The 288,358-nt window shown below is 47.5% G+C and overlaps 1 protein-coding gene and 1 pseudogene across 2 annotated transcripts; both read right to left on the bottom strand.

Annotated features, from left to right (window-relative positions):
* Positions 1 to 57,355: 57,355 nt before the first annotated feature.
* Positions 57,356 to 58,665, bottom strand: LOC146813526 (uncharacterized; annotated as a pseudogene). The gene has a single exon (XR_014966994.1). The product of XR_014966994.1 is annotated as an uncharacterized LOC146813526 (transcript).
* Positions 58,666 to 59,042: 377 nt separating this feature from the next.
* Positions 59,043 to 60,497, bottom strand: LOC146813525 (uncharacterized). Its single transcript, XM_085620307.1, has one exon. It carries the CDS (start codon positions 60,495 to 60,497, stop codon positions 59,043 to 59,045), a length of 1,455 nt encoding a protein of 484 aa, XP_085476433.1.
* Between the last annotated feature and the right edge of the window lie 227,861 nt (positions 60,498 to 288,358).

Below are 288,358 nucleotides of genomic sequence, written 5' to 3'. Positions count from 1 at the left end.
TTTATTGATTTTTTGGTGTTACATGAATAGAACATCTGTACATTTATAGGCCTGCAACACTTATGCGTATCTTGCAGACCCCCCATCAAGGCCCGGGGTCTTTCCAGCTGCCATGCTTTTAATAGCTGCACATACTTCCTGTTTGGTCACTATTCGCCCAAGTGCCTCCTGCGCTTGAGGGTCCAGCACCCAAAGCAGTAGTGTATCTAGAAAGTCCCTCCGGTCCCTCGAGGAGATCGACGGATGTGCACAATATAGTCCTCCATAGTAGTCACGTAACAGGGTGTAAATCGCCTCCGGATTATAAACGGACTCCTTAGCCTCAGACCACAACTGCGTGACAAGAGACCCATTGGACTCCAGCCATATAAGCCATGCCAACAGCTCACCAGGCCACCCCTCCTCCTCCTGAACCTTCATGAAGTAACTTCTATAATAATGGCAACGCAACTTCTCAATCGTTTCACCTAAACACTTATGCGTATCTTGCAGACCCCCCGGGTCCTCAGCCGCCATACTCTGTGAATTATCCAGTCTATGGAGGCAGTCTTCAGGAGCCTCCAATTCCAAGTGTAGCTCACACAGCACACCGATCGAGTGGCCCAAACATTGCCCGCGCACCACGATTTTAAAAGCCTCCTACTACACCAGTTCCTTAGGCCCTGAACGTGCGTTATTGGAGATGTAATTGTTAATGGCAGTGCCCAGAGTTTTCCCTGAAGCACATGTCCTCAAAGGCCCTTGGATCAAACTGACACAACAGTATCAGGGGGCGGTTCAGTCTATAATCAATCAATAAAGGGCTATGGTCTGAAACTGTGCGCCCCAAATATTTCATGTGGGCAACACTGAGACCAAGGCCAGAAGAACAGAAGAAGGCATCCAGTTGTGTATGTATTTGATACATAGGTGAGTAGAAAGAGTAATCCCTCCCATCATTATGCTTTGTCCTCCAAATATCCTCTAGTCCCCAGTGCTGCATCCACTCACGAAACCCAGCAACACAGCGGTGAGCCTGGGCCCCAAGCAGAGGGGGTGTTGTGCGATCTAGCATAACATTGGAAACACAATTGAAATCCTCACCTAGAAGCATATTTTCCCCTGTCGAGTCAGCCAGGGGAGCCGAGTGACCCTGAAGAAAAAGTACATTGCAAATACTTGCCCTCTCTACCACCAGCACAATCTCTCCACCTCACTCTGTATGAGATGTGTCTTATGTAGGAGGGCGATCTGCACTCCCCGCCTCCACAGGTAACTATGCACTGCATGCCTCTTTGTAGCAGAGCCCATCCCGCTAATGTTCCAGGTCAGGAACCTTAAAGTGCTAGGTGCCGGCATCGCAACTGTAGGAATCCTCCAGGCCCCTCCTACCTCCCCACCCCACCCGGTTTTCCCAGTGAAAATCAAAAGAAACACCCATGCACTGAAAATAAACTAAAACACCAGAAAAATAACCCCAAAACATAAACTCACCATCCCAGGAGCAGCCTGGCAACGGCCAGCCACCCAAGCGTCAGGTAAACAATCAAATCTATCATAAGACCAAAACCAGCCTTAGGTGTGGCCCTCGGAGAGGGGGTAGGCTACAGTCCAAAGGCTACAGATCCTCAACCTGTCTGCGCCAGCCCCTGACCACCAAAACAATCACTAGGCTCTCTCCCCCAACAACCACCAGGAGTCCTATATCCACGGAGATGCCTCTGGAGCCCACAGGTTTCCCATAAAATAATCTCATCAGCGGTACCCAGTGTCACTATCGGTGGCTGAGCACTGTCAGCCCATGAGGAGTCGAGACTGATCCCTCTGTCTCATTCCCTGAATGAGAGCCAACCTCCAAGCAGCTCTCTATCCCCGTCTTGAATGCCGCCACTGCCTGGAGAGCCTCAGCCCTTTCTCTCTAAGTCTGCGAGTTGCTGGGCCTCCCCAATTGGCCACTACGGAGCCTTCTCCAGGGCCTCTTTCTCGACTTCTATTTACGAGTGGCAGCAGCAGAACTCTTCCTCCGAATAGTGGAGCCAGACTTATGGGCCTCTAACCACTCCCAAGCCACTGCCGGATCATCACAAAAGTGAGTCGCTCCATCCAGTACAATCCAGAGCCGGACAGGGAACCCCAGGGAATCCCTCAGGGCCCTTTTAACTTCAAGAAAAGAGACTCTCCTCCTCTGCACCTCAATTGTGTAATCCAGGAATATTGAGACCATGCTATTGCTCACAACAAACAGGACCAGAGTTCTTGCCCTTTGCAATGTAGAAGCCATGCCACCACTGGACATGGTGGGAATCCCGGTTCCGGCAGGCCGGTCGGCACTCAATAAACACTTTCCAGGGTATAGAAGGCCAAAAAGCTGGTCAGGGTGACCACTGTGCTAAGCCATTCTTTCAGGTAGGCGACCATGTCCTTTTCCTCCACCCCTTCAGGCAGCCCAACCACCCTGATGTTATTTCACCTATTATGGCCCTCAGTATCTTCAGCCCTATGTCCAAGTGTATGAGCTCCACTACTTGGGTTGACAGCGATTTGTGTGCAGGGTGGAGATCAGCAAGGGAGGACTTTTCTATTTTAACCCTCTCCGCAAGTATTTGGTTTTACGCCCTCAGCATTCTCAGCCTCACCGACACGGTGCTAATGTCCTGGTGTAAGGTGACTTTAGTGTCTGCAATAGCTTTGATGATTTTAGCCAACTGCTGCTGCACAGGCTCCTCTGTATCTCCTGGATCCTGCTTCTCCCCACCTTGTTCCGAGGTCACCTCCTCTCCACCAGTCGGCGCTCCTTAAGGTTGGGCCCTAGCTTTACCCATCTTTGAGGAGAGAGGTACTCAAGTGTACATTCATACATTTATGCCACAGCCAGCGCGGCCAAGATGCGACGCACTGCCCTGGGCTGATACCTGCCCACAAGTCCTTATGTGTTGTAGGCTCACCTGCCCTCTGCCCCTACCAAGGGCAACAGGTGTCTCCCAGCTCTCAGGCCTAGAGGGAACTTCAAACCACTCTCCCCCTTAGCACTCTGGGCTCCTCCGTCAGGGCTGTTCCCCTCAGCAGGGACACCGGCGAGTCCTGTATGATAATAAACGGGCCGGTGCAGAGCAGCAAGATCATGCATCCGCCCCCTTCAGCAGCCAAGCCACACCCCCCAGTTTTTCAGTTAGATTAGGCGTGTTTTGCAGTATTTTGTACGAGGATCCCAATTCTGAGTTTAGACCACCTTACTTTTTTGGGGGGGGCAAATTCCAAGATGCCCACCGTATGAATTCCCACAGAAGCCCATGTTCTGGTGTGAACATGGGCTTCTATGGGAATTCACAAGGGCATATTATCAAGCCCATTGTCGCCGTTTTAGCTGCAGTTTCCTGCCGCTAAAGCGGCGATAATTTTAACGCCGTTCTTGATAATATGGCCGCTAGTTCCTATAGAAGAGGGGGGTTGTTGTACTCTATCAGGTCAGATATGCGGGAACCAAAAGGTATGGGGTGGTTCCTTTTTGGAATTAAGGCCCTCACACACCCTTGCGAGTGTCATGCTTCAACATAGGTCTTGCTCCTCGTTGAACCGGTGCTGCAATGCTCGACGGGCACTCTCTAGGGGGCTCTTTATCCGAGATTTCTTTCCAAAGCCATATGTGAAGTGCAAGTATAGGGCCCTAATAGTCGATTGGAGTAAGTGAGTGTCAAAAAAGTGATGAATGAGAAATAAAAATAGACCGGGCAAATCTCTAGAAAGAAATTTTAATTCAGTGAGTATGCCTGCGCCGCCGATGGAGGCAATGATCTTTGGTGGCTTCAGAATAGAAATCTAGTGGTCAACATGTTTCTTGCCATTTTTTAATCAAGTAATGATGTAGGACATATCTTCAGGACCAAATAAAGCAATCTGATCTACACAATGTTTGGAACCAATGGTGAGGTGCATGGAATCCAAGCTTTGAAGTATCCGAAGTGGAATACCTTAAAAAAGGCCTAATAAGGCTGACCTGATCGAGCGAGGGAAAAGCAGAAGAAAAAGCAGAAGTTAAGTCACATTTTGACAGACAATGATTCTTCATGTATGTGGTGGAGTGCAACACTGGCATGACTACAACCATGATAATCTCATATTACTGCGGTGTAACAAACACAAGGGGAAACCTGTGACACACAAGTTACAATCTAAACTTATCAGTGGTTTCAAACACTGGGGAGCTACGGGAGGGTGGGTCACTTATCCAATTTGGGTTGTGTTTGTGCCTACTCGAGGGCGTCTGGAAAAACACTATAGTTTAGAGTACTGTAGAAACTTAAATTAACATTAAGAGAGTCCTCGGGGTAGAGGGCTAGGTATGTGGGATGCCCCCGTAATTTGCAACAATTTGCAAAATGAGAAAAGTACTTATGTCGTCCTTACGACAATCAAACGGCGACCTACCCCGTGTCAGCGCCTCTGGAGTGGGGGCCAGGGGTGGCCAGCCGCTTATAACCAGTATTCGCATCGTTCACCGGTGTAGATGAATGGATGTGGCGGAAGTCAAAAGATGATGGGCGCCATCTTGGAATATGTAATCCCCAGTGAACCCTTTTGGATCACGTACAGATCCAGGACCGAGGTTCAAAATCCACTACACCCTGAGCCACACTATGATGTGTAGACAGGTGCAGTGGCAGGAAAGACCCATTTGTCGTGGTGAGTTCTGGCTGTAATGCGCCGACATCTCCAGGCAGCGGTGGTGTGGTCGCCCCCTCAGTCGGGGGATTGTCCGGCTGTAGTTGTTAATGGGGGAGGGAGGGGTGTACATGATCTATGGTGTCGATCTGAAGTTAACAATATTTGCCACCTAGACTATAGGAGGTTGGAGGACACTATAGTCATTTTCAGGCAGTGAAGACATTTGTACTCTGTGTCTATAAATCTGGGGTAATTCCTATTTGAAGGAAACAATGGATAATAATTAGACACTATGGGGGATATGTACTAGGCAGTGGCAGAGCGTGTCGTTAACCTCTTTGGCTTAACGACACGCTCCGCCACTTCTGAAACGCAAGGCTGCACCATATTTACAAGAATGTGGTGCAGCCTTGCGTTTTCCCCTGCAATGAGTGCAAGGGTGTTTGTGTGGAGGGGAGGATTGTTTATGTGAAGAAAGGTGTCCCTTCCTGCACAAAAAAATCCTAAAATGCCATTTTATAACTTTCATTTTTGCTGGTTCATGCAGCACACGTGAAAGTTACAAAATGGCAGTTTAAACGAAAGGTTTGTTCATGTACAGGATGGGACACCTTCCTGTACATAAGCAAACCATGGCATTTGGTTTCTCCATGTGTACTGCACAAGGCAGCCCACATGGAGAAAGCAAAAACGAGGAGAAATAATGCATTTCTCCTTGTTTCGCGAACTTAAGACCAGGATTTTCCTGGTCTTGATTTTGGCGCTGCCTCCTTTGTACGCCACCCTTGTACATAGGAGTCAGCGTCAACTACAATGGGTGTTGCAGTGGAACGCCCACCACAACACCCACTGCATGCCCCTATCACGCTAACCATAGTGTGATAGAGTGCCTTATGTACAAGGCAGCGTTAAGCCACCACAGCGTTTGTAAAGGTGACGTTGTGGTGGCGATAGGGGCTTGTCCATGTGGCCCTATGATCATTATCATGTAAATGCAGGTACATGCAAATCCAATGAATGTTGTGTCTATAACCCTAGGGTTATTCATATTAGATGTAGAAACTATGGCTTTATTGGAGATCATGGGTTGATTTCCACCCAGGGTATGTCCTCATCTAATCCATGGGTATCCAATTCTTCTCTTTCTTGATGAGGGCACCCTTTCTAACATTGGGTATGGCTTCAAACACAGTCCAACATAAATCATTAGCGGAGTGCCCATGGTTGACAACATTTGCACACATCTTTGGGCTGGTTCTCTGGCACGTAACATTGCTCTGATATTCAGTAATGCAAGTTTTAACTGGCCTTGTGGTCATCCCCATAATTCTTTTTTCACAGGGACATGTGACTGTATAGATGCAATTCTTGGTATTGCAGTTGGTGTGTGCCTTTTGTGTGCAAGTGTATGTTCACCAACTCTCTTGGATACAAATAATGTCCTGCTCCTTAAGAAAGGCTTTTACCGCCTTCCAATCAGATACGAGATTTCATCCTGAAACTTTCCATGATATTGACCGGACATTCAATAGCTTTTCTTCATGCAGCAATTTCTGAATAGTACAAATGCTGTTGTGATGTTCATGTGATTACATTGATCGATGCAGGTGTAGGCTTATGTGTCGGTGTCACATCTTCCAGTTCGACAACGGAGGAAAGACTGCAGTGATCTTGCCGGACCTATCCACAGCCTTTGACACCGTGAGTCACACAGTGCTAGTAGATCGCTTAGATACCATGCACATTGGAGGATCAGCTCTGAAACTGCTGCGTTCCTTTCTCTCAGACACAGAACACTCCACAACCCTTTTCTTTGCCGCGTGGCGTTCCACAAGGGTCATCTCTGAGTCCCACCCTTTTGTACGCTTACGTTGGTCCTCTGGCCAGGCTGATCTGCTTTTTTGCATTCTCTACAATTTAGTATGCGGGCAATACAGAAATTGTGGTGTCAATCTTAACTGATGTCGACGACACCACCAAACGCTTCAACAACTGTATGATTAAGGTTGGATGAGACAATATTGCCTTAAACTTAACTTGGACAAAACTAAGGTCCTTTTGGTTGGGAGGGAGACCTCCTTTTGGAAAACATCTTGGTGGCCCCAACATTTGGGCCCTCTCCTCATGCCGGTCCATAGAGTCAGACGCTTAGAAGTCATCATTGATGTAAACCAATCTTTTTTAGCTCTGATAAATAAGCTCACCTCCACCAGCAATTTTCTATTAAGATTCTATTTGATTTGAAGAAATCGGTTATCATCGCTCGAGTGCTTTTCAGACTCGATTACTGCATATTCTGAACAAACTGCAAATCTTACAAAACGCAGCCGCCCTTCTCTTATTGAGAATTCCAAAGTTTAAATCGGCCTCAAACGCACTGTTGGAGTTACATTGGCTTCCTATTAGGAAGCAAATAGCTTACAAGGCACACTAATCTCTTCACGGTACAGGACCTAAGTACCTTAAAACAAAATTCAAATGGTGCACACCTAGGAGAGCCCTTTGCACAGTTACATCAAGAACAGTAGAGATTAAAATTAATAGAGCGACTTGGGGCAGCAGAAGATTTACTTCCGCCTCCTGTAAACATTTGAACAAAATGCACAGGCACCTCGACTACCAGCGCAACTTTATCAATTTTAGAAAACAACTCAAAACTTGGCTATTTACATCTATGCCGGTTAACTAGTAGAACCCAAATGTGACATCTAGCAGACATTAGCAGCAAGACATCTGGTAGACGTTAGCACCAAGATGCCTTTCGGCAATCATGCGCTTTATTAACCTCATCATTATCATCTTCATGTGTAAGCTCTAACTGTTTTGTTTTGTGCTGCATAATGTGAGTCTCTGTCAGTGCTATACAAAACTATCAGGACTTTATCATCAACATGCTGAAATACTTACTTAAGAACATCGACCAGCACAATGGGCCAAATATACGTAGGTAATCATTTGCGATTACCAAATAGCAAATTTTTGTGATTTGCTATTTGGTAATCGCAAACACCAATGTATAAATAAGTCTTTGATACCTTCTGCGATTCCCAGTGGTTCGCAAATTGATAACCTCATGCCTATTATTGAGGTAGGTCTCGTTTGCGACCCATTGGGAATTGCAAATATTATAGGGATGGTGGCCTGCTGGGGTCAGCAGACCACCATGTTTGTGATTGCTTTTAAATATAGCAATCTTTTTTTTTTTAAGTGTAGCCGTTTTCCTTAGAGGAAAACGAGATGCTTTTCAAATCGCCTGGGCCTGATGGCTATCTAGCCCTTTTTTTATAAAACGTTTTGTCACGAACTGTCCCCCCTCCTCACGCGTCTGTTCAACTCCTTCCAAGACAGTGGAGCAATGACAGAGTCGATGGGAGAGGCAGCGATCTCGGTCAACCTCAAGCCCAACAAAGACCCGAGCCAATGCGGTTCATACCACCCAATATCGCTACTCAACATAGACGTGAAACTATTTACAGGCATCCTAGCGGCGCGGCTGAATCCCCTCATGGCAGGTCTCATTGACCCTGATCAAGCGGGATTCATCCCCACCAGGAAGGGGAGCGACAACACCAAACGCCTTCTACACCTCATTGATAGTGTTCACCGCTCTCGGATGGACGCAGTGCTTTTCTCGGTTGACGCGGAGAAGGCGTTCGACAGAGTCAGTTGGACATACCTGTTCGACATACTTCGAAGCTTTGGGTTTGGCCCTCGCTTTCTCACGTGGGTAAAATGCATATACCAATCCCCCTGCGCGTTTGTCAGGGCTAATGGGGTCTCCTCAGCCCTTTTTCGGATTGCCCGGGGGACCAGGCAAGGCTGTCCCTTCTCACCACTTCTATTCACCCTATACATGGAACCCCTAGCGCAGAACATCCGGGATCATCTAGACATCCAGGGCCTTAAATTTGTGGGTGACCACCATAAGGTTAGCCTATACGCTGATGACATCATCCTATCTCTTGCACAGCCACTTACCTCACTCCCTGCGCTGGTAAGAGACCTTGAAGCTTTTGGCTGGATATCCGGCTCTAAAGTGAACCGAAACAAGTCTCAGGTCCTAAACTTATCCCTAAGGCACCTACAGGCCGTGGACCTCCAACAGTCCCTTTCCCTGCACTGATCCTGTGACCCTATTCCTTACTTGGGTATCCTGCTGACCCCCTCACTTCCATGCACCCTGGAGGTGAACTACTCAGCTCAGGCAGCCCAGACGCGAAAAACCCTAGCCTCTGTCGTGGTTCGGACGCATTGCGGCGGTGAAGGTGATGGTCCTACCGCGCATCCTGTATCTATTCCAGACCTTCCCACGAACACCGCCATCCGGCATTGTGCGGTCATTGCAATTAGCGTTGAACACCTTTATCTGGGGCAACAAGAAGGCACGTCTCTCGGTGGCACAACTGTCGCGCTCTAGAGACGACGGCGGGGTGCGGATACCTCTCATCCATAGGTACATACAGGCAGCACAACTACGATACGTGCTAGAGTGGAATCGTCCACTATCGGAGAAGCACTGGACCTTCATGGACCAGGTGGTAGCGGGTGCGAACATCTGGCGTGAACTCTGGCTCCCTCGCCACCTTCGCGCCTGGGGCCTCTATTCCTCTCGGCGGCCACCATGAAAGTCTGGGACACAGTAGCGCTGGCGAAGGGCCTCACCACATTCCCCTCCCCGATGACTCCCCTCGTGGACAACCCGGACTTCCCCCCAGGTGTCAAGTCCGCTGTTGCACAGCGATCGAGAGAAGCGGGCTGCAAGCGATTAGGTCATCTCTTTGATCTTAAGGGCATCATTCCATTTAACGTATATGCCATGATCTCGACCTTCCCCGCTCAGATGAATATTACCATATACAATTGCGACACTAGGCCTTCCTCCCGCAGGCATTTCGTACTCTCACCCCTTTTGAGCAGTGGATGGCGAAGAAAACAGACGACAAGCACCTCATATCGGAACTGTACACACTCCTTACGCCACGACAGACGGGGACTCGTACTCGGGGGCAACTCAGGTGGGAGGCGTATTTGGGTAGGGCCCTCACAGATAAGGAATGGGATAACATCTACTATAGAGCACATCACACAGACTATAATACGTCAGGGAGAGAATTCGCGTATAAAGTCGCGGCTTATTGGCATCTCACTCCGGCTAGGATACACCAATGGAACAACAACCACACCAAGGAGTGCTGGTGCAGCTGCGGTTAATCTAGCTCTCTAGGGCATCTACTCTAGGACTGCCCGCGGCTTGAGCGATTCAGGGAATTGATTCTTAATGATATCGACGAGGCTTTCGACACTAAGATTCCCCGCTTTCCCGCTTACACCCTGCTAGGCCTCTCAAACCTTATCAACCTTCCCTCTGCGGTCACTGAGTGGTAGGCAGATAGCACTGGCTCTTCTCGCGGTGCGTCAGGCAATCCTCTTACACTGGGGCACTGCCACGGTTCCAGATCACTCTGCCTGGCTCCACGGGCTTTGGATGACCTTGGCAATGGAACAGCTTTCATTAATCCAATCTCAGGAAATATGCTGAACTTTGGGCACCATTCATATCACTACTGTCGAAAGATCTCAGAGAGGTCACCTGCCCTAAACTGCTGCACGTACTTCACTTAATACCCCAGACTGAGACTTGCACGGATCTCGGATAAGAGAAACGGGCGCAGGTGGACAGGCGAATTAAGGCCCTTCTACAGCTCCTGACCAAATGTAATGCCAGGACCTGCAACCAAACCCCAAGTGAGTGGCAAAAACCAACTCTAACAGTGTACAAAAAGGGGGGACTAATGGGCTTTGTTTATGGAGGTACAGCATAAATGCCCAGGTATATACTTAGAAAAGAAGTATGCAGTTCCTCTGTATGGTCAAGGACAGTGGAAGATATGTCGTAACTTCACAGAGGAGATTAATCCTAGATAGGTCGTGAGGAGGGGAATTCCTCCTGTCAGTACTAGGGCCCTCACATACCCAGCCAGCTAGGTGTCATGCTTCATCATATGGGCCTGCTCCTCGTCAGGTCGGCACTGCAATACCCGCCGGGCATCCTACCTATGAGGGGCTCTTTGGCGGAGATCTTCTGTTCCTTGCCATTTGGTGCAGTGGTGGTGAGGGGCCTAGGAAGTGTAGATGTAGTGAATTGTGATTAAAACAGGTTGGGTAGTCCAGTACCAACTTTTATTGAACTGCCTCTCTACCTGACTAAAAACGGGGTAAGAGGGGCGGCTATCTGAAGCTATGACTCAGGGTAACTATGCTCTACTCTTTTGGGTCAACATGTTTCATGCCTAATAGTCAGGAGGACCAATGGCATTTCATCAGGATCTAGTGAAAAACTATCTACACACAGTGGTTGGTGTAAACCTACCTACCACTTGTCTGGGATGTGAGTAAGTTACTCAAAACTTCAAGGGACGACCTAATATTAAAGAAAGTATCGTCTCAACAGTGTCCGGTGGGTTGATTAGACACCTAAAATATAGTGTCCAATAGGCCCCCAAAGGTGAGCTGTATGACCTACCCCTCTCCGCCAGCACCGGAAATGCCATTGATCCTGTGGTTACCAAGTCAAAAGCACACTTCAGGTCAACAAAGACCAGATACAAGCTAGCGCCTTCTAAATGTACTGTTTTCCAATAGAGAAGCTGGAGCCTGAAAATCTGGTCTATTGTTGATGTCTTCTCCGTAAAACCAGCCTGCAAGGGGGTCAGTATCTTTTGTTCTTCCAGCCAAGATTGCAAATGATCTAAAAGGATCCTGGCAAAGATTTTCTGTGAGACATCGATCAAACTGATCGGTCTATAATTTGCCGGTGACAAAGGAGATCCCTTCTTATATACCGGGATGATCTCAGCACCTAACCAAGTTGCGGGAAGAGCCATTCCCTGCAAGATGGCGTTGAAGATCACCCAAAAATAAGGTCCCCAGATCTTAGGTTCAGCCCGATAGAGATCCCCTGGAATCTTATCCAAGCCGACGGCCTTGCCAGGTACTATTGTATTTAAGGCTCTGCGGACTTCTGTCAGGGATATCTCAGGAGTGGCTACCTCAGGCCCCAAGGTAGTCAGGGTTGCTACGGTCTGAGTTCTCTCTGCGTCATCTTGTAAGGCGTAGAGGGCTAAGAAGTGCAATGTTTTGCTTGAGGGCCGCTTGGCCTTTGTTACTACCAGTAGTTACAATGCTCCAGAATGATTTCATGTCTTTACATTCCAGAGCCGATTTCAGACTGTCCCACTGATCTGTTTCCCACGAGGATTTAGCAGCTGCAATGATGGATTTATAATGATACCTGGCTGCTTTTACTGTGGCATTGCACTTTGTTTTTATGGCCTCTATTAATGCCTTTTTGGCCGCACGGCAATCCTCGTTAAACCAAGATTGCCTTGGCGTCCTCCCACGACCCCTGATACACATTGTCCAAAACATCTCCTCCAGCTTTGTGATTGTAGATTCGTTGATCATTTGAACCTCATCCAGAGACGTGGCAGGGTCTCCAGACTTCACTATCTCATATAGTGCCTCAATGTTGGGAATGATGGTGTCAAATAAGAGAGCCATTTTTCCATTTCTGATTTTTCTACCCAGGTCCACCTAACTTTCCGCCTATTGTTTGAGAGGGTCAGTCTGTGGTCAGCATCGGGGAGTTTAGCAGATTTGTTCCCATTAAATGGGAGATTAAGTGTAAGTATTAAGACATTATGGTCGCTGTCATGCCGCGAACAGACAATAAAATCTTTGGCCAGGGACCATAGCCTGGTTTCTAGGAAAATATAATCTAAGATAGAGGAGTGACCAGCTCTGCTAAAAGTGTGGTTCCCAGGGAAGTCTGAGCCAAAGCGACCATTACAGGCTCGCAAAAAATACTTTAGGGTAGGCGCCTTGATTTGGAGTGCCAGCGGTGTCCAGGCCCTAATAGGGGGGATATTGGTCTCGGGGATAGCCCACAGCTCATCCTCCTCTGTTACAGATGAACACATTAGATCTTTCAGTGGTTCAAATTGAAAGTTTATATTGCCTCCCAACACTAATGGAGCATTATTCGGGAGGCTAGCTAACAGATTATCGAGATGATCTAGGGTTGCTGACTCCTGACCAATCTTGACCGGCCTCGTGTATATGTTGATTAAGGCGATTGTTAACTCTGGTTTGAACGTCAGTACAAGGCACATTATGCCTGGGAAGATGTGCGGCACTAGGGTAATCCTACATCCAAGATGACTCCCTAACCACGTGCAGAGCCCACCCAATGATCTGCCTCATCCCTTGGTTACAGTGGATAAGTTGAATGAGGCAAAACCCTTGCGGGTTAAATTTTCCACAGACCAGGTTTCCTGAAACAGACAGATATCACACGTTTCTACAACCCCCCCCCCCCCCCCAGTCTGGGCAGTCGAGCTTGTTTTTTATGCCTGCCACGTTCCGGGATAAAACCTTAAGTTCATTTGCTGCACTGCTAATAACTATAGGGTCCCCCTGTACTAGAGTTTTTGAATGAACGGCCGTATCTGGCGTCATTGCTGTACCTATAGTTATTTCTTGATGCTTGTTCGGGGAATCAGAGATTAGCAAGGTATCTTCTCTCCTATCTACATTGCCAGTTTTTTTCCTGTTACCGCATGGATAGATTGAGGCAAGTAAGTGTGTGTTAGTGTTGGATTGTGAATCCTTAATGGTGATGGGAGGTTTAAAACTGTCAGTGGTAGTTCGAGCTATGGGAGAATTAAAGAGGATCATTACCCCAGTATGGGCATTTTCAATGGTCATAGTGGGGTACATTTCTGGGGGGCTAGGTGGGTTCTTCTTAGAATCCATTGTCCTTTCCTCTAAATGTTCCCTCGCATAGGAAGACCAAGGTGGCCACTTAGCCGAATGTCAGTCAACCTCTTCTAAGGCCCCAAATCTGTTCGCCAGGGGCAAGTTAAAGACATCGGGTTGCATTTGTGGGGGGCCCCGGCCTGTCGTTGTCTGAGTCTGGCGCCATGTGTTATGTCTGGCTCTTGGGTCTTCCCTGTCATCGTGGAAAAATGCTGGGAGATGAGGGGGACCCTGCCTTGTCGTTATCAGAGTCTGGCGCCAGGTATTGTGCCTAGATCTAAGATCATCACTGTCATCATGGGAAGTCGCTGGAACATGGAAGTGGATGACCGGGGAGAGTCTGATAGCAGAACCTATAAATGGAGAACAATGGTTGAAATGCAATAGATTTTGCACAATGGTAGTGTTTCTAAAGTTGACTATAACACAGTTCCCTCTGACATCTTTAGGTCTGTTACCCACCCAACACACTCTGCGTGTCAAGAGTATTTCACCAGCATTAACAAGGTTGAATTGGCTATGTCTAGCAAACAGGTGTAAACATTTGTTCTTTAACTTAAGGCGGGTTTCCCTCTGGCCTTCTTTGAGGGATAGAACTCCAGTTAGAACGATGACATATGTAATTGAGGCTGGTGGGAGGTTTATTGTTGGCAACTCCATCCCTTCCCTGCCTCTCAGTCTATTTGTCCCCCCTTTATCAGAAGATATTCCAGAGGTACCCTCATTTACAGGTGCACTACCCCTTGCTTTGTGACGCTTCTCGCACTGTTTACTTTGGACCTCCAGGATGGCATTTGAGTCCCTGCTAGGAGTAATGGATTTCTCTCTGACTTCAGTTGTTCCAGGTTCAGTGGGAACTACAATCACTTTGCTGATCTCTCTTGCAGATGTAGAGGGCTTAGATGCTGTCCCAGCAGTGCAGGTGCATGTGGTGGGGATTTGATCCAAACGGGCAGATATATGGGCAAGTTCCTCTCTCATAATGTCTCGAATTTGACCGCGTAAAGATTCCAGCATGGGAGCTATCAATCAATCAATCAACCAATACATTTGTAAAGCGCGCTACTCACCCGTGGGGGTCTCAAGGCGCTGAAGGGAGGGGGGGGTGCTGCTACTGCTCGAAAAGCCAGGTCTTGAGGTGTTTCCTGAAGGTGAGATGGTCCTGGGTCATTCGTAGGTGGGTGGGTAGGGAGTTCCACGTCTTGGCAGCCAGGTAAAAGAATGATCTTCCTCCGGTGGTGGTTCTGCGGATCCGTGGTACGGTGGCGAGGGCGAGGCTAGCGGAGCAGAGCTGGCGGGTTGGAGTGTGGAACGTGAGGCGGCTGTTGAGGTATTCGGGGCCCATGTTGTGGAGCGCTTTGTGTGCGTGGGTGAGGAGCCTGAACGTGATTTTTTTGCTGATGGGAAGCCAGTGCAGGTCTCTCAGGTGGGCAGATATATGGCTGTGGCGAGGGATGTCGAGGATGAGTCGTGCGGATGCGTTCTGTATGCGCTGGAGCCTTTTCTGAAGTTTGGCTGTGGTTCCTGCGTAACGGGCGTTCCCGTAGTCCAGTCGGCTGGTGACGAGGGCCTGGGTGACCGTCTTTCTTGTTTCGGTAGGGATCCACCGGAAGATCTTTCGGAGCATGCGCAGGGTTTTGAAACATGAGGATGAGATGGGGTTGACTTGCTTGGTCATCCTGAGGGAGGAGTCCAGGATGAATCCCAGGTTGCGTGCGTGGTCCGTGGGTGTCAGTGCGGTGCCCAACGCTGTGGGCCACCAGGAGTCGTCCCAGGCAGATGGGGATGGTCCGAGGATGAGGACCTCCATCTTGTTTGAGTTCAGTTTAAGACGGCTGAGTTTCATCCGTTCCGCGACGTTTTTCATTCCTTGCTGGAGGTTGGCTTTGGCGGTGGCTGGGTCTTTGGTGAGGGAGAGTATCAGCTGGGTGTTGTCGGCGTATGAAACGATGTTGAGGTTGTGTTTGCATGCGATGGCGGCGAGGGGGCTCATGTAGATATTGAAGAGGGTTGGGCTGAGCGAACAGCCTTGGGGTACGCCGCAGATGATCTCGGTGGCCGCTGAGCGGAAGGGAGGAAGGTGGACTCTCTGGGTTCTGTCGGAGAGGAACGAGGTGATCCAATCCAGGGCATTACCTTGAATCCCCGCGTTGTGGAGGTGGGTTGTTAGGGTGCGATGGCAGACTGTATCAAAGGCAGCTGAGAGGTCTAGGAGGATGAGAGCAGTTGTTTCTCCATTATCAAGAAGGGTCCTGATGTCGTCTGTGGCTGCGATGAGGGCGGTCTCGATGCTGTGGTTGGCTCGAAATCCAGACTGGGATGGGTCGAGGGAGCCATTTGCCTCGAGGAATGCGGTCAGCTGTTTATTTACAGTCTTCTCGATGACTTTAGCGGGGAAGGGAATAAGGGAGATGGGGCAGAAGTTTTTGAGGTCTTTAGGGTCCGCCGTGGGTTTCTTCAGTATGGCGTTGATCTCAGCGTGCTTCCAGCTCTCTGGGAAGGTGGCGGACGTGAGGGAGTTGTTTATGACGTTCCGGAGGTGGGGTGCGATGATGGTGTCGGCTTTGTTGAAGATGTGGTGACGGCATGGGTCGGAAGGAGAGCCGGAGTGGATGATGTTCATAACGTGGCTGGTGTCTTCAGTGCTGATGGGAGTCCAGCCGCTTAGGGTGGTTTTAGGGGGCATTGGTTCTGTGGCTGGGGGCGGGGTCTGAGCGCCAAAGCTGTTGTGTATGTCGGCGATCTTGCGATGGGTCGAGCGTGTGGCCAGCGTAGTGGGTGGGGGTGTTCACCAAGCTACCCATGCTGGTGGTGTCAGATCCATAAGCTGAGGTTCCCCCTCCGGCACAGTCGGGTCAGGCCCATCTCCTGAGTACACTGGCTAACCATCTTTAGTCTTCTTTCGCTTTACCCCAGCCCTAGTAGTCTTGGTAGGCTGGCTTGAGTAAGTGGGCTTTGCTGAACCCTTAGTAGAACCCCTCCTCCTGGTGACCAATTTTGGGGGTCGAGCCAGTGTCCAAACCTGGAGTCAAGGTCAATTTAGCTGTTTCAGAGGATTGATAAGTGCCATATTGCGTGTTAGGTGAGTCCGTGATAGTGCTAAACTGTGGGCGGTCCGGGGTCAGTGATAATCTGCGTTCGGTAAGTTCAATCTCATTGGCCACAATGTCTATTGGCCTTTGGAGCATTCTGTCAATGGATGTCTGCGGTAAAGAGGGGGGTACGAGCCGCGGGGGTTCATGACATAAAGCTTTTGTCATCTGCTTCCCCATGCCGGCAGGTTTAGCTGAATACAATGAGGAGAACACTCTAAATTTACCAAGACTGGACAGATGGGTGCCCCACCATGCTTGTGTGCCAAGTTTGTGTGAGAGGAGAGTCAGACAGACTAAGTTAGGAACAAATGCAACTAAGAGAAGAAACAAAAGACTGGAGTCACTTACAATTTGATCTCAGGGTTGCCCTCGCTATGGCCATAGGTGTCCCATCCTTAATTTTCCTTGATTCTGGTTTGATGCGGCCTGACTAAATAGGCCGTCCAAGGAGCTTGAAGGTTAAAGAAATGGGATGGAGCAAAACCAAGAGAGGGGGCCCAGCCCAGCCCAGCCTCGTCCGACCACCCACTACGGGAGCCCGGCGTTGATTTTAAGCGCTTCCGGGTGCTGCTGGCGGAGGATCCTGGGAGGTGGAGTTCGTCAGACCCGCTGTGCACGCCTCTCTCCCTCCGAGTGTCATCGGTTGCTGGAGCTTCCCGCGCTGCAGGAGCCAGGCGTTGATTTTAAGCGCCTCCGGACGCTGCTGGCAAAGGAGCAGAGGAGCCTGGGAGGTGGAGTCCGTCGGACCCGCTGTGCACGGCTCTCTCCCCCCACCCCACCCGAGTGTCACCGGTTGCTGGAGCTTCCCACATTGCGGGAGCCCGGCGTTGAATTGAAGTGCCTCCGGGCACTGCACGCAGTTGGCAAAGGAGCGGAGGAGCCTGGAAGGTGGCATCCGTCAGACCCGCTGTGCACGGCTCTCTCCCCCCGGGTGTCACCGGTTGCTGGAGCTTCCCGCACTGCGTGAGCCCGGCGTTGATTTTAAGCGCCTCCGGGCGCTGCTGGTGAAGGAGCGGAGGAGCCTGGGAGGTGGAGTCCGTTGGACACGCTGTGCACGGCTCTCTCCCCCCGAGTGTCACCGGTTGCTGGAGCTTGCTCCGACCCAATCCCTTCACAGCCCACAAACGCACTTACAACTTTCGTTGATCCAAAGGACTCTCCATTTTGCTACTGGATCTTGCAGTGGTTTTCTAAGTAAAAACCAACTCTAACCCATGCCCGCTCGGCCTGGCTTCTGGGGTCCTTACTCTCCTTCCATAATGGTTCTTCTGGATAGTCTAGGAGGGGGCACAATAATAACAGCTGGGCTGTCCAAGGCCGGAAGTGACGTATGATGATTATTGGGTGGTTCGGCAATAGTGTGGTGTGTGAAGAAAGGGTTGATGAGAACTGTTGGAAATGTGTGGACCCCAAGGGGCAAGGAACCTGAATCAGATATTAAGGAGTACCTCCCAGATCTGAAGGAGAAGAGAGAAGGGTGGTTTCACATGCTCCAGGATGCTAATAATGGAGCACTCTTGATCAAGACTTCTGCAGGCAATCAGTGAGAGGAGGAATCTGTAGAGACCAATGTTCCCTATAAGGTGCGCGTGCACTGAAGTCACCCCGAGCGCGCAGTGTGCTGTATTTAGCATGCACACACAGCACATGCGCGGAACCGTTCACGCAGCCGCTTTTAAAATGCGAGCGGCATGAAAAACTTCAATTTCCTGGTTGCGGGAGGCAGAGGAAGAGACGTCGAGAACACGAGGGAGCGGCAAGTAAGTGTCTCCCTTATGGCCTGTGCGGTTAGGGAGGGCTCGCGTTCACGTGCAAGTGGCTCTTGCACTTGCTGCATTCCTTTTCCTAAAAGAGCACGGCTGCGGGGATGATTGTGGGCATTTGAGCTAGTATTCATGTTAATTGCAGCGCACACGGGTGCTGCAATTAACATGACTGCTATCTCAAAGGGTCACAATCAGCCCCGTAGCCGCGCTCTATTAAGGAAAGACAAGCAGTCTCAAACACAGCGTGTGCTTTAAGAACCCTCTGAAAGCACACGCCATCTTTGAGACTCTGCTTTTCTTTTCTTAATACTGTACAGGATTAAATCGACTTAAGTGCCACAGTTTACCCACTGACGATGTTTCCACTCCAGAGTTATTCCATTAAAATGCATTTCAACTTTTGCAGAATTGATTTTCTTTAGATTATATGAAAAGAGCTAACGAGGAAAACGAAAACAATATAGTTCACTCTAATTCACCAGAAGATTTTCGATGTGTGCTCTCTCTTCAAATTTCTCATCATTAGTTGCGTTTGGGGCATTGTGACTCGTGTAGGGCTTATTTCCCATGAAATCGCTGAGGGTTCTCGCTCAAAATGTGTTTGTGCCAACCAGCAAAGAATTCTAAAGGCAAGTTCATATATTTCTTATACTGCAATCTCCCCAGCTTTTCTTTTCATCCTCATGAAAATCCGTTTACAGTTTTCAGATCTGGCATAGTGTCCAGTGTTTGGTCAAAATTGAGGTTTTTGTGGTTTTGGGGTGGAATATTGTTGTACATTTAGCCTGGTCTGTGAACATACCACCCTGTGAATACCTGTCACTGGTTTTAGGCATATTCCTATTACCTTAAATTGTGTTTGTAAATCCAGCCCAAATACTCAAGCAAACAAAATTAAAATACATAAAAATATTTCACACAATTCATCTTTTCTAAGAGGTTGGTAATCTTTGCACACCGAGAAACTAAACTAATGTATGGTGACGTTCAATGGAATTGATAAATTGAGAGGCAATTAACAAGAACAAAACCTTTTAAAAAGGAAAAACAATGAAAACAGTTTGAAAAAGAATGACACAATTGTTGCAGGTGTTGGAAACATTTAAAAACAATTGATAAAATGAGTGTGCACGATAATGATTGGCGTATTCAGAGCAATATGGAGAGATAACGGGTTTGAAGTGCGTACAGGATTTGAGGCTTACAGTGGGTAAATCTGTAATACTTGCATACTCTTATCACTACAAAGAATACAATAATGGTTCTGCAGCAAATGTATGAAGGGGCTGGAGTTCAGAAGCCTGATGCTAATAGGAAGAAAGTTGAGAAAAAAGAGGGAAGAAAGAGAAATAAAAAGATTAGGTTTGTGGCTGTACTGAGGTTCCAATTAAACAGCCCAAATTAGTAGATTGCGCATGAAAGAACAAGACTACCTCATCGGAATAATACTAGTCTTTATAAATGACATTTTATTTAGTGACCAAACATGGGCGCAGCAGAAGGCTTAGCGGGCGGCCATGATTTCAGGTGAGGTCCTGCTATAAATTGAACCACACTCTGGCCCAATTGCTTTGTACTAGTCATCTTTCATTCGACGGGGTTCATTCGCTGAGGGAAGCTCTGAATTTGAGTGTATTTCTGCTCTCCTGTGTGTGATTCAAGTGAATCCAGTGATCCCACGCCCAGCAGCACTCATTTCTGGTGACCGTTACATAATTTTCCTCAACAAACTTTCATCCAGGGCCACAGAGAGAAAACAACGCACATCTTCCGAGCTAAGCTTTGAGCCCAGGCACTTATTGTTTTACAAATGAAGCACTGTTTCCCACACTATTTGGCAATAGTTGAAGTTGCCAAATAAAGATGCAGTCTACAGCAAGAGGATTCCATATTTTCACAAAAATTAACTGTCAGAGGTTGTCACAGCTGCACATGACCAGCATTAGCGGGTGGCGGCCGGTGCAACATTCTTTTTTTAGTGCCCTCCTCTCATAGCTCACTTTTCCACAAGTTCACCCTCTGCCACTCTCCAAGAGTGCCCCTCATCTCTCCATAGACCCTCGCTCACATATATTTAATTTATTTTATAGCGCTTCTCATACCAGCGTAGGATGTCAGAGCACTTTACATCACGCACATATTACACAGAGATGAGGGATCATACGTGTGTAAATCAGTGTACAGGAAATGTTACATAAAACAATGGGAATTACAAGGTGTAGGAATACCATGTTATTGATACTAGCAGACTGTATGATGTTAGTGTTTTTTCTAGAGAAGAGCAAACTCAGGATTCTGAAAGCACACGTCGTGTTTGAGACTCTGCATTTCTTTTGTTAATAGTGCGCAGCTGCGGTGCTGATAGTGTGCCTTTGCGAAAGTATTCATGTGCAGCACCATGTAGATGCACGACGAACGCAGTGATTAATATTAATACTTTCAAAAAGGCTCACAATCTGCCCCGCAGCCGTGCTCCTATTAGCAAAAGGAATGCGGTCAGTGCAGAACAACGGCGAGTGGCCCTGGGCCAAATGCTTGTGTGCGGCTCAGTCCTCTTTGGGGATTTCCTAGTTCACCCAGCTCAACCACTTGCGCAGTTTGAATGCCAGGGAAAAGCTGCGTCACAGAAGATGTAACGCACAATGCCGATTTATAGACCAGATTAGCATAATGGATGCTATTAATAAAGCACATGGTCACTTGCCTGTTTGGCCTAAACTGGAATCCCAAGTAACTATTTGGTCGCTTTTCCTATTGGAGTCTCTGAACCAGTCCCATTCATTATTTGTAACTCTTCGACCCTTTGCTAACGATCTTTTCTTCAATTGCAGGTTTGCAGTCTGTAAGGTATTTGGATTTCAATGGTCAGGCGTGAGTACCCACAAAGAGAAGGTCATTCTGTTTATGTTCCTGGTTGGATTTAGGGGTAAATAGATTCACAATCTGCACCCTTTTTCGTTTGTAGGTTTGTGAGGTCATACTAGGGATACAACTGCATAAGCGGACATGAGTGCAGGCAGAACAAACAGGTAACTGTTTGACAGAGTTAAACTGTGGTGCACCTTATACATTATAGCATACCAACGTACTTTGTTTTCTTCTGTTGCAGGTTTCGTAGACAGTACCTCACACATTTGAATGGGCATACATGAGTAACATGCAGAACATGTAATTGTTTGGCAGAGTTAAACTGTGATGCATCTTGTACATTGTAGTATAACAAATTACCTTACCCATAATGTGCCGTAAAATTGTCTACTTCTATTGCAGGCTGTACAGACAGTGCTACATATTATTTTTGAAGGGCAGGGCAGAAAACAGAAAAATCAAGGAGAAGTGTGGCTCAATGGTTAGAGCGGCAGACCTTGATGCAGAGGTCTGGCCCGGACCAGGGTTCAATTCCTGCCTCGGCGGGTCTTGGGCTCAATTTCCCCGGCCCCGATAATTCTCGCCTCGGTGCCTATTCTAATCATGGGTCCCACTCTGCAACTCTGGGCAATAGCTTGCTTAATCTCCACAACGGCCCCAAAAGCGCTAGGATGCCTGGCTTCACCTTGGGGGTGCCCAGGAGTGGGCACTTCACAGGGAAAGGCCAGGAAGGGTTCCACTGCGGTATGTGCACAGCGCCTGAGAGACCCTTTCGGTGGTGTGCGGAGCGCTATATAAATGCACTACATTTTACATTTTGCCAGCATTGCCTCAATACTGTGTGACAGATTGCATTCACGAACATAGGCATAGACATAACTTCTACAGAGTGCGGTGCTTCACCACAAAGGAAGAAATATTGCCTTGTATTCAAGGAAGAGTGGATGAAAGAAATTATGGAGGCTGAGACACAGAAATCACAAAGCAAGGTTTGCATGCATTTTGGGGAACTATTTCAATATAGTCCAGACGTAGGCTTGATCTGCAAAGCATGTGCCGAAGCCAAGCCGAAGCCAAGACTGTAAGGGACTTTTTCTACAGGGAAGAAATGGAGTGATTGCTAGAAACTGGATCACATAAAACGCCATCCAGTTAGCAAAGTTAACGAGTCTGCTTTGGTGCTACTGAGAAACAAAAGTGCTGCTGCCAGGTTTGGTTATGGAGTGCGAGCAATCCTGACAGAAACTGCCACCGACCGAGCAAACAGAATGGAAGTGGTTGAAAGACAAAGATCTCTGCCTGAGGAGACAAAGATTCTTATCAAAAACGTGTTACTGGTGGTCAAGATGAATAATTCAATGTTGTGAGTCCAAGACATCCATGACCACCTAGCTTTGTATGTGAAGATACAAGGCAACTGGAGGAGCAAGAACTATGCCTTTGAATTCCTTGAGGCCATCAATAGCGTGATACACCGTGAAGCTGTGGCAGAACTTCGCAACGCTCTGTACACACTTTGATAATTGAGGAGAGCACGGACATTTCTGTTACAAAAATGTTCATCCAGTACTTCAAGCTCCGACCTGTAACATCAACAGAGCACACAACACTGTTTGGGGGCATAGTGAAGCTGACTAGTTGTAATGCGGAGGCTATCACTACTGCTGTGAAAGAATTCTACTCTGCCAATAAACTGGATCTTATGAAAATGGTCATGTTGACAACTGATGGTGCATCTGTGATGCTGGTGTTGCTACTCACCTCAAACAATTCGTTCCTCCTCTAGTTGAGCAGCATTATATCGCCCATAGGAATGATTTGGGAGTTGATGCCTGGAAGAGAGTACCGATGATTAAAGAGATGGGGACATTATTGAGAACTGTCTACACTGTGTTCTCCAGATCTCCTGCAAGGAAGTCCAAGCTGGATGAAATCGCATCGGTCACTGAATCTGAAGTGGTCTCCTTTCGACCATTGATTGAAGTCCGGTGGCTTTCAAGGCGTTTTGCAGTTGATGCACTAATTCAGAATTATGAGGCTGTTCTTAAGTACTTTGAGCATGAGAAAGTTGAGAAGAAGGATCCAGTTGCTAAATATTGTTACAAAAAGCTATCAGACTCAAACTACCATATTTCCCTTGATGACATTCTGGGTGAATTTGCATCTTTGTGCAAACTATTCCAAAAAGTTTTTTGACTACTGTTGAAGCTGTACAGTATGCAGAAGCAAAGACTGGCCAAATTAAGGAACAGTACTTGGAGGACACTGTCTTTTGGAGCAGCACGGTAAGGAACCTGATTGTGTTGTACAAGGAAGGATAAGAGTTTGATAGTGGGACTATTTTGTCATCTGTTTTTCTTCTTTGTGAGCACATGCAAAAAAGGTTCCCTGGAGATGAACTGAAAGAATGGGCACGTTTTGAATTCCAGGCAATAGCAGCACAATCACATTTTCATTTTGGAACTGAGCATGTACAAAATGTTGAAAAGTATAAAAATGTATTTTTCTTGGGTGATTGTGAAACACTAGAAGATGATGTTCGACAATACAGAGAATATAAATATGTGGTGGCAGAACATGTAAAGGGCGGGTTATTTACGACCTTTCAAGACATGGTGAATACCACTGTACACACTGCTGCTTAGCATAGTGTGGTGTCTCAGCTTGTCGATGTCTGCGCAACATTTCAAGCATCTAGTGCAGATTGTGAACAAATATTCAGCCTCATGAACACTATCAAGAGTAAACTGAGAAATAGACTAGAGGAGAAGCATTTGGATATGCTGATGAGGACAAAGGCCTACCTCCTGAATGGGAAAGCTAACTTCGATAGAGTTTATCAGCACTGGAAAAATGGTAAGGATCGATGTGAGAAGCAACCATGTCCCCCATCAAGTGATGGCACTTGACTTGTGTGAATGGCCCTCTCCCACAGTCCATGTTTGCCTGGATGTCACACATTTCACAAACTATCTCTGACGGGATATCCAGCCATCACTCCGTAGCTTGCACATCAAATTGTAAATATGTTATGTGACTGTGTAACTTATTGTACATATGTGATCTGGTATAGGTATAGGCTCCCAACATTCCCCACCCTATGAACAGTGCTCAAGTTGAGGATCTTTAGTGATGTGATTATGGTACCACCGTTGGAGTCCTGTGCTTTTCTAAACCAGAAGTGTACTTGCCTGTGTAACCAATTCATGTCATGGCATGTGTATCTAAATTGACAACCTGCTTTAAGACCCTGCTTGTGGCGCTGCATGTGTGGAAATGCACCATCTTTTCACTTTTTTAAGCAAATGTTTGGAGTGATCTTTGGCGCTGCACCCCCACGCGCGGTCTGGTTCCTGGTGCACATAGCTTTGGTTGCAAGGCACGGAGACCTTACACTGCGGCACACGGAGGAAAGAAATTAGAGTGAACATTGGTAGAGACCATTGTCTGTGCTCTTGTAATTCTTCAGGGGGAGTGCCACTGTCTGAGCACTGCGGTGGAAATCTTCTTTAGTTTCCTCTTGTGACCATGGGCCTGATTTAGATTTTGGAAGACAGGTGACAGATGTCGTGTCCGCCAAAATGTAAATCCCATAGGATAGAATGGGATTTATATTTTGACTGACCGGATTTCCGTCAACCCGTCCACCGAAATCTAAATCAGGCCCTATGTCTCGGGCTCACTGACTCCCTGGCTAAACCACTCGCAACTGCCTCCTGTACTGAGCTACAGCGCTTGGTTCCACATGAGGGGAGAGCAGCTGAGAGATATTTGAGGAGGCATGTGAGGGTGGGATCATGTTTGAGGGTGTACAAAATGATAAGCTTCCTTAGTACAGCCCTATCAAGATCAGATACCCCCTAACTCATATCGAGGGATGAAACCCTGCTCGTCTTCTGAGTGTAAAGGGTTAGCAGCACATTGCCTGACAGGAGAAACCAGCCTGAAACCAAAGTGCAATAACAGCTTCAGATCTCTGTGCCCAGATCGGATGATGGACTCACTCTGATATTATGACAGCTTCCGACAAGGGTTTCAGTTTGGTAAAGTAGGTAGAGAGGTACTGAGGGCAAACGTTCACCGTCCACCAACCTACTTGCAGCACTTGGTTATGGCTAGTGAGACTACACATGGGTGGAGGTGAGCCCCTAGATCTACTGACAGAAAAGGTGCATGGTGCCATACCCAGTTTCCTATCTATGGTACTCACTGCTTCCTCCAATTTCAGAGTATGAAATCCAGAGTTTCTTGTGGGGTTGGGTCGCCCTTAGTTTGAATGCATACCAGAAGAATTCAGAGGGCTCTTACAAATCAATAAGAGCATGAAGATTGTAGATGTACAATGGCTGACTGTTCTCCAAACAGGAGTCAAGGATGCTTTGTGAGGCAGATGCAGCAAAAGGCTGTTGGTAGAATGTATATGATAACAATTCATAACAGTGCAGCATACGCTTTCCAAACGTAAGGAAAGGATTACTAAAGAGAAAGGTAAAAAAGGGCCAGCGGCAGACATATTGGAAGATGCTGACACATGAAAAAAAGTATCTGATCAAAACTGATAGGTAAATAACAAGAAAGAAGTGAAGGTGTCCATTTTGAGTGGCTTATGCTGTATTTTGTCAAAAAACAGAGGAGAGCCAGAGAGGAGTGTTTAGAGACCAATGTAAATCTCAACAACAAAGATACACAAGGTCTGGGGTATTATAACTCTCACTGGATCATTATTGTCTCTGTACATATCGGTGTGTTCCTATCTTTGGACCGGGACGCTCACCCACACTTGGGTTGCATGCTTCATTAACAGGGCTTCTACTTGTTAGACTAGAAATATTAATGTTCGTGTATTGCTTTAGGTAAGTTAGTATTCGCTGCACCATTTTCTATTTAGACGCCATTGTAGTGTAGTTCCTATATCCCTGATAAGCTCTGCGCATTGGAATAATATACACTATAGTTTTGACATAGGACTGAGGTCAGTATGTCTCTATCGTGTACATTAAATTGAATTACTTGTGTGTGCCAGCTAACTCAGAGGTCACTAGAAACTTCTCGAATATACAAGAAGGGATTCGTTTCTGACAAGTGCATAAACATGACAACTTTGTTTCCCTTAGAGTCGGAACAATCTCAGAACCGTGGAAACAGATAACAGTTTCACTCAGTCAATCGTGCATGCTTCATTTCTACAAAGTTGCACAGAAATAGAGTGACGGGCGTTTCAATAAAAAGGGTTTATTGAACAGTCTTATTTCTCATGCAAGAGATATGAACTGCTACAATCGTAAGACAGGATGCGAAGTACAATACGTTCAGGGTTAGCAGAAAGATAAAATAATACTGCAATAGTATGGTTTGTAGCTATGACATATATTCATAAAATACATACATAAATAACACAGGCTAAAATGTGAATACTCATCTGATGCTTCTAAATAGTTCTACCCCAGTGTACCTAACCTAAGTGTAGTACGAGGTAAGAAGTAGTTGCTGTTTTCTAAAGTATAGTTAGCTATAGTTTTAGTTTTGCCAAGAGTTGCCAAAAGTTTCTCTAATTTCTAGTCTGCTCCATACCTGAGAATGTGAGAGGTTGGAATCTCTTTCCGGGACTCGATAGCTAACACCCCGCAAGGGGAGTCAGAAACACTGGAGCTGGATTCTCTGCGAGGAGGATGACAGCGTCTGGTCAGTGCATCAGGCGGGAACTCGATCTCCTTCCAAACTTGTCATGGCGAACCGCAAGTAGGCAGTTGAACCGGACCGTACCGGAACCGTGGTTTGCCAGCGCAAGTGCAGGTATATTTATACCTTGAAGGTGTTTAGGAATGCCTGCATTGACGTAAAAGTCGGGCATCGGAACGTCATGAATGAACCCCTAAGGAATAGATATTCATCCATAATAATAGAGTTCTAGGAGAAATCAATATCCAAGCAAGGGAACTTCCTAAAGGCTTAAGAGTCTGGTTTTCCAGAAACTCGTTGTGACGTGGATTGACAGATGTAGGAGACCATGCCTGTATTTGGTTAGCATGGACAATGCCTAAATAAGGACTGGATTTTTTTTACGCCTAAATAAGGGCAATATGAATTGTACCTATATAAGGGCATAAATCGGGAAACCTATATACGGAATCTAAATCTGCACACAACACCCACTACAGTTTCAGATGAATGACATTACAAAATCCCAAGCATACTAAACATATCTAAAAGAGAGAATCGCATGATTACCTAAAACATGCTAAAACATATCTAATAAAAACATATGTCCTAAAAATGCACTACAAAACGATTGCTATGCATAAGGTGCTGTACATATTAAAAGCAATATTTCATTTTAAGCATATGTGTGCATTGGAAATGCTAAAAAGAATGAACTAGAAATATATATACATGATGAAATGGCTCGTTAATACAGAAGAAAGGGGGCCGAAACCATTTCATATCAGGTTTACACAAATCAATTGTTGATGTGACAAGGTGGCATAATGTCCCTGGAAGATTTTCAAAGAATTCTGTTCTCTATGAATAGTTCTACAATAAGCAGATTACTTGTGCCAAAAAATGAAAAAATACAAATTTGGAAAAAAAAATAATCATAGGAAAAAAGTTCCAAAGTTAGTTCCTTGTCTGAAAAGAATGAAGAACAAATTCAGAGTCTCATCGGAACACCATGTGCCTGAATCAAAAGACAGTGTGTGGAGAAAACATGAAATCTTCTAATCCTGTAGACAAAAAGTCGTCTACCGTTGTAGGTGAAAGTTGGAATACCTCGTTTAGAAGATTAATTGCACATAGATGTGAACTATCGTCTTCAGCATTGGTTGCATCAGCAATGTTCGAATCGGATGTTAACTGCGTGCCTGATGTTTCTTCTCGTACCTCAGCAGTAGCAATTTGCGTCTGTGAGATCTCAATGAATGCAGTCATCAGGATTGGTAGCCGCTGGGGACAACACAGAGCATGGGCCTTTACCGAGTCCAGCAGAGTATCGATATCTGTAGGCATGACTGATGGGAATGTTAGACAGATGTCTAGCACGCATTCTTCACCGCAAAGCAGGCAGCATAGAACAGGTAAGATGCAATCTTGCCAGATTGGTCTGAATGACAGAAACCATGTGGTGTTTAATTCTCGTAGACGAGGTAAACCCAAAATTTGGACGATGCGCTCACGACACTTCATCTCCAATAGAGCTCTATCCATGGTGAATTGGGTGTCGCTGGTGATTTGGCTTGCCATATCGCAGCAGTAGGAGCAAAAATAGGATCCCTGCAACGAGTGCTAAAAGGAGCGTCAGTCTGCCAAACACAGAGTGCACAAAGTTTGTAAATATGCCGAGGACTGCTTGAAAAGGTGCTAACTGTCCTGCACATACGTTCTTAAATACATGATTAATACCGCTCGTATCAGACATGTTTAAGATACGACCTAACATTTCTGAGAAATGTACAGGGCAGCTTGTATACAAAAGGGTATGTATCTCGGCAGAAGTCCTTGCGACTTGGAGATCATAGGTTTCTCTGGCCGAGGTCAGTGGCACTGTTTTCTGTAAAAGAATGGCTTTCATTCTGCTTAGAGTATCAATTTGTATAGAGAAGATGTTCAGTGAAGGCCATAAAGGCGACTCCCTGACTGTGTCTATTTGTAAAAACAAGACTTGCATACAGCAAGTGACCCTGGATGTAACCTTTACTAGATATGGGATACCTGGCAACATGCCACAGCAGCTGAGGTCATTCAACATAATGTAACTCCCATTAGAAAGTTGGCCAAAAATTGGATTAATCACTGCAGCCGGTGAACCTTGCAGGTGACAGGAAAAGTTTGTAGTGGAACCATCACAGGCCCCGTGTAAGTTAATACCCTGACAAAGGAGGAAACCGCTTGGTGCGTGTTCACAGTTTTCACCACTAAGAAACACTTCACGTTCCCCACTCCAACATCTATGTGTGTAAGGTAAATCCCAGGATGTCTTGATGTATCCTTTACCCAACCTTTCATATTTGCCTACTGGTATATGTTTTAGGCAATACTGAAAATGGAAAGTTGTAACAGGCAGAGTAATTTTACCATGTATGAGCCATTCAGTGGCTGGTTTTTCTACCACTGTGAATGGTAATTTTTCCAGTTTTTCAATGCTCAGCACAGTGTAGTCTGCTCCCCTTTGTGCCAGTTTGATCTGTTTATCATTGAGATTGAATTCTGAAAACAGTGATGTAGAATTGATTAAACGCCAAGGCACATAGCCTGCACACAAGTTTTGTAGCGTCCAGCCCAATAGCATGATAGAACGTAGCTGAGACTGACCATGTTGCAACATGACCAAGTCTTGTTCCATGATGTCTATGACAGAAGACACAATGCTGTCCAATCAGTGGTCGAAGTGGGGGGGGGGGACGGCAGGGCACTGCGTGCCCCTACTTCTTCAATTCCAGCGATTCCGTTCCCCTACTTTTTTATTTTGAAAATGCGTCCCGGGACGCAAGAAATCGGCATGGCTTATAAAGCTCGGCGTTCCTGGCGTTCGAGGACGGGCAGCAGAGAAGTAACAGGACCCTGTCTTTTTCTTCTTACCCAGAGAAGAAAAATACAGTGTCCGCTTCTGCTCTGTAGCTTCAGCTGCCTCCCCCCAACTCTTTCCCTCTTCCCACTCTTTCTGTCTAGCAGCTCTTCTCTTACTGAAAACCATGACTTCAAGACGGGGTTTTCACTCTCTTTCCTCTCCTTTCTCTTATTTCCTCCCCGGTGAAATGGATCCAAAAATGAAAATAATTTTTGCTGGAAATGTCGTATTTCAATTCCAAAGTGCAGCATCTGGAATAAAAGGTTAAAAATAGGAAAAATAACGAAGTAAAGTAAGCCAGACTGGTAGCCAGACGGCAAAGAAAAAATTTCGGGGGGGGGGGGGGCCTAATCTTTAAGCAATAGGCAGAGTGGAGCTGCAGGGGCTCTTCAAAGGGGTGAAACAACAGCAAGGCCTCATTAACATGCAAATGGTCTTTAAAAGACCTGTGAAGTGCTCGGGTGCAGCTGTCTGGGTGCCCGGGAAGCTGTCTCATCCCGGGCTGCCACACACGAGGGGGGGTGGGGGGGGGGTGGGGCGGCTGAAGCCCTTTGAGTCCAATGGGTGTTGCGCCCTTGCTGGTAGCAAACTGACCAGATTGATTTTATTCACACCCAAACACATTAGCGCCACTTTTACAGAGTTTGCCAGTGAAGCGCTATTTTTGTTTTCTTGTCTTTGTTTTCCCTGGGCTTGCAACTAGTGCACCAATCCTGGAGGTACTGCAAAGTGTGGATTGGAAAACAAAATGTGTACTGCGGCTCTGCGTACAGGGATGTGGTCTTTTTACCATACTGCTTACGTTTTGTAAGGATATAAGCAATGGGCATTGAAATGGGTCCATTCAGGGCCCTGTAGTCATGTCCTTAACTTTTCAGGCAAGAGCACTCACTGATTTCTGAGTAGTGAGTGTAAACGCATTAAGGTAACCATGTTGTTCCTGCTTACAATTCACATGGTTTGCTACATTTTGCATTCCCTATGAGTGTTTGCTTTTTCCAGGATGTTGTCACTTTTTTTTGTAGGCTGCATATTGATCTGCGTCATTTCAATTGAGCCACATCCAGGTCTTTATAGCCGGCAGCAATTGGGTTGTAGTTGAAGGCAGTGTGAGTTTTTCTCAGTGGGGCAGTATGGTGTTCAGTGGGGGAGAGAATGTGGCACTATGGCCAGAGCTACTGAATTTGTAACTGGGGAACCAGGTTCAGCCTTAATAACCAGTCCACCAGACCACTCTCCTGAGAGAGCACAATCCCATGCTAGACCTTAGAAGGCTGCGCAAGACCTTAGAAGCCCTGGTGTCTTAGCACCAGCAGGTGGACCCTAGCAGTGGCAAGTGTGGGTTAACCTTCAAGGTTTGTCCACCACAATCCATATTGAAGTTCACCTCCAGTCTTGCAGACAGGCCTATGAAGCAGCACACCCTAGAGCGACAGTGACTCTGTCACTGAGGTCACAGGACACTTGAGAAGGGCCAGCTCTAGGACAGTGTAACCGGTGTGACCGCACTGTGTGCTGACTTTGGGTGGAGGCATTATGTTTGCAAGTATATTAAGGTTTTAAAAGTGCTTGCTGCCTTCTTCCTGGCCTCCAGCAATTTTCGGTAACAATAAAAATGTCATGATGACTCTGGTGTTTAATGTTCTTCCTAGAGAGAGATCATTTTGTCTAGTGGAAGTTCTGATTTATGGAAAGGTAGCTCAGAGGGCTAATGTGCCTGCTGCAAAGAACATGTACCATACAGATTGTGAGATAGCGGTACAAAAGGGGGTGGTGATGTACGGATCGTCAGAACCAATCAAACACTCACACCCAGTCAACAGATCTGGGTTTGATCCATCACCGTTCTTTAGCCCACTCTGCCACCCCAGTTCAGACATGGCCATATGCAAATCAGTCTGACTCTGTGCCTCATGGGAACAGTCCAGCCCGAACTGCCAAGCCATGCCTTCCCTGGACCGGAAACAAGCTTCCTAGGACCGGTTTCTGGCATTTCAGCCGTCTTCAGCCAGGCTTGCTTGAATCCAGTGGCAAAGTGAGCAAGGGACTCACGTCTGAGCATACCCTACCAACTTATGGCGAACAAAGCGGTACAAAAGGGGGTGGTGATGTACGGATCATCAGAACCAATCAAACACTCACACCCAGTCAACAGATCTGGGTTTGATCCATCACCGTTCTTTAGCCCACTCTGCCACCCCAGTTCAGACATGGCCATATAGTGGGCACCTTGTACCAGTCCAAACAACCCTTATTGATGATAGGTTTAAAGACAACCTTTATTGAAAGCTATCCTGGTGGTATCTATGGAGAGCAGCCTTCAGGCTAAGTCTTGAAGGAGTGTAAAGCAGCTTGGTTTACCAGATTATAACCTCTTGAATTACTAAATGAAAGGAGATCCACACAAGGTATATATAAAATATATGTATTTATTTCTAAACACTCACTACTAATCTCTTTATGAGATTAGAGTCCAAGATGCACAATAATACAGTTCTAAAACGACAGTAAATAGCACAATATACAATGGGCCCTAGGGGCGGACCAAACCATATATTAAGAAAGTGGTATAAGAACCACGACTTCACTAGACACAGTGCCTAAAGCACGTAGAATCGCCGGGACCCCAAGGAACCACCCAAGGTAGTGACACAGGAGACCCACAGGGGACGTGTGCAGTGTGAGAACACAGGCACCAGCCCCGTACTATATTATGGGAAAGTCACGGTTGGAATTTTAGAAGTTAAGGACACTTAGGAGAGGACTTTGAGAAAACCCCTTTAGACTTAGGGGGTTCTAGGGCCAGCACCCACGGGAGCACCGGAGCACTTGAGTTACCTCACCCAAGGAAGCCGGGTGCACAGGTGTCAAATGGTGTCGGGGAATGTCGTTGATTTCAATGGCGACCTACTGCAAAGTGCTGCTGCCGGGAGGGAGAAAAGTGTCCGGTGTGATCCAAGCCTGGATCGAAGATCAGAAGAACCTGAAAGCAGAGGGTACAGAGTGTGGGTCACTTGCCAGTGACCAGGGGCACGGTAGACAAAAACACACCGATGTTGGGTGATTCAAGTGCAAAGAGGCGAAGCTTGACTTTGCAGCCACGAGGACCGGGAGGCGTCGACGACAACCAGAAGCTGGATTTGAGCTGTCCCATAAAGGATGTCGAGTGCTGGGGTGTCGGTCCTCGTATTGAACACAACAAGCCTTGGCAACAGCAACCCACGCAGAAAGAGAAAAGATGCTTTGGTGCGGGCCAGCAAGGTCCTGGGGACTCCCCAAGCAATGGAGAGTCAGGACACGTCTGGAGCAATCAGGTAAGCCTAATTAGAGGTAAAGTTGCCTTCACAGGGACCCACCAGTCGACGGACTAGGGATCGCGAAGGGACCTCGAGAGAAAACACAAAGGGCCAGCTCACGGAACACTCGTGGAGTGTAGGCGGGCAATCTTCAGTGCAAATGCTGCTCAGGGTAAGGGCTACAAGTAATCCAAAGCTTAGCTGCAGGAGTTGTTGGAAAGCTGATGCTTCTGCAAAGTGACGTGGTCTCCAGGGGTTCGGTTTGCATGGTCGCCACAAGGGATACGGGCCTCAGACTTGCTGTGGGCACTGTTCTACCTCTAAGACCACGGAAACCCACCTCCCGTGTTGCAAAATTCTTCGGAGTCTGGCGGGAGCTTCGGAGCTGCAAACCGGTCAGATCTGTCTTTGGTGCCTGCCTTGCAGGGGAGTAACTCCTTTACTCCAAGGGACATTCTTTACTTATCTAGTTCAATTTAGATCGTCGAAGTTCCAGGATTCAGTATCAGTTTCGTCCAGGTGTAATCTAAAGTCCTGTAGCCAGGGGTTCCTTTCTAATACCCAAGGAAGGGGTGGGACAAACTCTAGGGACCCACCTATGGGAGGGTCAGGAAAGAGGGGTGGCTAAATCCATTTCCTTTGTCCAGTTTCGCGCCAGAGCTGGGGCTGGTAGCCGCTGCAACCGGTTTGAGCTGGACTATGCACAGGGACACCAAATGTGCCCCCAGTGCTGAACTTCAAAGCACTCTTGGAGTGCACCCACCCAGCCCCAATACACTAAAGCCTTTCTGGGAGGTGGTGACACCTCCCTGTGACAGGAAACCTATTGTCCAGGCCTCCCCTGCCGGAGTTTCGTCCAGCAACAGGAGGGCAGACTTGTGTCTGTGGCTGGCAGCATCCATTTTGTGATGCCAGGGCTCTGTTAGCTGGTACCGGGTATACCGGTGCTGTCATGTCTCTCCCTCTAGAAGGGTGGGATCATACTCTCACACCAGTTACTTGTGTGGGGGTATGATTCCAAAGTGTTTGACACCAAATACAACATGTTTCCGTGCAGCCATTCCAAAGTTAGCATTTACCGTTTGGTTATAATGCACTTAAGAGTGTATGGTTTGGCAGCATCACAAACAACCCCAGAATAAAGGTTCTGAAGGATGCTGAGGGGCTCTGCTCATGCATGGGCACCCTCTCACATAAAACCCAGCACCCTGCCTTAAGGATTGGTAAGGCCTGCCATAGGGGTGACTGATAGGTTTATATGTGCAGTAATATGGAGAGATATAGTGAACCTATATCTCAGTAAGGGGTGCATGCACCACCTTACCCAGGCTGCAGTAGCAGACCTGTGGTGTCATTTTGGAAGGCTTTCCAGGGGTGACACAATACATGCTGCAGCCCCTGGTAGGCCTCTGGGGTACCTATGCCCTTGGTACATAGTATACCATATACTAGGGACTAATAAGGGTACCCCAGAATCCAATCTGGAGTGTACCTATGGTACTTGTAAGCAATTTAAGGGAAAAAGCAGATAGGCTGGGGTCCTGAATAGCAGGATCCCAGCCAGACTAAGTCGAAAACCAGCAAAACACCAGGAAAAAAGTGGGGGCAACCATGTAGTCAGATTCCACCTTCCTACACAGATCACAAAGTGCACATAATGTAAATAGGTCAGTGAGCTACTACTTTTGTCAGAGAGATCCTTTTGTTACTTGCAGTTTATAAGTTAAAATCCTAACATAGAACAGTGAGCTATTAACTTTCATCTAAGAGCTGCATACAAACAGCAAGGTATAGATTAGAGCGTTATGTTTTTCCCCCAGTCTTTGATTATCCTAATGTTGCAAAAAGTGTTCTTTTGGACAGAAATTATTATTAAAGAGAACCCCCAACCATGGTATTATGTTTTAAAATTCTGAGTTTGTTTCTCCAGACCAATCACTATTAAACTATACCGCCTAGTAGTATGGTTGTCATGTGACTCCTACACCTTCTAGTCCTTAGTCTTATGTAACATTTTCTATACAGTGATTTACTCACATATTGATTGTCTCTGAGTAATGTGTGTGATGTAAAGTGCTCTGACACCCTACACTGGTATGAGTGGCGCTGTAAATCAAATTAAATGCATCTGAGAGAGAGTGTGGTTATGGAGACTTGAGGGGCACTGTTAAAGGGTGGTAGTGTTGGAATCCATGGCAGAGGTGGACATTGGGGGGTACTAACAAACATTAATGCAGAGGGCACCACCAGTGCTAAGACCGGCCCTGCCCTTGAGGCCAGTCTGCCTCAACCTTAGTTAGCTCCATTGGCCTTGTTTCAGAAGTAGTAGCTGCAACTCACCAGGGATTGGCAATGCAGAATTTGGCACGCACACCAAACTAAGTTCGCAAACTTCACAGTCTCTCTGCTTCATTCACAAGCAATTTTAACATGTGCTGCATGCTGTGAGGTCACTGGAATTAAATATGCAGCAAAGGAGGACAAAATTATGCCATAGTGTTGACTAAATTATGCATTTCAAAAAAGGCTGCAGCGTAATGCCGTATATTTTCTGATATTTTATTATTTTGACGTGTACACATGCTAACAATCTTTGGAAAGATTTTGCCTTATTAGCACCAGTGTAACATACAAATGCAACAGGGAGAAAGATGATCAGTCAAACTTTGCAATAAGCCATCCACTCCGCAGCAAAACAAGTCACATTTTTTGTTAACTTTTGATACATTTGAGCTATAAACAATTTATTAGTTTAAATGGTCAGATCATGCAGCAGATCTTGCATTAGGAGGCAAATATGGCAGAGCCAGAGTTATATAGAAAACATTTGCAAACTAGGATATTTTGCCATTCATGTTTGAACTGCTGTTGTGGAAAAAGGGAGAAGTGCTGATGATAAACACCATGGCTCTGCAAAAAATTGCTTGTGCTTCCACATTTTATCGTATTTGGGACATTCTGTGATTAGAAGCATATCCCACTTTGTGAATGTGTTTTAATGTCAATAACTCCTTATAACCTTATATAATCATGTGTATCCATTGGTTGATTAAACTGGGCAGTGAAATGCCAAACAAATATAAAAATTGGGATATTTGCGCATTCTGGCCACACCTCTGGCTCCGCCCACTGAGCCAATCCTTGGGTTATTCCCGCCCTCTGATTCTCCGCCCACAGTTCCCCTACTTTTTTTCCCCCACTTCGACCACTGTGTCCAATGAATATATTCTGGACGACAGAGTCGTTAACCCATTGTCTACTACAGAGAGAGTTTTCTCTAAATTAATACGATAAATTTCTCGTATTCGTTCTGCAGTCTCTGCTTGGGTAACCGACCATTATTCATTATAAGCAGCGTAGATACCGGCATATATGAAATGTTTTTTACGCAGTTTTCTTGGTCCTAGCAAGAATTCCCTAAGGTCTGCGCTTTCTGTAGCTAATTAAGGCAAAGTTTCCCTACACTGTATGTTGTTACTACCCCTGGATGCTGTCTTTGAACATAGCGTGGGTCTGGCCTATTGATAGTGAAACCCCGTGTTTTGTTCAGGAATCGATCTTGACAGTTACTCGTGTCTGTGGGCCAGAGCAACAATTTTTTCCATTCTGGATCTGATCTGTTGTGATGCAAAATATTATGTACGTCGACCTCCCCCCGTGTGGTGCTATTACTCGCAGGTATAGGTATGGTTGGTGTGTTCATGTCTTTGATCTTGGCTAATCCAAGGCAAGACGTTTGCTGGACAGTGTCAATCAAAAACATAATTTGCTCAGGGATGATACAGGCGCTAAACAAAACTTCTACCCCCCGCACTTGCCAATCTTTTGTACCCCAGACAGATTTTGTCTCAATGTTGTCTTTCCAAAAGTCAAAACCCTGTCTAGACAGTTGGGCAATAGAGGCTGCAGAATAAATCTGTTTCGTAATGGTTAACATATTTTTCGTTCCTGTCTTATTCACATTTAAAGTAAAACGTTTCTGGATTAGACAAATTGTAGCCTGAGAGATATGGAAATTTCTAAATATTCATGATTTGTGAATACTGTAGACATCTCTAGATCAGACATCATGTTATTAACAGTCTTGAAGTACCAATCATCAGAAAAGGTACTAGAGGTAATAAAGTCACTCAGTGAAATCTTAAATAAATGTGGAATCTTCAAAAGCTCCGACGGGCCAAAAATGTCATATTCAGTTTGGTCCCAAACTATACCATCATGTATAGGAACGGCTGTGATGTTCACTGCTGACAAGTCTCTTGCTTCACGATGGGATGATTTGTCTGGCTGGAGAAGTAAGTTCACTCTTTTACTTGCTGTGTCCATTTGAATATATCTTCCACTTATCAGCATACCCAGAGTTATTACCAGAGCTAACCATAGTAGAAAGAAGAATATTGCCAAAACAATCCATAGTTCAATCCATGGTGAAACCAGATAAGTCTTTTTCAGGAGATGAAAAAAGTCTGTTGCTTGCTCTTTGAAAGTTCTTTGCGCTGGCGTCATTTCAGGTTCGCTGGGATCCTCAGAAAACGTATCAAAGTTAATGAAATAGCCAGAAGCAGTTCTGTCAATGGTTGGAATTGCATCAGGATTCGTTGAAATCGCTGGAACCAGTTGATCACTTTTTACTTCGTTGTAGACAGGGGTATCAGGACGAACTGTTATTTGGGTCTCAAGAGGGACGAGTTCCATAGCTTTGTTGCTTATTCCTTCATTTCTCACTGTAGAATCTTCAAAGGTGATGAGTCTCTCAGTTTGAACCTCTTGGATTGTAGCTAGCGGAGTGCGCCTACTACAGTGTCAGAGTCCACTTGGCCTACTGCTTAGTATCGGCCATATAGTGTGGTTTGATCAGGTTGATGGACACAAATCTTTTCTCCTTTTTACCAGCAAGGGGCAGCAGAAGTACTGTTCTTGATCCGTGGATTGCTAGGACAGGTACTGGTTGTCTGTAAGAAGGCCCAAATTCCTTCTTGTCCGCGATCTTTTCTCTGACTAGATCACCAAGCTTTGGGATCCAGACAGGCCTTGCTGGGACAGCTGGTTTTTCCCCAGTGATGGTTGGCTTCAGGAGCACGTGGCTTTGTTTCGTTCGTAGTTCATTTAAGTTCTGTAAAACAGCCAAACGATCTTTGATATCAAATTTCTTATTTTCCATCACTGTGCCTTGCATATCAAGGTACGGTACCAACATTCTAGTTCCAAATAGAACTTCATATGGAGTGACACCCCCTAAAGAACTTCTTGGCAAGTTAAGTGAGCGTTGGACCCCATAAAGATTTTTGACCCACCCATCACCCGAACTTAATACCCTAGCTGTTATAGACTGCTTTATGTCCCGGTTTCTTACGTCCACAACAGAATTTCCGTCAGGATGGAATGGAGAAGAATACCGCAATGCTACGACCAAACTGGCCATGGCTTCTTTGTAAGCTTGAGAGGTAAACGCAGGACCCTGGTCAGAATGTAGTGTGCCAATTGCGTATGTGCCGATAAAGACTCGCAAATCTTTTACAACAGTTCAAGCATCAGCCGAGCGCTGAGGCCACATCCATAGGAACCTAGAACACAAATCCACTGCGACCATGATATATTTATAGTTACCATCCCTTTGTAAGGGACCGCAGTGGTCCAGGTAAACACATGCTAATGGTTTATCTGAAATTAACAGGGACATCTGCGCAGGACGTTTCAGAGTAGAGACTTTCATCTTCTGGCATATTTCACTTTCCAAAACATAATTCCTGGTCTGTTTCCTAATGCCTGGCCACCATTATCTCTGTTTTAATAACGATACTGTGGTCCTAATCTATGTTCCATGTTTGGTATTACCCTATCCCCCACTCCAGGGATTCGAGCAAACGGAACATTGTTCGCATCAATTTTATATGAGTATTTGAGTGGAAATTTATTAGGTAACGTTGCACCGCTGCCTTTGCTTGAAGCATTGACAGTCAGCATTATTTCACTGTCTATTTTCGTTTTTGAACGAGTGATTGCAGCTACAGAAGCCGTTTGCACAGCCTCTTTCGCGGCTTCATCAGCCAATGAATTCCCTTCAACGTGAACGCCATCACGTTGATGACTCAGCGTGTGTATCACTTGAGTGTTTTGTAGTCTGTTTCGCAACTGAACTACTTGTTCCCAAAGCGTTTTATGCTTGATTGTGCCACCTTTTGCATCTTTGAAACCATTTTGAAGCCAATTATGTAAATATTCATTGTAAGATTGAACACAGTAAAAAGAATCACACAATATGAGTGTGGGGAATTTGCGATCCGTGTTTTCAAGTGCCATCCTGAATGCTTGTAGTTCAGCTCACTGAGCTATATAATCTCTTAGAGATTGGGTTTTTGTGACCATTGGTCTGAATTTGCCATCGCGCATACGACCTTCAACGATCGCGCATGCTGCACTGTAAGGTTGTTTACTCTCCGTAGCGAGTTGTGCAGATCCGTCAGTATAAATTATAAATTCAAACTGATCAAGAGGGAGAATTTAAGTAGGCAGAGGACATTTGTGTTCGTATTGCAGGAATGCTTGTGTTTTCAAATAAGAATCAAAAACATATTCAACATCAGTTGCAGCAAGAGATTTAACCCATTGTATCCATCTTGGATGTAAAGCTTTTGCATTCAGAATGCTAGCTTTAGTAACTGCCTCAAAGGCTGGTACCGGGGTTACAACCATAATGCGTTTCCCCCGCGCTAGGGCTCTTTCTTTTGCTACAGTAGTTTGAACTGCTGTCAGAATTTTTTCTGTAGAAGTGAATTTCATTTCTGCTTGTGTATACAAGTGTGATTTGTATGCAATTGGTACTTTTTCACCTTCGTTAAAAGTTAAGTAGGTGAATCCGCATTGACCCGGAATGATTCGGATCACTAAGTTGCGTACATTAACGCATGTTTGCAAGTGTTTAGTTGCTAACATGTCTGTTTGAAGTGAACGCAGAATTTCTGTGTGTTCTTGTGTCCAAGTTGTGGCTTTGAAATCAGGTTTGATTAATTCGTAGAGAGGTTTAACCCTCTCTGCGTAGTTAAGAATGTATGTTCTTCCAAAATTCAGGAAACCTAGAATCGACTAAGTTTTTCAGTGTTTTTGGAGGTTGGAGCAGCGCACACTTTCCTTCACTTGATAGTTCATATCCTAGGAAAAGGACGTTGAGATGGGCAATTCTGGACTTTTTAAAGTTGAATTTGTGACCCTCAGAGGTGAAGCCTAATATAATGGTGTTCACCCTGTTCAAGTGTCTGTCCAGATCATTGTCTGTCAGATATACATCATCGACATATGACAATGCCTTGTCATCATAAATTTGTAGTAACTCTGTTACTCTTGCTGAGAATAACCCCGGGTTGTTTTTGAACCACTGGGATTTGACAAAATTGATGCTGGGCCCCCATTATTGAGAAAGCTGTCAAATATCTACTTTCAGGTGCAATATTTTGACAAAAGAAAAAATTTGAAATGTCTAATGTGGTTTCGTACTTTTTATGCACAATGTTATTCATTAATGCTGCACTGTGTGCATTTTGCACTGCAAATGTTTTACAACAAGAGTTTAGGTGTCCGTAATCCAAAACTAGACAATATGTATTGTCTGGTTTGGAAACCGGAAACATAGGATTGTTCATTGATGAGGTGCATGTTTCAAGAACCCCCTGGTATTAAAGTTGATCTAAGATCTCCCTGACTTGTTTTTTAGCTTCTTGCTTAATTGGATACTGCCCTTGTGCAGTTGATTGATTTTTTTTTACTGGATCTTATGGTGAGGTGAGTCCTCATCCCATCCTACATGTTTTTTATATAATGCTGGGGCTTGGGCCACTGCCCATTTCCTGGCATAAGTATATTTTACGTGTACTGGAACATCGTTGGAAAAGGCTGGCATAATGATGTCTTCGCCATGTGGGCACTCCCTGACAAATTCTGGTGGCCAGTCTTGTTCTGCTAGAAGTATATCATAACCCTTTGAAAGTCGCTCCCAAAAGAGTGCTTTCACTTTTCTTGGTATGTCTCTGTTGGAAACCGGGCAACCGGGTTAGCAGTCACCAGGTTCCCAGCACAATGGTAGCTTGGCTCGAGCGGTTGGGGTCAGGCACCGTGTTAAGCGTACGTCACACCCTCACAATAACCATGCGTTCATCCGTTCCAAAAACGACACTACACCGTAAAAATAAGGCAAGTCAAGTTGAAAATATATATGTCTTTATCTTATTTTCTCTTAGTTGCAGGTTTCATAACAGAAATACAATACACTAGGATTTTCCTTCAAAAGAGCAGGACAAATAAATAATACTACATTGGAATTTCAATAAATAGGTTCAGGTCATCATTACGCAAAGAATAAATAGATGTGCAATAAATACAGATGGCGAATAAATACAGTCAGACAATAATTATAGTGCAGGAATAAATTAGTGGATGACAATAAATAAAGCACCTTCAATAAATAAGGTAAAACAATCAATGACAGTTACAGTTCAAATCATTTTCATGAGGTCACTTGGTCTTACTTTGCCCATACACAACTTAAGGACACTTGGATGGCATGGGGGTGTCCCACCTAGATGGATCAAGGCTGGGGCCTAAGCTGAGGCAGAACAAGAGTAACCTAAAGATCTGGCCCTCCAAACTACACAACCCTTTATGGAGGTCACTGTACCAGTCTCAGTTCACCCCTGGCACTCCCAGGCTGGTTCTAACACCCCTTTAGCCCCCAGGATGGTCTTTTAGGGCTCCACGGGACCTCAGACGCCCCCTCTACCACTTACTGTCCTTTACAAGATGATCGGCTCCGCTCGGCACCGTGTCGACGCCGTGAGGCGGCTCCGGTTCAATGTCGTTGGGCGGCCTCGACTCGATGTCGCTGGGCGGTCTCGACTCGATGTCGCTGGGCGGTCTCGACTCGATGTCGCTGGGCGGTCTCGACTCGATGTCGCTGGGCGGCCTCGGCTCGATGTCGCTGGGCGGCCCCGGCTCGATGTCGCTGGACGGCCTCGTCTCGATGTCGCCTTCCAGCGTCGCAGGGACTCGGACTCCCCACTTCCTGGTGTCTCCGGAGTGCGATCTCCACTCCTGACCTCCGGCGCGCTTCACCTCAGTTTCCGGCGACTCCGGTGGGCGGACTTCACTCCCCCGTCGACGCCTCACCTCGACCTCAGGTGACTCCCGACTCGACCTCCGGCGCCTCTCCACGACCTCCGTCGGCGCCCTCACTCGACCTCGGGTGACTCTTTACTCGACCTCCGGTGCCTCTCCACGACCTCCGTCGGCGCCCTCACTCGACCTCTGGCGGCTCCGGGTACGACGTCTGCTTTCTGTCAGTGCCGCTTCTCTACCTCAGGCCCCAGGTCTCTAGGCTTCTCGACGTCAGGACTCCAGGAGGAAACTGCTGAACAGGTCAGGAACTTGCTGTTCTTCTTCTTTAAGGCCTGTTCCAAATATTCAGTCCTTTAAGTTGGTTCTTCTGGTCTTGATCCCACACAGGGCTTTAGGCTGGGCTTGGTCAGTAGAGACTAGCATCAAGGGTGGGTTTCTGGACCCCACTCCAAGCACTGGTTTCCACCTCTGCTGCCTTACTCCGACCTCCTTCTTTCTCTGTCCTCTCTCTTCTCCAGTCAGTTGCCAACTGCCACTCTGAGATGGCCTCCCAACATTCTAAACTGCCTCCTACTATCCCAGGATTCTAGAATGTTCCAGGAGGTTCTGGTGATGTCACAGGTGACAATGGGTGGCCACCATTTTGTGTCACAGGCCCTCAGACAGAAGTTCCAGGGGTAGGGAAAATGGCTCCCTGACCCTGCATCAACACTAAAAAGTCTGGTGGTTCCCAAAAAGGAAAAATTATAACAGGGTTTGAGGCAGAAGTGGGACAAAATAAATAATGATGAGGAGGGACCACCCAAAGGGCTGAAAGGTCTAACACGCGTCCCCCCCAGCTGAAAGTGGGGAGAGCTACCCAACCCCTTGGGAGTTCTCATCACTAAGGCGGAAATACCTTGAGAGACCGTCTGCATTGGCGTGGTCCACTTCAGGCCGATGTTCCACCTGAAAGTCCATTCCCTGTAGGGAGATAGACCACCTTAGCAACTTGGGATTCTCCCCCTTCATCTGCATCAGCCACCGAAGGGGTCTGTGGTCGGTCTGAACTAGGAAGTGCGAGCCAAACAGGTATGGCCGCAACTTCTTCAGAGCCCATACCACTGCAAAGGCTTCACGCTCTATTGCACTCCACTTCTGTTCCCTGGGAAGTAGTCTCCGGGATAGGAAGACCACGGGTTGATCCAGACCCTCTTCATTGAGTTGCGATAACACTGCCCCAATGCCATGTTCCGATGCATCTGTCTGGACAATGAACTCCTTGGAAAAGTCTGGGGCCCTTAAGACCGGGGCCTCGCACATGGCTTGCTTCAGTTTCACGAAGGCCTGCTGACAAGCCTCCGTCCAGACTACCCGTCGAGGTTGTTTTCTTGGATGTAAGCTCCGTGAGAGGGGCCACAATGGTCCCATACCCCTTCACGAAGCGGCGGTAATATCCGGTGAGGCCCAGAAAAGCTCGGACCTCAGTCTGAGTCTTGGGGGGTTCCCAGGCCATGATAGCCTCGATTTTCGCCTGGAGGGGTTTCACCGCTCCCCTACCCACCAAGTGTCCAAGGTACACTACCGACCCCTGCCCGATCTGGCATTTACTGGCCTTGATCGTTAAACCAGCGTGTTTCAGGGCCTGGAGAACAGCTTGCAGGTGACGCAAGTGATCCTCCCAGCTGTTACTAAAGACGGCAATGTCGTCCAGATAGGCAGCAGAGAAACTCTCCATTCCAGTGAGGATCTGGTTCACCAGACGCTGAAACGTGGCAGGGGCGTTCTTGAGCCCAAAGGGCATCACGCAGAACTGGTAGTGGCCCTTGGGCGTGGAGAAGGCTGACCTTTCCTTAGCTCCATCAGTCAGAGAGATCTGCCAGTACCCGGAAGTAAGGTCAAAGGTACTCAGATATTGGGCAGCTCCCAGCCGGTCAATCAATTCATCCGCCCTTGGAATCGGATGAGCATCAGTCATGGTTACTGAGTTCAGTCCCCGGTAGTCCACACAGAACCTCAGTTCCGGTTGGGCCCCCGGTGGTGCAGCTTTTGGTACTAATACCACCGGACTGGACCAGGGGCTGCTGGAAGGTTCAATCACTCCTAGCTCCAGCATCTTAGTGACTTCACTGTGAATGCTGGCCTTCACCTTGTCTGTCATCCGGTAGATCTTTGACTTCACAGGTGGGCTGTCTCCTGTGTCCACGTCATGGACGCACAGGTGAGTCCTACCCGGAACAAGGGAGAACAACGAGAGTACTGCCCCAGGACCTGGCGGCAGTCCTCCTGCTGTTCAGGAGTTAAGGACGGGGAGAGAATCACTCCCTCCACCAACCCATCCTTCTCTTGAGACGCAAATAAGTCGGGGAGAGGCTCGCTTTCCACGTCCTCTGCTCCGTCAGTCACCATTAACAATATGACTTCGGGCCTCTCATGGTGGGGTTTGAGGCGGTTGGCATGCAGCACCCGTAGGGGCTGACGAGGGGTCTTCAGGTCCACCAAGTAGGTAGCCTTACCCTTCTTCTCCAACACCTCAAAGGGTCCTGACCAGCGATCCTGGAGGGCGCTAAGCTCTCCTGGTTCGATCACCCACACCTTCTGGCCAGGCTCCAACTCCACCGGGTGAGCATTGTGGTCATACCACGCCTTCATCACTGCTTGGCTGGCTTCCAAGTTGTCAGAAGCTTGCTTCCACAACTTAGCCATTTGGCTCCGGAAGGCCAGCATGTAGCTCACCACGTCCTGGGGAAGCTTTCTGGGAGTTCTTTCCCATCCGTCTCTCACCAGGCCGAGAGGTCCACGCACAGGGTGCCCATACAAAAGCTCGAAGGGGCTGAAGCCCACTCCCTTCTGTGGCACTTCCCTGTAAGAAAACAATAGACAGGGTAGGAGGACGTCCCATTTCCTCCGCAGGCTTTCAGGCAGACTTCTGATCATGCCTTTCAAGGTTTTATTGAACCTCTCCACCAGACCATTGGTCTGGGGGTGGTAAGGAGTGGTGAACCGGTAGGTCACTCCACACTCCTTCCACATGGCCCGCATGTATGCTGACATGAAGATGGTCCCCCTGTCGGACACAACTTCCTTGGGAAAACCCACTCGGGTAAAGATTCCCATCAGGGCCCTAGCCACAACAGGTGCAGTAATGGTCCTCAGAGGTATGGCCTCTGGGTACCGTGTGGCATGATCCACCAGAACCAGGATAAACCTGTGACCAGCTGTAGTAGGCGGATCTAACGGACCCACAATGTCGATGCCCACTCTTTCAAAGGGGGTGCTAACGACAGGAAGTGGTTCCAGGGGAGCTTTCAGCTTCACCCCTGTTTTCCCACTGGCTTGACAAGACACACACGTCCGGCAGTAGGTGTCGGACGACACTTTCATTTGAGGCCAATAAAAGTGCGGGACAAGCCGGGCAAAGGTCTTGTCTTGCCCCAGGTGTCCTGCCAAGGGGATCTCATGAGCCAATTCCAGGAGGAAGGCTCGATAACGTTGAGGGACAACCAAGGCCCGTGACGATCCGTGCATGGGTGCCTTGGGTTCACTGTAGAGGAGGCCATCCTCCCAGTAAATATTGTAGTTCCCCTCAACGTTCCCTGCTGCCTGGGCTTCGGCCTGTCGCCTCAGTCCCTCAAGGGTAGGACACACCCTCTGGCCCTTGCAGAATTCCTCCCTGGTCGGCCCTCCCTCCACGTGCCACTCGGCCGGGATGGGTAGGTTCTCCAGTTCGGTAACATCCCCCTCCGCGGACTCCTGGTCCACCACCTCCGGTGGCCTATCCGTCACACGGGGCGCGGATGCCGAGGCAGGCTCCTCCTGCCCTCGGTTCTTCCCTTGGTCAGCAGCCGGCGGTGCCTTTGTTCCAGGCTCCCGCCTAAACGAACTCCCCCTCCGGGTAGTCGCAGACCCTGTGCTGACACAGGCCCAGTCAGGTGTACCCAGCATCTCAGCATGAGTCCGGTATTCCACCTCCTTCCAAGCATTATGCTCCATGTCATTCCCCAGCAGACAATCGACTGGCACGGCAGGGCTTACGGCAACTCGAAGTAACCCTGCAACCCCTTCCCATTCAAATGGAACCTCGGCCACCGGATAGTGGCCCATTCTGCCGTCAGCCATCGCGGCAGGGTGGAGTACATGGGGAATCACCTGCTCTGGAGACACCAGTTGGCTACGCACCATAGTCATACTGGCTCCTGTGTCTCTCAGAGCCTCCCCTCTTTGGCCGTTGATGGTGACCCACTGCCCATACTTTGTAGTATTTGCGGGTACCTGGATCTTAGGAACCATCTCCCATTCTCCCAGGGACACTAAAGTGACACCCACCCACTCCCTTCCCTTATCTAAAGGCATCTCCTCCCCGAGCACTACACTAGCTACTCCGGGGGCCTTTCCTCCGATGGGAGGGGATGGTCTTTTCGGGCACTTCACATCACCCTTATAGTTCCGACACCACCGCACTCGAAGCAATGGACAACCCTTGGCTGCTGACTCTGGCCAGGATTAGGGTTTCTGGGTGGGTTAGCCCTAGGGGTGAATCCCGTTTCCTTCCCTTGGAAACTATTTTGGGGGCCTTTAGAGAACTCCGTTTTCTTTTCCCCTCCCTCTTTCTTCTGGGGGGCGCCCTGTCCGGTCTTTTGAGAGTCCCCTCCAGTCCCCCTTGTGGACACCCGGGTACTAGCCCAAATGTCCGCCTCCTCAGCAAGCTTCCGGGGATTGGTCAGCTTGCTATCCACCAGGTGTTGACGCAGTTCAGGGAAACATTTTTCGAGCAGGTGTTCCTTCAACATCAAATCAAACAACCCCTCGTAGTCCCTCACCTCACTGCCCTGTATCCAACCCTCTAATGCCTTCTTTGCATAGTCCAGGAAATCCACCCAATTCTGTGTGCCCAGTTTGTGGCTACCCCGGAACTTCTGTCTGTACTTCTCGGGTGTTAGTCCAAACTTCCTCACGAGCGCCACTTTCATGGTGGGGTAGTGGGTCTGCTCATCCTGCTCCAGGGCCAATAATGTATCCCTGCCAGCTGGAGGCATGTATTTATACAATCCCCCTCCCCAATATTTCTCTGGAACCACATGGACTCTTAATGAGATCTCATAGGCCGCTAGCCACTTGGCGATATCATCTCCCGCACTATAGCTGGCTACTATGTCTTTCGGCAAATAGGGTTTGGGTTCCCTGGTGATTTCTCTTTCTTCGCTGCCACCATTAGGAACAGGGTGTGCCCCGACCCGTAGGATCTGGAGATCTATCTCCCTGAGCCTCAACTCGTGAGCCATCCTCCGTTCCTCCTTTTCTTTCTCCAGCTTCGCCAATTCCCATGTGAGCTGTCTTTTCTCCCTCCGGTCAGTGAATTCTGCTTCTAATAAGCCGTTGCTAGAGACAATGCAGCTCTTCCTTGAAAGTGTTCCGGGCCCCGCTACTAGGTTCCCCACCTCAGGTTGGTACAAACCAGCCCCCTCGCTGTCAGGCTCTCCATCCCTGTCCTCCTTCTCAACCTTACTTTCTCGCCGTGCCTCCCCCCAAGCCCTCAAGCTGGTCTGGAGCTCACCCTTCTTTGCACCTTGGGGACAAAACACCCCCTCTCGCTGACAAAACTCTCTGAGTTGGGCCACAGTATAAGTTTCCACATCCTCCAACACAAACTCCATTTTGCCCACTCAGGATAGAAGACAGTTGCTTACAGAAGCTATGCAGGGGGGTACCTTTTGTAATACCTCCTCCCACCACCAGAAGTAAATTTGGAAAAAACAAAACTCAAAAACAGGAAGTCCGCTTGGAGAAAACTCCCAGTGTAGGCCTATGGACTACCCAAAGTTATTGTCGAGTAGACGCAAGCACAGCTCAATCCCACCGCTGCCACCAATTTTATGTTGGAAACCGGGCAACCGGGTTAGCAGTCACCAGGTTCCCAGCACAATGGTAGCTTGGCTCGAGCGGTTGGGGTCAGGCACCGTGTTAAGCGTACGTCACACCCTCACAATAACCATGCGTTCATCCGTTCCAAAAACGACACTACACCGTAAAAATAAGGCAAGTCAAGTTGAAAATATATATGTCTTTATCTTATTTTCTCTTAGTTGCAGGTTTCATAACTGAAATACAATACACTAGGATTTTCCTTCAAAAGAGCAGGACAAATAAATAATACTACATTGGAATTTCAATAAATAGGTTCAGGTCATCATTACGCAAAGAATAAATAGATGTGCAATAAATACAGATGGCGAATAAATACAGTCAGACAATAATTATAGTGCAGGAATAAATTAGTGGATGACAATAAATAAAGCACCTTCAATAAATAAGGTAAAACAATCAATGACAGTTACAGTTCAAATCATTTTCATGAGGTCACTTGGTCTTACTTTGCCCATACACAACATAAGGACACTTGGATGGCATGGGGGTGTCCCACCTAGATGGATCAAGGCTGGGGCCTAAGCTGAGGCAGAACAAGAGTAACCTAAAGATCTGGCCCTCCAAACTACACAACCCTTTATGGAGGTCACTGTACCAGTCTCAGTTCACCCCTGGCACTCCCAGGCTGGTTCTAACACCCCTTTAGCCCCCAGGAGGGTCTTTTAGGGCTCCACGGGACCTCAGACGCCCCCTCTACCACTTACTGTCCTTTACAAGATGATCGGCTCCGCTCGGCACCGTGTCGACGACGTGAGGCGGCTCCGGTTCAATGTCGTTGGGCGGCCTCGACTCGATGTCGCTGGGCGGCCCCGGCTCGATGTCACTGGATGGCCTTGTCTCGATGTCGCCTTCCGGCGTCGCAGGGACTCGGACTCCCCACTTCCTGGTGTCTCCGGAGTGCGATCTCCACTCCCGACCTCCGGCGCGCTTCACCTCAGTTTCCGGCGACTCCGGTGGGCGGACTTCACTCCCCCGTCGACGCCTCACCTCGACCTCAGGTGACTCCCGACTCGACCTCCGGCGCCTCTCCACGACCTCCGTCGGCGCCCTCACTCGACCTCGGGTGACTCTTTACTCGACCTCCGGTGCCTCTCCACGACCTCCGTCGGCGCCCTCACTCGACCTCTGGCGGCTCCGGGTACGACGTCTGCTTTCTGTCAGCGCCGCTTCTCTACCTCAGGCCCCAGGTCTCTAGGCTTCTCGACGTCAGGACTCCAGGAGGATACTGCTGAACAGGTCAGGAACTTGCTGTTCTTCTTCTTTAAGGCCTGTTCCAAATATTCAGTCCTTTAAGTTGGTTCTTCTGATCTTGATCCCACACAGGGCTTTAGGCTGGGCTTGGTCAGTAGAAACTAGCATCAAGGGTGGGTTTCTGGACCCCACTCCAAGCACTGGTTTCCACCTCTGCTGCCTTACTCCGACCTCCTTCTTTCTCTGTCCTCTCTCTTCTCCAGTCAGTTGCCAACTGCCACTCTGAGATGGCCTCCCAACATTCTAAACTGCCTCCTACTATCCCAGGATTCTAGAATGTTCCAGGAGGTTCTGGTGATGTCACAGGTGACAATGGGTGGCCACCATTTTGTGTCACAGGCCCTCAGACAGAAGTTCCAGGGGTAGGGAAAATGGCTCCCTGACCCTGCATCAACACTAAAAAGTCTGGTGGTTCCCAAAAAGGAAAAATTATAACAGGGTTTGAGGCAGAAGTGGGACAAAATAAATAATGATGAGGAGGGACCACCCAAAGGGCTGAAAGGTCTAACAGTCTCCCTCCATCCGGAGTGTTATTTCATATAACCTATGCAGAGAACTAACCCTGGTATCTGCAGTTTCAACTTGAATGCCCTCATTCAAGTCCACTGTCTCCAGAAGTCCCTTCAGGTTCTGGCGAGCTACTGTTACTTCTGCTGCGCTGTTTAACATTGTCTGAGCCCATTCTCCGTTCTTGAGTTGTGTTATTAGAATCCTCGGCATGTCCGATCTTCAGACCTGCTACCTTCTTTTTGGAGAATTGAGGTTTTGGTTTGTTTTTCTGAACGTGTTGATCGGCTTTGGACTTCATGCGTTCTTCTTTGTTCTCTGACCGTCCTCTTCTTTCAGATGTCTGTGATGATATCTGAAAGGTACGAGAGGAACGTGTATCAGTATCTTCTCAAATTATCCCTATTCCTAAGGTTATACCTCCATTCAGAGGGCTCCTTTTGAGGAGACCTACCTCGGGATTGAAAATATTTCTCTTTTGAATGTTGTTTGTTATTTTCCCACTTCTTTTTAGAAGAGTGTTTTTAGGAAAGACCTTATCAGGACTTTCAGACGGTTGTGGTTTGACTGTGTATTTCTATTAAATTTTGTATCTGATTAAGTAATTCTACGTCTGACATTGCTTCAATGTCTGGATGAGGTGTGTAGCCGGCTAAAATCGGCCATGTTGCTCCAGGTCTACCCAGTGGACCGAGCCTGGTAATGCGATTGTAATGTTTTAGGGCGCCTTTAAACCAGAGATCATGCTCCTGGTATGTGAGTGGAATTTCAATATCCTTGAAAGGAATATATTCCTCAGGTGGTTCATCTTCTTTGTAGAAGTGAAACGTTTTAGTTACTGGATTTGATTCTGGGTATACTATCCATGAATAGAATACCTCTGTCTGGTGAGATTCATGTGCCTCTATCACAAAAACTGCTCTACCACCTCTTGGTGTTAGGCCATGTTCTATAAGTTTTAGAGTGATGGCTCTCCTTAAATTTGGATGGATGTTTATAACACCCTCATCAGTTTCATTTAAACCTGTAGTATTAAAGCCTGCTACGACTTGGTCAGCCCCAGCCTCTATATCAGACATTTTCTATAATGAAAAATGTAGAACAAGTTTCAAGGAAACAAAGATAAGGTGCACAATATTTTGGAACACTGTATCCTTCAACGTTGAATAAACCAAACAGCTAATACATAGGAATTTGTCATACTCAGCTATGGTGGATATTATCCCTACCCACTCCAGACGTCTTATGGAGTATTATGAGTACGGGTCTCTGAGAAAAGCACGACTGAGTTACTTCAGTATCTAGCGTTAAATTAGTGCCTTACCAATCCGTTGGGCGCCATGTAGTGTAGTTCCTATATCCCTGATAGGCTCTGCGCATTGGAATAATATACACTATAGTTTTGACATAGGACTGAGGTCAGTATGTCTCTATCGTGTACATTGAATTCAATTACTTGTGTGTGCCAGCTAACTCAGAGGTCACTATAAACTTCTCGAATATACAAGAAGGGATTAGTTTCTGACAACCGCATAAACATGAAAACTTTGTTTCCCTAAGAGTCGGAACAATCTCAGAACCGTGGAAACAATAGATAACAGTTTCACTCAGTCAATCGTGCATGCTTCGTTTCTACAGAGTTGCACAGAAATAGAGAGACGGGCGTTTCTATAAAAATGGTTTATTGAACAGTCTTATTTCTCATGCAAGAGATATGAACTGCTACAAATCGTAAGACAGGATGAGAAGTACAATACGTACAGGGTTAGCAGTAAGATAAAATAATACTGCAATAGCATGGTTTGTAGCTATGACATATATTCATAAAATACATACATAAATAACACAGGCTAAAATGTGAATACTCATCTGATGCTTCTAAATAGTTCTACCCCAGTGTACCTAACTTAAGTGTAGTACGAGGTAAGAAGTAGGTGCTGTTTTCTAAAGTATAGCTAGATATAGTTTTAGTTTTGCCAAGAGTTGCCAAAAGTTTCTCTAAGTTCTAGTCTGCGCCATACCTGAGAATGTGTGAGGTTGGAATCTCTCTCTGGGACTCAATATCTAACACCCCGCAAGGGGAGTCAGAAACACTGGAGCTGGATTCTCTGTGAGGTGGATGACAGCGTCTGGTCAGTGCATCAGGCGGGAACTCGATCTCCTTCCAAACTTGTCCTGGCGAACCGCAAGTAGGCAGTCGAACTGGACCGTACCAGAACCAAGGTTTGCCAAGGCAAGTGCAGGTACATTTATACCTTGAAGGTGTTTAGGAATTCCTGTATTGATGTAAAAGTCGGGCATCGGAACGTCATGAATGAACCCCTAAGGAATAGATATTCATGCATAATAAATGAGTTCTTGGAGAAATCAATATCCAAGCAAGGGAAATTCCTAAAGGCTTAAGAGTCTGGTTTTCCAAGAACTCGTTGTGACGTGGATTGACGGATGTAGGAGACCATGCCTGTATTTGGTTAGCATGGACAATGCCTAAATAAGGGCTGGATTTTCTATGACTAAATAAGGGCAATATGAATTGTACCTATATAAGGGCATAATTCGGGAAACCTATATACGGAATCTAAATCTACACATAACACCATCTTGAACCACGATCAAAACAAATTCCTTGCTATTTCCGAGAAAAGGCTTCAGTTAAGTTTTGTTTATGAAATGTTAGGTTTTGCTACACTAATGAATAGACTGTTCTTATTAGCACATACCTTTCTCTCTAGATAGAGGCCCTCTCCCACTTGTCTGATGGCGGGAGCAGGGTGAAACTACCTTGGGCAATAATTGGGAGGTGTGAGATACGAGAACCGAAAGTTTTTTTATTTTTATTTCACTGTCCAGCTGCATCTTTTCGGAAAATTCCACTATGGGTGTGTTCTAGCCCAAGTTACGAAGTGTAAATATTGTGTCTTTATACTTGTTGATTTCAGTCCCTCTGCAGCACTCCTAGAGACTGGGCGAACTGGGCTCCACTCTGAGCGAACCTAATAAACAATTATTGGTTTGTATTCTCTACTGTCTGACGGACTTCATTTAGTATGGAAGGCTGAGAGGTGGTCATTAGTGACCCGGGTGACCCTAATCAGGCCATTTCCTTCAGTTGGTGCCCAGACAGACTCCCTCAGGTGATTGATCCATCCCCTTTCCGCAGACGGACGGGAGGCCGATGACATAATCGGGTCGGACTGACGGCTCAGAGATCCCTGCACGAGGAGTATCATTTGCTCGAAGCTGCCCCTTCTATCCTGCCTGACAGTGCCTCACCCAGTGGTCATCCTGACTAGAGTCCTCAACGGTGAAACCCTTGGAAGAGTCGGAAGTGGAGAATTGGTCCATTTGTGCTACTGATATCAGGTAAGTATGTTTTGACTCTTTGTGGATATGGTACCATTGTGGTTTGCGTTTGATACGGTCTGAGGACCGTTTTTGATCAAAGTATTTGCAATTATTTTGCTAGGTAAAAGCCAACCCTTTTGTTTTCTTTTTAAAATGCCTAGCCTAAGCAAAATCTTGTATTCCTGTTGTCGTTGTTTTTCAGATGCTCGATTGGAAGCAGCTCAGCCGGCGCCTCCTGAAGGCAGCCCTAATTTTGATACGTTTGTGAAGCATGGTCTTGGCCCTATTATGTTTAGTACATTATGGCACAAATATACGAGGCACAATGCCGAGATGCAGTGGCCGTTGACAGGTACTTTTGATTACAAAAAAAATGGGTTTTTACAGGAGCAATTATTCAAGAAAAGAAGTAGACAGTTCATGTTTGACTCCCGTAGAACTTGGCAGAAGGAGGCTAAACAGTTAAAGATGAAGAGAGATGCACGGAAAGGGAAAATGCAGACATTGACACAGAAAGCTGACATATGGTATAGAAAAACAAGAGTATGGAATTGAGTGTGAAGATCGGAGATTTTGATTGTATATTGATAAGTCTTATTTGGCAAAAGAGGAATATGATACTTTTGTAGAGGACTTGCTAGACACTCGACCCCCGCCCCCTTATGCCCCACAGAAGATTTATCCCGCCGTTTCCTTACAGTCAGAGCAGCCTGCTACGTCTGCTGTTCCTGTATCCATGGCTGTTTCGACGACTGTGGCTACGGCACCGCTCGCTTCTTCTTTACCCTTGCCGTCTTTGGCAACTGTGACTCTCAGTACACCTACTGTTTCAACTCCTGTATCTTGCGTTCTTTCTCCTCCGGTGCAAGGGCCACAACAATTGTACCTGTTACTTCTGTTGTTTCTCCTTCCATGGTCTTTCATGGATTCGAGGATAGAGATTGGATGAAATTTAAGGAGCGAATATGCCCGTTAGTTTTGTCTTGAGTAGGGGATGAAGAGAAGAACGTAATAGCTGACCAGGCTGCGCAATGGGCTCAGAATGCAATTTATAGTGTGGAGGATGTTTGGGAAGTCATGAGGCATTTTAAACCCTTTATACAACAAAATGCCCATAAGCATATGTCCGCTACATTGATTAGTATTTGGCAGCAACACATTGGGACAGAAGCGCCTCAAATTTTGTTTGATATTAGAGATCGTGTGTATGCTGCTGACTTAGAGCCAGATCAAGTATTTGGAAATGCTACAACCTTGATTGCTTACAGAGGTAGATTACATGAGAAGACCCCTACTCCGGTATCTCAGTTTCCGATGCGGGAGATTCATCCTATATATCATCCAGAAATACCTGCAATAACGGACTATCATGGAAATATTACTAGACCGGCTGTGGCGGCCCGGCAATAACGGACTAGCATGGAAATATTACTAGACCGGCTGTGGCGGCCCGTTATCAGGAAAAACTGGTTTATACTCCATGGAAACGAAGTGAGGTTCTGGCCCTTAAGGCTCATTTGCCTGATCCTAGGAAGAATACTACAACTTATTATAAAGATTTGACAGAGGCCGCCTCTTCAACTGTATGAGAACCAATATTTTTTTTTTTGTATTTCACTGTCCAGCTGCATCTGCTGGGAAAATTCCACTATGGTTGTGTTCTAGCCCAAGTTACGAAGTGTACATAATGTGTCTTTATACTTGTTGATTTCAGTCCCTCTGCAGCACTCCTAGAGACTGTGCAGACTGGGCTCTGCTCTGAGTGTACTCTGAATAAACAGTTATTGGTTTGTATTTTATACTGTCTGACAGACTCTTCTTTTAGTATGGAAGGCTGAGAGGTTGTCATTAGTGACCCTGGTGACCCTAATCGGGCCATTTCCTTCATCCTTACATCACTTGCAAAAAGGCTTGTGATGTGGACTACAACCTCCCCTATTGGGGAAGGAGCTCTTCATAGAGTGGCCTGGACGGGTCCCTATATAAGCTAAGCTGTGAGCCGGTGGTGGAGAGTGCAGATATGAGACAATAAAGTAAAACTACTTCATGGTGGACAAAAGAGCAGCTTTATTCGGTGTCCGTCCTCCAGGGGTAGGATTAGAACAAAAGGGAGAAAGACGTTCAACCCAATTGCTGAATAGGAGCCAATATTTTTCTGCCTAATTATAACCCTTTAAGGAAGATGTGAGGCATTCCTCGGGACGATATATTATAGTCACTCTGCCAATGATTGAGAAAAGGCTGTCTAATGTGAAAGCACAAATGTAAGATGAGCACAACCAGTGTTCCATGAAATTGTAGAGGTATTCACTGTTGTCTCTATCAGTAAACATATTAGTGATCACAAGACCAAGAAACAGAAGAAAAGGAAAGTCTTTAGCCATCACTAAAGAGACTCAGGGATGGTGTAGACACAGACACATTAGTGTGTAAAAACATGTGGTGGGCAAGCACCAGATAGACACTGCAAAAGAACACATGTGAAAAAGTGTCTAAAAGACTAATATATACACTAGTCATATAGTAGCTTACCCTCATTTGTCACATACAGACGTAAACTCAAGGCACAGCATTACAGGCTATGACTGATAGACACATGAAATACAGATGGACAAAGGCGACTTCTAGAAACATACAAACTTCCAGACAACACAGGTCCCCACCTAGCAGGGAAAAAACTTGGAGACAGAGGATTATCATATGTTGAATGGAAACATCATGAAAGAATTAGGGAGAAAATAGGTAACAATTTATGGGAAAAAAGCAGGATAACACTGCACTGTGTTGTATGGGTTATCAACAGATGCTGATACATTTATGATCGATTCAGTGAGAGTAAACAAAACCGTGAAAAGGGTTTTCAATATATAGGAAGTGATGGCGCTTAGCTAGTATGCGTGTAGGGTGTTTGGCTGAACAGATAAAAATGGTGCTAAACAGGAAGGGGAGACCCCTCTAACCCCTTAATGTGTGTAGGGTAGACCCTACAACTAAACAGTACAAATAATCCTGTGCACACATAAAATATAACCAGTAAATACTGCAGTAGACGAAGCAAGATATGCAAAGTTCGTTAGTGTTAATGGATGTTCTTTATTCCTTCAGAAAACGCAACCAGCCGACATGTGTTTCGTCAGGGAAAGTAGTCCCACGACTCTTCAGGGCGAAAAGCAGGTGATAAATCCAAACCGGCAATTAACACGTCTCATCAATCATAAAAATTGGTGTCAATCGGTTGGCTTGGTTATCAAAACCTCAATAGTCTGGTGCCACGAGTAAAGACCCTTTTGGATTCTTACTCTGTCTTTACTCGTGGCACCAGACTATTGAGGTTTTGATAACCGATCCAGTGAGAGTAGTTATTGTACTCCAATACCACATATATCTTTGTTGCTGTGCTTATGTTGTATAAATATTTGTTTGGTACCGTAGCACAACACCTTCATCACCCAAGAACAGAAGAAGTTTCTATTTTAGCTACAAGGCGACATGGCACCCAGGAGAGAATGTAAAACAATAAGGGCGCCATTACTTCAATGAGAATGCTTTAAACATTGCCTCATCTGTTGTGAATGACTTCATCCTATGTTCTGTTTTGTTTCCAAATGAGTAAAGATGTTTTTTGCTTTATTTTTCCCCTAAGATTATGCAGAGTTATTTTATTTCAACAGATGAGTTACGTGCCTCATTTATCTTCAGAACTACAGTGGTTGTTTTATTTGCCATTTTAATTTCTTGTAGTAGCTCTGTGGCGGATCTCATAGTTCTTGCCCACTTCAGTATTCCTGGTGCTCACTGTTTGAATACCTGGAGTTGCATATGGGGTTTCAACTTTTATCAATTGTGTTTTTAACATGACATAGTTTTTGTTGCTGAATTAACTAGGTGAGAGTCTGGAAGTAGTGGCGTATTTGCTATATTTTTGGGTGGGTTAGATTACATTAGTGCTAACCTCTTTGATAAGCCACAATAAGCCTTCTAAATTTTCTGGATAATAAAATGGAAAATATCACTTCGTCTTCAACACCCTACTTTCAAAACACAGTCAAAAGCCTTCTGGCTTTTGTATCTGTGGACTTTCAGAATGCTGTTTGTGACCATCATTAGTTACAATTGTCTAACACCAGTAGGACTATGGTTTTGGGGCTCCTACGATGGATCGGGTTTAACAGGGTATTGCACTTGAAAAGGTCTTCTTTAACCACTCCCACTGCATGACAGTGCCCAGCTGTCTTGAAAGTAGAGGATAGTATTCTCTCCTGTATGAGTTCTAAGGTGACTAGCAAGACCAGAAGATTGACTGAAGTCTGCCCCAAATTCAGTGCACTGATAGGGTTTCTTACCTGTATGTATTCTCTTGTGCTTTGTACGGCTTCCTTTGTCACAAAAGCTAGCCACACAATCAAGGCACTGATAAGGTTTCTCACCAGTATGTACTCTCTGGTGTTTAGTAAGAGTTCCTTTTATATTAAACCTTGTACCACATTCAGCGCACTGATAAGGTTTCTCGCCAGTATGTACTCTCTGGTGAATAGTAAGAGTGATTTTTCTAATAAACATTTTACCACATTCGGTGCACTTATAAGGTTTTCTACCTGTGTGTGTTCTCCGGTGACTGGTAAGAGATGCTTTCTGATGGAACCTTTTCCCACATTCTGTGCACTGATACGGTTTCTCACCTGTGTGTAATCTCTGGTGAACAGTAAGACTTGCTTTCACACTGAACCTTTTCCCACATTCAGTGCATTGATGGGGTTTCACTCCTGTGTGTACTCTCTGGTGAACAGTAAGACTTGCTTTCACACTGAACCTTTTCCCACATTCAGTGCATTGATGGGGTTTCACTCCTGTGTGTACTCTCTGGTGAGCTCTAAGATTTGCTTGACTACTGAATCTTTTTGCCCATTCGCTGCATTGGTAAGGCTTATCACCTGTATGGGTTCTATGGTGAATGGTAAGGTTTTGCAAAGAGCTAAAGCCTGCCCCGCACTCAATGCAGTCATGAGGCTTTTCACCTGTATGCCTTTTCTGATGCTGAGTAAGATTACCTTTGGCAGCAGCACACTCAGAGCACTGATATTGTTTCACTCCTGTGTGCATTCTCTGATGAAAGATAAAATGTGATTTAGGACTAAAACTTTTCCTACATTCTGAGCACTGATAAGCTTTATCACTATATGTGTCCGATGGTGTATAATAAGATTTCCTTTCTTACTGAACCATTTACTACATTCAATGCAGTGATAGGGTTTCTCACTTGTCTGTGCTTGCTCGATAATTGTTAGATTATCGTACTTACTGAACTCTTTCTCACATTCTGAGCACTGATAAAGTTTCTTGTCCAAGTGTGATCTTTTGTGAAGAGTAAGACTTCTTTTCACTTCAAACCTTTTCCCATATGCTGAACATAGATAAGGTTTCTCACCAATGTGTGCTCTCTGGTGGATAGGTTTCCTTTCACTATCAGTTCCTTGGTAGATGGCAGGATATTGCATGCTGTACCACATTCAGTAAATTAATCAGGTTTGCAACCTGTGCATGTGTTATCTGGTGCTTAGTAAGGCTTACTTGGTCACAAAAGCCAGCCTCACATTCAGTGCAATGATAAGGTTTCTCACCAGTGTGTACTCTCTCTCTGGTGATTAGTAAGCTGTCCTTTTGTGGCCAAGACCTGGAACGAGCTCCCAATCGACATCAGACGCTCCCCCTCCCAGTACATCTTAAAGAAGACACTCAAGACCTGGCTCTTCGATTGAACGGAGCTGCTACTCTCCCCCTTCCCCCCAGCGCCTTAAGACCCTCACTGGTGAGTCGTGTGCTTACAATTCCCCTGACTGATTGGTTGATTGTGTTTCAAACAGAACGTTTTTCCACATTCAGTGCATTAAAATGGGTTCTCTCGTGTATGTCTTCTCTGGTGATGAATAAGACCTCCTTTATAACGAAAGCAAATCCCACATTCAGTGCATTGATAAGGTTTCTCACCTGTATGTGTTCTCTGGTGCCTATTAAGACTTCCTGTGTCACCGAAGGAAGTGCCACATTCAGTGCACTGATAAGGTTTCTCACCAGTATGTATTCTCTGGTGAATAGTAAGAATGCCTTTTCTACTAAACCTTTTACAACATTCAGTACACTGATAAGGTTTCTCACCTGTATGTGTTCTCTGGTGGTTAATAAGACTTCCTGTGTCACAAAAGGAAGTGCCACATTCAGTGCACCGATAAGGTTTCTCACCAGTATGTATTCTCTGGTGAATAGTAAGACTGCCTTTTATATTAAACCTTTTATCACATTCAGTGCACTGAAAAGGTTTCTCACCTGTGTGTAATCTCTGGTGAACAGTAAGACTTGCTTTCAAACTGAAGCTTTTCCCACATTCAGTGCATTGATACGGTTTGACTTCTGTGTGCACCCTCTGGTGATTTTTAAGACTTCGTTTCACACTGAACTTTTTCCCACATTCTGTGCACTGATAAGGAGTCTCTCCAGTATGAGTTCTAAGGTGATTAGCAAGAACATACAAATGACTGAAGTTTGTTCCACATTCAGTGCATTTATAAGGTTTCTCACCTCTATGTTTTCTCTGGTGATTAGTAAGACTTCCTTTGTCACAGAAACTAGCCCCACAATCAGTGCACTGATAAGGTCTCTCACCTGTATGTAGTCTCTGGTGAATAGTAAGATATTCTTTTGTACTAAACCTTTTACCACATTCAGTGCACTGATAAGGTTTCTCACCTGTGTGTACTCTCTGGTGAATAGTAAGATGTGGTTTCACACTGAACCTTTTCCCACATTCAGTGCACTCATAAGGTTTCTCGCCTGTGTGCATTCTCTGGTGAATAGTGAGACGTGCTTTCATCCTGAACCTTTTCCCACATTCAGTGCACTGAAAAGGTTTCTCACCTGTATGTGTTCTCTGGTGATGAATAAGACATCCTTTGTCACTAAAACGAATTCCACATTCAGTGCACTGATGAGGTTTCACTCCTGTATGTACTCTCTGGTGACTAGTAAGACTTGCTTTCACACTAAAGCATTTCCCACATTCAGTGCATTGATGAGGTTTCACTCCTGTGTGAACCCTTTGATGAGTAGTAAGATTTGCTTGACTACTGAATCCTTTTGCACATTTGTTGCATTGGTAAGGTTTCTCACCTGTATGAGTTCTAAGGTGAACAGTAAGTTTTTGCATGCAGCTGAAGCCTGCCCCGCATTCAGTGCATTGATAAGGTTTTTCATCTGTATGTCTTGTCTGATGCCGATTAAGATTACCTTTGGTACTAAAGGCAGCAGAACACTCAGTGCACTGATACTGTTTTGCTTCTGTGTGCATTCTCTGATGAATAATAAGCTGTGTCTTATGACAAAAACTTTTCCTACATTCTGAGCACTAACAAGGATTATCCACTGTATGTGTCTGATGATGTATAATAAAATTTCCTTTCTTACTGAACTGTTTACCACGTTCAATGGATTGATAGTGTTTCTCGTCGGTCTCTGTGGCCTCGTGAATTGTAAGATTATCCTGCTTATTGAAACCTTTCTCACATTCTGAGCATTGATAAAGTCTATCCACTGTATGTGTCTGATAGTGTACAACAAGATTTCCTTTCTTACTGAAGCGTTTACCATATTCAATGCACTAATAGGGTTTCTCACCTGCCTTTGCTCATTAGTGAATTGTAAGATTATTCTGCTTGCTGAACCCTTTCTCACATTCTGAGCATTGATAAATTATCTCGCCCCAGTGTGATCTCTGGTGACGAGTAAGACTTTTCACTTTGAACCATTTCCCATATTCTGAACAATGATAAGGTTTCTCACCAGTTTGTACTCTCTGATGGATAGGTTTCTTATCTGTATCAGTTCCTTGGTATATGGTAAGAGATTGCATGCTATTCCACATTCAGTACATTAATAAGGTTTACCACCGGAATGTTTTCTATTACGATTTGTAGGATTTCTTTTTCTCCTGCAAGATACTGGCACACCGATGAGAGTTTTCTCTTGAGAGTGCTCGCTGGTGAATGGTACGACTTTCAGATGAATCCTCCTCCCCTAATCTGTGCATTGATAATGCTATTGTCTATACATGCTCTCTTTCTCACTGAAGCTAGCTCATGTTTTGCACCTGTACATTTTACTATCTGTAAGAAGCAGTTAACAAACAATCAGTGCACTGATAAAGTTTCTTTTCAGTTTGGAATGCGTTCTCAGGTGTTTAGTATCAAGTCCTTCCTTGATGAAGCTCTTCTTACAGTTGAAGCATTGATAGGATAGTTAGTGTGAGTTCACAGATGCCTGTCACACTCACTTTCTGTGAAGCTATTTTCACATTCAGTGAATTGATAAAGTTTCGCTGGAAAAGTTTCTTTTTTTTTACAGAAAGCCTTTCTGCGCGAGTGAAGCTTTTCAAAGTTTTTCTTTAAATTAAGCTTGTCTTAGATTTGTTATACGTTTGTGAGATCGCGGTGAATAACAACCTTTTCAATTTCATTCAAGCTTTAACAATTTTCTCTGGTTTTCCTTCTTGTGTCTGTTATGTAAGATGCTGTACTCTATTGATTACGTGTCGCAGAGAATTGATAATGTCCCATGTTCCATTAATTTATATGTCAGCAGTGCAAGGCAATTAAAACATTTAGCAGAATTTCAGTTGTTGTGTTCCACGTATTGATTACCTATTGAAACAAACAGAAAGTAAAATTATTATTTGATTTTTTTTTATGTTCTCACAGTAAAATATACAAGCTATTTCTCAATGATTTTGCAGAGACTATCACCTTTTCCATGTTCTAGCTAGTATGGCGGGAACAGAAAGGCTGAAAAGATAAGAGTACGGATTGAATGGATAAGGAACCAATAGGTAACCACAGACACAAGAACAGGAAGTCTAAAGAGAGAACGGTAAGGATTGGATAGATAAGGGACCAATGGGAGACCATCTTCCTGTATAAATCAATTATAGCAATTGGTCCAATTTAAAAAAGAAAAAAACGTAATGAAGGTTTGTGTTCCTGTTGGACCCCGACTTCAATGAGGTGCGCTCTAATTAGGCAAAAATGATATCCAACTAGGTGACTTTTAACATAGTATTAAACTAAACTTGCTTGTATGTGCTTTTAGAAACACAGGGCAACGTATTGGCAGCCTGCACGACATATTGTCGATTCATAAACCAGAAGATATAATAAGCTGTATGAAAAGCGTCAAATAGACAGGTGAGATTTTTAGTGATGAGCTATAAATTGGAAGATTTATGGCACTTTTACGGTAGAGAGTACATTAAAAACTGCTTTTATGTAATATAAGTTGAGTTATAAAATGGATTTTTAAATTGTGCAGGTAATTGAAAACGCCACTTTGAGGAGCAACTTAATGACTGCTTAGATCTGCATTATAATATCGGTGGTCTTGCTCAGGGCAGGAATGCAAAAGTAGACTTGCAGCTTGTTGACCCGCGTGAAATTAGAGCTACGTGTTTTAAAATAACAAAGGGCCTGATTTAGATGTTGGCGGATGGGTTACTCCGTCATAACGCTGGCAGATATTCAGTTCGCCGGGATATCAATCGCAATATAGCCTATGGAATTTATATTTCGGCAAACGGGATATCAGCCACGGTTATATTGGAGCCACCTGTCTGCCAAGATCTAAATGAAGCCTAAAGTCTTAAATACTAGGTAAGACCATGAGTGACAAATATAGATTAATAATAGCATATATTTGTCATCATAAAAGAATGAAAAATCTCCTTTTATTCCTACTATTTTTTTATCTCATTGGGAAAGCTCTACCCGTGGTGCTGCACTGCTCTTGCCCCTGTCTTCCCCTGACTTCTTACCCCGTCACGTGGTCAGGATAGGCATGGTAAGGAACACCGCCATTTAAATGCTCATGTTTCTTAAGTTTTCCTCTCTTTTACACATGATACGTTTGACATACATTTGCATATGTGACAATGCAAGAAAACATTTTCTGAATCAGCATTACTTACATTTACGCTTCATAGGCACATAATGACGAGAACTTGAACATTAGGTACAAGGGTTAAAGTTCACTCCGCAAACGTCATTATTGCTATTGTCCAGTAAGCGACAACACTATCCAACTAGAATTAACAAATGTTGCCTGACCGTGGTTGCAGCATGGCCACATGGGTACTGCTTATTTTATATAAAGAACCACTTCCTTGTTTAAGGTAGAGAAGCACTCAGCTGATTCCTGTTTACCAACAAGAGGGATGTCCAGCTCTACACCAAGCCCGACAGCCTGAAGAAACTTTCCAGCAGATAATGGGGAGTCAGCCCACCCGCCAGGGATTTGGCAGATCACCCTCCCTAGGCAAAGCTAGTTTAGGGAGCGCTAGGCATGAGTACGCTATACACAGGTTTTATATGCCAGTATATATTCACTACCCTAGCACAATGGTGGAATTAGTCATCTTTTTCACTACTCTTGTAATGCTAATCACGCTAATCTGTTTTATTCTATTGATTATCGCAGTGCACATTTTTTTTTACAAGAATCACAATGCTTCAATAAATATCGAAACATCTTGCTGAGTATTTCTTGTGTACTTCTTTGGGTATACATTAGAGTCCAAACAAAGGGTTCTAGATCTGTTATCAAGATTTCCTTGGGAGATCAGGGTTGTGATGTTCTGAGGTTGCGCACACATTTTTTACCCTGTAAAGGTTAGGGGTTCAGAGAGTGCACTGTGAGCTAGCAGGACTATAGGCCAACATATCTTGAGGCTGTGCACGGGAATAGGCCTGACACAATCCTGATGTTTATGTTGTCCAACAAACGCACAGTTTTACCGGAGAGGTAGAAGCCGTATGACATGGTGCCGAAAAACGTTCTAGGTTGGGCTCTTATTTAATGGATTGCCTGGGTAGTTTTCTTTTGTGTACCCAAAGACCCCTACTCACCTAGGAACAGGAGACGTCCTCGGTGTTCGGAAAAATATCCTCCTCAGCTAAGTAGGTTAACCCTATGTATTGGCTGTAGGTTGTTCAAGCTTTAACCTTTTCAAAGGATCACCCCATAGTGATACCCTCTCTGAATTACAACACATTCTTATGGCTAAACCGGCAGCATCAAACATACCTGAGAAAAGCAGACATGTAGTTAGTCAGAAGCTGCTACAACATGATTTCGCACTTGCGTGTGGGGATGCTACCTTCATGGTTGACGTACACAAAGCATTTAGGACAAAGGTATTCTATTCATGGGTTATACTCCCAGCAGCAAACAACCACACACATTTGATTCACACATACTGAAAATGACGTTTCAAAATAACTATACAACTTACGAAGCATTAGAAATACCATTAACATTCCAAGAACATCAAAACAGGTTTGAAGGCACCCTACCACTATAAAGGAACTTAGAGTAAGTCCCCTTAGTAATCAGGGAGTACCATGGCCAGTCTTGGCCGGTTACATACCACATCCAAACATAGCTAATATGACAGCACCACAATTACGCAGATTATATAATAGTTTAGTCAGAATATATAGGAGTCTGACAGTTCATTACGCTAACAATGACAGTAAATACTGCAAGGGCTGCTCAAGCTGCACAACCACAATTGGCTCACCGGACATAATGATCAATGCAGTCATGGCTAAAGTTCCCGTCAAACAGGAGGGAATTCAGTTTTGGTTTGCACAAAACACAAGTCAGCTTGAAGCCGTGTTTCCCCATATGGGACTCCAGGAAAAACACGGTGGCTAATTCCCATAGAAAGTAACAACTCGTAACTTTATGATTGCGGTGTCCCCGCAGTCGGGGCAGAGCCTACATGTGGTGCAAACACCATACGGTCTGCCCCGTGTGCGGAGGCTTTGCCCCGACTGCGGAAGCTCCGCCCTGACGGCTTGGACTCTGCAGTCAGAAAGTTATGAGTTGTAAATTTCTTTGTGAATTAGGCCCAGAATTCTTAACATATGCTTGCCAATGGGGATGGCTCCCCCTGTGGAGGACTGCGCCACTAAGGGCACAGGCTTCGCTGCGGTATATACCAGAACTTAAGGTACACCCTCATTAGCTGTTTTGCCTGAGATGCTTAAACTAATTCCGAATGAGTACGGGGCAGCCACTTCCCTAGATCTGGGGGTAAAAGTGATGGGCAGTGTATGTAAAGATAAGGGTACCCCAGACAATTTCCTAAATCAGGGTGTATTAGTTGAATGTGAACAAAACAAATTAGGAAAGTTGAGAATAATCGTGGACCTAAACAATAGATGCAATGTACATACATCCGTGGATATTAGGTATCAAAAATATTTTTTATTATTTATATAGACAATTAGCTTCATATACAGATTAAAGAGAGAAACAAAGTCAAGTTGTTGTCCATTAAGGTCAATTTGCAATATAATTACATATTTAAATTGCATAAAATGGTCATGTTTCCTATCGTGAGTCAAGACACTACTTAATACATTTTTCACAGTGTGAACAGTACATGTTTTTAGGTATGGAGATATTCCTAATAATTCAATCTTAAACTAGAAATATAAATAATGCAAGAATTATCACTCCAATTTGTATAGAGGACATTCATTTCTGGCATGGCTCTTGAAAATCTTTGTCCTACGCGCGTTTCGGCTGTACGCCTTCATCAGGAAGCCATGTATACAGACAATGAGACCTCGTGGAGTATAGCAGATGGTCTCCCTACTAAAAAGGTGGAAAGTTGGGGCACGGTACTGGTGTGATGTGATGAATTCTCTCCGGTAAATAGTCCAGGAGTAAAAAGAAGAATATGAGAACCTAAGCAGTCCCGTTGGTGGAATCTAAAGTGTGCCACAAGGTGGTATATGTTAATGACACCAAGTTGGTCAGCGTGTAAGGATGGATCCACTGAATCAGTAGGTCCCCATGGTGGACCTGAAGAAAATATTTGGGTCATGAGCTGCTGAAAGATCCAGTCTGTAGTTTTAGTGGCAAGCATATAATTGGATGGGAAGGCAGTGAGAAAATCTCCTGAACACTGCCAGTGGCTTGGTCAAGGACCGGGGGTCAGCGTCAGACTTCTCGTTCACGGAACTGCGGGTGGTGGGCGTCCCATCTTCACGGTGATGCGTATCAGGAAAGAAGTTGCCAAAAAAGTGATGGGCAGTGTCAGGGTTGGAATGAAAGGAGTTCATAAACTCCATTGCACCACAACAGTTCAGAAGGAACCAATTTTGAAACGATCACCCGCTCGAAATAAATCGCGGGTGATCGTTGCGCGAAATAAGGCAACCAGTCCTGTACTCCCAACAGGGAGGAATGCTCGAGTGGTTGATGGTCTAATTGCTCGTGCCTGGGTCCGGCGCAAGGTCTTGCTCAGCTGTAAAGTGCCAGGGTTGAATTCTGAACCGCGCACTTCACCAACGGAATTTCCGAGAGAGGAGTATGTTGTTGAAGCAGCGTTTAGTCAGTCAGAGTTAAGATAGTCAATCTTGCTAGGCTTATGCGTAGGGCAGTGCGTTTTGCAACAGCGGTAATTAGTTAGAGGTAGCTTTAGTTTATAGTTAAGAAAATTCAAAAAGACAAAAGAAGGTTTGGTACTTACCGTTCTCCAGCTTGTCTGGGGACCTCCTGTGGATTGAAGACAGCGACAGAACACACGTTCACCTGTGGAAGAAAGAAATAAGAAGTTCTTACAGCAATTGACAAGTAAGAGAGAGAGTGAGAGAGAGAAAGCCACAATAAATAAATATAGAGTAAATGCAAGAGAGAACGTACTAAGTTTTGTTTATGTTAAGGACACCAAATAACATAAAAGAAGATAAGAAGAGGAGCAAAGGCCTTAGACAAATTTGGTATGGAAGGTTAGAAGAAAGTTTCAAGGAGAGTCAGGGAGGGAATTCTTGTGAAGTAATAATAGTGTGCTTTTTATTACAATATCTCCACATTAAGCGATAGGAAGAGAGAGAAAGCAAGAAGGAAAAGGTGCTTTCTGAAGAAAGAAAAGAGCGAGTGAGGAGATCAAAAGAAAATCAAAGCAGTCGCTTCTCTGTCCACTTCCCCTTTCCCCTGGCAGGGTTCACATGACAGCGAGTAAATTCGGTTTTCGTGGGAAGGCCTGTGGAGGGGATTGAAAAAATCTCGATATTCTGCTCCCGGGAGTTTTGGCTACAAGTGAGTACAAGAAACCTTGACAGAGTGAAGTGCCCACGAACTTGACTCACCCGAGCAGAATGGCTGAAGCGTTGGACTTAAAAAAATGTAGGCAAAATCCTTTAGGAAATTCAACAGGAATTAATGGCAGTAAGGGAGGAGAATAAGGTAATAAAATTTGAGATGGAGGCTACTAGACGTGAGACCAAAGAAATGGCTGCCCAAATTAAGCAAGAAGGGTCTGGGGATAAGTTTCATTCACTCCCTTCAGGAACCAGTATGTTTCATCAGGGTTCAGTTGCTAGTACGGGGCCCACAACTCAGGTGGTGCATTCTTTGGCTCCAGTTATTCCACTGGTGCCGCCAGAGCGCTTCGGTGGGGATCCCCAAAAGGCCCAAATCTTTTTGACATAGTGCTCTTTACATTTTGTGTGTCGGCCCACTGTCTTCCCTGATGCACAATCTCGAATTGCCTTCATTCTTTCTTACCTCAATGGAGACGCTGCATCGTGGTCTATGCCCTTGGTCACTCAAGATACACCCATACTGTATAATTTCGAGGAATTCAAGAAGGAATTTCTATGTATTTTCGATCCATGGAAGGTCGCGCAAGCTACAGATAATGAGTTGCTAGAATTGAGACAAGGGAATCGCAAGTCCAAGAGAGCTGCCCTGTTTTATCGGGGTTTGAAAGATGATTTAAAAGATGCCTTGTCGCAAATTCCTAATCGCCCAACAGAAGTGTTTGCTTTGATAGATCTGGTGTTAGAGATCGATTATACACAGACTGAAAGAAGAGGTGAAAAAAGACGAGAATTTCGACCAAGTGTTCCGCACTTTGACCGGGCTAGGTCTAAACTTGCAAGATTTGGTGAGAAAGACAACAGCGTTGAACCTTTGCAAATTGGAACTATTAGAGGCCCACTTTCTAAAGAAGAGAAAGAAAAACAAAGACAAAATAACCTATGTCTCTATCGTGGGGGCACAGGGTCAAGACTGATTTGCATATGGCTGGGTCCAAACTGGAATGGAATGGTGAGCAAAAAAACTATGGATTTAGGCTCAGATCTCTATACTAGGGTGAATTTATGACATTGTTCTGCATTCTGTCCATCATTAGTTCTTTTTGCATTTGTCACCCCGAGTGGGACGGGTATGCTCAGATGGGAGTCCCGTGCTCTCCATGCCACTGGAATCAAGCTATCCTGGTTGAAGAGGGGTGAAACCCCGAAACTGGTCCTAGGATGCTTGTTTCCAGTCCAGGGAGGACCTGGCCTGGCAGTTCGGGCTGGACTGTTCCCATTGGGCACAGGGTCAAGACTGATTTGCATATGGCTGGGTCCAAACTGGAATGGCATGGTGAGCAAAAAAACAATGGATTTAGGCCCAGATCTCTGTACCGGGGTGAATGTATGACATTGTTCTGCATTCTGTCCATCATTAGTTCTTTTTGCATCTATTGTGGAACCAGCGGGCATTTTGTATAAGAATGTCCCAAGAAGCCCAAAACATTCAAGAAGGAAAACTCTCAGCACCACCAGTAGAGGGAGTTGGGCTGGTGGTTGCTAACAAGAATACAAACAGCTAACAGACAACAGTCTTCTGCTCCACACCTCATTTTGACAATGACTCTGAAGATCCGTGATCACATGTTATCTGGAGTAGTGGTGATGCTGGATTCAGGAGCTACTGGAAACTTTTGCGACCTCAAGTATGCCTCGAGAGTTGGATTGAAGGCATTACCCAAGGAGAGAAGTGAAGCAGTGAGTGCTGTAGATGAAACCAATTTATCCTCCGGTCCTATTACCAACCATACATAAATTGTGGAACTCATCTCGATGGAAGGTCATAGGGAGTCAATTCAATCTAATTGATGCCCCGCAGTTTGGAATCATATTGGGTCTTCCATGGTTGACAGAACACATCCTGACAATTAACTGGAGCGAAAGAACAGTGAAGTTTGACTCAAGCTATTGTTTGGAACATTGCTTCGGAGATAAGCTGAAAGAGCAAAAGGAAAATCCAGCAGTCTTACTATGTGAAAGGAAGATGATGGTGTGTGCGGTGCAGATTGTGAGTTTACCTGTTGAATACCAAGAGTTTGCTGAAGTGTTCAGTGAATCTGAATCAAAAAAGTTGCCCCTCATCGGTCATAAGACTGGAAAATCGATGTGGAACCAGGGTACGACCTCCCATGTAGTCAGATTTATGCGCTTACAGAAGCCGAGAATCAACATCTAAAGGATTACATTCAGAAATACTTGGAAAACAGATTAATTCGAACTTCCCAGGCCCCTGTCTCATCTCCACTGTTTTTTGTCCCAAAACGGGTTGGGGATATGAGGACGTGTATTGACTATCGCGCCTTGAACAAGATTACCATTAAAAAACGCTATCCGTTGCCCCTGATTTCCGTACTTCTGGATCAACTAAAAGATGCAAAAATCTTCACAAAGTTAGATTTGCAGGGGGCTTACCATTTAATCAGAGTGCGAAGTGGAGATGAATGGAAAACTGCATTTAGGATGAAGTATGGATTGTATGAGTATCAAATCATGCCCTACGGTTAAAGTAACACTCCAGCAGCTTTCCATTACTTGAGTAATGATGAAAGAGTTCATTGACCAGTGCTTTATTGTCTATATCGACGATATACTGATTTACTCTTCTTCTGAAGCAGAACACCAACATCAGGTCAAAAGGGTCTGCCTGAGAGAAAACAACTTTTATGTGAAATTGGAAAAGTGTGCTTTTGGAGTAACTTCGGTGGATTTCTTGGGATTCGTAATTGCACCTGAAGGGCTAACAATGGACTTTAAGAAGATTGAGGCAGTTTTGAATTGGCCTCCACCTGTGGAAATGTGTAATATTTTACTTAGCATAAGCTGCAGCCATTTTGGCTGTGGTGTCCATTTCGTTTCCTTCGTAATTTTCCCGTCCTCTGCTGATCGTCTTTTTACTGTGCTTGTGTTATCTATTTTAGTTAACTTCTTGACTCAGCTAAAAGCAATGTACATGCTGAGGGTTTATAGCTGCCAGTCCACCTGTTAACTGTTAATCATTTACTACTGCCATAAGCATTTCTGCTCCCCCCTCCCACTTTGCTGACCATGTAGTTATTCATCTGCCCTTGTTTGCTGATAACTATTTCTAAAACTTGTTATTCCTATTTCTGTTCACATGCATTCAGTGCAGGAAACTAGTATAAAAGGGACACCGGTTTGTGAAGTCAGTGTACTACCTCATGCAGCACTTGAGAGTGCTGTGTGGATGTGGTCCCAATCATGAGTGATTAATAAACGTGTTATTTATTCCAACTCCAGTGCCGATCTCTATTTTGTTGTTCTTTGAACCCGTGGACAAAAGGGTGACCCTCACCAGTGTACCCCTAAAAAGGTACATTTCCACACACACACCTCTGTGAAAGAAGTACAGAGCTTCATTGGATCTGCAAATTTCTATCGTAGGTTTATTCGAGACTTTTCCTTGAAGGTGGCACCCATTACAAGGTTACTACGTAAAGGAGTCCCATTTCAATGGACTACAGAGGCGGAAGATGCCTTCCAGTTTCTAAAGAAGAGTTTTACTTCTGCACCAATTTTGCTACATGCAGATCCTACTCAACCATTTTACCTGGAGACTGATGCTTCGGAACAGTCTATTGGAGGGGTGCTTTCACAGAGGCACAAAGAAACTGGCCAGTTACACCCGATTGCGTATCATTCCAGGAAGCTACAATCAGCAGAGAAAAACTATACCATTTCTGATAAGGAGCTCCTTGCCATCAAAGACGCTTTCCAAGAGTGACGACATTACCTTCTCGGAGCCAGACATGTGGTCACAGTATTCACAGATCACAGGAATCTTCAGTTCCTAAAATCAGCCAGAACACTCACGCCACGTCAACTTAGGTGGTCCCTGTACTTCGCCGACTACAATTTCGTAATAACTTATCGGCCAGGGAAAAATAATGGAAAGGTTGATGCCTTGTCACGAATTGACACGGATGGACAAAAGAATCTTATTTGTGATCAAAAGATAATTCGGGAAACAAAACTCGTGAGAGCAACTGTTGAGAAAACTCTGGAAGACAAAGTCAAAGAAGCCTTAACTTCTGAGGAAAAGCGAAAATAGGCTCTGGAGAATCCAGTTCGAGAGGTTCACAATGGTTTACCGTTTCATTCCAAGGCCTTGTTTATACCAACTCAAGAACTCTAACAACGAGTACTAACTGAGTGCCATAACAGTCCAATAGCTGGACATCCTGGAATCCATCGGACAGAAGAGTTGCTTAAAAGACAGTTTTGGTGGCCTGGGCTATCTAAAGACGGTCGAGTTCATGTAGAAGGCTGTGAGATTTGTGCAATGGGAAAGACGGATAAACCCCTGCCCTTACAACATCTTCAACAAAGCAAGCAGCATCATCGCCCCCCAACTTTGGAATATCATCAATAGCTACTTCGAGACCGCCACCTTCCCGGAAAGCTGGCAGCACGCCGAGATGAACGCCCTAATCAAGAAACCCACAGCGGACCCAAAGGACCTCAAGAACTTCCGGCCTGCTGTCTCCTCCTGTTCCTGGCAAAAGTCATCGAAAAGATAGTCAACAACCAACTGACCCACTTCCTCGAGGAGAACAACATCCTGGACCAGTCCCAATCCGGCTTCTGCAGCAACCACAGCACCAAACCGCCCTCATCGCTGCCACAGACGACATCAGGACCATAATGGACAATGGCGAAACTGCGTCCCTCATCCTCCTGGACCTCTCGGCCGCCTTCGACAACGTCTGCCACCACAACCTTCGCACACACCTACACGATTATGCAACAAAACCCTGGACTGGATCACCTCCTTCCTCACCAACAGAACCCAGAGGGTCCGCCACCCGCCCTTCCGTTCCGAAGCCACCAAGATAATCTGCGGCGTACCCCAAGGATCATCCCTCAGCCCTAGCCTCTTCAACGTCTACATGGTTCCACTCGCCAACATCGTCCACTCGTACAACATCAACATCGTCTCCTATGCCGACGACACTCAACTGATCCTCTCCCTCACAAACAACCCTGCCATTGCCAAAACCAACCTCCACGAAGGAATGAAGGCAGTCACCAGCTGGATGCAGACCAGCCACCTGAAACTTAACTCGGACCAGACAGAAGTCCTCATCCTTGGATCCACCCCCACAACCTGGGACGACTCTTGGTGGCCAGCCGCACTGGGAGCCGCACTCACACCCACCGACCATGCACACAACCTGGGAGTCATCCTGGACTCATCGCTCTCAATGACCCTGCAAGTCAACGCTGTCTCCTCCTCCTGCTTCAACCCCCTGTGCATGCTACGCAAGATCTACAGATGGATCCCCACAGAAACCAGAAGGACTGTCAACCAGGCCCTGGTCAGCAGCAGACTGGACTACGGCAACGCCCTCTACGCGGGAACCACGGCTAAACTCCAGAAGAGACTCCAACGCATACAGAATGCCTCTGCATGCCTCATCCTCGACATACCCCGCCACAGCCACATCACTGTCCACCTGAGAGACCTGCACTAGCTCCCCGTCAACAAGAGGATCACCTTCAAGCTCCTCAACCACGCCCACAAAGCACTACACAACACCGGACCAGCATACCTCAACAAGCGTCTCACCGTCTACACACCGAATGGCCAGCTGAGCTCCGCCGACCTCGCGCTTGCTGCCGTCCCACGCATCCACAGGACCTCTACCGTATGCAGATCCTTCTCCTACTTCATGGCCAAGACGTGGAACACCCTCCCCACACAGCTGCGACAGATCCAGGACCTGCTGACCTTCAGGAGACATCCCAAGACCTGGCTGTTCGAGCAGTAGCTACACCCCCCAACCCCGCCCAGTGCCTTGAGACCCTCACGGGTGATTAGTCCGCTCTACAAATAATTGATTGATTGATTGATTGACAGGCACCTCAAGGGTTGTCGAGACCATTGCCCACACCCCCTTACCCCTGGTACAGAGTTATGCTCGATTTAATTGTGGAACTGCCCTCTAGTCAGGGATTCAATTCAATTTTAATCATGGTGGACACCTTTTCTAAGATGGCGCACTTAGTCGCCCTTAAGGGAAATGCATCAGCAAAACTAATAGCCACACAACTCAATCAAAGTTTGATTAAAATACATGGCATCCCTAAGATACTGATTACAGATAGAGGGTCTCAGTTCCTATCCCATTTCTGGAAAGTCTATACAAAGAAATTGGGCATAGAGACACAATATTCAACTTGTTTTCATCCACAGACAGATGGTCAAACTAAAAGGGCCAATCAGGGGCTTGAGAAGTATCTTAGATTGTTTCTTCTAGATCAAGAGGGGGAGTGGCCTGTTTTTCTTTGGACCGCAGAATTTGCACATAATAATGCAAAGAATGGGTATTCACCTTTTTACTTGAATTATGGTAGACATCAAAATTCTGTGGTTTCCACCCACTAAGTGTTGGTGCCTGAAGCACAAGATTTAGTTCAACACCTTAGTGAGGTACATAAGTCTGCCACCAAGAATTTAGCACTAGCTACGGAACGTTATAAGCAGATTGTTGACAAGAAAAGAAGACCAGAGCCAGACTTGCGTGAAGGAGACAGGGTTTGGTTGAATATAAGGAATATAAATTTATAAGGCAATAGAAAATTCCAACCACGTTTCGTAAGCTCGTTTCCAGTGGAACAAGTTGTGAATCCAGTTACTTTCAAGTTGAAACTTCCCCCACAGTTAAAGATACATCCAGTGTTTCATGTCTCTCTGCTTAAAAAGGTTTCATCACATCTGAAAGAGTTGAAGCATAAAAAACCCCTTCTAATTGAAAGACAGGAAGAATTTGAAGTTAAGAGAATCTTAGACTCAAAGTCAGTTCGAAGTAAAAAAATGTATTACGTGGACTGGAAGGGTTATGGCCCAGAGGATAGGTCTTGGGTGGAACAATCTGATGTTAATGCACCCCGATTGATCAAGATCTTTCACTTACAATATCCACACAAACCCCAGCCCGGAGGCTTGAGCTTGCGAGGGGGAACTGTCAGGGTTGGAATGAAAGGAGTTCATAAACTCCATTGCGCCACAACAGTTCAGAAAGAACCAATTTTGAAACGATCACCTGCTCGAAATAAATCGCGGGTGATCGTTGCACGAAATAAGGCAAACAGTCCTCTACTCCCAACAGGGAGGAATGTTCGAGTTGCTCGTGCCTGGTCTTGCTCAGGTGTGAAGTGCCGCGGTTGAATTCCGAACCGCGCACTTCACCAACGGAATTTCCGAGAAAGGAGTATTTTGTTGAAGCAGCGTTTAGTCAGAGTTAGGATAGTTAATCTTGCTAGGGCTTATGTGTAGGGTAGTACGTTTTGCAGCGGCGGTAGTTAGTTAGAGGTAGCTTTAGGATATAGTTAAGAAAATTCAAAAAGACAAAAGAAGGTTTGGTACTTACTATTCTCCAGATGGTCTGGGGACCTCCCATGGATTGAAGACGGCCATAGAACACACGTTTGTAGGAGAGTAGGATCTGCTTCACATGGGTACCCCCACTTTTTGCTGGTGTTTCACTGTTTTTCGACCTTAGTCTGGCTGTGGCCCTGCTAATCAGGTCTACAGCCTAGCTGCTTACTCTCTAAAATGGTTTGGATTCTGGCGTGCCTTATAAGCCCATAGTATATGGTATACTATGTACATAGGGCATAGGTACCTCAGAGGCCTACCAGGGGCTGAAGCATGTATTATGCCACCCCTGGGAAGCACCACAAAATGGCACCACAGGACTGCTACTGCAGACTGGGTAAGGGTGTGCTTGCACCCCTTACAGTGGTATAGGTTACCTATATCACTATCATTGCACACACATATAGAACCTATAAGTTACTCCTATGGCAGGCCTTAACAATCCTGAAGGCAGAGTGCTTGGTTTTTATGTGAGAGGGTGCCGCTGCATGAGCAGAGCCCCTCTGCAGCGTTCGGAGTACCTCCTCTGATGCTGTTTGTGGTGCAGCCTGACCATATACTCTTAAGTGCATTATAAACTCGTGGTAGATGCTAACTTTGGGATGGCTGCACGAAAACATGTTGTGTTTGGTGTCAAACGCTTTGGAATACTACCCCCCCCGCCAGTTCTGGCGGCGGGGGTAGCATTCCACCCTTATAGAGGGAGAGACATGTTCACACTGGTCTAACCCGGTAGGACTTTCTTGAGCCCTGGCATCACAAAATGGATGCCTCTGCCACAGACACGGGTCTCCGGCTGCTGACCGAAATTCCGGCAGGGGAGGCCTGGACAATAGCTTTCCTGTCCCAGGGAGGTGTAACCACCTCCCCAGACAGGCAGATGTGTATTGGGGCTGGGCGGGAGCACTCTGGTGCTTTGAAGTCCTGCACTGGAGGCACATTTGGTGTCCCTGTGCATAGTCCAGTTCAAACCGGTTACCTGCCCCTGCTCTGGAGCGAAACTGGACAAAGGAAATGGGTGTAACCACCCCTCTTTCCAAACCCTCCCATAGGTGGGTCCCTAGAGTATGTCCAACCCCCAAACTTAGTATAAGTTTGACAACCCAGTCCTTGAGACTTTAGATTACCCTGGACGAAACATATATCCTGGACCTTCGACTTTCTATCTCGACTAGAAGACGGAAGAAATCTCCCTTGGGGTCAAGGAGTGACTCCCCTGCTTGGCAGGCACCAATGAAGCAACTGACCGGTCTGCATCGCTGAAGGTCCCGCCGGACGCTGTAGTCTTTGCATCACCAGAGGTAGATTTCCAGACTTCCCCGAGGCTACCCTGAGTCCACAGCAAAGATTAGGCCCGTGGCTATCGTGGGTGACGTGGAACCGTGACCCCTGGACACAGTGAACTTTTATAGCAACACTATCTTCCTGGTCCTCCTAGAAGTTGTGCTTTGGGCTCCAAGTAGCCCCAGCCTTGAGCACCTGCTGCACTGAAGATTGCTAGCCTCCACTCCACGAGTGACCCGTGGGCCAGTTTCAAGTGCGACCTCTCGAGGCATCTTCGCGATCGCTAGCCCATTGGCTAGTAGGTCCCCACAAAGGCAACGCCTCTCCTAATTGGGCTTCCCTGGTTGCTCCAGACGTGCCCCGACTTACCCTTGCTGGGTGCGTCCCTCAGACCTTGCTGGTCTGCACCGCAGTCCTTTCTCTGATTTCCAGTGACTTGCCGTTGCTAAGGCTTGTTGGGTCCAATCTGGTCGCCGATAACGCAACGCAGCACTCGACAGATTTCGAGGGACAGCTCGAATCCAGCTCCTGGTCGTCATCGGCGCCTCCTGGACCTCGTGGCTGAAGAGTCAAGACACCCATCAACTCACCTGAAGCACCCGACATCTGTGGGCATTGGTCCATCCTACCCTCTGGCACTGGCTAGTGACCCAGACTCTGCCCCCTCTGCTTTCAGGTTCCTTCCATCCTAGATCCAGGCTTGGATCTCTTCGGTCACTTCTCCTCTTCACGGCAGCAGCAGTTCTTCGCTAGCTTCCATTGTAATCGACGACGCGACCCGACACCAAAAGACACCTATGCACCCGGCTTCCCTGGGTGAGGTAACTCGAGTACTCCGGTGCTCCCGTGGGTGCTAGCCCTAGAACTTCTTAAATCCAAAAGGGTTTGGTCCTGACTCGATTCTAAGTGTCCCTAATCTTTAAATTTCCAACCACGACATTACCCATAGAAGCTAACGGGAACGCGCGGTTGTGTTAACACACTGCACACAGTCCCCGTGGGTCCCCTGTGTCACTACCTTGGGTGGTTCCTTGGGGTCCCAGCAATTCTACAGGCTCTAGGCCTTGTGTCTAGTTCAGTCGTGGTTCTTATTCCACTTTTTTGGTATATGGTTTGGTACGCCCCTAGGGCTCAAACGTGTATTTGTGCTATTACTGTTGATTGCTAACTTGTAAATTAAGTACTTCGAACTCCAGTCTCATAAAGAGACCAGAGGGGTGTGTTTTATCCTAAATACATATATTTTGAATATATACCTGGTGTGGTTGTCCTTTCATTTGATCATTCAAGAGATTATAGACTGGTAAAACAAGCTGCTTTACATTCCTTCAAGACTTAGCCTGAAGGCTGCTCTCCATAGCTACCACTAGGATAGCTTTCAATAAAGGTTGTCTTTAACCTATCACCATAAGGGGTTGTTTCGACTGATACAAGGTGCCCACTAGAACTAGTGGACAGCATACATCAGGCCACCATCTCACAACGTTCTCCTGTGGAAGAAAGAAATAAGATATTTTTGCAGCAATTGACAAGCAAGAGAGAGAGTGAGAGAGAGAAAGCCACAATAAATAAATATAGAGTAAATGCAAGAGAGAACGTACTAAGTCTTGTTAATGGTTTAGGACACCAGTGTGAGAAGTTGGCCTGGTATATGCTGGCCACTAATTATAGTGGACACCTTGTACCAGTCCAAACAACCCTTATTGATGATTAGGTTAAAGACAACCTTTATTGAAAGTTATCCTAGTGGTAGCTATGGAGAGCAGCCTTCAGGCTAAGTCTCGAAGGAATGTAAAGCAGCTTGTTTTACCAGATCATAACCTCCTGAATGACTAAATGAAAGAACCACACAGGTGTTATTATAAAAATATGTATTCATTACTAAACACACTCTACTAATCTCTTTATGAGATTAGAGCACAACGTACACAATATTAAATCACTAGAAGGACAGTAATTAGCACAATACACAGTGGGCTCCAGGGGGAGACCAAACCATATACTAAGAAAGTGGTATAACAACCACGACTTGACTAAACAACGCGCCTAGAGCACATAGAATAACTGGGACTCCAAGGAACCACCGAAGGTAGTGACACAGGAGACCCACGGGGGACGTGTGCAGTGTGAGAACACAGCCCCTAGCTCCGTACAACTCTATGGGAAAGTCACGGTTGGAATTTGTAAGTTTAAGGACACTTAGGAGAGGACTTTGAGCAAACCCTTTCAAACATAGAAGGTTATAAGGCCAGCACCCATGTGAGCACCGGAGTACTCGTGTTACCTGGTGCATAGGTGTCAAATGGTGTCGGGAATCTTCGTCGTTTACAATGGCGTGATGCTGCAAAGTGCTGCTGCCGTGAAGAGGAAAAGTGTCCAGTGTGATCCAAGCCTGGATCGAAGCTGAGAAGAACCTGAAAGCAGAGGGGACAGAGTCTGGGTCACTTGCCAATGACCAAGGACACAATAGACGAATACCCACCGATGTCGGTGTTTCAGGTGAGAAGAGGTGAAGCTTGACTCTGCAGCCACGGAGACCAGGAGACGCCGAGGGCTACCAAAGTCCACAGGCGAACTGTCCCACGAAGGATGTCGAGTGCTGGGGGGTCAGTGTCCGGATTGAACACCAACAAGCCTTGGCACTGCAACCCATGTGGTAAGAGAAAAGATGCTTCGGTGAGGACCAGCAAGGTCCTGGGGATTCCCCAAGCGATGGAGAGTAAGGGCACGTCTGGAGCAACCAGGAAAGCCCACTGAAAGTTAAAGTTACCTTCACAGGGACCCACAGGCCAACGGACCTGGGATCGCGAAGGGACCTTGAGAGGAATCACAAAATACCAGCCCACAGAACACTCGTGGAGTGTAGGCCAGTAATCTTCGGTGGAAACACTGCTCGGGGTCAGGACTACAAGTAGCCCAAAGCACAGCTTCAGGGGTCGCCGGAAAGCATGTGCTTCTGCAAATGGACAATGTGCCCAGGGGTTCGGGTTGCACGGTGCCCACGAGGGATATGGGTCTCAGGTTTGGTGAGAGCACTAGTCGAGCTCGGGGACACTTGGAAACCCATCTCCTGTGTTACAAAATTCTTCTGAGTCCTCAGGAGCTCGGGAGATGCAAACCGGTCAGATGCGTCTTGGTGCCTGCCTTGCAGGGGAGTAACTCCTTTACTCCAAGGGAGATTCTTCAGTTGTCCAGCAAAGCGAATATTGTCGAAGGATACTTGGTTTCTGTAGCATAGTTGAGTCCAGGTAAAATGTAAACTCCTGTAGTCAGGTGTTCCTACTTTATACCCAAGGAAGGGGTGAGACAAACTCTGGGGACCCACCTATGGGAGGGTCAGGACAGAGGGGTGGTTATACCCATGTCCAGTTTCACGACAGAGTAGGAGCAAATGGCTCCTGCAACCGGTTTGAACTGGACTATGCACAGGGACACAAAATGTGCCCCCAGTGCAGACATCAAAGCACTCTCAGAGTGCAGCCACCCAGCCCAATACACTAAAGCCTGTCTGGGAGGTTGTTACACCTCCCTGTGACAGGAAACCTATTGTCCAGCCTCCCCTGCCAGAGTTTCGTCCAGCAGCAGGAGGGCAGACTCATGTCTGTGGCTGGCAGCATCCATCTTGTGATGCCAGGGTCGAGAAAGCTGGTACCGGGTAGCACGGGGCCCCACATTAGTGGTTCTACAATGGAGGAATCATACCTCCCAAAGCAGTTACTCTCAAACCCACTCCTATGGGCTCCGATCCTGATGGCAGTGCTTAATGCGGTGGCCAGGATCGGTTGCCCGGTCTCCTGGGGCACCTCGACCATTGTACCGGTCTTCAAGAAGGGCGATCGCAATAGCACCTTGTGTTATCACCCGATCTCCCTTCTTTATACCGTGGTTAAGGTTGTGGGTGGGGTGTTATTGGGAAGATTATCCTCCTGGGCGGCAGAGAATAAAATCATCTCCGACATACAATAAGGGTTTCGCCCAGGGCGGTCTACCCTGGCCCAATGCCTTAACCTGTATATGATCCTGGGGAAGTATAAAATCGCCCACAAAGGTAGAATCTACATGGCCTTCATGGATCTTTCCTCCACGTTTGAATGTGTCAATCGGGGGAAATTGTGGCAATCCATAAGGGCCATGTGGGTGGAGGATAACTTGGTTGACTTCCTGGAGGATTTACATAGGGACACGAAGGCCAATATTAGATTTGCCAGGGATCTTCGTGTATCCAGGGATTTTAAAATAGAGAGGGGGTTAGGCAGGGATGTATCCTGGACCTCTTCTTATTCAATCTATATATCAACGACCTGGAAAAAACCCTAGTAAAAACAGGGGTCGATTTCCCTTACGTGGGGCGAAGGGGTCTGCCCATCCTGCTATACGCAGACGACGCGGTCCTCGTCGCTAGGACAGCAAGGGGACTCCAGACCCTGCTTGATACATTCCGAAGATTTATGGAAGATCGTGACCTTGCAATCAATAACTCTAAATCTTATATTATGCAGGTCGGGATCCGCCCGAAGAAACAGTACCCTTTCAAAGTGGGTAATGAGAATTTTCCGGTGACCACAATATTTTCTTACCTGGGTGTCTTGGTAGATGACCGGTTAAACTGGTGGGCCCAGATCACGAGGAAAAAAGGGGAGGTTATAAGGGCAAATGCCGCAATTTTCAACTTTGCCGCAAAGATGGGTAGGTGCCCAATCGTGGCGATGTAGAAGATATACCAGGCCAAAAGTGTTGCCATTGCTAGTTATGGGAGTGAAATTTGGGGCTATGTAGCAACTGATGCTGTGCAGGTGGCGGAGAATGTTTTTTTAAAACGCATTTTAGGAGTGCCCAGCGGAACATCAAATTTGGTAGTCCATGAGGAACTGGGGGTGCCTTATATAGGGGAAACTCTGGCTATGCGCCCCTTGTTGTTCTGGCTTAATTGCTGGTTAAATAAAGATCTAGCTCTTAACCGTCAGATCTTAAGAGAGAACATGAGCCTTGATCATATGACACGCATTCCATGGTTAAACTATATTAAGGGATGCTGTGAAGAGCTGGGACGGCCGGACTGGTTTTTAAAGCCTGATTCGATTACCCTGAAGGATGGGTAAGGTGGCGCATGCACCCCTTACTGTGATATAGGTTACCTATATCAATATACCTATACACATATATAAACCTATAAGTCACTCCTATGGCAGGCCTTATCAATCCTGAAGGCAGAGTGCTTGGTTCTTATGTGAGAGGGTGCCCTTGTATGAGCAGAGCCCCTCTGCAGCTTTCGGAGACCCTTCTCTGATGCTGTTTGTAGTGCAGCCTGACCATATACTCAAGTGCATTATAGCCAAACGGTAAATGCTAACTTTGGACTGGCTGCACAGAAACATGTCGTGTTTGGTGTCAAACACCTTGGAATCATACCCCCACACCAGTAACTGGTGTGGGAGTATGATCCCACCCCTCTAGACATGGCAGTATTGGGTTACCCGGTAGAAAATTAATAGAGCCCTGGCATCACAAAATGGATGCTGCAGCCACAGGCACAGGTCTGGCCTCCTGCTGCTGACCGAAACTCCGGCAGGGGAGGCCTGGACAATAGGTTTCCTGTCACAGGGAGGTGTAACCACCTCCCAGACAGGCTTATGTGTGTTGGGGCTGGGTAGGAGCACTCTCTGAGTGCTTTGAAGTCCTGCACTGCAGACACATATGGTGTCCCTGTGCATAGTACAGCTCAAACCGGTTTAGGGGCTTCCTGCCCCTGCTCTGGTGCGAAACTGGACAAAGGAAATGGGTGTAGCCACCCCTCTTTCCAAACCGTCCCATAGGTGGGTCCCCAGAGCTAGTCCAACCCCGTCCTTAGGTATAAGTAAGGAACCTCTGTAACCAGAACTTTAGATATCCCTGGTCGAAACTCTGAAGCTGAATCCTGGACCTTCGACGCTTTACTCAAGACTAGAGGACTGAAGAAATCTCACTTGGGGTCAAGAGTGACTTCCCTGCTTGGCAGGCACCAACAAAGCAATCTTCCGGTCTGCATCATCGAAGCTCCCGCTGGACTCTGAAGTATTTGCAGCCCAAGAAGAGGATTTCCAGACATCTCACAGGCCGACCGAGTCCCCAGCAAAGCTGAGACCCGCAGCTCTCGTGAGTAGCGTGGAACCGGAACTTCTGGTCACCATGCATTTCTGCAAGTGCATTGACTACTTGACGTCTCTTGAAGTGGTGCTTGGGTCACTTGCAGCCCCCACCTCAAGCACTGAATCCACCGAAGACTGTCGGCCTGGTCACTCCGAGTGATCCGTGGGCCGCCATTTTGTGTTTCGTCTCGAGGTCCCTTCGCGATCCCGGGTACGTTGACTGGTGGGTCCCTGAGGGTTACCTTTCCTATTTGCTTGGGATTCCCTGGTTGCTCCAGACGTGTCCTGACTCCCAGCCAAGTGGTGAGTCCCTCAGACCTTGCTGGACTGTACCGAAGCATTTCTTCTCTTTCTGCGTGGGTTGCTGTTGCCAAGGCTTGTTGTGTCTAATCCGGGCACCGACGCTGCAGCACACAACATCCTTCGTGGGACAGCTCGAATCCAGCTCCTGGTCGTCCTCTACGCCTCCTGGTCCTCATGGCTGAAGAGTCAAGCTTCACCTCCTTCACCTGAAATCACCCGACATCGGTGGGCATCTGCTATCGCCTTCCTGGTCACTGGCTAGTGACCCAGACTCTGTCCCCTCTGCTTTCAGGTTCTTCTCATCCTCGATCCAGGCTTGGATCTCGTCGGACACTTTGCATCTTGCAGGCAGCAGCACTTCTTCGCCAGCATCCATTGAAATAGACGACGCAACCCGACACCATTTGACAACTATGCCCCCGGCTTCCCTGGGTGAGGTAACACGAGTACTCCAGTGCTCCCGTGGGTGTTGACCCTAGAACTTCCTAAGTCCCAAAGGGTTTGCTCCTGACTCAATTCTAAGTGTCCCTAATCTTTAAAAATCTAACCGTGACTTTACCCATAGAAGCTAACGGGAGCTCGCGGCTGTGTTCACACACTGCACACGGCCCGTGGGTCCCCTGTGTCACTACCTTGGGTGGTTTCTTGGGGTCCCAGCAATTCTACAGGCTCTAGGCCTTGTATCTAGTTAAGTCGTGGTTCTTATACCACTATTTTAGTATATGGTTTTGCTCGCCCCTAGGGCCTGACGTGTATTTGTGCTATTTTACTGTAATATTTGAAGTGTAACTTATGTGTTTTGATCTCTAGTCTCATAAAGAGACTAGGAGGGTGTGTTTAGAAATAAATACATATATTTTATATAAATACCTGGTGTGGATATCTTTCATTTAGGAACTCAAGAGATTATAGACTGCTAAAACAAGCTGCTTTACATTCCTTTAAGACTTAGCCTGAAGGTTGCTCTCCATAGCTACCACTAGGATAGCTTTCAATAAAGGTTGTCTTTAACCTATAACCAATAAGGGGTTGTTTGGACTGGTACAGGGTGCCCACTATAATTTGTGGACAGCATATACCAGGCCAACTTCTCACAAATATCATCTAGATATGCTGCACTATAGGCTTCCAGGCCTGTAAGGACATTATTCACCAACCTTTGAAAAGTGGCAGGTGCATTCTTCAAACCAAAGGGCATCACCACAAATTGGTAGTGCTCACTACGGGTAAGAAATGCTGTTTTTGGCTTTGCATCCTCAGCTAATCTGATTCGCCAGTAGCCAGCTGTTAGGTCAAATGTGCTCAAAAACTTGGCTGAGGCCAAAGTATCTATAAACTCATCTGCCCTAGGGATTGGATGGGCATCAGTCCTAGTGATTGCATTGAGACCCCTGTAGACAACACAAAACCTCATCTCTCTCTTACCATTCTGGGTGTAAAGTTTAGGTACTAAGACTACTGGACTAGCTCAAGGGCTATCGGAGGGTTCAATCACTCCCAAATCCAACATCTTCTGTACTTCAGTCCTGATGCAGTCCCTGACATGGTCAGGTTGCCTGTAAATCTTATTTTTAACAGGCAGACCCCGGTGTCCACTTCATGAGTGCACCAGGTAGTCTGACCTGGAGTAAGTGAAAACATATGTCTAAACTGATTAAGAAATTTTCTGCAATCAGTTTGCTGCTGGGCCGTGAAGCTGCCGGCCAATGCTACACCTGCAACTGAAACATCATCAGGGTTCTGTGAGAGCAGGTCAGGGAGTGGATTACTCTCTTCCTCCTGTCCCTCATCAGTAGCCATGATCAAGCCCATGTCTGCCCTGTCAACATATGGTTTGAGCCTGCTGACATGGAGCCTGGGAGTTCCAAGGTCCACCATGTAGGTAATCTCTCCCTTATGCTCAATGATGGTATGGGGGCCACTCCACTTGTCTTGGAGGGCTGCTGGGGCCACAGGCTTCAACACCCATACTTTCTGCCCTGGATGGTAAACAATCAGCACAGCCTTTTGGTCATGCCAGGCCTTTTGCAATTCCTGGCTAGCCTTGAAGTTTTTAGTTGCCTTCTTCATGTACTCAGCCATCCTGGAGCGGAGACCAAGTACATAGTCCACAATATCCTGTTTAGGGGGTTGGAGAGGTAACTCCCATCACCTTCACCAGACATAATGGACCCCTCACTGGATGCCCAAACAGAAGTTCAAAAGGGCTGTAACCAACCCCCTTGTGAGGAACCTCTCTATAGGCAAAGAGAAGGCAGGGCAAAAGTATGTCCCATCTGCGCCTAAGCTTTTCTGTGAGACCTTTAATCATGCCCTTGAGGGTTTTGTTGAACCTTTCAACTAACCCATTGCCTTGCGGGTGAGAAGGGGTGGTAAATTTGTGATTTACTCCACATAGCTGTCAAGTAACTAGACATGAAGTTTACACCACTGTCTGATACTACCGCCTTAGGAAAACCCACCCTGGAAAAGATTCCCAGGAGGGCCCTTGCCACCACAGGCGCTGTGGTGGTCCTAAGTGGGATTGCCTCTGGATAACTAATGGCATGGTCCATCACCACCAGTATACATCTGTGCCTAGATTCAGTTTGAGGATCCATGGGACCAACAATGTCAATCCCAACCCTCTCAAAGGAAACCCCCACCACAGGTAGTGGTATCAGGGTTTTCTTTGTGGTACCACATGCCTTACCACTAGCTTGACAGGTGATACAGGAGCGACAAAACTCCTTTGTGTCTTTAGACATGTGAGGCCAATGAAAATGAGGGACAATTCTGCCCCAAGTCTTATTTTGGCCTCGGTGACCTGCTAATGGGATGTTGTTAGAAATGGGGGTCTCTGGTTGGCAATGGCTGGCCACTGTCTATATAGGGACCCTTCTTCCTAAGTCAGAGTAAGCAGCCTACACCCTTTGACAGCCCCTGCTCAACCGTGTGGTAACGTAGCACGAGCAGCTAGGCTTATCTCAGAGGCAGTGTGTGAAGTATTTATGACCATATACAGTAACACAGTGAAGAACACTACAAAGGGACACCACTCAAGTAGTTATAATCTTTATATATAGACTTAACACAAGACCAATAAGAATAAAAATCCACAATACTAGAAAAATAGGATTACTCTTAAAATGCTGCAAAAATAGTTCAAGGTCAGCAAAGAGGAGTTCAGTTCAAGGTAGTGGTCTCTGCGACCCTTTTACTCACAAGGTACCTGGATTCTGTAGCAAAGCAACCAAAATGTCGCTAAGGAGTTGTAGCGATGATTTTCCTCACGCTAACCAGCGATTCGTTGAATCCTTGCCGCAAGGGAGGATGATGCGCTGATTTGTGTGCAGGACAAAGCGACAAACTTCTGCATGCTAAGCCGGCGATGCAATAAAATCCTTGCCGCGAAGAGAGGATGATGCGCCGAGCCTGTTGCGTGTGCGATCTTGTTGCGATTAAAGAAAATGGCACTCCGCGAGGGAGCGACGATCCTGATGCGATGCGATGAAAATGGCGAACGCTCGGCGTCCGCGCTGCGATGTCGTGAAGCGATGAACTCGATGCGATGATCTTTGGTTAGCGAGCGCTTTGAGGCCCGCAAACATGCAATGCAATAATCTTCGGGTTAGCGAGCATTTGGCAGCCCGCCGACAGGTGATGCGATGATCTCCGGTAGCGAGCACTCGGCGGCAGCAGCGGGACGATTTTCCTTGCGCTCTTCAGCTGCAGCGGCTCGCTAACGGGCATTAGCGACGATTTTCAGCACTCTCTTCTCCACAGTAGAACTAGAGGCCCTGGAACTCACAGGAGCCTCACCTGCAGATAGTAATCCTCGCTGGGAGGAAACAGGAGGCTGGTGGTGGAGTCTGTTGTGCCTGAGACTCCTGCAGGAAGCTAGCTCTCTTCTAGCCCATGGGAGATTGCTGTAGCAAAAATAAAAGTTCCTTCAAAGTCCTTTTCCTCTTCTTCCAAGTCCAGTAGTAACCACTGCAGGCCAGTCCAAGAAACAGCACACAAGCACAAGGACAGTCCTTCTCCTGCAGATTCCTTCAGTTACACGGACAGAAGTTCCTCTTGTTGTCAAGGAGCAATACAAATTGTAGGGGTTTCAGTACAGATATTTATACCCCAAAAGTCTTTGTTCTAAAGAGTCACAAGTCACTGAACCCAGCCAGAACCAGTTCTGCCCAGCCCTGGAGCACTTTGTTTACCAGGCTGCATCCTTCCTTTCAGAAAGAGGGGGTCTGCCATCAGACGCACAGTGGGAGGTGGAGCCAGCATTCACCTTGCCAGGCACAGCCCTATTCAGGTCCAGGAGCTACCCCTCACCATACTCCAAGGCAGATCTCTCTATTCAACCCAGGTCTGACTCAGCCTGCCCTGTCCCTCCAAAACCAGACAGCCAATACACATAACAGCAGAGCACACTGGAAGGCTTAGGCAAGAAAATACCTACTTTCTAAAAGTGGTATTTCCAAACACAGAATATAAAAATAAACTTCACTAAAAGATGTATTTTAATATTCTGAGCTCAGGCATACTAAATTCGTTTTTCTACCATGTTCTGTGGGTCAGTTAGGACTATAGAATGTAATAGCCAAACCTCCCATTCTGGCCTATGGAGAACAGGTAGCCTTACAGTAGTGAAAAACGAAATTAGGTGTAATTCACTACCAGGGCATGCTACATACATAACAGCATGTCCTACCTTACACATACAATGCACCCTGCCATAAGGGTGGCTTACATGATGCCAAGGGAAGGTTCAGGGGCTGGGAAGTGGGTGCACTTCACATCCAAGATGGCAGTTCTAGACTGCACACAGACACTGCAGTGGCAGGTCTGAGGCACACTTTACAAGCTGCTTCTGTGGGTGGCGCAAACCAGCGCTGCAGGCCCACCAGCAGCATTTGGTTTACCAGCCCTGGGTACACACCGGCCACGCTACTAGGGACTAACAGGCAAACGAAATAAGCCAATCATGGATATACCAATTCACATGTCATCTTTACACAAGGAGCATTCGCGCATTGGCACTGAATGGCAGAGACAACAGCAAAAAATGGAAGGGAGACCCATGCCAATGGTGCCAGGTCTAACAGATGTCATGTGCCAGTGTCAATAGGAAGCCCCTAAACTTCAGAGGTATAACCAATCTCCTGGTAGCACCAGGCTTGGGGTCTCTACTCTCTGAGTAAAGGAGTCCATCATTCCAGTAGATCCTGTGGGACCCACTGGCACTCCCAGCAGCCTCAGCAGCGGTTTGCTGTCGGAGGGGTTCAAGAGAGGGGCAGCTCAGCTGCTCCTGGCTAAGATCTGCCCTGGAAGGGCCCCCTGTCCCCAAGAACTCAATCTGATCAGGCTCAAGCTCCTCTGGGACAGTTTCTTCTTCAGGACTAAGATCATCTCCCTCAAGAGACTGATCTGTACTCTGAGTCCGGGGGGAAGACACTGCCTTACCCCTGCTGCTCCTTTTCTTGGAAGGCGCCTGGTCCATTTTTGCAGGATCCAGTGCCTGTTCAGTGGAAAACATTTTTGCCTATGACCTAGTCATAGCAAACACATCCGCAGGGATACCCAACATTTCTGCATGAGTCCTGAGTTCCACTTCAGCCTAAGCTGAAGTTTCTAAATCATTCCCCAACAAGCATTCAACAGGGAGGTCTGCACTTACCACAACCTTCTTAGGGCCAGTTACCACTCCCCAGGTGAAATTAACAACTGCCAGAGAATGGTCTGTCCTGACATTGCTAGCATTGGTCACTTGGTACATCTCACCCAGTATAATTTGCTCAGGAGCCACAAGATCTTTTGTCACCATTGTGACACTTGCTCCTGTGTCCCTGAATGCCAAGGCCTCTTTTCCATTTATCAAAGGCTGTCTGTATTTGCCCAGATTACTGGGGCTGACAAATAAGGAGCCCATATCCATGCCTCCATCACAGATCAGTACAGCCTGAGTGGGAACTCTTGACTAGGCCAGAGTCCATCTCAGATCCCAGGGTTAACCCCACTACACCCTTATTCTGAGTACCACCACCAGTACTTGGACCAGAACTAGGGGGAACAGTTGCCTTAAGAGCAGTGGTGGTTGGAGTTGAGTCCTTGGACTTGTTACAATCACTTGTCTAATGGGTCTTCTGTTTACAGATTTGACACCATGGTTTCTTCTTGCCTTTTCCCTTGTTAGATTGTGACTCCCCACCAGATGCAGATTTTTGTGGCCCTTGAGAAGACCTCTGGTCTTTACCCTTCTCCCCACCCTTATCAGAGTTTTTAGAATCTTGCTTCTTGGAGTCACTACCTTCGTTCTGAACCTTCTGCCTCACCCTGGTTCTGACCCATTTGTCTGCCTTCTGACCCAATTCTTGGGGAGAGGTCAGATTAGAGTCCGCCAGGTACTGATGCAACAACTGATTTTGACAATTATTAAGGATCTGCTCCCTCATAATTAAATGAAACAATCCTTTAAAATCACACACTTTACTCCCAAGAAACCAGCCTTCTAGAGCCTTAGTAGCACAATCTACAAAGTCAACCCAGTCTTGAGTCTGTGCCTTTTGGGTATCTCTGAACTTAATCCTGTATTGCTCAGTGGTTAAGCCAAACCCATCAATCAGAGCACTCTTCAAGACTTTGTAATTATCAGCATCCTTTTCTCTAACAGTGAGGAGCTTGTCTCTACCTCTGTCTGCAAAGGAGAGCCACAAGATTGCTGCCCACTGCTCCTGAGGGACCCTCTGTACTTTACAGGCCCTCTCAAGTGCAGTTATCCATTTGTGGATGTCATCCCCACTCTGCTAGAGAGGGACAATCTTGTTCAAGTTCCTATGTTCATGAGTATGTTCTGTACCTCGAGGGACACTGCTCTAGCCCCATCTTTTTAGAAGGTCTCTGAAGCTCCAGGGATTCCCTATTTAAGGCCAATTGCGCTCTCTTGAATCTGAGCTTAGCTCTCTCAAAGTCAAGCAGGTGGCACTTCCTCTCATAAGAGGACTCCCTATAGTGAGACGCAGAGGTCCTATGAGAGACAGAGGTCCCTTCATATGTACCAGAATGATTAGATTCCTGAGAAGGAGATCTTGATCTTCTTGGTAAACTGTGAACTCTACTTGTAGAGTGAAGAGAGGACCACGGGGGCCTTCTACTTCATCCATACGAAGAATTGGATTGTCCAGGTTTGAATCATTCTGATCATCTTGGTCAGCATTAGAGTCCATGCCATAGACGTTTTCACTTCCTGACCTTTCCTCTTCTGCTGTCCCACCCACCTTGCCTGTCTCATTAGACCCTGGGGTCTTTCTGATATCATCTAACAGCAAAGCCTCTATGAGGCGTTGAATGTTTGGGTTTTTCCCTGTCTTCAATTTTCTAGATGCGCACATATCTCTCAATTCATGAAATGAGAGATGGTCATACTTAGCAAGGAGCCACTGGCTTCTGCCCTAGAAGACATACTAGTGTTATGTGGTGTAGGCACCCACTTAACCTAGTGGGAACTAAACTTCCTTGAGTTGGAGAAAGGGTGTGCTAGACCCTTGACTTACCCAATTCAAAGTTCAGTAGAACTTACTTTACTCTAGTCTTGATTTATATGTACCTAATACTTTTAGTGGTTTTCAGTTAGTCACTCAATGAGATTATCTGGTAAAACAATAGCAAGCTTGAATCCCAACCGCTGCCCACCAATGTGAGAAGTTGCCTGGTATATGCTGACCACTAATTATAGTGGGCACCTTGTACCAGTTCAAACAACCCTTACTGATGATTAGGTTAAAGACAATCTTTATTGAAAGCTATCCTAGTGGTAGCTATGGAGAGCAGCCTTCAGGCTAAGTCTCGAAGGAATGTAAAGCAGCTTGTTTTACCAGATCATAACTTCCTGAATGACTAAATGAAAGGAGAACCACACAGGTGTTATTATAAAAATAGGCATTTATTACTAAACACTCTCTACTAATCTCTTTATGAGATTATAGCACAAAGTACACAATATTTAATCACTAGAACAACTGTAATTAGCACAATACACAGTGGGCTCCAGGGGGAGGCCAAACCATATACTAAGAAAGTGGTATAACAACCACGACTTGACTTGACACAGTGCCTAGAGCACGTACAATCGCTGGGACTCCAAGGAACCACCCAAGGTAGTGACACAGGGGACCTACGGGGGACGTGTGCAGTGCGAGCTTCGTACAACTCTATGGGAACGTCGTGGTTGGCATTTTTTTTTTTTTTTTTTTTTTAATTCTTTTTATTGACATTTTCAATAACAAACGTAAAACATTGCTTCACACTGCTATGTACGCATCGCAGACAATGGCGACAAGCTCCCCCCCCAACAAGGCACAGGGTGCGGAGTGTACAGGACATCAAGGCAGTCTTACATGACAGTCCACGCTTCAACCAACCGGCTATCTGCCTCATCTGCCCATCTGGGTATCCCACCTCGACAGCCACCAACCCGCCCCACGAGTAGCAGCAAATATTAACGTTTCCCCCCCATCCGAGGGGAGAGCAACGTGTTACAGCATTTGTAGCGGGGTTTGCGCCAGCCAGTGTATGAAGGGCTCCCAAATGTCTCTGGGTCTGGACCGCGCCGGCATAAGCTCCCAGTACAGGGCTAACTGGGTTTAGCAGTAAACAACGCTGTGAATCCATACCTTAATGTGAGGTGATGTGCCCGCCCCCCAGTGTATAGCAACCTGCCTCTTGGCCAATAATAATAGCATTGCTGGCAGTTTACGGTGTTTGGGCTCAATCATGTGTAAAATCCCCAGTAGTGCAACCTGGGGAGTGCAGGGGATCAGTAGGCCCGTGATATTGCATATTATCTCCAGCACCCTTGTCCAGAACAACGCTATTGCAGTACAGCCCCACGCCATATGCATAAAGGTGGCCCCCGGTACATGACAGCGCCAGCATTCATCGGTATCCCTTAGACCCATGCGGTGCAACCGTCTTGGTGTGCGGTAAAGCATGTGTATGTACTTGAAGTGGATCAGGCGCAGCCTGTAGTTGGGGGATAGAAGCTCAAGCTGCCGACAGCACAGATCCCAGTGTACATCAGAAATTTCAGCTCCCAATTCCGCCTCCCACATGCCCCGCGCCGCCGGAAGCATCACGGGGTGGTTAGCCTGCATTCGCATATACAGTCTGGAGACCAGCTTGCGGCCAGAATCCACAGACAACACATTCTCCAAAGCAAGCAGATCCGGCGGTGGCGCCGGGAAAGTGGGGAACAACCTACGACTTGAGTTGCGGAGCTGGTAATACAGAAGCGTGTCTAGTAGCGTCCGTGCCTCCGATCCACACATCTGCTCCATCGTTAGGAAGGCGTCGCTCGGAAATAGATCGCCTCCAGTGTGGAGGCCCAGCTCCGCGGCTCGCCCCCCGGTTCGCATAGCCCGCAGCGACGGCCACATCGGGTTCCCACGCAGGGGCACCGAACGGGTATAAAGCACATCTAAGCTGGCCCTGCTTCGCAAACCATTCCAGGCCCACCTGAGCGCGTGCACCGGGTCGATTTCTGTGCACCGTCGGACGTGCGGCGCGTATAGGGCAACCGCCAGCGGCAGCGGTGCCGCCCTGCCGGTCTCGATCGCCACGTGCGGTTGAAACGGTGTGGGGTGCGCCCAGTAATGCAAGAACTGTGCCTGTGCACAGTATGCATATAAGGAGAAGTCTGGCGCAGCCAGGCCACCCTGTCTTTGTGGGAGAGTGAGGGTCTCCCAGGACACCCTCGGCTGCTTTCCCCCCCACGCCAACTCCACCATCAATGATCGCAGTCGTCGCAGAAAGTGTGCGGTAAGGGGCAGCGGGATATTCGCAAATAAGTAAAGGAGTTTAGGCAGGATCACCATTTTTGCCACAGCAATCCGGCCAGCCAGCGAGAGGGGCAAATGCTTCCAGCGGCCAACTCTCTCCTCCACCCAGCCGGTCACCCGCCCATAGTTTTCTGTCCAGATCTGCTGCATATCCGTGCTCACCCAGATCCCCAGGTATCGCACCGGCCCAGTCGCCCATTTCAGCGGGCAATCCGGGGTAAAGCGGGGAGTCCCGGTGGTCAAGGGCAGAATGACTGATTTCTCCCAATTGATAGTGACACCTGACAGCCGTCCATAGTCCAGTAGTTCTTGTGTCAGAGGGGAGAGGTTGACCTGAGGATCAGAAACATACAGTGTAACATCATCAGCATATAGCGATATGGTCAGCGCCCTTGACGAGAAGCCAATGCCCCTGGCCGCATGATGTTGTCTAATACGGGCAGCCAGAGGTTCCGTGGCAATGGCAAACAGCAGAGGTGACAGGTGGCAGCCCTGTCTCGTGCCTCTCCGAATGGCAAAAGGCTCAGAGATCAACCCATTGACCCTTACCCTTGCAGTAATGTCTGTATAAAGTAGCCGTATGTAGCCGATAAAGGCCTCGCTTACCCCCATGCGCTGCAGCAAAGGGAACAAGAATCCCCATTCCAGGGAGTCAAACGCTTTGGTGGCGTCCAGTAGCACAGCCGCTGCCTTGACATGCGGGGCCAAATAGTGCAGTACTCCGAAGAGGGTGCGGAGGTTATGGGACGTTGAGCGGCCCGGTATAAAGCCCGACTGGTCCGGGCGGATCATCAGGAGTAACACCGGCTGCAGGCGAGTTGCAAGCATTTTCGCAAAGATCTTGGCGTCCGTGTTGATTAATGAGAGCGGCCTATAAGAGTCGCACTGCTGGGCATCTTTATCTGGTTTCAGGAGGGTGATGATGACAGCCTCCCTCATGGAGTCCGGAAGCACACCCTTCTCAACCGCTTCCGCATATACCGCCAGCAGGCGGGGGGCCAGGAGATCCGCATATTCCTTGTAGAACTGCGCCGGAAGGCCGTCCGGCCCCGGCGCCTTACCAGCAGCTAATGACCCTATGGCCTCCCGCACATCCTCTGCCTCAAATGGGCGATCGAAATAACCTTTCTGGTGTGCATTAAACCATATAAGCTGTATGGAATCGAAGTATTCAGACAGCTCCGCCTGAGTGTGGGCCGCCCGAGATCTGTACAGATCCTTGTAAAAAGTCCGGAAGGCATCTAGTATTTCCGGAGGGCTATATACGGCTTCACCTCCCCCAGTCATCATAGCGGGGACAAATGTCGAGGGCCGCTGCGAGCGCAGCAGGAGGGCCAGCGTCTTGCCAGGGCGATCTCCCTCCCCATACCGGCGGGCCGTCGCATATTTCGTCAGGAATTTGAGCTCTCTGTCAGCCTCCGCTTGATATTCAGTGAGCGTGGTGCGAGTTGCTGCCAACGTAGCAGCCGAGGGGTCCGAGCAGTACTGCACCTCCAATGAGTGCAGACGTTCTTCTAATTTACCGAGCGTAGTCCTTAAGGTCTTTAGGACTGCTGCCTGTCCCGCAATGCAGTGGCCCCTTATCACCACCTTAAATGCGTCCCACAGGGTGCCTAACGATGTCACGGAGCCCTCATTGTGTTCAAAGTAGTCTAGTATGTGTTGGTGAATGTCCTCCCGAAACACCGGGTCCGACAGGGCCTGCGGCGGCAGGTGCCACGTGAAGGGCGTGATGTATGGCTTGGGGACTTTCAAAGTCAGCTCGACAGGGGAATGGTCTGAGAGGGTGCGCGCCTTGTGAGCAACTGAAGACACCCATGCATGTGCCTGTGGGGTCAGGAGCCAGAAGTCTAGGCGGGACCAGGCTCCTTTGTGCGGGGTGAAGCATGTGCCCTCCCTAACCGCGGGATGCAATACCCTCCACGAATCCAGTAAATTATAATCAGCCATTAGGCCTCGTATAAGGCCAGCAGCTTGTGGGTGATGTGTGCGGGCTGCCCCTTCCCTATCCAGGTCTAGCGATAGCACGGCGTTGAAATCCCCTCCCCACAAGCAATCTCCGCCACCCAGTGATTGTGTCAAGTGCCAGACGTGGCGGAAGAACCCAGGGTCATCCGAGTTGGGCCCATAAGTGTTAACTAGCGTCAGCGGCGTGTGAAAGAGTTTCCCACTCAGTATTATGTAGCGCCCATCTGTGTCAGCATTTACCTTAAACGTTTGCCAGGGAAGGCCTCTACGGATAAGAATGGCCACTCCCCGGGAATAGCTGGAGCAGCCTGAAGTGTGCACCTCGCCCCATCTAGCGCCTCGCAGCCTGTCTCCAGCGCTCCGAGGCAAATGAGTTTCCTGCAGGAAACATATGTCAACGAGGTGGCGTGTCAGATAAGCCTGCGCCAGGCGTATCTTGCGGTGGTCGTTAAGACCGCGGATATTCCATGTAAGGCATCTTAACTCGGTCAGGGAGGTTTATATGTGTGTGTCCCATACGGTGGCAAGGATGTCAGCGTCCCACAGACCAGGGGCCCTCGGGGATCCCCCCGCCACCCAGTCCCCGGGAGGAGCAATATCATACAATCAGCCTGCTGTACGGGTGCGACGCCATTTCGTGGTGCACTAAGAAATCGCAGTGAGAGAGCAACAACCAACAAAAACCAAAACCCTCCCCCACCCACTCCAACCCCCCAAACAGGTTGAGAAATAACCCCCCCCCCACCTCCCCACCCAACAAGAACTTTCATATAGTAATGTCTCGGGAATCATCCCACAGGGCGTGGGGTCGCCGGCTCACACCCCCGTCGAAAAGACGACAGGGTGGCCGAACAGTGCTGCCTTAGATAAATACAGTACAATGAGCCACAGCGTACGGCGGCCCGACAGACCTCCCCCAGCAGCGTTCCATAGTGCCTTAGCGGTGCGGGCCTCGACAAGTCAAGCCAGTGCGCACAGGTTCGGGACACATCCCACGGCCCTCAAGGGCCCCCTGGATTCCCATATGCGGCTACAGGCCATGTATCTTACAGTTACGTTGTCCAGCATCTCTTCACTTCTCAAAGGGATAACACGCTACGTCACTCTGTGTCGCTCAACTGGCCACGCGGAGAAGCGCCCTGGTCATCTTCTCGCCCACGGTGCGAGCGCTCCGCCTGCCTGGCAAACTTGAGGGCATCCGCCGCGGTCGTAAAGAACATAGGCTTCCCTTTGTGGTGTATCCGCAGCTTGGCCGGGTATAGCATGGCATATTTAGTCCCCACCTTCTGGAATATTTTTTTGGCCGGTATAAATTCTCGCCTTGCGGCCTGTACCGCCTGTGTAAAATCCGGAAATAAGGAGATGACCATATTTTGGAATCGGAGCTCACCTTTTTCACGCGCCAACCGCAGGATGGTGTCCCTGTCCCGGTAGTTCAGAACACGTGCCAGGATCGGCCTCGGTGGCGCCCCAGGCACGGGCCGCGGCCCCAGTGTGCGGTGCGCCCGCTCGACCAGAAACATGGCCGACAGGTCCGCACCAAACAGTTCGCGGAACATTCCTTCAATAAATTGTTCCATGTTACCAGTATTTGTGGATTCTGCAATGCCAATAATGCGAACATTGTTCCTTCGGGAGCGGGCCTCCAAATCCTCATTGCGCCCTCTAATCACCTCCAGGACCTTATCCATGCGAAGGAGCCGCTCCTGGGTGTCTCCAATGCTCTCCTCGCAGTCGGTAATACGCGCCTCCGCCGCAGCGATCTTCTCCTCGTGCTGGTCGACTTTATGAGATATGCCATCAAGCCGCTGGGCCATGGAGTCTAGCTTGCCATCGATTTCCTTGAGGCACCCTTTAAGGTCTCGAAACATACTTCTGACATCGTCCTCCGGTGGTGGGTCGAGCTGCGTTTCAGGGACCACCGGTGGCGATGGCGGAGCCGCCACAGCGCCGCGGGAAGCCTGTTTCTCAAAGTAGAGCTTCCGCTGCTTGGCGTCGGATTTCCCCATGCCGCCCTTAGGGCCCTACACACCCCGGCACCGGGGAAAGAGGGGGCAGCCGGCACCTCGTGGGCCCCGGGCCCCAGCCAGCACTGGACCGCAAGGGCCAACACGTGTCCCCGGGCAGGCTAGGCCCGGCCAGCCTTCGTCTCGCCCAGGCGGTGGGTCAGCAGCAGCTACTCATCCATCGGGGGCTCACCGCGGCCAGTTAGCAATCCCAACGGGCACCCAGTCGCTCCAGCGCCACGTTCCACCTGCCACCAACCCGCAGTGCCTTATGGCAGTCAGGGGCCTGGGCACGGATCAGCATAGGCCCGCACGCTGGGGTCGACACATCGCAGGTATAGATCAGGCTTCACGCCTCCCGTCTCTCTAGGCCAGCAGGATTACCGGCTCCGCCAGCAGCGCCAGGCCACGTATCCGTCGGCCAGTCAGCCAGATCGTCAGGCCCGCACACCGTGCGCCCCGGAGCCGCCGCGAGGGCCGCACTCAGGCCAGCAGGGGTCCGCAGCTGCGTCTATGGTTGCAGTCGTCGGGTATCCAGCACTCCGCAGGCGTCTACGCCGGTCCCAACCTCGCCACACGGGCAGCGGCCTCCGACCAGGGCCTCGCGCAGCAGACGGCGCCGCCCAGCGCGGAACGCCCCAGCAGCCGGAGTCACGAGGGCCCGTAACTCCGGATTTCCACAGCCGATTTCCGGCACAGAAGCACCGCCGGAATCCTCGGCGTCAGGGCACCTCCCGCCGCAGCTCCCCTGCTCGTAAAGTCAGGCAGAGAACGGATGGGCTAACGGATTGTTTGTTCGGCCGGCAGAGCCTCGTTACACGGCGGCCATCTTGCAGCTCGGCTCGGCCACGCCCCCTCGTGGTTGGCATTTTAAAGTTTAAGGACACTTAGGAAAGGACTTTGAGCAAACCCTTTCAAACATAGAAGGTTCTAAGGCCAACACCCATGTGAGCACCGGAGTACTCGTGTTACCTGGTGCATAGGTGTCAAATGGTGTTGGGAATCTTCGTCGTTTTCAATGGCGTGATGCTGCAAAGTGCTGCTGCCGTGAAGAGGAAAAGTGTCCGTGTGATCCAAGCCTGGATCGAAGCTGAGAAGAACCTGAAAGCAGAGGGGACAGAGTCTGGGTCACTTGCCAGTGACCAGGGGCACAATAGACAAATTCTCACCGATGTCGGGTGTTTCAGGTGAGAAGAGGTGAAGCTTGACTCTGCAGCCATGGGGACCAGGAGACGTCGATGATGACCAAAGTCCGCAGGCGAGCTGTCCCACGAAGGATGTCGAATGCTGGGGGGTCAGTGTCCGGATTGAACACCAACAAGCCTTGGCAACTGCAACCCATCGGTCAGAGAAAAGATGCTTTGGGGAGGACCAGTTAGGTCCTGGGGATACCCCAAGCGATGAAAAGTCAGGGCAGGTCTGGAGCAACCAGAAAAGCCCACTGAAATTGAAAGTTACCTTCACGGGGACCCACAGGCCATCGGACCAGGGATCGCGAAGGGACCTCGAGAGGAATCACAAAATACCAGCCAGTAATCTTCGGGGGAAACACTGATCGGGGTCAGGACTACAAGTAGCCCAAAGCATTCTGCAAATGGACACGGTACCCAGAGGTTCGGGGTGCACGGTCCCCATGAGGGATACAGGTCTCAGGTTTGCTGAGAGCACTAGTTGACCTCGAGGACACTTGGAAACCCACCTCCCGTGTTGCAAAATTCTTCGGAGTCCTCAAGAGCTCGTGGATGCAAACCGGTCAGATGCGTCTTGGTGCCTACCTTGCAGGGGAGCAACTCCCTTACTCCAAGGGAGATTCTTCAGTTGTCCAGCAAAGCGAAGATCGTCGAAGGATACTTGGTTTCTGTAGCAGAGTTTAGTCGAGGTAAAATCTAAAGTCCTGTAGTCAGGGGTTCCTACTTTATACCCAAGGAAGGGGTGGGACAAACTCTGGGGACCCACCTAAGGGAGGGTCAGTACAGAGGGGTGGTTACACCAACGTCCTTTGTCCAGTTTCACACCAGAGCAGGAGCAAATGGCTCCTGCAACCGGTTTGAACTGGAATATGCACAGGGACACCAAAATGTGCCCCAGTGCAGACATCAAAGCACTCTCATAGTGCACCCACCCAGCCCCAATACACTAGAGCTTGTCTTGGCGGTGGTTACACCTCCCTGTGACAGGAAAACTATTGTCCAGCCTCCCCTGCCGGAGTTTTGTTCAGCAGGAGGGCAGACTCGTGTCTGTGTCTGGCAGCATCCATCTTGTGATGCCAGGGTACAGAAAGCTGGTACCGGGTAGACCGGTGCCCCACATTAGTGGTTCTACAATGGAGGTATGATTCCAAAGTGTTTGACACCAAACACGACGTGTTTCTGTGCAGCCGTTTTAAAATTAGCATTTACCGCTAGGTTATAATGCACTTAAGTATATATGGTATGACTGCATCACTAGCAATGCAAAACATGAAAAGAATCCCCCACTCAATATTCATAAAGATAGGCAGTAGCTCCAAATATATATGACACCCACAGAAAGTACCATTTTACAATATTTCTATTATCAAAAGTATGCACAATTATTTTCTTTCTTTTAAATAAGTATAAATATATTTTGCGTAAGTTAAATTAAGCAATGAATTATAAGGGCTCCTCCTGTTTATTATGTACACACCTTTGTGTGATTATCTATTATATGTTGTAGGTTGTCTTTTATAGTTCATTGCTTATTGAAACTTACGCAAAATATATTTATACTTATTTAAAAGAAAGAAAAAAATTGTGCATACTTTTGATAATAAAAATATTGTAAAATGATACTTTCTGTGGGTGACATATATATTTGGAGCTACTGCCTATCTTTATGAATATTGAGTGGGGGGATTCTTCTCATGTTTTGCATTGTACTTCTCCCTCGACTCCCCCACCCCCCAAGTAAAAAGGCTTTGTTTTCAGGGTCCCTCTTCTGTTACTTATTTGCATAATTTACAAACCTGGAGGATAGATTCCGAAGGCTGCAGAGGGGCTATGCTCATGCAGGGGCACCCTCTCACACAAAACCCAGCACCCTGCCTTCAGGATTGATAAGGCCTGCCATAGGGGTGACTGATAGGTTTATATGTGTAGTGATATCAGGTAGATATAGTGAACCTATCTCTAAGTAGGGGGTGCATGCACCACTTTACACAGGTTGCAGTAGCAGACCTGTGGTGTCAGTTTGAGTGGTCTCTCAGGGGTGGCACAATACATGCTGCAGCCCCTGGGAGGCCTCTGGGGTACCTGTGCCTAAGGTGTCAGGCGCTGATCCAGAGCGCCTACCGCACGTTCCGCCATGAAAGAACTACGAGGCCCAGAACCCTCGGCGTTACATAGGCGGGGCGGGAACCAGTGAAATACGCGACTCAGGAGCCAATCGAGGCGCGTAATACTGAATCGAGAAGCACGCTGGTTATTGCTGACCGTTACCGAGCCAAGAAGACGCAAGAGCTCGCGTCTGCGGCTTCGGAGGAAGAGCGGGATTTTGTTCGTGCTGCTAAGACCGCCAAAAGACTCCAGTGCAGGAGTGTTCGGTTCCGACTCTCGGAACTTCCCCGCGGGACGCTGCGGTAAGCGTCGCCGCGTTCTCAGACCACCGGACTCACACAGGATTCGGAGAGAACTGCCAAGTACCCCGAGCTGTGAGGACTACGCGGAGGATACCAGTGGACTCCACCGAGAGAGAGAGAGACTACTCGACTTCCGGCAAGTAGCGTGTTGTCCGAGGGAGAGGGCAAAGACTCCGTATCCGTACCGTTGAGGGTGATGATACCACGAGCTGTATGAAATGGAATACGAGACTTTGTTTAAGTAAGCTCACAGAAAGCGGAAGGGAGGAGAACAATTGTAGGGGAACAATTCATTGATCTCCTTCTTGTTCAGGTCTGATATTGCTGGACAACGGTGCAAGACATTTGTATTATAGTATCATACCTAAGGGAAGGGATCTTCCAGGTTCACTGAGGGAGGTGGGTTTTGTGCTTCGGAAAGGGCAACGGGAGCAGAAGGAAGTCAATAGAGAGTGTGGAATTGGAGGTGGTGTGTCATCTCAGAGTGTGTTTTTGCTGTGATTGGAACAGTAAGTTTGAGGTGCCACAGTACACTAGCGAGACCTAATGAGAGTAGGCTGTTGTTGTGATTAATCTTCCTTTGTTTTTCTCTCTCTTACTTTCTCTCTTACTATTCTCTCAGGGCTTCATCTTCCTTGTTCCTCGCCTGATTGTTCTGGCACTCTGTGTTACAATAACCAGAGCCGGAAACGTCGGGGGGTGGAACCCTTGTGCCTCACTCGAAGCCCCAGGAACGACGGCGGTCGTGACAGAATTACGCGCCCACGAGATAAATCCTGGGGTTCCGAGTGACGCACAAACATGGCCTCATTGGACGACGTATTGCAGGCTCTCCTGGTGGTACAACAAGAATTGGCCGCATCAAAAGCGGAAACGGCTGCGCTACGAGACAGGGTGGATAGACAGGGTAGGAATCCTTTTGATGCCTCGCCGTCTTCATCACCTATACAGGTGAATGTGTCACCTCCCATACCTTTAGCTAGCCCTGAGAGGTTTTCGGGTGATCCCCACAAAATACAGACCTTTCTGACTCAAATAGCCCTTCACTTTTCCTGCAAACCAGCTTCCTTTCCTTCTAACCATTCGAGGGTGGCCTTTGCGATCTCATATATGACGGGGGACGCGGCCAATTGGGCGGTGCCCTTGGTCAAATATGACGATTCCTTACTGTCAGACTGGAATGCCTTTCGAACAGAGTTTGAGCGGGTATTCGATCGAAGGGCCACCACCTTCTCGGCGGACCGAGAACTGTTGGTACTACGACAGGGGAAGCAGGACCTGGTGGCGTATTTGACTCACTTCAACCGTCTAGTGGCTGAAACAGCCTGGCCCGAGGAGAAAAGAATGTCCCTCTATTATCAGGGGTTAAACGACGACATGAAAGACGTATTGGCCCAAATTGATCCGCAGCCCTCCACTTGTACTGATTTGATGAATCTTACGTTGAGACTAGACCATAGGTTATCCGAACGGAAGGGAGAGCGGGTGTATGCACACGTTGATAAAACCGAGAGAGGGCCAAAACACCCAGTGGCCTCGTTGGAAGGTCAGGCCGAGCCCATGGAGGTGGGAGCGATTAGGGCCCCCTTATCCAGGGCCGAAAGAGAAAGCCGCAGGAGTGCGGGGTTATGCATGTACTGCGGAAAGAAAGGGCACTACGTGAGGGATTGCCCAGTTAAACCCAAAAAAGGAGGGTATGCGGGGGTGAGGAAAGTGGCTGTAACCACATTACAGACCTCCCTTCCAGAACTTAAGAGTGGGGAAGGAGACCAGACCCGGACGCTACAGCTGCCGTCCTTGGCGATTATAGATTCGATAGCATCGGAATCCCACGTTATTTTAATCATGCATGTGCAAGTGGGAACAGCAGAACATGAGGTCAGAGTGATGATTGATTCAGGGGCCACCGGAAATTTCGTGAACAATGGGTTGGTGCAGCGGCTGCGGTTAAGGCGTTTATCGAGACCTATTCCAGAAAAGGTATGGGCTGTGGACGGAAAACCCCTGATATCAGGACCTATCACGGAGGTCACGGAGCCCTTAACGCTGTCCAAAACTGGACCCCTGGGGGATCACGTGGAAGAAATAGCCTTCAACATCATAGAGGCCCCGCAGTACGAGTTGATTTTGGGCATGCCGTGGTTGACAACCCATAATCCCACGATCGATTGGAAAAGAAAAACGGTAGAATTCGCCACCGAGTATTGCCAAAGGGAATGCGCTAACACTAACCGAACCCATCTTCTGGCGCTCACCCAAGGGTATCATGTCCTCACGGCGGCAGAGAAAGAAACGGTCCTCCCCGCAGTCTATGACAAATATTCAGATGTGTTCAGCGAGAGTAAGGCGGAAATCTTGCCCCCTCACCGGGAATATGATTGTCAGATAGACTTGATTCCGGGGGCTATTGTGCCATCGTGTCGAGTGTATGCCTTGTCTGAACCAGAGACGGAACATCTGAGACAATATTTGGAACACTATGCAGACATATGGTTCATCAGGCCTTCCCGTTCTCCGGCCGCTTCGCCCCTGTTCTTTATCAAGAAAGCTAATGGCTACTTGAGAACGTGCATTGATTATCGCGTTTTGAATAAAAATACTGTGCGAAACCGATACCCTCTTCCACTCATTCCTGTCTTACTGGACCAGGTGAAGGAGGCCACCATTTACACCCGATTGGATTTGAGAGGGGCTTACCACCTGGTACGGATAAGAGAGGGAGATGAGTGGAAGACGGCGTTTAAAACGCGGTATGGCCTTTTCGAATACAGGGTAATGCCATTTGGGCTGTGTAACGCCCCGGCGGCGTTCCAATACTTTCTAGATGATGTGCTCAAGGAGTTTATAGATAAAACAACTGTAGTATACATTGATGATATCCTAATCTACTCCAAGGATTCTAGCCTCCACCACACACATGTGTCACAAATCCTCCAGAAGTTGAGAGAGAACAATCTGTTTTGCAAGTTGTGCAAATGTGAATTTGATGTAGAGAGGGTGGAGTTCTTGGGGGTGGTCTTGAGCCCTGCAGGGTTAAGTATGGCGGAAAGGAAAGTGGTAGCAGTTCAGGAGTGGCCCATCCCAAAAACAGTGAGAGACGTCCAATGTTTTCTTGGGTTCTCTAATTATTACAGGAGATTTATATCTCACTTCTCACAACTTGTCTCTCCTCTCACTCGTTTACTACGAAAAGGACACCCCTTCACATGGACTCAAGAAGCGAAACAGGCGTTCAGTGAGTTAAAGCAAGCTTTCACTACAGCCCCGATCCTTCAGCATCCCCGCTCCGACGCTCCGTTCATTGTGGAAGCAGATACGTCCGACATTGCGGTGGGAGCGGTACTCTCGCAGCGAGAGGCACAGTCAGGACAACTGCATCCCATAGCGTTCCTTTCTAGGAAATGGACCCCGGCTGAAGCAAATTACACAATTGCGGAAAAGGAGTTGCTCGCAGTTCGGAAGGCGTTTCAGGAATGGAGACATTATCTGTGGGGAGCCCGACATCCGATAACGGTGTACACCGACCACAGAAATTTACAATACCTAAAGACGGCCCGACACCTTACGCAAAGACAAATGCGTTGGATGCTGTTTTTTGCAGGATATGACTTTGTCATCACTTTTCGTCCAGGGTCGGAAAACAAGAAAGCTGATTCACTATCCCGGCAAGGCGGAGAGCCCGTGTCTCTCAGAGAAGTCCATGAGTCAATCATCGCCCCGGAGAAGGTACTCTGCGTGGCCAGGGCGGACACGTTTCTACAATCAGTGCGAGCACACCATACCATAGAACAATGGCTCCGTTGGGAACAACAGGGAGTGGACCGGCATCTGAAAGGTGGATTGCCGTTTGTTCGCGACCGTCTGTTTGTGCCATCGGTGGCGCTCCAGCGTCAGGCCTTCGAGTGGTGTCATGTGTCGCTGTTGGGGGGCCATCCAGGGTGCGCTAAGACTCTTCAGCTTCTCAAGCGTCATTTTTGGTGGGACCACATGAAAGAGGACATCCGAAACCGGATACAACAATGTGACGTGTGCGCACAAGCCAAGGGAGACCGTTCGAAAGCTAAAGGCAAGTTGGTACCCATGCCTACTCCCGCTGGACCCTGGCACAACATCAGCATGGATTTCGTGGTGGGGCTGCCGATGGACCAGGGTTGTAATGCAATCATGGTTGTGGTAGATAGCCTCACGAAAATGGGTCATTTCGTGCCGTGCAAGAACCTTCCTTCGGCCAGTCAAACGGCTCATCTGCTGTTATCCCATGTGATACGCCTACATGGACTCCCGAGAGTGATTGTTTCAGACAGGGGCCCACAGTTCATAGCACGGTTTTGGAAGGCGTGGTGTAAGGCCCTGCAAATAGAGGTGGCTACCTCCACCAGCTTCTACCCACAGACGGATGGCCAGACCGAGCGTCTCAACCAAACGCTCAAGACCTATCTCCGTTGCGACTCCAAGGAAGCCAGCGCATCGTGGGTGTCGCTGCTGTGGATGGCGGAACTCTCCTATAACAACGCGTGGCATTGTTCTATCAAGGAAACGCCCTTTCGGGCGAATTATGGTTATCACGCCAAGGTTCTGCCAATGGCATTCCCCGAGGACATCTGGGAGCAGCCCGCGCTGGCTACTCATTTACGGAAGCTGGGTACTCTCCATGAACGCCTCAAGTCAACTCTGGAACACGCCAAAGGCGTCTACAAGGCATGGGCAGACCGCCACAGACGGGACGGGCCTGCGTATCAACCCGGAGACCGCGTATGGCTTTCTACGAAATACCTTCGGTTCAAGTTGCGCAGTGTCTTCCATCCACGCTTCATAGGTCCGTATCCCGTGGTCCGTCGTATGGGGTCGGTGGCGTATAAATTGGCCTTGCCCGCGTCGTTACGCATCCATCCGGTGTTCCATTGTGGACTGTTGAAACCTGCTGTTGGGGCCAGGAGGAGGGCGCCCCCGCCGGTACTCCGCGATGGTCTGGAGGAGTATGTGGTGAGCAGGGTGTTGGATTCCCGGTACCGGAGAGGGGCCCTGTGGTACCTTCTTGCGTGGAAGGGCTATTCGGCTGCAGAGGACTCCTGGGTGCCGGCATCGGATGTGCACGCCCCAGTGGCGGTGCGTTTGTTTCACGCCCGCTTCCCGGCCAAGCCTGGTCCTAGGAGGCGCATGGCAGGGGGGCATACTGTCAGGCGCTGATCCAGAGCGCCTACCGCACGTTCCGCCATGAAAGAACTACGAGGCCCAGAATCCTCGGCGTTACATAGGCGGGGCGGGAACCAGTGAAATACGCGACTCAGGAGCCAATCGAGGCGCGTAATACTGAATCGAGAAGCACGCTGGTTATTGCTGACCGTTACCGAGCCAAGAAGACGCAAGAGCTCGCGTCTGCGGCTTCGGAGGAAGAGCGGGATTTTGTTCGTGCTGCTAAGACCGCCAAAATTTTCCAGTGCAGGAGTGTTCGGTTCCGACTCTCGGAACTTCCCCGCGGGACGCTGCGGTAAGCGTCGCCGCGTTCTCAGACCACCGGACTCACACAGGATTCGGAGAGAACTGACAAGTACCCCGAGCTGTGAGGACTACGCGGAGGATACCAGTGGACTCCACCGAGAGAGAGAGAGACTACTCGACTTCCGGCAAGTAGCGCGTTGTCCGAGGGAGAGGGCAAAGACTCCGTATCCGTACCGTTGAGGGTGATGATACCACGAGCTGTATGAAATGGAATACGAGACTTTGTTTAAGTAAGCTCACAGAAAGCGGAAGGGAGGAGAACAATTGTAGGGGAACAATTCATTGATCTCCTTCTTGTTCAGGTCTGATTTTGCTGGACAACGGTGCAAGACATTTGTATTATAGTATCATACCCAAGGGAAGGGATCTTCCAGGTTCACTGAGGGAGGTGGGTTTTGTGCTTCGGAAAGGGCAACGGGAGCAGAAGGAAGTCAATAGAGAGTGTGGAATTGGAGGTGGTGTGTCATCTCAGAGTGTGTTTTTGCTGTGATTGGAACAGTAAGTTTGAGGTGCCACAGTACACTAGCGAGACATAATGAGAGTAGGCTGTTGTTGTGATTAATCTTCCTTTGTTTTTCTCTCTCTTACTTTCTCTCTTACTATTCTCTCAGGGCTTCATCTTCCTTGTCCCTCGCCTGATTGTTCTGGCACTCTGTGTTACAATAACCAGAGCCGGAAACGTCGGGGGGTGGAACCCTTGTGCCTCACTCGAAGCCCCAGGAACGACGGCGGTCGTGACATAAGGTACATAGTATACCATATACTAGGGACTTATAAGGGCACACCAGAATCCAATCTGGAGTGTACCTAAAGTACATGCAATCAATTTAGAGGAGAAAGCAGCTGGGCTGGGGTCCTGGATAGCCGGATCCCACCCAGTCTAAGTCGAAAACAGTGAAACATCAGCAAAAAGTGGAGGTAACTATAAGAAGCAGATCCTACTCTCTTACAACCAGTTTTCAAATAACATAAAAGAAGATAAGAAGAGGAGCAAAGGCCTTAGACAAATTTGGTAAGGAAGGTTGAAGAAAGTTGCAAGGAGAGTCAGGGAGGGAATTCTTGTGAAGTAATAATAGTGTGCTTTTTATTACAGGATCGCCACATTAAGTGATAGAAAGAGAGAGAGAAAGCAAGAAGGAAAAAAGGCGCTTTCTGAAGAAAGAAAAGAGCGAGTGAGGAGATCAACAGAAAGATTAAGCAGTCTCTTCTCTGTCCACTTCCCCTTTCCCCCGACAGGGTTCACACGACAGCCAGTAAATTTGGTTTTTGTGGGAAGGCCTGGGGAGGGAATTGAGAAAATCTCGACATTTTGCTCCTGGGAGTTTTGGCTACAAGTGAGTACAAGAAACCTTGATAGGCAGTTTTGCCACAGTGTCTGCCATTATGTTAAATGCTATTAAAGTGGAAGCAGCACCGTTGGCGGTATTAACTTAACTCCGAGAGAACAGGAGCGAGGGTTACCTAACATTATTGAAGAAACCTATGAATCCATAGGTAGAGATTAGTCAGACCGACAAAACCTCAAATTAAAACCAATTCTCAAAAGGATAATTCAAAGCAAGCACCTGACTCTTCTTTGAAAAAGAAGTGGGATAATAGGAAACTGAAAGAAAAGACTAAATCACAGGGCGGATCTCATCCACAGGAGGCCACTGAAACGCACCACAATTTGCATAATGAATATGCTACTTACCAGTATGCATCTGTTCTTGGCATGTAGGGCTGCTGACATTCATATCTGTGCATAGATCGCCGCCTAGTGTTGGGTCCGGATGTTTGCACGTTGTTGTCCTGGAAGAGTCTTCGAAGTATCCTGGGATAGGTGACTCCTCCCCTGGACTACAGTGCGCATGGGCATCCTCTCCATCCTCAGATTGTTTTTCGCCATTGTGGCAGTGATGGAGTAGGTACAGAAAGTGATGACCATGCTTACAGTAATTCTGAGAGCTGCAGCTGCTACAGGCGCCGGGGAGGAGGGAGGGCGATATGAATGTCAGCAGCCCTACATGCCAAGAACAGATGCATACTGGTAAGTAGCATATTCAGTTCGAGGCATGTGGGCTGCTGAATTCATATCTGTGCATAGAATATATAGCAGTACCTCCTATTAGCGGCGGCTACCAGTGCCAGCTGCAGCGGTCTGAAAAAGTGTTTTGAGAACAGCCTGTCCTACAGCTGCCTGCTGTTTTGATTGCACATCTACACAATAGTGTTTGGTAAATGTGTGTGTAGTGGACCAGGTGGCTGCTCTACATATATCATGCAAAGGAATGTTTCCCAGGAAAGCCATGGAGGCCCCTAACTTACGTGTTGAGTGGGCTCGTGGGGGAATCGTTAATGTGCGTTTAGCTTTTTGATAGCAAATTTGAATACATTTAACGATCCATCTGGCTATACCTGCTTTGGAGATAGCGTTACCTTTGTGGTGTGGGGCAAAGGCAACGAAAAGTTGTTTAGTCTTCCTAAAGACCTTAGTCCTGTCGATATAGTACATGAGGGCTCTCTTCACATCTAGTGTATGGAGTGCTCTTTCTGCGACAGTCTGTGGGTTTTGAAAGAAAACAGGCAGTTCAATAGTTTGATTCATGTGGAACTGCGATATCACCTTGGGCATGAATTTGGGGTTGGTACGTAGTACGACCCTGTTGGCGTGAACCTGTATAAATGGCTCTTGAACGGTTAGTGCCTGGAGTTCACTAACTCTCCTTAAAGAAGTGATTGCTACTAGGAAAGCTACTTTCCAGGTGAGGAATTGAATCTCGCATGAGTGTAGAGGTTCGAAGGGTGGCCCCATCAGGCGTGTGAGGACCAAGTTGAGGTTCCACATTGGAGCTGGTGGGTGGCTTGGAGGAATTACTCGTTTGAGTCCTTCCAAGAATGCTTTGATGGCCGGCACTCTGAATAAAGAGAGGTGCTGCCTGTTCTGGAGATAGGCTGATATTGCGGTCAAATGGACACGTATTGAGGTGTATGCCAGATTGCATCGGTATAGGTGTAAGAGGTAACAAATTATGTTTTGGATGGATGCGTCTAGCGGGTTAATGTCATTATTATTGCAATAAATGACGAACCTTATCCATTTGGCTGCATAGCAAGCTCTGGTAGTGGGTCTCCTGGCCTCCTTAATGATGTCCATACAGTCAGGTGGCAGGTTTAGGTAGCCAAACTCTAGGACTTCAGAAGCCAGATTGCCAGGTTCAGCTGTTGCGGATCTGGGTGCTGAATCTCTCCATGGTTCTGCGTCAAATGCGCGGGTTTGATCCGCAGCCTTTGATGCGGCACCACGGAAAGTTCGAGAAAAGTGGTGTACCATGGCTGGCGTGCCCACGTTGGAGCAACCAGGACGAGTGTCAGTGAGTGTTGTCTGAGTTTGCGAGCCACCAGCGGTATCAACGGCGCTGGGGGAAAAGCGTACGCAAATCTGCCGGACCAGTTCATCCATATCGCATTGCCCTGCGACTGCGGATGTGGGAACCTGGCGGCAAAGCTTTGGCATTTTGCGTTTTCGCTTGTGGCGAATAGGTCTATCTCTGGATGACCCCACTGCTGGAAGTACGGTTGGAGTACTGATGGGTGTAACTCCCACTCGTGCATCTGGTGGCTGTGTCTACTGAGCAGATCCGCCATCTGGTTGTCCTTGCCGGGGAGGTGTTCCGCCATGAGGAACATGTTCCTTTGAATGGCCCACTTCCACATGCTCTGAGCCAGATGAGACAACTGTGGAGAGTGTGTTCCTCCCTGCTTCTGTATGTAGTACATGGCGGTCATGTTGTCCGTCTGAATCAACACGACTTTGTTGCACAAGTGTACTTTGAACGCTTTCATAGCTAGGAAGATTGCCATCAGTTCTAGAAGGTTGATGTGCATCTTCTTTTGTTGTGTTGTCCATAGTCCCTGCACTGTGTAATTGAGTACATGAGCTCCACATCCCTGGAGAGACGCGTCCGCTGTCAGTATTATCTGTGGAACAGGCTCTTGGAACGGTCGGCCCTTGCAAAGGTTTTGTGGATTCCACCAATGCAGAGAGTTGTATGCCCGACCGCTCACCAACACTAGGTCGTTTAGTTGTCCTTGAGCCTGATTCCATTGACGTGCTAAGCACTCCTGAAGCGGGCGCATATGTAGTCTCGCGTGTGGGACTATGAAAATGCAGGAGGCCATCATGCCTATCAACTGCATCAACACTCGCGCGGGAAGGGAGTGTTGGGGTCTGAACTTGGAAATCAGCATTTGTATGCTGTTGATTCTCACTAAATTCGGCTGAGCTGTGGCCGCCAGAGTGTCTATGGTCGCACCTAGGTACTGTTGTACGTGTGCGGGTTGGAGATGTGATTTTGGGTAATTTAGTGAGAACCCTAGACTGTGAAGAAGGTGAACGGTGCGGGACATGTGGTTGGCACATTGCTGGGCTGACTTTGCCTGAATAAGCCAGTCGTCCAGGTAGGGGTAGACATGAATGTGTTGCCTCCGTAAATGTGCGGCCACAGTAGCCAGACACTTTGTGAAAACTCTGGGCGCTGTTGTCACGCCGAAGGGAAGAACCTTGAATTGGTAGTGCTGCCCTTGAATAGTGAACCGGAGATATTTCCTGTGTGATGGGTGAATGGGTATGTGGAAATACGCATCTTTGAGGTCTAGCGTGGCTAGGAAGTCTCCCTGTTTGAGCAGTGGTAGGACTTGTTGCAGGGTGAGCATGTGGAAATGCTCCGAGAGAATGTAGCGGTTGAGGGGTCTCAGGTCTAGTATAGGTCTGAGTGACCCGTCCTTTTTCGGTATTAAAAAGTACAGGGAGTACACCCCCGTACCTTGCTCGTGGACGGGTACGACCTCTATTGCGCCTTTTTGTAGCATACTTAGCACTTCCTGCTGTAATAGCGTTAAGTGCTCTGAGGACATAGGACGGTGTTTTGGAGGTATTGTGGGTGGAGTCGAGGTTAATTCTAGGCAGTAACCGTGTTTGATAATATCTTTGACCCACCTGTCGTGGTGATGGAGTTCCACGTGGACAGGAACCTTTGTAGCCTTCCCCCGACAGGTGTTATGTGGTCGGGAGGAAGGGAGAGGGCGTCACTGTTTGTTCTTGGGGGAGGACCTGGTGTTGCCGTATCCGCGTCCTCTGCCCTTTGTGCTTGAGCCACGATATCCACCCCGGGTGTTTTTATCGTAGGAAGTTTGTGTGTTTCCCTTGTTGTAGGTTTGCTGTGACCCCTGTCCTCTACCTGCTCCTCTATTTCCGGGGCGACGAAAGGAGCCACTCCGAAAGGTCTGCGTTTGGAGAGCCCCCATGGACTATGCAGTGTCTGTGTCCTTTTTATTTTTTCTAGGGTGGTGTCAACCTCTGGCCCGAATAAGTAGTAGGGGTTGACCGGCTGGTTGAGGATGTTATTTTGCACCTCAGGTTTGAATCCGGAGATTCGTAACCAGGCGTGTCGCCGTAACATGACGCTAGTGTTTATGGCTCTGGCAGCTGTATCTGCGGCATCCAGTGCACACTTAATGGATGCGTTCGTGAGGAGTTGTCCCTCCCTGATGAGGATCTCTGCTCCCTCTTTGTATTGGTCAGGTAGATGTTGGAGTAATGTTTCTAATGTGTCATAATGTGCACGATCGTAGCGAGCTAGGAGCGCCTGAGTATTGGCAATACGCCATATGTTAGCTGCTTGTGCTGCAACCCGTTTGCCAGAGGTCTCTAGCACCTTGGACTCTTTGTCCGGGGGAGGAGCATCTCCTGTCGTCTGCGAGTGCGCCCGTTTGCGAGCATTCGCGACTACTATGGAATCCAGAGGTAGCTGGCCTCTAATGTAGGTAGGATCCCCAGGTGCCGACCTATATTTCTTGTCGATCCTGGGGTTTATTACTCTTGCCCTGGTGGGTTCTTTGAAAATGTCCTTTGCTGGTTTGAGGACACCTTTCAACATGGGTAGAGTTTTTATATTCCTTTCTGAGGATGCGAAAGTATCCATGAGAAAATCGTCCTCGATGGTGTCAGAGTGGAGTTGCACACCATGATTGGCCGCAGCACGTTCAATGAGGGCGTTGAATGCGGCAGTGTCCTCTGTGGGAGACGTTTTTGCGCCATATAGCTGCGTGTCCTGTGTATCCATAGGTGCACCCGGGTCTACAGGGTCATCCCAAGCCTGGTCAGGGTCCTGTTGGCCTTCAGGGTCCATCTCTCCGGGGTAGGGGACGTGGTCACCCATGTAGTCCTCCAAAGCGTCGGTGTCGGAGTGTGTCGGAGAGAAGGACGGTGGATCTTGGTAAGAGGTATGGAGAGGTTCGTAAAGAACTGGTTCCGAATCCACTGGCAGCTTTTTCTTTAGCGGGATCCGGTAGGAGTCCAGAGCTGGATCTGAAGTTATTCTCCTCTTGTGGAGCATCATTCTGCCGGTGTCGGCATCGATGATGTGTGATGGTGACGTCTCCGCAGGAGAGCGTTCTGCAGGTGTGATCCTGGTGTGGGTGACACGTGTTCTGATTTCAAACAGTTTTGGGGCCGTAGATGGTGGCAGGCCAAAAGTGATGTTGGCCGGCGCCGGAGAAGGCTTTTGAGCTTTTTTCGGCTCGGAGCCTGACGTGTCCTGGAGGACTGCCTTGTCTTTGATGCGTTGCAAGGACGCTGCAACTTGCCGCACCTGGAGCGCCGACGGGTCTTTGGCGCCGACCGGTTCTGTAGAGGCGGGCGTGGACTTTTTCGGCGCCACTGGGTCATCGAGTCGAGGAGAGGTAGTAGCTGTCAACGGCGTTGATGATTGTGCGCTTGGTGCTGCTTTCGAAGCGGTGTGAGACGCAGCAGCCATTGTGACCTTTGTGGCTGGAGCCGATTGTTTCGGTGCCGGGAGCCGAGGCGGTTTGGCGGTACCGATGGTCTTTTTCCGTGCGTCGGCGCCGACGTCGGCTGCTGCAAGCTCGGCACCGAAGTCCCGTTTGGCGCGGTCGGTGCCGACGGGTTTGGCTGGCGTCGAAGGTGTGGTGGGCTTCGATCCGACCAGTGTCACTTTCAGTTTCGGTTTCTGATGAACCAATACGGCTTTCGGTTTCGATGAAGGGAAACCAGTCGTTTTGGGTAGTAATGGCTGCCGCTGAATGTCCGAGGCCGGGCCAGAGGGCGGGGCCGAAGAACTGCGGGATAGGTCTTGGGTAAGGCCCGAAGGCGATCCCTCGACCGGAGCCATAGACTGACGCACTGGGATATCCTCAGTCTGTACGGGTAGGCCTTGCTCGTCAGCGGAGCTACTCTCTTCGGCCCCTAAGGCCTCATCGTAGTCTCCTACCTCGGTGTCGGCTTCGTCTCTGTGAAAGAGTCGTTCTTCGATGTCTTCCGATCCGGAGTCGTGGTCGGAAGCGGGGCTGGAGGGTAGGTTCTCCACGTCTTCGACATCTTCGTCCTCGGCGCTGAAGATGTTGGTCGGGGCTGGTGCCGCTTGCTGCGCTTCAAGTCTCGCCGCTCGTCGATTCCGGAGAGTCTTCTTGGATCGGAATCGGGCACAGGCCATACATGTGGACTCGTCGTGATCCGGTGAAAGGCATTTGTTGCACACCGGATGGACGTCGACATGGGGATATTTCACGTTGCATACAGGACACCGCTTGAATGGTGTCCTCGATTCCATCGTCGAGGTCGGGTATGATGCGAAAAAGTTGTTCTTGAAGTTAGTAAACTAACAAATAACTATCGATACCGATCGGGAACAGTACCGATGCGAACTAAAGGCCTTTTGGCCTGTAAAAAGTTTTTCCTAACTTGAGACAAGATAAGCACATCCGAACCCAATGGCGGAAAAAAACAATCTGAGGATGGAGAGGATGCCCATGCGCACTGTAGTCCAGGGGAGGAGTCACCTATCCCAGGATACTTCGAAGACTCTTCCAGGACAACAACGTGCAAACATCCGGACCCAACACTAGGCGGCGATCTATGCACAGATATGAATTCAGCAGCCCACATGCCTCGAACCAGTGTTAATATTAGAACACCTGACAAGGATCAGGAAACTGATACACGTTCATCTAGTTCCTTTAAGGAGTCATCTGAAAAATGTTCAGAGAGAGGTGGGCGGTCAGAGCGCAGATCAGAGTAGTATGTTAAACTGAAGTAGATCATCTGACTACATAATAAAAAAGAGAAACCTAAGAAGTCAAAACCTCAATTCAAAAAGAAGAAGGTAGCAGGACTCATAATTAAACATTCCACTGATATTGAGTACACTGCTTCTGAGTGGGGAGTGGCCTCTGACCATGCTGGACAGCACAGCAGAAGTAACGGTTCTCCTGAACCTGATGGATTGTCTGGTGGCAGTAGCGTTGGGTGACTATATCCAGGTGGAAACACTGGATACTAGGGTGAGCGTCCTGCATCGTTTGTATGTATGAGATGCAACACCAATTGGAGGGGGACGTATCAAGATACATTAATGTTCTGTTTTGGAGGAACGTATAATTTGGCTACGATATTCTTTTGGCTGAAAAGGATTGGCCACCTGAATTTGTGATGCATTGCCCAGAAGGAGAAACAGTAATTTTATCAGATTTTCTGACTTTATTCCAGAAACAGTTAAACATTCATAGGCCAAGGAGTGGGAATTAGTGCTAGCTCCTGCGTTATACCGCAACCCTGTGGGGTGGGATGACGGTTTCCCTATCACGTAATTATAGTGAGGTTGCCCCCACAACCCCAAAGACAATACCCCATTAAAAATTAGGCTAAAAACAAGTTTGGGAGATTCTCACTCAACTTGAATATCGAGGTGTAATAGAAAGTTGCACCTCTCCTACAAATATTCCCTTGTTTACAGTTATTAAATCAGACCATTCATATCATCGAGTATTAGATTACAGAGCTACATGTACATTCGCAGTGCAAAACACGCACAGCGCAGCACTAATGAACAACAGGATTTCTTTGCCAAAATTTAGCCCCTGAAAGCAGGTACTTGACTGCATTTAGCGCGCTCGGTTCTAAGAAACAGTTCTGTTTTTTGCCCCAAGGTTAAAAGAATAGCCACGGGCTGTTCTCAGCACAGGTCACAGAACTTCTGCAAGAATTTGACGACCAGGCTTTGTCCTATGTCGATGGCATTTATTTGAAGGATGATGACCTTTCTACACACTTGACAAGAGTAGACTGCATAATTCTGGGATTTGCTCACATGGGCTACAGATTCAACTTTAAAAAATCAGAATGCCCACCTCAATGTCCTGTTTCTGGGATATGAGCTGGCAAGTGAAGGCAAAAGTCTTGCGACGCACTTCTTAGAGAAGTGTGCACTTTTACAACCACCAACCACATTGAAGAAACTTCAATCCATATTGTGATTCCTAAATGTTGGCAGAATTTAAATTCCAGATTATGCAGAACATATTAAACCATTCTATGACTTGATTTGTCTAGACTTTTCAAGCACACATTGGACAACTGTACACACAGATTTCACATTCAGTTCAAGCTGACATGCTAGCTTCAAAGCACTTACACACATGTGTGAACTCCACAAACTTGGTGATCCGTATCATTGTGGGTCTATCATGATATATCTACATTACATTGAAAGAGGGAGACGCTATACCAATTGCATATAAATCACATCTATACACCAATGCTGAGATGCGTTTTGCACAGACATAAAAGATTCTGATGGCGGTACAGACTGCTGTGGTGGGAGAGAGAGAGTATTGGCTCAGGGGAAATTAATAATCGTTGTGGCTCTGGTGCCAGCCTTAGAGGCCATCACAAAAGCCAGCGTTTCCAATGCTACAGTATTACATCCAAAATGTACACAGTGGGCCAACTCTCCACCCGCAACAGATGTAGACTACGAATTTGACTCTACACTATAAACACAAGCATACCTGCAATACGAAAATGAATATATTCTGCCTAATTAAGTCATGCCTCTTGATCAGAATCTATACTGATGGTCTGCACAGCCTCACATAGGGACAAAACAGCAATAATCATCAGCATGTACCGCAGTTAAGGGTAGAATGCAGGATAGTGAATTCTAACCTAAAGAGACCTACATGCAGTCACTAGGTGATTGCACAGCACAGCTGGCATAACAAAGAGCTCTGATTCTGGCACTTGAGAATACTGATTCTGGATTCTCCACACTCACAGTGTATGATTCATATTATTGTTTCTAGTCTTATAATGAGTATTTCAACTACTGGAGCCGAACGGATTCAGAGATTCTAAAGGGTATACCATAAAGCATAAAACGCTTTTGCAACAAGTGGTGAAGCTGAAAGAATGCTTGCCACAGACTCATGTGATTCACACCTTGAGTCACCAACATGTAGGAATACATGTTGCAGGGAATTCCATGGCTGATTCAGCCGAAAAAGCAACAGTGCAAACTGCTGCTGTCGCTGTGATTACTCATTCCAGTACCAGGATAGATAGAGACATTACGATACCATCAAAACTGAACAGGACGACACCCACTTGCTGAAAGGCTTTTCAGCGAAGTTCTCCTACCAGTTAAGTGTGCATAACATACCATTTGCTCATATACACGAAGTGGGGGATAGGGGAATACCAAACTCAGTTCGCAGGTTAGGTATAATTAGGCTGTCCGGAAATCGGTTAAAACCGACTGTGCCCTACCGACTGAAAATCAGCCGACCCGGTTTAAACCGAGTGGCGCTGATTCTTTATATATTTGTTGCACCGCTTGGCTTGGCCACTTGAGGGAGCCAAAGAAGTACAAAAAAGAACTATAATGGAACATGCGATGCGAGAGCAATATCCGGGAAACAATGTGAGTCACCCAAATTAAATTAGGGGCACCACACTGGTTGGCAACGTTGGTGGGCGGGGTCAGATCCTATTCTAATGGCTGTCACGACTATGTTTGTCCCCCAAACATCTCCGTCCGCATTGAATAAAAGAGACGAGACGACGACTGCTGGTGCTCCAAGACTCAGCAGATGAGTTCTGCGAGGGAGCTGTTTTACAGGAAAGGTGGCGGGGACTCATTCAGTGGTGCATTAATTGACCTGCCTTTGCGGTCTGATCATTATGGGAACAAATTAGCATGGTCTGCCAATAAGATAGCTGGTTGAGTGGATGAGCCTCCTGCATAGGTCTGGGTGCGGACACAGCGAAACCAAAAGCAGAGGAGGACTGGCCAATATAGAAATCTTGAGTTTTTGAGGCTGGCCACTCCCTCAAAAAGCACAACAGAATTGGGGACAAGTCAGTAACATCAGTTACTGGCTGACAAATCATGCCGCTTTTCTAGCACAGGTGCATGAAGATTTCCTAGCAATTAGGTACAAAATATAACACATTTTCCAAAAGGCCAGTACATCGTGACGGACAGGGTCTACTCTCCCTCTCATCATTCTGAGGTCGATATAATTTGTATTATTTAGGTGAGCTTCTTTTAAGTACGACTAGCATTATTTACAAGTAACGAGGTTGGGGGCCGTGATTATTATCAATAATAAAATTAACGGGAGGAGCCTAGCGCGCAACCAAGATGGCCGCGTAGGTGCGAGGCTCCCGAGGACCTCCGCGACCTCCTACATAAATCCTGACCGAATCCTGTCCTGAATGAGGGGACTGAGTTTGTGAACCCGAGCTGAGGTGACACCCGTTTTCCGTTTTTCAATCGGACTTCGGACACCGGCGGGAGCGCCGATTGAGGTTTGCGGCCTTCTCCACACCGGCCCGCCGTACTGGAGTAGTGGGGCGATCCGGCGACAAAGCGAACAACAGCGGCGGGCAGGGCTGGGCGACTCGCGTGCCCTGCACTTTCGCTTTCGCTTTTGCGCCCTCCTTGCTGCCAGGCGAGGTAGGGTTGCGGAGCGGTGTGCGGTGCTGTGGCCTCGTTGGGGTGCCCTGCCGGCCCGCCGGCCGCGATCCGTCCTGAGGAGCGGTGGTCGCCCCCCCCCGGAGCCCGTGAACGGGATTATCTACCCCCTTTCTGAGGAGATTGGCTCGATTTGGGGATTGCGACCATGGCCACAAAACAAGATGGCGACCGGGCCAAGGTGAAGTCGACCCGTTGTGGCACGGCCCATCAATCTAATAACATGGACCGCTACACCCTCCAGAAGGGATCTCCAGAGGCGCCGCGTAGGTCCCCCACGGGCCCGACTGATGCTCCTGCTCTGCCCACGGACCTGACCCTCCGGGACGTCATGGGCGCCATCGCCGAGATGAAGGCCTCGGTGGACCAGCGCTTTGACACTCTGGCGCAGAAGATCGACTCGGTCCTCGTGGACGTGGGCCTCGTGAGAGCCGATCTGTCTAAAACAAATGACCGGGTCGATTCTTTGGCCCACTCTACCTCGGGCCTCACAACTGACGTGGCGGCCCTACAACAGGAGGTGCGCAGGCTTGGCCAGGCGAGCGCCCTGATGAATCGTCGACTGGAGGATTCCGAGGGTCGGGCCCGGAGAAACAACGTCCGCATCATCGGGGTGCCGGAGGGACGAGAGGCAGAGGCAGCGGATCTGTTTGTGGAGGACCTGGTCCTCACCCATCTACAGCCCCGGGGGCTGAGCAAATTCTTTGCAGTGGAACGGGCCCATAGGGTCCCCGGGGGTAGGCCTAAGATCGGCGCCCCTCCGAGGCCTCTCATCGCCCGGATCTTCAATTTTAGGGACAGAGACGCTATCCTGCAGACTTCTAGGCTCCAAGGGCCAGTCAGACTTGACAACATAGATATTAATTTCTATCCTGACTTTACTCCGGCGGTCCAAAAGCAGAGACTGAGCTTCCTGGGTGTCAAACGTCGCCTACGGGACCTGAATCTCAAATATTCGATGCTTTTTCCAGCTAAGCTGAGGGTGGAGGTAGATGGCCGCACGCACTTTTTTGATCGTCCCGAGGCGGCCGGGGACTGGCTGGACACTTTGCCCGAAGATCGGGGCCGGGGGGGCGGGGGGGGGGAGCGGTTGGTGGGGAGGGCCCGCCGGATCAGGACTAAGGGACTAATGGTAGGCCTTGCTCCGGACTGTGTTATTGTCACCATTGATTGTTAGGGTTAGTTCCCCTCCTGTGGAGGTCGTGTGGGGTCTCTTGGGGGATCTCCCTCCTCCTCTGGGGGACTAGTTAGTTTTCTTCTATGGGGCGACAGGCACACTGCACTTTGGGGGGGCTGTTCGGGCTCATGCAGGGGTGCAGGGTGGGGGGAGTTCTGTTGGGATGGGTGGGTTGGGGTGGGGTGTGGTTCGTTTCTACCGCAAGGCAAACCCTTTATTGTATTGGTGTTTTTGAGATGCTCTCGGGGGGACAAATGATGGCTTCTGTATGTGATGGGGGGTAGGGCCCTGACTTTGTTGTCCTGGAATGTTAATGGACTGGGGGATAGGATTAAGCGGGGTGTGGTCCTGCAGTATCTGAAACGGATTTCGCCTGATGTGGTCTTTCTGCAGGAGACACACCTTATTGGTAACTCCTTTTGTGCCATGAATTGACGTGGTTATCGTTTGGTGGCCCATTCGGGCTTTACATCAGGCTCACGAGGGGTGGGCATTATGGTCAGGACCTCGCTCCCGCTAGAAATAGACGAGGTGCGCCATGATGAGAGGGGACGCTACACTGTTTTGGTGGGGAGAATGGAGGGCAAAGTAGTCGTCTTTGTCTCAGTGTACGTCCCACCGGGGTTACAGTCCACCACCTTTGCGGACCTGGGACGCCTCCTTCTCGACCTTCCGGGGGGGCTTCTGGTGGTTGGGGGGGACTTCAACGCGGTGGTTTCTGGGACTATGGATCGTTATCCCCCTAGGGACCTCCCCCGGGCACAGGCGTGGCTGTCGGGCCTTTTGGACACACTGGGATTGGTGGACTGTTGGCGTTTAAAGCATCCCACTCAGCTGCAGTACACCTTCCATTCGGGTGCCCACGGTAGCCTTTCGCGGCTTGACCATATCCTTGTCCCTGCGGCCTATGCCGGGAGAGTGGGGGAGGTGCGCCATCTGGCGAGGGGCATTTCAGATCACTCCCCACTCCTGTTGCACTTTGATGTCTTCCCGAGGGGGGAGGGCAGGGTAGCTCCAATCAATGCTTGGTACCTGCGCGACCCCACTATTCGCGCTGACTTGACTAAATCCTTACAACGGTATTTTGAGGAGAAAGTGGGGTCAGTCCTGTCGGCTATCTCCCTGTGGGAGGCTTTCAAGACAGTGCTTAGAGGGGAGGCCCTTTCCTTTATTTCCCATGCCCGGAGGCGCGCACAGGAGGAGGTGACCCGGGTGGAGGCCGAAATTACTGAATTGGAGGGTGATTTGGGGAGTGAGGTGACTGACGCTGCGCTTCACGTTCTGCACCTTAAGCAGGCGGCCTATAGGGCCCTCGTCACGGAGGCGGCCAGGGGCCTCAGCAGAGAGCAACAGGGGCGATTGTATGATGTGGGTGATAAGGCGGGCAAGTTGATTGCGTGGTTGGATAAGAAGGAGAGAGCTAGTCGTGTGGTCCCGTTGATTGAGAGGACGGATGGCGTGCGTGTTACTGAGCCGGAAGGCATAGTTTTTTGCTTCGCGGATTATTTCCGCAAGGTATATTCCCCGGTTTCTCCCTGCTTGGAGGAGGATTCCCATGCCCTGCTGCGTGACATCGCGCTCCCCTCCCTTTCTGTAGAGGACAGGGAGTCGCTGGATGCCGCCCCCACTTCGGACGAAATCGCCCTCGCCATCCGCTCGGTCGCTTCTGGCAAGGCCATGGGCCCGAACGGCATTCCTATCGAGTTATACAAGCTGCGACCGGATGTACTGGCACCCCACCTCCACGCAATGTTCCTTGCGGCCCACTCGCGGGGCTCCCTCCCGCCGGACCAGCGTCTGGCTACCATCGTGGTCATCCACAAGGAGGGGAGACCGCGAGACCGGGTCACATCCTATCGGCCTATCTCGCTCTTGAATGCGGAGCCTAAAATTCTCGCCAAGGTGCTCGCCAACCGGCTGGTCGGCGTGGTGGGCGACCTGGTCCACCAAGACCAGTCCGGCTTTATTCCCCATCGCAATACGGCTCTTAATCTGCGACGCCTGCACGGCGTGCTAGCGCGTGTTCCGTTCGTGCGGGAGCCGGCCATCTTGGCGTCTTTGGACGCCACTATGGCGTTCGACACACTCGAGTGGCCGTACATCTGGGCGATGCTGGCGAAATTTGGCTTTGGGCCGGGATTCATCAGCTGGGTCAAACTGTTGTACTCGGACCCACTTGCGCAGGTGGTGGTGAACGGTCGAGTCTCGGCCCCATTCGGGCTGGGACGGGGCACGCGACAGGGTTGCCCCCTGTCGCCGCTCCTGTTCGCACTGGCCTTGGAACCCCTGGCAGAGTGGCTGCGGTGGCACCCTTCTATCCGAGGTCTCCGTTGGACCCCCGAGTATGAGGACCGCGTGTCCCTCTATGCAGACGACATCCTTTTGTACTTAGCCTCCCCGCGCAAATCACTGATTGTCCTGGTCGATGTGTTGCGCTCTTTTGGCCGCAATTCAGGCCTTGTCATCAACTGGGCCAAATCCTGTGTCTATGTGCTTTCCGGGGAGGCTCCTGTCCTCCCGCGGGGCTGTCCGATCCAGATTGCCTCGCAGGGATTTCGATACTTGGGTGTCTACATTACGCTGGACCCGGTGGCCCGCTACGAGCGAAATTTGCTTCCCCCTCTCCAGCGCTTGAAGGAGGATGTCGCGCGCTGGCGGCGCTTGCCGCTTTCGCCGCTCGGCCGGGCGGCGTTGTTCAAGATGATGTCACTGCCGCGCTTCCTGTACGCCCTCCAGAACACTATGGACTTGGTCCCAGCGCGCTACTTCCGTGAAGTGGAAGGTTTACAGCGCCGCCTGTTCTGGGACGGGAGGCCGCGTATAGCCTTGGCAAAGTTGACGCTCCCGTGGTACGACGGAGGGATTGCCCTCCCGGACATTAAACGGTATTACTGGGCCTCCCAGTTAGCTGCAATTAATCATGGCCTCTATGGGCCCGCCCTAAACCCGGCATTTGAAATGGACAAGATGCTCCTGCCCGGTGGCGACTACAATCGAGCGCTCTACGCTAGCGTGCCCGATTCCCGCTTGACGGGACCCACGCGTGTCATGGTGCGAGTATGGCACGCGGCTAATGCAGCTATGGGCTGGAAGGACCGTTTGACCCGGGCGTCACCGCTGTATGCGTCTGAGAGGTTGGGCTCTTTGTGGACCTCGAAGGGCTTCGAGCAGTGGGACACGATAGGCATCAGTACAGTGGGGGATCTCTGGACGAGGGGAGGATTCAAAACATTTGAGACGCTGCAGGCGGAGTTTCAGCTGCGGGGCAGTGAATACTTTCGGTACCTGCAGGTCCGTCACGCACTGGGCTCCGTCTTCCCAGACGCGGCCTCCATCCCGGAGTCCTCCCCCCTGGAGGATCGAGTGCTAGATGGCCATGTTCCGGACAGCACGATCTCCCTCATTTACAAGAAATTGATAAATGATCGCACGGGCTTACTGACTGGCCTCCGCGAGGCCTGGGTTGCCGATGGGCTGGAGTTGGACGACGAGGACTGGATTTTCGCGGTGGCCTCTCCGAAGGAGGTGGCCATCCCGGCTCGCCTTCGCTTCGTCCAGCTTAAGATACTCCACCGGGTGTACATGACGGGGCCAAGGCTTCTGCGTATGGGCTATGCCGAGGACGGATTGTGTAAGCGTGGGTGTGGTGCTTCAGCGACTTTTTTACACATTCTGTGGGAATGTCCGAGGGTGGAGCGATTCTGGCGTGGTGTGCATGAGGTCCTGCGAGCGGTTACGCATGTCGCGCTGTTGCCTGAAGCAAGGAGATGTTTGCTGAATGTGTGGGAACCGACCGATTACTCGGTTCCGCAGACGCGATGGGTGACTCTGGGCTATATGGTGGCTAAACGGGACGTTGCACAGCTGTGGGGATCCCAGAGGCCCCCGGCGGTGTCGGCCTGGAAAGAACACATGGATTGGTGCATGTTCCGAGAAAAGGTGGTGTATGTGGCGCGGGGTAAGCCTGGGGCATGGGTGAAGATATGGGGCCCCTGGAACGCCTACCGCGGGGGTATCTGCGAACCGCCGTTGTTGCCACCCGCTTCACCAGCTCCATCCCCCTAGTTTACTCCCTCCCTCAGTCCCGAGCACAGTGTTCTCCCAGTCCCGGACCTGTTTCCCTTCCCCTCTCGGGGGTTGTTTGTGGATGGATTGGGGTCCCCCATTTGAGGAGCACGTGCTGCCACTTTCGATCGTGGGTTGCCTTGCGGGTGTGTGTTTTTTATGTTGTTGTGTTGTATAAAATGAAACCGTATTGTGGGCTCAGAGCCATATGGCCCGCGTTGTTGATACCTCCTGCCTTAATGTCTATGCAAAGCCAAGTGCCTCGTTGTATGTATGTCATTTGCTATCGTCACTTTAGCGGCCGGCCGGCCGGAAGGTTGTAGGCCCATACCTGTATATATTTGAGATTGCAATAAACGGTTTCAAAAAAAAATAAATAAAAAAAATAAATAATAAAATTAACGTAATTAATCAATGAGATGTACCCACCTGATGGGATGGCGCAGTAAGGAGGCCGTGTGGGAAGCGAAGATGCTGCCAGGCAGATGCGCAACCCCCATGGAGCTCAAAGGGCTGCAGCCTAAACCCTCCCCACCCACTCCCACACCCCCCCTGTCGTGTGTGTCAGCCCGGGCTGAGTCAGCTTCCTAGGCACACACAGAGCCGCACCCGAGTACTTCACAGGTCTTTAAAAGACCATTTACGTATTGACGAGTCTTTGCTATGTTTTCACCGATTCATCTCCACTCTGCCTATTGCTGGAACAATTAAGGATTCCCCCACCCGGAATTTGGCTCTAGTTGCGCCCCTGCTGCCAGGTGGGAATGGCGCAGGGCTAAGTGGAGTGTGCAGGACGCCAGATGCCTGGGATGCTGCTATTGCTGACTGAAGAGGTGTGAACTGATTGAAATTGGAAGCCTGGCGTCCACCACCCCCACAGTCTGACAGCAGGATAGCAGGATTGATGGAACACATTTGTTTTCAATGAGAGTCACTGAGGGAAGCCGAGGGATGGAACTGCTACAATTACACTGATAAAGAAATGTTCGCCAAGTCCGGGGGAGAGTTGGACTTCTAGCCCTTTTCCCCGTAACCTGACTCACAGGCGAGCCTGCTCAAAAATGATTGAGGAGGGAGAACGTTAAAAGTTAGAAAAGCGCATTCTTCATGCCACAAATCCATGACAAACGGCAGCAATTTATTTCCTAAGCTCTGTGCTTTTTAATGCACGCACGCTCAGTGATGCATCATTCATGTTGCCACAGAAGGCAGCTGCTACTCAACCCTAACTTGCTCTGTGTTACTCCGGGCCCGGCCCTTACTGGTCTAGTTTTATTAGGGTGTACGCATGGTGACGTTCAGGCTAGCACCTGGAAGCTTTGAGAATTGACCAACCAGGCCCCCTGCTTGGCCCACGTGGGGGGAGAGGAGCTGTTGTGGTCTGCCGTCTGTCTTACTACGGCCGCACCCGAGTACTTCACAGGTCTTTAAAAAGACCATTTACTTAACGAGGCTTTGTTGTTCTTTCGCACCTTCTTAGAGCCCCTGCAGCTACACTTTTACATAGAAAACAGCTAGAGCTCAAGCACTCTGCCCCTAAAAAACAAAGGTAATTCATTTATTTTTTCTAATTCACGTGTGCATGCTTTTTTGTTGGGAATACAGTGGCAAACACGAGACTGCTATATACATTGTTCGCTGTATAATCACAGATCCATTCTAATGAATGAAATCCTTGTTTAAAGCGCTATGTGCCCTGCAGTGTAAATCGTGTGTATTCAACATGCAACAAGCGTCTCAAGTCTGGCAATTTATATATGTTGTTTGTGGAAGGAAATGTGTAACGATTAAAACAGCCATAGGCAGCCTTTAGTTTCCACCTGTATACATTTTATTTCACAACTGTTCTATAGATTTGTCTGACTACAGTGTGTTTTGTGAAGTATTCTTTGATTTTTAATTGGGAGTTTCTTTTCCACCCGTTGGTTTGTGCATATTTGCCATTGATTACATGGTTGGTTTCCTTCGAAGGTAGTTAGAATAATCGATTGCATTCCCTGTGCAATATGCATTGGTTAGCCTGCTCATTTGATTCCCTGAACGGAGAGCCTTCTGTGTTTTCTCTTGGCAGTTGTATCCTGTTTGCATAGGCCACCCGTTCTGTGTTTTTCCCCCAGTCACGTGACAGCATTGCTTCTGTTTTTTGCAGAACTTTAAATATTCAGATTTTCCTTAGCTGTACATTTTGATTGAAGCAATATCCGACCTAAAAATGTTTGTCATGATATGCTCAAGGAATGCATGGTCACTCATTTGTGTTGCACGAAGTTCTGTAAAATAAAGTCTTTCCATATGTGACGGTTAATGGTGTTGGCATACATTTTTTGCATTCTAAAATTGATTTGAATGTAAACCTGGAAATGCACGGACTTTTGTGTACAGATATGCATGCATGTAGTAAATAAAATTTGAGTGTCTGTGCGGATAGAATATTCCCATCTGGTTAGGTCACTAGGTAGGTAGAACGTATGTCCAGCACAGCAGAAGACATATGTCAGTGACAGATGTGTCATGCCAAACCATTGGGGACAGTGACGTAACAAGCATATATTCTATGTCATGCCGGGTACTCCTTACCTCCCCCCCGCCTTTGAGATCCCCAAACTTTTATTTCATGGTGGATTTTTAGGATTTATTTTGGTATCTGATCAGGGCATTGGAGTCGCCCCTTGGAGAATTTGTCAATTTCCCTATGCATCAGTTGTGCTGTCTCTCCTGTTGTATCATGTTCCCTTTTTGGAGTAACTGGTGTTATTCGCATTCGCTTCCTTGAAATTGTGTAGTTTAGGACAGTTGTCAATATATGACAAAATAAAGCATTACAGAATGGCATGGTATCTGTATGCAAGCCCCATACACAGGCCTCGTCTACTTAGTTGGCTAAACAATGTGTTTTATTGTCATTCGAATGTTACCCATTTGAGCACCCCTCAATGTGTGCCCTGCACATTAGCAGCCCCTCCCCATTAATGTTGGAAACTGCTTGTGTAGTCAAATATTTTGGTGCTGGCTGCAGCTCCGTCCACGTGATGTGGCAGTTAAACCAAGAACGATAATTTGAAATGTTGGTGGGAAACTCAACTTTACTGTTTATTCGGTGGGATTATTGTAATATTAGCTTTGGGTTACATGTCACGGGGAGGGGCACTCCAAAGTTACAATTAGGTCGGGCATGCAAGACCCTGTCGTTGGTGTCATTTTGTTTATTTTTGACCCCAACTTGTGAGAGATATTGAGCAACAACATCCGGGGTTAGCTCGAGAAACTATGTGGTTGGGTGGCCTGTGCGCTACATCCAGGGGGACCCCACATATGGAGTGAGAGGCACTCTAGCAGGCTCCATCATGGCGAAACTTCGAGCCAGTGTTGCGTTGGAGATTTGTCCCCTACTTGAATCTTTTTCGCCATGTTCTGCCTAGAATGTTTTCTATTCTGGCCCCACTAACGCAATGTAGTGGAGACCCCTTTTAAATGGCTTGGATCGGGGAGTTTTCTAGCAGACGTTTGAAATACAAATATTAGCTAGTGTGTTAATCAGCCTGCGCTGGTGTGAGCAAACATTTCTGCTCTGTCAGTCAGGCAGTCGTATGTTTCAGAGCCTACATTTGTCGGTTCTGTTGCTCAGCCTGGGATCAGAACATATTTTCAGTTTTTTTGCGGGGTAACTTTTGGCAGGTCACCCCCTTTGGAGCTCATAACTGAGGTGGCAAAGTTATCTTTATCTGTAGAGAGACCTACTTCAGTTGAGTTAATTGCGGGCCTAGGCTAAGACCCACCACAGCAACTAGGGCCTTTTCTGTGGCTCCAGCTGTGTGGGTGTAGAGCAATTTGAGAGTGTTCACCATGTTCGGGCCTCTGCAGACTTTGGTTCTTGCTCCTCCTTTAGAATAGAAATGTCCCTTCACCAACCATGGCGTTTGAAGTCAATGAAGCCTCACTGTGGTACTCTGCACAAGTGTTCGATCTCTACCGTAAATGGGAATTTTCTCTAGACTTTGCAAAGTACAGCTTAATTTTTGACCGCTTTAATACTTCTGAGGGCATATGCACCCAGTTCAACACATATGTTGCAGAACCTGTCCCAGAGAATGTCAACCTTCTGGTGCACCAGTATTGGCATGGAAAGCTACGTCAGTGGCCAGAGTTGGCAAATTGTGTACTGGCTGTTTTGGCACTGCCAGTCTCAAGTGCCAATGTCGAGAGGGCCTTTTCACAAATAAAAGTTTACATGGGAAGGAAAGAGAGAGCACGAATGACCAAAGACTCACTGAAGAAATATTGTATGGTGTACTACAATAAGTTCGACTTGTAAGATTGTATTTGGACCTCATATACACTGTACATACACTGTCTATATACCATGCATCAATGAAGAAAGCAAGCAATAATAAAAGGAAAGCATTCCATAAACACCGGTAAAACACTGTTTCAGTTTTTTATGGCGCGAAAATGAGTAATCCACTGAAAAGCACTGAAAAGCACTGGTTTTTTGTAGGTATTGAAATCACTGGAAAACACTGAAAAAACACCACAAGAATTTGCCAAAAATAGAAACTTAAAACAGGAAAGCCTAGGTATAATCCTGGCAGCATGAGGGTCTAGCATCTGCACACGCAGGGGTGGCAGTTACAATTTCACTATTGCAGCAGCGCTATTGGTAGCCAGGTCTTTATAAACAGACTAGGGACTTTGCCCTTAAACGCAACATTTGCCACAGATGAAGGGTTCCACTGTAGCCCCCCCACCACTGACACCTCTGTTGTTCTCAAACAAACCATTAGCTTGTGTTTATTTGGATCACTGAAGCCCCTTACAATCACATGGGGCTTACAAATACATCTTGGTTGCAGTGGATTCCTATCAATCAATCAATCAATCAATCAATCAATCAATCAATCAATCAGGGGATTTATAGAGCGCACTACTCACCCGTGAGGGTTTCAAGGCACTGGGCGGGGAGGGTTTCGGGCAGCTCCAAGGTCATCCGAAGAGCCAGGTCTTGATGTCCTTTCCGAAGATTTGCAGTGTATGGCTTTGTCTGATGCTGAGGGGGGAGTTCGTTCCAGGTCTTGACCATGATCTAGGAGAAGGATCTGCCCCCGTTCTGGCTCTATGGAGGCGGGTGACCTCGGCAAGGGCTAGGTCGGCAGAGCGGAGGTTTCTCCTGGGAGCGTGGAAGGAGATTCTTTCGTTGAGGTATTGGTGTTTGGTGTTAGGGAGGGCTTTGTAGGTGTGTGTGAGCAGTTTGAAGGTTACTCTCTTTTCGACGGGAAGCCAGTGGAGGGGGCAAAGGTGCTGAGTGATGTGGTCATGCCGTGGGATGCTGAGGACGAGTCTGGCTGCAGCGTTCGGGATGGTCTGGAGTTTGCGAAGGAGGGTTTTGTTGATTACGGCATAGGGAGCTCGTAAACGCCCGCACAGCATCAGCACTTTGTCATTGCCCAGGGGACTGCATCCCCTACAACCAACGCACCAGGAGGCGCCCACGTGATCCTTTCAGCGCCGTAGGCGCATAAGAGCAGGCTCAGGCTCCTGCGTGAAGTGCGTGGGCATGCCTGGGCTGTGCCCGGGCAAAGTCCGGGCCAAGGGCTGGCCCATCTGCGCCCGTCAGAGCCCGAAGGAGGTCAGGCTGGGCCCTCTCTATTGGCTCTCCATCCGGGGGCTCGTTTAACCTGCAACAACATCAGGACGCTGTATAGAAACAAAGAGGGCGGACAATTCAAGTTCCAGGGGCCTTACAGGCAGGACTCATCTAAGCCAGGATCGAAAACCCTCAGGGTAATAAGGTAGGCCCTACAGGGGCATTAAATGAACTTATATTTGGCCTTTGTTATTCCTACCTGTTACTTAACCCTTGAAGGAAAAGGACTGAAATAGGCAGAGGCTTGAATCTCTGGGAAGTTTAGTATTTACACTTACACAGGTATTGATTTGGGAGCTATGGGGAAGCACAAGACAACCACAGTGATCCATGCTGCTCCAGTCATCAACACTATGGACTGTTTTTTACAGAGAACTGTGGGGGTTCTTTTTTTTTTTTTTTTTAAACATAATTTTATTGATTTTCAAATTTTCTTTACATCATACAGAGACATAGTATTGCATAACTTTTCATCATTCAAATTGCGACGGTACATTCAACATGCTACAACAGTGTTCGTTCGCTTTACTACAAGAACCTTCGTGAGTGTATTTTTAATATTGACACGGTTTCTTAATTCCTCTATGACTGAATTATTGACAACTCAAAACGACAACACAGCGGCAGCATTCCAACTTATCCACAGCTGTACTAAGCTCTTGTACACGGTTACAACTCTGCCTCATCGGGTCAAATGATACATCAACCCACAACTGTACTTTCCCAACCCCCCCACCCTCTTAATCCTGCGTATATACAAAAATCCTCTCCAAGTTCGATCATTGGCACTGACATAATTGTTTACTACATCCCACCCATTACACTTCTGCTAATGTCTAGGACCGTGCCGGCCTGAACCGTGAATTTAGTCACCGCCTTGTGTATTGTTAGCAATGTTATCAAAGACTATGTCCAAGGATCTACATGTTTCCAACATGATATCCCAATCCATCGCAATTGGGGTCTTTCGCAACACTCTCGCCTCTTCCCGCCTCAATGCAGCACTCTCTGCTCCACCCCACCGCACCAATTCGCTGTGCCATGCATGTACAGTGGGTGGTGTTTTTCACTTCCACCGCATGGTGATCGCTTGTACTGCCAATTGGAACGCCAGATTCTTAAATCTATATTGCACCTTATATTTGGAAGTTCCTCTCCGTAACCCCAGGATACAGGCCTCAACTGTAGCAGTTAACTGTCTGTGTGTGATTTCTGCCGTGTGTCTTCTGATCGAGTCCCAGTACCCTTCTATCCATGGACAGGACCATATCATGTGCACTAGGTCTGCTCCCTCTAGTTTGCATCTGGGGCAGTGGTGACGCGCTGCCGGGTACATCTTGTCTAGCTTGCGTGGTGTAAGATACGCCCTATGTAGGATCATAGTTTGGATGTACTTAAAACGTGTGTTTCGCGATACCTTTTTGGGTGTTCCATCACTCTCTCCCATTCCTTATCCACAAGGGCCCTGTTCATATCTCCCTCCCAGGCATTATGCAGCGGTGTCAGATCAACTTGTGTGTGGGAGCACAGCCCTACATACAACCACCTAATGAGGTGACGGCCCCTACCCATGCAGTACAGTGTTTTGACTAGGTCGTTAGTGGGGGGCTCTTGCCTTTGTGGGGCCCAATACTTTCGGACATATTGTAGCAGTGCTGCATGCAAGAGATATAGATGGGCTGGTGCACCCGTTTCTCAAACAAAATTATCATGGTCAAGTAACACCCCCTCGTCGAAGAAGTCTGCCACCGTAGTGACCGCCACGTCCACCCAGGGTGCTAGCCTGCGCATTGATAGGCGTCCGCCCTGTAAGGGAATGCCAAGCAGAGGTATATTCCCGGCATAGACGGGGGATGCCCTGGTGTACTGTAGCGCCGCCCTCCAGCACTGCAGCGCCGTGCGTGTAAGGGGGGGGAGATCTCGCGGTATCTTGCTATGTGACAGTAAAACGATGTGCAGCGACCCTTGTCCTACGTCCTGTTCAGACATCCCTATCTCCTGCAAGTTACGCCCTCCTGTCCAAAAGGACAGCCACTGTAGTTGGCAGGCGTAAAAGTACGCCCTGAGATAAGGCACCCCTAGACCCCCTCCAGATGTGCTGCGCTGTAATTTATTTAGGCTAATCCTCCGCCTACCCCACCCCCAAATAAGTTCAATGAGTAATGTATTCATTAGTTTAAAAGTTTTGCACTGGGGCATAAGGGGTATATTTGTGAAGTAATAGAGCTGCCGCGGGAGGACCACCATTTTTGCAATTGCTGCCCTGCCCGCTACTGACAGCGGTAGAGTGGTCCAGAAATTAATGCTGGATCGTAAGGTTCTCAGAGCTGTATTCAAGTTGCCCTCTAGCATATCTGTCTGGGTCTTTTATACTTGGATGCCTAAATACTTAAACGTATGAGGTGCAACCTTGAACTGTAGTGTGCCAAATTGAAAGTACAGCAGAGGCGTCTGGTGTTTAAAAAAGAATACCATCGATTTTGCTGGGTTAATAGCGAGACCTGACAGCCTTTCAAAACTCTCGGAGGTCTCGCAGGTATAGAATGATATCATCAGCATACGCCGATAGCAGGTGCGTGGCGCCACCCACCGTTATCCCCATGTCAGTCAATTTCGCCCTGATCTTTAATGCCAAAGGTTCCAGCGCCAATATAAAAATAAGCGGCGAGAGCGGGCACCCCTGCCTCGTTCCCCTGCATATCTGGTATTCTGCCGATATGTGTCCTCCTGTCCTCGCTCTAGCTGTGGGAGCATTATATAGGAGTCGGATCCATCGGACATACTCTTCTGGCAGTCTAAATCATAATAGTGCCCTAAAGATGTATTCTCATTTAATTGTGTTGAACGCTTGGCGCATATCCAACGAGACACAGCCCGCATAATCATCTCGGTTCGGGGCTTCTGCAAGAAGGTAGTGCAGCTTTCTAGTGTTCAAAGACGTGCTGCGCGCAGGAAAAAAACAAAACGTCTGGTCTATGTCGATCAATTTGTTTAGTGTCGGTAGGAGCTGTTGGCCAGGACTTTACTAAGTATTTTGTACTCTGTCGTCAATAGTGATAGAGGATGGTAGCTAGCCATATCAGTGGAATCCCTGCCTGGCTTTGGGAGTGACACCACCAGCGCCTGCGCTGTGGTGAGTGGCAAAGAACCCTCCTTTAGTGCTTCTTTATATAGGATTTCCAATTGGGGTACAAGGAGGTCCGCATAAGTAGCATAACATTCGGCTTGTAGGCCATCCAGCCCAGGGGTTTTGTTTCGGGGGAGACCCTTAATGGCTGCCTTGATTTCTGACTGAGTGATGGGGCCCAGTAACTCTTTCTGTGCAGCCACTGAAACCTGGGGGCATGGAATTGTAGATAGAAACTCGTCTATGTGTGTACCCACTTCTTCCTCGGGTTCGCTATAAAGTCCGGCATAGTATTGTCTGAAGGCCTCATTAATATCACCCTTGGTAGACGCTATACCTCCCGCTAAGGTGTTGACCTTGTTGATAACAATGTTAGGGGGGTCATCCCTCAGTAATTTTGCCAATAGGGTCCCCGCCTTGTCTGCCTCTGTGTGACTCAATTGTATGTACCTTTGGTAATCTATAACATGGAGAGACTCCAGTAGTTCGGCGTGTCTGATTCTAGCTTCCTGTAAAGGGGCTCGCTTATCAGCATTCAACATGGCTTCCTGCTCCAGCCTATTTAGCTTCTCTTTTACATCTATCAAGGACTTATGAACCTCTTGTCGCGCCCCTACCATCGCCCCAATCGCCTTCCCACGGACCACCGTTTTAAAGGCGTCCCACTCAATCAGTCTGGTAGACGCTGTGTTACTATTGTCTGCAAAGTAATGCTGGATAGTGTCTGATATAGTAGTGCGGAACACAGAGCCCTCCAGCATTTGAGGCCAGAACCGCCATGTTGGCACTGGGGTGGGTATCCTGCCCCACCCAATCACCACTTCCAATGGGTTGTGGTCGGAGAAGGACTTCGCCAAGTATGTAGTAGTCATCATCTGCATTGCAATCCTATTGGAACAGTACATTCTATCGATTCTTGTGTGTAACATGTGTACTGGTGAATAAAAGGAGTACTCCCTATGAGTTGGGTGTCTCGTTCGCCAGACATCACATAATCCCCATCCCTCTGCCCATTCACATAATGCACTCGCTTGTTTACAAACCCCCGTCCCATGCAGGGGAGGATGCGATCTATCCAGTGTAACATTCATCACAGCATTGCAATCCACATCGATTATCCATGGGTAGCTCTCCCACCCCACTAGGGCGACAGACAGCGTGCCCAGGAACTTCTTCTGTTCCGAGTTTGGTGCATATATTGAACCCAGCACTACCGGATGGGCGTCTAATGTGCCCCTCACCAGAATATACCTCCCCTGCTGGTCTACCCTTTGCTCTGCTAGCGTGAAGGGCACTCCATGCCGGACCCAAATCGTAGCGCCACGCGCAAACCCCGAACATGTGGTCGAAAATACCTGTCCCTTCCACTTTTTACGAAGTTTCCCCACTTCCAATTCGACCATATGGGACTCTTGCAGGTACACTATCTGCGCCTTGTGCCTTAATAACTGCGCATGTATTCTATGCCGCTTCTGAACTGAGCCCAGGTCCCTGACATTCCACGTTATTATGGTAAATTTATTCTGTACATGCATCGTGTATCTGGATTTGACCGCCATGCAGCCGGTGAAACAGGTGTGGTGCCGTGCCAACTCAAGGGAATGCACCACGCAGGACTATTTCCCTCCCCAATAATGCCCAATGCTCGGTCTGGTCGGAGAACTATACCGGACCACCCAACTAAACAGAAAACATAGAAACCTCTATTGCATCTATACAAAGCCTTCGCATTTTGGGGTACGTGGCCAAACCTACCCATGCAGCGCTCTCTCCTATTCAGGGTTACAATGGTATTCAAACAGCCCCCGGGCCGTAATGTCAATCAATTCAATGCCTTTCTAACAAATATATTAGTAAGAATAGAGCAACCATATACATTACTGTTCAGTTCCGAGTTTACAATACTGTCCACCCAGCTAGGGAATCAGTCCATCTGCCGTTTGTGAGGTCACGGAGGGATACAGGGATACACTGCCATCCAAGTCCGACTTCTGGGTATCCACTTCAGAAGTGGTCAGGTCGCCGATCGGCGCCATAGTACGGAAGGAGGAAACCGTGAGGATCGCCGTCTCTTTGGCGCTCTGCATCTGCTGAGTCGCTGGTCGAAGGTTGAGATGCGGCGTCCTGCCGGCTGACCATCTTGCACAGTGGAAGTCGAGGTCTGGGAGTTAGCCCTCGAATGTCTCTCTGGCTCCATCACCTTCAACTATTCCTCCACAGCACCAGGACTTTCGAAAAAGTATGTTTTCCCCTCGTAAATGATCCTTAACCGCACAGGGAAGAGGAGGGCGTATTGCAGGTTCAGTTCCTGTAGTTTCCTCTTAACTGTCAAAAAGGAGGAGCGTTGCTTCTGCACCAGTAGTGTATAATCTGGGTATAACGAGACCTTGGTGTTCTCGAAATTAATTTGGGGCACCTCTCTCGATTTCTGTAGCACTACGTCCCGGTCTCTGTAGTTTAGTAGTTTATTTATGAGTGGTCACGGTGGGGCCCTCGGTTTCGGGCGGCCTGTAGGAATCCTGTGAGCCCTTCGATTTAAATTTGGCCTGATAGACCCTCTGAAGTGACATGTTCCTTGAGCCATCCCTCCATATATCGGGCCGCGTCGGCCCATTTCGCTTCTCTCTGGCATCCCTATTAAGCAGATGTTGTTCCTCCGTGCTCTCCCTTCCACATCCTCCACGTGGTCCATTAGGGTGGCGACCTGGGTCTGCAGTTGTTTGATATGGGCGGTGTTTTGGGTTTGTTGAGGGGACAAGGCCTTTAGCTCCATCGCCTGGTGTTTCACTGCGTCAGCAAGTTTGGCATGATCAGCCCGGAGCAGCGATAGTCCAGTTGTGAGGGTGACGATTTGCGCCTCTATAGCTTTTCTAGAGTCTTGCACCTCTTGTAAGATTAAGTCCAGCTTGTCCGATGTCTCCACTGCGTTTGTAGGTGGTACGTGTGAGAAGGTGGCCTGATATATGCTGTCCACTAGTTCTAGTGGGCACCTTGTATCAGTCCAAACAACCCCTTATGGTGAATGGTTAAAGACAACCTTATGCGAAAGCTATCCTAGTGGTAGCTATGGAGAGCAGCCTTCAGGCTAAGTCTTGAAGGAATGTAAAGCAGCTTGTTTTACCAGTCTATAATCTCTTGAATGACCAAGTGAAAAGACAACCACACCAGGTATATATTGAAAATATATGTATTTAAGGTAAAACACACCCCTCTAATCTCTTTATGAGACAGGAGTTCGAAGTACTTAGTTTACAAGTGATCAAGCATCAGTAAAAGCACAAATGCACGTTTGGGCCCTAGGGGCGTACCAAACCATATACTAAAAAAGTGGTATAAGAACCTACGACTGTAATAGGCACTAGGCCTATTTCCTCTAGAATCGCTGGGACCCCAAGGAACCACCCAAGGTAGTGACACAGGGGACCCACGGGAACTGTATGCAGTGTGGAAACACAACCGCGGGTTCCTATTATCTTCTATGGGGAATGTCGTGGTTGGACTTTTAAAGATTAGGGACACTTCTAATCGAGTCAGGACCAAACCCTCTTGGACTTAGGTAGTTCTAGGGCTAGCACCCACGAGAGTACCAGAGTACGCGAGTTACCTCATCCAGGGAAGCCAGGTGCATAGGTGTCTTTGGTGTCGGGTCGCGTCGTCGATTTCAATGGAAGCCTGCAAGGAACTGCTGCTGCCGTGAAGAGGAGAAGTGTCTGGAGAGATCCAAGCCTGGATCTAGGATGGAAGGAATCTGAAAGCAGTGGGGACAGAGTCTGGGTCACTTGCCAGTGACCTAGGGCAGGATGGACCAATGCCCACAGCGGTCGGGTGCTTCAGGTGAGTTGATGGGTGTCACGACTCTTCAGCCACGAGGTCCAGGAGGCATCGACGAAGTCCACGAGCCGGATTCAAGCTGTCCCACGAAGTCTGTCGAGTGCTGCAGTGTCGGCGACCAGAAAGGACCCAACAAGCCTTGGCAACGGCAAGTCACAGGAAATCAGAGAAAGGACTGCGGTGCAGACCAGCAAGGTCTGATGGACTCACCCAGCGAGGGTAAGTAAGGGCAAGTCTGGAGCAACCAGAAAAGCCCCAGCAGAAGTGGAGTTGCCTTCGTGGAGACCTGCTAGCCAACGGGCTAGTGATCGCAAAGGAGCCTCGAGCGGTCGCACTTGGAGCTGGCCCACGGGTCACTCGTGGAGTGGAGGCCAACAATCTTCGGTGCAGGAGGTGCTCAAGGAGCCCAAAGCACAACTTCGAGGATGACCAGGAAGATAGTGTTGCTGCAAAAGTTCACTGTGTCCAGGGGTCACGGTTCCACATCACCCACGATAGCCACGGGCCTCAGCTTTGCTGTGGACTCAGGGTAGTCTCGGGGAAGTCTGGAAATCCACCTCTGGGGATGCAGAGACTTTGGCGTCCGGCGGGAGCTTCAGAATTGCAGACCGGTCAGTAGCTTCTTTGGTGCCTGCCAAGCAGGGGAGTCACTCCTTGAGCCCATGGGAGATTTCTTCCGTCTTTTAGTCGTGATAGAAAGTCGAAGGTCCAGGATATATGTTGCAGAGGTTCGTCCAGGGTAATCTAAAGTCCTAGGGACTGGATTCCTATACTTATACTAAGTTTAGGGGATGGACTAACTCTAAGGCTCCACCTATGGGTGGGCCTGGGGTGGGGGTGGTTACACCCCTTCCCCTTTGTACAGTTTTGCGCCAGAGCAGGGGCTGAGTGCCCCTGCAACCGGTTTGAACTGGGCTATGCACAGGGACACCTTGTGTGCCCCAGGCAGTGTCTCAAAAGCATTCTCTGAATGCACCCACCCTGCCCCAATACACATCTGCCTGTCTGGGGAGATGGTTACACCTCCCTGTGACAGGAAACCTATTGTCCAGGCCTCCCCTGCCGGAGTTTCTCTCAGCAGCAGGAGGCCAGACACGTGTCTGTGGCAGTGGCATCCATTTTGTGATGCCATGGCTTTGGAAAGATTTAACCGAGTTTAGCCAGTGTGAACATGTCTCTCCCTCTAGAAGGGTGGAATGCTACCCCCGCCGCCAGAACTGGCGGGGGGTAGTATTCCAAAGCGTTTGTCACCAAACACGACATGTTTTGATGCAGCCATCCCAAAATTAGCATTTACTGCGAGGTTATAGTATATGGTATGGCTGAACAGAATAGAACAGCCATAAGGAAGTATTTCCGAAAGCTGCAGAGGGGCTCAGCTCATGCTTGGGCACCCTCTCACATAAAACCAAGCACTCTGCCTTCAGGATTGTCAAGGCCTGCCATAGGAGTGGCTTATAGGTTTATATGTGTCTGTATAATTTAGTGCTATAGGTAGCCTATACCACAGTAAGGGGTGCAAGCACACCCTTACCCAGGTTGCAGTAGCAGACCTGCGGTGTCATTTTGGAGTGTTTCCCTGGGGTGGCATAATACATGCTGCAGCCCCTGGTAGGCCTCTGAGGTACCTATGCCCTAGGTACATAGTATACCATATACTAGGGGCTTATAAGGCACTCCAGAATCCAATTAGATATGTACCTAATGTACATGGAAACCATTTTAGAGAGGAAGCAGCTAGGCTGTGGTCCTGATTAGCAGGGCCACAGCCAGACTAAGGTCGAAAAACAGTGAAACACCAGCAAAAAGTGAGGGTACCCATGTGAAGCAGATCCTACTCTCCTACAGTACGCAGCTGACCTGCTGGGAGCCGTCCATTGATGATGCAGTGTCAGGGACATGGTCAATCCCAGTCTCTCCTTCTTGCTGCTTACCTTTCACTCGTCCCATCGCGGTATGTTCTGGCGCCCTGTTCCCTACAATGACGGTGGATTTGCACTCTTCAACTTCGTGGGACTAGGCCCATATACTGTCTGGTATCTCTGTAAGGCCCCCCGCTGCACAGTGGTCCCAGCTGGTCCCGCCGTCTGTTCCCAACACAATCAGTGGTGCTCTCCGTCAATCCCAGGCCTGTAAGTCTCTGACCTGCGCCCCCTTGTGCAGCACTGCGTTCGGCACACTCCTGCTGTAGCTACACGGTGCTGTCTGCCTGTGCAGTCTGGATCGTCGTAGGAAGGCAGGGGGTGGGAGTACTCCAGGCTTTCCGCACTATGGCAGCTCTCTAGGGCAGTCTCCTGTTGAACATACCACCGCCAGCACCACAGCTCGTTATGGCCTCCCTTCTGATTCTGAGCTGCTCTTCACTGCCGGTCTCTATGCTGCCCCAACTGTGCACCACCAGGCAGCCGCAGGCCCACACGAGAGTTTTAGGCGGCTATACCGCCTCGGGAGTCTGCTCACGCCACACCACAGTGTCTTCCCCATCTCAGCACCCCTATGGCGCCTCTCGCCTATGGTCTTCTACCATCCGCCAACAAGGTGGTACCGCTCCGCGCCCTCAAGCAGAGTAGGCCTGTGTAGGCCGCGTCAGATCCCTGGTGCTCGCGTGGCCACGTCTCAGGTTTTGCGCTCCAAACCTGGTAACGTGCACCCCTCGGGTCGCGTCTGCTCACAGGCTGAGATCCGATGTCTTCTCACGGCTTCGCCCGGTCTCCGCGACACCGCCCAGGGCCTTTCTCCACGGGACCTCGATGCCCCTCACAGCGTCATGCGTCCTCCAGCAGGCCTCTCCTCAGCGTCAGCTCAAGCTGCCTCAGTTCTCACGCCGTCCCGCGGGCCCTCCAGCAAAGAGCCGCCCGCTCTACAACCGAGACCTCACTGGGACCCAAATGTTGCTCCGATGTTCGACGCTAGTTCCACTCTGTGGCGCCCGGTCCCAGCAGGGCGACAAGCACCGCGGAATACAGCAATTATGCAGGATATTTACCGCCCGGGTTGGGAGCTCCCTCAAGAGGCGACTGCCATGTTCGGCAGTTGGCCACGCCCCCCCAACTGTGGGGGTTCTTGATAAAGAAATTGAACTGGTGGCCCACTGACTCTCTGGGTCCACGGCTAATCGACCACATTCATTAGCCAGTGCTCACACAAGTGGTTCACAGTGCTTCCTGGTGGAAGTCAAGCTGGTAGCTATCGCCTCACCCCCCATCGCCACCGAGACACAGCCTGACAGTGACCAGTTAACCTTGGGGCCCATATCAGGAAGTGGGTCACTAGCCAAATACCAAGTCTCCAGAGAAGTTGTCCAGGAGGGGCAGACTCTTGGTGGGGCCAGTCCCGGGGCTAAACATAAATACTCCATCCCAGGGGCTAAGACAAAACGTCCCGAAGTGGATACTCCAATTTCCAGCACCCAGGATCTAGTTCCAGCTTCAAAAGACGATCTGGCAGCCATGCTAGAAGCATGTATGGCTTCACTTTCTGTTCAATTACACTCTAAATTGGAACAACTAAAGGAAAGGCTATCCTTTATTGAGAGGGAACTTTCAAATCTGGCTCAATTTATTAAGTCATCTAACCTTACTACCCGCTCCAGTGACGAAGCTGATGTAGCTGCAGTCCCAGCACCTGTTACATCAGTTAGAAGTAAGGCTCAAAAAGCACAACCTATACACCTTGGGTCTATCATTCCTTTGTCTGGCCAATTTACCTGCGATAGTCAACATCTACCTTCTACAGGCGGACCGCAGGCGAGTGCATATCCTCAGGTTTTACCCAGGTCAGATGCCTGCCACCGAAGGGAGCAGGCCACTTACACGAGGGTGGCAGATGGGGAAGTCTCAACTCCTGCTTCCAGAGCTAGAACACATTGACCCAGGGTTCAAATTTTATTCATCTACACCCAGAAGCAACTACTTATGTTGTGGTTTTAGGAAATGTGCCAGTCCTAAAGCCGGGTGTTACCGAGGACTACCATCAATTGAAGAACAAGATCCTTTATTGGCTCAACAATAACACTCCATTGGGTATCAGAGTGGAGAGGCACATCATCATGGTATGGAGGGTGGCCTAAATAGGAGGTTTGTAAAAGAGTACAGGTGGTGACTACATAATTATTAATTTTAATCGACTCCACGTGGCAGGATGGATTCTCCATGCAGCTAGCCACTGTAATAGTACGGTCCCGACCACCTCCATTAGAGCGCTGCCCCTAGGTTATTTTTATCCACCTCCACCTGGGGCATTTCAGCCTAGAAAACCAGTGACCCAGACTCTGTTTGATTGGCCTCAAGTATCACCAGCAGTCCCTCTTTTCAACTCGTTTGCGCCATTAGGACAACTTGACACTTGTGATTGACTGAATGGTTCAGATCTCAGGAATTCCATGGCGTCTTTACATCTTGATCCCAAGGACCAGCCTGCTCAGGAGACTTTTAGCAGCCCTCTATTAGATAATAACTCCTGTAACATTTTTTCATGGAATATAGCCGGTTTGGCTAGTAAGTTCACGGACCCTGCTTGGCTGTGTTTCATTAAAAAATATGACATTATCTGCTTGCAGGAGACCTGGACCATTGACAATACCTACTTTTTAGAGGGATACAAACTTTTTAACATTCCTGCAGCTCCCTCAAGGACTGGTCGACCGAAAGGGGGCTTGCTGTTTATGTTTCGCTTAGTTTAAGAGGTGGTACAGTGGTATTAAACACGGATAACCCGTGTCTGCAAGCATTAACATTTTCTTCAGGGTCGCATAGAAACTTTTTATAATTCTACATCATCCCTTCCCGAGGTGTATAATGTTACATGATTATGTTCCTTTTTTAGGTCTCGCCTTGCTATCGCGTAAGCGATCGCAAAGCGAGACTATAGAGAGCGGGTTTGAAAAGTGCTCCCAAAAAGCGGATTGCATGGCTAGCACGCGCACAATCACGCGCATCGTGCCACCATGCAATCCGCCTTTTGGGAGCACTTCAAAGGGTCCGCTCCCCCGCCCCCAAGCGCGCGCGCGCCACGCTCCGCCGGGCTTGTTATAAACCTGTTAAAAACCTGTGAGGATGTTGCCGTCATCGACTACCTCGCATAAACCCACCTGCCAGTAGTTATTTGGATCGGATAGCAGTGACTGCAAGAAAACGATAATAGGAGCACGACATTTGAGAGTTGACCTATGGCAGAGGACGCAGTGCGCAATTACATCACAACCACGTCATATAGGAGACTCCCGCCTCCCGCAGACCACAGTCATTTCCGCGCATCTACTTCACGAGGTGTACACCAGTATAGTGTCATGATACTGTGGTTGTACACCTATCCACTTTGCGTTTTAGGTGCAGTGACTACTGCACCTGGGCTAGTTAAGCTCACCTGCTTGTTGTTTATTTCGGCTAGCCGCGCATGGAGGTGAGGCGTAACCGTTGCGGATCACCGAGGGGTGGGTGGTGTGTGTGGTGCGTGTGTGGTGCAGGGTGCTTTGTGATGTGTCCATTTCTAAAGTTTGGTTGTCTGTTAGCTGCATATTTTGCAGATCTTTGACCGTGGTTTATACACTGGCTAGCTGCTATACACCATTTTTATATGCAAAGATTTTTCCGAAAATATTGATTTGAATTATATTTCAAAGCGTTAGCCTGCACAGCGATCAAGTGATCCCTGCAAATACTGTTTTTCTGTCTGCATTTTAGCCAATCGCGCACTGCCTTGTTTTTACCGCAGACCGTACACGCATACGTAACTTTTGCCATGACGTGTACTGCACATGGACGGGAACAAAAGGCATCCCGGCCAATGCTTGTTTTTTTAGCTATAACTGAATCGCTTGGACAGGAACTAAAGTGAAATGTGAGCCGGAGCCTGAGGGGCGGAGCTGTGGCGGTACCTGTCACGCAGAATCGGCACTTTCTGCACAACCCTGCTTGTCCTGGACATGCATGTTTCCCTTCCCCCTCCCCGCACACTTTGTTTTTGCCTTTCGCTTACCTGTTCCCCTTTTCTCACCGCCTCTGCCACTCTTCTCCCTGCCCGTGCATCTTTGCCCCTTCCACACTCTGTTTTCACACTTCCTGTCCCCTTCCCCCTATCTGTCCTCGGCCTCGTCCCGGTTTCACCTCTTTGTGCCTGTGTCTCCTTTAAATACATATCTTTGCCCTGAACAGTGCCTCTCTCCACAGTCTCCCAATGTTTGAACTCGTCTCCTTCTTTCATAGCGCCTACAATCTAGCTCCCTCTGCCCTTCACGCTGTCTGTGCCCCTCCTGTTTCTGGCTGCCTGTCGCCTCCTCTCCCCTTGCTCTGTGTCTGCTCTCTGCCTGTGCCTCCCCGCCTCCCCACGGCTTGACCTCTTCCGTGGATCGTCGTCTTCCATATCTGCCTTTGCCCCTCCTGTTTCTCACTGCATGATCAATGTCCGTGGACCTCCTCTTCCTCAAAGCCTGCAATCCTTCTTTCGCGTCCCTCTACACTCTGTGTTCTTTAACAGTTTGCTCTAGTTGGCATCTTTCCCAGAATGCTTTGGAAAACAAGCATTTGCAATGCAATAGGTCTCGCAGTTATACGAGTTTGAGCTATTGGCATTATAAATGACAGTGCCTTTTATTTATGTTTTAAAAAAACCAAACTTAAATAAAAAGCATTGTCATTTACAATGCCAATAGCTCAAACCCCTATAAATGCGAGACCTATTGCATTGCAAATGCTTGTGATAAATTGTACTGCCTTGCCATGTAAAACCGGTAACATAGTTTTGTTTTAACATTCATGTCTGTGGGGACTTAAGGCGGTTGGGTCTGGGTGCCTCTTGCCCACAAGTAGCTGGTGTACACTTCAAACATAGCAGACAGGGGGAGAAGCTAAACACCCTAGTCTGTGACTGGGATTTGCAACCAACCATGGAAAAAATGACCCCTACCAAGAGGTATTTAATCCCCACCTTCAAGGGGTTAGGAGGTGAACCTTCCATTATTGTTTATATTTTAATCTCTACTCCCCTTTATTACCTGATTTCTGATTTTACAACAAAAGCCAGTAATTCTAGCGACCATAATCCCCTGTGTATTAAAGCTCATTGGCCGATATTTGATTTTAAAAGACAGAGTACTGGAGGAGAGGTTTTGCGGGCTACGGACGGCGGGAGATGGCTTAAATGGGGACAGATCTCTTCAGACCCTTTGTGCAAGTCCCTCTTAGAGTCATGTCAGAGGGAGCATCGGATCTGCCATAACGCGGAGGCAGAGTGAGATGAGTCCATCATCCGTGCCTTCGAATCTATCTCCAGATCTGTTGTTAAGTTACTAACGTTTCCTCCACACGGAAATGTGAGGGAAAGGGCACCCAGATGGTTTAATCCAGAATGCTGGCTTGCTGCTAGGAGGCTTAAATCAACCCTGCATGCTTCCCCCAGGAACACTGTGCTAGTTAAAACTAGAAGAAAACAGTATAAACTAGCCCTCAGTAAGCGCAGGGAGACTTCGAAGGGGGAAGCCTGGGGTAAACTCATGGAAGCAACAACTTATAAGTATAGTGCCAAGATTTGGAGCATCATTAACAGCCCCTTTTTGGGCGTAGAGGCCGCCAATGTCCTTGATTCACATATTACAGAGGATGATTGGGCTAGTCACCTTGAGGGCATGTTTAAGGGAGCTCTGGACCTGTCGCCTTTACCTGAATGTTGCGGTATATCCACAACGCTGGTAGTAACGGAGGATGAAGTAAGGCAAGGTATTATTGGCATGACACGTAATAAGAACCCCGGGCCCCGATGGAATCCCTCCTGACCTTTGTCAGATGTGGCGCTATGAGTCCCAGTGCTTGCCTCTGTAATTAATGCAGTTACTAGGTATGGTACCCCTGATTCTTGGTCTACCTCTATTAGTGTGCCAGTCTTGGCTGCTATCGGGAGGAACATGGCGGCCGCAGCGTAACTGCCGCGGGTCGCCTCCCCGGGCAATTTGACGATGACATGATTTAGTGTTTCGGGAGACCCGGGAGACTCTTCGTTTTTTTTAACCTTTATACAAGAAAGCCTTCTACTTACCCCTCCGGCGAGGTTGTGTGAGGTTGTGCCGATGGTGTACCAATGTTTTTGCCGGCTGGAGGCTTCGTTGATCTTCACGGCGTCTGGGAGACCCGATGTGCGGAAGTGAGCAGCACTGGGTGGGATGCAGTGACGCCTGACGCGCTCGCATCCAGAGCTCCAGGTGGAAAGACGGGAGGTGGAGTGCCTGCTGTGGGGTCGCGTTGGAGGTGGGAAGTTGCAGAGAGGGCCTGGAGGCGCGGTGAGCTGTTTCCCTTATTGCTGTGTTGTGCAAGGGGGAGGACGTGCGCCCCTGGAGTCCCTGACTGGTCTTCGGTCCAGGCAGGAGGTGTTCCACTGTCGCTGGCCTCTCAGGCAGAGACTCAGGATAATACCCAGTCCAAATTAAACCGGTTTCCTGGGAGAAGGTCGGTGTGGGGGGTAGAAGGGATAAAGGCAGCTGACGGTGGGACTCAGTTTTTAGGAGGAACAAAAGGCATAAGAGATATTAAAACTGGACTATTGGAAGCAGTAAAAGATAAACCTGAAAAGGGTCACCCTGAATGTATGGAGAGAGGTATTATATCTCAGACGGGAACATCACCCCCTAAATTGAGTAGATATTCATTGCGGGCGAGGGCAGCTTATCGGACCTCAAACACAGCGATCACTCATTTAGCTGTACCTCTGCGAGCCCCTCCACCGGTCGCTGAAGTAAGAGCCTCGGGTAAACAGGGGGGGAATCTAAGAAAATTAGCGCCTTCGGGCGAACCCAAGGATCAAAAGGGTAAAACGAAACCCCGTGTAAAAAAAGCTATTCCCTCCAAGGCAAAAATTACTCCATCTCTCAAAACATACTATCAGGTCATGTCCCTTACCTCAACAAGCCCAAAGTCCTCTTGCTCAACCCATCTCGCGTCAACCCGGGCCTTGGCTCTCCCCCCCGCCCCCTCTCCTCCATCCAAAACTCCAAAAGCAACGATAGCGGAGCGTCCAATGAGCAACCACAAAAGAGTTCAAGGGGAATTTGTGCCCCCTAACGTCGGAGATACTTTTAAACCTCCTGAAACTTTTAGTTCTCTCGAAATGGGTAAAACCGCAAACCAGGAAGCCGCGATACAGCCTGAAATCAGTCTCACTAACAGATTTGCAGTTTTGGAGCAGACGGAGCAAGCTCAAGACCAGGTCCGAAAATCGATTTCTGGGGAGGAGAGTGGATGGGTAGAGGGTGGATCAGTACAGAAAGTCACAATGGAGAAGGTCAAGGAGCAAGGTGCAGAGTAGCGGGTGTTCTCTAATAGCCCTGATGATCGGAGTTATAGTGCCTCTGGTACTTCCTCGCCCGAAACCCAGAGCACTCTAGCGTCAGATTCACATTCTCTTGTAGAACTCCTCCTGACTATGAAAAAGGAGATGACGAGTAGATTTAAAACCTCCGAGGCAAATCAAGCAGACCTGGCGAATAGGTTTCTAGTCTCAGAGGAGAACCAGGCGGCTATTCGGTCTTCATGTGAGGCCCTAGCTCAGAGGCTAGACGAGGTCACTATAAGGACTGAGGCAATCGAAGAGGAGATCCCCAAGATGAAAGAACAGATAGAGTCTACCTCTATACAGCTTGTGAAACTAAGTACACAGAACAAGGATCTGAGAGATGATCTTGAGAGACTGGAGAACCACTCGAGGAAAAACAATCTGAAATTTTTAAACATCCCAGAAGCCTTGGAGGGAGAAGATATAAAGGGGTTCCTGATTACCTTAATGAAAGACACAGTCTTAAGAGCCATCCTAACATCGATCTTAACCATGAAATTCAGAGGGCGCACAGAGACCCCTTTAAAAGAAACTTGGGAAGGCAAAAACCCCGGAAAATATTGGTTAATTTTTTATCATACTCAGTTAAAGAGCAGATCCTCTCCGCAGCCTTAAAGGAAGGGATCATCCCCTCCCCAGTGTCCGACCTACCTCCCTTCTCCTTCTCAATCAGATCGGACATCTCGCATATAACCGCAGAAAGACAGAGGTTCCCCGCTACCCTGCGAGTGATGTGGGACAACCACATGCATATGATCTGTTCAACGGAAGAAGCGGATTCTTTGATTCTGAAGATACAGCTTAGAAAGCAGGGTGGGGAGTGATTGAAGGAGGACCTAATAAGTCTCCCAAGAGTCTGGTCTCCCGTTAAAATTGTATTGAATTTGTTACTTAATAAGTAAAATGTATTGGTATTTGTGCCTGGGGGGGAGTTGTACCCGAATAGGCATCGCCTATTGGAAGGGAGGGTTCCTCAGGGAGTAGGTACATTTGGGGGTCACGGGGGCTCCTGTTTGGAGAGGGGGTGGGGGGTGCACAGGGTAAGGGTTTAAATGGGCGAAAATATTTAAAATACTTCTCATCTTGCCTAGTCGGTAGAGATATCCATTCAACTCGAGCAGGAGATGTCCGGTCCGCGGAATGGTGAAATGAAAGGGGGCGTAGTATTCAGTTTATCTCATGGAATTTGAATGGGTTGAGATGCTCCAGGAGACAGAGATTAATTTTAAATATTTAGAGCTGTCATCAGTCCAGGTTTGCCTGTTGCAAGAAACACATCTAAACCAAATAGAGACACAAATAATTTTCTCTAAATTACCTTGGGTACAATGCTTTTGCTATTCCCAACAATCATTAAATAACCGTGGGGTTGCAATCTTGGTCAAAAAAGGGGCCCCATGCACGATTAAATCTGTTCAGACAGATCAAACGGGCAGATGGGTCATTGCACAATTGATATTTGAGGGAGTAGAATTGACCTGTTCATCTTTCTACGGCCCTAACACTGATAACCCAACCTCCCTCGCTAAACTACAAGATAAACTGATTAGGACGAATCCCCCCTTGGTAATAGGTGGAGAATTCAACATAAGACTCGACCCCGTAGCGGACAGGTCTAATTTAAGTCATGTTAAAGGAAACCAGCGTTCCCGCAGGGTCATGAAAAACCTTCACCTAAATCTAAATTTGGCTGATCTCTGGAGAGCAAAGATGGGGAGTGCCCAAGGTTTTACCTTTTATTGTAAAAAATATCGACATTCCTCTAGAATAGACTACGTTTTGATTAATAGAGAGAACTTGGATAATATTCCAAGTGTATCGATATTGCCCTCTCATTTGTCCGACCACGCTCCCCTTCAGTTTCTATATTCCATAATTAAAAATAGTTCTCAATCAAGATGGACACTGAATAGAACAATGTTGTTAGACCTAGAAATAGTGCAGTCAATTAGAGATTTTTCTCTTGAATTTTTCAACATTAATTTAGGCTCCGCTTCTATAGAATTTGTGTGGGATGCCTACAAAGCTAGTTTAAGAGGTTCACTGCATAGCCTAATAAGTTTCAAGAATAGAACTAAGGCTATGGAACTCCAAGTTTTGGAGAACAGAATCTCTAAACTAGAAGCGGAGAGGAGCCTTATAGATCTGGAGGAAATTGAGAAGTTGGCCTTGATAGGGAAGAGTTTGGAGGAAGCTGGGCAAGACCTTAGGATCTTTTTGGATTCAAAATGTAAGGCTCAGTGGAAAGTTCGAAACATGGAAAACTTCGAATATGGCGAAAGAGCCGGATCGCTACTGGCCTGGAAAGCAAGGATAGACCGGGCTAATAACCACATAAACGAACTTGTTATAGACAATCAGGGGACCAAATCCAATAAACCAGAAGAGATGCAGGAATGTTTCCTGACCCTCTTTTCGAAATTATATAAGGAAAATATAGCCCCCGCCTATGATGAGATATTGTCTTGGTTAAGTAGTAAGTCTTTGTCTGTCCTTACAGATTCCTCTAAAGACGCCCTAGATGCTCCTATATCTAAGGAGGAGATTAGGGACCAAATCAAGAAATCCAAAAATAAAAAAGCCGCCGGTCTGGACGCCCTCCCCAATGAAGTATATAAATTATTGTCCAACAAATTACTACCTATACTTCATACATTGTTTAATTCTGTCTATAGATCAACTGGGGTAATCCCCAGTTCCTGGAGGGAGGCTACGATTGTCTTAATATTAAAGCCAGGGAAGGATCCATCGACGGCTGATTCCTATCGTCCGCTCTCCCTGCTGAATGCCAACTATAAGATCTTTATGGGCATTCTGGCAGGGAGATTGGCAAAATTGGCTTCAGGCCTGATCAACATGGACCAGAAGGGTTTTATGTTGGGGAGAACTATCCAGGAACAAACTCAGCTCTTGATTGGAAATATTGATTTAGCTGAGACGAGATCGGATCCCTTGGCGGTGGTGGCCTTGGACGCCGCCAAGGCCTTCAATCGTGTCTGTTGGAGATATCTCTGGGGGACCTTGGAGGTCATGGGTATTGGCCACATTTTTGTGCAGACTTTAAAAACCTGTTATAAAGGGACCACGGCTAAGATCTTACTGAATGGCTCTCTGACCCCCAGTTTCGTTATTCAGAGAGGGACAAACCAGGGATGTCCTCTTTCTCCTCTTTTATTTAATATATACATTGAACCCTTAGCGCAGGCAATAAGATTAGATAGTACCGTTATTCCATTCAGATCGCAGAATCACGAGTGCAAAATAGCACACTATGCCGACGATGTTATTGTATATACTAGCGATCCCGACTCTACCATTCCGCGGCTCGAAAACATCTTGAATGAGTTTGGTTTGATCTCAGGATATCTCGCCAACGCGGCTAAAACTGAAGTTATGTGTTGGAATACGGCCTATGGAGGTCGCAATTCCAGTAAAGAATTTAAGTACCTAGGGGTTAAAATAGTTAAAGATCTGAACAAAATCCCTTTGATAAACCTGGCTAAAATTGAAAAGGAAATCGATTATCTCTTTGCCAGATGGAAAAACCTCCCTTTGACGATCTATGGGAGAGTCAATCTGGTAAAGATGTCTGTTCTCCCTAAGTTGACATACCTTTTCAACGCAGTTCCCCTTTCTTTCCCTCAGGGAAATATAAGTAAAATCCAGGGCAAAATAGGGAGTTTTTTATGGGGTCAAAAAAGCTCAAGGATGTCATGGAAAAAATTGAGAAGGAAACTCTTAAAAGGGGGTTTGGCGCTTCCAGACATCACCTGGTATCTAATGGCCTTTCAATTTAAGGGTATTGTGGAAATATGGATTTTTATGATCAGTTATGTCCCCTATCTTGGACCCCAACGGTTTCATGTATAAATCACAAGTACATGTATGTTCCCTCCAGTTCCAGTTATGAAGACGCAAACACATGTGCGTCCACCGTCAACATGTCCTCTTTCAGATCCGCCATGAATGGGCCGGATATTCTATTCCTAAGTATGAAAGGCCACCGGCTTTATATGGTTCATTTATCCCATTTTACAGTCCAGGCGAGTAGGCCCTGATTCTACCATCAAGCCTTTTCCTGCCTTTCTGCCTCTGGAAGCTCCAGTCTGAGCTCGCATCTGTATCCATGAACTTTGTCCTACTCCCTGCGCGGTTAACGGTGCCTGACTCCAGCCTGTTGCCTGCCAAAAACTGTATTTCACCTTGTGATTATCTGCTCCGCTCCCTATCCAATGCATTCCTGTCTAGTAGTTTAAGTAAACATTCTTCCAGCTACCGAGCAAAGGGCCCGGCTTCTCTGTCTTTATGCAAGTAATTCATAGCCCTGTTACTATGGAAGATTTCTGCCCTCGCATCTAGTGTAGACACTTAGACGCTTGTACACGCACTCACAGTCAGTATAGAATAGATTTTGTTCGAAAGACCTTTCTTTTTGGATAACATAGTTCTTTAAACATAGGATGTTAGATATGATTTGGGATTAGGTTGACTTGACCCCCCAGACTTCTGTCTCCACATGTAGAGCTAAATGTCAAGTCCCCTTCACCCCCTAGTTGCACGTCAATCACACGTCATGCTGCTGCGCGCGCATTTCTGCCAAGTATTTCTGCTGACATTGCGAAATTCTTTCATAGAACCACCCTATTGTGACATCATACCTGATGACGTTCTTTAAGTTACGCCTAGTTACACCCACTTTAGTTACGCATGTATGTGTTATCAATTGTTACGCCTCCCGCATCTGTTTCACTGTAATGCCTATTGTATAAAAATGATTACTTGTCAATAAAGTGGGTCCTTCACTTCCTGAACCTTCGTGGTGATGGAATATGGAGCCCATCAATTCGAATTGATTTTGGAATAAAGCCCGTTCCGAACCTCTAATACCACGGATTCTGCCTCTTATTTTACTGAGCTATTATTATAGATTTTCCGCATCAAATTAAGTTCCGGTAATTAAATTATTTACCACATATATGGCGCCCGAACAGGGACACTTTCTCATCTCACGCGCCGGCGGTGCGTTGCAGGCCCGGTCTCCTGCCACAGCTGGACGGACAACAACGCGTACCCACAGGATTTCCTGTATCTCCCTCCTGCCGAGCGGGGGTAACTGAGGCTGCGATCAGCACCCAGACGAGGCGGTGAGAAGTGCGAAGTATCCCGACCAGAGCCTAGCTGAGAGAGCAAGATCCGAGGTATACAGAGGCCCACCAGTTTCCGAAGTTTCCGAAGTTTCGAGTCGAGTCGAGTCCGGTTCAAGTTCAGTTCAGTTCCGAGGCCTTCCGTTCCGAGCTACCCGGTGAGTACCATTATCGGGGAGGCGTTCTGACGTGCACATAGTTTGTGCCGGTCAAGACGGGTTTGGGTACACAAATCCGGTCTGCACTGTTTCAGCAGTGTATCTGTACTGTTTAGCAGTATATCAAGTATGTCTAGTATATAATTCAGAATTATCTAGTTAGTACCGAGTATTATGCTTAGTGACTAATTTCCTAAATGGCCATCATTGTTTATTCATCAAATGTTAAATGTTAAAATGTTTTAAATACGTTCTGTATATTGTGGTGTGAATGACTGTTCATTATTGTGTTTTATGGTATTAAACGTGTTCAAAATTAGGTATCAGATCAGTTCTCAATATGCCGCTCTTTTCGAAATTAAGACAGATCAAAACTAGAAAAGGGGTGCTCGAAGAAGCTGTTCCCATTCCTCCTAGGGACACTCCAGGGTACTTCATGTATCATAAACATGGCCTAGACGCCATATTATTTCTTGATCTATGGGTAGACTACACCAAGGAATTACCAGAAAGTCAGAGGTGGCCCGCAGCTGGGACCTGGGATGCAGATTGCATCATGAAAGTAGAAGAAGAATTATGGAAAAAGAAAGCTAGACAGTCACAGAAAGATGCCATTGAATTATGGCGTAAAGAATCATATAGACGTACAGAAAAAGCGCTCAGACAGGAAGAGAAAAGTAAGGAGAATTCAAATAAAGTTCGAGAAAGTCTATTAATTGAAGAAGGTACTCGAGTAAAGTCAGAACAAATAGACAGACAAAGGAATGCCCTTATGAATGGTATGTATCCCCTTCTGGCCGAAGGGTTACCTAAGGCTACTCCGGAGATACCAAAAGACCTGCCACCCCCATTGTTCCCGATAAAAGTACATCCCAAAGGGCATCCCAGAACCGCAGAAGATGTTTTTCTTTCCTCTTATTTAAACGACGCAGCTCCCGAGTATGCAAATGCTGCGCCACATAGACCGCCTGCCGAGGGGGTTCAACGCCAAGACCCTCCTCCGTCTGTACCTCTGCAACAGCAAACTCCGACACAAGTTCCGGCAAGCACATCTGTTTCTACATCTGCTTCCACACCTATGGTTGCGATATCACGTTCAACGAATCCTTTCACATCCAGCACCCCAGGTGGTGCTACCGGAGGTACATCAAGCATTTTTTCCACGCCACCCAGAGCAAATAAACTTTCCTTTCAAGAATCAGCCCACCAACGTACGCCCAAACTAGTAACTCCCAACACGCTCAAGGAACTTCTAATAGATTGTAGATATGACCCTGTGCCCGGAAAAGGGGACGAAATGATGCTGGCTTCATTACGTATCCGACGAGCTGCAATATATTTAGGGAAGCTACCAGGAATGACTGCACATTTAGAAAATATATATCACTTTGTCCAGTCAGGGCGAGATTCTGAGAGTATTAACAGAGCCATGGAGTACCAAAAAGTGGAAATACAGGGGGAACTGTTACGTTTCCTCATAAACTGTGTGATCAGAAACCAAGATCAACCAGGGGTAAATCCGGAAGAAATGCAAATTCTTACCACATGGGGTAAGAATATATCAGAGGGGAGACATGATAAACGATCATGTATAGTAGCTATGTGCCGAAAGATCCGCAAAGAAATAGAACGAATACACGAAGAAAGATTAGCAGTAGACGAACCTGAACAAACCGAGGACGAGGAAGAATTAGAACTGCCCACAGGACAGTTAGAAACGATGGCCTATGTAGGTAGAGGAAGATCTTGCAATAATACTAGATGCTTTACTGATCCGATACGTCCGATACGTCCAGATAATAGCAGAAAATTCCAAACTCCTATAATAAATATAAGGTCCCCCGAACATTCGTTCCAAGCCGCTGACAAATTACTCCGAGAACGAAGGGGTTATCATATACTCGATTCTATGGACGAACAAGAATTAGCCAGGTCAGCCGTTCACTGGGTTGATAGTCCCGGAAAATATGGTGATGATACACTAGCACATACGTTTTTGAACCTCGCCCCAGATGAACAGCGTTTAGCTGGTATCTATATGATTCAACAACTCCTTATATTATATAAAAGCCAACACTCCGATCCTGGCCCCTTACCTGATATATTGACTGAATTACTCACGAATAAATGGAGAGGTTCAGGTACTGAGTTAATTAGAGAAATACTAGAATCCAGAAAGCAGTACATTCTTTTTGTATGTCCTGAACATGTCTCACTGCCCATCAAGGAAAGAACGACGTATTACATGGATAGACAGAATCCCTTACGCGAAGTGCACCCGATAAAAGGTGATGACAATGAGTTTAAACGTGTGTTTGTATACACACCCATATCCAAAATAGAACTATTAGAAATGAAGAAAGTGGTACCCAGTCATGACAAAGACCCAGCGGGTTTCCACCGTGAAATTAAAGATATGTTACTCATGGGAGAATATACCTACCCCGACATTATGACAATATTGAAGGTATTAATGCCCGCGGGCATTTACGAAAAACTCAAGGAAAAGGATTGGGAGGTGGGTGACCAGAAGATAGATTGGACAGCATTAGAAAACGAAGAAAAAGCTCGGGGTCCAGGTTCAGGACTTGGGGAAAAGACCAAAACACTACCAGGTCTACTAGTACAGGTACTGCCACGTTTATTAACTACGAAAAAGGAAGACTGGGGTGCAATCTCAGCCTGTAAACAAAAATCAGATGAAGACACTAGTGATTTCTATTCCCGATTTGAAAAATGTTTTGGTATAAATAGTGGAATAAAAGCAAGTAGCGAGTCGTATCCACATCTGTTGGTGACAAAATTGGTTGAAAATGCCTTGCCCCAAGTTAAGAATAGAGTATTGAAATTCGAGAGTACCTGGCAAGGTAACACTCCGTCACAAATGTTACAAATGCTACAGTACCATCACAATAGAATTAGAGAGGAACAAGAACATGAACAAAGACGCATGAAAGACACGAAAATGAAAATGCTAGTTTCCCAGACGGTTCCAACTGACGGTCATAAAAAGGGTATGACACAGTCCAGTGTTTCAGCAGGTCCTGTAAAAGGGACGTGCAACTATTGTAAGCAGCCAGGTCATTATGTACACGATTGCCCAGTTCTAAAACATAATATCGCCATAGGTAACACAAAAGAAAGACCACGACCACTTAGACAGGATCAGAACCAGCAAGGAGCCCCGCAGCATGCACAGTCCATGCCGGCTCCACAACAGTCTATGCCAGCTCCACCACCGCAGCCTATTGCTGCCACACAAACAACGACCCGACAGATGTATCAGACCGCACAGTATGACTACCCTGATTATCAACGATACTCATGAAACAGCCTAGAGAGGGAAGTTGGCTTACCCCTTATTGAGGTCCCTGTAGATCAAGAAGGACCTTATGTACACAGTGAACTATTAGGCCAAGATAGAAAATTTTTACTTGATACAGGGGCAAGCCGAACAACAATAAAACGTAGTGAAGTTCCAGGGGCACCCCTCTCAGGCTCACAAAATATTTCCCTTGGCTTTTCAGGAAAACCTATCATTAACGAAGTATCACAGCCTCTTCCACTTACGATTGGTCCCTTGACACGAACTACAGATTTATTACTTACTAAATCATGTCCAGAAAACCTGTTAGGCATAAAAACTTTGAAAGCTCTAGGAGCTATAATATGTTGTTCTCCGGAAGGAGTAAGATTGTTTTTACGTGATTTCAAAGGGCACTACGTGTCCCGAGACATGGATCACCGATTGCAGACTTTACCCACACATTTATGGGCACAAGGCCCTACAGATGTTGGTTGCATGAACATTACACCATATCGAGTCACACTAAAGGCAGGAGTGGTACTACCACGAATGCGACAATACAAGTTACCCCCAGATGCTGTAGTGGCTTTACTGCAAATCATTGACGAGCTTATTACCCAAGGAGTGGTTGTGGAAACTGACTCCAATGTATGTAATTCACTGATAATTCCGATTCTTAAACGAACCGATCCAACAGCCCCGCCAGTATACCGATTGGTTATTGATCTGCGCAAATTAAATAAATGTATTGTACCACAATATCCCGTAGTCCCAGACATTTCTTCATTACTGACAGCCATTGATTCCGAAGCAACATTCTTTACTGTAATTGATCTCAAGAATGCCTTTTTCAGCGTCCCAATAGATCCGGAAAGCCAATACTTGTTCGGATTTAGTTTAAATGGACGAAGCTTTAAATTCACACGCGCACCTCAAGGATTTACAGAAAGCCCCAGCATCTATAGCCAAGCACTGAAACGAGAACTTGACAGTATCCACATGCCAGTCAACACTGCCCTGCTTCAATATGTCGATGATCTGCTGATCACCGCTAGAAGCGAACGTGAATGTGAAAAAGCCTCACTGACGGTTTTACAATTTTTGGCCGAGAAGGGGCACAAGGTGTCCCCTTCTAAGCTGCAATTTTGTGTCCAGCGAGTTGTTTACCTTGGTCACTCGCTGTCCAAGGAGGGAAGGCAGCTTACACCAGATCGCATCCAGTTAATTGCTAATATGCCAATACCCAAGACACAAAAGGAGGTGCGGGCTTTCATAGGCCTCACTTCATATTGTAGGCAGTGGATCCCTCAGTATGCATTTCTAGCAAAACCACTCATTCAGTTGACAACACAGGAGGCAGCCACATCGACTGTTCTCCCTTGGACTCAGGAACATACACAAGCTTTTGAAAGCCTAAAGAAAGCTTTATGCCAAGCACCTGTTTTAGCAACACCATGTTACAATAAACAGTTTACACTCTTTGTTACAGAACGCGAAGGTACTGCCTTGTCAGTACTCACACAGGAACAAGCAGGATCACACAAACCATGTGCTTATTTTTCTAGTACATTAGATCCCGTAGCTCAGGCTTTGCCTGCGTGCCTGAAATCAGTGGCAGCAACAGCTTTAGCAATCAGACAAAGCGATGCCATAGTACTAGGACATCCATTGACAGTACAAGTACCACATGCAGTAGAGGTTCTCTTGAACCGCACACAAACACAACACTTGACTATAGCACGACTCACTGGTTACGAATTAACATTGTTTCAGCCACACATAGAAATCAGACGTTGTAGTACATTGAATCCTGCCACACTGTTACCAATAAACGGAACAGACCCACTAGCACATGATTGTATTGAAGTTATCACTATCACGACGAAACCCAGACAAGATTTAACAGACGTCCCATTGTCAGACCCAGACCTGACATTGTATGTAGATGGTTCATGTATGAGAACAAGTACAGGAGAGCTAGTGGCCGCTTACGCAGTCACAACAGACACTGAAATCATTGAAACAAATTGCATAAATACCTTGTCAGCTCAAGCCGCAGAGCTCATCGCTCTGACACAAGCCTGTATTCAAGCCACAAATAAAAAAGTCAACATATACACTGATTCACGTTATGCATTCTGAGTTGTACATGACTTCGGCGTGCTGTGGCGAGAGAGAGGTTATTTAACTTCTCACGGTGCCCACATTCAGCACGGACCCCTCATTCATGCCTTATTAGATGCAATACATCTACCCACTGCAATATCAATTATGAAATGTAAAGTTCATACGAAAGTTACTGATATCATTTCTCAAGGCAATGATCTAGCTGACAGAACAGCTAAACAGACTGCTCAAACTCAAACATCTGACATGACAAAGACAATAGTCCCGACACCAACACATTGCATGACGGTTAAGGATCCCGCTCTTGACGTAATTGACATACAGACACATGCTACACCAGATGAAATAAAGAAATGGACTGAATTAGGAGGGATCCAAACGGATCAAGGATGGATGACGAAGGAAAAATCTGTGTGGTTCCTTCCTGATTCAATGGTCCAAGTTATAATTAATACTGTACATAGTCCAGCACATCTAGGAGAAAAAGCTATGCTAGACAGCATTCAACACATTTGGTTCAACAAACATTTACGAGCAGCAGCTAAACAACAAGTTCGTACCTGTATGATCTGTTGTCAGTTTAACCCAGGTAAAAGCATTCCCGTAGAACAGGGTGGATTTCAGCCTCCTGATCACCCTTTTGAAGTCCTCCAGATGGATTATATCCAGATGGAACGATGTCGAGGATTCAAATATGTTCTCGTAGTTGTCTGTGCTCTTTCCCGTTGGACAGAGGCATACCCGGTTTCAGATTACACTGCCCCGACTACTGCCAAACAGTTGGTTCGAGAATTCTTCCCACGGTACGGTTTACCACGTGTTGTCTACTCAGATAACGGCCAGCCGTTCCCATCCGAACTAATGAAACACGTTTCACTTTTGTTAGGCTATCAGTGGAAATTTCACTGTGTCCGACACCCCGAGGCAGCAGGTCTCGTGGAACGACATAATCAAACTCTGAAAATTAGATTGGCCAAAATTTGTAGAGAGAAAGGTGTCGACTGGGTAGTAGCCTTACCAGTCGCACTCTTTTACATGAGAATGGTAGCGCATTCTCGAACAGGGCTCTCCCCTTATGAGGTGGTCTTCGGCAGACCACCAAATATGTGGGGGACGCCTATACCACGCAAAATAACTGATATTGACTGTAATATGCTGACAGATTACTTGGCTTCCTTGATGTCTGCACTACAATCTTGTCGTTCACAGGTAGCTGCAGCCTTTCCCGACAACACCGAGGTGAAACTCCATGACGTAATTCCAGGGGACTTGGTGTTAGTGAGGAACTTTGACCGGAAGTCTCAGCTGGATCCTAGGTGGAAATCGCCTCAACTCGTACTGTTAACGACGAGGACAGCCGTGAAGATCGAAGGTCGAAAAGGCTGGATACATTCAAGTCATATCAAGAAATTTCATGGACTACCGTCCGATGTAAACGACACACCTCGCGTGTCTTCACCGATTGACTCAAAACTTCCTTTGGTTGAACTGAATGACAATGAACAATATAAACTAAAACTACGGTCTAACAAGTCAGGCAATTTGATTGTTTAAGTCCTCTCCAAGGTGAATCGGTCGAATTTGTCTCTGACATGTATCCCCTAGACCTGAATAGAGAAAGAAACGGAAAAATACGATTGAAACAACATGCGTACTGTAAATCACTGCGTAGTCATTGCACAGTGACGTTATTAATTTTGTTTTTCTTAAGTCTTTTAATAATTGCTGCAAGTATATTGTTGCACATATATTATCCTATTTCTAAACATGTTTACAATGTTACTGCTGAACATTCTTTTAGTGAATTACCCCCGCATGAGTTGTCCTATAGATTTGCGCTGCGCAATAACACTTTTATTAGTATGTTACATCATTCCCATCAGGTTAGCAATGCTACAAATTGTTGGATATGTGGCCGACTCCCTCCCTATCAGAACTATAAAGGAATCCTACCTCTCTTTCCATACCCATTCACACACAATGGCTCCTGTGGAGCATGGTTTAGTTTAATTAATTCCCTAGATTCGAATTCTGCAGTTTATCAAGACAGCTGGGTATGGGGAAACCTGAACTTAGTTTTACTCAAAGTCTGTTACCCTAACAAGGAGGGACTTCCCAAAAGAACAGGAACTGATCTAGAAAATGAAGTATATGGATTAGGTAATTTTACGCTTAATCTCATGATCCTGAATGTCGAATCCGAAGCTACACCAATTTTGCCCGCCATGTCAGTATTTCCAGTTAAAGGTGAATTATGCGTAAGAAAGAATGGTTCCATACATATGGGCCATAGTAGATGCACCACTGTAATAGAATTCAGTGATCAAGGCAAGTCTACATTTAGAGCTTCTCGCCATTCCTACTTCATATGTGGTCAGACTGCATATATACGTTTGCCTCTAGATTGGGATGGTACCTGCTACATCGGATTCCTTTTGCCACCTGTTTTCCTAGCTCCTCCTGATTATCATAGAAATACTCATTTAGTACACAATAGAGAACGGAGAGATCTCCCAATAGTCGATTACACTGAGACAGCATGGGAAAAATACACAGATTTCAATAAAGGTCTCTTTCCCTATATAGGTACAGTTACCAATAGTAAGCTGATACGTAGATTAACCAGAACACTTGAAGCAGTAGTAAACGAAACTATTTCCGCCTTAGGCAATTTAACAGAAGAACAGTCTGCTATGCGGATTGTTGTGCTTCAAAATCGTCTTGTCCTTGACGTCATCCTGGCCGATAGGGGCGGAGCTTGTAGGGTCATCGGATCAAGCTGTTGCATTTTCATACCAGAAAATTCGCCATCTGTATATAAAGCCATAACTCGCCTTCATAAGATTGTAAGCCAGATACACCAGAATCCAGGCACCTGGACTTGGTCCGGTTGGTTTTGGAGTGTATTATCTACCTTTGGATGGAGGGTCCTATCCTTCCTAGGTATTGGCTTTCTCATACTATTCAGTTGCTGCTTATGCCTACAATGTGGACCGGCGATCTGTGGTCTGTGTGCCACATCGTGTATTCCACCATCAAGATTTCATTCATCACGGAAGAAAAAAGAAGAACAAATGATGCTATATGAACAGATCAACGGATTGATGAAGATTGATATCTCTTAAGGGCAAGTAGGGGACAAGGAGGGAATGTGGAAATATGGATTTTTATGATCAGTTATGTCCCCTATCTTGGACCCCAACGGTTTCATGTATAAATCACAAGTACATGTATGTTCCCTCCAGTTCCAGTTATGAAGACGCAAACACATGTGCGTCCACCGTCAACATGTCCTCTTTCAGATCCGCCATGAATGGGCCGGATATTCTATTCCTAAGTATGAAAGGCCACCGGCTTTATATGGTTCATTTATCCCATTTTACAGTCCAGGCGAGTAGGCCCTGATTCTACCATCAAGCCTTTTCCTGCCTTTCTGCCTCTGGAAGCTCCAGTCTGAGCTCGCATCTGTATCCATGAACTTTGTCCTACTCCCTGCGTGGCTAACGGTGCCTGACTCCAGCCTGTTGCCTGCCAAAAACTGTATTTCACCTTGTGATTATCTGCTCCGCTCCCTATCCAATGCATTCCTGTCTAGTAGTTTAAGTAAACATTCTTCCAGCTACCGAGCAAAGGGCCCGGCTTCTCTGTCTTTATGCAAGTAATTCATAGCCCTGTTACTATGGAAGATTTCTGCCCTCGCATCTAGTGTAGACACTTAGACGCTTGTACACGCACTCACAGTCAGTATAGAATAGATTTTGTTCGAAAGACCTTTCTTTTTGGATAACATAGTTCTTTAAACATAGGATGTTAGATATGATTTGGGATTAGGTTGACTTGACCCCCCAGACTTCTGTCTCCACATGTAGAGCTAAATGTCAAGTCCCCTTCACCCCCTAGTTGCACGTCAATCACACGTCATGCTGCTGCGCGCGCATTTCTGCCAAGTATTTCTGCTGACATTGCGAAATTCTTTCATAGAACCACCCTATTGTGACATCATACCTGATGACGTTCTTTAAGTTACGCCTAGTTACACCCACTTTAGTTACGCATGTATGTGTTATCAATTGTTACACCTCCCGCATCTGTTTCACTGTAATGCCTACTGTATAAAAATGATTACTTGTCAATAAAGTGGGTCCTTCACTTCCTGAACCTTCGTGGTGATGGAATATGGAGCCCATCAATTCCAATTGATTTTGGAATAAAGCCCGTTCCGAACCTCTAATACCACGGATTCTGCCTCTTATTTTACTGAGCTATTATTATAGATTTTCCGCATCAAATTAAGTTCCGGTAATTAAATTATTTACCACAGTATTAGAATGCTGTTGACTACCCCAGAGGAAACTGCATGGGGTAGGTTACTGGGAGAAATGGCCCTAACAGAGGGAGGAAGAGGAGGGGTTGGGTTCCTATATAAATTCGGGGCTCCCAGATTTTTTAAACGTGTACGACTGAAGGTCCTGAAGTCTGCTTTGTCGACCTGGTATAAACTAAGACGTATTTGGGGCATAGGTTACTACTCCAATTTTGCCCCCATCTGGGACTCCCCGGGGACCCCCCCCCCTGTATGCGTGATAGCCTGGCGGCCCCGATATAAAGAGCTGGTTTCCAGAAATGGTCGGACCTGGTGGATTCGGATGGGATCCTCCCTTGGGAGGTCCTATTAACTAAGATCGGCCCTACCCTATCAAGGTTCAAATTTGTTCAGTTAAAATCATGGTACGAGGGTGAGGCGGGAGATATAAAAGGGAGATGGGAACTTGAACAGCTACTATAAGACTTGCAGCCTAAAAAGAAGGAAATCTCAATGTGGTACACAAGGCTTGCAGAAGCAGAAGATAGTGAGGTCCCTTCGCAAACCTCAATATGGAACTCAACACCATTGGTCCAAGGTATTGAGGGAATATATGAAACCTCCTTCAAGTTACTTTATAGATATAGCAAACCCGCTCACCTTAAGAAGAACCATTTCTTTGTGTTAAATAGGCTATACTACACCCCGGCCAAAATAGCTAAATTTGACCCCGGTACCCACCCCAACGTGCCCAAGATGTAAACACGACATAGCTGATGATATCCAAATATTTTTTGACTGCCCAGAGTTATGCTGTTTGTGGGAAAATGTGGGGGATTCATTATCAGCCATCTTTGAAATCGATATTGAGGTCGACCTCCATCTAGTCTTCTTTGGAAAAAATGAGCAAGTAAATGGGTCCCCTACACAGTCCCACAAGGGTCTGTTGTTATATCTTATAATCCTGGCCAGGAGGGAGATTTGTATTAAGTGGAAAGATCCGGCCCCTCCGACCAGAGATAGTTGGGTAAAAGGTGCCTTGAGGATGGCCCTGCTGGACCAAGACAGCAACGTGATAATGCCGGATAACATCTGGTCCCCATTAATATCTTGGGGTCGCGGTCTTCGAATAATCCCCGGATAGGCAAAGGAGCTAATAGTGGGTCCAATGATTACACCATGGCATAGACAAAGCAGTTAGCCGAGGGGCGCCCACTCATCTTAAATAGTCGGCTTGTCAAATCTGCCAACGTCTTTGGTGAGATGAGGACAAAAAAAAAAAAAAATTAGTGTGCCAGTCTTTAAAAAGGGAGTACTACTTGCTATAGGCCCATCTCCCTGTTAGACTCTGTGGCAAAAGTGGTAGGTAGGATATTGTTGGGTAGGTTATCGACCTTGGCTACAGACAATAATGTGTTGTCGGAGGCCCAATATGGCTTTCACCCTGGTCGCTCTACAATTGATCAATGTTTGAACCTATTCCTGATTACAAACAAATACACAGCTGCCTGCCGAGGTACCCTCTTTTTTTTTTAGCATTTATGGATCTGTCATCCGCATTCGATTGTGTGGACAGAGGCAAATTATGGCGGATCCTCTCCTGCACAGGGGTGGACAAAGAGATAGGCTCCTTCCTATACGACCTTCATCGAGACACCAGGGCGGTCGTGCGCTACTCAGCTGACCTGAAGGTATCATGATCGTTCCTGGTCAGGGGTGGTGTCCGACAAGGTTGTAGCTTGGCCCGCTTCTTTTTAATCTCTATATTAACAACTTAGAGAAAATCCTTCTGGAGACCAAGGCAGACTACCCCCAGGCAGGACAGCAAGGTCTTCCAGTCCTATTATATGCAGACAATGCCGTCTTGATGGCAAGGACTGAGAGAGGCCTGCAAACCCTTTTATCCACATTCACGCAGTTTACGGGAGACCTGGATTTGAAGATTAATAACTCGAAATCATATATTATGCAGGTGGGGATGCGACCCAGCAGATCATACACCTTCAAGGTAGGGCTTACTCCGATCCCCAAGACGTCCACGTTCTCCTACCTGAGGGTACTCGTGGATGATAAAATGAAATGGGTGCCACAACTTTTATGCAAGAGTAACGACTTTAATAGGAAGTCAGCAGCAATTTTTAATTTTGCCACAAGATTGAGGAAAAGACCAGTGGGGTCTCTTATGGAGCTTTATAGGGCTAAATGTGTGTCAAAGGCTCTCTATGGCAGTGAAATTTGGGGGTACGTTGAAATAAAAGACATTCAAATAGCAGAAAAAAATTCATGAGACAACTGCTATCTGTCCCTCAGGGTACCCCCTCATTTATTGCTCATGAGGAGTTAGGAATGCCTTACATTACAGATCTGATAGCCTTCCGTCCAGTCTCCCTTTGGCTAAAAACATGGGCTAAAGAGGGAGACTCATCAAATAAGGCAATCCTTAAAGACTGCCTGGCCGTGGAACACGTATCCAAGGAACCGTGGCTTAAATATATAGAAAGGAGCCTGATGAGCCTGGGAAGAGAAGATCTTTTTTCTATCCCCGAAGGAACACGAAAGGAAGATCTAGCCCTCTTTAAGACGTTGTTTACCGCACACCAGACCATGTTAAGGGAGCAAGCTCGTGGAACCCAGAGTACGTCGTTTTGTCATGTTGAGGACAACAGTGATGGCAGAGCCATACTTACTGGGTTTTGCGAACTCCTACAATCGAATCCTTTTGACTAGGTTTCGGCTGGATCTCTTTTATTTACTTCTTGCTTATCCCAGGGGAACAAATAGAGGGCAAGCCCTTTTGTCCTACGGCTGTGATGGTTCATCTCCGCAAGACATGGTTCATTTGACAATGTTCTGCCTATTTTTCAACACACCCAGGAAATCCTTTTTAATCCCCATCTTGAAACAGGCCAATTTTAGACGAGTTCGGGCCGCTTTTTCATTCCTTCAGATGTTGACGGATAATACCGTCTTTTATGTGTTAAGTTTTTTTAAATCTGCCATTAGGCTTAGGGCGAGTTGTGATTAACCCACTCGTCTTTTTTCACTATCCTTGGCTTCACACATTTCTCTGGCCAACCTCCTGATTCACCTAAAGTTGTTTTTATGTATTCTTTTTTAGTAGGTGTGTTTGCTTGTCCTAGGTACTTGGGATACTAGTGGCAATACGTAGATATAAAATCAATTGTTAAGCTGTTATACCTGCTCTGCTCCTGTAATTGTACATACTGTATTACACAACTTTTTATTCTGTATTTTATATATTGCGCTTTTATGGTTTTATCAATATGAAACCGAATAAAGATATTTTGAATTTGAATCATTTGATTATGGCATAGAGCGCGTTTTCGTAGTCCAGCCTCCTGGTGAGGAGTGCGTGGGTGACGGTCTTTCTGGAGTCTGGGGGGATCCAGTTAAAGGTCTTACGGAGTATACCAAGGGTGTTGAAGCATGTGGAGGACACGGCGCTGATCTGGCGGTTCATGATGAGTGAGGAGTCGAGTATGATGCCGAGGTTGCGGGCGTGGTCTGTGGGGGTGGGTGGGTTTCCGAGGGCGGGGGGCCACCAGGTGTCGTCCTATACAGAGGGGATGGATCCGAGGATGAGGACTTCAGTTTTCTCAGAGTTGAGCTTCAGGCAGCTGCTGCTCATCCAAGATGCAGGATGCGACATCCTTCACTCCCTCCTGGAAACAGTGCCTGGTGATGTCAGGTTCCTTGGTGAGGGAGAGGATGAGCTGCGTGTCGTCAGCGTAAGATACTATGCTGGGTCTGTGTTTTCTGACAATGGTTGCAAGGGGGGGCATGTAGATGTTGAAGAGCATGGGGCTGAGGGAGTATCCTTGGGGTAAGCCGCATCTGATCTCTGTGGTTTCGGAGAAGAAGGGCGGGAGTTTTATTCTTTGTGTTCTGCCAGAGAGAAAAGAGTGAATCCAGTCTAAGGCAGTTCCCTGTATGCCGGCGTAGTGGAGTCTGTCTGCTAGTGTGCGGTGGGAGACGGTGTCAAAGGCTGCTGAAAGGTCTAGTTGTATGAGGGCTGCAGTGTGGCCTTGATCGAGGAGGGTGTGGATGTCGTCAGTGGCGACTATGAGGGCGGTCTCTGTGCTGTGGTTGCTGCGGAATCCAGATTGAGATGAGTCAAGGATGTTGTTAGTTTCTATGAAGTGCGTTAGTTTAATGTTGACGATATTTTCCATGCCTTTGGCGGCGAAGGGGAGGAGAGAGATGGGCCTATAGTTCTTGAGGTCCGTCGAGTCTGCGGAGGGCTTCTTGAGGAGGGGTTTGACTTTGACCCATTTCCAGTTGCCAGGGAACGTGCCTGTTTCGAGGGCGCAGTTGACTGTCTGTTGTAGTTCTGGTGCGATGGCGGCCCTGTGGAAGATGTGCAGCGGGCAGGGGTCAGTGGGTGCTCTGGAGTGGATGCTTTTCATGGTCTGTGCGGTGTCTTCTGTGGTGACAGGGGTCCAAGTGAGGAGGGTCGTCTGGGTGGCGTCGCTGGTGAAGGGTGTTGGGTTGGTGGCGTGGTCTTGGTCGTCGAAGTTGTCAGAGCGTCCTGATCTTGTGGTGGAAGAGGGAGCGGAGTTTGTTGCAGAGGTCCTGGGAGGGAGGGACGTCGGTGGTTTCGCTGTGGGGTCTTGGGAATTCTTGTATGATGGTGAAGAGTTCCTTGGAGTTGTGGGAGTTGGAGAGGATTCTCTCCTGAATGAAGTTTCTTTTCGTTGATCTGATGAGTTGGTGGTGTGCCATGGTGGCGGCCCTGTAGCAGGTGCGTGCTTCTGGGGTTTTGCTATTTCTCCATTCTTTCTCCAGTCATCGGCACGGGCGCTTGGATTCTCAGAGGTCCTTGGTGAACCAGGTGGCTTTTGTGGTTTGTCATCTGTCATAGTTCTGGAGGGGGGTCGAGAGTATTGGCACAGTTGGCTATCCACTTGTGAAGGTCGTTGGCTGCAGTGTTGGCGTCTGTCGTGGTAGGGGGAGGAGTCTGGCTGAGGTGAGGTGTTCTTCAGTGATATTGCTCCAGTTTTTGTGTGGGAGGCGTGGCATCGGCTTGTGTGCGGTGGGTTTTGAGAAGGAATAATGGATGCAGTGGTGGTCTGTCCAGAGAGATTCCGTGGTGTGACTGAAGCGAATGTTGTTTCCTCCGGCGAAGATGGGGTTGAGAGCGTGTCCAGCCGTGTGTGTGGGGGTGGAGAGGAGTTGCTTCAGTCCAATGTTGGCGAGATTCTCCAGGAGGGCGGTGGTGGTGGGGGGGGTCGCTGAGGTTGTCTAGGTGGAAATTCATGTCTCTGAGCAGTAAGTAGTCCGTGGAGGTGAGGGCGTGGGGAGCAATATAGTCTGCAATGGTGTTGGTGAACGGGGAGCGAGGTCCGGGTGGTCTCTAGGCGTGTGTTCTGCGGAGGGTCGTTCTGGGATTGGGCTGGATCTGGAAGTGGATGAGTTCCATGGGGGGGGGTGAGGCGTCGTTCGTGATGGAGGTTGTCAGTCGGACGGAGTATTTGTGGATGATGGCGAGGTCTCCTCCGGGGTTGTTGGAGCGGTCTTTCCTCAGGATCTTGTATCCGTCTGGGACGGCCGTAGCGATATCGGGAGCGGAGCTGGCGTTGGTCCAGGTCTCTGTGAGGAAGGCGACGTCGGGCGAGAGGGTGTTGGGGTGGTCCCAAACATCTACTGAGTGTCTGTACAGGGAGCGTACGTTGAGGAGGATGCAGCTCAGGGGTCTGAGTGCACTGCCGTCCGGCGGGTTGGCGGTAGCTGTCTGAGTCCGGCGGGGGGAGTTGGGGGACCAGGGACCCTGGCGCTGGTCATGGTCAGTCACGGACGGGCCCAGACGGGCTTGCCTTTGTTGCGCCTGCTGCGCATGGCTGCTGCGCACAGCTGCCATTAAGTAGGGGGTGGGGGAGAGCAGGCGGGAGCAAGAACGCACGGGGGGAGGGGCCGTGGGGGCAGCTGAGGCGGGAAGAAAGGCAAAGGCAAGCAAAACAAGAGGAAAAAATAAAGGCAAAAATGCAGAAAACAGGCAAAACACAGAATCAACAGAAAAATAGACAAAGGCTGACAAGCACAGAGCGGTCCAGCAGAAGAGCAGGCTCTTCCACTGGACCACCAGGGATGAGGCGCAGACCAGAGCATGTGGGTGGAGGAGGGTCTCGAACACCTACCTGGGTGCCCAAAAGGCGCTGGGGCAGTGCTTTAAGGACGGAGCTGCGCGAGGGGAGAGCAGTTACCCTGACCAGGAGGTCAGAGGTCTTGATTCTTATGGGTTTGGCCACAGCGATCGGCTGACGCCCATTCTGTTATCAAAGATCTGCAAGTCTTCATCGGACATGAGCAGTTGCCAAAATTGGGCATGTGGCAGCCTTATTACCCAGAGGGAAATTTGGTAGTGGAGAGGAAGAACCGAAACTTAAAGCAGTCTTTAACAGAGAGGTTATCAGGCTCAGGTCACAGTTGTGTCCATCACCTATATGGGGTCCAGAGAACCCTCAACAATCTGCCTAGAAAATCGCTGGGTGTTAGGACTCCCTGTAAGATCCTGTTTGTGGTGAAGATGTGGGTACCTGACTTCAACAGTCCCAGCACAGTGGCAGCAAAAACACCCTTTGACATCAATGAACGTTTGACTGTTTTACAGTAACTGAATAGCTTCCGGGACGCACAGAGCAATGTCCAAGTAAAACGCACCGCCACTGGAGAAGTGAAAGAAGCATCAGCAATCTCTGGCTGGATCCCCAAGATTGGTGAACTGGCCAGGGAGAATATTGTGGACAAGAAATAATTTGGGCCATTTTACAGAGCTCCTGTACCTGTCCTGGCTGTTTAAGGTACCAGAGCTGTACTTTTACTGCCCCTTGCTGGCTGCAAAAACAAGAGATTTGTGCCAATAGATCTCATCAAACCACATCATGTGGCTCGTCCTACACAGTAGGCCACGTGGGATCCTGAGTAGTTACCGGTCTTCGCTCATTACTATACAGAAGGTTCCACTGGAAGCTTTGATCAGTGATGAAGCTTCTTCTCCCAAGCTGGAGATATAAAAAATGAAGTATCTCTTCTACCTGCTACATTAACAACAACTATACAAACAACTTGTACAGAAACAATTTCTATTCGGAAACCCGACACAGATGGTGTCTATGTCAATGTACCACAATTCGAGTCAACTCCAAGTTTCATACAGCCTCCAGAGTTGCCAAAAATAGATTGAACAGCCACTGGCTACTTTATCGACTTTGATGACTTCTCTTCAGATTCATCTGAGCCACCTCAACCTGCAACTCTCCAAGGTGGATTACATGTACTGTACTTTTGGCTGAAGAAGACTTGCGTTGTTCCTCCATGGCTATACCTGTGGATTTCAATTTCATTACTTTTCCTCTTTTGATTGGTTTTGTGATAGTCTTTTTCTGCTGTTCCGGATCCTGATGGAATTTTTTGAGATAGGGTATTGTATGATATATTCGGTCCAACTGGACTTTTGCAAATACCACAGGCATTCCCCATCTCTTTAAGTAATATTAACACACCTAGTACTATCTCAGATGATTGGGACATTGATACAGTGCATGAAATGCTAGACGATTTAGAGTATTCCACTGTTGTTAACTCTGATGAAATGTATGATGGTATGGCTAATTATGATGAAATGTTCTGTTCTCAACAATTTGGTCACCACTTCTTGCATAAATTAAGTACTCCATGTGCAGTACTTAATTACACATAATGGAAACACTGCCCTACACTACAACGGGGTAGCTCACAAACGTTTGCACAGAGGTTTGCATATTCCTCTGGTCACAAACCAGCTGACCCAGTGTCTTATTATTATAGCTTCACACCATCACCAGTGAAGAAAAATATCCTCACTGATACAAAGCTGATACACTCTGAATCTCTTCTTTTCCAGTTGTCCACACAGTGGTTTGACTTTTGGCGAGACACTGTTGATTTAAAATCTATTTGGGGAACTAAAGGTTGGCAGGTTCCGGGAAACATGGCATTATTTAGAGTGTGCCAGATTCCACATTAACTAATTTTCCTGAACAAAACTGAGCAGCAAACATCATGTCTTTCAGTAGTTCATTGTTTTTTTAATATGTCTGATCATATTAGATGGTGAAGTTCTGCAGATGTCCAATGCTAGCCTTCTACAACTGGATCCATCGGAAACCACTCGACTGAAACTCCCAGTGAATCAGTGTCATTGCGTTTTTGATTTTTTGAATTAACCCCATGCTTTCTGGCTTAGTTGCTGAAAATCAAACTAGATGCAAACCCTCTGCCACGATGAGGCAGCTGGCTAGCAATACTTTCAGATCCTTTCCAAGCTGCAGGGATTTCTAAACGTGGCAGGCAGCTCACAGGCAAAGGAGGAGCATCTGCCTCAGTGATATGTGCTTTTTGCACCATGTTATTTCTGCGAATTTGTTAATGGTAGTATTATTTAACATTAAATAGCATTGTGTTCACTGTGTGTAAAAATGTTGAACACATATAGGATAGTATGACATAGATAAAGGTATAGATAAGATATAGAGATAGCCTGATCTATCCCCTCCATTGCTTGCTTTGCTGGAGTCCTCAGCCCTCTTAGAAACTGTGCTGCACGAGACAGGAACAAGCAACACATCAATGCTATCACTTCACAATTCTTAAATCCAAGAACCTCCTGCACTCATGTAGCTCTGCTGCAGATTACTTGTTTATTCCGAGCAAAGCTTTACATGAAAGCATTTCCGATCCTCTGAACCTTCCTCACAAGAGGGAGTCGTTGTCTTTCGTCCATGAAAAATGTTTTCCTCACGTACAAGTAGATATAGATGCAAAAAACATGTTACGATGATCAGAATCCTTTGCGCTCAATAAAGTAATACTCATAAGTCACTTATATCACTTGCTGCCTCTGTTGTGTAAGATAAGAATATTGCTCTTCAGGCACAGTCTCAGTCTGGAACGTGGCGACTGTCAAGGGCTGTTGTTACACTAACATAGTAAGAAGCATTCGTCATCGCATCACACATTTCAGATTTTCCCAATGGGTAGATTATGCTGCTAATAAAGCCCAAACCCATCTACCTCAGCGTATTTCTTTTAGCCTGTTGCACTGCACAAGTCCGAAGTAAACTTGGCCGTATACTGCATAAAATGAATATTAAACTGTTTCATTCACCTGGCCCCTTCAAGCAACAATTCCATGATTCCTCATGGACATCTTTTATTACAAAACATAACATTTAAATGTATTATCAGTCAATTTACTATCTAGGGAGCACATTTCATGTGTATGCCACCAGTTCTACAGGCTTCGTCCATTCCAGCCACCCACTTTGATGTTGCCCTGTGGGTTTATTCGTCGCATCCTTATAACTTTGGCATTATCTTGAGACTGTCCTCAGGCACTGAGTGCTCGTTCTCAGGTGTTTTCATACATGTACCAGCATGCACCACTAATATGACTTAATGTACCTTCTGTATCAGAGGGAGGTGCGAAGGATGGTTGGTACAAGTCTGGTGTGGCTGCCATGACCCACTAACAGGACTTAATGTAGCTTCTGTATCAGAGGGAGGTGTGAAGGACGCTTGGCACTAGTCTGGTGTGGCTGCCATGCACCACTAACAGGACTTAATGTAGCTTCTGTATCAGAGGAAGGTGCAAAGGATGGTTGGCACTAGTCTGGTGTGGCTGCCATGCACCGCTAACAGGACTTAATGTAGCTTCTGTATCAGAGGGAGGTGCGAAGGATGCTTGGCACAAGTCTGGTGTGGCTGCCATGCAACACTAACAGGACTCAATGTAGCTTCTGTATCAGAGGAAAGTGCAAAGGATGGTTGGCACTAGTCTGGTGTGGCTGCCATGCACCACTAACAGGACTTAATGTAGCTTCTGTATCAGAGGAAGGTGCAAAGGATGGTTGGCACTAGTCTGGTGTGGCTGCCATGCACCACTAACCAGACTTAATGTAGCTTCTGTATCCGAGGGAGGTGCAAAGGATGGTTGGCATTAGGCTGGTGTGTCTGCTGCTCTTTACATCTTCATTAGTGTGCCCTAGACTCTCGCTGGTCTGGGAGAGACTGAGCGAAGCGTCCTGGTCTTGGTTCTGTATGCGGAGACAGCTATGGTCAGGTGCTGGCATGCACAGGCGACTCTCCCTGGAGGCAGAATGTTGTGCTGGACACCCTCCTCCTGGGGATGAGTTCAGAGAGAGGGGAGGTGGGAGGCCCCTAAACCTGCCCTGGCGGATTAAAGGATGAGCAAGCCTCATGACATAACCAGAACCCTATACAAAGGGTCCGCTTAGCGGACCTCACGGAAGCACGCTCTAAAGCTGCTCCATTAGTCGCGAGGTCGGCGGTCTAGTTGTTTTCCGCCCGACCCCATTTAGGCAGCACGCTGGCGTGGCCGCGCAGCGGACGCGCGCAGCGGGCGCGCCGCTGGCGCGCCGAAGGCGCGCCTAAGGCAAGCCCGTCTGCGCCCGTCCGCGCACCGGTCACGCACAGGCCAGTCATGCTGCCGAAAATGCTGAAAACACCTTCAACAATGAGAGGCTTGCCTATTCCAGTGAAGCTCTACAGCGGATAGGCAAGTCGGCAAATGGTAGGTTTAACCCGCACCATGGGGAGGGCACAGCCGGTATTATGGCTGAGATTGCTAGGAAAGAGACCTTATCGGGAGGGCTACTCAATGTTAGATCTCTGCCGAAACATCAGGTGGAGATCCAATTATTGCTAGATTTTCATTATTTAGATGTCCTGTTTATGACGGAAACCTGGACCCAACCAGACCTAGAGGTAGAATTAGGACTAGCATGCCCTCCGGGCTACAAAATATTACATAAGCCCCATAACAATGGAAGAGGAGGTGGAGTGGGGATTATCTTCAGAGAAGCACTGGATTTTATTCAGCTAGAGATTGATGAAGTGGAGGGCTTCGAACTTTTTGGCTTCTCCCTCAAAGATCCTAAGGGTTGCGTTCTGGCTGGTATTGTTTGTTATAGACCACCAGGAGCGGTAAGGTCCTTGCATCTGCAGAGTTTAGTTGATGTGATTTGCAATATGGCCGTCACCCATTCCAATTTGGTTATACTGGGTGATTTTAATTTATGGTGTAATGGAGTGTTGGACTCCAGTCTTCACATTCTACTGCAAGCCTGCGAGAACCTGGATTTATACCAGGGAATCAGCAAGGCGACTCATATAGGAGGAAATACTCTTGATTTAATCTTCTCCAAGGAACAGGCCTTGGAAGTGGCAGAAATTCTTCCAGTTGACTGGTCCGATCATTTTCTGATCAAATTTCGGCTACGGGATCTTCAAAGAGCACAGTTTGCTGTTAGCGAGGCTAGACTGCTCAAATGTAGAAACTGGAAGGAACTACTCAAGAGAAAGAGTGGCCCTCATCCTGTGTTTCTTGTCTTGAAACTCTTAATGAATGCAGTACCGTAGAAGACAATTATATGACTCTATGTGCCCAAATCCAAAGTCAACTCGACCAAATTGTCCCTGAAAAAATTTGTAGGAAAGCAGGTAGACCTTCGGCCAGTTGGTATAATGACCATCTTAAGTCTATGAAACTGGCCTGCCGACAAGCTGAGAGGAAATGGAGAAAAACCTACTCAGACAAGAACAGGACTGACTGGAAGGTACTACTGGGGAAATATAGGAAGGAAATCAATGTGGTCAAGTCGGAATATTTTGCCAATATCATCTTAAACTCTAAAAACAATTCCCGGACAATCTTTAAAATAGTGAAGGATATGACTGCCCCTGAATGTCTGCAGTCTAAAGTTGTGCCGACCCAAACCTTATGTGATAGCTTAGCCATTTACTTCTTGGAAAAAATAAGCAATATAATTCACGGGCTGAGGCGTACTGACCTACCCTATTGTAAAGATCCTATGGATAATCACACTGAGGTATTGGAATCGAGCAGGGCCAATGGACCAAAGGTGGGCCTATCACCCACCTTGGATCACTTTGAGCTCTTCTCAGAGGATACTTTTCATAGAATTGCAGAGAGTGTATCATCAGGGTCCCCTTTAGATCCTCTCCCCTACAAAATCTGGAAGGAGTTGGGTCATGAGCTCTTTCCCCTTCTCCGCCAGATCTGTAATAGCTCTCTGACTTCTGGATCAGTGCCAGCTTGTTGGAAAAAAGCAGTGGTTACTCCACTCCTGAAAAAAGCAACCTTAGACCCGACTAGCGCGGCGAATTACAGACCCATTTCTCTCCTTCCTTTTCCGATAAAGATAGTTGAACGTCTGGTCAGCAAAAGTCTATCTGAGTTCCTTGAATCCAACTCTAAGTTGGATGATGTCCAATTTGGTTTTCGACCTGGTCACGGAACCGAGACTGCATTGGTGACCGTATTGGACGATCTTCGGATGCGGGCAGACAGAGGGCAATCAGGCATTCTAATTTTGCTCGATCTGTCTGCCGCTTTCGATACGGTCAACCATGAAATCTTGCTGACCAGACTGGAAGAAATTGGGGTGTCTGGGATTGCCCTTAACTGGTTCCAATCTTATCTATCAGACAGGTGTCAAGCGGTCTCCCTTCCACCGTACCGGTCTAAGTTTTCTGAAGTCCACCATGGTGTTCCACAGGGGTCAGCAATAAGCCCTATTCTTTTCAATATTTATATGCAACCCCTGGTCCGACTTATAAAAACACATGGTGTGAGACTTGTAAATTATGCCGACGACACTCAAATCTTTTTCTCTCTCGAGGGGAATCACTCTATTACATTGACAGCCTTTCACGATTGTATGCGAGATACTGCACAATGGCTAAGAGCAAATTCCCTTCAGTTCAATTCAGGGAAAACTGAGGTCCTTCACTGTACCACCGGGAGGATCCCCCCCCCTTTTCCTGAAAACCTCTGGTCATCTCTATCTGTGCCTACCTTGGTACCGGCTAAAGCTGTACGTAACCTGGGAGTTATGCTTGATGCCACTTTAACTCTGGAAATGCACGTCAATAAGGTGGTAGGGACTTGTTTTTCTCTGATTAGAGCTCTGAGGAAAATTTTTCCACTACTACCTGAGGCGGCGAGAGCACTGGTCACTGGCGGTATTATCCTCAGTAGACTAGATTACTGTAATGCTCTACTGCTGGATGCCCCTAAAATTTTGACTGAACGTCTCCAGAGAGTTCAGACCATGGCGGCCAAATTGGCACTGACGAAACCACGTCGGTCATCTGGTTCGTTAGCTCTTGCTGAGCTTCACTGGTTACCGCTAACGCAGAGGATTCAATTTAAATCCCTCTGCTTGGTCTTCAAGGCCCTGCATGGACAAGGTCCTATACCCCTCCAAGACATTTTTACGTGGTATGTACCTACCAGGTGTCTTCGTTCTGCCAGTGCCTACCTGGTAAAAGTTCCAAAGGTTCGGAAAGTTAAGTCAGGAGGCAGAGCCTTCAGCTTTGCTGCAGCTAAGCTTTGGAATGGCCTCCCCCTGGAACTCAGACAGTCGCACGACCTCCTGCAGTTCAGGAAGAAACTTAAGACATGGCTGTTCCCTAGAGTCTAATCTTCCTGGCACTATTTGCTCTTCTCCGCTTCTACCTAGCCACATATTTCTGTATCATGTACTGTAGCGCCTAGATACCCGTTGGGTGATTGTTGCGCTCTATAAATACTCTATACAATACAATACAATACAATACAAAGCTATGTAAGTGACAACTAAAATATGTTTTATAATTACGGGCATGTTGTGACATCAGAAGAAGCCCGTAATAAGAGACTATTCTATTCCTGTTCACAGAGAGATACAAACCCCACTGCTTACGGATTATTTGTTCTTCTGCTGTTAGTGTTGTATTTACCGTCCCAAATTATCTCTGTTGAAGAAACGTTGGCCATCGGAATGTCCCAGCATTTGCCTTCTGCCTCTTTCGCAACATCACTTATCGTTGGTGTTAGAACCTTTTGATGTTGCACAGTCATTTGCATATTTATGTATTATCTACTAATGCTCCTATTAGCTACACTTACATGTTATCATTATCAGGAATATACCTGGAAAAAAAGTAGCTGGGCATCACTTTTTAGGTCTCGCCTGCAAGATTCTTGTGTGCAGTGAAGGGCCTGGAGCCCCACCATCACTTAACAGTTGCAGGCTTTATTGTCATTCATTTTTGCTGCCTCCTAATCGGCTATCATATACCTCAAGCAGGGCCAGACTGGGAACCGAAACCGGCCCTGGCAAACTGCTCGGCCAGCCCCCCTGGGAGGCAGGGGGTGCAGCCGAGCTGTTTGCTAGGGCTTGTTTTGGTCGATTTTGATACAGGGGGCCGATATTGCCGGCCCCCAGTAAAACAAGCATTGGCATAGCCAATAGGTCTCGCTTTTGGGACCTTATAAGTATTTAGCTATGCAGCACAATATCCTTAGTGCAACAACACCAACTGTTGCATGGCTAAACACTTATAAGGTCCCAAAGGCGAGACCTATTGGCTATGCTTACACTTTTTGTATAGGTGTGTCTGGAAGCAATCATGCCAAGAAAAGTGTCATGGAAGCAAAATTGTGAAACTGGGACAAAGCAGCAGGAAAGAATTATTACCACGAGCTTGGAAGACAGAAAAGAGAATGAAAAGCAAGCAAATACTAGAAGTCAGATGGCAGCAGAATAAAGGATCAATCGGGTAATAAAGGGAACTTAAAAATATCCTAGTAAGTGAAGCTAGAATAAGCAGCTAGAGGTAACATTCAGCTGAAAGATTATAAAATCCGATAAGCCGGTGAGCCCTATAACAGGAGCATGAATGAAACCAGAAGAAAGAGGGGGAATGAAGTCTTCAGGAGGGAATGATGTCACTAGATGCACAGAACGAGTGCTGACATTTACCAAGAAAGGGAGCCAGAAGACACCACAAGTGATTATGAAATCTAACACTGATGATAAAAACAGCAGAGACAAGACACCAGAACCGATGATAACACCAGCAGATACAGGAAGCTCGCAGACAGCAAAACACATTATGAAATTAGCAGACGCTGTGCACAGAAACAACGGGACATACAATTAAATCGTACAACAAAGGCATCTTGAAGACAGCACAACAGATTGCGTGATAGCACCAGAAAAGGTGAAGAAAAGAGCACGGGTAACATGGAGCTACAAACTGTTAGGGGCATCCAATCAGAAAGAGAGCAGAAAAAAACATAACTGGTGCAGAAATCCGTAGAAACAGACAACCTGAAGACACCACGCGGATAATAAAATCAGCAGACACCTGAGATCATAAAGACACACAACTGATGACTACAGCAGACACCGGAAACCTTGAGACACACAACTGATGGGGTAATCACAGCAAACACAGGAAAACCTGTTAGACACCAAAAGCGATTATGAAATCAGGAAACACCGGCAGAACAATGAGACACCGGACCACACGACGAAAAAAGACACAGGCAGCCAGAAGACAACAGCAGATTAGAACAACACTTTAGGACACCAGAAGAAGTGAAGACAAGCATTGGCCGCGCGGGTGCGCCTTGCGCTCAAAGTAAAAAAAAAACAAGCATTGGCCGCAAGCGAAAGTGAAAGCAGCGCTACACGGGAGGGGAGGGGCGGAGGAGCGTTGAGGAAGCAATCAAGTGAGAGGAAAGACAGATAAAGCTGGCGGTTGAGCGCGTGCACGCACGCGTGAACGCAAGCGCTGGGCCAGCCAAAGCAGCTTGTGGTAGCACTTTTTAAAGCCCCTACTAAATGGTTCTCCGAGCAAAGAATGCGCTAGCTCAGGCGAGACCTAAAAAACGGTTTCCCAGGGGCACAAAACCGGCCCCCACCCTGGCGGCCCACCGGTGAAACGCCCGGTACCCGCTACGGCCAGTCCGGCCCTGGCCTCAAGTCTCTTCCTTTCAATTATCCTGAGCATGGACCAAGTACTAATTGATTTGTTTTATTTGTGTTCTTCCGCGTCGCACTGTAATACTGGGTATTTTTTTCCCACCGCCATTTGTTCGGCATTTCTATTCTATTTCTTTCACAATAAAAAGCAAATTACACTGAGTCGGTTTTCCATGTTGCTTCCTCCCAACACTCACCCTCCTTCTGTCTAGCTGTTGTTACTCCCCCTTCACACTTGGAGAGCAGCAATCTGAAAATCTGGGATGTTTTGCAGGCAGAGCGCAAATCAAACGGAACGGTATATAAAGACCTAAACTGGAAAGATTTTAAAGCGAGAGTGACTTTGAAAAGTAGATCCCACTGCCCATGCACTCTGCACTCTGTACTGGCAACTTTCAAACATATCACCGGTGTGGCTAAAAGACAGTTAAAAAGTAAGCAGCAGCTTAAATCCGCAATTAGAACGCATGGTATTATGTGTATGCAAATGAACCCTGGAACAGCTTTCTCAACATTGTAGTTACGGACTAGTAAGAAATGAAGCGGATATGCAGTGAAACTGAATTTGTTAATATTGTAATTGTTCAGCAGGAGTAACACAAATTGTATGCAAAGACGAAAAATTACACACAATGAATACTTTTCATTAACAAAATCCCTACATTTAAAACAGCTACCAAGCATTTGAAACTGGTAGTTGGGCTTTGCAACGGTATAAATGTACCCAGGGCCAGGAAATATCTTTTTTTTCCACTTTTCAAAACAAATTGTCGTCACATCTATTGATATCAGAGAGGAACTTCAATGCAATAATGCTCCCTCGTCCTCATGGCACTGATGCCCCTCCCTCTGCCTAGCATGACAGCTCCTCCACCTTCATGGCTCTGCTTCTCTCCTTTCCTCTATGTGCTACTGCTTCCCATCTTCATTGCATCACACTCCACCCCACCCCACTCTACTCTACTCCAATCTACCCTACACCACCCTACTCCAGGCTACCCTAAACACCCCACCTCAATCTACCCTACTACACCCCACTTCAATCTACCCTACTCCACACGATTTCAATCAACCCTACTCCACCCATTCCAATCTACCCTACTCCACTCCACTTCAATCTACCCTACTCCGCCCACTTCAGTCTACCCTACTCCATCCCACTGTAATCTACCCTGTTCCACCCACTCCAGTCTACCCTACTCCACCCACTGCAATCTACCCTACTCCACTCCACTCCAATCTACCCTACTCCACCCACTCCAGTCTACCCTACTCCACCCACTTCAATCTACCCTACTCCACCCACTTCAATCTACCCTACTCCACCCACTCCAATCTACCCTACTCCACCCACTCCAGTCTACCCTACTCCGCCCACTTCAGTCTACCCTACTCTACCCCACTACAATCTACCCTACTCCGCCCACTTCAGTCTACCCTATTCCACCCACTCCAATCTACATAATCCATCCCACTCCAATCTACCCTACTCCACCCATTCCAATCTATCCTACTACACCCCATTTCAATCTACCCTACTCCAGCCATTCCAATCTGCTCTATTCCACCCACTCCAATCTACCCTACTACACCAAACTCCATTCTACTCTACTCCACCCTATTCCAATCTACCCTACTCCATCCCATTTCAATCTACCCGACTCCACCCCACTCTAACCCTACTCCAATCTACCCCACTATAGTTTACCCCAATATACCCTACATTAATCCATCACAAACTACACCTCTACAATCTACCCCACTCCAATATACTCCAATCTACCCCACTCAAATCAACGCCACTCAAACTACCCGATCAATCCCACTCCAATCTCCCCCATTCCAGTTTATCCCAACCTACCCCACTCTAACCTTCCACAATTTACCACATTACAATTTACACCACTTCAAATCTGTCCCAATTTACCACACCCCAACCTACTCCACTCCAGTTTACTCCAATTTACTCCAATTTACCCCACTCCAATTACATCAATTATCCAATCTTCCTCACTCCTATCCACCCCAACCTACCCCACTTCAATCTACTCACAACAATCTGCCCCAAAGTTCCCCAGGCCAATCTCTCCCACCCCAATCTACCCAAACCTACCCCATTCCAGTCTACCAATTTAACTCACCCTAATCTATCCCACCAAACACACTTCTATCTACCCCATTCAATCTACCCAAATCCAGTCTACCCAATCTACCCCAGTCCAGTTTACCCAAATCTACTCCACTCCAATTTTCCCCAATCTATCCCACTTCAATTTATTCCACTCCAACTACTCCAGTCTAACAAATATACCCCTGTCTGCCCCAATCTACCCCACTCTTCCCCACTCCAATCTAACCCAACCTATCAGCCCCACTTCATTGCACCCCAATCCAATCTACACCACCTCATATGATGGAATAACTCTGGAGACTGTCTGGAAGGTACACACAAACCCAGCACCAATTGTCTTTAAAAAGTGTGTCACTCCTGCTGTACTAGATATGTTAAAAATTCAGTGCACAAGCCCCCCAAAATATTATGGAAAATTAGTGCTGAGTAGCGACTGTATCTCAGAAGAAGACCTTGCAAACCGGAAGATCAAAGGTCTTTTTTTTGCAGATGTTAAGGCCACATCTTTCTAGATCAATAAGACTTTCAGTCTGTTCAAAGCATCAAAGTGTACATTCGAAAGCTTTATTAAAGGCTAAAGCGTGCCTACCAAACTGTGCGAGCAGATGGAAACAGTACGTGTGTGCAACAGGTCACAACTGCAGAAACCGCTACCAGATAGGCTATGTCCATGCTCCTGCCACAGCAGCCCTAATCGTTAAACATCAAATTACTCCCATTCAAGAGTAATCTGAAAGCCGGACGTATTACAGCAGTTTGAGAACCCTACAGACAGCAGAACAAATTTGCCGTGAATGCATTGCATGCACCATGAAGCAAAACCTGCTTGCACACCAAGGAATGCCCTAAAGTGTTCTCGCAGTCAGTCCCACTAAGAAAGACTTCAGTCTAGCTTTTCCTACAGCGATATCTAAATGGTAAGATCCATGACTTGTGCACATATCCTTCTCCTCGCGCTTTGCTTTGTATCTGCCTACATAATGGTGTTGTTAACAGTATTGGAAGTGAAATGTCGAAATTGACAGAGAAATAAACCTGTGGATTATCCAATCCGCGGAAGGTATTTCTGCAACAGTGAATGGTAATTTTTCCAACTTCTCTATGTGTGACATGGTGTATGTTGCATCCTTTCTTGCCAAGATGGATTGTTGTTTTCTTAGATTGTAAGTTAAAAACAAGCTAGTGGCATCAAGGTGTCGCCATGGTATGCGGCCGGCACAAAGTGTCTGAAGAGTCCAGCTCAGTAACAAAAACGATCTAAGCTGTGACTGCCCATGTTGTAAAGAGGTTATGCCATTCTGTATGAGGTCTAGATGACATTATGTTACCCTGAGAGTATATCCTAGTGGCCAAATGTAGTCATACCATTATCAACTACTGTTAGAAGTCTTTATAAATTTTCCCTGTCAATTTTACGCAACCTCTCAGCAGCCTTCTGCTGGGAAATTTTCCACACTTCATTGTATATTGCATACAAGAAGCACTTTTGATCTGTTTTCAAGGCCCTAATAAAAAGTCCTGTAATCCCATGTCATCAGAAAGAAGGTACAAGTGTTTCTTCACCTGAGACAATGTTGAGGTTTTTAGACAATCAAGGCACAACCTCCTTACCACCTGAGTGTTGTGTCTGCTTGTAATGTGGGTCGGGCCTGCTGATCTTGACTCCGGTCATAGGCCTGCACTCTCCCTGCAGCTCCTGCTCACCGTCGCCGCCTGCGGAGCCCCCTACCCTGGGTGTTCGAGGTTGCTGCCTCCAAGGTTTTGAGATCTTGTGCTTGTGATAAATGTGATATTCTGCTGCTTGGTACTTTAGTTTTCTTTCTGTGCCCGCTATTCCAGCATCTGCTTCGTTTTGTTTAGCCCGTGTTACTTTTGTTTGGTTTTTTGTGCCCGCTATTTCCAGCGCTTCCCCCGTTCCCGCCACTGCTGCCCCGGTCCCGCCCCTCTTACCGCGCCCGTTCTCCCGCCTCCCAGCTGAGCCTCCCTCCCCTCCTCTATATAATGCAGACCGCTGCGGGGGAGCACTCGTAAGACCTTGACTTCGGTCATAGGCCTGCACTCTCCCCGCAACTCCTGCTCACCGTCGCCGCCTGTGGAGCGCCCGGCCCTGGGTGTTCGAGGCTGCTGCCTCCAAGGTTTTGAGATCTTGTGCTTGTGATAATTTTGATATTCTGCTGATTGGTACTTTAGTTTTCTTTCTGTGCCCGCTATTCCAGCATCTGCTTCGTTTTGTTTAGCCCGTGTTACTTTTGTTTTGTTTTCTTTTTTGTGCCCGCTATTTCCAACGCTTCCCCCGTTCCCGCCACCGCTGCGCCGGCCCTCTTCCCACGCCTGTTCTCCCGCCTCCCAGCCGAGCCTCCCTCCCCTCCCCTTTATAATGCAGAGAGCTGCTGGGGAGCGCTCGTAAGACCTTGACTCCGGTCATAATGCTAAAATGCAGACCGCTGCGTGGAAGGCGCGCCTTAGGCAAGCCCGTCCGCGCCTGGACCGCGCCCAGGGCCAGAATCCCTGGCCTCTGCGAGTGCCACGACACCCGACGACGCTACAACGCCGACTTCCTCCACGGACTCAACACCAGCCAATCGTCAAACTGCTTCCAGGCCAGCCCGACACTCACCCACGGACCCTTCACATGCTGTGACTGCAGCTTCAACAGCCACCGAACACCCGCACACCCCACCCCACCCTTCAGAGCAGAACACAACCACCTCAGATGCATACTACTCAACACCCGCTCCGTCCACAAGCATACCATCGAACTCTGGGACCTACTCGATTCAGCCTCCCCAGACGTCGCCTTCCTAACAGAGACCTGGATGAACCCCTCCTCGACACCCAACATCACCACAGCCATCCCAGATGGTTACAAGATCACCAGAAGGGACCGCACCAACAAACCAGGAAGAGGAATCGCCATCGTCTACAGGAATACCCTAAGAGTCGACCTGCAAGACAGACACCTCCAGCGCCGCCGAACACCTACACCGCCAGATTCACATCTACCCCAACACTACTCTCAGAGGAACACTCGTCTACAGACCCCACGGCCCCTGGCCACAGTTCATCGACGCCATCTCCGACTTCGCTAACAAGCACACCCTCGCTCTGCAGACTACATCCTCCTCGGAGACCTGAATTTCCACCTCGAGAACGCCGACGACAGCAACTCCGCTGCCCTGCTTGATAACCTCGCCAACCTCGGACTCAAACAGATCGTCACGACCACTACCCACACCGCCGGTCACACCCTCGACCCCATCCTCTCAGCCAGCAACCACGTCACCTTCAGCCACACCACCGAACTCAACTGGACCGACCACCGCTGTGTCTACTTCACCTTCAAGAAACCCACCGCGCACCACCACCCGCTAAGGATCCCCTACCACAGCTGGAACAAGGTCACGGAAGACCAGCTCATCACCACCCTCGCTCGAGACCCACCGACAAACACCATCAACACCGATACAGCCGCCAGCAACCTCAGGCAATGGATCGACGACTGCGCCAACACTCTCGCCCCGATCAAAAAACCCTAAAACAGACGCACCGACAGAAAGGCCAGCTGGTTCACCACTGACCTCCAGGAAACTAAGTGGACTTGCCGAAGACTCGAGAAAAAGTGGCGCCACGAAAAGACACCAGAAAACCACACAGCCCTTAAGAACGCCATCCGCAAGCACCACTAACTCATCCGAGCCACCAAAAGGACCTCCTTCAAGGAACGCATCGACAACAACGTACACAACAGCAAAGACCTCTTCAACATCGTGAAAGAGCTCTCCAACCCCAGCTCCAACTCGAACGACATCCCACTGTCGCAAGACCTCTGCGACTCCCTACCCACCTTCTTTCACCGCAAGATCGCATACATCCATGACAGCTTCAACACCCACACCCTCCCAACAGCCACCAACACTGCAGAACCACCGCCCCCCAGCCTCATCAACCACCTGCTCTCCTGGACCCATGTCAACGACGACAACACCATCAAGAACATGAACACCATCCACTCCTGCTCACCAACCGACCCCTGCCCTCACCACATCTTCAACAAAGCAAACCGCATCATCGCCCCCCAACTTCGGAAGATCATCAACAGCTCCTTCGATACCGCCACCTTCCCGGAGAACTGGAAGCACGCCGAGGCCAACAACCTACTCAAGAAACCCACAGCGGACCCAAAGGACCTCAATAACTTCTGGACCATCTCCCTCCTCCCGTTCCCGGTGAAAGTCCTCGAAAAGATCGTCAACAACCAACTGACCCACTTCCTCGAGGAGAACATCATCCTGGACCAGTCCCAATCCGGTTTCCGCAGCAACCACAGCACCGAAACCGCCCTCATAGCTGCCACAGACGACATCAGGACCCTACTGGACAACGGCAAAACCGCGGCCCTCATCCTCCTGGACCTCTCGGCCGCCTTCGACCCCGTCTGCCACCACACCCTACGCACACGCCTACACTGCGCAGGACTACGTGACAAAACCCTGGACTGGATCACCTCCTTACTCACCAACAGAACCCAGAGGGTCCGCCTCCCGCCCTTCCGTTCCAAAGCCACCAAGATCATCTGCGGCGTACCCCAAGGAACATCCCTCAGCCCTACCCTCTTGAACGTCTACATGGCTCCACTCGCCAACATCGTCCGCTCACACAACCTCAACATTGTCTCCTACGCCGACGACACTCAACTGACCCTCTCACTCATCAAAAACCCTGCCACCGCCAAAACCAACCTCCACAAAGGAATGAAGGCAGTCGCCCGTTGGATGCAGACCAGCTGCCTGAAACTTAACTCGGACAAGACAGAAGTCCTCATCCTTGGATCCACCCCCTCAGCCTGGGACGACTCTTGGTGGCCAGCAGCACTGGGAGCTGCACCCACACCCACCGTCCACGCCGCAACCTGGGAGTCATCCTACATTCATCGCTCTCAATGACCATTCAAGTCAACGCCATCTCCTCCTCCTGCTTCAACACCCTTCGCATGCTCCGCAAGATCTACAGATGGATCCCCACCGAAACCAGAAGGACAGTCACACAGGCCCTCGTCAGCAACAGGGTGGACTATGGCAACGCCCTCTACGCAGGAACCATGGCCACACTCCAGAAGAGACGCCAACGCATACAGAAAGCCTCCGCATGCCTCATCCTCGACATACCCAGCCACACCCACATCACTGCCCACCTGAAGGACCTGCACTGGATCCCAGTCAAGTAGAGGATCACCTTGAAGCTCCTCACCCACGCCCACAAAGCACTAATCAACACCAGCCCAGCATACCTCAACAAGCGTCTCACCTTCTACACACCGAATCGCCAGCTGCGCTCCGCCGACCTCGCCCTTGCCGCCATCCCACGCATTCACAGGACCTAAAACCGGCAGCAGATCCTTCTCCTACCTTGCGGCCAAGATGTGAAACATCCTCACCACACAGCTGCTACAGACCCAGGACCTGCTGACCTTCAGGAGACTTCTCAAGAACTAGCTGTTCGAGCACTAGCTGCACCCTCTCCCCCACTCTGTGCCTTGAGACCCTCATGGGTGATTAGTGCGCTCTACAAATGATTGATCTTAAACCCTTTGGTGTCACCCAGAAAACGTGCATGACATCCATTAGTATTTAACGACCACACTAACCATCCCCCCGATTGGCCCCTGAAAAATTGTATGAACATTTGCAGAGCATGGTGTCTAAAATTTCCTTTGTGTAATTTGTAAACCGTTGCCAGTTCGCAAAATATGCAAATGTGGGAACGTTCGGTGTATTTAAATCTTCTAGCTAAGCCAGCTCCACCTCCTGAATTTAGTGGTCCCAGGGGCCAAAATGTATGGTCTGTGATGTGATTGAGGGCCGCATTGATGTCAGCGGGGTGCTGGTTGGGCAGGGAGGGGATCGGTGATAGATGGGTGTAGGGGAAGCGAAGCATATACATCTAATGGCTGAAGTGCACAATCTGAAACTAGAAAACCTGCCATTAATCCTGGCTTCCTTACTTTACCAAAGGGTATGATCCTAGGCAATTGTTTTATTTCACCTTTCCTCCTTTTTCTTCATTATCACATATAAGAGGACCTCAAAATACATGACTTCAAGATGTGTGATGTACAAAAAAGTCTCTTGTGCTTCATTTAATGAACTATAATGTTGTTCATGTATAAAAGGAATCGAGGCCACCCAAAGAGTGTATACAACAACTGACTTCCGTCTTTGGGTCCCTATTGGCACTGTTGTCAGGGTGGGAGGAAGAATTAATGTTTCTAAATTCTAAAATCAGGCGAGATGGTCCCTTCCTCGGTGTGTGAAGCATTTATTTTTAACATTGCACTTTCAAAGCAACAATCATTCAAAGGCATGCTCCTCTAGCGTCCTCCTGGACCCAGGGGTGTCTTTCTGGACAATGTGGGGTGCCCCTTGGAGGCTACTGCCTGTGAAAATAGTTTCACCATATTAGGGGATTTCAGTTTCCACTTAGACCTTACTACTGACAAGGACACATTACCTTTCCTGGACACTTTTGGATCTTTAAGGCTCATACAAAAGATCACCTCATCCACTCACTCAGCCGGTCATAGCATAGACGGCTTTCTTACTAATAACCAGCAGATCACTTTAAAGGAGTTTATTCCTCTAGCTTGGTCTGACCACCACATCATATTATTTGATGTAAACATGCTGGAACAACCTTCTTATACCAGACCATGGCCTTCTAAGCAGTTTAGATCTTGGAAAAATATAGACAGCTCTCTCCTCGCAACAGCTAATTAACACACAACCGGAGTCTTCTCCAGGGGCAGATCAGGCCTCCCAGAGTTACACAGACTGGCTTCAAGCCACTTATTCTAAATTAGTCCCATACAAGAAAGTATCTAAAAACAGGAAAAAAAACATCTGCCTTGGTTTTCCGAAGCTATTAGGCTAAAAAAACATCAATGTAGGAGACAGGAAAAACGCTGGAGATAGCACTACGATCCCCAAGAGAAAACGCATTACAAGCAGGCTCTGGCCGACTACAAACGTCTCCTTATAAAAGGAAAAAAGTAATTATTTCAAACAGGAAATAGAATACGCTCAGGACTCCACTAAACAACTGTTTACGGTGGTGTCCAAACTTGCAGCACCACCAGAAAAGCACTCCAATATTGCTACTCAAGCTTTCTGTGACTCTGTAGCCCAGGGTTTTCAGGCAAAAGTAAATCAAATTTACTTTAAGTTTGAGGCTTCCACCTTTGCCGAGGCTCTACACGACTCAGACATGGAACGGCCTGAGACTTTTGCTTTTACGGCATTTTCTCCGGTTACTACGAAACAAATAGCCGCCATGGTCAAAGTGTGACCCTTCCCCACCGACTGTCCTGAAACTTATTCCAGTCCTAACATGGGAAAACATGGCAAACATTTTTAATACTATGTTTATCTCCGGGGTCTTCCCTATGCAATGAAGGAAGGCCTCTATTCTTCCGCTGTTGAAGAAATCAAACTTAGATGCAACTGATCCCAATAACTACAGACCCATCTTGCGTCTTCCTCTGCCCGCTAAACTGGTTGAAAAAGTGATGAATAGTCAGCTTACACAATATATTCAAGACAACCAGGTGCTGGATGAAACACAATTCAGCTTCAGATCAGGCCATAGCACTGAAACAGTGTTGATCAAAGCCATCAAAGAGATACAGGGCGCCCTCGACAGAGGAGGGGCAGCAACACTTATTCTCTTGCATTTATCAGCGGCCTTGGATACGGTTGACCACGGGCTGCTGATCAACAGTGTCACCACCCTAGGCATCAGGAATAGGGCCAAATCTCGCCTGATATCTTTTCTGTCTGAGCGAGTACAATCAGTAACTGGGCAATTTTGAATCAGTCTCTCTTCCCTGTGGAGTTCCACAGGGTTCATCTATCAGCCTCACACTGTTTAATATTTATGTCACAGAACTTGCGCTCATAGTCAAATCCTTTGGCATAGGGCTAACCTTCCATGCGGATGATACCCAAATAGTTCTGTAGGTCTATAAAAATGGGTCAAACGTACCGACCACCTCCCATGATGGTATGCTAGCAATTAGCACATGGATGCCTAGTCACTGCCTCAATCTGAACTCTACTCAGACTGAGGAGATTGTGTTTGGAAATGTACTCTCTCTCTGTTCCTCTAGCTGGTGGCCTGAAGAACTGGGATCTCTGCCCATTCCAGTGGCTAAGGCAAAAAACCTGGGAGTCATATTAGAAGACAAGCTGAACTATAAACCTCAAGTCAACTCTATGGTCTCCGCCTGATGATTTTATTCACTTAGAATGGCAAAAAAAAAATTCCATTTATTTGGGTGGAAGCAAGGAGGACAATAATCGCTGCTTTAGTCATGCCTACATTGGACTATTGAAATAGACTATTGACCAATACTCAGAAATACGTTTTAATAAGCTTCAAATGGTACAGAAGCGGACGCAATGATTCTCTCTGGGACTCCAAAATTAAATTCTGTATCAAAAATTATAAGGCAATTTACAATGGCTGCCAATCAGAAGCCTCATAAAATTGAAAACCTTGTGTAAAAACCTATATAGCGATATACAATGTAGGCCCTGGATTTCTGAAACACTCCCTGCGGTTATATACTCCTGCTAGACATTTACGTACCCTAAGGACAAACTTGTTAACCACTCCTAGAAATTACAGAACGAACTGGGGAGGCAGAAGCTTTGTGTTGGGAACTACCAAGCTTTGGAACAACCTGCCTCCTCCTATCAGATCCCTTCCCACGCTCATCTCTTTCAGAAAACAGCTAAAAACCTGGCTTTTCAATAACTAGGCCTCAGGTGTAGATAGCGCCGACACCTTTTGGGTATACATGAGCTTTACAAATCGCATTAACATAGCATATATGAAAACTATCCCTTTTAAAATAATACTTTTCAATGCATTGGTATAATCTGATGTACTAAAGTGAAAGGATCTGCATGTAATTAAATACACTTTTTTGAATTTTGAAGAGACTTTATCATATTTTGACACTATTGCTGCCAGATGTCTTTAAAAATGAAGGGGTTCCTAAATTTAAACAGTGCAGGACCCCGCTGTAACTTCTTCTCTTTAACATCAATTAAACTTTAAATCAAGGCTTGCCTTTTTATTTAACATCTTTTTGTTGGTGCTGAGTCACGTAAACATCAGCCCAATGCTGCTGTTGACCACGGGCCGCATGTGGCCCCCGGGTCGTACGTTGAGTATCAATGGTCTAGAGGAAGGGCTCCTAGTTCATCATAATAAAGGCTTTGTGTACCTGTAATTCTTTGAAATGTATTCAAATCTAATGAACCATAAAAATTTCAGTCTCACTTTTGTCTACTTTGTTAATAAATGTATAGATGGCCTTCCCTCACAAAAAGATTCTGAAACAATCCACTTTTGTAAACGACATATGTCCACCCTCTACGTCCGACTAGGTGCTGAGCCTCTGCCAACAGTGTGTGAAAGTAACTCTGCAGGTAATAGGAGGGGCTTCAAAAGAAGTTTAAAAGCTCTGTAAAAGAACCTTAAAGCTCCCAAATGTAAAGATATAGAATAGACATCAGATCTGAGATGCACTTTAGATAATGCCCTTGACTGCCCAGAACAAGAGATCTTTGGTTCCTGGTTACAAAAGGCTTAGACACTAGATGGTACCTAAGGAACTCAAAGTCAGCACAATGACTCCCCTATTTATTTCCTTCTTTGCAAACAAAGACCCGAGAGGCTGAATGCCTAATATAGATTATTAATATCAATTATTATTCTGTGTCAGGCACTCAGTAATTTTTCCTGTGTCTGTAGTTTGTAATTACCCATGTGTCTGCAATTATCCACGTGGCAGCAACGAATTATAGTTTGGAGCCATTAAGCAATGTTTAAACATGTCTTTCTGGAAAGCAACGCAATTATAAATACCAAGTTAAACTCCGGCCTGGCGCTTGGGTTTACTGCCTCGAGAGAGTCCACTTGGACAAGATAAGCGCAGCGCATGGCTCCTGTCAGCACCTGCGCTCTCCCCCGCCCAAGACAAGCGCCAGCGCACGGCTCCTGTCAGCACCTGCGCTCTCCCTCCACCCAGGATAAGTCAAACCACGGCTCATGTCGGCCCCAGTGCTCTACCCACGGCCAGCACAAGCGTCAGCGCACGGCTCCTGTCGACAACTACGCTCTCCCCCGCCCAGCACAAGCGTGAGCGCACGGCTCCGGTCGACACCTACGCTCTCCCCCGCCCAGCACAAGCGTCAGCGCACGGCTCCTGTCGGCACCTGCGCTCTCCCCCGCCCAGGACAAGCGTCAGCGCACATCTCCTGTCAGCACCTGCGCTCTCCCCCGCCCAGGACAAGCGTCAGCACACATCTCCTGTCAGCACCTGCGCTCTCCCCCCACCAAGGATAAGCGTCAGCGCATGGCTCCTCTCAGCACCTGCGGTCTCACCCGCCCAAGACAAGCGTCAGCACACGGCTCCTGTCAGCACCTGCGCTCTTCCCCCGCCCAGGACAAGCGTGAGCACACAGCTCCTGTCGACACCTACTGTTAGAAATGGGATTTCTGGTTGGCCAGGGTTTGCGCCAAAGCCAGGCAGAAACCACCACTCTAGTCAGGGCTGGGGAGTTACACGCCAAAGATAAACCCTGCTCACCCCCTTGGTAGCTTGGCACGAGCAGTCAGGCTTATCCCGGAGGCGATGTGTAAAGCGTTTGCGCGCGCACCCAGCGACAACACCCAAGGCCCACCACAAAAGAAACTCCACACAAGGTATTATATAAAAATAGCCTTTGTATTACCAAAACACATTAGATAAGAACACACACTTTACAATGTGCCAACAGGCACGGGCAGAGTTTACAAGGGATTATATGTACAGGGGACAGGGCCACATGGACCACTGTCAGGAATTAGCACTTGGTAGAAATTAGCACTTAGAACATAGGAATAATACTGTAGTACAAAATAGCAAATGTAGCACACAACCAGTAACTACTGGTATCAGGTAAGTACCACCTAAGCAACCCTAACCACCTTCGGAAAATATTACGCAGGGAATCAGGACCCCACTAGTACCACCTGTACTAGGGAGAAAACAACCACCTAAGTATCACAATACCTGTAGGGGCATAAGCACATTACACATGACGCATAAAACACATTCAGAGGTGCAGGAAAACACAATGGCGCCAAACTGCGCCAGGTAACCTAGGGGAGGGCACAACACAGGGAAACTGTCCCTAGGCCAACTGGCCTCTCAGGGGTGCAGAAATGCACAATATCCAGCAATGTCAGGGCGCGACTGCGCAGGCTGCGAAAGCCAGGAGCACAAAGCACAACCTACACGTGGCAGTTGCCCACTAAGTGCTGGGCAACTGGAGAAACTGAGCTAGGGCACCGGCATGCCTCTGGAGCCTCCCTGGGCTCTGCCAAACAAAATGCCCCACGTTGTTGGAGCGCACCAGCGCTCTAAAGGGATGTGCCCCACGTTGGAGCCTCGGGGGCTCTTTAACAAATATGCCCGCTCACGGAGCGGCCCGCTGCCTTCCGGGGCCGCTCGTAGCACCAGAGAGATGCCCTCGTGGTTGGAGCCTCACTGGGCTCTGGATTACTGCTGCCTTCAACACGTTGCAGCTGCCCACTGTCAGATGGGGCAGCTGGGAGGTAGCTTGGACAGGGGGCGGCCACCGTCACGGCGGCCCTACACACCCCCCAACCACCGAAGCTCGCGCCCCACTCACCGGCTCCTCTTTTGTCTCGTGGTGACGGCGGCTGCACCCGAGGCCCTCTCCTCCGATGGTAGGCTCCCGCCGAACCTCGGGCTCCGCTTCCTCTTGCGGGGCCGTCCACGGGGTTTGAATGCGGAGCCTGCGGGCTCCGTGCACGAGGGCGGTGTGTCCCACTGCGGGGTGGGCTCCCGCCTGGGTGGGGCGCAGTACTTCTCTTCAGGGCCCCGGGGCGCAGGGTAGGCTCCTGCCTGCTCCGGGGCTTACAATCCAGCGCGAGTCTCTGGAAGGAGGCGGGGTAGGCTCCCGCCCTCCGAGTTCCGATTCCGGTTGTCCCAGAGGCCCGCCCCCGGCTCGCCTGACTTCCTGGTCGGGAGCCAGAGGGCGAGGAGTTTTTAAAGCTCGGTGATAAGAGGGGTAGGCTCCCTCGAAATGCAATATACGGCGGGGTGGGCACCCGCCGTAAAATTAAGACAAATAAGCGGGGTGGGCACCCGCCAACGACCACGGCAATGTCCCTGGCAGGGTGGGCACCTGCCAGGGGACTTTAAGATCAGCGAAGACGGGGCAAACGCCGGGTGGGCACCGGCTTTCAGAAATAAAGTGCTCCTGAGCGCTAAAGGCAAATAAAAGCGCTTCCAGGCGCTTAGGGACACAAATGAAGCGCTCCCAGCTCTTTGGGGGAGAATAACCACCAAGTCCAGCAAAGTTCTTAGGAAGGTGGGCAGGGGGCAAGGCTGGGCCAGGGGCCAGCTCACTGGGCCCTCCAGGCAGGAAGGCAGTCCAAAGTGGCGGTTCCTCCTGGCCTCCAGCAGCAGCAGCCCCCCTCAGGATCCTGGAAGAGAACAGTTTCTGTGGGGACACAGCCCCATTTTTATACAGTAAAACCCTTTGTCTCAAGGTGCAGGGAAGGGGCGAACCAGTTACAACTGGTTCCTGAGCACTTTGTTTTGCTCAGCCCCTCTCCCTATTCAGAGTGCAGGCCAGGGTCATCAGTTGCACCACAGAGGGCGGAGCCAGCACTGTGTGGGGAAAACCCAGCCCTATTCAGGACTCAGGTGTACTCCTCCCACCCATCTAGGTGCTGATCTCCCTATTCACCACTGGGTGACTCCTCCTGACTCTGGGGATTCCCTAGCCCGTCACATGACCTCAGCCAGCCAATCACGCGACAGGCAGTCACTGCACATTTTACACTAATATGCCAACTCCTAGAAGTGGCACTTCCGCACATGACATAATCATGCATCATACATCATTGCGAAGCATTCGATCACACGAGTCCGCACATACCAAACTCGAGCCTGCACACCCCACGCATCAGGAACTACCAGGGACACATACATTCCCCATGCATTCCTATGGGAGGGCAGGCCTATCTCACCACATGCACTCAGAGGGCGCACGCACTCCACTCTGGGACACAGGGAAAGTGCGCAGAAACCAAAAATCACTACCACCAGGTCACCAATATAAGCAAAAAGTTCAGGGGTGAACCCGCCAGAAGGGCCAAGTCCAACACCTACGCTCTCCCCCGCCCAGCACAAGCGTCAGCGCATGGCTCCTGTCGGCACCTGCACTCTCCCCCCGCCCAGAGCAAGCATCAGAGCAGGGTTTCTGTCGGCACCTGCGCTCTCCCCCCGCCCAGCACAAGCGTCAGCGCACGTCTCCTGTCAGCACCTGCCCTCTCCCCCCGCCAAGGACAAGCGTCAGCGCATGGCTCCTGTCAGCACCTGTGCTCTCCGCGGCCCAAGACAAGCATCAGCGCACGGCTCCTGTCAGCAACTGCGCTCTCACCCACCCAAGACAAGCGTCAACACATGGCTCCTGTCAGCACCTGAGCTCAAACCCGCCCAGGACAAGTGTCAACGCACGGCTCCTATCAGCACCAGCGCTCTCACCCGCCCAGGACAAGCATCAGCGCACGGTTCCTGTCAGCACCGGGGCTCTCAGCCGCCCAAGGCAAGTGTCAGTGCACGGATCAGGTCAGCACCTGCGCTCTCCCCGGCTCAAGAGAAGCGTCAGAGCACGGCTCATATCAGCACCTTCGCTTTCACCCGCCCAAGACAAGCATCAACGCATGCCTCCTGTCAGCACCTGCGCTCTCCTTGGCCCAAGACAAGCATCAGCGCACGGTTCCTGTCAGCACCTGCGCTGTCACCCGCCCAAGACAAGCGTCAGCGCACGGCTCCTGTCAGCACCTGAACTCTCACCCGCCCAGGACAAGCATCAGCGCACGGTTCCTGTCAGCACCTGCGCTCTCAGCCGTCCAAGGCAAGCGTCAGCGCACGGCTCCTGTCAGCACCAGCGCTCTCACCCGCCCACGACAAGCGACAGCGCACGGCTTCTGTCAGCACCTGCGCTCTCCCTGGCCCAGGACAAGCGTCAGCGCACGGCTCCCATCAGCACCTGCACTGTCCCCGGCCCAAGACAAGTGTCAGCGCACGGCTCCTGTCATCACCTGCGGTCTCACCCTCCCAAGACAAGCGTCAGCACACAGCTCCTGTCAGCACCTGCGCTCTCACAAGACAAGCATTAGCGCACGACTCCCGTCAGCACCTGCGCTCTCCCCGGCCCAAGACAAGCATCAGCGAACGGCTCCAGTCAGCACAAGAGCTTTCCCTGGCCCGAGACAAGCATCAGCGCACGGCTCCTGTCAGCACCTGCACTCTCATCTCCCCAAGACAAGCGTCAGTGCACAACTCATGTCAGCACCTGCGCTCTCACAAGACAAACATCAGCGCACGGCTCCCGTCAGCACCTGCGCTCTCACCCGCCCAAGACAAGCGGCAGTGCACGGCTCCTGTCAGCTCCTGGGCTCTCCCCAGCCCAAGACATGCGTCAGCACACGGCTTCCATCAGCACCTGCGCTCTCACCCGCCCAGGACAAGTGTCAGCGCACTGCTCCTGTCAGGACCTGCGCTCTCACCCGCCCAGGACAAGCATCAGCTCACGGCTCCCGTCAGCACCTGCGCCCTCCCCGGCCCAAGGCAAGCGTCAGCGCACGGTTCCTGTCAGCACCTGCGTTCTCACCCGTCCAAGGCAAGCGTCAGCACACGGCTCCTGTCAGCACCAGCGCTCTCACCCACCCAAGACAAGCGACAGCGCACGGCTTCTGTCAGCACCTGCGCTCTCACCCACCCAGGACAAGCGTCAGTGCACAGCTCATGTCAGCACCTGCGCTCTCACTAGACAAGCGTCAGTCCACGGCTCCTGTCAGTACCTGCGCTCTCACCCGCCCAAGACAAGCGTCAGCGCACGGCTCCTGTCAGCACTTCGCTCTCACCCACCCAGGACAAGCATCAGCGCATGGCTCCTGTCAGCACCTGCGCTGTCATCCGTCCAAGGCAAGCGTCAGTGCACGGCTCCTGTCAGCACCTGCGCTCTCTTCTGCCCAAGACAAGCGTAAAAGAAAAATCCGTATTTGTAAAGCGCGAACTATTCACCCTTACAGGTCTCCACGCGCTGGGGGCCGTTGTGGAAATTAAGTGAGCTATTGCCCAGAGTCACATGGTGCTTAGCTGAGCTGCCACCAGAGCCCGGGATCGAACCGTGAACCATGTGCTCCGAAGTCAGCTGCCCTGGCCGATGCACCACACCTCTCCACTGCCAGGCGTAAGTGCACGGCTCCTGTTAGCACCTGCGCTCTCCCCGGCCCAAGACCAGCATCAGCGCACGGCACCTGTCAGCACCTGCGCTCTCCCCAGCCCAAGACAAGCGTCAGCGCATGGCTCCTGTCAGCACCTGCGCTCTCACAAGACAAGCGTCCGTGCACGGCTCCTGTCAGCACCTGCTCTCTCACCCGCCCAAGACAAGCGTCAGCGCACAGCTCCTGTCAGCACCTGCGCTCTCACAAGACAAGCGTCAATGCACGGCACCCATCGGCACCTGCGCTCCCACCCGCCCAAGACAAGCGTCAGAGCATGCCTCCTGTCAGCACCTGCGCTCTCCCCAGCCCAAGACAAGCATCAGTGCACGACTCCTGTCAGCACCTGCGGTCTCACCCTCCCAAGACAATCGTCAGCCCACAGCTCCTGTCAGCACCTGCGCTCTCCCCGGCCCAAGACAAGCGTCAGCGCACGCCTCTTGTCAGCACCTGTGCTCTTCCCGGTCCAAGACACACATCAGCGCACGGCTCCCGTCAGCGCCTGCGCTCTCACCGGCCCAAGACAAGAGCCAGCGCATGGCTCATGTCAGCACCTGCGCTCTCCCAGGGCCAAGACAAGCATCAGCGAACGGTTCCAGTCAGCACCTGCGCTCTCCCCGGTCTATGACAAGCCTCAGCGCACGGCTCTAGTCAGCACCTGCGCTCTCCCCGGCCCAAGACAAGTGTCAGCGCGCGGCTCCTGTCAGCACCTGCGCTCTCACCCGCCCAGGACATGCGTCAGCGCACGGCTCCTGCCAGCACCTGCCCTCTCACCCGTCCAGGACAAGAGTTAGCGCGCGGCTCCTGTCAGCACCTGCGGTCTCACCCGTCCAGGACAAGCGTCAGCGCATGGCTCCTGTCAGCACCTGCGCTCTCACAAGACAATCATCACTGCATGGCTCCTGTCAGTACCTGCTCTCTCACCCGCCCAAGACAAGCGTCAGTGCATGGCTCCTGTCAGCACTGCGCTCTCACAAGACAAGCGTCAGCGCAAGGCTCCCCTCAGCACCTGCGCTCTCACCCGCCCAAGACAAGCATCAGCACACGCTTCCTGTCAGCACCTGCGCTCTCCCCGGCCCAAGACAAGCGTCAGCGCACAGCTCCTGTCATCACCTGCACTCTCCCCAGCCCAAGACAAGCGTCAGCGCACAGCTTCTGTCAGCACCTGTGCTCTCACAAGACAAGCGTCAGTGCACGGCTCCTGTTAGCCCCTGCGCTCTGACCCGCCCAGGACAAGCATCAGTGCACGGCTCCTGTCAGCACCTGCGGTCTCACCCGCCCAAGACAAATGTCGGCGCACAGCTCCTGTCAGCACCTGCGCTCTCACAAGACAAGCATCAGTGCCCGGTTCCTGTCAGTACCTGCGTTCTCCCCGGCCCACGACAAGCGCCAGCGCACACCTCGTCATCACCTGTGCTCTCACAAGACAATCGTCAGTGCACGGCTCCTGTCAGCACCTGCGGTCTCACCCGCCCAAGGCAAGCATCAGCACACGGCTCCTGTCAGCACCTGCGCTCTCACAAGACAAGCGTCAGTGCGCAGCTCCTGTCAGCACCTGCGCTCTTCCCGCCCCAAGACAAGCGTCAGCGCACAGCTCCTGTCAGCACCTGCGCTCTCACAAGACAAGCGTCAGTGCACAGCTCCTGTCAACACCTGCGGTCTCACCCGCCTAAGGCAAGCGTCAACACACGGCTCCTGTCAGCACCTACGCTCTCACAAGACAAGCGTCAGCGCGCATCTCCTGTCAGCACCTGCGCTCTTCCCGGCCCAAGACAAGCGTCAACGCACGGCTCCTGTCAGCACCTGCGCTCTCCCCGGCCCAAGACAAGCGACAGCGCAAGGCTCCTGTCAGCACCTGCGCTCTCACAAGAAAAGCGTCAGTGCACGGCTCCTGTCAGCACCTGCACTCTCACCCGCCCAAGACAAGCGTCAGTGCGCGGCTCCTGTCAGCACCTGCGCTCTCCCCGGCCCAAGACAAGCGTCAGCGCACGGTTTCAGTCAGCACCTGCGCTCTCATCCGCCCACGACAAACATCAGCACCTGTGCTCTGGCTGAAATCTCCAAGTTGCTCGTCGGATGTTGCCGTCTTTCAAACCTTGGAGAAAAGGCCAACTGCGGTATTATTCCAGCTTCGGCAGTTCTTCTAAAGGTGGCTTCTGTTTGGTAGTTCCCGTTTCAAGGTTAGGGAACTATCCTTTGTTTACCGTACTACATTTGCTGAGAGATCTTTGCTACAAAGTCATAGCTCATCAAAACTGATAGCAAATTTAGAGTTCATGTCAAAGTAAAGTCTCTTCTCTCTGGAAATAAGTGAGATTTAAAAAAAAAAACAGTAATTAGAAATTAAGCTTAAGGCAACTCCTTTCAATCAATCAATCAATCAGTCATTTGTAAAGCGCACTACATACCCGCGAGGGTCTCAAGGCGCTGGGGGGGTTGCTACTGATCAAACAGCCAGGTCTTGAGCATCCTCCTGAAGATCAGCAGGTCTTGGGTCTGTCGTAGGCTCAGTGGGAGGGTGTTCCATGTCTTGGCGGCGAGGTGGGAGAAGGATCTCCTGCCGGTGGTTGTTCTTCGGATGCGCGGGACGGTGGCGAGTTAGAGGTCGGCAGAGCGCAGCAGGCAGTTGGGGATGTAGAAGGAGAGACGTCTGTTGAGGTAGGCTGTGCTGGTCTTGTGTGCGTGGGTGAGGAGCTTGAAGGATATCCTCTTGCTGATGGGGAGCCAGTGCAGGTCCCTCAGGTGGGGGGTGATGTGGCCGTGGCATGGTACGTCGAAGATCAGTCGTGCCAAGGCGTTTTGGATGCGTTGTAGTCGTTTGACGAGTCTGCTGCTGACGAGGGCCTGGGTGACTGTATTTCTTGTATCTGTCGGGATCCATCTGTCGATCTTGCGGACCATGCGGAGGGTGTTGAAGCAGGAGGAGGAGACAGCGTTGACCTGCTTGGTCATTGAGAGCGCTGAGTCGAGGATGATTCTCAGTTTGCGTGCGCGATCGGTGGGTGTCGGGGCTGCTCCCAGTGCTGTCGGCCACCAGGAGTCATCCCAGGCTGAAGGGTTGGAGCCGAGGATGAGGACCTCCATCTTGTCCGAGTTCAGCTTCAGATGGCTGGTCTTCATCCAGTCGGTGATGGCCTTCATTCCTTCGTGGAGGTTGGCTTTGGCAGTGATGGGGTCCTTGGTGATGGAGAGGATCAGTTGAGTGTCGTCGGCGTAGGAGATTATGTTGAGGTCGTGCTGTCGGGCGACGTGTGCGAACGGGGCCATGTAAATGTTGAACAGTGTCGGGGTGAGGGAGGATCCCTGGGGTATGCCGCAGATGATCTTGAAGGCTTTGGACCGGAATGGGGGAGGCGGACGCTCTGGGTTCTGCCGGAGAGGAAGGAGGTGGTCCATTCCAGAGCCTTGGTGTAAGCTCTTTGTTTAAGTGCTGCAAATGACTGTTATATGCCTTCTGAGGAAGATTCATGCTGGGATTTCACTCCAAGTTTGGAGTGATGGAACTCCTCGTACCGTGACTCAACAAATAATCACAAATACTACCAATATGTTGTAACAGAGATTTACTTTTGTAAGTACTGTCATTTGCTAAAGTGTTTTACATATAAACACAGTATAGGTTGATGGTGATATTAATATATATCTTGTGTTCCTCCTTCTGAGCTACTTCCTGCAGCACTGTAAAAGAAGCTTTCTGAAAGTGGGAGGCATTTGATCATTACCAAGGGGGCGAGTGGACTAGACTCAACACCACAGGCGCAAGTCACTATTGCTTTTATTATTTTGTTCCACCCCCTTCCCTCCTGGGGCAGAACAGGACTCAAGGTTACCAACCCTTGATCAGACACGGTGCGGGAGTGAGTTGAGGCCCCGCATCGTCTCCGCAGACTGTTCTTCAGGCGAGTGGCGCAACATCAACCTCTCTAGGTCTCTTCTTTAGTTTACATATGCGCAAAGGTCCTAATATACTATCTCATTTTCTCTTTTGTACACAAAGGCCCAAGAGGCTGAATGTCTAATAAGCTTGAGAACCGCATCGGCACAGCTCTCTGGTCTAGCTTTAGGGCTCAACTGACTGTCTAGGTCCACATTATAAAATGAACCAACCCATATCATGATTGGGACAGTGTACAGCAGTCCGGAACTGCAGCATAGTCCAGTCCAGTACTGCAGCGTAGTCCAATCCAGGATAGCAGCATAGTCCAGTCCAGTACCGCAGCATAGTCCAGTCCAGTACTGCAGCATAGTCCAGTTCAGAACTGCAGCTCAACTGACCCACGTTATAAAATGAACCAGCCCATATCATGATTGGGACAGTGTACAGCACTCCGGGACTGCAGCAGTTACCAAGAACTGTCCATGGATGTCAAAGGAGCCATGTTAATCCCATCTTGAACACATATTGTTTAAAACACAAACAACTTTGCCTCTGCACCTCATAAAAAATGTATCTTGAAAAGGCCATTAATATGGAAAGTTAAGACTTGACTCACGGTTCAATAAGAATCAAATCCCAATGCTGGGAACATGTGTCATCCGGGGCTGCTCCAATGCAGGCCAGGACCTTGATCAGTTTCAATCTTTATTTCTGAAAAACACATTATTTCCAAGAAGCACAGATTTTAAAAATGAGCTATAACTTATGTCAAAACAATAATGAACACCGATGTCAAGGATTTAGGGCCAGATGTACGACCCTGGAAATAGCGCCTCGCAAACTGTGAGTCTTTTGCGACTCTCAATTTGCGAGGCGCTATTACCAATGTGTATTTCACACGGTTAGCGATTCCCAATGGGGTCGCAAATATAGAGGCTCATAAATATTAATGAGCCTCTCGCAATTTGCGACCCCATTGGGAATGGCAGGTCCTCCCAGGGATGGTGGCCTGCTGGGCTCAGCAGACCACCATGTCTGGAACTGCTTTTAAATAAAGCAGCTTTTTCTAAAATGCAGCGCGTTTTCCTTAAAGGAAAACGGGATGCATTTAAAAAAAAAATAATTTTACGTTTTCGTTTAATTTTTTAAGGGCAGGCAGTGGTGCCTGGGACCACTGTCTGCCCTTAAAAAATATTTTCCTCTGCGTTTGCAAAGGGGAAGGGGTAAAACCAATACCACCCACTTGAAGAGGGTGGTAATTTGCAAGTGTTTTACGCCTGCAATTGCGGACACAAAACATTTGTACATAGCGTTGCGCACGCGATTAGGAATGGAACGCCCCCTTCCTAATAGCAAACCGCAAAACCCTATTTTGCGAGTCACAAAAAATTTCCAGTCACAAAATAGGGTTTGTACATAACCCATACTGTTTTTGCAAGCGCAAACGGGTTCGCAAACTCTTTTGCGCATGCAAAAACCGTCGTACATCTGGCCCTAAATAGATAAAGTCCACTAACATTATATACATTCCTTATTGAAGGTGACGTCATCAAAAGAAAGAAGACTCATCTAACATCAAGGGTCACTATCGGGCTCCTAAGCTATCTGCCCACAGATACTTTTTACACATATTCCCCTTGCTCTCCATATGAAATATGCTCCACAAAATTACATTCTAATATTATATACAAACCCTGAGCCCCTTTTTCCTGGCATCTATTTCAAACCCCTTAACATTGGCTTAAGGGAAGGATTTCTTTTCATGCATGTGAAAAGAGTTCATTGCATTTTATCTTCAATACTGTGGCAATTTGGACACAGTTTTGAGCTTCTCAGCCCCAACAACTTGTAAAATGTGTTAGAAGGGTAGGTGTATCCTAGCTATATGTACCCGGAATATCCGATGATATTTCCCAGAAAAGAAACAGCACTTACACTCTAAATATGGCTGAGCGGCAGGTACAGACTTAAAACTTAAATATGGGGGAGCAGGTATATACTTTGCCAATACCTAGAATTTAAAATAGCAACAGAATAACAATGTACGTTTCAAAAGTCAGATAACATCCAATTGACTATAAATTGAATAAATGTTCGACCCTAAAACGCAGTATGATTCATCATAATCGATCGATTCCTTTAAGACTTGTTGTAAAACGCGTGCAGCGTAATTGGTCCACATTCTTAACTAAGTAACAGCAGAGGAGCTAGGGCGATCACTCCATCCACGCTGTCCAAAACCAACACTTTCCATAAATGGTCCACACGGGTCGGTTTTGGTGAGCTGGATATCTTAGTAAAACAAGCATTGGCATAGCCAATAGGTCTCGCCTTTGGGACCTTATAAGTGTTTAGCCATGCAACAGTTGCATAACTAAATACTTATAAGTTCCCAAAAGCGATACCTATTGGCTATGCAAAGCGGCCCTGCAGCCGCGAAAGTGAAAGTGAACGCCATCAAACATCAAAGCGGCTATGCGGCCGCGAAAGTGAAAGTAATCGCGGTAAAGCGCGCGCCCGCGTACATGCACTGTAGCTCTAGGCTGGCGAGTAGCACTTTTTGGAGCCCTCTCAATAAGTCTCGCCAGACCGGCGCATGTGCTGGGTCAGGCGAGACCTAAAAAGAAAAGAAGTGAGACAATCAGGGCTCTTGGGGTTCCCTGCAGTTCAGCTCCATATAGTCCGCAAGCACAAGATTTTGCTCTAAATGTCTGCAGAGAGAATCAGAGGGAATACCATGGGCAAGACACCCATTTCATAATAAAAGCTGAGAATGCCCAAGATGGGCCTTTTTTCGCCCTTACCATACAGCGCACTCTGCTAGCAAAACACATGAGGAGTTTGGGGACTGGTATTGCAGAGACAATCCACGTTACCTGGTCTCAAATAAGATGTCATCGGCATTTCAAGACATCCCCCCCATTACTTTCAACTCCCTGAGGCTTAAAAGACTTCCAGTGAGCGCCAACTTTACTATTCTTCCAGAGATTTGTATTTCTTTGCGCTTTCTTGTATAGCGCTTCTCAGTCCAGTGTAGGATGTCAAAGCGCTTAACAGTAAACAATGCAGTAAATAAATCTATGAAACAAGTACAGAGACTTACCTCATCACGTAGAGAAATGTACAGATATTATGTCACATTGTAGACAAGAAACATATGTACAAAGACGGAGGGAAGTCCAAATGTGCACCGCAGAGCTGAGCCTGATGGAGTCAGGGGTCAGGATAGCCCCATCTCTCAGCAGCAGGTGCTCTAGGTCCTGCCTGTGGGACGGAGTCAGGGCTCAGGATAGCCCCATCTCTCAGCAGCAGGTGCTCGAGGCCCTGTCTGTGGGAAGGAGTCAGGGGTCAGGATAGCCCCATCTCTCAGCAGCAGGTGCTCTAGGTCCTGCCTGTGGGACGGAGTCAGGGCTCAGGATAGCCCCATCTCTCAGCAGCAGGTGCTCGAGGCCCTGTCTGTGGGAAGGAGTCAGGGGTCAGGATAGCCCCATCTCTCAGACGCAGGTGCTCTAGGTCCTGCCTGTGGGACGGAGTCAGGGGTCAGGATAGCCCCATCTCTCAGACGCAGGTGTTCAAGGCCCTGTCTGTGGGAAGGGGTCAGGGGTCGGGATAGCCCCATCTCTCAGCAGCAGGTGCTCTAGGCCCTGCCTGTGGCAAGGAGTCAGAGGTCAGGATAGCCCCAGCTCTCAGACACGGGTGTTCTAGACCAGGCTTTTCAAAAGAGTAGCTCATGAGATACTGGTAGCTCCCCTTAACTACCTCTCCTATTTTGTAGCCTTACTGACACATATTAGAACTGTTGCTTGGGTGCATTGATACACGTACACCAAACGTGCCTAACAAAAATGATGTGTCCTCATGTAACGCAACTGGTGCTCGCTTAAAGCGCTCTGATACCCGATACCTTCGGGTCAAGTTTGCGCTATATAAAACTCTGTTAAAAAAAAAAAAACTTTAAAAATGTATATTCAAGATGTAAATGTGTATATTTTGATAGCTCTTAATCTGATGTTTGGAGAAAATTGGTTGAATTTCCAAAATATACTTAAAGCTAAAAATTGATTTACTGAATTAATGTCTCTTAGGTATTGCCCACATAGAGCAACTCCACACTGTGAACAGTTCTTAGGTCGAGCCTAGAGTCAGCGCGCATGTGCTGCTGTGCGATGCATGCTGTATTCTATCTGTAATGAATGAACATGCCCACCACACGCCCACCAATTTTGAGTGGTTGCTCGGCCTGCCTTTGCAAACTCCATAGTTTTCATTGATGAATAGTGTAGATTTGTCCCGCCTTGTGAATGTTTTGTTCCCGCCCCGGCGACTGTCCATGCTAAGTGGATTCTTTAACTATGGGCCATATGTGCGGTTTCAATGCACTACTTTTTTCTCTCTGCCCTCTCATCACTGGTACATGGCGGCGCTACTTGCAGCTCACTTAATCTGCCCATGCCTTCTTTCAACTACACCTTCCGCCCTGTACCGGACCCGGTGGGTCGTTCGGCCGGGCCCCGGGGATTACCTTGAGGGAAGTGGTTGGTTTGTCAGAAACACGACAGAAACAGTTAGAGGGTTGGTGAAAGAAGGGCTGCTTCTTTTGTTTTATTTCGTTGCCTTGCTCAGGTGCTGGGTAATCGAACACAGGAGGTTTGAAAAATGGGGAAAAGGGTAGAACACCAGGAGGTAATCGTCCCGTGTGGGGCCAGAATCTTTTTCCCTTGCGAAGTCCGTCGGCTGTTTGCTGTCTCGCTCCTCTGGAAGGATTCCGGACCTCAGCGACATGCAAAATAATAAAGGTACGGGGTTACTGTTTTGCTCCTACGCTAGGAACTTTGTGTGCAACCATCACCAGGGGTTTGGGGGGGGTTTTTCGTGCGTTTTTATCGTGACTATCAAGGAGAACTGGTCGGGGTGAGACAGGGTGCTGTTCGGTCGGGAAAAAGGTCAGTGGCGACACAGGCTTCACCTCCAACCCTCTTGTGCCCCTTTTTACAGCCCCATGCAACTCTGCCCAGCCCACCACCACAGTGAACCCCGAGCGGTCACTTGCCTTGAGCCACGACCCAGGGACTGGGCCGCGGCGCTGGGACCTTGAGCGTTCTTGGTAGTCTCTGCACTCCGGGACCCTCCGGTCTTCGGATCTGCCGCCGTCCGCTCTCTTGGGTCGCTGCTGGGCTCCTCACCGCTGGGCTCCTCACCACTGGGCTCCTCACCGCTGGGCTCCTCACCGCTGGGCTCCTCACCGCTGGGCTCCTCACCGCTGGGCTCCTCACCGCTGGGCTCCTCACCGCTGGGCTCCTCACCGCTGGGCTCCTCACCGCTGGGCTCGTCCGCTTCTCTACTCTCGCCTTTCTCCGTCTCGCTGACTGTCTCTTCCGGTCGGCAGACACCTCTCTCTTCGTTCCCCGCCCCTTTTCTTTCCTGGACTTCCCTTTTCTCCGCCTTCTTTTGGTCGTGGCAACAATCCCCTGTCAGCGATGTTGGTGACGCCGGGAGGTGTGTCCGGAGTGTTTGGGCCACTAGACCGCTCCGTGCTTCCGGAGGCGAGTCGCCATCCCCCTCGCCTGAGCTCCGTGTTCCGTCGCCATCACACGCCCCTCCAAGCATTTTTAAGACTTCTGGTGTCTTCGCTGGAGCTTGTTTGGAAGGCAACCTGCATGCCCGAAGCCATCCCGGCATTTTTAGGTCTCGCTGAGTCTGCGGGCATGCGCTGCTCGGAGAGACTTTAGTAGATGAGTTTTCAAAGTGCTGCTGGCTGGCGACAAGTGTGCGTTCACGCGAGCGTGCATGTGCGAAAAGCCAGCCTTCAGCAGCACTTTGAAAACTCACCTACTAAAGTCTCTCCGAGCAACGTATGCGCGCTGACTCAGCGAGAAGTCCGGACACGCTCACACTTCCGGTTGTACACGCATTCTAATAACCAACGTTGATTCACTCACTCGGGTCCACATTTCGTAAGAACAACCGCATAAGCCGAGTACTTTTTCAAACACGGGTAATCGCACTGTTTATCACATTTTACTTTCAATCTACATTTTTTATTTACAATTCACAGATCTTGACTATATTGATTAAACTATCCTGCACGATTGTTTTAGTCTAGTATTACGGCGTTCTACCAGATCATGGAGAACTGAACTAAGTTTACCATTTATGCATGCTACCCGTACATTCATCTATTTACTGTGTCACTGTAAACACCTCACCCGTTTCACTTGGCCACTTGTTTTCCTAACGCGTTTCCTCGAGTTAGTGGACTTTTTTTGTGTAACTCATGAGGTGTTGTACCGTGGTATTTGTTTGGCATTGAAATATACGTCTTGATGGATTGTCTATGTGAAACTGAAAAATTTTGAAATCTGCATTTAGCTGTTCAAGTTAGGCTTTACCATAGCTTACATTGGGATGGTTAAGTAAATCAACTGATTAAAACTGCTCCGATTAAATCCAGCGATGTTTAACAGTACACACGTTGTATTTAACGTTAATTGCCAGTTTTTCGTTGTTGTGGCTTTCAAGATTAGAAAGAAGGGCCTGCTTCAAATTGTAATTTTATTTTGAACTAACCAATCCATTGTATGTTTTAAACGAACAGGATTTCCGAGTCATTTGTGGAGATTGCATCAGATTTCTTGATTTGGTTTATGGGTACCCCCTGAGTGATTTGCTTGATACTATAGCCCTGCATTCAGTCTTGACTAGTAGAGTAGTGTGCAAATGTTTATCGTTCACCTTACATGGATTTTGGTGCCTTGTACAGTGTAACCAGTCAGTGCTGGGTATGCATGTTGGGTCATGTGCGTGCGTGCTTGCATGCATGCTGCATTGTCTCGTAGCAAAGAGCGAAGCAGACCTAGTACCATAGGCAGACTCGTGTTTTGTATTAATGTCTTAAACCCACAATGCTTATTCACGTTAGTTTGCTCGAAAAGTAAATTACTCCCGTTTCTGCTCGCAAACTTAATTGCAGGCATGTTGCAGATAATGTAAAGAGTTTTTTCTATCCTGTACATGTAATTTCTATTTGAGATGCCTTTTACATTTCACTGGTCTCCATCCAAAGTACACAATTTGTTTTTGCCACTGTTGCGTTTAAGACACGCACATCACTGCTTGGCTAGTATATATAATCTATTTTGCTTTCTTGTAGCTTCCATATGTTCACCATTGTGGTGTTGTGCTAAAAAAGCATGCAAGTTCATATACCTTATCTATTGCCTTTGCAGCTGAATGTACTTCCACCCATTTGTATTAGCTTCAACAAAATCATACTTAACATTTAGTCCAGCAGCCTTTCTGCGTGTATTTTCTCAGCGACTGCTGGACTTTATGGACAAATAGAAGTCAATCTTGCTTGGGCAACCAGTTGAATACAAGCAGCAAAAAGTCAATCTTATCTGTACGATGTTGATGCCAGGCTATTGAGCTTTGCCAATGAGGGAAAGCATTGTTTGAAAAAGTAGGAGAACATTTCAAAATACTAGAGGAAAATCAGCTAAATACTTTGAGGTATCTTAAAACTGTACATTAAATTCATATTTATTAACAGTACGGTGGTGTCGGACATTGGCCACACACCGCCTAATCTTGTAATATTAAGTCAACTGTCTGACTCAAATACCAGCTGAGTGAATGCACTCACCTGCCACACCCTAACGCAACTGAGATTGACAGTCAAGCCGCAGTGCGCTGACCCAGCAGGCTCTTGAGTATTGGTATCGTACAGAGTAGATCTGTAAAACTAGATAAGCAAAAAACGTCAATATGCGCGACCTAGAAAGGTATGTAGAAGAAAGAGCCACACACTAGATCTGCATTTTTTGGGCATCTTCGTTGTTATGCAGTGAGTACTTAACATAATGTATTTGGCTGCATTTTTTAAGACATTATCTTTTGTTATTTATATTTTATTTTTCGGTTTGCTTTTCTGGTTAACCAGGAACTGTGAGCCATTCAGTATTGGCAGGTGTCCCGAGCTTCCTTTTTGTTTAAAGCTGTATTGTGATCATCTGCTATGAAGGTGCACATTGAAGAGATTTGTGGTCCTTTTCAAGCCTTTCCAGGCTTCCAAAGATATTCTTATCCTCACATTTCTAAACATTCAGTAGTACAATCAATAACGGAATTATGTGGGCCTTAAAAAAGTGACATTTGCAATTTGGTCAACCCCCTGAATGTCCTGTGTCCTTAACCTGTGTGCACATCTGATACTTCCCACTTGTCTTTGTAGAAGACTAATGAGGACTGTAAAACAAACCATTAAGGCAAGTCTCAGTTTAACCTTTTATGATACAATAAGCATTGTATTGAAGTGTGAGTATTGTTCTAGGTAGTTTTACGTTGAACCAAGTTCCTGCTCTCGTCCTCGGGGAAATCATGTATTTTTTTTGGGGGGGGGGGGGGGGGTAATTAAGTTGTCTGCATAGAGTAGAAATAAGCTTTTTTTTTTTTTTTTACTTGGGATGTTACTTGTCATTTGTGCAAGAAACACTCAATCCCCCTGTAATAATATATGCACCCCTCCCCTAATCACACAGTGCAATTCCCCCGAGTCTCCTTACATTCCTACAACACGCCATCCCACACGTTTGAGGCTACCAAATTTAGTTATGATTCTCATCCAATTCTCTCCAAGAGAGTAGAAAGACAGAAGCATAGTTTGTGAGCTAGCTTAAGTAGAAAGATGTCAAAATTCTCATCCCATTTTTTTTTTACTGCTTTAAGAAAGGTTGTTTAAATTTCAGTTGCCTTCTCCTTAGTAAATAGCTAGTTCTGTTCACCTGATTCGAAGTAGAACAAGCATTGAAAATGCAATAGGTCTCACCTTTTATTAAGTTAAAGCCATTTGCTTTGCTATACAATACCATTAGTAAAGCAAATAGCTTTAACTTAATCAAAGACGAGACCTATTGCATTTTCAATGCTTGTACTGAGGTCTGCACCCACCGCAAACCACAAACAATATCAGCTGCGCCAAAGACATTTCACAACAGTGCGCACTAAAGCTCGCTGGCCTCCGACACCAACACACATCACAGCTCAGGGTCCACGTGGGAGTCTTGTAGCGCCTACTAGCAATGCCTGATGGTTCCAAGCGCTGGCACGGAGGCCCCTTGTGTTTCGCGGAGTTAGCCATTAAAAAGACAAGAGCCAGGTTTAGAATTATTTAAAACAAAGTAAATGAATGAATGAATGGGACAATGTCAGAGCAGGAGGGCAGACCGCAGCTTAATACACAAAAAATGTCACTGTAACACTCAATGCGTAATGCGCCTGCATTCGGGAATTTCGAGTCACTCTGCTTACACGAAATTATGCCATGATGCCACTTTGCTCAATTATTCGTAACATGTGGTAAAATGTTTCCGCGAATGATGCAGTTCGCTGTAAAAATGTACTTTGTGCGCACAGGAACCCAAGCAGATGCTCTCATTTAAATGCTCCCACGCACCAAAAACTGAACGCAAGGATGCATTTCCTGCTGAAATATAGCAAACAATGACAGAGGATTTTATGGTAATTTTGCATCATTATGCAAAAGAGAGCTATGCGGATTTCACAAACTCCTAAGGAGACCTCAGAATCATGGGAGAAGGCCACCCAAAGAGCGCTACAAGGCTATACCAGTGGATTCTTGAGCACTATGCAAACACCACTAACATAACATTAAATGTTATGAGGTAGGACGAGGCAAGTGAGACACGCGCCCATGTGCCCAGAGAAACCTAAGTAACATACTTCAAAACTCCAGACACTTAACCGCCCTTGTGTAAACTATTCTTTTTGCATTTGTTGCCCAAAGTAGGAATCGTGCATCCCATGTTCGCTACGCCACCAAATTCCTGAAACCGGTCCCAGGATGCTTGTTTCCAGTCCAGGGAAGACCTGGCTTGGCAGTTCGGGCTGGACTGTTCCCATAAGGAACAGGGTCAAGACTGCTTTGCATATTGCTGGGTCTAACTGAAGTGGCGTGGCGTGCAAAAACAAGATGGATTTAACCCAGATCTGTGACTGGGGTAAATGTTTGATTTGTTCAGCATTCCGTCCATCAGCTGTTCTTTTTGCATTGGTTGCCCTAAGTAGGAAAGGTATGCCCAGAAGTGGGTTCCGTGCTCGCTGCGCCACAAGATTCAAACTAGCCTGTCTAGTAAGCGGTGATACGCTGAAACCAGTCCCAGTATGCTTGTTTCTCATCCAGGGTGAACGATTTGAATTGTTCAGCGCTCCGTTCCTCCATCCATCCATCTGTTCTTATTGCAATGGAAGGGCAGTTCAGACTTTCATGCTCCTAAAGTTGATAAAATGAGAACCTTTGCCTTATTTATAAGAACTAATAGTAGGTATAAGTGAGTTTGTGGCATGCGCCATATGGGACTCTGCCTGACCAGACATGAGATCTTGTATGACGACTACAAGTATACGTGACATCAACTACATGGCCATTTATATAACCATAGGCGGGCATATAGCATGTCAGATTGCATAAGTAATTTTATCAAAGATTGTAACAACTTTATAAAACAATTTGCACGACAAAGTGCAAGGCAGATAGCTTACAATCCGTGTGACAACTATGTGAGAAACAGTAGTATGCTTCTCACTCCATGTGCAAGACTAATGCACCAACGTTGTAAGCATCCAGGAAGTAGCGTGCAAAGAGCTTCAGCTCTTCCCCACGAGTAGAAAGCGCTAAAGTGGGCTTCTACAAAGCAAAGCTTCAGGGACAAACTACATTAGCTGCAGGTTTCACAACCTTCGGGCCCACAAGCCATTTTGTTGAAGACAATTGGAGGGGAAGAGAGTTTTGGGGAAGGGTTAGGAATTCTGCAAAAGCAGTCGTAATAAAATAGAAGGGTACAAGTATTTAGCCCCTCCCCTCCCCAAAATAATGGTTTACTCACTGGGGCGGCAAGCAAGCAAGAGAAACTTCGGAGGCAAAGAAGCAATGATGGGGACATATATCTCATGGGGGAGGGGACACGTCTCATGGGGGGAGGGGACATGTCTCATGGGGGGAGGGTACACGCCTCATGGGGGAGGGCACATATCTAATGGGGTGCTGGTAGATTTCCAATGCTCCTGTCCTTTCGGCGAGACGGCTCCATCCACCACAGGTACAAATGAATGTGCAAAAAGCGACTTTAACGCGACTGGCCTGTGATAGGAAAGCTGTGGCATCTTAAAGGCCACCGTGAACACCAAGTTAGCGCGCACAATCAACGAATACCTTGATCGTGGCAAATACATAGCCGTGTAGCCCATGCACCATCCTGGCTAATATACAGCTAGTGAATGTTTCTCATGACCTCTGACCCCCCCACATGAACAGGTTTATACTTCCAGCAAAAACACAGCACAATTACTTAGTTACACAAACATTGCACAGTCATGACCGTAGTTAATCAGCGTTTATCTGCACATTTTCAGTGAACCCAACTTTGTTTATTTGAGGCTCATACTTGAAGCTGTAGATGGAGGACTTGAAAAACAAATGCTGCCAGGACTGGCGAAGGAAGCGGGGGAATTCCGTGTGCCTGGTTGAGAGAGTGGAGTCTTGTTCGCTGCTTCCGGTCCCATGCTGCCTCGTCCGTCTCCTCTTTGGAAACAACTGCCGGGACTTTTCTTCGATGCTGGCCGCATGCTGGTCTAGAGTCCGGCCGCTCTGCCGACTTTGCCACTCAGCTGTACGGGTCCCAGGGGCACGAACACCCGCCAGCAGGCACAAGTGGTGAAAAATCGTGCCCACGTGGAGCCTGGGGAGAGCTACGCCGAACGGAAAGCGCCAGCTCCACGATGTAGTGCCCGCAGCCCCCCCCCCCCTCCCCGTCGCCCACGGAGCAGTAAGCCCTACCCGCCGGTATCAGGAGAACGAACGGAAAGTCGGACTTTGTTTTGGTGTCTTCTGCTTTTTTCACATAGCTTTCCCCATTGCCATCAAGCCCCGCCCACTGTAGTCAGCATTTCTTTAGGACCGCAGTTTAAAGGGTCCGCACTGCAGATCGTGGCGGCCAGGGAGGAGACGCGTGTGATCTGATTACGGACGTCAAGGAGAGAAGTGATTTACTACCCACCCTTAACTCACCCAGAAACAAGCACGGTCCGCTTTCACTTCCTTCTGCCGTGAAACCTTTCTTGTCTTTATGGGGCCATGTGTTTTGAAACACATGGCCCCATAAAGATAAGAAAGCTTTCAAGGCAGACGAGCCTGTCCAAATGGGACGGCTCAAAAAGCCGAGCAAATACGTCATGAACAGCTCTGTTCCAATAGCTGGCCACCGTTTACCATACACTTTTCTCTTTTAGAGCCGTCCCAGTTGGACTGGCTCGCCTGACTTTCTTTTGTGCTAAAAGGTTTCTTATCTTTATGGGGCCATATGTTTGGCCCCATAAAGATAACAAACCTTTTAGGCCAGCAGTAAGTCAGGGCAGCCAGTCCAACTGGGACGGCTCTAAAAGAGAAAAGTGTACGTCACTGGAAGCTCTTTTCCAACTACTAGTATAGTGCCACAGCGCACGCCTTGTCTCAGCATTGAAGAGAACCCTCACATCCGCCTTTTTTAGGTCTCGGCTAGCGAAGGCTGCGCTTGCGCAGTCTCGCTCGCAAGATTTAATGACTTGGAGAAGAGGGGCTTGAACCCGCCCCTCTTCTCCATTGGCTGGCCTCTTGAATGCTGGCCAGCCATTGGAGAAGAGGTTTGTCACTCCGAACAGGCCCCGTCCTTTTCAGATTCAGGGGCGGTTTTTTTGTTGCTTTTCGCCCGGGCGTGTTTTTGTCTCCTCCAGCCAATGGCAAGAGGAGAGAAAAGAAAAACACGCCCCCGAATCCGAAACCGCCGCTGCCTTTCTCCGAGGCATTTCTGCTTCACCTCGGAGAAAGGCGGCGGTGTGGGTGTTTTGGTCTTACTCGTGACTCTGCAAGTTGTGTTTCTTTTCTGTAAATATTGTCTTTGTGCAGCGTTGGTTTTTATCGGTTCTGTTCCTTCCTGGTGACTTTGGTGTCCGCACTTAACTTGTTTTATGTTTTAGGGCTCTGACGCTCGTCTCCTGTCCGAGGAGCGGGTGTTTGGAGGGGAGCGGGCGAGCGCTGGTGGTATGTTTGTTTTATACTCTTCCTAAATCCTCATTTCTTTTGAGTATTTTCGGGGAAGCGGATGCGGTCCGTCGGCTACACTGCCGATTTTGGTGCTGGAAACCAGAGTTCGACCCTCGGGGTCGCGTCCACGTCTTGTGATCCTGGGTAAATCACTTAATCCCCTCGTGCCTGAATGTGCAACGTAACCGGCGCGCATGTAAAGCGCTCCAATACCTTCGGGTCGAGTTCGCGCTACATAAATCTGCAACAACAACAAAAAAATCCTCAAGGCCAGCAGAGCTGGGGTGTAGTCAGCCATATGTCGGAAATGCCTTGCTTGCCTACGGCTGGGTCAGCAAGCCACAAACGCCCTTCGAGAGCTCCACAGACTTCACCCTAGGCTACCCACATTCTTTCTGTGAGATGAAGCGCAATAAAGCCCTGGGGTTAAGTGTGTGCTTAATACATTCCATAACATAACCGAATGGGGGCGGGGTATAGGCGGCCAGAGTCTTCAAGGGCCTCTGAGGGAAACAGCTGCCCGACTGTGAGGGGGGAGCGTCCAGGCCATGCCCAGCCCTAGCTGAAAGCAGCTGTCGTCTACCTCCTTCCCCCATCCAGGGAGGGGGAGGCCTCTGGAGGGCATGAGAACCGAGCTGCAGTCCCAGGAGGGGGTGCCACCCGCCTCCCTCGCACCCCCACCCCTCTCCCCTTGTCTCCCACCTTGCTCAATGAGCCTCCTTTCTGTCTCTGATGAATGGGCACGGGGACCCTGCAGTACGAGGGGGTCACCAGTAGGGGGCGCCACCTCTCTCTTTTTATCTTCTGGAAATGTAGTCACTTAGTGCCCAGACCTACGAAGCATTGTTTCAGCAAAAAAGGCGCTAAGAATACAGACATTATTGAAAATCATAACAATAGCACATTCGTATAACGCCTAGTATTACAGTTCTTGTCATTTCTTTTCACTGTAAATTAAACTACAAGTGCTACGATTACTCTACGTATTAATATACTATATGAATGTGTTTTTCTACAGCGCGAACCAGGCTCCAAGTGAAAGGGGGGGGGGGGGGAGGATGTTATAGCTCTATAGCGACTGCCGGTCAAGGAATCTAAAGAGAGAGCGACCCCGGGCTGCAGGCAGTGTAGGAAACACATTTGTATAAGGCGCTTAGTACACACCGCTGACGTGTGCCTGTGTGACATAGGGTAATAGGTGAATGAATGGCCCTGGTGGAATGTGCACGTGTGTACGGATTTTCTCCAAAAGCCGGAGGCTGCCCTCAAACTGTGACAAGTTGAGACTCGTCATTCACTGCTGGAGAGCCCCTGCTGCCGTCTCCGCATTTCACCAGGTGGAATTACCAGATGTTAGCAAGCCGCGTTTGCACTTGTAAATTTGCCATGGAAAAGACCAACCAGTTTATGGTAAGGGGAGGGGATATAACCTCCCTACCCCCCCCCCCCGCCCCCCTCACCGCTGCAGCTCTGATTGTGAGCCCAGCCCGCCAGCGGCCTGAAGGTGTCGTCCGCCCCTCACTGCATTCACCAGTGGCGTAACGAAACCTCCTGGGGTGGGGGGCTGCATGATACACTGATGACGCCCCCCTGAATTGTGGCTATGCCTTTCTTACAGGGACACCCAAGCAGATAATGTCTTGGGTGCAAACTGGAGTCTGCACTCAAACTAGTATTACAGGGAATGCAGAAAGTGAGTGTGCAGTATTACCTCATGCATAATTACCCTCGATTTTTTCTGGGGACATATTTGCTAGATCAGAAATAGAGGAAGTAGTTCTCGGAAAGTATCCCAGACTTTGGGAATGTCATGCCAAAATAGGTGCGATGTTGTTCCCCATTTTATAACGCATTGCGTAGAATACTGCGGTAATTCCTTATTTCCAAAAATAAAGATACCCGTGGGGTTGGGAATTCTGAGAGAAGATTACATTGGACCAGTGTGAACCAAATATTTGCAGTGTGGATCTCGGTGCCCATTAAGGTGAGGAATATTTATTGTATTCTCCTGGGATTTCAGCCTGAAGGGTACACAAGTGCGTTGACCCCCTGAACTATCTTACCAAAAAGAAAGACTTGCTTACACACCATAATCAAAGACTAAGATACCGTTTTTGAGAAGGCAGTGAACTTCTGTGCCACAGAACATCAGTGCAATATCAGTGCATGCTGTAAGTGGCACCAGGACTAAGATATTACTGCATGCCTCAAGTCAGTGTACAGATGCATTCTGGGAGTTTGCGTAGGTTTCAATGATAGTGCATGAAACAAGTTAAAATAGGTGCTCTGAAGGAGCTTTGTGAGTCTCCGACAATCTCAATATTGCGGATGGAGTGGGCCTGGAAATCTTATCGAAAGCTTTGCAAGAGATTTGTGCACGAGGCAGTACGGAGCTAGAAATGCATTGTGACAGGCAGCCCGGGCTGCAAGTGGTAGAATGTGAGCTATACAGAAGCCAGTGACACCATTCTGCACCCAGGAACGAGGTGCTTTGTGAAAGGCCCTAGATTTTATTGTGAGAGGAGAGCTCTGTGGGTGTGCGGTGAGGACGGGAACACCTTGCAGGAGGGGGCTTGGTGCATCTCTCTGCGACGCTACTGGAGGGGGTAGCTCCAGGTGATGAGTGTTTTAGCATAGGACAGCAGAGGAGAGTGCAGTTTTGGGTAAAGATGCATTGCGAGAGCTCTGCGGATGTCCCATTGTTTGGATAGTGGTGCACGATGCGGCTTGGAACAGGGATGCATCCTGAGAGCCAGATAGAGATGTCTGATCACTGGGACAGCACTGCAGGGAGCAGATCAGGATAGAGATGTGAGAGATGGTCTGTGGACACTGATAACTTCACACATATAGGGGGGATCTGTGGACAGGGGTTCGTCAGCTCCACACCCAGGCGTGGTGTGTGGAGAGTGGTGGCTCCAAACATAGAAGGGTCTGTGGGCAGTGATAGCTCTACACATGAGGGGGGAGGGGCGGTGTGTTGTCTGTATTTGTCCCACATATAAAGGTTGGCTGTAGATTCACTAGGTTCACACAGCGGGGCTGTGGATAGTAGAGCTGCTCCAAACCAAAGGTAGTCGCGCTATATAAATACAATAAAAAAGTTAGGTAAAGTAATTTGCTATCTGGCTCCTCATACTCCTTAAAAGTTCATCAGCATCCCCTCATTTCGAATGCACCGAATGTAAATGAGTCTCCCCTGAGCGGAATGCTAAGTGGGCGCCATTGGTGCGGAGGGCGCAGGAGTCAGAGGAACAGATGCAAGGAGTCTCTGGGCTGTGGCCTCAACGTTCAGGTCCCTAAAAAGATTTGCCATGACCCACAAAGGGAACTGCACACCCTTGCCCATCAGAGCCGTAATGTATGCAGCTTGGCCCGCCCCTCCTGCCCGAGCCCGATAATCACTGCCCCGGCAGCATCTGTGTTTGCTCCTGTGGAAACCCTGGTTCCCTGGACTCGTATTTCATTAACACACTAAGCACTGGTGACAAAACCGTGACTCGTCTCTCATTTCTAAGGCAGAATAGACCAGATCGGGGCTTCTTAGCTGCGGACATTGCAACTTTTAATCTCCCCGTGCCCGAATGTGTAATGTAAATATTGTGCCTTTTTTCTCCTGCTGTCCCCTTTGCTGCCCCCGTGATTCTGTGCCTTTTTTCTCCTGTCCCCTTCGCTGCCCCCGTGATTCTGTGCCTTTTTTCTCCTTCTGTCCCCTTCGCTGCCCCCGTGATTCTGTGCCTTTTTTCTCCTGTCCCCTTCGCTGCCCCCGTGATTCTGTGCCTTTTTTCTCCTGCTGTCCCCTTTGCTGCCCCCGTGATTCTCTGCCTTTTTTCTCCTGTCCCCTTCGCTGCCCCCGTGATTCTGTGCCTTTTTTCTCCTTCTGTCCCCTTCGCTGCCCCCGTGATTCTGTGCCTTTTTTCTCCTGTCCCCTTCGCTGCCCCCGTGATTCTGTGCCTTTTTTCTCCTGCTGTCCCCTTTGCTGCCCCCGTGATTCTCTGCCTTTTTTCTCCTGTCCCCTTTGCTGTCCCCGTGATTCTGTGCCTTTTTTTTCTCTTTCTGTCCCCTTCGTTTCCCCCAGTTACCCTTTCCCCGGCCTGCAGACTTCCAGTAGCTGCCCCGGTGTCTACCCCATGGGGATGTCGTTCATTTGTTCACCTCTCGTGTGCGCTGCGAGGGCGCCCCTCCACAAAACGCTTGAAGTTGTGGGGTACTGGATGCCATTATACCCATCTTTCATTATGCCCGTCTGTCAGAGCCTCAGCATCTCTTTGCCCACAAGGTAAACAAGGAACACCCCCCCCCCACACACACCCCCATAGGCATACATGCCAACAACAGAAGAGCAAAGTGGGAGATTAAAAAATATAAATCGGGAGAATGGGGCCTTGAATCGGGTTACTGTCATGTATGGGCTTTGAAAGTGTGGCTGTGTGTGTGTGGGGGTGGCTCTGTGTGGGTGTTTTTTTTTGTAGGTGGCTCTATGCGTGGTGGCTCCGTCAGTGTGTGGGTAACTGTGTGTGTGTGTGTAGGTGGCTCTGTGGGTGGCTCTATTTGTGTGTGGGTTGCTCTATGTGAGTGGCTGTGTGTGGGTGGCTTTGTGTGTGTGGCTCTGTGTCTGGGTGCAAATGCAATAGGTCTCACATTTGAGAGTGATTAAGCTATTGACATTGTAAATAATAATGCTGTTTCTTTAAATGTTTTAAAAACAAAAACATTAACCAAAATAATGTCAGGAGCAATTCCAATAGCTCTAACTTTAACAATGCCGAGACCATTGCATTGTAAATGCTTGTTCTTTACCCCTAGCTCTCGACAATTCAGGCAGAGGCATCGCCAGCTGCAGCATTTCCTCTCGGCTCATGTCGAGGATGTGGCACTGTGCTGTGTGCTCCTCGCCATGTGAACATCCAGACAGCAGACATGTGCCAGGGACTGCGGCTGTGCTCTCTGCTCGTTTGAGAAGATGCCCCCACAAGAGGAACTGAGAGCCGAGAGTTGGTTTTGAGCAAGAGGACCCAGGAAGTTGAAGCACTGCTGGTGGGGTGGGTGATGTAGGTGGTCTGAGACATCCAGCATGACTGAATTCAGGGATTCGGAACAAGTTTTTTTTACTATTCCTCATTCCAACACAGCATTTCAGGTCCATAGTGCTGTAAATGACTCCAACTTCATCCTACCATGTTTGCCAGCCCCTGAAACATGAAGGGCAGAACTGGCCCTCCCGCATCTCATCTGTGAATTGAGAAGCGCATACTTAACTCCAAGAGTCACAGACAAGGTTGCTCTGTCGGCTGATGCACCAATCTGATCACTCAGGGCTGCAGTGAAGCACTCTGCCTTCATGGAAACAAGAGCCGTGGCCCTGAGTGTTGTACTGCTCTGATCACAGATCAGGGCCCCCAGACCGTCAGAACTATGGGATAGTGAACTGCCTCGAGACAGAAAGCAAAACCTGTTGGCAGGAGCCTCTGGGGCCAGCCCCGGATCACCCTGTAAATATGACGCCCGGTGAACTCGAACATTATTTGAAAACTTCACGCCCTTTTCGCAAAGACACTCCCCCCGCCGGACTCACCACCTCCTGCTGGGACATCTGTCTCCGGGGAGAGACACTGGATCTCTCCGGGGATCCGGCGGGAGGAGGGCACTGCCAGGGATCCACTGGGGGGGCTCAGGATAGCACCGAGGCTCCCCATACGGCTAGAGCGCATGCGCAGAGGCACCGCACTACTTGCGGGGTCCGACGTGAGGAAGCATGCGCAAAAGCAAGACACTACTCCCTGGGGCTAACGTAGTGCGCATGCGTAGAGGTAGAAGAGCAGTGCAGAGAGCCAGTGACAAGCCAGCGCTGCCTTTAAAAAACAAGCATTTGCAATGCAATAGGTCTCGCATTTATACGAGTTTGAGCTATTGGCATTGTAAATGACAGTGCCTTTTATTTATGTTTTAAAAAAACCAAACTTAAATAAAAAGCATTGTCATTTACAATGCCAATAGCTCAAACTCGTATAAATGCGAGACCTATTGCATTGCAAATGCTTGTTTATTAAAGCCTTCAATCTGCCCACTGTATCCTGTGTTATAAGCAGAACAGGACACGGCTTAGCACCTACAAATCGTAAGGATGTGTGGCATTGTTTTCTCCTGGCGCCCGCGTTGTCTCTAATTGTAACACTTGCGAATGGGCCATTAACCAAGGCAGAAGGCTCAGTCTGGTTTCGATCTTAGGGGCGCCTGTTGTCTGTTGTGTGATAGAACTTTTCCGTGCTGTAAGGGAGGGTTAGGAGCGTGTGAGAGAGAGGGGGGAGGAAACACTGCCATGCGATGCCAGCTTTCAAACCCTAAACCAAACCTTCCAAGTTTGCGCTTCAATTGCCTTCTGACGTTAAATGTATAAGTACTGACTGGTAAAAAAGTGACGTTAAAAGTATAGCTACTGTTTTCTAACAATGTGTGTGTGGCATTTCGTCTTTATTGTAAGCATATACTTTGTTTTCAATGTAGGCAAAAAAAATTCAAAGATGGCTTATATGGAATTGCCTTGAGGGCGAGTGCCGGTGACCATTTTGTCTTTCGTGTGTGTGATAGAGTCGAGGCCTGCAGGGCGGGAGGGGTGCACGGGGGATCTTTGGCGCAGCCTGGCTAAGGCTTTTAAAATGATAAAGGGGAGAAAGTGTATGTTAAGCAATGAAAGAGTGCTTATAATTTGCGCAAAGATGCATTTGTACTGAATGGCCAAAATGTGTGTGTGGCACGTTGTCCTTATTGTTCGCATATAGTTTTTCCTAGATTTTGCGAAATAGATGAAGATGCCTCATATGTAAGTGCCTTGAGAACGAGCGCCGGTGCCCTCCTTCTCTTTCGGGGGTGTGATTGAGTCTAGGGCTGGAGGGGTGCACGGGGTCTATTTGGCGCAGCGTGGCTAAGGGTTTACAAATGAAAAGGTGAGAAAGTGCATGCCAAGCAATGACAGAGTGCTTCTAAGTCGCGTAAAGAGACATTTTGAAGTACTGGGTATTTTAGACCCAGCGGTGCAGGGGCACACACCCTATGACTTCTGGGTTCACCCTGTTCCAGACCTACAGAAACACAGAGTCTTCTGGGTGAAGTCAAAGATTTGTTTATTGGCTGCAGACCAATTACAGGTATCCTAGAAGTACAACAGCGTGTATGTTCTCAGGAGACTGCTGAAAATCATAGGAACGGGCTTCTCCTTAAGTACAAAATATCATGCTCCAGGCACACATTCCTTGGTTTACGATATGGCCATATAAAGGTATACATTACAAACGAAAAAGCAGAGTCATGATGACCATCCCACATTCCAGTTCGGCCAGCCCACAATGATTTATACAGTAAGGTTCAGATCCCACGTTTGATGTAAATAGACCCCCCAATAAACATGAGCATCTCCTGTTTTGGGAAACAAGTCATAAAGCAGGAACAAGCAGGTGTGGAAGAGATTAGCCGGGGGATTGTGTAGAATGAAAGGGTTTTATGACGGGTCAAACCCTGATGCTAATCACAGGTGGACGGAGGAAGGGGAGCTCGTGAGACCGGTTTGACCTGGGGCAGCAGAGCCAGCTGCCCAGGTCACAGAGAAGTCAGAGGGAAAGCCCATGTACGGTGAGGCCCGTATTTACTCCATTATAGCCTATGTGAGGGCAATGACAAGATGGCCACTGCTTCCAAAATGGAACCCGCGTAGTGAAGCAGAATAACGTGTACACAGTGCATTCATAGCTAGAACGATATATAAAGCACTCGTACATGCCGCTTTTACCATTTGCGGTTCGCTAATGCCAAGATAGACAGGGGTAGGGCCCTGTCCCCTACGCGGTCCCGAATATTAAAGTACGACAATTTCTGCAAAATGTCAAAAATGTGTGTGTGGCACTTAGTCTTTATTGTTAGCATGTACTTTGTGCGTAATATAGTGAAATTAAAACTGATGGCTCACATGAAAGTCCCTTGACGGCGAGCGCATGTGGCCCACTTCTCTTTCGGGGGTGTGATTGAGTTGAGGCCTGCAGGGTGGGAGGGGTGCACTGGGGATCTTTGGCGCATGCTGTCTAAGGGTTTCACAAGGGTAAGGCCAGTGCATGACAATCAATATTAAAAAGGTGCTTATAAATCGGGCAAATAAGAAGTGCGACAGAATGTCAAAATATGTGTGTGGCACTTCGTCCTCGTGGTTCCCAACTACTTCTACCTTAATTTTGCAAAATATAAAAGATGCGTCACATCAAAGTTCCTTGACGGCGAGCGCCGGTGCCACCCTTCTCTTTCGTGTGTGTGAGTGAGTTGAGGACAGTAGGGCGAGCGTGGTGCACATGTTTTTTTTGGCGCATCCTGTGTAAAGGTATCAAATGGATAATGGGAGAAAGAGTGCATGACAATTAATGAAAGAGTACTTATAATGCGTCCAAAATGGATTTTCTGTTGAATTGCCTACAACCAACTTTTCTTTAGTAATGAGCTTGTCAGTAGCATAAACTCAACCTGCCACGTAGGGGGTAAAACAGGCTCTACTGAAGACCTATCGGCCCACGGCCTTCACCTCTGGAAGACACGGCTCTGCTTTTATATTTGTCTCATGCACACAGCTCTCGGAAGCCAGATGTGGGCACCGGAGCGCTATACCGAGCCTCTGCAGTCCATAGAATGTAGCCGCACTGCGCCTAGAAGGCCATGCGTACTGTTTGGTCTGTCAAGACGAGCCCAATTGTTGTGACTGAGTCCGCAGCTCTTTCTGTAATGCATGCCCCCAACCCCGCTTTTGTCACCAGCAGTGGTGACATGCGTGCACGTTCACAGGACACCCACGTGCACACGCCGCACCCTGGCCGCGACCTGGGGGTGGATAAAAGCCCCAGAACCTGAGAGACACCCACATTAGGAGCGCGCTCAGCATCGCTCGTTGTTTTAATGTAAATGTGCTCGAAAGTCTATTTCACTCTGAGAATTGGCCAGTGGGTTCATGCACACAAAGCGGAGGTTTCAAGTTCTAAGCCAGAAAAAAGGTAGCTGAACACTCCCTGCTTCTAGGCACTCACAGGCTGCTTGCTGTGTTTTAGCTGATTGAGCCCAACAGCGTTTTAAGGGTCATTTTTAATGAGACTGAAAAGCGAAAACCCATTACCAAAATATAGGGCCAGGGGGACGCAGAGCGAATGTCTACAGAAGGGAGGAAGGAGGAGGGGGGGGGGACAAAAAACAGTCCTGTGCCCAAATCATGAGATGGCGACCCCTAAAAATGAATGGAAGTGGGATGACCCCCAGGGCGCGAGGTGGATTCAGGACTGCACAGTCTTCGTGGTCGGCGCCCCAACGTTTAACAGCGCTGGCCGCAGGCTTTGGGCAGCGGCAGTCATTGTTCAGAGGCGGCCTCACGCCCTCACCTCGAAGATGCGTTTATACTTTATACCACAGCGCAAAGCTCTCAGTTTGATGTCTAGCCTAGAGTTTGTTCTGGAAAGAGCAAATGACAATGGACAGTCATACCTTAAAATGTTCACACGCTGTATGTGTTCTAGACAGTGCAGTGTAGCACGCATGCACAATTTAAAATGTTGGAAAATTAAATAGTTTCTCAATGTTAACACCTCCTCGAAGTTGTGTTGTTTTTGGCACCAAGTGCTGTCTAAAAATATTACATTAGTAGACTCTAGGCGTGGGTGAACGTGTGTGGAAACATCCATGCACCATCCACGGAGCACCGCCTTGACACAAAGTAACACAAGACTGCGCGTTGCACAGTTTTGTGTTACTTTGGGTTACAATCCAACACAAAGATTGTAAATCCCACCGCAACACTTTGCCTCGGGTTTGCGTTAAAAAAAGGCATACAATCCCAATGCGAAGTCTTTGCAGGTCTGGTCGCCTTTGGCTGTGTAGATGACGTACACATTTTATATACCTCGGCTGTTTGGTAGACGTGCTTGGATGATGCAGGGTTTCTGTCTTTTGTTTGTTTTACTAGAAATCAACGCCCCTGCTGACACAGCTGCCCACTCAAAGCTGCATCTAACTGTCTGAAAAAACTCCCTGAATTAAATTAGAGAGTGCCCCGTCCTGGTGGGACATCTGGCTCAGGTAGGTTAAAGTTTCCAAGTTATCTTTGTATTTTATTTAAGCCGAAAAAATAAAATAAAATGCCATTAGCTAAAAACAGAAACGGAGATAAACGTGCAGAATAAAAAAAGAAGAAAGTGGTGTGTAAAAAGAGAAAATGAACAGAATGAGCGAATTACCAGATTTATATTTGTTTCGAGCTCAAAGAACCACACTGCGGCTTCAGAGCGCTTTGAGAATGGCGAGGGGCATCATTAATAAAAGGGCGACTGAAAGACTCCAGAGAAGGGTCTGGCTTCAGAAGTGGAACTAAGATACCGTTATAAGAGGCGTGGCCTATATGATTCACTAAGGGTGTGGCCTAACACACTGCATCGTTGTCGGCTTAGTACATTTTGGAAAAGATACTTATTTCTCTGACACGATAACACAAAAGAACGGATTTCAAGGGGTCATATATAACGTTTTATTGAACATGGCTGTCGAAAGTCACGCAACAGATTTTAAAACCAGACATTGCGAATATTGCAGTTATCAGCCGTCATTCCAGTGTTCGCACATGAAACTATCTGGCGACCTTTCCAGCTCGTGAAGAGACAGAGGGGGGGGGCGGTGGAGACATTCAGGCTGTCAAATGGTGTTCGCGGCCGCTTTGATGTCCTCAGTGGCCGCGTGGCTCCAAAAATTGTGTGAGAGCTGGTGGGAAAGAGGGGGAGGAAAGGCTGCCATGCGAGAGAGAGGGAGGAGCGAGTGGGAGAGGGAGAGGAAAGGCTGCCAGGCTTGCAGCTGTGCGCGCATGCACAACTGTCGGGAACGCAAGCTGGAGGCCTGAAAAGGCACTGTTTGCACTTCCAAAACTCGCTTACTAAAAGTCTCGCCAGAGCAGCGCTAAAGCGCTGGCTCAGGCGAGACCTAAAAAGCATTGAAAATGCTATAGGTGTCGCATATACGCAAGTTTGAGCTATTGACATTGCAAATGACAATGCCTTTTATTTTTGTTTTCGTTTTTTAAACCTAAATAAAAGCCATGGCCGTTTTACAATGCCAATAGCTTAAACTCGCGTAAATGCGAGACATATTGCATTGCAAATGCTTGTTTGTAATTGTCCAAACTTAAGCTATAATTGAAGAGGGCGCGTGGATTTCCCGACTAATATCCTCGTAGATACTTAGGAAGTCACGAGTGGTTAGAATTGCCAGTTTACAACGATGCCCTTTATATCCCCTCTTCTCTCCAAGGTCAGAACGCTACAGATGCAAGACCCTCTCGTCTCTTACCACCCCGCCCCCCCAAACAGGGATTGGGGAGTGTCATCGTACTATTAACAGTTGTGAACCTACCACAAAGATAACAATCCCACCGACCCATCCTACTAACTTCTAGTCCGCTGTAAAACACTTAATCCCCCAGCCCGGTGACCTCCTAACTATAGCACACCCGCCGCACTCACCACTTCGGCGTTGCCGAGAAGTCACATGCTTCTCTTTCTGCTCCCTGCAGCCATTTCGGTACCCAGGGCCCAGCCAGCAAGGCTTCACTACTGCAAGCAGGAAATGGCTGCAGCTCCCCATGTGGTTAAGCTGCGAGCACTCGGTGGCACTCTTGAACCCCAACCCCCTCCCCCGAGCCAAAAGCGTGGGGACGCTCACACGCATTCATCTGCTATCGCCCCCCCCCACTGACCACGGAACGTGCATACCTGACATGTTTTCTGGGAAAGAGGGGGCTGTACCCTATACACCACACCATTACACGCACCCACTTTTGCAAGACCTAAGTATCGAACGGCTGCCCCTCACTACGATTCTTTTTCTTTTCATTAGGAGACGGCGTGCTCTCTCATGCCACTAGGGCTTGCTTCCACTCCTCACTCGGGAGCAGCAAGGACATGTACGTCTCATTTGCTCTCCCACCCCCAAAAAAGAAGCCTCGTCACCAGTCTTCCCCTGGTACCACAACCGCCGGCCAACATAACCGAGATTCATTTCCCACAGTCCTTTGGGGCAACTTGCTGGTGTGACGAGCGGTGTGCGACCTACTTTTCCTCAATTTAAACGGCTTCCTTAAGCTAATGGGCTGACGAGCCTTGAGTCTGCACCTGCGCGCCAGGAGAGGTACTTGACCTGCTTTTAATTACATTTGGCAGTCCACGTGGCACCCCTTTACATTGACCTGCTCCCTGCTTACTAGAGGCCACTACCTCGAAACACGTGTCCATGGATGGCTAACGCATACACATACTGTTCTATTTACATTTTGTGGCATAGGCGTACCCGCCGTCGCCACTACATTTCCCACAGTCCTTTGGGGCAACTTGCTGGTGTGACGAGGGGTGTGCGACCTACTTTTCCTCAATAACCGAGATTCATTATAGGGCAACGAACGGGGCTAATAGTTCGTTAATCAAAACACCCCAAGTCGAAAAGTAACCAGTTTTATCCTTGAACTACCAAAACCTTCATCACCTCAACAAAACAAATTTAGATGTGTACCTGGTGAGCACAATTTGAATCCCACTTATCCCATTTTGGGAGTTATGCCCTCCGCTCAAGAGGTATACTAGGAAATAATCATTCGCCCAAGGTGAAACGGCCTTGACAACCGCCCAATGGAAAAAAAAAACATTCTAAATAATCTAACACTTGAGCCCCCAGGATCGGATGTTTATTTAATTTAAATAAAGGATCTTGGTTTCCCAGCGCAACTGCTCTACAGCTAGAATTGTATTTTTCTCACCTGATTTGTTGCCAAGTCTGCTGTTGTTCGGGTTTCGCCATGACGTTTTTCGTTTGTACACTTTTCACTTTTAGAGCCGTCCCAGTTGGACTGGCTCGCTTGACTTTCTTTTGTGCTAAAAGGTTTCTTATCTTTATGGGGCCATGTGGTTGACCCCATAAAGATAACAAACCTTTTACGCCAACAGTAACTCAGGGCAGCCAGTCCAACTGGGATGGCTCTAAAAGAGAAAAGTGTACGTCACTGGAAGCTCTTTTCCAATGGCTGGCCACCGTTTACCATAAACGGTGACGCCAGCCAATGGAAAAGAGGGGCGGGGCTAACCTAAATCATTAAATCTCGCCAGCGAGACTGCGTATGTCTGTGCAGCCTACGCCAGGCGAGACGTAACAAGCATTGAAAATGCAATAGGTCTCGCCTTTCATTAAGTTAAAACCATTTGCTTTGCTAATGGTATTGTATAGCAAAGCAAATGGCTTTAACTTAATGAAAGGCGCGACCTATTGCATTTTTAATGCTTGTTTTTTTGGACTGCAGTGACTGCACTGCTCACTAGTGTAGAAGTTAAGGCATGACGTCATGCCAGGTGAGCATTGTAGGGGAAGGGAAATCCTTTAAAGAGAGTCATTTTCTCTCTGGATTTCCCTTCTCTTTATTAAACTCTGAAGCAGCAACATTGTTGTGGTGAGAGTGCATGAATATCAACGCCACCAGAGACTGGTCTGAGGCGGGACACAGTCAATGAATAACACGCAAAGCGCCTGACACTCCCCATTAGAAAGCATTCCATTTAGGCACTTTTAGGAATAGGTGAGTTAGTCACTAAGGTGCATGATTGGTAAGTCCCTTAAAGTGCACGGTTAGTAAGTCACTAAGGTGCACGGTTAAATAAAGGGGGAGGGGAGTCATGTGTGCGGCTGCCGTCGCTGTCCCGGTCATGCTTTCATTAGAAAAATGTTACCATTCCTGAAGAGGAGCCACCAGCCAGACTGCACATCCGGGTGAAAGTGGAGGAGGAAACTAAACAACCGAGACACGGAATTAATATCACGAGACAAGTCATGGTGTTGAAGGGCGCTGGAATTGTGCAGGTCCTTAAAGCGGGCGGCACCGAGCCAAGCTAAGTCCTCCAACTTTTTTGGATGAAATGACAGCACTAAATGGATTCTAAACTATTCCCAAACAAGGTTGGGCATGCTGTCGACGGGCACTCGTGGCCCTGGAACAACCTGAGAGAAGGTGCCAGCACCGAGAAGAACTACACACAGTCCATGCCAGTCAAATGAACATTGGAAAGCAAGTTACAGAAGGGGGCTCCGCCTCCATGCTGCTGCAGGTTGCCAGCAACGAGAGAGACGTGAGTGCTGCAGATCGGAGCCTATAAATTCTCCCTACTTCCACGGACAGAGTAATTCCACAGTCACACGCACATACACTCATCATACGCTAGGGCCCATCACACTAACATTCATAACTATTACTCTATCCACACTGAAGGTACGAGAGATAACCTAAACCAATCTGCATCTAAAGCGAGGTCAATGCAACCTAAAGAAACTGTCTTGAGTCATGATTTAAAACATAGGAAATACATTTGAAACTCAATGAATGACAAGAAAATAACCACCCGACACTATGATTCAAACAAATAGTTGTTTATCTAAATTAGTTCAAATGAAAGTCAATCAATAGCAAAATCATTATTCTCATAGTTACCTATTCTAGCTAAATGGGTCAGGACAGGTCTCTCAGTAAAGTCTCTCGAGTCACCGTCCACTCAATCAACATCGATCCTCTCTCGAGCATAGGTTCAGGAAGGAATGGTCATAATAGCGGGCAGACCCTCTCTAGTCTAGTAATATTTATAGGGAAAGTAACACTTAAAAAGTAACAAACAAACGCTAAACGTCCGTTGAGCCGCTGAGCAGAGCGAGCAGGAAAGGATGTTGACTCGCAACATTTAGAAAAACCTTCGCTCTCCAAAATCACAAAAATAAAAACACGGAAGAAGGAAGCTTAAACTAAAAATGATACATCCATGAATGCTCTTCCTCGGAATCATAGTGAAGCCAGCGCAAGTTTATCAGAGTTCATTGTGGCTTTTATTCTTCTCCAAGGGTAGCTGGCAGCAAGCCTGTAGCTGCTGTCCTCACGGAAACTTTTAATACAGTCAGAGGCCGAGATCAGGTGGCTCCCAACCATGTTCAGCAAGGCCTCTCGTCGTATTCTATTCACCCAAATGCAGGCTGTAAATAGCGGCCATCTTTATTTAGGCCAAACGGACCATCTTAATTAAAAGAAACACAAAACAACGTTACCACATCATAATGATTAAACAGTGTTAATTCCCACTAACACCCTTATGTGTATGTAATTACCTAGCCATCTGCAACACAAAGAAGCATTAGAAGCACGTTATTTAAAAGCGCAATCACATTACAAATAGCACTCTAGCCACACATATTTAATTAATTCGCTCACCAATTTAGTTCACGTATTAATAAGCAACATAAAAGCATTCCCGCGTGTAATTCTTTCATTAGCAATGTTGATTAGTTAGAAACTTAAACAAATTAATAAATAGCAATTAATTATCAGTAATTTTAATCATGGCATATAAACATAAACTGGAGTTTAAATCTCAATACATTTTCAATAGAAAACTCTGCTCCAGCAATCCCCCCTTTGGTGATATATTATCACCACAAAAACCAACCCAAAAAAAAAAATTTAGTCCCATTTTTAGGAGAAATTGAAATGTCTTTTTTTACAACACTACACACCAGACTCCCTTTCATCATCCCTCTTTGACTCCAAGTAAACACTCTCCCTCAATTCTTCTAATTCTATTTCTTGTGGGTCTCTCTTTGACCTCTTTTGTTTCTTTTCAGTATTCTGTCTTATCATTTTCTTTTTCCCTCCCCTGTTTTTACAACACAAACATCCCAATCTAAGTATCAATAATGCAACAATCACACATGTCAAAGGAAACAATATTTTACCAACTATGGTACTACCTATTTTAGAAATAAAGTTCTTAACAGCAATTATTTTATTAGCCATTCTAGTCCAGATACTTTCAGCTTCCAGTGGTACTAATTCTTCATGTAAATCAGTAATATTTTTGATATAGACCCTTAGATCTTTGCTTTTGTCAGGAATGTAAGTGCAACAATGTTGAACTTTCAGCATTCCACAGACTCCACCCTCTTTGGCCAATAGAATATCAAGGGCAAGTCGATTTTGCATAGACATGGCGCGTACAGCAACCATCTCCGTATTTACCAAAAATAACCCTCCAGCGGTACTTGTCGATAAGCGATCCACCACTGTTGACAGTTTCCGAATTCCATATGCATTTAATGAAATTCCCACTGCTGGAATTAAAGCTCCAAAAATATCTCCTACAATTTCTGACCAAGTTTCTCTCTTAAAACGTGTTAGTAGATTAATGTGTTCTACATCTTCTATCTTATCTATATGAAAAATCTTTGGAAAGACCAGGCCAACAGAACACGTGTGTAGGAGAGTAGGGTCTGCTATCCTATGGTCACCCCAAATTTTTGCTTTTTGCTTCACTGGTTTTTGACATATTGAGGCTGTGGGCCTGTCAATCAGACCCCCAGCCTGCTGTTCTCTCTAATAAATTTACACTATGCACCCTAGGTGCATAACCAATTGGAAGTGGATCACCCTGTGAGCCCCTGTACCAGTGTACACTAGGTACCCAGGGCATTGGTGTATCTAAGGCCTACCAGGGGCTGAAGCATGTATTGTGCCACCCCTGGCCTGGCCTAACAAATTTGACACAACTGGCTGATCACTCAGCTGGGGTAAGTTGGTGTAACCACCTCTTACTTAGGTGTAGTATACCTATACCTAACCTTAAATGGGACACATGTTAACCTATAAGTCACTCCTATGGCAGGCATTAACAATCCTGAAGGCAGAGTGCTTGGTTCCATGTGAGATGGTGCTCTGGCATGAGCTGAGCCTGTCTGCAGTGGTCGGAACAACTTCCTTCTACTGTTTCCAGATATCGTCATACCATATACTCTTAAGTGCATTATGAACCTCGCGGTTAAATGCCATCTTTGGTTTGGCTTTATCAAAACATGTCGAGTAAGGTGTCATACGAATTGGAATACTAACCCCTCGCCAATTCTGGCGACGGGGTTAGCATTCCACCCTTCTAGAGGGACACGACATGTACAGTACCTGAAACCCGGGTAAAATCAGACATAGCCTCAGCTCCACAAAATGGATGCTGCCACCACAGACACAAGTCTGCCCTCCTGCTGCTGGGAGTCCTTCCAGCTTGGGAGGTGTGGACAAAGGGTTTCCTGCCAGGGGAGGTGCATGCACCACCCCAGACAGGATTTTGTGTATTGGTCAGGTAGGGCTTGAAAGAAACCAGACATGCCTGAGGCTCACAAGGAGCCTCGGTGCATATGCCAGTTCAAACCGGTCCTGGGGCACACCAGCCCTGGACCTGGGGCGAGCTGGACAAAGGATTGGGGGTGTAACCACCCCCCTTCCTGGTCCCACCCTTAGGGAGGGACCTAGCAGGTAGTCCGGCCCCTATAATCCGCTTAAAGGTAGGAGCTGTGTCCTAAGACTTCAGACATCCTGGAATCAACTTGAAACTAAGAAGAAGACGGGAACTTCGACATTCTGCTGCACAGAAGACTGAAGGAAATCTCCCCTGTGGTCAGGGAGTGACCACCTTGCTAACGCAAGCACCATCCAGCGAATCAACGTCTGCTTTGCCGCCGCCTCCCGCCGGAGCCCGAGCCCAGAGACTGACAAGACCTGGACCTCCAGACCTCTCACCACCCGATCCACAGTCCCTGAAAAGAGGAGACCCGTGGAGGCAACGAGACACGTGGAGCCAGCCATCTTGAAACGACCACGACAAGCTGCAAGTGCAACAACCGAGGCTCCCTCCAAGTTGTGCTTTGGGATCTGAGAAGCCCAACACCCGAGCAGCATCTGCACCAAAGGTGAGCCCTCCAGCATCTCCACGATCTGCGTGGGGCCCTTCTGCATTTTGCCACTCGACGCGCCTAACCGGTTGCTGGCCCGCTGGCTAGTGGCCATCTTGGCGACGAACTTCAAGAAATACACCACTGGTCTGGTTGCTCCAGACTGGCCCTTGCTCCCCTCCAAAGGAGCAGTCCCTCTGACCTTGCTGGTCAGAACCATCAGCTTATTTATCTTTGTCCACAGGCTCCATTGAACAGATAGAAGAAACCCGACGCACTTCGAGGCCTATGCACCCGCTTCCTGTGGGTGAGGTAAAGCTGGCACTCCGGTGCTCAAGTGTAGAGAATCATCTCTAGTGTCTGTGTTTCCAATCTTGAGTTCATAGTCCATCCGGAAGATCCTCTTTGCAGTAACTTTGTAACTTTTACGCACCCATTGAAAACCTATGGGAACACGCGTGTGACTATTTGCTCTGCACACGCAACCCGTGGACCTCCTGGTCACTAATTGAAGTTAGCTCCTTGTAGGCCCAGCGATTCTAGAGGCCCTAGGCCTTTTCCCCTTTCTGTTCGTGGTACTTATACCACTATTTTAGTATATGGTTTGAGCGGCCACCAGGGCCTATCCATATAAAGTGCAACTTCTGTGTATTCTAACGTATTCTTGTTTAACGATTTGTGCTCCTGTGCTCATAAAGAGTCTAGGGGTTACTTCGAGAAATAAATACATATATATTTTCAATATATATCTGTGTGGTGTCCTTTCATTGGTATAAAAGGGGGTTACATTTGGTAAAACAGCTGGCTTAACACGCTTCACGAGTTTAGCCTCAAAGACTGCTTAGCCTACGCTACCACTAGGGCAGCTAGTCCGAAAAGGTTGACTTACAACCACACCATAAGGGTTGCTTGGCATGGTACAAGGTGGTCACTTTAACTAGTGAACATCATATACCAGGCCAACTTCTCACAACGTGCCATACCAATGGTCAGGCAACCTGTAATAAGCCTTATTCCCACATATATAATACACTCCCGGGAAAACTTGATCTTCTCCTCCCTTGAATCCCCATCCGGTTGCAATAAAGTATGTATCATGACATTCACTAGTCCCAACAAAATAAGTATCATATTGGGATTTCCTTCTGGTAATGCATAGTTTACCCTTCTGTGGTGCATCTAAAGCCAAAGTTGGACTGGCCCCATTCCTCAACTCCCTTCCCATCTCAATATCCCATATTGTCTCACTCACTTTATATTCCCCTGCCTTTTCATGCATGCTCACTCTCCTTTTCTCCACCATGTCTAGGAAAGCCTTTTCTTCTTCTTTCAAACTGCAAGTTAAATTATTTCTAAAAATGTAATCTAATGTTAATTCTTCTCTTTCAATAAAAATCTCACCAAAAATGTTAGCTTCTTTAGCTGGATTCAGCTTTTTATCCATAGGCAACTGCCCAAAAATGTTATCTTTGTTAGAAATCTCATAATCTATTTTCCCTAACAAATAAAAAACACTACTTAACACACTACATGAAATCCCATACGTAGCTGGAAGATGGTGATAAGTAACACCCTCTGAAACGGATGCAGGTAATTGCATACAGACGTAGCAATCCCTTACTTCCATTGTCTTTACGTATTCATACAACAGTTTTGAAAAAACATTGCTAGAAAAATCATTAATTGACCTATCTTTATGTATGTAAATGTTACTAATTCTAGTTGGAACTACTCTCTGTGAACTCTTCTCTATGTTAGTCACATTCTCAGTATGTATTCCAAAGGTGTCTATTGTAACTCTAAATGTAACTAGTAAAGCAAGTACACCCCATAATAGCATCAATAGTCCTGTACAGCAGCAGCACATTCTACACCATCTTTTCAAGAAGGCACATCTACTTTGATTATTTTCTGTGTTAGCCATCTTATTACTCTGGCAGTGTCTTTTGACTTAGCCTCTACTACTCCACTACTGAATTTTAGAACTCTGGATTATTTCAAACAGCTAATTTCAGATTTTCTTCTTTCACTTTTCCAAGTGACTTCTTTAGTTCACTCAATTTGGATTTTCATCACTTTTCACTTCTTCTTCAGCAACATCAAATTGTATCAGATCTTCAACATCCTGAGCATCTGACTCTTCTCCAATGTCAGTCAAGATAACTTTCAGGATTCCAACAGTTTTCTCCTCCTTAACCACTTTTCGCAAGGTCCCCTCCGGATTTCCTTGACTCTCTGCCTCTTCTTCGTCTCCTTCAGGCAGTGCCACATACGTCCATTCCGGTGACCTGTACTTCTGGTTAGGTTTTCTGATCCTTTTGATCTCCTCTGGTTCTTTTGATTTCTTTTGTTCCTCATCTCTTGCTTGATTTTGACTTGACACCTCGTTCACCTGTTCAGCTTTTGATGAACTTGAACTTGCTCGTGTCAGTCTGTACCTTAGCCTTTTTATCCTGTTAGGCCAAAGATCTCCTCTTACACTCCTTTTCGGTCTCACTTCTTTATTATTTCTTTCTCCGATCCAAGTTCTCTTTCTCAGAACTCGACCCTCTGGTTTCTCATTCTCACATTCATCTGATTCTGTTTCATCTGCCTCCGGTTCATCAACGACTTTCTTTCGCTCCACAGACTTCTTCTCCACCAATTGAGATTTGCCTATTTCTGTCCCTCCTCGGGTCTCCTACACGCAATCTTCTTGCTGTCTACTTATCCCTTCACCTAGCTTATCAGGAATGTTCCCTACACCTCCTCGGGGGTCTTCCGCAATCTGTCCCTCTCTATCTTCTTCTGACCCTACTTCTTCAGGAGTAATCTCAGGTGGATTTTCAATCTCTCCATCTGACTCAGGTGTAGTCTCTACGGAATTGCTCTTTTCTCCTCTTTCTTCAGCACTCGTTGTTGGAACTTCAGGCACTCTTACAGAATCCGATCTCTCCTCTGAGACTCTCAATGTTTCTCTTGAAGTCTCTCTCGGTGAGAAAAAAGAATCACCTGACTCTCTTTCTCCTTCTCCCCTTTCAGGATTCTTTTTTCTTCTCACTGGTTCAGTGTCTGGATCATCACTGGAATCTGACTCTTCAAAATACTCTTTACCAGTCCCATCCTTTGGATTCGGAACTCTCAGAGTATGACTTGCATGAACCCAGTTTTTCACACCAGCACACTTTACTGCAGTTGTCGTAGTCAGAATAACTTGTCTTGGCCTTCCCCACCTTGGAACCAAGCAATTTCTTCTTCTGTGTACTTTTATCCTCACCCAATCCCCTGGACTCAGATCATGGGCTTGCTTCTTTTCAAGTGTAGTTGCGTCTTCTCCAACCTGGTGAAACACAGAATGAACTGCGTCAGCCAGGCCTTTACAGTAATCCAAAATCATGTCATCAGTTATTGTCATCAACTTGTTGACAGGTACGAAAGCATGTCTCATCGCACGTCCCATCAATATTTCATGTGGACTCAGCCCTGTAGTTCTATCTGGAGTAGACCTAATAGTCATTAGCACTAGAGGCAAGACATCAGGCCATTTCATTCCAGTGGCTAAACACATCTTACCAATTCTGTTTTTGATTGTGCCGTTCATCTGCTCAACAACACCAGAAGCCTCTGGTCTGTATGCACAATGTAGCTTCTGCTGTATGCTCAATGCTTCACAAATTAAACCCATGAGCTCATTGTAGAAGTGTCCACCTCTGTCTGACTCAATTGTCACTGGGAACCCGTACCTAGGAATCAACTCTCTTAACAGTAACTTTGCCACTGTTATCCCATCATTTCTCCTAGTCGGATAGGCCTCTACCCATCTTGAGAACAAACAGACTACCACTAGAACATACCTCAATCTGTTCACTTGGGGCATTTCAATGAAATCTATTTGCATTCTGGTAAAAGGACCTCCTTCTCTGCCTATTGTTCCTAGACTCACCACTGTTTTCTTTCCAGTATTGAATTGCTGACAAATCAAACATCTCTGACAGATGCTCTCTGCAATCAGCCTGAACTTTGCATTGTACCAGGTTTGTTTGAAAGACCTAATCATTGCGTCCCTCCCCAGATGTCCCTGACCATGATACATCCTTGCCATTGTTGATAACATCGAGTTAGGCATGACTGGTCTTCCATCTCTATAGATCCAAACATGATCTGTCTCTCTTGGGGCACAACCTGCCTTAATCCAATCTCTCATTTCCTCATCTCCTGCTTCATCCTGCAACTGTTTCACTTCATCCCACGTTTCTAGGACATTAGTAAACATCACAGAACAAAAAGACATTTCCCTCTCTCGTCCCCTGTTAAGCGAATGATTGTCCTGCCAAAGCAACGCCGTACTCACACCTTCCAGGCCAGCATACCGGGGTGCCCACGCTGTATGTCTCCCTCTCCGCAGAACAACGCTACCGGACGCAGCGAGGGGAGACTACAGCTCCCGTGAGCCACTGCGCCCCTGCCGACTTCCGCCAACAGCGCGCCCGAGGCGCTTAAAAGCAGTAGCTCCCTCGGTGGAGCGGGGGACAATCCTGCCAAAGCAACGCCGTACTCACACCTTCCAGGCCAGCATACCGGGGTGCCCACGCTGTATGTCTCCCTCGCCGCAGGACAACGCTACCGGACGCAGCGAGGGGAGACTACAGCTCCCGTGAGCCACTGCGCCCCTGCCGACTTCCGCCAACAGCGCGCCCGAGGCGCTTAAAAGCAGTAGCTCCCTCGGTGGAGCGGGGGACAATCCTGCCAAAGCAACGCCGTACTCACACCTTCCAGGCCAGCATACCGGGGTGCCCACGCTGTATGTCTCCCTCGCCGCAGGACAACGCTACCGGACGCAGCGAGGGGAGACTACAGCTCCCGTGAGCCACTGCGCCCCTGCCGACTTCCGCCAACAGCGCGCCCGAGGCGCTTAAAAGCAGTAGCTCCCTCGGTGGAGCGGGGGACAATCCTGCCAAAGCAACACCGTACTCACACCTTCCAGGCCAGCATACCGGGGTGCCCACGCTGTATGTCTCCCTCGCCGCAGGACAACGCTACCGGACGCAGCGAGGGGAGACTACAGCTCCCGTGAGCCACTGCGCCCCTGCCGACTTCCGCCAACAGCGCGCCCGAGGCGCTTAAAAGCAGTAGCTCCCTCGGTGGAGCGGGGGACAATCCTGCCAAAGCAACGCCGTACTCACACCTTCCAGGCCAGCATACCGGGGTGCCCACGCTGTATGTCTCCCTCGCCGCAGGACAACGCTACCGGACGCAGCGAGGGGAGACTACAGCTCCCGTGAGCCACTGCGCCCCTGCCGACTTCCGCCAACAACGCGCCCGAGGCGCTTAAAAGCAGTAGCTCCATCCGCATCGCGGGACGCGCGCAGGCGGCGCCGGGCTAAGCCCGGGCAAAGGGCGGGCCCTCTGAGGCCCTCAGAGGCACGAGGAGACCGGACCGGGAGAACCCCTTCTTCCTGCCAGTAATCGTGAGTCTTGATTCAGTTGATTGTATTATTCATCATGGCCGAGACTTTGTCCACAAACACGCCCATAATTACTGGTGGTATAAACAAAGGTACATTGGACGATTATTTTATTAAGGCTGCTGCGGCCATTGGGAAGGAGACTATGTTAGCTGAACGGAGGGCTGAGCGACGTCGGTCCATAGAATATATAAAAAATAGGATGCCTATGGATAACCTGCTTCCTACTACCCCGCTTGTGCTAAGTCCTCCCACTCTTACTCAGGAGGCATTAGCCATTGACAATGTTCCTATGTTGCTCCGAGACACTGAATCTCCACCTGATAAACTTAATTGTCCGTATGTTTCCACTGATTTACTTCCCTCTAGCACTTCTACCAAGGAAACTGATACGATCATTGTCCCTTCTCAATCCGGGGCTAAAGTCACTAAAAAGAAGGTGGGGAGGGTTGCGGTGCCTAAGGCTCCAAGGCCCCCTCCCACCAAAAGAAGAAAGAGGTTAGGTGATCCGCCAAGGGATAAGATTAATCATTCTGATTTTGGCAAAGGACCCATTCATACTCTAGAATCTGTATCCTTGCCAAAGGTAACACCTATTTTATCCACAGCACACACCATGGCCACAAGTACCTCTACCTTATCGTTACCTTCCTTTCCTGACCCGATCTGTCCCCCGCATTGCCTAACTAACGAAGGTTCGATGGTAGCCCCTCTTGAGGGCATCGAACAACTGATAAGGTTACTCGTTTTACCTTTAATTGAAAGATTAAAAAATATTGAGCAACGCTTAGGGGATTTAGGATTGGCTATCACTAAACACGCGGGGGCATTCAAAGACCACGTACATCCAGTCCTTCCCCCCCCCCCGTGGTACCAGTGTCACCTTCCATCTTCACCAGGAAAAATGATTTGGTTGCTCTTGATAGCCAGTCTATGGCCACATCTTCCAATGTAGTTCAATACCACCAAGTACAAAATGATGCGGGTGAAACGATAAAGGAAGTGCCAGACCCTACCCCAGGAATGATTCCAAATGTGAGGGGTGGTATTCATCCTCTAGTTAGGGTAAGAGATCGACCAAGGCATCAAGTTGACTTACCCCCAGAAGCAGTCCCATATGTGGTAGTGCTCACGAGAGTCCCGCTTCTGGAAAAGGGCAAAAAGGAAGGCTTCCATGAGCTCAAAAATAAAACCATGCACTGGCTCATGCAAAATAGGCCCCTTCCCCTTAATGTCAACGGGGTGATATTACATGTTCGGAGACTCCCTTGGTTGGGTTGCAGAACCAAGGATATTGAGGGGGACATAATTATCATTAATTTTAGAGACCCCAGAGCAGTTCTCCACATCCTTGATTATCCTCTGGGTAATACTCGTGGGCCCATTAAACCTCGCGATCTGTCATACTTTTATCCAAGACCTCCAGTCTTTCACAACGCACATCCCAGGGCCCTCGCCCGAATGCCGACATACCCCCTTGCATTCTCTGTACCCTTTGTCAACCATCATTATACTTATGCACCCACTCCCGCGGTCAACGAAAACGTACCAGATTGGGTCACAGTGCCGCTCGGGAGCCATCGACATGGCCCTAGGAGGATCAATTACAGATCATCATTTACCCCCCTGGAAGTCGTAAACAGATTCGATGCCCTATCAGGCGTTGATGACTGCGATTGACAGAGGAGCCTCTCCAACAACGGGTCTAGTACTCTGGAGCAACAAGTTGTGGATACTGATCTGACTCCCTCACCGCAGATTTCTTCCCCGCAACAATCTATTCCCTCTGGGTTAGCTCTACTTTCACCTGACCCCTATGTATTGCCCCATGATCATGTTTCTGTGTTAGCAGAGGGACTAGCTACAAATCCACCCAGTCCCGCATTCGGGGGGTAGAGGAAAAATACTCTGGAGCAACAAGTTGTGGATACTGATCTGACTCCTTTTAAAGAGAAGCTACCTCTTTGACGGCCTATATCTCTTTCATTTACTGGTAAATACTCTAATCAAATCTTAATAAACATGCACACCTACAGTGATGACCCATAAATACAATGTATACACACAATTCTTTACTTTTTATCTTTGTTTATTTTGTTTGATAAGTAAGAGCATTTTTTGTATCAAAAAGTGATTATAAACATTTCATTTCAGTGTTATCATTTCTAATAATTCACAAATATGCTAAAGACAAATATGTACAATTGGACAAAATTATAAGACATATCCAAAATAACATAAACACAAATTATTTAGCCCCTCGATAGGCCAATTGAATCACTACATTCATATCTTGCATACTAATCTTGCATACAAACAGTCATACCACAAACAAATCACTACAGAAAAGAGAAAGAAGAACCAATAAAAAAGTGTACAACTGGGAAAGTCAATTGTCTAAAAATATTCAAAAATTTTTTTTCACGTTTGGCTGTAAAGTTTATAGTAAAAGACTTGATTTCTTCTTATTGTTTAGTCTGAGTATGTCCAGATAGGCTTTCTTGTCCAGTTGTGGAGAAGCTGGTCTACGCACGTTTCGGTGAGAGATAATTTAAATTCACCTTCATCAGGACCAATGAAGAGAAAGAACTTTTCTGTGCACAAACGAGGGGACAGTTCTCTGAAATAGTAAATACATTGTATATAAGATATGGGTCTCACTGATGTATGTCTTTCCTTTAAAACCTTTTTTTTTTTTAACAATTGCTATCGGGTTGGCCTAAACATGCCCGTCTCAGAAAAAGAGAAACAAAAGAAAGAAACGAGAGAGAAGAGAAAGAAAGTGAAAGAAGAGTGTGACCTCCTAGAGGAAGAAAACTAAAAATTAAATTACACGCCTTAATGTGAAGAAGAGAGTTCCTGCTATGTGGCAGAGATCCTCTAAGTGTGCAGTTACACCATTAATGAAGGCACCAAACAATTCAGAGCTTCAAAAAGAGAGACAGATATAATAGAAAACTACCTGCTAGAGGTAAGTCAAATTATCGAGCTCTTATGCTTCTGTTATAGTCCTCAACGCATCTTCTTTCAATTGAGGTGGATCTCTTGTTGGATTTATCTGTTAATTGGAAAGTCAAATAAACACTTATTGGCCTTAGTTTGAAAAAAGTTTTTGTATAAAACTAATTCAGGTCCCTCGATCATTACTATTGATAGATCCTAGTCTCTTACCATAAAGACTATTGGATTGCCAAGAAGAGTAGGTTTGGACAGGCCTGTATGTAATGTCTCCAAATCAGGTTGTTCTATCCTAGAGGTGTGCCTGAGGTGACAAAGATATACTATGTATTTATTCCAAGGGAGAAAAACATAGGTAGCTCACTCTATTTTGAATATCGGATAAGTGCTTCTTACCTTCGTAAGAGATAGGGTGGACAGAAAATATTTTATAATCTTAACTCCTGGTTGCTGTCAAGGTAATAGCGTGTATCAAGGTCAGGTCCAAAGGAGCTTATGAATTATTGATTCTAGGAGTAAATCAGAAAAGGTTCGCATTATATATGGTGTAATTAAGCAGACTTAAATATATAGATGTATTGTTCAGACACAGGATAAATCTAGATCAATGCCGCGTGCTTTAACATGAGCGAGCTCCATTATCTACGTGGAGCCAGTAGTATAAGTTTTTATGTCTTCAGCGCTATAAGTTGTCTGGTATAGTGTTCCAAATCGTAAACTAAATCTAAGTCTAACTTTATCACATAATGTAAATAGAGTACTCTAACATCATGGGCATCTATGTTAACTGATCAAAGCATAGGACATATACGCGGTAATTGGGACCAAGGCTGTGCATCCAGTCAGCCGTATATTTAGGCCGCTAAATGAGTCTACCGATTTAAGAATATAAGCGGTGTAGTGACAATGGTAAATGCTATCTAAAAGTTAAAACTGTAATGTCCATAAACATCGCGGAAGGTTACAGTCACTGTCTGAAAGTTATCAACGCTCAAGCAGGTACGATTACCTTAATTTTCAAAGCTGCGCCGTCTTTTCCATTGTCGTCAAATTCAAAGCTGGGATAAAGCAACATATTGGACGCGTTTAAATAACGTGTCAAAAGTAACGAACTAACGCGATGTTTCAGGATAGGTGATTAATGACTCCCCACTTAAAGTAAAAGCTGGAGACATATTGGAATGGAACTGTGACGGTATACCATGCCATATCGTAGCAATAACTATGTATCTGACATGCCGGTAATTATGGAAATTGAGTAAAGGACCACCAACAATCTTATCCTGCAGTACTAATATATCATTGAGGTATAACCGTTCTTATGTGTTTATATACTCAAAATGCCAGTTTATATACTCAAAGCCAGTTCAGCCCTAGATGAAGCCAAAACCAAACTACAAAATATCATTCAAGAGATGCAGGAATTTGATGACTACCTAATTAAGAAAAAAACCAATAAATTAAAAAAAGATGTCAGATGGTTTTCCCAAGAAACAATCTACCCCTATCTCTCTAGCAATTATTACCAAGAGGGTCATGCACAACAAGGACAATATAACCAACAATTTGACAGGAGAAAGAAAATTGTGACTTTCTCAGACACCAATTCATCTGACTCTGAACTAGAGGGACATAGTACAGGAGAAGACCCTAATTTCAACGACAGGAACCAAAGAGGACACAGTACAGAATCATATCACAGAGGCCAACAATCCTCTCCTTTTTTATCAAGAGGCAGAGGCAGAATGAGGGTGAGATTCTCGAGACCAGAAAGGAATTATTACCAACCAATAGACCCTCAACATCAGCAACCATACATGAGAACAAGGAACCAGCAGTATTGGAAGTGATGAAATCTTCTACAAATGAGCAAATACCCATTTTTAACTTATCTAAACATGAACTATCATCAGAAGAGATCAAACTCCTGAGCAAAGGTTTGTCATTTGTACCTAGTACATCACTCAATGCCTTCAGATTGAATCAGGATATCTTTTCGTTTTTTCGTAAAATCAGGCTAAAAAAATATTTTGCTAATGCAGATCCACAAGAGCAGGATATAAATTACTCAGGATGTAAACCTCCATCGAACTTCACACCAACCCTCGACATGGTAGGCCCTGAAGTCAGTGTTTTCGAAAAAACAGTCATCAAAGAAATACAGAGAATCACTAAATTTATTACAAAACCAACACCTAACCTGACCAATCATGAAAGAGAGGCACTAAAATCTCTACAGAACAATTCACTTATCACTATTAAACCCTGTGATAAAGCAGGAGGTATTGTCATCATGGATACAACTAACTATACCAACAAAGTTAAATCCATGTTACAAACACCAGAGCATTATTCACCTTCCAACATGAGAGCCATGACGAAACTGAAGGCTAGTATTAACACCATCACTACTAAAGCTTTTACAGATGGCTACATCTGTCAAAAAGAATTTGATTTTTTGAATAAATCAAACCCAGTGACACCTGCCCTGTATGGTATCCCCAAAACCCATAAAAACATCCTTGATCCTCCGCTAAGGCCAATAGTCTCCTCTATCAACTCTTGCACAGAACCCCTCTCGCAATATGTTGATGCTTTCCTTTGTCCCCTGACTACTCAGTATGCCTCATACATCAAAGATACGGGGCATATGATATCCACTTTGGAAAACAAATCCTTCGATTACAACACACAATTACTTGTCACCCTTGACATAGAATCATTGTACACTAATATCCCTCAGGACCTGGCCATTGAGTCGGTGGCAGCGCTCCTGGCCAGGGTCCCGGGGGACAGACCTGATACATTCATTCTAGAATGTCTTCAAATAGTTTTAGAGCATAACTATTTTGAATTCCAACAGGACATTTTTCACCAGATCAAGGGAACCAGCATGGGGGCATCTTGTGCCCCCAGCGTAGCAAACATATTCATGGGGGAATATGAGAGGAAACACATCTATAATGAGGCAGCCCCCTTTTACGAAAATGTTACTCAGTGGCGCAGATTTATAGATGATATCTTCTTCATCTGGTCAGGACCAGAATTAGAACTTTTGGAATTTACAGCCTGGCTCAATGCAAGTGATATAAATCTTAAATTCACCTGCAACTATTCACCCAAGAAAGTGGAATTCCTAGATATATGGATTGTGGGTGAAGAAGGTCGTCTCACGGTTGATCTTTACAGAAAACCTACTGCAAAAAACACAATCTTAGAACATAGCAGTTACCACCCACTATGCCAAAAAGACTCTATCCCATTTGGGGAATTCTTAAGAATCAGAAGGAATTGTACCAACATTAAAGACTACATGACACATGCAACACAACTACAAGAACGCCTCCTTCTTCGAGGCTATCCCAAAAGATTGGTGAAACAATCACTAAAGAGGGCAAAATATTACAACAGAGAAACCCTTTTTAACAATGAACCCAGACCAAAGAAAGAGCAGTTAGTCTGTGTGATAGACCATTCCAACCTAAACTATAAAATCAAACAAACCATAGATAAAAATTGGAAGATCCTCAATATCAATGATGACGAAACACCTACCCAGAAACCGCTGGTAGCCTTTAGAAGAAACCGCAACCTCAAAGACAAGCTAGTACATAGTAGAGATAAATTGCGGGCACCCTTGAGACAAACGACCATTGATGGACTGCCCCTCCCTATAGGCAACTATAGCTGTGGCAACTGCCATGCATGTTCATCAGCCATCATAACAAAGACCTGGGCATACAGAGACAAAACAGGAACATTAAAATCCATGACGAACTGCAGAAGCTCTAATGTAGTTTACATGATACTATGTCCATGTGACTCTGGGTACATAGGCGAAACATCTAGAGAATTCCGCATCCGTCTCTCCGAACACAAATCTGCCATTAGAACAGGCAAAACACAAGCACCTTTAGTGAAACATTACGAATAATGTCAACACACAGAAACAGATCTCCGTTGGGTCATTCTAGAGCGGGTCACACCCACACCAGGGAGGGACCCTACCAAAACACGCAAACAGCGAGAAACTTTTTGGATTTTCCTTTTAGACACAGTGAACAAAGGCCTAAATGAAGAAATTGTATGGCTAGTTACATCTTAAGCCATCATAGCCACAACGGTTCCCTTTGAGTTTCATTCCTTGTCGGTTCCATCCCAGCCAAGACCTCTCTTCTTAGAAGTTTTCCGATTAGAATATGAGCCACCTGCATCATCCTTTGATCCTAACTCTGCCAACTTGCTATACAAATATTTGTATATACATTTAGTCAGACTGAGGAAATATGAATTTTTATGGTCAATTGTGTCCCCTATCTAGACCCCAACGGCTCCATGTACATGTTACAAGTACATGTATGTTCCCTCCACTTCAAGCTATGAAGACGCAAATACAATTGTGTCCAACGTTAATATGTCCTCTTTCATATCTGCCATGAATGGGCCAGATATTCCGTTCCTAAGTATGCCTTGCCACCGTCTTTATATGGTATACTTTTCACGTTTTCCAGCTCTGGCAAGGTAGGCCCTGAATTCTGCCATCGAGCTTTTTCTTGCTTCTGCCTCTGAATGCTCCAGCCTGGACCTGCATCTGTATCCATGAACTTTGTCTTACTTCCTGCGCGGCTGACGGTGCCTAGCCCGGCCTATTGCCTGCCAAAACTGTATTCAGCCTTCAAGTTATCTGTTCCGCTCCTCAAGAAATGCATTCCTGTCTAAGTAGCTTAGGTAAACATCCCTCTTGCTGCAGAGCACAGGGTCCGGCCTTACTGCCTCCGTGCAAGTAATTCATGACTTTCGTTACCATGGTAGGCCCATGCCCCCTCGCATCTCATGTAGACACTTAGACGCTTGTACACGCACTAGCAGTCAGTATGGAATAGGATCTGTCCGAGAAGACCTTTCCTTCCAGATAATATAGTTCCTTAAACACAAGATATTAGATATGATTTAGGACTAGGTTGTCCTGACACCCCAGACTTCTGTCTCCTCATGTAGGGATAAATGTCAAGTTCCCTTCACCCTCTAGTTACACGTCAATCACACGTCATGCGGCTGCGCGCGCATCTTTGCCATGTATTTTTGCTGACTTTGCAGGATTCTCTTATGGATCCACCCACTTGTGTCATCATCATAATGACGTTTTTAGTATACGCCTCTATGCACGCCTATTGTAACGCCTTTTCTATTACGTATGTGTATTCTTATCAGCTGTTACGCCTCCTGCATCTGTCTCTACTGTAATGCATTACTATATATGCTATAACCTGTCAATAATGTATTGCTGATCCCTTCCTGAACCTTCGTGGTGACGGAACTCGATTGCCTGGTTCGAACCATCATTCCTTTGTAAGGAATAAATTCCCTATTATACCCTCGAATACCACGGATTCTGCCTCTTATTTTTACTGAGTTATTCGTATTGTATTTTACCGCATAAATTAAGTCTAGGTAATTTAAATTTACCACATAATTGGCGCCCGAACAGGGACACCTCTCACACCCCACGCGCCGGAGGTGCGTTGCAGACCCGGTCTCCTGCCACAGCCGGACGGACAATTACGCGTACCCGCAGGATTTCCTGTATCTCCCTCAGGCCAACGGGGGCGACTGAGGCTGCAATCAACACCCAGACGAGGCGGTGAGGAGTGCGGAGAATCCCGACCAGAGCCTAGCTGAGAGAGCAAGATCCGAGGTATACAGAGGCCCACCAGATTCCGAAGTTCCGAAGTATCTAAGTCACGAGTCGAGTCCAGTCCAGTTTGGTCTAGTCCAGTCCAGACTTCCGAGGCCTTCCGTTCCGTGCTTCCCGGTGAGTACCGTTGCTGGGGACGCATCTAGACGTGCGCATTAATTTGTGCCGGTCAAGACGGGTCTGGGTACACAGACCTGGTCTACACTGTTTTAGCAGTGTATCTGTACTGTTTAGCAGTACATACAGTATATTTAGTATTATGCAGTTAACTAGTTTTTATTCTAATTATTATTGTTCGTTCTAAAATGTTTTGATATGTTTTAAATGTCGTGGTATGAGTGATTGTTCGATCTTCATTATTGTGTTTATTGTAATTATTGTGTTCAAGACCGAGTAAGAATTAAGTAACAAGGTTCAAGATGCCGTTATTTTCAAAATTAAGACAGATAAAAACTAGAAAAGGGATACTCGAGGAAGCTGTTCCCATCCCACCTAGGGACACTCCAGGGTACTTTATGTACCATAAACATGGCCTAGATGCCGTATTATATCTTGATCTATGGGTGGACTACACCAAGGACTTAGCAGAGAGTCAGAGATGGCCCGCTGCTGGAACATGGGATGCAGATTGCATCATGAGAATAGAAGAAGCGTTATGGAAAAAGAAAGCAAGACAGTCACAGAAAGATGCCATTGAATTATGGCGTAAAGAATCGCATAGGCGCACAGAGAAAGCGCTCAGAAAGGAAGAGAAAAGTAGGGAAGATTCAGAAAAAGCCCGAGAAAACATATTAATTGACGAAGGTACCCGAGTAAAAACAGAACAAATAGACAGACAACGAAACACTCTTATGAATGGTATGTATCCTCTTCTTGCCGAGGGTTTGCCTAAGGCCACCTTGGAGGTACCAAAAGATCCGCCACCTCCGTTACTCCCGATTAAAGTACATCCCAAGACCGCAAAAGACATTTTCCTTTCTTCCTATTTAGACGATGCAGCCCCCGAATATGCAAATGGTGCACAGCCACGCACACCACCCGTTAACGACGCTCAACCCCAAAATCAGCTGCACCCACCTCCGCAGCAACAAACTCCTACTCAAGTTCTAACCATTCCATCTGTTTCCACAGTCCTTCCTGCACCCACACTCTCTACCCTACACCCAACAAATCCTTTTGGACTTGGCACCTCAGGAGGTGCGACAGGAGGTTTTTCCACGCCACCGCCAACAACTAGATTGACTTATAGGGATTTAGCATACCAACGTACACCCCAAAGAATATCAGACAATATATTAAACGAGCCTCTTTCCGATTGTAGATATGATCCAGTGCCAGGAAAACACGACAGAATGTTGCTGTCTTCAGTACGTTTGCGACGAGCTGCAAAATATTTAATGACGTTACCAGGAATGGTTGAACATCTAGACAAAATATATCGCTTTATCCAATCTGGGCAGGGTCCTGAAAGTATTGCCGAAGCCATGGAATACCAGAAAGTAGACATACAAAAATTATTGTTACGCTTTTTCATAAACTGCTTGATCAGAAATAGAGATAGGCCTGAGGTAGATTCGGAGGAAATGCAAGCACTTACCAAATGGGGTCAGAATATAACAGACGGGAGACATGATAAACAGAAGTGTATAGAAGCCATGTGCCGGAGGATCAGAAAAGAAGTAGAACGAATACATGAAAGCAGAGTAGAAGCAGATAAAACTGAATCAGAGGAAGAGGAGGAGGAACAGTCAGAAATGAACACAGGACAATTTGAATTACCAGCTAAACAAATGATAGCTTATGTAGGAAAAGGAAGATCTTTTAATAAAACAATGCGTCCGATACGTCCAGAATGTAACAGAATTTTTCAAACAGTTATCACAAATCCAAGGACCCCTGAACACTTATTCCAGGCTACTGATAAATTACTTCGAGAACGAATGGGGTACCATGTGCTCGATTCTATGGATGAACAAGAATTAGCCAGGTCAGCAGTACAATGGGCTGACAGCTCTGAAAAATACAGTGATGATGCGCTAGCACACACGTTTCTGAATCTCGCCCCAGACGAACAGCGTTTAGCTAGTATATACATGATACAACATCTCCTTATATTATATAAAGGCCAACACTCCGATCCTGGTCCCCTACCTGATATATTGATAGAACTACTCATGAACAAATGGACGAAGTTTTAAATTCGCACGCGCACCTCAAGGATTTACAGAAAGTCCTAGCATCTACAGCCAAGCACTGAAAAGACAACTTGACAGTATCCACATGCCTGTTAACACTGCACTGCTTCAGTATGTCGATGATCTACTGATCACCGCCCGAAGCGAACACGAATGTGAAAAAGCATCGCTGACGGTTTTACATTTCTTAGCCGACAAGGGGCACAAGGTGTCCCCTTCAAAGCTGCAATTTTGTGCCCAGCAAGTTGTGTACCTAGGGCACTTGCTGTCCAAATGGGGGAGACAGCTCACACCTGACCGCATCCAGTTAATTGTAAACATGCCACCACCCAAGACACAAAAGGAGGTACGGGCCTTCATAGGCCTCACTTCGTACTGCAGGCAGTGGATTCCCCAATATGCATTTTTAGCAAAACCACTCATTCAGTTGACAACCCAGGAGGCAGCGACATCGACTGTCCTCCCTTGGACTCCAGAACATACACAAGCTTTTGAAGACTTAAAGAAAGCTTTATGCCAAGCACCTGTTTTAGCGACACCATGTTACAGTAAGCCTTTTACACTCTTTGTTACAGAACGTGAAGGTACTGCCTTGTCAGTACTCACGCAGGAACAAGCAGGATCACACAAGCCATGTGCTTACTTTTCTAGCACGTTAGATCCCGTAGCTCAAGCTCTTCCTGCGTGTCTGAAATCAGTTGCAGCAACAGCTCTAGCGATCAGACAAAGCGATTCCATAGTATTAGGACATCAATTGACAGTACAGGTACCACACGCAGTAGAAGTTCTCTTGAACCGGACACAGACACAACACTTGACTATAGCACGACTGACAGGTTACGAACTCACATTGTTTCAGCCACACATAGAAATCAGACGTTATAGTACATTAAATCCTGCCACACTTTTGCCATTAAGTGGAACAGACCCACTGGCACATGATTGTATTGAAGTCATTACTATTACGACGAAACCCAGACAAGACTTGACAGATGTCCCATTACCAGATCCAGACCTGACACTTTATGTAGATGGTTCATGTATGAGAACAAGTACAGGAAAGTTAGTGGCCGCTTATGCAGTCACGACAGACACCGAAGTCATTGAAACAAATTGTATTGACACATTATCAGCTCAAGCAGCAGAACTTATTGCTCTGACACAAGCCTGTATTCAAGCCAAGAATAGAAAAGTTAACATATATACAGATTCACGTTATGCTTTCGGAGTCGTACACGACTTTGGAGTCCTTTGGCGAGAGAGAGGTTAATTGACTTCTCACGGTGCCAACATTCAACACGGCCCCCTCATTCAAGCCCTGTTAGATGCAATACATCTACCTACTTCAATATCTATCATGAAGTGTAAAGCTCATACAAAAGTCACCGATAGTATTTCCCAGGGTAACGACCTAGCAGACCGAACAGCTAAGCAAACAGCACAGAATCAGACTCATGCAACTGACTTGACAAAGACAATAGTTCCGACACCGACACACTGCATGACAGTTAAGGATCCCGCCCTTGATGTAATTGACATACAGACACATGCTACACCAGAGGAAATAAAGAAACGGACTGAATTAGGAGGGATCCAAACAGATCAGGGATGGATGACGAAGGGAAAATCTATATGGTTTCTCCCCGACTCAATGGTTCAAGTTATCATTAACACAATACATAGTCCAGCACATCTAGGAGAAAAAGCCATGTTAGACAGTATTCAACACATTTGGTTCAACAAACACTTACGAGCTGCAGCCAAACAGAAAGTCCGAACTTGTATGATTTGTTGCCAGTTTAATCCAGGTAAAGGCGTACCTGTAGAGCAGGGTGGATTCCAACCTCCCGATCACCCTTTTGAAGTCCTCCAGATGGATTATATCCAGATGGAACGATGTCGAGGATTCAAATATGTCCTCGTAGTTGTATGCGCTCTTTCCCGTTGGACAGAGGCGTATCCCGTCTCAGATTACACTGCCCCGACTACTGCCAAACAATTAGTTCGTGAATTCTTCCCACGGTATGGTTTGCCCCGTATCGTGTACTCAGATAATGGCCAGCCGTTCTCATCCGAGCTAATGAAACACATTTCACTCTTGTTAGGCTATCAATGGAAATTCCACTGTGTCCGACATCCCGAGGCAGCAGGTCTCGTGGAACGTCATAATCAGACCCTGAAAATACGACTTTCTAAAATCTGTAGAGAGAAAGGTGTCGACTGGATAGTAGCCTTACCGGTTGCACTATTTTACATGAGAATGGTAGCCCATTCTCGCACAGGGCTATCCCCGTACGAGGTGGTCTTCGGTAGGCCACCAAATATGTGGGGGACGCCTATATCTCGTAAAATAACTGATGTTGATTGTAATATGCTGACAGATTACCTTGCTTCCTTGATGTCTGCACTACAATCTTGCCGTTCACAGGTAGCTGCAGCCTTTCCCGACAACACCGAGGTAAAGCCCCATGAAGTGGTTCCGGGGGACCTAGTTTTCGTCAGAAACTTCGACAGGAGAAGCCCGTTGGAGCCTCGTTGGCAACAACCAAAGCTGGTTCTTCTAACGACGAGGACAGCAGTGAAGGTCGAGGGTCGCAAGGGTTGGTTACACTCGAGTCATATCAAGAAATTTCATGGACTACCATCCGATCTGAACTCTCAGCCCTGCCCCCTTCCAGAGACTGATTCAAAACTCCCCCTGGTTGAACAGACCAAATCACAGGAATACAAACTGAAACTAAGGTCTAGCAAGTCAGACAATTCGATTGTTTAAGTCCTCTCCAAGGTGAATCGGTTGAATTAAGTCTTTGACATGTATCCTCTAGACCGAATGAGAGAGAGAAATAGACAGAGACAGCTCAAGAAACATGCATACTGTAAATCACTTCATAGTCACTGTATAGTGACATTGTTGATTATGTTTTCTCTAAGTCTTTTTATTATTGCTGCAAGTATACTGTTACACGTGTACTATCCTATTTTCAAGCGTGCTTATAATGTTACTGCCGAACATTCTTTTAGTGAACTACCTCCACATGAGTGGTCCTATAGATTTGCGCTGCGCAACAACACATTCATTAGTATGTTACACCATTTCCATCAGACCAGCAACGCTACAAATTGTTGGATATGTGGCCGACTCCCTCCCTATCAGAAATACAAAGGAGTTCTGCCTCTCTTTCCGTATCCGTTCACACACAATGGTTCCTGTGGAGCATGGTTTAGTTTGATTAACTCTTTAGATTCAAACACCGTAGTTTACCAGAGCAACTGGGTATGGGGAAACCTGAACTTAGTTTTGCTTAAAGCCTGTTATCCTAACAAGGAGGGACTTCCCAAAAGAACAGGAACTGACCTAGAAAATGAAGTATATGGATTAGGTAATTTTACACTTAACCTCATGATTCTAAATGTTGAATCTGAAGCTACACTAGTCTTGCCTGCTATGTCCGTATTACCAGTCAAAGGTGAATTATGTGTAAGAAAGAATGGTTCAGTACACCTGGGTCATAGTAAATGTACTACTGTGATCGAATTCAGTGATAAAGGCAAGTCTACATTTAGAGCTTCCCGTCATTCCTACTTCATCTGTGGTCACACCGCATATATACGCCTACCCCTAGATTGGGATGGTACCTGTTACATTGCATTCCTTCTGCCACCTGTTTTCCTAGCCCCTCCTGATTATCATAGAAATACCAATCTAGTACACCGTAGACCCCAGAGAGATATCCCGATTGTTGACTACACCGAAACAGCATGGGAACAATATACAGACTTCAATAAAGGTCTCTTTCCTTACATAGGTGTTGTCTCAAACAGTAAACTGATACGTAGATTAACCAGAACCCTTGAAGCAGTAGTGAATGAAACTACCTCTGCCCTAGGCAACTTAACAGAGGAGCAGTCTGCGATGCGGATTGTTGTTCTCCAAAATCGTCTTGTCCTTGACGTCATCCTAGCAGATAGGGGCAGAGCTTGTAGGGTCATCGGATCAAGTTGCTGTGTTTTCATCCCAGAAAACGCGCCATCCGTATATAAAGCCATAACTCGTCTTCACAAGATTGCAAACCAGATACATCAGAATGCAGGCACCTGGACATGGTCCGGTTGGTTTTGGAGCGTGTTGTCAGCCTGGGGATGGAAAGTCCTATCCTTCCTAGGTATTGGCCTTCTCATAGTATTCAGTTGCTGCCTATGTCTACAATGTGGACCAGCGATTTGCGGCCTGTGTGCCACATCGTGTATTCCACGTTCAAGTTTTCATTCAAGATCCCGGAAGAAGAAAGAAGAGCAAATGATGTTACATGAACAGATTGATGGATTCCTGAGGATCGATATTTCATGAGGGTCCGTAGGGGACAAGGAGGGAATGAGGAAATATGAATTTTTATGGTCAATTGTGTCCCCTATCTAGACCCCAACGGCTCCATGTACATGTTACAAGTACATGTATGTTCCCTCCACTTCAAGCTATGAAGACGCAAATACAATTGTGTCCAACGTTAATATGTCCTCTTTCATATCTGCCATGAATGGGCCAGATATTCCGTTCCTAAGTATGCCTTGCCACCGTCTTTATATGGTATACTTTTCACGTTTTCCAGCTCTGGCAAGGTAGGCCCTGAATTCTGCCATCGAGCTTTTTCTTGCTTCTGCCTCTGAATGCTCCAGCCTGGACCTGCATCTGTATCCATGAACTTTGTCTTACTTCCTGCGCGGCTGACGGTGCCTAGCCCGGCCTATTGCCTGCCAAAACTGTATTCAGCCTTCAAGTTATCTGTTCCGCTCCTCAAGAAATGCATTCCTGTCTAAGTAGCTTAGGTAAACATCCCTCTAGCTGCAGAGCACAGGGTCCGGCCTTACTGCCTCCGTGCAAGTAATTCATGACTTTCGTTACCATGGTAGGCCCATGCCCCCTCGCATCTCATGTAGACACTTAGACGCTTGTACACGCACTAGCAGTCAGTATGGAATAGGATCTGTCCGAGAAGACCTTTCCTTCCAGATAATATAGTTCCTTAAACACAAGATATTAGATATGATTTAGGACTAGGACTAGGTTGTCCTGACACCCCAGACTTCTGTCTCCTCATGTAGGGCTAAATGTCAAGTTCCCTTCACCCTCTAGTTACACGTCAATCACACGTCATGCGGCTGCGCGCGCATCTTTGCCATGTATTTTTGCTGACTTTGCAGGATTCTCTTATGGATCCACCCACTTGTGTCATCATCATAATGACGTTTTTAGTATACGCCTCTATGCACGCCTATTGTAACGCCTTTTCTATTACGTATGTGTATTCTTATCAGCTGTTACGCCTCCTGCATCTGTCTCTACTGTAATGCATTACTATATATGCTATAACCTGTCAATAATGTATTGCTGATCCCTTCCTGAACCTTCGTGGTGACGGAACTCGATTGCCTGGTTCGAACCATCATTCCTTTGTAAGGAATAAATTCCCTATTATACCCTCGAATACCACGGATTCTGCCTCTTATTTTTACTGAGTTATTCGTATTGTATTTTACCGCATAAATTAAGTCTAGGTAATTTAAATTTACCACAAGACGACCATCTGTCGGTGCAGCATGGTTGCAAGCTAGGGTCTGCTCCGTACCCTATCCTATAAATCAACCACTTCATATTGGTACCTCCATGCTCCACAAGATGTTGGGTCATATCCAGAGTTTCCATACTTTTAATAATTCACATACATCTACACACTAGTATCTCTTCTATAATCATCACTAGACTTGCCGGTCCTTTGTACATTTACATCATCGCATTTATAAATAAGCTAGCATCCCTACAGCATACTATCACATATTTATAACTTGATACATTCAACATTTTGTTAGTCGCATCATTATTGAATTGACCATTCCAACATGGCGTTCACTATTGAATTGACCATTCCAACATGGCGCCCGGACATCTCACGGCGTAACATTACAATTTGAGGGCTACGAGGGTTTTATTTAATTACATACATATAAATATCATTTCAGCATATCCCACCTTAATTTAGATTTTATTCTCCCCAGATCGCTAACTATTTTATACATCGTGCCAATTTTCAGCTCACGACCTCGTCCTTGGTCGTTTAAAGATGGCGCCTGCTGCTTCGTACTATCCTCCCCATACCAACATGGCGCGGCATTTTGAGTATATAAACACATAAGAACGGTTATACCTCAATGACATATTAGTACTGCAGGATAAGATTGTTGGTGGTCCTTTACTCAATTTCCATAATTACCGGCATGTCAGATACATAGTTATTGCTACGATATGGCATGGTATACCGTCACAGTTCCATTCCAATATGTCTCCAGCTTTTACTTTAAGTGGGGAGTCATTAATCACCTATCCTGAAACATCGCGTTAGTTCGTTACTTTTGACGCGTTATTAAACGCGTCCCATATGTTGCTTTATCCCAGCCTCGAATTTGACGACAACGGAAAAGACGGCGCAGCTTTGAAAATTAAGGTAATCGTACCTGCTTGAGCGTTGATAACTTTCAGACAGTGACTGTAACCTTCCGCGATGTTTATGGACATTACAGTTTTAACTTTTAGATAGCATTTACCATTGTCACTACACCGCTTATATTCTTAAATCGGTAGACTCATTTAGCGGCCTAAATATACGGCTGACTGGATGCACAGCCTTGGTCCCAATTACCGCGTATATGTCCTACGCTTTGATCAGTTAACATAGATGCCCATGATGTTAGAGTACTCTATTTACATTATGTGATAAAGTTAGACTTAGATTTAGTTTACGATTTGGAACACTATACCAGACAACTTATAGCGCTGAAGACATAAAAACTTATACTACTGGCTCCACGTAGATAATGGAGCTCGCTCATGTTAAAGCACGCGGCATTGATCTAGATTTATCCTGTGTCTGAACAATACATCTATATATTTAAGTCTGCTTAATTACACCATATATAATGCGAACCTTTTCTGATTTACTCCTAGAATCAATAATTCATAAGCTCCTTTGGACCTGACCTTGATACACGCTATTACCTTGACAGCAACCAGGAGTTAAGATTATAAAATATTTTCTGTCCACCCTATCTCTTACGAAGGTAAGAAGCACTTATCCGATATTCAAAATAGAGTGAGCTACCTATGTTTTTCTCCCTTGGAATAAATACATAGTATATCTTTGTCACCTCAGGCACACCTCTAGGATAGAACAACCTGATTTGGAGACATTACATACAGGCCTGTCCAAACCTACTCTTCTTGGCAATCCAATAGTCTTTATGGTAAGAGACTAGGATCTATCAATAGTAATGATCGAGGGGCCTGAATTAGTTTTATACAAAAACTTTTTTCAAACTAAGGCCAATAAGTGTTTATTTGACTTTCCAATTAACAGATAAATCCAACAAGAGATCCACCTCAATTGAAAGAAGATTCGTTGAGGACTATAACAGAAGCATAAGAGCTCGATAATTTGACTTACCTCTAGCAGGTAGTTTTCTATTATATCTGTCTCTCTTTTTGAAGCTCTGAATTGTTTGGTGCCTTCATTAATGGTGTAACTGCACACTTAGAGGATCTCTGCCACATAGCAGGAACTCTCTTCTTCACATTAAGGCGTGTAATTTAATTTTTAGTTTTCTTCCTCTAGGAGGTCACACTCTTCTTTCACTTTCTTTCTCTTCTCTCTCGTTTCTTTCTTTTGTTTCTCTTTTTCTGAGACGGGCATGTTTAGGCCAACCCGATAGCAATTGTTAAAATAAAAAAAAAAAAGGTTTTAAAGGAAAGACATACATCAGTGAGACCCATATCTTATATACAATGTATTTACTATTTCAGAGAACTGTCCCCTCGTTTGTGCACAGAAAAGTTCTTTCTCTTCATTGGTCCTGATGAAGGTGAATTTAAATTATCTCTCACCGAAACGTGCGTAGACCAGCTTCTCTACAACTGGACAAGAAAGCCTATCTGGACATACTCAGACTAAACAATAAGAAGAAATCAAGTCTGTTACTATAAACTTTACAGCCAAACGTGGAAAAAATTTTTTTGAATATTTTTAGACAATTGACTTTCCCAGTTGTACACTTTTTTATTGGTTCTTCTTTCTCTTTTCTGTAGTGATTTGTTTGTGGTATGACTGTTTGTATGCAAGATTAGTATGCAAGATATGAATGTAGTGATTCAATTGGCCTATCGAGGGGCTAAATAATTTGTGTTTATGTTATTTTGGATATGTCTTATAATTTTGTCCAATTGTACATATTTGTCTTTAGCATATTTGTGAATTATTAGAAATGATAGCACTGAAATGAAATGTTTATAATCACTTTTTGATACAAAAAATGCTCTTACTTATCAAACAAACAGATCCTCCCGACACAGGTTGTCCCAGCCAGGGAATGCTCTGATACCAGGGTTTGGGCCCCCTTAGGGCCAGCACAAAGTATTCCTGATGAGATTGTTACAAGTACAGCTAAGGATTTGAGGTCGCTAGAAATCCTATCTTGGAACATTGCTGGGTTACCCAACAAGTTAGATTGCGGTGAATGGGCAACCTTCATAAAGAATTATGATATATGCATGTTCCAGGAGACGTGGGCTAGAGAGAACTATTGCTACCCTGGGTTTGCAACCTTCAATGTCTTAGCCAGATGGGGAGGGAAGGGACGCCCGTCCGGTGGTTTGTCAATATGGATTGGCTCCCATCTCGGCTGCAAGGCCGAGATTGTAGAAACCAATTCAGTTGACATCTTGTGTGTGGTCTTACGTTGGCCCACCGGGATGGGCCTAACTCTGGTAAACGTATATTCCAGACCGGTTGGAGTTGCGGGTACTTCAGGGACAATGGAGGATTTGGTGACATTCCTTGATTCTCTCTCTAGTCCAGCAACACTCCTGGTTGGAGGTGACTTCAACACCCAGTACGAACCATTCCCGATTCATCTGGATGGGGTTAGTAGTGAGGAGGATGATCTCTGGGATATTCCAAGTATTGCGGGTCCGCCGGTTAGGTCATGCTCACCACTCCTACTCCAAATAATAACAATGACCCTTGCAAACTAACTTAGAGCTTGCAATGGCAGGTTCAAAGGGGACACACCTCCGCAACCAACCTTCAACAGATTAGGCCAGGAGTCCCGGATAGATTATATATTGATCAAACTTCAGGACTGGAAACTAGTTCTAGATTTTAAAATAGTCCCCAGGCTGGACAGTGACCACAATGGCCTGACCCTCTCCCTGGCTGCTGACGGATTTCTAAATGCTGCTACCGCAGAAAATAGAGTATCCGCTCCAAGTCTAACCTTATCTAGCAATAGGCGAAGAATAAGGTGGGACAAACTCTTAGAAAAACCAAACTGCATTAGGACTATCTATGAGCTAGTGGCACTAGCCCTTGAAAAGGTGGGAAGACTTCTCCCACTACTGCCCTCGCCTGATGGGTGCCTCTCTCTTGGCGACATTCATCTGAACCTGTGCAATAACCTCGCTGAGGTATTGAACCCTGTGGTCCGGGACAGGAAAGTGAGGAGATAAAGAGCCTCATGGTTCAACGCTAGCTGTAGGAAAGCCAAGGCAGACCTTCTCCAGGCATTTAAAAGTAAGGAGGCCTCCTCGGTAATTAGGGAAAAGCGGGCTGCTTATAAGCTCCTTCTTGAAAATGCCAAAATAGAGTGGGATAGGGAGAATTGGTCAGAAATGACATCCGCACTCAATGTCAGAGACCCTAGGAAATTCTGGCAAATAGTCAAACATGGCTCAGTCGAGCCTGTTATGGCTATAGAGGGAAACATCGCGCCTGAAGTGTGGGAGGAACATTTTTCATCGCTCTATAGTGCAGCTGGGCTGGATCACCTAGGAACTCAGGCTGGGGTAATAGACTACTTAACAACTGATAACTCTTCAGCGATGGGAGACTTCAACATGGAGGAATTGGAAATGGCAATTACTCGCCTTTCCTCGGGAAAAGCGCCAGGTCTTGATAAGCTCCCAGGTGACCTTTTAAAGCACGAGGTTAGTATCTGGGCCCCCTACCTCCTGGTATTGTTCAATGCCATCGCCCACGGTATGGCGGTCCCCCCCACTTGGCTTGAGGCAGAGATCGTGCCCATTTTCAAAAGGGGCACACCTCTACTCCCGGCTAATTATAGACCGATCAGTCTGATAGACGTCCCTCAGAAGCTTTTTGCGAGGCTTCTGTTGGATCGTCTCTTGGACTGGATCGAAGATAGGGACATTTTGAGCCCCCTCCAGGCCGGGTTTCGGCAAAAGACTTCTACCATAGACCAGGTCTTCAGGCTGTCCCTTTTATATTGGAAAACAATACAGTTGGAGGGTGGCAGCCTCTATACTGTATTTGTGGACCTAAGGGCGGCCTTCGACCTGGTTCCACGTGGTAAGCTGTGGGAAGTGCTGGCTAGAGCCGGGGTGCCAGGTGATCTTCTGTCAATGATCATTCGCCTCCATACCAACACCTATGCCCAAGTGAGGTGTGGTAGGCATGGCGCCTTATCAAATAAGTTTCCCGTTGACAGAGGGGTAAGACAGGGGTGTGTACTTGCACCGACCCTGTTCTGCCTCTTTGTCAACGGGGTCATTGATCATCTTAACGAGGTCCCCAATTCCGACGTCCCAAAGTTGGCGGGAAGGAGGGTTCCGGCAATTATGTTTGCGGACGATACCCTCCTCCTCTCCAAGTCGCCGATGGGAATTCAGCGTGTGTTAGATGGCTTTGGGGACTTCTGTAGAGAGCACGGTCTGGAGATTAACACTCTAAAGACCAAATTTATGGCCTTCAATCCGCCACCCAGGTTTCACCGTATCCCACGCATAGGGAATAACATGCTAGAACGAGTCAACACCTTTGAATATCTTGGTGTAACCCTTAATGAGAAGATGGGGTGGGGTTCACACCAGGAGAAAGCAAGGCTGAAACTAGCGCAACACGTGGGTGGGATACTAAGGTTGGCGGGGAAGAATAGGTCGACCCTCAAACCCATAGGCCCTCCGCTCCATATCTATAGGGTCCAAGCCAGAGGAGCCGTTATTTATGGCAGCGAACTATGGGGTCATAAAGTCTTGCCAAGTCTGACAAAAGAGGAGAATAGGTTTCTTAGGTACCTAGTAGCCCTCCCACCCAGCACACCCCTAGTGCCATTAAGACTCGACCCAGGCATTAGACCCCTGGAAGAAGAATTGGCGCTCCGCCCTCTGATCTACTGGCATAGATTGTGGGCGGTGCCCGAATTGATTCACTATAGACAGGGCTTGCAGGAAGTCCTTAGTCTTCCAAATTCGGGGAACATTGCCTGGTTCAAATTTGTAAGGAATAGTCTGGTGGGCTTAGGCCTTGATGCTCTCTGGAACGACCCCCTGGATGCTTGCCCCAGGTTCTCAAAAAAGGTCCTAACTAAATTGCACTACAACTCCAAGGCTCCCATATCCCGACCTTCCACAACCCTAGGGACCCTAACGGATCAATTTATCTGCATCAAAAATGTCTACAGCTTGGAACTAACCCTAGACAATATTTACCCTGTATTAATTAGGAAGCTCTATCTACAATGGAGGCACGGGTCCCTGCCAATACGTGCACTTACTAGTCATTGGTCTGCGTCTACACCCAGCACTTGCCCGGCATGCAGAGTAAGCGACGAAACCGAGCTGCACATTATATTTTTTTGTCCGGGCTATAGTGAGGCGCGCAGAAAATGGATCATTCCCATTTGTAGGAATTTGGGTTTTACTAGGTGTCATGAAGCCTTCAGAATCTTTAAGAGTGAAATGGCTGGTCACATTGTGTTTGCTGTGGCCAAATTTCTGGGGGCTTTCTGGCATACGAGAAAACGGTACCTGAAAATGCTTACCTGATTAAACTTGCACTGGGCTAAATTGCACATGATTTTTTAGATTTAACGGACATATAGCAATCCTGTGGTTTTTAATGTTGTAACCATTTTTTAACTATCCAATGTATGTTTTTAACGTTTTTATATTCCTATTTTATGTATCTTTTATGGAGATTGTCTCCGAAATAAAGTTCTTTTGACTTGACTTGATTGTTCTTTGCACAATACTGTGCTATGTCATTTGCGAAGCGATTACCAAGGGTAACAAAATCATCCCCTTGTCCATGAGCAGCACATTTTACAACTGCTAGTTCTTTAGGCAGCTGTATCGCCTCAAGCAATTTCCCAATCACTTCAGCATTCTTTATAGGAGTTCCACTCGAGGTCAGGAAACCTCTCTGTAGCCAAAGTTGGCCAAAATCATGAACCACTCCAAATCCATACTGACTATCAGTCATCACAGTCACTCTCAAATTCTTCCCAATCTTGCAAGCCTTTGTCAATGCCACCAATTCAGCCACTTGAGCAGACCTTACTCCTTTCAAAGACGAAGCTTCCATTACCTCTGAAACTTTACACACCGCATATGCTGCACTCAGCACACCATCATCAGTTCTCAGACATGATCCATCCACAAACAACACATGATCACTCTCAGGCAGTGGCAGATCTCTTATGTCTGGTCTCGGTTTTGTACAGTAATCCAGCACATCCAAACAATCATGATCAACATCATCTTCCACACACACATTTTCAGCATCTGGCAATAGTGTCGCTGGATTTACATTCACACATCTCTCAAGAGTCACGTTTGATGCTCCCAGAATGATTTTCTCATATTTAGTCAGTCGACTATGTGACATATATTGAGTTCTGCTTCTGGTCAAAAGAATTGCCACATCATGAGGTACGAATACCCTTACAGGATATCCCATTATTATACCCTCACTCTGTTCCAAGCTTCTGCATGTAGCAGCTACTGCTTTCAGGCAACCTGGCAAACCCACAGCTACGGGGTCAAGTGTTGATGAGAAGTACGCAATAGGCCTCCTCAGTTGTCCATGTTTCTGGATTAACACTGAAAGTGCACATCCATTTCTCTCACTGCAGTACAACTCAAACTCTTTCTCATAGTCTGGCATTGCCAAAGCAGGAGCCTCACACATTCTGCTCTTCAACTCTTCAAATGCTGCCATTTGTTCTGCATTCAGTTCCAATGGGTCTCTCACCTCACTTTTAGTCAATTTAATCAGTGGCTTTGCTATCAGGGAAAAATTACTTATCCACTGACGACAATAACCCACCATCCCCAGAAACATCCTCACTTCTCTCTGGGTCATTGGGGCTCTCATTCCTCTGATAATTTTGATCCTGTCATTAGTCACCTTTCTCAGACCCTTTTCAATATTGTGTCCAAGATAATGCACCTCTTTCTTGCAAAATTGCAATTTGGCTGGAGATACCTTTAACCCTCCATCTGCCAGATGATTCAATAAAGCTATGGTATCTACTTCACAAGCTTCACGTGTCTTCGATGCCACAAGTAGGTCATCGATATACTGTACTAGTACTGAGCTTTCAGGCATGATCAAACTCTCCAAAGACTTTTTCAACAACTGATTGAATATTGAAGGACTCTCTGTATACCCCTGTGGGATACGACACCATGCTAAAATACGCTGTCCAAACCGAAATGCAAAAATCGGCTGGCTGTCATGATGCAATGGAATTGAAAAAAAAAGCATGACACAAATCAATTACCGTGTACCACTCAGCATCATGAGGAATCTGATACAAAATCACTGATGGATTTGACACAATGGGACAACATGCCACCACAATTTTGTTAACCTTTCTCAAATCTTGTACAATCCTAAACTTCCCATTAGGTTTCTTTATCCCCATTATCGGTGAATTACACGGGCTACTCAGTAACTCTCTCAAAACACCCTGCTGAATCATCTTATCAATTATAGGGGTTATTCCCTCAATTATTTCTGGTGTTAATCTGTACTGTGGGATATTAGGATAAACAATTCCCTCTTTCACTGAAATCTTCACTGGATCTACATTATTTATCAATCCCACATCTTCTCCAGTAAAATCCCAAACTGCTGTTTTCACTGTGTGTCTCAACTCTTGAGGCAAATCATCTGGATTAAACACAGCATATGTCCCAACAATCTCACTTTCTCTATTATCTAGAGTCATCCTGTACAAAACATCCTCATCTGGTGTCTCAAAAGCTATTCCATCTGGAGTACAGAAAATTGTGCAGTTCATCTTACACAATAAGTCCCTACCTAACAAGTTCACTGGACTGGTGTCACAGACTACAAATCTGTGCATGTCTGAAAATTTCCCTATTCTTACCCTTACTGGTTCGGTAAAACGAGTCTTAATCTGTGTATTGGCTACACCAACCACTTGGATTGCTTCGTCCGAGAGAGGAAGATTTCTTATATCTGCTGACCTGACAGTTGATCTCGTCGCTCCTGTGTCTACCAAAAAAGTAACACTCTCCCCATTTATTTTCCCATCTACAAATGGTCCTGCCTGGTCTATTTCTAGAGTTGCACCAAGTATGCACTCTTCCTCCTCTCTTCGGCACCGTCAATAGTCCCCTTCAGACTCACTCCCCTCATTCTTTAACCAGTACTGCTGTACCGGGTTTGAACGTCTCGGTTTGTTTACCTGCTCATCATTGTAGAATCCTGAGTCCTGGTTATACTTTTGGGACCCTCTATTCTGCGGCAAGGGCGGTTTTGGCTCTTGACTCTGCTGTCGGACAACCTTCTGCTGTTGCTGCTGATGATTACACCCCTCGTTCTGCACCTGTTGATTCAATGATTTATTCTCATTACTCACTAATGGTGGATTGGTACACTCGGATCTCCAATGCCCCAATTGGCCACAGTTGTGACATGGGAACTTCTTCTTAGCCTCTTCTAGATTCCCCTTTCCCTTTCCTGTGCCATATCTGGGCCTATTTCCTGGATTATTTGCTTGTTCCACCATCTGTGCTTCTTGTCTTTCAGCAACTTTCACCTGTGCCCACATTGTTTTTTCTTTCAGCTTTCTCTGTTTCGCCTCAATCTCATCACTGAAGTATTTTGCATGTCTCAAGATTTCATCAATCTTTTTACTCTGCCAGTCGACTGTATGCTCACGTATCATTTCACTAATTTCAGGTCTCAAGCCATATACAAATCTGTATACAAAATGACTCAAATCCTTATCACCCAGGTGTTCATCTCCACTGAACTGTTTAAAAGCCAGTATTAGCCTCTCATAAAAAGCATGAACTGATTCTTTTGCTTCCTGATGTGTTCGATCTATCTTAACCCAGTCTGTCTCTTTCGGGGGTACCTTATTTTTCAGGAACACTATAACCTGTTCATATTTCCTCATGACCTCCGGGTCTGGAGCTCCTGTTTTCGGATCTCTTGGATACTCCTTAGCAGGCCAATCTACAACTATTTTGCACTCAGCCCACAAGTCTGCCGGAACAATTATATCAAACAGACTATTCAGGTCAATCCACAGCACTTTTGACAATTTCACAAACCTGTCTACCTGCCTATACCACTCGACGGGCTTTTCTCTCAATCGAGGGAAATCATTCGTAAATGACAATATATCCTGTCTAGTCCATGGGACATGTACATATCCTCCTCCAGGAATCTCTCTCATAGGATAAGCATCCACTGTTTTTTCTTTTTCTCTCATAGGAAAAGCTGAATAAGTCCTGTCCACTGAATCTTCCCTTTTCTTGTACCACCTATCCTTCCACTTGTCCACATCACCCCATTTTCGCAATAAGGCAATCATTTCCTTAATCTGTCCTGTTCTGCCAACACCATTTAAATTTTCAATGTCCTTATCCGAGAAGTCCACTCTATAAGGCTTCTGCAAAGCTTTCACCTTATCCATGTCAACTCCCATTTCACTCGCTATACTCCTTAATCTGTCATGTGTACTCTTAGCCCTCCAGGTGATACTCTTACACATGTATAACAACTCTCCATCATGATGATTTTTCAACATTTCTGTAGGAATTGTTCCTGCAATAAGCTCCTCCAATTCTATGCGCAACCTGGCCACATCAATTACCTGTGAATCTTTATCCTTCTTTTGAAGAACTTTCAACCAATCATTCAAATCCTCAGCTGTTATTTCTGTAGACCTTTTCACTGCACTCACTTGTTCTGCCATCCTCTGTGGTTCCAATATTGATCCTCCTAAACAACCAGTATTCAATCCCGAATCAGGCTGTACATTTAATCCTCCACTACATGTGTCATGTCTCAACTGTCTCAAATTATTTTCTTCCGTCCTCATTCCTGATTCCTCCAAAGAACAAGAACCAACCAAACCATTTCCTACATAAGGAACTGTCAAACCAATTTCACCCATTCTTTGCTTATCAAAAATAGGCACAACCGGACTTATGGTTACAGGCACTGTAACAGCTTCCAGGTTTTTCGTCAGCTCTCTAATTTTCGCAGTCAGCTCAGATGTGGTTCTGGCTAATTCTCTTGTTTTGTCATCACCGATTTGATTCTCTCTCTCTCGCTCTCTCTCTCTCTCCCTTTCCATGAAAGAGCTACCACTTTTCAAATCAGGTGTCACAATCTCAGTTTTAACAATTCGCAAAGTATCTCTTATGGGAGTAGCAACTGGCGTTCTCTCTTCTGGTTCTGGTCTATATGGCGGTGGTCTCTTATATATCATGTCATCCAAGACCTCATCCTCATAATCATTAGCCCCATACCTTCTCACTTCTGCATCAGGCACCTTTTCCGTACCCTTCCTCCCTTCTGTTTCTTCAACCGTTCTCATAGGATATAATCCCTCTGACATACTAGCATCTCGCCATCTCCTCATTCGATCATGATGAGTTTCACGATCATATTTCCTCCCGAAAATATACCTATAATTGCCTCCACTCCTCTGCTTTTCTCGCTCATGCACTTCATCTTCCCATTCCACCAACGCCTCAAACTGCGTCGGCCTTGGTCTAGGCTCTAGACACATCATCTTGTCCCGTAAATTTCTCAACACGGCCAAATTAAATGAACCATGTTCCGGGAACGCTTAAACACCATCTGCTTTAGTGTACTTAGCCCAATTGTCTAACCATATACAGGTATGATACCCATACTTCGCAACCATGAAGGATGCAGGAGTTCTTGTCGGAGGTAGCAATTCACCTTCTCTAGTTAATATGTTCTTATCCTTGTCGAACCACCTTTTAATTTTACCGAACAAGGATTTTTTCTTCTTTTCCTCCGTTTGGTAATACATTTTCGCGTCTACTACTATTCTCTAGTCCCTTCCGCAACTGTACGATCTTTTGTCCAATAACAGCGCGACTCACACCAACGCACCAATCCTGGAGCGTCTACGTCACCCTGTACTCCTTCCAATCCCTGCGCGGCTCACACCAACGCACCAATCCCAGCGCGAGCACTGTTCTAATTCACCATCCAATCACAGCGCGGTCTGTCTCTGACTCTCTGACGTCAACAGTCGCTGCAGTCGCTTTTACTCCTGTCTCCTGTCACTCGTCTACCCCTCCTTTACAAAGTCTTCTCGGTAGACTCTGTTTCAGATTCTACAAAATCTATTAGTTACAACATATAAACATCTCCATTGTCTACTTCGCTAACCACAGAATAGTAAAGAAAAGTGTTTCTCACAAGAATCCCGCTTCTCTCTAGAACAGCGCTTACCTCTGCTCCACTACGGAATTATTACTTTCGTTGACACAGTAGCACATCCCTCTACTCTGCCCTTCTAACATGCATCCATTAACTGCTTACTCCAGGAATGCTCCAAAGAGTCTCACAATCAACTAAATGCTCATACATTCACGCACTTTCATACCAGAAAATGTAGTACATCCACACAGAATCCTGCCTTTCCCGAGAACAGCGAACAGTCTGTCCTACTACAGAATTATAACACACGTTAACCAAGCAGCGCTTACCTCTGCCCAGTCCTTCAAACAAGCTCAGAGAATACCTATTACTTCTCCAGCAGTAAGCTTTAACGGCAAACCTTACAGATCCCTGGGACTTAAGACCAGAGTTTCACAGATAACCTTCGCTACCATACACACTCCTTTTCTACCGAAAATATGTCTCTAATAGTAACACACGACGATGTCACTGATTCCGAACCCAGACAATGTGACGCGCAACTTCAATTGTCACACGTTTTTCCTGCATACGTACAGGTAATTCCAACAATTCTGTCTTTCCCGAGAGCAGCACACACTTCCCTCTGCCCTACTACGGAACCGTCACCAGCTCCCCACGTTCCAGAAGCCGTACACACTACATATAACTCAATACAACGACTTCAACAAATAGTGTTAATACATATATCAACATCAATCAATAAATCAATGAATCAAAAGCCTATGTACAAGCAATCTATCAGATCAAGACAATAATCAAACCATCATACTGCTACCAGGAAACTGCTGCAGATCGGAGCCTATAAATTCTCCCTACTTCCACGGACAGAGTAATTCCACAGTCACACGCACATACACTCATCATACGCTAGGGCCCATCACACTAACATTCATAACTATTACTCTATCCACACTGAAGGTACGAGAGATAACCTAACCCAATCTGCATCTAAAGCGAGGTCAATGCAACCTAAAGAAACTGTCTTGAGTCATGATTTAAAACATAGGAAATACATTTGAAACTCAATGAATGACAAGGAAATAACCACCCGACACTATGATTCAAACAAATAGTTGTTTATCTAAATTAGTTCAAATGAAAGTCAATCAATAGCAAAATCATTATTCTCATAGTTACCTATTCTAGCTAAATGGGTCAGGACAGGTCTCTCAGTAAAGTCTCTCGAGTCACCGTCCACTCAATCAGCATCGATCCTCTCTCGAGCATAGGTTCAGGAAGGAATGGTCATAATCGCGGGCAGACCCTCTCTAGTCTAGTAATATTTATAGGGAAAGTAACACTTAAAAAGTAACAAACAAACTCTAAACGTCCGTTGAGCCGCTGAGCAGAGCGAGCAGGAAAGGATGTTGACTCGCAACATTTAGAAAAACCTTCGCTCTCGAAAATCACAAAAAGAAAAACACGGAAGAAGGAAGCTTAAACTAAAAATGATACATCCATGAATGCTCTTCCTCGGAATCATAGTGAAGCCAGCGCAAGTTTATCAGAGTTCATTGTGGCTTTTATTCTTCTCCAAGGGCAGCTGGCAGCAAGCCTGGAGCTGCTGTCCTCACGGAAACTTTTAATACAGTCAGAGGCCGAGATCAGGTGGCTCCCAACCATGTTCAGCAAGGCCTCTCGTCGTATTCTATTCACCCAAATGCAGGCTGTAAATAGCGGCCATCTTTATTTAGGCCAAACGGACCATCTTAATTAAAAGAAACACAAAACAACGTTACCACATCATAATGATTAAACAGTGTTAATTCCCACTAACACCCTTATGTGTATGTAATTACCTAGCCATCTGCAACACAAAGAAGCATTAGAAGCACGTTATTTAAAAGCGCAATCACATTACAAATAGCACTCTAGCCACACATATTTAATTAATTCGCTCACCAATTTAGTTCACGTATTAATAAGCAACATAAAAGCATTCCCGCGTGTAATTCTTTCATTAGCAATGTTGATTAGTTAGAAACTTAAACAAATTAATAATTAGCAATTAATTATCAGTAATTTTAATCATGGCATATAAACATAAACTGGAGTTTAAATCTCAATAAATTTTCAATAGAAAACTCTGCTCCAGCATGAGCACCTCCCACAATAATTACATTACTATTAGAAGACAAGTCATGGAAAGAAGGGCGGGGGTCTCATGCGCGGGGCTGCGGCCGGCTGAGAGGGAAGTGTGAGTGCTCAGAGGAATCTAAACACAGCACAGACCTATTAATGTTGGGCGGTAGTGTGGGGAGGGAGCGCGACAGCCCGTGCTGCTTCAGGGCCAGAGAACAGAGTCAGCACCGAGGGAAAGCAAAGCACAGCTCAGTCAGGCTAGATATTAACTAGGGAACTCTAGCCAGGCACAGGGTCAGACTGGCAGACGGGCTGGTCTGACAGGTCAGTGTGTCAGCCGGCTTTTTGCAGTTTGTGGGCATGTTTTAGGGCCAAATAGACCTCTTAACTTTTGATTTCCTTGTTATTACTACAAGCATTGGCAGCAGAATACACGTGCATGCAGTCTCCCGAACCTCAATAGTTCAAATTTGACCTGATTTTGTAGCTGTTTACTTCGCTAATGAGGGGCATTTTTATGTGGATGTCCGAGCCTAATTTGTGTCCCGACCCGACCCTGGTCAGAAAGATGAGGGCTGTCGCTCGGGCCAGATGGAAATGCCAGCAGTGACAGGAAACCGGCCACCTAACAGACTGAATAGCAATGCCAAAATGCAAGTCACCGGGGGCAAGGGGCTCCTCCGGGTCTCTGCTGCGCAGGGCAACTAAGAAGTGTCAGCACAGAAAAGTGGGCGAATAAAATATAACACAACCTTTACACATATCAGAGTCCCATGTGCGTATGTGGTGCCCTGGGTGACGTATCTACAGACAGGAAAGGGTTGCAGAGCTCCCATACGTGAGAATAGTGGCAGCAGAGAGGATGTCACGTGGGGAGGGGCACCCCCAGCTTTACACTTCTGTGGGAGGAGGAGGAAGCCTTGTCAGAGAGTACAGCGAGCACAGGGCGGTGATTGTACATGTATGGCAGCATCTGCACAAGCAGGGGGCACTGTCCGTGATGCACCACTGCACCGCAGACTAGAAAGTTTAGGCGGACAGAGTCCCGCTCGAACACACCGGACAGAGTAATTCCACAGTCACACGCACATACACTCATCATACGCTAGGGCCCATCACACTAACATTCATAACTATTACTCTATCCACACTGAAGGTACGAGAGATAACCTAACCCAATCTGCATCTAAAGCGAGGTCAATGCAACCTAAAGAAACTGTCTTGAGTCATGATTTAAAACATAGGAAATACATTTGAAACTCAATGAATGACAAGGAAATAACCACCCGACACTATGATTCAAACAAATAGTTGTTTATCTAAATTAGTTCAAATGAAAGTCAATCAATAGCAAAATCATTATTCTCATAGTTACCTATTCTAGCTAAATGGGTCAGGACAGGTCTCTCAGTAAAGTCTCTCGAGTCACCGTCCACTCAATCAGCATCGATCCTCTCTCGAGCATAGGTTCAGGAAGGAATGGTCATAATCGCGGGCAGACCCTCTCTAGTCTAGTAATATTTATAGGGAAAGTAACACTTAAAAAGTAACAAACAAACTCTAAACGTCCGTTGAGCCGCTGAGCAGAGCGAGCAGGAAAGGATGTTGACTCGCAACATTTAGAAAAACCTTCGCTCTCGAAAATCACAAAAAGAAAAACACGGAAGAAGGAAGCTTAAACTAAAAATGATACATCCATGAATGCTCTTCCTCGGAATCATAGTGAAGCCAGCGCAAGTTTATCAGAGTTCATTGTGGCTTTTATTCTTCTCCAAGGGCAGCTGGCAGCAAGCCTGGAGCTGCTGTCCTCACGGAAACTTTTAATACAGTCAGAGGCCGAGATCAGGTGGCTCCCAACCATGTTCAGCAAGGCCTCTCGTCGTATTCTATTCACCCAAATGCAGGCTGTAAATAGCGGCCATCTTTATTTAGGCCAAACGGACCATCTTAATTAAAAGAAACACAAAACAACGTTACCACATCATAATGATTAAACAGTGTTAATTCCCACTAACACCCTTATGTGTATGTAATTACCTAGCCATCTGCAACACAAAGAAGCATTAGAAGCACGTTATTTAAAAGCGCAATCACATTACAAATAGCACTCTAGCCACACATATTTAATTAATTCGCTCACCAATTTAGTTCACGTATTAATAAGCAACATAAAAGCATTCCCGCGTGTAATTCTTTCATTAGCAATGTTGATTAGTTAGAAACTTAAACAAATTAATAATTAGCAATTAATTATCAGTAATTTTAATCATGGCATATAAACATAAACTGGAGTTTAAATCTCAATAAATTTTCAATAGAAAACTCTGCTCCAGCATGAGCACCTCCCACAATAATTACATTACTATTAGAAGACAAGTCATGGAAAGAAGGGCGGGGGTCTCATGCGCGGGGCTGCGGCCGGCTGAGAGGGAAGTGTGAGTGCTCAGAGGAATCTAAACACAGCACAGACCTATTAATGTTGGGCGGTAGTGTGGGGAGGGAGCGCGACAGCCCGTGCTGCTTCAGGGCCAGAGAACAGAGTCAGCACCGAGGGAAAGCAAAGCACAGCTCAGTCAGGCTAGATATTAACTAGGGAACTCTAGCCAGGCACAGGGTCAGACTGGCAGACGGGCTGGTCTGACAGGTCAGTGTGTCAGCCGGCTTTTTGCAGTTTGTGGGCATGTTTTAGGGCCAAATAGACCTCTTAACTTTTGATTTCCTTGTTATTACTACAAGCATTGGCAGCAGAATACACGTGCATGCAGTCTCCCGAACCTCAATAGTTCAAATTTGACCTGATTTTGTAGCTGTTTACTTCGCTAATGAGGGGCATTTTTATGTGGATGTCCGAGCCTAATTTGTGTCCCGACCCGACCCTGGTCAGAAAGATGAGGGCTGTCGCTCGGGCCAGATGGAAATGCCAGTAGTGACAGGAAACCGGCCACCTAACAGACTGAATAGCAATGCCAAAATGCAAGTCACCGGGGGCAAGGGGCTCCTCCGGGTCTCTGCTGCGCAGGGCAACTAAGAAGTGTCAGCACAGAAAAGTGGGCGAATAAAATATAACACAACCTTTACACATATCAGAGTCCCATGTGCGTATGTGGTGCCCTGGGTGACGTATCTACAGACAGGAAAGGGTTGCAGAGCTCCCATACGTGAGAATAGTGGCAGCAGAGAGGATGTCACGTGGGGAGGGGCACCCCCAGCTTTACACTTCTGTGGGAGGAGGAGGAAGCCTTGTCAGAGAGTACAGCGAGCACAGGGCGGTGATTGTACATGTATGGCAGCATCTGCACAAGCAGGGGGCACTGTCCGTGATGCACCACTGCACCGCAGACTAGAAAGTTTAGGCGGACAGAGTCCCGCTCGAACACACCTGAGGGAAACCTTTCTCATTACCTACATTTGCAGCTGCGGGCCACGAAGATGTTTTCCGGCAGAGCAGGCCTGTGTGTCACAAAGCAAGTGTCTCGGGGTATGATTGCGGGGAGGGGACGGCGGGCTGCAGCAAGCAGCAGTTGGGGGGATACCCAGTTACGCCACACCCACACAAACAGGCACGGCCGTGAAAGCGACGTGCCTTTGAAAGTAAAAGGCCAAACTAATTAAAACAAGATGGCGTCTGACTATCCACTGTCCGTACGTACGCGTGCATGTTTAGCTTTGGCTGAATGGCGAGAGCAGCCATCTTTGTCCATCCGTACGCGTGCATGTTTAGCTTTGGCTGAATTGATTTAAAAAGGCCCTCGCATGGCGGGGGCAGCGCATGTGTGCTGCTAACACCAGGCAAGACCTAAACATAGTGCCCAAACACGGCCGAAGAACAGTGCTGCACATGCTAAGAGGGTAGGATACAAGTCACTGCGGCCTGCTCCAGCACAGCGTTGCCTACGGACAGTGCTGCTCACGCTTAAGAGGGTGAGATACAATCACAAGTATCTGTGTTCCAACATAACAGGTAAGACACAGGCAGAAACATCTGAGGTGCGTTAGGGGTGGCATAGACAGACGGGCAGGCACCGACAGCTGTATTCCTAAGCTTCCCTCAGACGTAGGGGAGGAGCAGATCTAGTTAGAACACCTGAGCTATCACAGGGCGCCAGAAGAACAATGCTGCGCATGCACAGAGGATGAGATACTCGTCACTGCGGCCTGCCCCAGCACAGCGTGACCTATTAACAGTGCTGCGCATGCTCAGAGGATGAGATACTACTCACTGCAGCCCACTCCTGACACAGCGAGGCCCATTAACAGTGCTGCGCATGCTCAGATGATGACATACTAGTCACTGTGGCCTGCTCCAGCACAGCGTGGCCTACGGACAGTGCTGCGAATGCTCAGAGGATAAGATACTACTCACAGCGACCTGCTTCCGGCACAGCGTGGCCTACGGACAGTGCTGCGCATGCTCAGATGATGAGATACCGAGCACCACGGCCTGCACTTTCACAAGGCATCTGAAGAACAATGCTGCGCATGCTCAGAGATACTAGTCACTGCGGCCTGCTGCAGCACAACGTGACCTATGAACAGTACCCCCTTCTGTACCCCCTTTTCTTGCTCCCAGCTCCCAGCCTTGTTCCCCTTGTGCCCCCTCTCTCCCCTTCTCTTCTGTATCCCCCCCTCCCCCCTTGTCCCTCGCCGGTTTCTCCCGCCGTTTTTCCCGTTTTTTCCCGCCGCTGACCACTGCGGCCCCACCCCCTCCTCTCCCATTGGCCTCCCCGCTCCCACCTCCCAGCTACTCCTCCCTCCCTCTCCCCCTTATATGGAGGCCGCGCAGCGGACGCGTGCAGCGGGCATGCCTTAGGTGCGCCTAAGGCAAGTCCGTCTGCGCCCGTCCGCGCCTGGACCGCGCCCAGCGCTAGACCCCCTGGCCCTCGCCGACGCCAGCGCACCCGACTCACCTACGACACCACAACCCTCCACGCACTCAACGCCGGCAGAAACACCCCCTGCTACCGAGCCACCCCGAAACGCACCCACGGACCCTTCACCTGCCAAACCTGCCGCTTCACCTGCCTCCGAACCCGCACCGCACCAGCCAAACCGAGCCCCAGCAACAACCATCTGATGTGCATCCTGCTCAACACCCGCTCCATCCACAGGCATGCCGTCGAACTCAGGAACCTCCTCGACTCGACAGCACCAGACATCGCCTTCCTGATGGAAACCTGGATGAACGCCTCCTCAGCACCCGACGTCGCCATCGCCATCCCAAACGGCTACAAGATCACCAGGAGGGACCGCATCAACCAGACGGGAGGTGGCATCGCCATCATCCACAAGAACACCATCCGCATCACGACCAACTCGGATGACCCCTTCACCTCCGCCGAACACCTTCACTTCCAGATACACATCGACCCCAAGACCACGCTCAGAGGCACCCTCATCTACAGACCACCGGGACCACGCACACGATTCAGCGAAGACATCACAGACTTCGTCAGCCCGCACGCCATCAACTCCACCGACTACATCCTCCTGGGGGACCTCAACTTCCACCTGGAGAACAGCAAGGACCACAATACCGCCACCCTGATGGACAACCTTGCCAACCTTGGACTCAAGCAATTGGTTACCACCCCCACCCACTACGCCGGCCACACGGTCGACCCAATCTTCTCATCCAGCAAGTACGTCGCCTTCAGCCACTCCACCAAACTCCAGTGGACCGACCACAGCTGCGTCCCCTTCAGCTTCAGAAGGACTACGACCCACCACGGCACACAACAGGCCCCTCGCAGGGCTGGAACAAGATCACCGACGAGCAGCTCACCGCCTCCCTCAGCCAGAACCCCCCCGCCAGCTCAACAGACCCCAACGAAGCCGCCAACTACCTCACACAGTGGATCACCAACTGCGCTGACGTCCTCGCACCACTGAAGAACCCTCCCAGCAGACACGGCAGCAAGAAAGCATCTTGGTTCACCGACGAACTCATCACCTCCAAGAAGAACTGCCGCTCCCTGGAGGCTACCTGGCGCACCAACCAGACCACAGACAACATGATTGCCCTCAAGCACGCCACCCGCAAACACCACCAACTGATCCGCGGCACGAAGAAGACAGCCTTCAAGGAACATCTGGACAACAACACCCACAACAGCAAGGAACTCTTCAACATCGTCAAAGAGCTCTCCAACCCCGACGCCGGAAACAACGACATCACTCCCTCGCAAGACCTCTGCAACTCACTCGCCGCCTTCTTCCACGACAAGATCACCGACATACACAGCAGCTTCGGCCCTCCAACCACGAACCCTACCACCGAACCAACGCCTCCCCACCTCCACCCTCCGCACCTGGACCCCGGTCAGCACCGAAGACACAACCCGGACGATGAACACTATCCACTCCGGATCCCCCACGGACCCCTGCCCACACCACATTTTCAACAAGGCCAACGGCATCATCGCACCCCACCTTCGCGACATCATCAACGCCTCCTTCGACACCACCACCTACCCGGAGTGCTGGAAACACGCCGAGATCAGCGCCCTGCTGAAGAAACCTTCAGCAGACCCCACCGACCTCAAGAACTTCCGCCCCATCTCACTCCTCCCGTTCCCTGCCAAAGTCATCAAGAAGACCGTCAACAAACAGCTAGCCGACTTCCTCGAGACGAACGGATCCCTCGACCACTCGCAGTCCGGCTTCCGAGCCAACCACAGCACGGAGACTGCCCTCATCACAGCCAGAGACGACATCAGAGCCCTACTGGACAACGGGGAAACAGCGGCCCTCATCCTCTTGGACCTCTCCGCAGCATTCGACACTGTCTGCCACCACACTCTAGTGCAACGCCTGAACAACACTGGAATCCAGGAGAAGGCCCTGAAGTGGATCATCTCATTCCTCGCCGGAAGAACCCAAAGAGTCCGCCTCCCCCCGTTCCAGTCAGCGGCCACCGAGGTCATCTGCGGCGTTCCACAGGGATCATCGCTCAGCCCCACCCTCTTCAACGTTTACATGCGCCCCCTCGCAACTATCGCACGCCAACACAACCTCAAGATCATCACCTACGCCGACGACACCCAGCTGATCCTCTCCCTCACCAACGACCCGGCCACCGCCAGAGCCAGCCTACACGAAGGGATGAAAGACGTCGCCGAATGGATGAAGAACAGCCGCCTGAAACTGAACTCTGACAAGACGGAGGTCTTCATCCTGGGATCATCACCCTCAGCCTGGGACGACTCCTGGTGGCCCCCTGCCCTGGGCACCACCCCCAAGCCAACAGACCACGCACGCAACCTGGGCTTCATCCTGGACTCCTCCCTGTCGATGACCAGACAAGTCAACGCCGTCTCATCTTCATGCTTCAACACCTTGCGCATGCTTCGAAAGATCTTCCGGTGGATCCCCACCGAGACTAGGAAGACGGTCTCCCAGGCACTCGTCACCAGCCGGCTGGACTACGGAAACACCCTCTACGCCGGCACCACCGCCAAACTCCAGAGGAAACTCCAACGAATCCAGAACGCCTCAGCACGACTCGTCCTGGACATCCCCCTGCACAGCCACATCTCCGGACACCTGAGAGACCTGCACTGGCTCCCTGTCAACAAGAGGATCACGTTCAGACTCCTCACCCACGCACACAAGGCCCTCCACGACCTGGGCCCCAAGCTCATCAACACCCGCCTGACCTTCCACACTCCCACCGGCCAGCTCCGCTCCGCTCCGCCAGCCTCGCCCTCGCCGCCGTTCCACACATCCACAGAACCACCGCCCGAGGAAGATCCTTCTCCTACCTGGCTGCCAAGACATGGAACTCTCTCCCCATCCACCTCCGGACAACCCAGGACCACCTCGCCTTCAGGAAGCAACTCAAGACCTGGCTGTTCGAGCAGTAACGTCCTCCCCCTCCCCCCAGCGCCTTGAGACCCTACGGGTGAGTGGTGCGCTATACAAATTCCATGATTGATTGATTGATTGATTGATTGAACAGTGCTGCGCATGTCCAGAGAATGACATGCTAGTCACTGCGACCTGCTCCCGGCACAGCGAGGCCCAATAACAGTGCTGCGCAAGCTCAGATGGTCACACACTAGTCACTGCTGCCTGCTCCCGACACAGCGAGGCCCTTGAACAGTGCTGCGCATGCCGAGAGGGTGACTTACTAGTCACTGCAGTCTGCTCCAGCACAGCATGGCCTACGGACAGTGCTGCACATGCTCAGAGGATGAGATACTAGTCACTGCGGCCTGCTCCAGCATTGCGTGACCTACGGACAGTGCTGCGCATGCTCAGAGGGTGAGATACTACACACTGCGGCCTGCCCCAGCAAAGCGTGGCCTACGGACAGTGCTGCGCATGATCAGAGGGTGAGATACTAGTGACTGCGGCCTGCTGCCGCACTGCGGGTCCTATAAACAGTGCTGCGCATGCTCAGAGTGTGAGATAATAGTCACTGAGGCCTGCTCCAGTGCTGCACATACTCAGAGGGTGAGATACAGGTCACTGCGGCCTGCTCACAGCAGAGCGTGGCCTACGGACAGTGCTGCTCACGCTCAGAGGGTGAGATACAATCACAAGTACCTGTGTTCCCACATGTGAGAAGGTGGCCTGATATATGCTGTCCACTAGTTCTAGCCTAGCTGCTTCCTCTCAAAAATGGTTTCCATGTACATTAGGTACATATCTAATTAGATTCTGGAGTGCCTTATAAGCCCCTAGTATATGGTATACTATGTACCTAGGGCACAGGTACCTCAGAGGCCTACCAGGGGCTGCAGCATATATTATGCCACCCCTGGGAAGCACTCCAAAATGACACCACAGGTCTGCTACTGCAGCCTGGGTAAGGGTGTGCTTGCACCCCTTACTGTGGTATAGGCTACCTATATCACTACCTTATACAGACACATATAAACCTATAAGCCACTCCTATGGCAGGCCTTGACAATCCGAAAGGCAGAGTGCTTGGTTTTGTGTGAGAGGGTGCCCAAGCATGAGCTGAGCCCCTCTGCAGCTTTCTGAAATACTTCCTTATGGCTGTTCTGTGATACAGCCATACCATATACTCTTAAGTGCATTATAACCTCGTGGTAAATGCTAACTTTGGAATGGCTGCATCAAAACATGTTGTGTTTGGTGTCAAACGCTTTGGAATACTATCCCCCACCAGTTCTGGCGGTGGGGGTAGCATTCCACCCTTCTAGAGGGAGAGACATGTTCACACTGGTCAAGCCCGGTAGGACTTTCCTGAGCCCTGGCATCACAAAATGGATGCCTCTGCCACAGACATGGGTCTGGCCTCCTGCTGCTAACCGAAACTCTGGCAGGGGAGGCCTGGACAATAGGTTTCCTGTCGAAGGGAGGTGTAACCACCTCCCCAGACAGGCAGATGTGTATTGGGGCTGGGCGGGAGCACTCTCCGGTGCTTTGAAGTCCTGCACTGGGGGCACATTTGGTGTCCCTCTGCATAGTCCAGTTCAAACTGGTTTCAGGGGCTACCTGCCCCTGCTCTGGCATGAAACTGGACAAAGGAAATGGGTGTAACCACCCCTCTTTCCAAACCCACCCATAGGTGGGGCGTTAGAGTTAGTACATCCCCTAAACTTTGTATAAGTATAGGAATCCAGTCCCTAGGACTTTAGATTACCCTGGACAAAACTCTGCAACATATATCCTGGACCTTCGACGTTCTACTTTAACTAGAAGACTGAAGAAATTTCCCTTGGGGTCAAGGAGTGACTCTACTGCTTGGCAGGCACCAAAGAATCAACTGACCAGTCCGCATCGCTGAAGCTCCCGCCGGACGCCGAAGTCTTTGCATCACCAGAGGTGGATTTCCAGACTTCCCCAAGGCTACGCTGAGTCCACAGCAAAGCTGAGGCCCGTGGCTATCGTGGGTGACGTGGAACCATGACCCCTGGACACCATGAACTTTTGCAGCAACCCTATCTTCCTGGACCTCCTTGAAGTTGTGCTTTGGGCTCCGAGTAGCCCCAGCCTTGAGCATCTCCTGCACCGAAGATTGTTGGCCTCCACTTCACGAGTGACCCGTGGGCCAGTTTCAAGTGCGACCGCTCGAGGCTCCTTTGCGATCACTAGCCTGTGGGCTAGCAGATCCCTATGAAGGCAACTTCTTTTCTATTTGGGCTTTCCTGTTTGCTCCAGATGTGCCCTGACTTACGCTCGCTGGGTGAGTCCCACAGACCTTGCTGGTCTGCAACGCAGTCCTTTCTCTGAATTCCAGTGACTTGCCGTTGCCAAGGCTTGTTGGGTCCATTCTGGTCGCCGACACCGCAGCACTCGACAGACTTTGTGGGACAGTTCGAATCCGGCTCGTGGACGCCAACTGGACCTCGTGGCTGAAGAGTCAAGACACCCATCCACTCACCTGAAGCACTCGACATCTGTGGACATTGGTCCATCCTGCCCTTGGTCAATGGCTAGTGACCCAGACTCTGTCCCCTCTGCTTTCAGGTTCCTTCCATCCTAGATCCAGGCTTGGATCGCTTCGGACACTTCTCCTCTTCACGGCAGCAGCAGTTCGTTGCAGGCTTCCATTGAAATCAACGACGCGACCCGACACCAAAAGACACCTATGCACCCGGCTTCCTTGGGTGAGGTAACTCGAGTACTCCGGTGCTCTCGTGGGTGCTAGCCCTAGAACTTCTTAAGTCCAAAAGGGTTTGGTCCTGACTCGATTCTAAGTGTCCCTAATCTTTAAATGTCCAACTGTGACATTGCCCATTGAAGCTAACGGGAACCCGCGGTTGTGTTTACACACTGCATACAGTCCCCATGGGTCCCCTGTGTCACTTCCTTGGGTAGTTCCTTTGGGTCCCAGCAATTCTACAGGCTCTAGGCCTTGTGTCTATCCCAGTCGTGGTTCTTATACCACTTTTTTGGTATATGGTATATGGTTTGGTACGCCCCAATAAGAGATTATAGACTGGTAAAACAAGCTGCTTTACATTCCTTCAAGACTTAGCCTGAAGGCTGCTCTCCATAGCTACCACTAGGATAGCTTTCAATAAAGGTTGTCTTTAACCAATTCACCATAAGGGGTTGTTTGGACTGATACAAGGTGCCCACTAGAACTAGTGGACAGCATATATCAGGCCACCTTCTCACACCGAGATCATCTCTTACAGCTGTAGGTTTGTTGTCCACCGGAATTTGAGCGCCTGCGAGATCTCCATAGTGGACTCCACCACCGCTCCAGATGCACCGATATGTGAACTTTGTAAATAGACTCCAACACCGCGAGACCAGGCCGGTCTGAACTACATCGCCAAGGCGGACTAAAGCATCCTGTCCATGCAGTCCAAAGCTCCAGCGATGCCTGGCTGACGGCCTAAAGAGACTTACTTGGTGCTGTGTATTGGTTATTTGTTTTCTTACAGGTTGGACTTTTGTTTGTTTCTTTTCATTAAAGTTTGGGAGGGATATAGTGTCCGGCTGGACACGTTCTAGTATTTCACCCTATTTAACATCCACTCTAACACCCACCCATCACAGGTGTCACCGGTCAGGTGACCCTGTTAATAAATGGGTCTGGGCACACGTGCCCTGGGCCAGCTACAGTACCCTATTCAGTGTTTCTGTGCAGTCATTTAGCCAGTATGGGGCCTAGCGCCCAGGACATCACACCCTCGATTGGTAGCTTTGCAGGCTGCCCAGAAGATGCCAGCTGATTCCACCAATTCACGGTTGAAGTATGCTGCCAGTTCTTCAAAGAACGCATGAGTGCAGCTCTCGTCTTTAAAATGGCGCGTTGGGGCGTCAAATGGGTCATTGGTGAGGGGCCATAGAACCGAGGCGCAGCCTCAAATTTTATTAAACTTTATAGTATTTACATTATGGGCAGCATACAAACAATCCTTTTCTCTTACTTTCTTCATTTTCCGAATCCACCCTCTGATGGAGGAACCTGATTTTGATTTCCATCTTTGTAATTAAAGTGCTCTGGCCAGTAGCATTAAGATACAGATCAGCTCTATATTAGCTTTATATGGCTCTAGATCATCTTTAATGCAGAATTATATTCTAGTAATACCAGGGAAGGATTGAATTGTTTATTGTTTACGTTAATAAAAGCCATCACAATATTACTGTAAACATAAACTGGACATATAAAATGAGGCTGCTTAGTTGTTGATTGTCCTGAGGTTAACATTTTCAACAATTTTCATAAAATGCTAGTTAATGTTCACACTGCAACAGGGACAGGCAATCTAAAATTGTAAGAACAAAAATAAATGCATTTCCTTGCATCGGTTAATATAAAATACTTGTCGTTAAAATCACAGCGCCAGCTGCTAAATATTCAAGTTCTATAAATAGATAAATACATATCATTCGATTAAGATCATTATCTGGGTTCTTAGTTCATAAAGTGCCACAGTGCCACAAAAAAACCTTGTTTTATGCTGCTCCCAGGAAGACCTAGCATTATTTGAGTAGTTTGCCATGCAGTGTCAGACATTTCAGCAGTTTACAATTAATCTGAGGGTCCAAGGGTCAGGGCTCTTTATTATGGCAATCCGACAAGTTTGAATCCCTCGTTTGTTGAAAATGGATTTCAACAGTAAGATGCGTAGTTTCTTTAGGGCTGTGCATATGCAAGCCAAGAGTATGATGTCTACCTTCTGTGCACCTCGTAAAACAAAGAGAGAGTAAGGGTTTTAAAGTTGGGAACAGACTCCCAGTCCCCTAGGGTCAATATAACAAAACAAGAGGAAGGAGTTTCCCTAGGACCAACGACGACCTTGTGAATTGGAGAGTAGGAGAGAGACAGCATAAGAAAAACCCCTCACTCCCCAACCTAGTTGGTGACATGCTTCATCATCGGGGTCCACCCAAGTAGCCGAATGCCACTCGTGTGTGCTTCAACGCCTGAACTACAGCGGAGCTGGCTTTTCTTGAACAGTGTGAAAATAGTGTAAGTGAGTGGATTCAAAATGTCTTTATTGTACTCCCTAAGTTTTTATTTGGAGCTATAAGACAAGATTAAAACCAAGTGTGATACTTAGGATGGCTAGATTGACCAAAAAGTATCAGTGTTTAAGTGAGAAAATTATCGGTCAACATGTTTCAACCTATCCGTGGTAATACAAGGTTTTCGTCAGGACCAAGTGTTAGAACCGGGAGGTCTGCGCACGCTAAGGCGCACCCGTCCCTGGTTCAGCAATTAGCCAGACCGTATACTTACGGTGAGACAACCTTACAGCGTTCTGTGTAGAGGAAAAAAAATTAGGAAACTATTTGCAATTTCGCCCCATGGAAACCGTGGGGGGCTGGTTATAGTAGCATTGTGCTATAACTTTAGAGCCGGCCATGGAACCTGTCAAGGACCCGCACGGAATCCCGTAGTTTCTTTAGGGCTGTGCATATGCAAACCAAGAGTATGATGTCTACCTTCTGTGCACCACATAATCTGCATATATTAGAGCCTTTGTGTTTGCATGCTGGCTGGTCTGCTAAAGATGGCAAGGCCCCTAACAGAACGGCCAACAGCTTTCTCTTTAAATAGGCTGGACATGTTGTGCTGAGGTATGCTGCTTATTTTAAAGTATCATAGGATGGTAGAAAGATCCAGGCGTGTGACCAAACCTTTAGTTTGTGCTGGTCTTCGGTAAGGGCGTGCAGTTGAGTGACCTTGTTAATAGCATGGCTAAAAGCAGAATGCGGTAGCTTTAAGTGCCATAAATCAGTTGTGGTTTGTTGCTAGCAGTGAAGACCTCATGTATTTGCCATAGATAGAATGGAGGGTGGCTTTCCAAAGACTGCAATAAGGCGCTGACCAGCGGGCTGCTGAACTTGGACAGTATCTTGTGTTATGTTTTGATGGTGAGATATCTTCTCCTGATAATTTGCTGCATAAGCCCAAATTCAAGGCAAACTTGTGGGGGAGAGGCACACAGTGTAAGCCCAAAGGCTCGCTTCTAAGTATTTGTTTGCAGTTTGTCGAGAATTAGAGCATCTTTTCCATAGAAAACAGAACTTGCATAAGCCGCTGCTGGAAGAAATATTGTGGCAATAAGGGCAAGCAGTGGCTTGAATGAGGGGCATCCAACTTCTTAGCAAGTTTGCAAAAGACGTAGGTCAGGGCCTTGCTTTTCTTCATTATAACAAAAAAGAACAAGTTTGCTCCCTACTCAGCTAAGGGTTAGAGGGATGGATTCTCATAATCCTTGTGGCCAGAGAACCTTGGAACCTGCAGGGTGTATTTTAAGACCCCTCACTTACTAACCTAGTTGGTGACATACTTCATTTATTGGGTTCCCACCCTGGTCGATGCTTCCAGGGTGTGCTAAGATGCCCGATTATATCGGAGCGGGTTTTCTTTGTGATTGTGACAGTGTGTGTGGTGGTGATATGTTATTTTTAAAATGGGCTCAGGATCTCTTACCAAATATAGTGATTTTAATAATGGAGGTTCTGGTGAAACTTGAAAAATAGTGGTGAATATTTCTGAGATGTAAATTGACCTGAAGTATCCTAAATATGGTAAACATGTTTAACCCCTTCGGTGCTCACGACGGCCCCCTACTGGCCGTCCGAACTCCGCCCACTCTCTATTTCGCCCACACAGCATGAAAATCCAGCCAGCGCGCAAGGGGTTAAGCCATCTATCTGACTGACTGCCTCTATGGGTCAATATGGCTTTCGTCAGGACCATAAACACATGCATGCTACAGCATGCGAATAAAGGTTTGTTGTCAGGCCTCCGGAGGACAAAGAGGCGATAATGGGGGCAACGTTGGGGTCTTTCTGCCGCCCAAGACTGAACCGATGGGCAAAGAACAATTCATGGACAGAATTAAATAGAAAGAGGAACTCCAAGATGGCGGCCGCGCTGGAAGCATAGCGGCAGTCTAGTCTTTCTCCCCACAGGTGTTCCGAGGTTAGGTGAGGCGCGCGCTCCAAGAGGAATGCGCACTTCACTGAGGTAATTCAGAGAGAGAGCAGTTCGAAGTTAGAGTTCCTGAGTAAAAATAGAGAGAGCACCAGAAGAATTAGTTAGTAGCGTCAGAGCAACTAAATAGTCTTCCAAGTCAGAACCCTACACGATTCCGAGAGAATTAACGAAGAGAATTCCGAAGTTTCACAGAGACAGAAGAGACGAAGAATTCACTCCTACCTTCTAGAGATTTTCCGAAGCATCTTCGTGGTCCTCGAGCAGATAGTCGGAGGTCTTTGGCGCCATCCTGTGACAGAACAAAGAAGACCGAAGCTAAGTACTTTTGAGGGGCATGGGAGACAGAATGTAAAAGAATATGACAGAAGAGAATGCATAGACGACGTACCTGATTATCCAAGTCATCCGTAAGTCGCCCTGAGGAAATAAACAGACGTGTTAATATAGAGAGTAGAAAAAGACAATATAATAAATATACTCACCTCAGTTCTCTTGAACTAGGAAACTAGAGAGAAGGAAAAGCAAGAGATATACAAGTTTAGCGCAAGACCAGTATAGAGTAAAGAACGACACTACAAGAAGAATACATGGAAGAAAAGGACAGCTAGAAATAACCACTCTAGAAGTAAGCCCAAAATAATAAATTTCTAGTTTAAATAATATTTAAAAAGAGAAAAAGATTATGAGAAAGAATTAATAGAAGGTTGTTTTGTAGAGAAAAGAGTGGGAAGGAAGCATCCAGAATCGCAGAAAAAGAATGGAAAGAAATTACACCACACAACAAGACAGACATACAGAAGAGGGGCACAGAGCTTGAAACCCAGGGTAGGTGTTAACACGAAGAGAGAGAGAGAGAGAGAGTTTAGAAGCAGAAGGGAGCAAGAAAGTCATTGTGTCGTCTTCTTGTTTAAGGTTCTCACTTACAAGAGCTGACAACAACGCTAAGAAGAAGCGGAGAAGAATAGTGAAGAACCGGAGTTTCAGGACCAGTCTCTTCTTGGTTTATTATTTTATCCACTCCCCCCTTCCCCCTGCAGGGTAGTGCGGAGTCCAGGTGAATATTACTGGAACTCTGGTTGCCTTGTAGCGGGAGTTGGGAACTAGCATCTCTGTTCCTGTGCAAGCACTTCAGGCCAACGTTTTCTTGACCCTGACAGAGTGAAGTGCCCAAGTGGTATACTTGCACCCGGACAGAGATGGCAGAAGGAATAAACTTACAGACCTTGGGGGTAGTGTTAGAGACCATTCAAAAGGAGTTAGTGTCAGTAAGAGAGGAAAACCAAAACTTGAGGCAGGAGGTGATGAACTCGAGAAAAGAGACTGCAGAGTTAGTTCAACGAGTCAAGCAACCATTCGGCTCAGGGAGGGACGCGTCAGGTCCATCTACTGAAGACCCAAATAGAATAACTACACAAGTAATCCATTCATTGTCCCCAGTGATACCGTTGGCTCCTCCTGAGCATTTTAGTGGGGACCCACAAAAGGCACAGCTATTCATCACGCAGTGCTCTTTGCATTTCATGTGCCGCCCGTCCATTTTCCCTGATGCGCAGTCTAGGGTGGCCTTTGTTTTATCGTACTTGAGTGGAGATGCAGCGTCCTGGTCAATGCCTCTGGTCTCCCGGGATGATCCTCTATTACAAAACTATGAAAACTTCATGCAAGAATTTCTTCGAATTTTCGACAGATGAAGAATATCTCAAGCAGTAGACAATGAATTATTGGACCTGAGACAGGGAAATTGAGATCTAGTAGCTTATCTGGCCCAATTCAATAAATTAGTCGTGGAAACAGACTGGCCAGAAAGAAAAAGAGCTGCAGTTTTCTATAGAGGCTTAAGAGACGAACTTAAAGATGTGTTGGCACAAATACCAAATAGGCCCACAGGAATCTCAGAATTAGTGGACCTGGTTTTGGAAATAGACTTTCGTCAAGGAGAGAGAAGAGGAGAAAAAGGAAGGACTTCAGGCCAATAGCTCCAAGATTTGACCGGGTCCGGCCAGAAGGGAACAAGGCTGTGGAGGGACAAATGAATTCGGAACCCATGCAAATTGGAACGATAAGAGGTCCCTTAACCAAAGAAGAGAAAGACAAAAGAAGGGCAGGAAATCTATGTATGTATTGTGGCTCCAGTGGGCATTTTGTTAGGGGTTGTCCAAGAAAACCGAAGACCCCCTTTAAGCCGAAGGAAAACTCGCAGCACCACCTGTAGCGGGAGTTGAACCGGTGGATGCTAATCAGAAGTCAACTCCAAAAGAACATCAAGTGGCTAACACTCTACAGTCGTCAGCCCCACATCTCATTTTATCCATGGTACTCAAGTTCCGTCAAGAAACGTTGACAGAAGTTTCCGTAATGATAGATTCCGGAGCCACCGGAAACTTTTGTGATATAAAATTTGCTGCCAAGGTGGGGTTACGAGCTATCTTGAAACCCAAAAGTGAACCGGTTCGGGCAGTAGACGGGACGAATCTCTCATCTGGACCAATTGTGAGTCATACTGAACAGGTACAATTGATCTACTGTGATGGACACGAAGAAGCCATTCAATTCAATCTAATTGACGCACCACAGTTTCAACTTATCCTGGGCCTTCCATGGCTCACGGAACACAATCCAACAATAAACTGGAGCACAAGAACCATAGTGATGGATTCAGAATATTGTCGAAAAAATTGTTTTGAAAAAAGAGAGGGAACCAGAGAGTGTAATCCCGCTCAGGCCTTGTGCGCAGCGGAGATGACGGAAATGTCTGTCTGTGCGATAGACTCTCAGGAGATTCCATCGGAATATGAAGATTTTGCCGACGTTTTTAACGAAACAGAAGCAGAACAATTGCCACCCCACCGGGTTTATGATTGTAAGATAGATTTGGAGCCAGGTTCTAATCTCCCCTGCAGCCGGGTATACGCCTTGACAGAAAAAGAACATCATCGCTTGAAGGAATACTTGGATAAATATCTGGCGAATGGATTCATCCGTCCATCCCAGTCACCCGTATCTTCGCCTCTTTTCTTCGTGCCAAAGAAGCAGGAGGGAGATCTCAGAACCTGTATAGACTATCGTGCAATCAATAAGATCACCAAAAAGAACCGATACCCACTACCACTAATTTCTGTTTTATTGGATCAGTTGAAGGGTGCGCGGATCTATACAAAACTAGATCTCAGAGGAGCCTACCATCTTGTGAGGATACGCGAGGGGGATGAATGGAAGACGGCCTTCAGGACTCAATTTGGGCTGTTTGAATATCAAGTTATGCCTTACGGTCTGTGCAACGCCCCGGCTGCCTTCCAGCATTTCATCAACGATGTTCTTAGTGAGTATATTGATCAATGTGCAATAGTGTACATCGACGATATTTTAATCTACTCGTCAGACACTAGTCGACACCAAGAACAAGTAAGAGGAGTGCTACAGAAGCTTAGAGAAAACAAACTATTTGTAAAATTGGAGAAATGTGCATTCGGGGTTTCTCAAGTGGAATTTTTGGGTTTTGTTCTATCTCCGGCTGGAATGAAAATGGACGAGCAGAAGGTGAAGGCCGTGGTAGATTGGAAATCCCCGGAGTGTGTCAAAGAAGTCCAGAGTTTCATCGGGTTCGCAAACTTCTATCGAAGATTTATAAGCGAATTTTCACGAAAAACATTACCACTGACGCGCCTACTGAGAAAAGGAGTGCGTTTTGAATGGACGGAAGAAACAGAAAGGGCCTTTCAACTCCTAAAAAAAGACTTCACTACCGCACCGATACTCCTACACGCTGACCCTACTGAACCTTTTTACGTGGAGACGGACGCTTCAGATCTGGCAGTTGGAGGGGTATTATCCCAACGGCATAAGGTAACAGGTCAATTACATCCAGTCGCCTACAGATCACGAAAACTAACATCTGCAGAGATAAATTACACCATAACAGAGAAATAGTTACTGGCAATCAAGGATGCGTTTAAAGAGTGGCGACACTATCTCATGGGGGCTCAGCATCAAGTGACAGTCTTCACCGACCACAGAAATTTGAAGTTTTTGAAGTCTACCCGAACACTAACACCAAGACAACTCCGTTGGTCATTGTACTTCGCGGACTACGATTTCGTGATTACCTATAGGCCAGGAGCCCAGAATGGGAAAGCTGACGCTCTATCCAGATTGGGAACAAATGACCAGAAGAATAAAATCAAGGATCAAACTATAATCCCGGGTGAAAAAATTATTGGAGCTACGATATCTTCTGATTTAAAGGAGCAGATCTTCAAACAAATGAGCCCAGAGGAAATACAGGAATGGGTTGAGGAAGACGAAGGAAGAAAAATTCAGCAACAGTTGCCTTATTTTAAGGAAGCTCTGTACTTGCCAACTCCGGAGTTACGGAATCAGGTGATGACTGAATGTCACGACAATCTTTTGGCAGGACACAAAGGAGAAACAAAGACAGAAGAGTTAATCAAGAGACATTATTGGTGGCCACATATGACCAGAGACATTGAGGAGTACGTTAGAACTTGTGAGATCTGCGCACAGGGAAAATCGGAACGGCAGGCCCCCAAGGGGTTGTTGCAACCTCTACCCACTCCACCATATCCATGGCATACGGTTACATTAGATTTAATAGTGGATTTACCTTCAAGCTTGGGTTATAACACTATTCTAGTGTTCATAGATGCATTTTCTAAGATGGCACACTTTATGGCCCTGAAGGGAATTCCTACAGCCAAACAGTTAGCCCACCACTTTAGTACACAAATTGTAAAAATACATGGGGTCCCTAAAGTCATTATTTCAGATAGGGGAACACAATTTGTATCTCATTTTTGGAAGGCCTTTGTGGGTGGTTTGGGAATGGAAGCCAAGTATTCAACTAGCTATCATCCAGAGACAGACGGGCAAACAGAGAGAGCGAATCAGGAGTTAGAGCAGTATTTGAGGTTGTTCCTTCTGAAGCAAGAAGGAGAGTGGTCAGAGTTGTTATGGGCGGCAGAGTTCGCACATAACAACGCCAAAAATGTCTCGACAGGCTATTCCCCATTTTATTTAAATTATGGAAGACACCCAAATGCAACTATTAGGCAAACGGATATTTCAGTTCCAGCAGTAAAAGATTTGGTGTCCCATCTGGATCAAGTCCATCAAACTGCTAAACAAAATTTAGAACAGGCAAAACAGAAATACAAACAACATGCAGATAAAAAGAGACGAGAGGGTCCTTCCCTAGAAAAGGGAGATAGAGTCTGGTTAAGCACAAAGAACCTTAGACTGAAGGGAAACAGGAAGTTTCAGCCCAGATTCCTAGGACCATATCTGATTGAAGAGAAAACCTCACCAGTTAACTACCAGTTAAAATTACCTCCTAAGTTGAAAATTCATCCTGTTTTTCATGTTTCTTTGTTAAAAAAGGCATCAGCAGGCTTACGCAGTGAATTGACACCAAAACCCATTCAGTTAGAATCAGGGGTAGAGTATGAAGTGAAAGAAATTCTGGATTCCAAAGTGGTAAAGGGAAAGCTATACTACTTGATAGACTGGAGGGGCTATGGGCCTGAGGAGCGGTCTTGGGAACTAGAATCAGATGTTCATGCTCCTAGATTGGTGAAATCATTTCATCAAAGATTCCCAACCAAACCAGGAATGAGAGGACCTCCTTTGTTGGAGGGTACTGTCAGGCCTCCGGAGGACAAAGAGGCGATAATGGGGGCAACGTTGGGGTCTTTCTGCCGCCCAAGACTGAACCGATGGGCAAAGAACAATTCATCGACAGAATTAAATAGAAAGAGGAACTCCAAGATGGCGGCCGCGCTGGAAGCATAGCGGCAGTCTAGTCTTTCTCCCCACAGGTGTTCCGAGGTTAGGTGAGGCGCGCGCTCCAAGAGGAATGCGCACTTCACTGAGGTAATTCAGAGAGAGAGCAGTTCGAAGTTAGAGTTCCTGAGAAAAAATAGAGAGAGCACCAGAATAATTAGTTAGTAGCGTCAGAGCAACTAAATAGTCTTCCAAGTCAGAACCCTACACGATTCCGAGAGAATTACGGAAGAGAATTCCGAAGTTTCACAGAGACAGAAAAGACGAAGAATTCACTCCTACCTTCGAGAGATTTTCCGAAGCATCTTCGTGGTCCTCGAGCAGATAGTCGGAGGTCTTTGGCGCCATTCTGTGACAGAACAAAGAAGACCGAAGCTAAGTACTTTTGAGGGGCATGGGAGACAGAATGTAAAAGAATATGACAGAAGAGAATGCATAGACGACGTACCTGATTATCCAAGTCATCCGTAAGACGCCCTGAGGAAATAAACAGACGTGTTAATATAGAGAGTAGAAAAAGACAATATAATAAATATACTCACCTCAGTTCTCTTGAACTAGGAAACTAGAGAGAAGGAAAAGCAAGAGATATACAAGTTTAGCGCAAGACCAGTATAGAGTAAAGAACGACACTACAAGAAGAATACATGGAAGTAAAGGACAGCTAGAAATAACCACTCTAGAAGTAAGCCCAAAATAATAAATTTCTAGTTTAAATAATATTTAAAAAGAGAAAAAGATTATGAGAAAGAATTAATAGAAGGTTGTTTTGTAGAGAAAAGAGTGGGAAGAAAGCATCCAGAATTGCAGAAAAAGAATGGAAAGAAATTACACCACACAACAAGACAGACATACAGAAGAGGGGCACAGAGCTTGAAACCCAGGGTAGGTGTTAACACGAAGAGAGAGAGAGAGAGAGAGTTTAGAAGCAGAAGGGAGCAAGAAAGTCATTGTGTCGTCTTCTTGTTTAAGGTTCTCACTTACAAGAGCTGACAACAACGCTAAGAAGAAGCGGAGAAGAATAGTAAAGAACCGGAGTTTCAGGACCAGTCTCTTCTTGGTTTATTATTTTATCCACTCCCCCCTTCCCCCTGCAGGGTAGTGCGGAGTCCAGGTGAATATTACTGGAACTCTGGTTGCCTTGTAGTGGGAGTTGGGAACTAGCATCTCTGTTCCTGTGCAAGCACTTCAGGCCAAAGTTTTCTTGACCCTGACATTTGTACTTACAAACCCTTAAATCATGGAGAAAGTCACCTCTTGCGACAATTCCTGGGAAAATAGGATCATTAAAGAACATATATATTATGTAGGTAGACATGTCCTGAGGCTGTGTGTAACCATCCTCGCAATGCCCCAAACCTATGCGACAACTTCTCATTGTGCCGGAGAATAAATTATAGGTAAATCACATCCCCACTGTCAATTGTGGTGTCATTTATTTTCACATTTTGTTTCTCCAAATTGGGTTCCAAGGCACACTGACCACATGGATAAAGAGAATTCATCCCTCTAACCTTTAGTTGAGAAGGTAGCAAACTCTTTCTTGTTTATTATAATAGTGCATGGGAAGGTGGACGAGTTCCCTGTATACTTCTCTCTCTCCCTGTTGTTTGATTATACCTTGCTTTTGTTCATCAAATACTCTTTGTCAGCCTGGAAGTTGAGTTTATTGTCAGGCAGACACCCAGGTATTTGTAGTTGCTTACTTCTTCCAAACATACATCTCCTAGTTTGAACTTAAGGGGGGGGAGGGGGCAGGTCTTTCCCGATAGACATGGTTTTCATCTTAGTCAAACTGATTTCCAATTTATTGGCCATGGCGTATTCTGCTAATTCTGCGATTGATCTTTGCAATCCCATGCTCTTGTGGCTTAGTAGGACGATGTCATCTGCATATGAGAGATGAGTCAAGATTTGTGTTCCTAGTTTTCAAGGGTGCAAGTTTACCTGATTGAGCCTCGGGGTTAGGTCAGCCATAAAGATGTTGGACGGGTGGGGGGCAAAAACCCACCTTGTTTAAGACTGATGGAAGCTGCTACTCTCCTGGACAGCCTTGTCCTGTCGGCCAACTTGATTGGATCAAATCAAATCAATTAACATTTATAAAGCGCCTGGTGCCACCAACGGTGTGTTCCTGCACTAGAATCAGGCCCCGGAGAAAGGAGAACAGGATCAAGGTGTAAAGAATGAAGTACAGGAAGGACACTGAGTTACGACACGAATAACCAGGTTTTTAATTGTTTGCGGAAGGTATATTCCACTGAGTTAGATCGCAACATTAAGGGTAGGGATTTCCAGATTTGTGCTGTAAGATAGCTGAAAAAGCGAGCACCCATTCTCGCTTTCCGAATTCTGGGCACCTTAGCTTGAAGGGTTTCACTCGTTCTGAGAATGCGGAAAGGAATGTAGGGCATGATTAAGGGTCGAAGGTAGCTGGGGCTCCCATTCCATCAGATATTATGGCAGTAGTACATTGCTTGGTAGGAAATTCACTTCTCAACCAGCAGCCAATGGAGAGTATTCAAAGCTTTCGAGTCCAAGGATCTTCTAGGGAGACCGAGAACCAGGCGCGCCGCCGCATTCCAAATGCATTGGAGCCTGGTCAGACTTCCTTGGCTACCCCCAGATATAGAACATTGGCATAATCCAGTTGAGATGTAACCAAGGCATGTACGATAGTCTTCCTGGCTGCTATGGAGAGGAGATCAAACTTTAAGGATTCCAAAGCACTTACCCACTACTCTCCTAACTTGATTATCAAAGGAGGGTTCTGAATCGAACCAAATCCCAAGATTTTTGGTTACTGCTAAGGGGGGCGGTAATTTGTCCCACGTCCAAATAGAGGGTGCCTTTCCTACAATCAGTACTTCCGTTTTATTGCCATTAAGTTTAACGGAATGGTTGGCCATCCATGTAGCGAGCTCTTCCAAGCACAGACAGAAATTGATTGCCGAAGCTTCAGGATCTTGCAATAGAGTGACAATAAGCTGTGTGTCATCTGCATAGGACACAATTGTCACATTATGTCTTTCTGCAATGTCCGCTAGGAGGCCATTGAATAGATTGACAGAGTGGGGCTTAGGATAGAGCCCAGCTGCACCCTTTGTGCTTGAGGCAGATTTTCTGATAGAAAAGGGTTCTGGGAGACCTGAAAGCTTCGCTCATGCAGAAAAGAGCATAGCCATCGAAGCCCGTTTCCCTCAACGCCGCATTCTCTAAGCCTATAAAGGAGTAGGCTGTGCGAGGTGCTGTCGAGGGCTGCACTTAGGTCTAGTAGAACGAGAGCAGCCGTTTGGCCAGCATCTGCACATTTCCTTAAGGTTTCATAGGCCAGAAAGAGAGCAGATTCCGTGGAATATGAGGCTCTGAAGCCCGACTGAGTAGAATGGTAGAGGTAATTCGTGGTGATATATGAAGTGAGTTGACTATTTACCCCTTTCTCTGATATATCGGTAGTAGAGAGATGGGGCGCAGGTTCTCCAGGGCCATTTGATCGGCGGAAGGTTTCTTCTGAAGTGGCAGGACAATCACCTGCTTCCATTTCCGAGGGACTTCTCCAGTGCCGTAGGAGAGTGTGAGGAGTTGTTGGATTTAAGGAGTGATAATCTCCAACACCTGCATCAGAACCTTAGGAGGGGCAGGGTCTGACGGGGATCCTGATTTGAAGCCGGACACTATGCTCTTTAGCTTTTCCAGATTAGGGACTGTAAATTCCTTAAGGCCATTCTCTTTGGCTGGTTCAGTTCAGAAGGCATCAAGATTGATGGGACTACAGGCTTCTACTGGGAAAGTGTCATAAACTTTAGCTACTTTAGATGAGAAGCAGTGTGCATACATGTTGCAGTTCTCCACTGATGCTGGAGCGGGTGCCGTGGTGCGGTCCACTGATAACAAAGATTTAAGGATCGACAAGAGTTCTTTGGATGAATTCCTTGCTGTTTCTATTTTATCAGTGTAGAAACTACATCTAGTTCTTCTAATCAGCGTGTGATATGTTTTAAGGTCCACTTTATAATTGTCTCTACTGCTAGGGCTACAGTCTTTCCTTCAGATGCATTCTAAGGGCTTACCAGCTTTTTTGGCTAAGCTAAATTCTTCAGTAAACCAAGGCGTAGAATTCTGTGCCCTGGGATTTCTATAACCATGTTCATGGCATAGCATCATGAAGGGCTGTCGATATCCAGTTTTCAATCTAGGAGTTAGCCAGAGTGACACTATCCCCCAGCTGGGGAGCATTGAGTAAGAGGCAAATGTTT

Source organism: Triturus cristatus, chromosome 7, assembly GCF_964204655.1.
Source record: "Triturus cristatus chromosome 7, aTriCri1.1, whole genome shotgun sequence".
Lineage (NCBI taxonomy): Eukaryota > Metazoa > Chordata > Amphibia > Caudata > Salamandridae > Triturus > Triturus cristatus.
This window is presented reverse-complemented; position numbering and strand designations above follow the sequence as displayed.

Excerpts from the sequence above, each read along its gene's own strand:
- LOC146813525 (XM_085620307.1), bottom strand. The coding sequence starts at position 60,497 with ATGCACACAGAAGCAAAACAGTATCAGTGCACTGAGTGTTCTGCTGCC.